The 288358-nt window shown below is 42.6% G+C and overlaps 4 protein-coding genes across 7 annotated transcripts; all 4 read left to right on the top strand.

The window, feature by feature from the left end:
* The first annotated feature begins 19250 nt into the window (after positions 1–19250).
* LOC125621011 (uncharacterized) lies at positions 19251–21280 on the top strand. The gene is made up of 2 exons (XM_048817405.2): positions 19251–20168; positions 20757–21280. The coding sequence occupies exons 1-2, from the start codon at positions 19469–19471 to the stop codon at positions 21275–21277; spliced, it is 1221 nt and encodes a 406-aa protein (XP_048673362.2). The 5' UTR covers positions 19251–19468; the 3' UTR covers positions 21278–21280.
* An 8481-nt stretch (positions 21281–29761) lies between these two features.
* On the top strand, positions 29762–100639 carry LATS2 (large tumor suppressor kinase 2). 2 transcript variants are annotated; one of them, XM_048845521.2, is made up of 8 exons: positions 29762–29970; positions 39931–40465; positions 85216–85348; positions 90298–91826; positions 93456–94038; positions 95018–95200; positions 96491–96597; positions 97985–100639. In XM_048845521.2, exons 2-8 carry the CDS (start codon positions 40127–40129, stop codon positions 98477–98479), a joined length of 3369 nt encoding a protein of 1122 aa, XP_048701478.1. In that variant the 5' UTR covers positions 29762–29970; positions 39931–40126; the 3' UTR covers positions 98480–100639. The 2 variants fall into 2 exon arrangements, with proteins under 2 accessions (XP_048701478.1, XP_048701470.1); XM_048845513.2 differs by lacking the exon at positions 29762–29970 and adding an exon at positions 30245–30323.
* A 31757-nt stretch (positions 100640–132396) lies between these two features.
* Positions 132397–267542, top strand: XPO4 (exportin 4). 3 transcript variants are annotated; one of them, XM_075127330.1, is made up of 23 exons: positions 132397–132608; positions 172515–172620; positions 178880–179021; positions 179306–179444; positions 198057–198173; positions 198970–199123; positions 210131–210243; positions 212731–212888; positions 213163–213337; positions 220408–220584; positions 223138–223280; positions 223428–223573; positions 225087–225264; positions 227546–227705; positions 238450–238619; positions 242125–242299; positions 243180–243473; positions 244765–244945; positions 246580–246698; positions 248003–248133; positions 248927–249044; positions 250542–250634; positions 259046–267542. In XM_075127330.1, the coding sequence occupies exons 2-23, from the start codon at positions 172527–172529 to the stop codon at positions 259241–259243; spliced, it is 3375 nt and encodes a 1124-aa protein (XP_074983431.1). In that variant the 5' UTR covers positions 132397–132608; positions 172515–172526; the 3' UTR covers positions 259244–267542. The 3 variants fall into 3 exon arrangements, with proteins under 3 accessions (XP_074983431.1, XP_048701438.1, XP_074983433.1); XM_048845481.2 differs by having other exon boundaries at positions 132397–133082; XM_075127332.1 differs by lacking the exon at positions 132397–132608 and adding an exon at positions 150357–150428.
* Positions 267543–273423: 5881 nt separating this feature from the next.
* On the top strand, positions 273424–285696 carry EEF1AKMT1 (EEF1A lysine methyltransferase 1). The gene is made up of 5 exons (XM_048845458.2): positions 273424–273581; positions 277600–277755; positions 278942–279024; positions 282709–282989; positions 285450–285696. The coding sequence occupies exons 2-5, from the start codon at positions 277603–277605 to the stop codon at positions 285602–285604; spliced, it is 672 nt and encodes a 223-aa protein (XP_048701415.2). The 5' UTR covers positions 273424–273581; positions 277600–277602; the 3' UTR covers positions 285605–285696.
* The last annotated feature ends 2662 nt before the right edge of the window (positions 285697–288358 follow it).

The raw sequence follows: 288358 nt of genomic DNA, 5'->3' as shown, positions 1-288358 counted from the left end.
GAGGCTCCCCACCTAGCATGCTGTCTTTGTGGATTGTGTTCTAAGGTGCCTATCTCTCCCCATTCATTGTATAGGGAGCCTAGGCACCTAACTCAGGCTCTGTAGATCAGCATTGTTCTTGTGATTTTTTTCTAGGCACCTAAAAGTTTTGATGCTCAGTCCCTTTGTAGGTTTGGCCCTTAGTCACTAAAGTATGCAGATAACACCAAGGAGGTGGATCTTTGGAGTTAGAAGGTACCATTCTTACATAATCATTTGTCAGAGCAGAACTGTGCTTTAAGACAAATATAAAATAAAAACCCCTGTAGGTCTTAGTCATGGATTACACGCCTGATACATTGTATAATTGTCTGAATGTAAATAGAAATAAAATATACATGGTTTAACCAAGAATTGTGCTTAAATGAAGCAAGTAGTATATTTTAAGAGGTTTGTATTTATGTACTTAATAATTGATTTTTAAAAAGCACTGCAACACCACACTGCTGGACCAGGTATGTTGTGAACCTAGGAGTGAATTGCTACACCATCATTCACCATAATTGGTGCTTAAAAATCACTTGTGGCTTGGGCAATTATATATTACAGATTATAGAAGAAAGCTCAGTGATAAAAATTGGAATAACTACTTGTTTGAGAACAAAATGCATACTAGAAAGAGTAGATGGAATTTGTTTGAAAATTAAATTTAACAAAGTAAGTTTTATCTCCAGTGTCACATACAATAACCACCTCCTCCTATGTATATTGAATAAAATGTAATCATTAAGTTCTGATGGACAGACATACTAAATAGTCAGTTGATCTTTTCCCAGTAAGGCAGTAGATGTAAAGCTACAAAAATATAAAATTAAGGAAGACTTTTTTCCAGAATCTGAACCTGGATTTCATTAATATATGCTGTTACTTCACTATAAAAATAAATCTGTTTCAGTGCTCCAGAAATTTTAGGCACATAATAGAGTAATAAAGTGATTTTGTAACTTGGGTAATACTCTACCAATAGAATCTTATTTTCCTCACTGCTTGTACTGAATCAACTAGGTAGTGAAATTGTGATATACTGTCGGTAAGGAATAAACAGGGTTGTCACTGCAGTAAATGGAAAATTGAAAAGCAGCATATGAGATCATATGTTGTAGAGAGGGCATCCAAAATCCTAAGAATAGCTCACCAAAATTTAGTATAGCTAGTAAGCTTGTCACTTTGCTCTTTTTTTTTTTCTTCTTTTTTTTCCCGGTACTATCTTTTGTCTTTGTCTGCATGTTTCTGCCCACCAGTCCAGCTCCACTAGTGACAGCTGTAATGGGAACCCTAGTGTAAAGAAGTTGTCTTTTGTCATTGGCATATTTTACACTGTCATCCAACCCTCCTCCAAAGAGGTCTAATGACATTGTAGTGAGATGGAGTGGCCTCCCACTGAGCCAGAGGGGGAGGCATCACTCTTTGAACCCTGGTGAACGGAGCCAGGACATGCTCACCTCTCCCACTGAAAGTCAGGGGGCGGAACAAGTATAAAGGGCGGGTCCTGGAGCTCAGTTGGGCTGCAGCGGCCAAAGGAGCCAGATGCCTCCAGCCCACTCCTGACCTGGGAGACTGCACCCTGTGGAGCTGAGGACTGGCCAGAGCCACTGGAGCCACCCACTGACTAAGCCACAGATGAGTTGCTGGGACTGCAGCTGGCCTTCTACCTTGGGGAAATGGATGGGTATACTTCAAGGGGAGGAGAGGAGAGGAAGTGTCCCAGGGGCAACCGACCATAGTCTGGCTGCATTGCTGCTGGAGACCCGGTCAGCATGTTGGTGACCCAGTGGTGGAATACTCCACTGTTAGGGCCCTGGGTCGCGGCCGGGTGGGCCAAGCCCCCCCACCTCTGCAGTGGCAGCTTCCCCTCTCCAGCTCAAGAGGCATGCATTTGTCAGCTGTCCACCAGAGCTAGGATGCCCGACCTCTGTGTTGCTCTGGCCTGCCTGTCGGCCAGAGCCTTAAAACTGTTGCTGCCCGCACTGACTGAGTGCCGGGCCTTAGAGACTTGAAACTGTTTGTGGCCCTGCCCTGACCGAGGGCCTGGGCCCCTGGACCGTGGCAGCCCTGCCCTTACTATATGCCTGGGCTTTAAACTATTTGTTGCCCTGCCCCAGTTGAGGGCCTGGGCCCAGACTGTCTAACTATTTGCAAATTTGCCTAATGACAAGCGGAGCCATCATCTGTGCCATGCCCTGCTAATTCCCTGACTGAAGGCAAGGACTGTAGTGAGGCAGGGAGTGGCCTCCCACTGACCCAGAGAGGGAGGGACTGCCGCTAACCCACCACAGACAGAGTGAAATCCTGACCAGTTGAAAACTGAAAACTCCCATTGACGTTAAGAGGGCCAGGATTTCACTCGTATTAAAATTGCTAGTAATTAAGGGATCTTTATCTACACTAACATGTCTAGAGTTGTTGCTGCCTTTGAAGTTAACCAGATCCATAGGTGCTGGAATTGGGGGTGCTGCTGAACTCTGTCTTGAAGAAATTTCCATCATCTACAGAGTTTACAGTTTGGTTCAATGGCTTTCAACACCCCCATTATACAAATTATTTCTGCATCCCTGACCGGATCCTGGGCTTTCTCGAGCCTCTGGTATAATTTAGGGCTTGTCTATATGGGTATATGCAGGAAAATTAATCCAAATTAACTAAAGGTGTGAATTTAAATAGAATTAGTTTTAAACTGCATGAAACCCCTGTATGGATGCTCTTATTCAGAATTAAAGTGCCCTTAATTTGGTTTATCCTAATTTACGTTGAATTAAGATAAATCCTATTAAGGTCACATTAATTTTGAATAAGAACATTATTCCAGGGGTTTAATGCAGTTTAACTAATGCACTTAAATTGGATTAATTTTCCTCAAGGTCTCCATGTAAACAAGCCCCTGGACAACCCTGGGAGGGGGAGGGGAACTGTGTCTAATTTAGGGAAACCTACTCTAGTATCTTATGAGTTGCTACGTGCTGAGGTGCCACCCTTGATATGTCCCTCCTGTACCTACTCACACCACTGTGCCAAGGCTTGGAAGGGGTTCTCAGAAGGCAACCTTAAGGCTGTCTGTCCATGCTTACACTGGCAAATCCTCCCTGGATGGATCCTGGCCTGAATTTTTAGAGCCCATTTACTCTACTCCTGCCCTTTTACCTGGCAAGAAGGGGTCTGAGCAGAGGTAAAGATCTTACCTCCTGGGTAGACACAGCTTTATTCACACAAGTCCTTAATCACACCAGTGGGACTGTTTACATTAATAATCTTACACGATCAGGTGTTTGGTTACTCCAACATCTCCCTGAAAATGTCTGTTCTCCCTTGCTTCCCCCCACCCCTGTCTTCCCCCTCTCCCCCTGTGATATTCTAAGAAGGAGGAAGCCCTTTCTTCCAACATCTTACCAGACAGATTCCAAGGGATTGGACTGAATAGGTTCCTGCTCATAACCACACTCATAGCCACCTTCCTGGACATGCTGTGCATCAACTTCAAATACACCTCTACCCCGATATAACGCGACCCGATATAACACAAATTCGGATATAACGCGGTAAAGCAACGCTCGGGGGAGGGGGGCTGCGTGCTCCGGTGGATCGAAGCAAGTTCAATATAACGGGGTTTCACCTATAACTTGGTAAGATTTTTTTTGCTCCCGAGGACAGCATTATATTGGGGTAGAGGTGTATATTACTGGATATTTTCAGCAATTCCTATTGAAAATAATGGAGGATTCACGGTTAATCCCACACACCACCACAACACACAGTTCTCCTTTGTGTTCCTTGCTTCCTTGGGACAGCAGGATTTTAGACAAAGAATTAATCTACTTATATTTTTGGTATTTCACATTGATATTTTTTTTTATTACAACAAACATTGCTGAGAAAAAGATCCGCTCTTGTCAAGCTGCAGTCATAATAATAGAGGTAAACACAGCTTTATTTAGTATTACACTTTGATACTGTTATTCACAAAATCTGATAGAATGGTTACGCCTAACAAAGGCTGATGTGTAATGGCTCACATGACATCGTAACAAGGAACCTGCAAAACTCTGATCCTAAAATGAAGTCGTTTCATATGGCGAGCACTGCAGGGCACAACAAGGCAAAGCTTCTGGAGTCCTGTGAAGCCCTGCCTATGCTTTGTGGTTCTATAACCATACTTTGCCTGCAGAGGCGTTACAGGACCACAGTGAACTCACTATTGTAAAATATCTGGATTCTGTGAAAAGTACTATGTAAAACCAAATTCTATCCATTATATATGTTGCAATACCAAATTGCTTGTTCTTTTAAAAAAAGAAAATGTCCTTTGGTGAAAAATTTGTAGTATGTAAAGTCTGAACCGACAATGAATTCTGATAGCTGTTATAATAATGTCCACCCACCTCCCTGCAATAGAGTATATATAGTAGAACCTCAGAATTACAAACACCATGGAAATGGAGGTTGTTCATAATTCTGAACAAAACATTATGATTGTTCTTTCAAAAGTTTACAACTGAACATCGACTTAATACAGGTTTGAAATGTGAAGAAAAATGCTGCTTTTAATCATCTTAATTTAAACGAAACAAGCACAGAACCTTGTCAAATCTTTTTTTTTTTAAACTTTCCCTTTTATTTTTTTAGTATTTTATGTTTAACACAATTCTGTATTTGTTTTTTGGCTTTTTTTGTTTGTTTTTTGTGTGTGTGTGTGGGGGGGGGGGGGGATCTGTGCTGCTGCCTGACTGTGTACTTCTGGTTCCAAATGAGATGTGTGGTTAACGGATCAGTTCATAACTCTGGTGTTCGTAACACAGAGGTTCTACTATAGTTGAAATGTTGACATAACCTTAACTATAGTGACGGGAATGATTCTTAGACAGAAGGGGCATGTGCAAGAATTTAATTTGACATCTTTTGGAGGGGCATGTTCTGTGTCCCAGCTGACAGCTCCCACTGTGGCCCTGAGACTGGGAGGAGCTCGCTCCCCTTCCCCCACCGTGGCCTTGAGGCCAGGAGTTGTTCTGTGCGTCCAATGATTACTGGGAGGACTGTGGTCCTGCTTGCCTCCCCTTGTGCACGCCCCTGTAAGACAGTGGTTTTCAAGCTGTGGTCCACACACACCTGGGGGTCTGCAGACTATGTCTAAGATTTCCAAAGACCCCTGTTTGAAATGTTGTAAGGGTCCACAAATGCAAAAAGGTTGAAAACCACTGTTCTAAGATAGGTTTCACAGTAGCAGCCGTGTTAGTCTGTATTCGCAAAAATAACAGGAGTACTTGTGGCACCTGAGAGACTAACAAATTTATTTGAGCATAAGCTTTCGTGTGCTACAGCTCACTTCGTCGGATGCATCCAATGAAGTGAGCTGTAGCTCACGAAAGCTTATGCTCAAATAAATTTGTTAGTCTCTAAGGTGCCACAAGTACTCCTGTTATTTTTGTTCTAAGATAATACAATGTCCTGTAGGTATATAATGCAGGACAGGATAGGTTAGAAACCAGGATGTCAATTTCTTTGAAAGAGAAGTTAGTAGAGTATGTAATGTGCATCTTCTTTTAGGAAATGTTCACCCAACATCCCCTTTTTGTGCAGTATAAATATTATACAGGTCATTCATGAACAAATATAAAACTCTCAAACAAAAAAATCTAAGGCAAGTTCTTTCTCTCTAAAACAATTGACCCGTTGTTCAGAGGAAGCCAGGGGAATAGCACCCAAATATAAACCCCTTATGGAAAGTCTGAACATAGATGCACATTTTCCCTGCACTGCAGTAGCCATGATGGCATTACAGCTAATAAAGACATTTCAGTTTGCTTTAAGAGTGTACTGTTCTCTTTCTTTCACATGATGTCAGTAAGTAATCGACAACACACCTCAGAAGTAAATACACAGGACACAGAAGTATCTGAGAAGAATAGTTGTAAACAAATTAAAAAGGAAACTTTTTATTACAGATGTTTCTAATGGGGATGGTTTGGCCTTATAAAACTTGATTAGGTGAGGTGTAGATTTTGCAGCCCCCCGTTCCAAAATTAGAGGTAATTTAGATCTCATGTTATGCAAATCCTCAAAAGTTTCAGGCTGCAGGAAAGCAAGATACATGGCTCATCTCTAACTTTTATTTTAAATTTGCCAACACAAGCTAAAATCTTGTTTTGAATGTTTTACTCGGGTTTAAAATTCACATCTCCACAACATGAAAATTCACATCTCCACAACATGAAAGGGGATGTGTTCATGAGGAGTTCAACAAGACCATTATCACCCGATGTGATCCTGCAGAGCAAAGGATATTTCAGAATTTTAATTAAAAGGAATACTGGAAATAGATATGGTGTATTAAAGCAGCTAAAACCCCAAGAAAGGCTTTACACACAAAGGCACAAGAGTTAAAGTACCGATAGATTGTTTGGTAATGATGATCAGTTAGTCAATGTTTGGAAAATATTAAAGTGCCATACACCATGCACAGGATTATTACTATTCAGTGCTAAAGGATTAGGCCCACATTCTGACTTGCATGCACACGTTAAAACCCCAGTAAAAAACGCGGTAGTTACCTGCTGACAATTAAATATTTGAGCCCCAGCACTGGCTTCGTACAAAAACATACGGCGCTACTGATCCACAAGCCTTCAGCGAATGACTAGAAATAGGTTCAGAAAGGGGGGTGGTCAAAGCCAGACTGCAAGTGGCACTGTGGTAACTATTACCCAACCTCTGCCTAACAAACCCTGCAGTCTTACGGGCACGGTATCTGGTCTGGGTTCTTCCACTTTGGAAATGGAACAAAATAGACACGGGCTATGTGTGCACGTATAGCAACGCTCCTTACAATTCAGCTTCGATAGCTATCGGTCATTAGGGATACAAGGATATTACGTTCCCTCGTCTTCTGCACAATTTCATGTGGAAAATGATGAATGTGGTCCTCTGTCAATCTGTGGAGAAGTTCCCGCCGCACCTTGAACACTTGGAAATGTCTGCAGTGTTGTAAGCCAGAATCTATGCATATCTTGATGCTGCTTCAGATGCATGTGTTTCTGTCTAATCGCCAGCTACCCAGATTCTTATACTGTGCCTTACAAATTCTTTAGAGTGAACACAAGATCTACAGAAGTCTGTGTCTTTTTCTATCCTTCCCACATTCTATAGGGACTTTTTCTTAACTGTACTTGTGGCACCTTAGAGACTAACCAATTTATTTGAGCATGAGCTTTCGTGAGCTACAGCTCACTTCATCAGATGAAGTGAGCTGTAGCTCACGAAAGCTCATGCTCAAATAAATTGGTTAGTCTCTAAGGTGCCACAAGTACTCTTTTTCTTAACTGTGTGATTTTTAGTGGGGTTAAAGCAGGGCCCAAGGGCCACATCTGGGTATGGAAATTGTGTGGTGGGCCATGAATGCTCATGAAATTGTGCATTGGAGTGTGGGCTCCGGCTGGGGGGGCAGGCTGTGGAGTGGGGCCAGAAATGAGGAGTTCAGGGTACATGAGGGGGCTTCGGGCTGGGGTAGGGGGTTGGGATGTGGGGGGGGGGTGGCGTGCAGGAGGGTACCCTGGACTGGGACCAAGGGTTTCAGAGGGCAGGAGGGGGAACTGGGCTGAGGCAGGGGGTTGGGGTATGGCAGAGGATCAGGGGTACAGGCTCCTGGCAGCGCTTACCTCAAGCAGCTCCTGGAAGCTGTGGCATGTCCCCCCTCCGGCTCCTACTCAGTGACGTGACCAGGCAGCTCGGCGTGCTGCCCCTTCCCCAGGCATTGCCCTTGTGGCTCCTATTGGCCACAGTTCCCGGCCAATGGCAGCTGTTGGGGTGGCACTTGGGGCAGGGGCAGCATGTGAAGCCCCCTGACTGCCCCTGCACGTAGGAACTGGAGGGTGGACATGCTGCTGCTTCCGGGAGCTGCGCGGAGCCACAGCACACACACAGCGGGGCAAGCCCTGAACCCTGCTCCACGGCTGGAGCAACGGAGGTGGGGCAGCCGCAGACCCCACTCCCTCGTGGGAGCTCGAGGGCCAGATTAAAATGTCTGAAGGGCTGGATGCGGCCCCCGGGCTGTAGTTTGCCCATTTGTGGGTTAAAGGATGGAAGGCTAAGTCTAAGAAGTAAGTGAAGATAGTGAAATTTGTAGTCTTTTATGGTCTCTTTTGGATACGAGTGCTACAGGAATGGGCCAGTTACTGAAAATTTTTTTCCTGTACACACAAGTCTCACAATTGAAGTTGACAGTTTTGTGGGGGAGGGGGCTCAAGTTTTCTCCAGACAGGATTCCCAAATGGGTCATTGTTTCTTCTTGGGACCTCAGTCCCATAATTATTTGATCAGATTCTGTACTCCTTTGGGTTCATGGCAACGAACTGTGGCTGGTTTTAGAAAGGGAAGACTAGGGTGAGTGGGAATGAGTGATGGTGAGTTCTTCTGGGAAGGGGCTAGTGCAGGGACATGCTGGTGGAGTGGATATTGCTAGATGGGGCCAGTTCTCGGAGGGGGCTAGCTCTAATGCTGGAGGCAGAGTGCTGGGGTGTGACGTGATAGGAATGGTGGCATTGGGGGGATGCTGACATGGTTGAGGGGTTGGTGCTACTGGGTTGGGTTATGTGCTGCTGAGTGTTGTGGACTTTGGGAGTGCAGGTGGGTCTTGGGGAGGGTAGTGGTGCTGCTGTGTAGGAACTGACATTTTAATTCATGCTGTTTCACAATCCCTGCAATGGCTCCACAGGGATGTGAAATGGATATTTGCATCCATGAGCCAGAATGTCCGCCTGCCTAGTGAATTTGTTTGTCAAACTAATGCGTAGGTAATTTGCAGGGAACAGGAGATCACAAGAATGCATTTTCATTAGAGGCAAGGCTGTAATACATAATGATGGTTTTTTTCTAATACCTTAACTTATCATATATGATAATTACAAATAGGTCCTGTCTGCATAACCACTAGAAATGTGGATTTAATACTGAACTGCTTTGGGTAGTGGGATCCGTCAAACAGTGGACAATTTCTCTGGTTTTGCAGGGACTAGGTATCAGAATGCAAACGTCTTTGACAGATAGATACCTAAAAACTTTTCATTCAAAGGACTGGGATGGTAGAAACACCAGATATATATTACTGGACATTGACTAGACAAGCAGTCCAGTATGCTGCACAGACTGAACATATTAGAATCATAGAATTGTAGGACTGGAAGGGACCTCGAGAGGTCATTTAGTCCAGTCCTCTGCACTCGTGGCAGGACTAAGTATTATCTAGACCATCCCTGATGGGTATTTGTCTAACCTGCTCTTAAAAATCTCCAAGGATGGAGATTCCACAACTTCCCTAGGCAATTTATTCCAGTGCTTAACCAGCCTGACAGGAAGTTTTTCCTAATGTTCAACCTAAACCTCCCTTGCTGCAATTAAAGTCCATTGCTTCTTGCCCTATCCTCAGAGGTTAAGAAGAACACTTTTTCTCCCTTCTCCTTGTAACAACCTTTTATGTACTTGAAAACTGTTATCATGTCCCCTCTGTCTTCTCTTCTCCAGACTAAACAAACCCAATTTTTTCAGTCTTCCCTCATAGGGCATGATTTCTACACCTTTAATCAATTTGTTGCTCTTCTCTGGACTTTCTCCAATTTGTCCACATCTTTCCTGAAATGTGGTGCCCAGAACTGGACACAATACTCCAGTTGAGGCCTACTCAGCACGGAGTAGAGCGGAAGAATTACTTCTTGTGTCTTGCTTACAACACTCCTGCTAATACATCCCAGAATGATGTTTGCTTTTTTTGCAAGAGTGTTACACTGTTCGTTCATAATTTATTACTGAAATAGTGAGGAAGAAAACGCTTTGTGGAGATGTGAGTTCCCTTGGGAGTTAGCTAGATGGCGCTAAAGCATACGTAAGTACTGCCATACTAATATGAATGTTTACAGTGCCAACTTAAGTTGTTGGTTAGAAATTGTTGCACTAAACAAACTCTTTAGCTCCTGTTCTATCCTAATTACAGTATGTTTTCTGCATGAAATTATGCTGTATCTCTCTGACCGGTTCGTCAGTTCTCCATTACATGCAGAATAAAGGGGAAAGTGCTATAATTTGGGCCTGCTGCTGACACAGTAACAATGTCAGAGATTGGAGGAAACCTTACTATTTCAGTGTGCTTTACTAGTGCTCACAATTTACATCAAATCAACTAAAAGGCCTCTGATGATAACATTTCCTTTTTCTAAAAATAGAAGATAGTATTTTAAGAATTCTAGTTGTCATGCAATTAATAGCACACTTTGTTCTGAGTAAAAAGATTTACTTGTTTTGAGCAGTAACGGTATTTTGCATGTTTAAAAGGGGAATGGAGTGCTTTATTGCCAGCCCTTTTCCTTACAGGGGGATGAATCACTTGCATTCTTGGCAGTCCAGCTTAAATTCACAAGAATGTTCAGTTTGATCAACTTCCTTCAGAACACTAAGCTCAAAGTAAAGAGGAAAAAAAGAGAGAGAAATTTGGATGCGCCTCATATAGCAGAAGACATTACAAGATGGATATCCAAGCAGGAAGACAATAAATCTAGTGTACAAATTGTTTTGCCCAAAGCAAGTGACTAACTTACTGTTAAAAGAGTGGCTAGACTAATTTAAGAGAATAATCCTGCAAGGAGAAAAACAAGAGGGGAAAGAGCCAGCAGAGAAGAATCCAGAATTAACAGAAATGTGGGACATTGTGTCCAAAATTAGTTTAATAAAATTATAACAGATTATTCTCCACAAAAACTATGTAGGTTTCAAATAAAATAAAATGAAAACAGCCCCCCTCAAAATGAAAGATTTATGTCAAGAATTCTTACATGGAAAGAATCAAAATGTAAGAATGTGTTAATTAGGCATGAAGAAAATGACTACAGTGATTCTTTTTTTTCCTCTCTCTCTTGTCAACCCCATTTGTACCTTTTGCCCCATCCCACCTCAATACTCTGTCACAATTGATTCTCACTCATGATGCAAGGGAAGTGGGTGGAAATGCGGGTGCCAGTCCGTTATCATTAGCTGTCTGTATATGGAATCAGTGCAGCTGTGGGTCTATTTCTGTTTAAGGGATTGGTGGTTTGAGGGGGATGCTCAGTAAAGGCTTCCCTTGAGGAGAAGGTGGCAATATTGTTGTGTGACAGATCTGGGGGTTGTGCAGGTGCAACAGCAGCATGTTGTCAGTTTCACCAGCTCAGCTGGCTGGTAGCTCCTTCCTTGGGATGGCCCCTCTGCTGGGGCCAGGGCAAAAACCAGGACAATTTTTTGTGAAACTGACAGGGCCGGGGCATTCCCAGTTTTCAGAGAAATGTGGTTACCTGTTGTATTTGTTTATAAAAATGAGGTGGTAGTGTTCCTTCCCATTAAGGCAGAATCATGGTTTTTCATGGGGGTGGAACAAGAATCAGTCATTTTGTAGAGATAGTAAAGGGAATGGTGTTACAATGTTTGAATAAACAAAAAATGCCAGGTCTGGCCCTGCTTGGAGAGGCCGTTGACTTCAGTGGGGTTTAGCACTCCCTACAGATAGTCAGATGAGGTTAAATAACATGCAAACCTATATATGAAGGAGTCACTGATGCCATGTTTCTAAACACCGCTGCCTTATGTTCCATCAAATCAATATTGCTTTGCTTTGACTTGTTACACACATATAGCCTCGTTCAAGACCAGCATTAGAAGTATTTGTTTAGACTCTCACAGCTGAGTTCTTAGTGACTGATCATGATCCACAGGAGAAATTCTCTGAAACAAATTGTCAAGGTTCCGCCACAATAGAGTGCCTGCATGCATCCGATGAAGTGAGCTGTAGCTCACAAAAGCTTATGCTCAAATAAATTTGTTAGTCTCTAAGGTGCCACAAGTCCTCCTTTTCTTTTTGCTGCTCAAGAGAGGCCTGTGACTCTGAAACAGGATGCAGGCTGAATAACCCTCCATTCCTGGAGAGGGTGGTCCCTGTAGGTCAGGGTTGTGTTCAATGGTGTGGCAGTGAGAAAGGAAACTGGCTCAGAGGTTGCTTTCATAATGCTTGAATTACGAATAAATTCAGCTTCTTGTACTCTTGGTTCCCAAGCATTAGTGAGTCAGAAAGGTGAATAGGAAAATTAGGTTAGTAAGAGCAATTCTCTAACTGAACTTTTATTAGAGAATAGTGGTTTGTTTCAGAGACAGGATGTTTCACACTGGGTAGGGGAATGTGTGCAAGTGCTTACATGTGAGAAGAAAGTTGGGCAACAAGAGGGTCAGCTGGTATATTGATTAACAAAAATACTGGGCCTAATTCCTCCCTGCTAGAACTCCAGTGACTTAAACCAGGTGCAAGTTTGGCTCTATCGATCTCAGTGCTGTTCTAGGTTGGGTAAAAGGGGTGATGCACAAAAGTCCTTTGTACCTCCCGCAGTAATAAATCTAGTAAGACCTTGGAGGTTTCTCTGTTCAACCCACAAAGAATTTCACTGAAAGATTTGTCGCATCAAGTTTAAGAGAATCAGTGGGGGCATGGGCATTCTGCTCCAGTATTTGTGAGCCAGCAGTATTCCTGGACATCTTTTGTGTTCTGGCAAGAGATCTTATCTGAGATCTTAACTGAGCTGCCTTTAAGTTATCCAAGGCAGTTTTTAACATTGCTCAGGCTAAAGTCATTGAAATGTTTTAATTAGAGTGCAAACGCAGTCTGTCGCTTTCCTCTCTGTGACGCACAGAAACCTATCTGCTTCCCCCATGAGTGCAGTACAGTTAAATCAGAGCTATTATCATTATGATAGTGTTAAGCATTTGTATGGTGCTGTAAATGTGCTTTACAAATGAAAAGATGTAATCTCATCCCTGAAGACTTTATACTCAAATGCAGACAAGACAAAACATTGGGCAACAGTTCAGGTTAGAGATGATTCAAAGAAATGATTCCCAAGGAGACCTGTGAAAAAAAGGATTAAAGAAAAAAATAAGTGGGGGAGGATTAAGGAGGAATTTGAAGGAGAAAGAAAATTGTGAAACTGTTTAAAGCACTGGGTTGGGACTCGGGAGTTCTGGAATCAGTTTCCAGCTTTGCTACAGACTTGCTGTTTGACCTTGTGCAAATTGTTTAATCACTCTGTGCCTGAGTTGCCCATCTGTAAAATGTACTTAACACTCCAACGGTGTTGTGATGAGGATAAAAGCTACAAATTCTTAGGAGGTGCTCACATATTAGGATGATACAGATTCTCCCATCACTTGAAATCATCAAATCAAGATTGGATGCCTGTCTAAATGAGATGGTCTAGTAGTTCAACCACAAATTAGTGGACATGAGGCAAGAATTACTGGATGAAGATCTATGGCCTGTACGGAGGAGGTCAGACTAGATCACAGTGATCTCTTAAAATCTATGTGCTCGGGTCTGGATAAATACCTCTAGAAACATTGTTAAGCTGCAAAACAGGATGGGAGGAGACAGAAAGAGCAGTTAAGAGAGAATTGGGGACATTGGAAACAAGTGGGGAAGTTGGAGAAAATTAGAGCAAATATGTAGGTGCAAACAAGTGAGTTGCTTATGAGTGAGGACAAGGAATTTGAATTTGATGCAGCCAAAGACAGGAAGCCAGAAAAAGGATGCAAGAATGTGGTTGAAAGAGAGAGGGTAGAGACTAGCCAGCAGTTGGTTCGAAGGGAGTGACAGTGCTCAAAGTGAGAAATGACCAGGGCCTGGACAAGAGTTTTAGTTGGAGAGACAGAGAGGCCTGAGTAGATTTTAGACATATAGAGATGAAGAGATAGGCTTTGGGGCCAAATCCAAATTGCATTGGAGTCAATGGAAAGACTCTGATTGACTTAAATGGGTACAATAGGCCTTTAGTGAGAGACTGAATATATGAGGAAGAAGAAGAGAAAGAGAGGAATCACAGATGACACCAAGATGGTGAGAATAGGAGAACAGTGCAATCATTAGAGGAGATAAATCAAGGCTGTGGAAAGGGATTGGGAGAGGAACGATGCTTTATAATGAGAATTTTAGTTTGGGGCTGAATGAGGTTGCGATGGTAGCAGGGATTCCGGAAGCAGATATCTCAGAAATGGGGATATGTAACTGGACAGGGTAGGGTAGAAAAGTAATTCGAAGACACAGCCAAAGACAGACCTGAATGGAGAGCAGCTATCAACAGAGGTTGTAAACACTTTGAACAAGACAAATGCAAGAAATTGATTGAAAAAAGAGCCACAGGTATCATGCCAAGTCCTCAGTGGGAGCCTACACATTCCTCTATGACAACTGTTTGTGATCTTGCTCCTTGCAGCTCAGACTATACAGCCACAAAACAACACACAAGATGCCATGACATCATCATCAGGTACAATGGACAGCTATATGTCTGAGAGATGGGGATACGAAACTGGACATTGATGGATATTAGGATAGAAAAGTAGTTTTGGAGGTTAGTGCCACAGAGGTGGTGGTAGAATTGATGTGCTCTGTGATGGCACATGCCCCCATCCCACTGACTAATGAGTGTCCCTACACTCGGACAGTGCCAATTAGGAACACCTGTAGAGCATGCTCTAACTGGAGAAGGGGATATTAAAAAAGTGAAGCTGGCCACAGAGCAGGCTGCTCAGGAGCCCAGTAGCCAGGGAGTTCAACCCTTCTCTTTCCCCAGCCACCTTGTCTGACACTGCAGCACTGAGAGGGCTCTGGACGTCTGCTCGCCCTCAGTTTCTTGCAGCTGGACCTGAGGAGCAGTGCCAGGGACTGGAGGTAATAGGACTCAGAAAGGACCCTAGGAATGAGCTCAACTGCTGTGGAGGATATGGTTTTAATCAGGAATGGGTGTTTCAGAGGGGACCCTGGAACAAGAGAAGAGATGTTGGCCAAGTCCAGGCTGAGAGCTGGCCAACTGCAAGCCCCCTGGAATAGGAGAGATTACAGAGCTATTAGCAATAAAGGATTCAGTAACCAGTAAACAGATACATGACTCAGAGAGGCGCAATATAAGCTACTTAGTGTGTCATTCATTCCATACATGCTTCTACTAGGGACCTGTAGAATGAGGCTTTATAATGATGTTTCTAGTGGGCTTGAAGCGCAGCATGATGATAAATATGAGGTTCTAGTGGTGAAGGAGATATACATTACACACACACACACACACACACAATACGCACACTTTGCTTGGGGAAAATAGCATTTCACATGCTTTTTTCAAAATTTGACATTCACATTTCTGAGTGCTACCTTCCCTACTTGCTCATACAGATGTGAATGTTGGAAACACACAAACTTGTGTCACCCAAAAATGTGTGTGTACATGTTGGGGAGGGGGAAATGTAAAGAGACCAGTTAGGCAACATAGTCCTGTGTTTTTATGCTGTCATGTGCTGTTTGCTTTAAAATAATGTTGTGTGTGTTTTTCTGTATTCGTTTTGATTTATAATATATTAATATTGCTCCTTATGTGCTTATGATATTCTAAGATTTATAATAAGCCTTCCTCATTTAGTCACTGAATCAGATAATTGGCAATCCTTATTATAGCCTCATTCTGTGTTTTATTTGCAAACCACTTATTATCCTCCCTGCAGTTTTAGTGACTGACGATGAATAAATGCCACCTGTGACATTCAGAGTCTGTTTTCTTTAATTCTGGATTTTAAATTTCCTGAGATCCTGCACAGTATGTGATGGTAACATACAGTGGAGACTGAAAGGAAAAGGCTAAAAATTGAAAACATTGCTGGGACTGCTGCAGAGCTTTTCAGAGAAGACGAGCAAGTATTCCTAAAGTGAGCTAAAAACAGTGACTGGCATGGGAAGAAAGTTCAGAATAGATGTAGGTTGGAAGATTGTGCGGAAGACTAGGAGACAAGCAGCGATAATAATCAAGTCTTCGGATTGGGAACAAATGGTTGTGAAACATTTTTAAACTGAAAAATCTCACAGTTGGGGTACTGTTTGCATGTTTATGCAATTGTTCTGTGATTATATTTTAGTAGAGTGTGGTAAGCAGTTCAGGACTTTTCACACTCTCCTGGGGCTGGGACAGTCAACATTTGCTCATGGGCTTCACTCGCAACTTTCTGAGAATTCTAAGGCTGAACCTAATTTCCATAAAATGAGGAAAGTGTGGCCCGGTGGGATGACAAATCCCACCACGCAATGCTCAGTTTTGATTGGAGAGATCTAGCTAGTGCTCCATCCAGTCACAGCCCTCCATCTTGAATTTACATGTACAAAATTGATTTTCGGTATCCAAGCCAAGTTTTGTATTCATTCAAGTTACTCACTCGATAGACAATAGTATATATTTTCTGTAGCTAATTAGTCTTTCTAGTATCTTCTTTGCTAATAGAGGTAAGTAAACAAATGTTTAGCTTTGAGGATTTTGGTTAGCTCACTTAATAAACAAGAGATTTTACTGAAGCTTTTTTCCCCACTCAGTACCTTGCCTCCTTTCAAGCGAGGTCTGAGATATGTTTGCTAGAGTTTCATATGCTGTTATGAGACACTGTGAGGCAATGTTCTGTATGACAGATTGTACATTGAGAAAGACAAAGTAGGTGAAGTAATATATTTTATGGGCCCAGCTTCTGTTGGTGAAAGGGACAAGTCTTTTGAGCTTAACAGAGCTCGTCTTCAGGTCTGGAGAAGGTAACCAGGGTTTCCAAGCTAAATGCAAGATGGTACCATACGCTGACTCCGTGGGGGTTCCAGCCCTGGAGCACCCATGGAAAAAGAATAGCGGGTGCTTAGGACCCACCAGCAGCCAAACTCCCTCTCTCCCCTCAGCGCCTCCCGGTGGTCCTGTTGATCAACTCCTCCCCCTCCCTCCCAGCGCCCCCTGCACACTGTGGAAAAGCTTTTCCATGGTTTGGGCGAAGGGGTAGAGTTGGGGTGGGGGCTGGGGCTGAGTGGGAGTTGAGTATCCCCAGAGAAAATTAGAAGCCAGCGCCTGTGGATGGTACACACTCTTGTCCAGAGAGACCATGCTGTATTAGAATGATACTTTGTACATGTGTGTGCGGATTTGCAATTATGCTGCTGTTGATTGTACCTAGGAGAAGCAGACTGACTTACATTTGGTTTCTACTCAGTTCCTTCTTACCTTTTATAAACACTTCAGGTGGGAACTATTTCTCTTACCCCAGTAGGTCATACCAACTGGCGTATTGACACTGCCCCTCCCCCTCCCCCCCGGTTTTAAAATGTTGTACTTAGGAATTACAGTAAAGGAATTAGATTTTACAGTGCAACCGGGCTATTACTGAACAGCAAAGCAAGGTTAGCTGGTGGGAATCTGAAATCAAACAAATTGTCCAGAAGAGGACCACAGTGGTGTAAAGTGGCCTCAGTGTAAATGAAAATCAGGACCAACATTTCTGGAATGGTATAGTAAAAACTGAAATAAATTTAAAAAGCATACCTATATTATATTAGTCTATCACACCTAATACAATAGTATCTATCACCATCTTATCGTATTTTGGGGAAAAATCATGGTGCAGGTAATGGCTCATTAGTGCCCAGATACTTTCTATCAAAAATACCTTAGATTTCAGCACAAAGAGGATGGAACAGATAGATATTATCTTTAAACTGACTCCCCATTATAGAAAAACATCAACATGGGTTTATATCACTGGAAAATAACTCAGACTATTTTTGCAAATAAATAAAGAAAATAACACAAACTCAGACTATTTTTGCAAATTTCAGAAATAGTTTGTGAGGTCCACACAATCTTGAACTTCATAAGGAGCTATGTCATCATCCAGGCTCTCTATCCCCCACCCACATAAATCAGTGACTTCAACAGGAGCAAGATCAGAGCCTATGTGGCTAGGACTGAAAGAATGTCATGACTTTGTGTGGAATTTCACTAATGCTAGGTAGTTGTATTCTGTGCTGGCTAGCCAGTTTTTTAATTAGCTTGAAGGCATTGCTCTGTAATTGTCTATTGATCAAAGATCCAGTTGATAACAAGCCCCACCCACTGTAGCTCTGCCTATCCTCTCAGTAGAGTTTCATGTGTTGATGCCCTGAATGACTTATCTCCCTGACAGAAAGAAAGAAAATAATAATGGAGTGGGGGGGAAGGAATGAGTGTGCGCACACAACCACTATTGTGGAGTGGGGAGGTGGAAATGGAGGAACAGAGCTCCTGACATGTGGTAGAGGGGGGAATGGAGAAGTATTTGGAGAAGGGGGAATGAGGGGATACGCACAGCATGTGATGGAGGGAGACATGGGGCGGGAGGGGCACACACAGACCTTGACATAGGGGATAATGAGGGACAACCAGTATTGGGCGAGGGTAGACAAGGTACCTTGCATAGGGAGGAAAAGGAGAATGGGGAAGTTTGGGGGAAAGAAGGGGCACACAGAGTCCTTGGCATGAGGTGGGGAGGGAATCTTTGAAACCACAAGGGGATAGGAGGGAGGGTGGGACACTGGGAGCTTGTTTGGGGGAATGGAGGAACAAGATCTGCCTACAGAAGCTGTGAATTCTACCACACCCTAGTCTTTAGCCTTCTTAAAGATTTCAAATAATTTTGCAACTACTCAGAGACATGGTGCTGTTAGAATATGTGAATAGAATGTTCCTCAGTACTAGAACTTCAGTTCATCAACAGTCAGCCGATGTTTTCAGTTCTGCTTTTCTGAGGAGGACACAACAGTGAATTACAGAAGTCACTCTCAGAAGTTTCTTTTAGAGAAGAGATGGCTTTGAGTTGGTAGGGTACAGTGACATTTTGCTAAAAGACTCACACTGCTGACTTCTTTTTGTGTGGCCTGCACTGTTGATCTGAATATACTGGAGCTGAGCCTTTCCCCTTCCACTGTCTCGCTATAGGAGCTTATGCAAGTCATTTAATTTCCCTGCCCCTCAGTTCTCTATCTGTGAAGAAGGGATAATGAAACCAATCTTTGTGAAGCTCTATGAAATCATGGGTGAAGAGCAGTATGTAAGTGACAAATATGATTATTATAAAAGGAGGTTAATGCTTTCAAGCTCAAAAGCACAGTCTATTTTGAAAGGTTTCAGAGTAGCAGCGGTGTTAGTCTGTATTCGCAAAAAGAAAAGGAGTACTAGTGGCACCTTAGAGACTAACCAATTTATTTGAGCATAAGCTCACTTCATCGGATGCATTCATGCATTCAGTCTATTTTGAAGAAAGTTGTGTAGACATCCACAGCAATCTATTTTAGGTATGTCTGAGGCACCTCTCACTTAGCCCTGGTCTACACTAGGACTTTAGGTCGAATTTAGCAGCGTTAAATCGATGTAAACCTGCACCTGTCCACACAATGAAGCCCTTTATTTCGACTTAAAGGGCTCTTAAAATCGATTTCCTTACTCCACCCCTGACAAGTGGATTAGCGCTTAAATCGACGTTGCTGGCTCGAATTTGGGGTACTGTGGACACAATTCGATGGTATTGGCCTCCGGGAGCTATCCCAGAGTGCTCCATTATGACCGCTCTGGACAGCACTCTCAACTCAGATGCACTGGCCAGGTCGTCAGGAAAAGAACCGCGAACTTTTGAATCTCATTTCCTGTTTGGCCAGCGTGGCAAGCTGCAGGTGACCATGCAGAGCTCATCAGCACAGGTGACCATGATGGAGTCCCAGAATTGCAAAAGAGCTCCAGCATGGACCGAACGGGAGGTACGGGATCTGATCGCTGTTTGGGGAGAGGAATCCGTGCTATCAGAACTCCGTTCCAGTTTTCGAAATGCCAAAACCTTTGTGAAAATCTCCCAGGGCATGAAGGACAGAGGCCATAACAGGGACCCGAAGCAGTGCCACGTGAAACTGAAGGAGCTGAGGCAAGCCTACCAGAAAACCAGAGAGGCGAACAGCCACTCTGGGTCAGAGCCCCAAACATGCCGCTTCTATGATGAGCTGCATGCCATTTTAGGGGGTTCAGCCACCACTACCCCAGCCGTGTTGTTTGACTCCTTCAATGGAGATGGAGGCAATACGGAAGCAGGTTTTGGGGACGAAGAAGATGATGATGAGGAGGAGGTTGTAGATAGCTCACAGCAAGCAAGCGGAGAAACCGGTTTTCCCAACAGCCAGGAACTGTTTCTCACCCTAGACCTGGAGCCAGTACCCCCCGAACCCACCCAAGGCTGCCTCCTGGACCCAGCAGGCGGAGAAGGGACCTCTGGTGAGTGTACTTTTTAAAATACTATACATGGTTTAAAAGCAAGCATGTGAAAGGATTACTTTGCCCTGGCATTTGCGGTTCTCCTAGATGTAGTCCTAAAGCCTTTGCAAAAGGTTTCTGGGGAGGGCAGCCTTATTGCGTCCTTCATGGTAGGACACTTTACCACTCCAGGCCAGTAACACGTACTCGGGAATCATTGTAGAACAAAGCATTGCAGTGTATATTTGCTGGCATTCAAACAACATCCGTTCTTTATCTCTCTGTGTTATCCTCAGGAGAGTGAGATCTAATTCATGGTCACCTGGTTGAAATAGAGTGGTTTTCTTCAGGGGACACTCAGAGGAGCCCATTCCTGCTGGGCTGTTTACCTGTGGCTGAACAGAAATGTTCCCCGCTGTTAGCCACGGGGAGGGGGGAGGGTTGAGGGGGTAGTCACGCGGTGGGAGGAGGCAAAATGCGACCTTGTAACGAAAGCACATGTGCTATGTATGTAATGTTAACAGCAAGGTTTACCCTGAAAGAGTGTAGCCACTGTTTTATAAAATGTGTCTTTTTAAATACCGCTGTCCCTTTTTTTTTCTCCACCAGCTGCATGTGTTTCAATGATCACAGGATCTTCTCCTTCCCAGAGGCTAGTGAAGCTTAGAAAGAAAAAAAAACGCACTCGCAATGAAATGTTCTCCGAGCTCATGCTGTCCTCCCACACTGACAGAGCACAGACGAATGCGTGGAGGCAAATAATGTCAGAGTGCAGGAAAGCACAAAATGACCGGGACGAGAGGTGGCGGGCTGAAGAGAGTAAGTGGCGGGCTGAAGACAGGGCTGAAGCTCAAATGTGGCGGCAGCGTGATGAGAGGAGGCAGGATTCAATGCTGAGGCTGCTGCAGGACCAAACCAGTATGCTCCAGTGTATGGTTGAGCTGCAGCAAAGGCAGCTGGAGCACAGACTGCCACTGCAGCCCCTCTGTAACCAACCGCCCTCCTCCCCAAGTTCCATAGCCTCCACACCCAGACGCCCAAGAACGCGGTGGGGGGGCCTCCGGCCAACCAGCCACTCCACCACAGAGGATTGCCCAAAAAAAAGAAGGCTGTCATTCAATAAATTTTAAAGTTGTAAACTTTTAAAGTGCTGTGCTTAAAGTGCTGTGTGGCATTTTCCTTCCCTCCTCCACCACCCCTCCTGGGCTACCTTGGTAGTCATCCCCCTATTTGTGTGATGAATGAATAAAGAATGCATGAATGTGAAGCAACAATGACTTTATTGCCTCTGCAAGCGGTGATTGAAGGGAGGAGGGGCGGGTGGTTAGCTTACAGGGAAGTAGAGTGAACCAATGGGCGGGGGGTTTCATCAAGGAGAAACAAACAGAACTTTCACACCGTAGCCTGGCCAGTCATGAAACTGGTTTTCAAAGCTTCTCTGATGCGTACCACGCCCTCCTGTGCTCTTCTAACCGCCCTGGTGTCTGGCTGCGTGTAACCAGCAGCCAGGCGATTTGCCTCAACCTCCCACCCCGCCATAAACGTCTCCCCCTTACTCTCACAGATATTGTGGAGCACACAGCAAGCAGTAATAACAGTGGGAATATTGGTTTCGCTGAGGTCTAAGCGAGTCAGTAAACTGCGCCAGCGCGCCTTTAAACGTCCAAATGCACATTCTACCACCATTCTGCACTTGCTCAGCCTGTAGTTGAACAGCTCCTGACTACTGTCCAGGCTGCCTGTGTACGGCTTCATGAGCCATGGCATTAAGGGGTAGGCTGGGTCCCCAAGGATACATATAGGCATTTCAACATCCCCAACAGTTATTTTCTGGTCTGGGAATAAAGTCCCTTCCTGCAGCTTTTGAAACAGACCAGAGTTCCTGAAGATGCGAGCATCATGCACCTTTCCCGGCCATCCCACGTTGATGTTGGTGAAACGTCCCTTGTGATCCACCAGAGCTTGCAGCACTATCGAAAAGTACCCCTTGCGGTTTATGTACTCGGCGGCTTGGTGCTCCGGTGCCAAGATAGGGATATGGGTTCCGTCTATAGCCCCACCACAGTTAGGGAATCCCATTGCAGCAAAGCCATCCACTATGACCTGCACATTTCCCAGGGTCACTACCCTTGATATCAGCAGATCTTTGATTGCGTGGGCTACTTGCATCACAGCAGCCCCCACAGTAGATTTGCCCACTCCAAATTGATTCCCAACTGACCAGTAGCTGTCTGGCGTTGCAAGCTTCCACAGGGCTATCGCCACTCGCTTCTCAACTGTGAGGGCTGCTCTCATCTTGGTATTCATGCGCCTCAGGGCAGGGGAAAGCAAGTCACAAAGTTCCATGAAAGTGCCCTTATGCATGCGAAAGTTTCGCAGCCACTGGGAATCGTCCCAGACCTGCAACACTATGCGGTCCCACCAGTCTGTGCTTGTTTCCCGAGCCCAGAATCGGCGTTCCACAGCATGAACCTGCCCCATTAGCACCATGATGCATGCATTGGCAGGGTCCATGCTTTCAGAGAAATCTGTGTCCATGTCCTGATCACTCACGTGACCGCGCTGACGTCGCCTCCTCGCCCAGTATTGCTTTGCCAGGTTCTGGTGCTGCATATACTGCTGGATAATGCGTGTGGTGTTTAATGTGCTCCTAATTGCCAAAGTGAGCTAAGCGGCCTCCATGCTTGCCTTGGTATGGCGTCCGCACAGAAAAAAGGCGCGGAACGATTGTCTGCCGTTGCTCTGACGGAGGGAGGGGCGACTGATGACACGGCTTACAGGGTTGGCTTCAGGGAGCTAAAATCAACAAAGGGGGTGCCTGTACATCAAGGAGTATTTCAGGCAGGACTTCACGGAGGGTTCCAATAAGAAATGGTGCACCTAAGTCATCGTTCTTATTGGAACAAGGAGGTTAGCCTGGCCTCTGATTGATACATGGCTAGATTTACCTCGCTGCACCTTCTCTGTGAGTGACTGCAGTGTGACCTAGAGGAATGAGTCCCCTAGACAGGGGAGGAGGCAAATGAGTACAAAACAAATCTGGTCTATTTCTTGTTTTGACCCACTCCATCTATCTTTTACATCTTTGGCTGGCAGCAGACGGTGCAGAAGGACTGCATGCCATCCACATCTCATGGCTGCTCAGCAGAAGATGGTACAGTACGACTGCTAGCCATCCTCATCTCTTGCCTGCCTGGCAGAAGATGGTACAATACGACTGCTAGCAATCCTCATCTCTTGCCTGCTGGCAGAAGATGGTACAGTACGACTGCTAGCAGTCCGTATCGCCTGCCCGCTCACCATAAGACGGTTCTATAGGACTGACTGCAGGACTAAAGAGAATGACCTGGTCAAGTCACTCCAAATTTAGTCCCTGCGCCCATGTCTGCCCAGGCGCTCCCAGCCGACGTGGCCAGGAGCACCTCGGACACGACGAGGACGACTACCAGTCGTATTGCACCGTCTGCTGCCAGAAGGCAATGGGTTGCTGCTACTGTGCAGCAAAGCCGTACCGCGTCTGCCAGCACCCAGGAGACATAGGGTGACGGTTACCTGAGCGGGCTCCATGCTTGCAGTGGTATGGCGTCTGCACAGGTAACTCAGGAAAAAAGGCGCGAAATGATTGTCTGCCCTTGCTTTCACGGAGGGAGGGAGGGAACGGGGGCCTGACGATATGTACCCAGAACCACCCGCGACAATGTTTTAGCCCCATCAGGCATTGGGATCTCAACCCAGAATTCCAATGGGCAGCGGAGACTGCGGGAACTGTGGGATAGCTACCCACAGTGCAACGCTCCGGAAGTCGACTCTAGCCTCGGTACTGTGGAAGCGCTCCGCCGAGTTAATGCACTTAATGCACTTAGAGCATTTTCTGTGGGGACACACACACTCGAATATATAAAACCGATTTCTAAAAAACCGACTTCTATAAATTCGACCTTATTCCGTAGTGTAGACATACCCTTAGGTATCTAAGTGCCATGTAGCCCTGCACACCTAAGAACTAAATTTAGTTTTGGTAAATCTGCAAACATTTCACATTACACTGACCTCTCAATTTAACACTCTGTGCATCTAATGCATTTAAACTATACTAAGGACTCAACAACAAACTACTAACTTGGGCTTTCATTTGAGGAAATTTTTAACATGTTTTTTAATTATTAACCCATTGGCTCCAGCAGTTAGGTTGTGTCTCATTACTGGCAATGGTCTTCAGGATAAGAAGTCTGCCACTTCCAGTGATCTAATAGGTATCTGGGATGTCTCAGATCAGGTAAGTGGGTAGGGGTAGCAGGGAAGGGGTGTCTCAGTTTAAGCAGAGGCAGCAAGAATGAACTGGTTTAGGAACCTAGACTCCTGAATTCTAATATTGGCTCTACCAATAACTCATTGTATGGCCTTGGACACACCACTTACCCTCCTATTTTTCAGTTTTACTTCACTCACAGTGGTGGTGTTTGGCTTACCAATTTATGTGTGTAAACTGCTCTGACAGTGACAGTGTAAAATGCTATGCATTGTTAATGTCTTCTGCAGTTTCCACAGTATGCATCCGATGAAGTGAGCTGTAGCTCACGAAAGCTTATGCTCAAATAAATTGGTTAGTCTCTAAGGTGCCACAAGTACTCCTTTTCTTTATGCATTGTTATTGTACAGTCTGGTCAGTCTACTTTGTATAATGGTGACATGAGTTTAACTTAGTTCTGAGTTACCTCCCAAGAGCTCAGAACATCAATATAATCTGTCACAAGACAACCACTGCATAACTCACATCACTATTGTATGCAGAGCAAATCTTGAGAATCATTTGAGATAAGCAGATCTTGGTGACACAGACTGAATGGCTCAGGTGACTGGTAATATGGTACAGGGACTACCATGCGTTTGAATGAAGCCCAAAGTAGTAGTGACCAAACATTTCTGGAAAATTGTGATTCTGTATTACCTGCCTATGATCTCAGTCCAGTCCTAAAGTGAAGTGTTCACATCAAAAAACCACATCATCATAATTGCAGTTATTACCAGTCTCAACAAAGAGGACCAGGATAGAGTTGCCATAGGCTACATTGAGGATTTTCTGAAAATCCCCTACCATCGTTATAACCCAGGTGCAGCTCCACCAGTCACAACACCAGTGGAAGAACAAACTGTAGTCCAGTCACAGGCATTTTATCACTGGGTTGTCTAATCCTGCTCAAAACAAGAGTGCAAGACTTTCAGAAAAACCTCAGTGTAGATAAAGCCATTGAGACTGAAAAAACCTTGCCCCAGGACAAGGTTGAGGGCCATTGCAGGGGAAAAGAACATAAGAATGGCCATACTGGGTCAGACCAATGATCCATCTTGCCCAGTATCCTGTGTGCTGACAGTGGTCAATGCCAGGTGCTTCAGAGGGAATGAACCTAATCACCAAGTGATCCATCCCCTGTTGCCCATTCCCAGCTTCTGGCAAACAGAGGCTGAGGACACTTCAGAGCATGGTTTTGCAACCCTGCCTATCCTGGTTAATACTTGAAGGAACTTGTACTGTTGCTGCCTGTTATGTTAACAAAGGTTTTCTGTAGCTAAAACTGTTAATCCAGCACCTTTGAAAAATAAAAAAGATAAAATAGAACCATTATTATATGTAAATAAATAAAGGGAGCATTTTCAATAGACTGCCTGACCAGAAAGTAACAGAAAGAAAAGGTAAAATCCAAAAAGTTTTAAAAAAGAACAAGCTACACGCAGGTGGCAGATTGTTAGTTCTCCTTAGTGTGTTCCAATTATGTTCAAACTATATACATTTTTGGACTAGATATAGGACTCATATAAGAGGAAACTAGAATGGAGGTAACTCTTGATTTAGTCTGTCATAACACACAGTTGGAAATTATTCGAGCCATGGATGGGGGAGCATCAGCATAGTAGTGACTATGCAATGGTCTTTTTGTTCTGTGATTGTACAACACCTCGTACAGTGGAGTCTTTGTTCGTGACTAGGGGCCGTAGGCACTACAATGATACTTAATAAATGGGTCTGATCCAAAGCTTTGATTTCAGTGGGATTTGGATCTGTCCCCATGTGTATTTCTGACTAAACTAGTTCATAAGGGAAAATAAAGGCAGAGAATCTCAACAGATTAAATTGTGGAAGAAAACTAGATGCAGTAAGTGAAATGGAAAAGACTGAAACAATGTATGGAAGAGAACCATATGAGGACTGAAAAGTATTTACATGTATATTAATATATGGTCAAAAGCAATAAACAATAGCCAGTGTTCATGGATAAGGAAGTGCTATCAGGAATAACAATAATAAGAAGAAAAGGAGTACTTGTAGCACCTTAGAGACTAACCAATTTATTTGAGCATGAGCTTTCGTGAGCTACAGCTCACTTCATCAGATGTATACCGTGGAAACTGCAGCAGACTTTATATACACACAGTGATCATGAAACAATACCTCCTCCCACCCCACTGTCCTGCTAGTAATAGCTTATCTAAAGTGATCATCATGATCACTTTAAGTGTGGTTTTTTGGTTTTTTTTTAAATTTCATCTACCTCCTTTAGCTTTGGCTGTTAGATGTGTTTTTGGCAGTAAGATTTGAAATTTAAATACAATACAGTTGTTTAAAAAGGCCCAATCTGTGACTCAGCTAGCATGGTGGCACTGGACCATAATGGGGCACAAAACTCCCTTCATCATGAGCAGGCCTAAAGAAGCAGAAGAGTTCCATAGAGCCACTACTCCCCAAAGCTGTTCAGGTGGGTGGGAGGAAACAGAATGTGAAATGAGTGGAGCCTCGGTTATCCCCCTTCATCCATGTGCTTGGCAGCATAGCTGTACAGGTGTATCAAGTGGGAACTGGAGCATGGTGTGCTGATTATAGATCTGACACAATTTATATCCTACCCAGAGCAGCAGAGAACCACATTACCCCTTGCTCAGGGCAGATCACTATCTTATGCTCTAGCCCTTAAATGAATTTTTCTCATATGTGCAATGATACCATTTTTACTCTATAACTCTACTATCCTACGATGGAAAACAGTAGTGGGAGGGGGAACCTAGGTAATACGCAGTAGTCCTCCGTTAAAATATGGTTTGGTCTTTATACATTCAGTAACTGTATAGGTTGGATGAAAACATGTTTTAGCCCTGTTCTGAACTCCAAGACTAGCATTATTAAGGAATGTGGTTAACACATAGTTTGGTCTCATTGTCATTGCAAAAGTGAATTGTGTGTGGAGAGTATGAGTTTGTAACAGGTCATCCTGACATTTTCTACAAGGTAGATGTGACCTTTCTCTTCCCTGCCCCCTATTCCCATCTCTCTCACATGTGCAGCTCTGCTGTTGGAAAACAAAGCACAACAGCTTTGTGCTAGTACATGAGATCCAGAAAGTGAAACTGTTTAAAAATAGAAAGTGAAATAGTCCAGTCTAGTTTCACTGTCCAAATTGATTGAAATGCAAAAAGAAAGCAAACTATGTTAATGGTGAAAAAGAAATTCTTTTTTTTTTCAGATGACAAATGTAGATGACATTAGTGTCTCAGGTAAAGGAAATTTTTATGTATAGTATGTGATTTTTATTGTGACAGTGCCCCTTTAAGCCAGCCTGAGCTTTGTCGGGAAAAGGTCTCCAGCAATTGAGCAATACCCTAGTTTAGGCAATCACACTGCTATGCTTCATTGGTTAAGCACAGCAGTAATTTAGAAAATGAAGCCATGCTGCATTTCTCATATTATTTAAAGTTTACTTCAGTTTTGCAGGTATTTGAAGATTGCAAAATGAACCACTTCAGCCTGCTATGCTCTTTTGATACTGCAATCTGCTATGAACTGTCCTAATGGGTTTCTCTCTCTCCCTTGAGGTTAGGGGTTCCTTCCCCCCCACCCCAATATATTTCAGTCTATATTTCAATACACTATTAAAAGTCTGATATGAATTCATAAAAAGTAACTGGCAACCCTTTAGATGAAACACTGAACGATTTCTGTTCACCTTTTTCCTATGAGACATGGCAGTGTGTTTTTAGTCACTTGAAGTTAATTCCCTTCTCCTCAGAAATAGGGGTTTTCAAGCTGTGGTGGCAATTTGGATGAGAGAAATCGAAAAAGCAGAAGACAAGTGAGATTTAAAAAATGTTCTCAGATAGGGCCTGATCCTGCAAACACATAATGTATTTGTGACTTTATTCACATATTTACTTCCTTGACTACATAGTTCCCAGCCTGCAAACAGTTACGCACAAACTTAACTTTATATATGTAAATAATTCCATTCAAATCAGTGGAACCACTGACATTAGTAACGTTACCCCTGTGCTTAAGTATTTGCAGGAGTGGCCATTAAACAGACACTCGCAGAGCAAAATCCTTCCTCCCCAGAAGAGACTTTAAAACACTGACTTTAAAGTGAATCCAGAATGAAGAAGTCTCCCTTGGACTTTGCAACAAGCCTGCAGGATTTGTTTAATTCTATTTTTATTACTACTTTCTGATTGTTATTAATGTCCATATCTGCCACAATGCCATCTAAAGACAGTTTTGATGTGCCTGAACCAAATCTCCAAATTGAAACACTTCAGTGTTTTAGGAGAATTTGGATCTCCATCTGAACTTGGTGTCAGGTCTTTATAATGGGCTAAACTAAACAGGAATCCCAAGTGCAAAAACTCTAGCACTTACAGGAAACATGTTCAGATACACACCTCATGGCTGACCATTAGCTCTGTAATGGGGTTGAATTCAAACTGTGACCGCTCGATCTATATGTGAACCGCGTGACCACATCTACCTACTGTGAAAACTGAAAACTCCTCCCAGCATGTTTCCAAGACTTCTCTGTGCCATGACAAGAGAATATTTTTAATAATTTAACTAAACCTTAACATAAATGGCTGTTTTTTAAACTGGGAGAATAATTATACATTGGCCACTATGTGACCCCAGACAAGAATAGGTCTCCAGTTCATATTAGACTGTTTTCCAGCTAGTTCCCAGTAGGCAGAGTTCCAGGGGTGGGCCAGGCCCTCACTCTTCTTCACAGGCCTCTTAAACTGGACCTATCCTTTTGTTCTACCTCTCTTCTGTCCAGTGCCATTTTCACCCCCTGACCACTGAAGGACCCCAAAATTCCCAATCGAACCTGAGTCTCAAGCCCAAAGGCCAGGGCCAAGCAGGCAGAGCGTGCCAGCCGCTCTCTCTGTGATGGCCAGACTCAGAAACCATTCTCCTAACAGCTAGGAACTTTGGGGAAGTTCAGCTCCAGACCCAAACTTTGCAGCTGGGCCCCATCTGCCACTGAAAGTCAGCTTGGCTGGGAAGAACTTGCTAAGGTGGCTGCACCCACAGTTTCCGGGAGGGATGGTCCGTGTATGGAAGAGGACAAAGGAAATCGGGGTGTCGCAGGCACCACCCCCTGGCTCCCCCCCTACACCCTCAGTGCCCAGCGGAATTCTCTCCCCGCCGCGACGCAGCAGCCGGCTCCAGCCTCAGTCGGGCGGCGGCAGGGGCGCCAGGGCTCCGCCCCGCGCTTGCTGATCGGGCGGCCGAAGCCCCGCCCCCCGCTGGTATGTGAAGGGAGGGGGGCTGGAATGACGCGGGCCCGGGTCACGTGACGCGAATGGAATGCTAACAATGTAGCGAATGTCCCAACTGTGTCCTGCCGCTGCCGCACTCGGAGCCCGGGAGGGGGACGGAGAAGATGGGGAGCGAGCGGCACCGCCGGCAGAGGCGCGCCGGGGAGGGCCCGGGCGCTGCTCCCTGACCGCGACTGCACAGCGACGCGGGGGCTCGGCACTTTGTCCCCCGGCTCCCCCCGGACTGGAGGTGAGGGCAGGGCAGGGACACCCCGGGGACGGGCCCGGAGCTCGCCCCTGCAGAGGCTACTCAGGTCCGCGCAGGGCAGCGCGCAGGGAGCGGGGCCCGCTTGCTCCAGGGGGTCCCGGCAGCAGCCGCAGAGCGCGCCCCGGAGCGGCGCGGGCTGCGGGGCGAGGCTGGGGGAGTCGGTGCGCCCTGGAGCGAGGCAAAGGCAGGAGCCAGGGAGGGCGCGCGCGCGCTGGGGTGGGGGCAGGAGTCACCTGGGGGACGGGCGAGGAAGAGCCGGACCCAGGGCGTGCCTGCAGCCGGGGCAGCCCGCGCTTGCTGGGCGACAAGCAGGACTGAGTGCAAGTGTCTTCGAGGTGGGCAGGGGCAGCTGGGGGCTCCCCGCCCCGGGAGGGCGGCGAAGAACGGGACCCAGGGGCGGGGAGCAGAAGTTCTCGGCGGCGCTGGCTTGCGGGGGGCGGCAGGGAAGAGCCGCGGCCAGTGCCCGGGTGGAGGCGGCGGCTGTAGGGGCCGGGGGCTTGCAGCTCCCTGGGGTGACCAGGGAAGGGCTCCGGGGCCCGGCGTGTGGCTCCGCCGCCGCTGAGTGCGCGCTGTGCTTGCGGGGAACGCCGGGCGCCCTCCTCGGGTGGCCGGGGCTGAGCCGGACTCGGGCCCGTCCTCGCGCTCCGGTCCGCGCCGGAAGAAAAGGGACGAGAAAACTTTGGAGCAAGTTGGGCACCGCCCGGGGCGAGCGTCCGAGCGGAGCGGGGAGCCGGGCTCCCTTGGCGTGTGAGCGGCAGCGCTGGGCCCGGGGGCTCGCTCTGTCCCGGGCCCGAGGGCAGCCGGGGAACGTGGCCCCCCTTGGCAGCCGTGATCCGCAGTTACTTTCCGACATTTTCCCGAGCGCTGCTCTGGAGCAGACGTGAACGTGAGAGCCCGGCCTGGGAGAGGCCCCTGCCGGCCGCCTCGGACACGCACTTAGGCCTCAGTGCCCCCAACTGACTCTCCCCGACCCCGAATAGCAGCAGCCTGGTGGGTTGTCGCTCTGGGGCGGACGTGCCTGGCTCTTTCCCCGGGGGTGGGGGGGGCTGCGTTTCCAAACTGACTCTTTCCACGTCCCACCTGCTCGGAGTGTGACTCTTACATCCCGGAGCTCTCCCGGCTCTGCCTGCGCCCGTCCCCGTGGCCTCTGGCCGCCCTCCATTTCCTGCTTGACAGCTAAGGAGAGTGGAGTAGAAATGTGTGGTAGGTTTGATGATACTTTGGGGCGGGTTCTCACCACAGCACTTTGCCTAAAGAGGTTGTGGTCTCTGTACGAATTAACTGGATATTGGTCACTTTAGTCACCTCTGCTGTTTAGCCCCACAACAGTTTAGAGCACTTTCTGTTTAGGGTGGGCTGGTGCAATGCATGAGGTGGCTTTTTCTCGGGTTTCTGTCTGCTGAGAGAAAGTGTAGTTTGATGATTTAGATTGAACAAGGGATTTTGGAATCTGGACTCCTGGGTTCTTGTTTGTTTTGTGACTTTTAGCAGGTCACTTGGGCACTAAAAAACTGAGGTAATAAAAAAATAAAAAATAAAAAGTTGGCCTAACTTGAGACCATTTGAATTTGAGCACCCAGAACTTCAACTGAATTAGGAGGGTCCCTCTGAAATTCAGGTTTTGACTATTTCAAGTCAGGCACCCAAAATCAGAGGCCACTTTTAAAAAATCCTGATTGAACCTTCTTTGTATCTCATCTGTACAATGGATGTAGTGAAAAATACTATATTTGAAAAGTACATTGAGATCTTATATGACCAGCACAATGAAAATGTAAGGTCTTGCATAAACTCTTTACAAGATATAATCACTGGCATAGAACATGTCAAATGGATAAGTATGGGAATGAACTTATTTAAACTTCTGGCTATTTTGGAACCTATGTTTATGGTTTTGGCAGGGTACAAATCTCCAGTCCATGGGGATTTCACAGTAATTTTATATGGTACTGTTAGTGGGATAGAGGAGAGTGAGAGAAGTGACATGACCCTGCCTTCATTCCTACTCCTCACTTCAAATATGCTGCTATGGGTAACACAGTATTATTATTTGTATTATGGTAGCATCCAGAGACCCTGAGATTATGCCCCCTTTTTCTAGAAGCTGTACATATATTTAGTAATAGACAGTCCCTTCCTCAAAGAGCTTACAGTCTAAGTAGATGACAGCAGATAGACAAGCAGATGTCTCTGCTCTTGAAACATATAGCTGATCTGCAAGAGCATGTGTCCCAGCCCCATATAGCCACCAGTTGATGCTCCTTTCCCACTTAGTAGCATTTAGCCTGTGTCAGTAGAGGAACAGGGAGGCAAAGTTAGATCCATAGATTCCAAGCCTAGAAGGGACCATTGTGATCATCTAGGCTGACATCCTGTATAACACAGGCCATAGAATTTCCCAAAAATAACTCCTAGAACAGATCTTTTAGAAAAACATCCAATCTTGATTTAAAAATAGTCAGTGATGGAGACACCACCATGTCCCTTGATAAATTGTTCCAATGGTTAATACTCTCACCGTTAAAAAAATTATACTTTATTTTCAGTCAAGCTTCAATTTACGACCATTGGATTGTGATACACCTTTCTTTGCTAGATTGAAGAGCCCATTATTAAATATTTGTACACCAAGACTAATTCAGTCACCCCTTAACTTTCTCTTTGTTAGGCTAAATAAGTGAGCTCTTTGAAGCATGTGTCTGGGGTCTTCTGGGCAAAAAACCCCAGAGCAACAATGAATAAGAATAGCAAGAAAAAGCAAGCAGAGAAGGGGGAAAGGAATGAAGACAAAGGAGCGAAAGAGAGAATGGGCATAAGAAAGTAGGCAGAGCACCTGTACCTAGGGCATGACATGTGGGGATTTTGATATATAGGTGATGACACCCTTCTCCTCTCCCCCATCCCCCCCAAATGGCTCATCTCCAGAAAAAGAAGTCATGAGCTACTGTGCTTGGCAGGAAGGTGTACCAACATACATACGGATCGAGCTCAGATGAACCAGCATGTGGCTTTTTTGATTTGATTTTACTCAGAAGGTGGAGTAGAACTTCCAAGCAAGCTGGTTTAGATACGTGGGCTTGGTCTACACTACAGCATTAGGTGACCTAATTATGTCAGTGTACACACTACAGCCTTGCTCCTGCCGATGTAAGTGCCCTGCTATACCTCTTCCATACACGGACCATCCCTCATGGAAACTGTGTGTGCAGCCACCGTAGCAAGTTCTTCCCAGCCAAGCTGACTTTCAATTACAGATAGGGCCTAGCTGCAAAGTTTGGGTCTAGAGTTGAACTTCCCCAAAGAGTTCCTCTGGGCGGCGTCCACTGGCTCCCTTGGCGCCTTTGAAGAGGAGTGGGCACTCTCCGGGGTTCTCTGCCCAGTGTCCCCGTCAGGCTCCCTTCTTTTATCCCTTTGACCGCACTCCTGTCCCTGTGATTTCATTAGTTGTCCCCCGGAATCACTTGGTTTCCAGGTCCTGTAGATCCTCCCCTTAAGGCTGGGGGGGTCCTAAGCCCGCTCACTTCCTGGAACCCAATAGGTACACCGGCATAATAACTCCATCTCCACAAGAGGCGTAGGGCTCATGTCCATGTAGTTAAGGCGACACAATGTCTTTGTAGACACTGTTACTTATATCAGCTGCTGGCTGTCATTCTTGTCAATTTCAGGGCTCCATGCTGGCTATGAAATTTACAAGAAAACTGGGCTGTCACTGGGACAGGTGGGTACTCCAGCTATAGCTAGGCTGCCCCCCAGGCTCCACTGTCCCAGCCAGGCTGCATCTACCTGGCTTGGAGCCTAGCTGCCCCAGTTCCTAGCCCAGCTGCTGCCCGGGCTCCCCCCCCCCCAAAAGCTCTAGGCTCCCCGCCGCCAGGAGCTCCGATATCCCCACTCCCCTGGCTCTTGGCTCCCTACTGCCCGGGAGCTCCCGCCTCCTGGTTCCCCAGAACCCGGCTTCTCCTCTCTCCTCCTCTCCCCCCTCCCTCCCCCCACTGACTACTGACTTAGTTTATGACAGTAGTAAGACATCGCTACCTTCCTGAGCGGTTCCCTGGATGGCGAATTCGGATGGGACAGACGCAACATCGCTTCACTGTTGTCCCGCGCTCGCAATGCCACGCATCGCCTGGGGAAGCGCATCGACTGCCCCTGGGAGTGGTGCGAGGAGCGCCAGGAGCTGGGAGTCCTGGTGCCGCAGATCAGGTCCAACGACAATACCATCGTCACCCTGAGTGCCAGGGGCATGTTGAAGAGGACCCTGAAGACAGCCATCCACTCACTGTACATGGAAACCCTGAAGCGTAAACCGGACCAGGATAAAGCCTTCGAACTGACCAGCAAGTGGGATGCCAGCAACCACTTCCCCGCTGGGGGCAGCTTCTCCCGTTTCACTGACTGGCGGTTCATCCACCGTGCCCGGCTCAACTGCGTCCCACTCAATGGAGCCGTCCACCACAGGAACCGAGACAAACGTTGCAGGAAGTGCGGCTACTCCACTGAGACCCTGACCCACGTCCTGTGCAGCTGCAAGCCCCACTCCAGAGCCTGGCAGCTGCACCACAATGCCATCCAGAACCGCCTGGTGAAAGCCACGCACCACGCCTGCGGGAGGTTGCTGTGAACTGCACCATCCCCGGTACTGACAGCCAGTTGCAACCTGACGTGGTAGTCACCAACGAGGCTCAGAAAAAGATCATCCTCGTCGACGTCACGGTCTCCTTTGAGAACAGGATCCCGGCCTTCTGCGAAGCCTGAGCTCGTAAGCTGGAAAAATATGCCTCCCTGGCCGACACTCTGAGAGCAAAGGCCTATGAGATGTAGATGGATGCCCTGGTCGTTGGAGCTCTGGGCACTTGGGACCCCTGCAACGAGCGTGTGCTGCGGACCTGTGGGATCGGTCAACGCTACGCACGGCTCATGCGGTGCCTCATGGTCTCAGACGCCATCCGATGGTCCAGGGACATCTACATCGAACACATCACTAGCCACTGACAGTACCAGGAGGTGTGAGCCGGAACGACATCGTGCATCAACTGTGAGAAAGGGACTGGGAGACTTTTTCCATTGGACCATATGAACTGGAACCATAAACTCATTGAAACAGAATCATAGAATATCAGGGTTGGAAGGGACCTCAGGAGATCATCTAGTCCAACCCCCTACTCAAAGCAGGACCAATCCCCAATTTTTGCCCCAGATCCCTAAATGGCCCCCTCAAGGATTGAACTCACAACCCTGGGTTTAGCAGGCCAATGCTCAAACCACTGAGCTACCCCTCCCCCTTGAACATTAAATCTCAGCAAATGAGGGTAAATCCATCCTTATCCACTCATTATACTCCACACCTGAACATAGCCATTATATGAACAACATACCCACATTTCTCAATGTCTGTACTTTGACCTGTTAACTTTTTACCCCCAATCGGGGATACTGCAGATTATGTATTCCTTACCCCATCTGATCCTAAATGGAATTTTGCACCCCTTGATAATCTGTACCTTATTCCCTGATAACCAGAAACTTCTACGCTTAAACTCTGTACCATTTTTTATTTTACTTTACATCATCTTAATAAAATTATTAATTCTGTGCCCTTGGGATGGCAAGGTGTTATTATTGCTGCCTTTTTAGAGGGCTCACAGAAGGGCATTCCTGTCATTTACAGCTTGCTCAGAATGCAGCAGTGTGTTTTGTTGTTTTTTCTCATTGGTGTGAAAAACCACAATCCTATTATACCTGTCCTACACTCTCTACATTTGCCACCTTTGAAGTGTCAGGCTAATTTAAAGCTGGAACAGATGATTTTTAAAGTGGCTTTTATTGCTTCATAATTTATTGTTTTAAAGTATTGTGAGACCTCCTCCTTGAGGCTTAGGTACTTGTGCTCTGACCACACCTGTCTTTTAGGGATTTTGCCTTCTCACCTTAAATTGTTAGAGGATTATATCTTTGTCATTGGGTCTTTGGAGAATGGAACTTTCTATCCCCTGAAAATAATTCTTGTTAATTTCTTCTATAAAACACCTAATTACTTTTCCATTTAAAAGGTTTTTGGTGACCATTCTTATTTTGACACATTTAGAACTTTTTTCCTCTCCTCCTTTTGCTATTAAGACCCCATCATTATTTTTTATTTTGCATATTAATGATGGTAGCTTTTCACTGTATTTTAATTAGTTTTTATTATGCCATTCGTTGTCCAGAACACCTGTGTGGGGAATATAGTTTAAATTCAATGTATCTGTTTGTTTGTCTACTTCCACAACCTCTGACGGTATTTGTCAACTAAGAAAAAAATTCAGCTCTACAAAAATTGTTCTAACTTTCTGTAATGAAGGTAACCCTAACTTTTATTTGGGGTATTGTAACTTAGTAATGGACAGAAATTCTTTGAAAAGAAGCTTAATGGTGTTTAATCAGAATGATTTAAAACGCAAATAATTTTGCAAAATGATTACTCGTGATTGTAGGGGCATGAGGTGGGCACTCATTTCAAAGACAGGTTGAATGTTAGAAGGATACTGAATTTTTAAAACTGGGATAGTACAAACTGTACAGATATGCTTTATAAATATAAATGGATATTTTTGATATTTAATTCTGTGGTTTTTAAAAACACAGCTATTTCCCCCCTAAAAATACAACTAAGTCCACCATTTATGAAGGTCACACACAATTTGTTTTCCTTTGCAGATCTGTAATATTTAAATGCTATTCCAATACTTGGCATATCTTGCATACTAAGTTAACTTTTCTTTCTGCTGGAAAATATAAAACACAGTAACAGTTATCTGGTGGCTGCTGTTGCTGTTCTCATTCGTGCTGTAGATGTAATGCTGATCACTCAGTTAATGCTGCTAAAACAGAAAGAAAGCTCAAGAAGTTTCCAGCTGACTTGACCCAACATTATTAGAATCATGCTTTGGATCATGGGCCACAAAACTTCTTTCTATGAGACATGTTGTATAAGCAAAAGGCCAATTCCTGGGTTGCAAGGAGTTGGAGGAATTGCATTCCTCTCTATCACATCCCATGCCTGAACATTGGCACCGGGTCTGAGAGAAGTCCTTGTTTGTTCTTCCTCCTAAACCCAGCCATACGGTATCGGCTGCTGTCAGGAAAGGGAAAGGAAAGACCGGGTAATAAATTGGACTGCAAGTGTATTTTTCATCTATGAAATACTATTTAGTTATGGGTTTCAGAGGAACAGCCGTGTTAGTCTGTATTCGCAAAAAGAAAAGGAGTTCTTGTGGCACCTTAGAGACTAACCAATTTATTTGAGCATGAGCTTTCGTGAGCTACAGCTCACTTCATCAGATGTATACCGTGGAAACTGCAGCAGACTTTAGTTATGGTGTATTCCTAAAATGACTTCAATAATATTAAGTGTCTTTTATTTATTAAAGTCCATTTTTAGCTGCTATTATCACCGTAGGGGGACCAAATCTTACCCTCAGAAACCTGCATGCACTTCCCCACGCCCCTGACTACATTGGCAGCCGCACTCTGTGTGTCTGAGCAGGATTTGTCAACCGATAATTGAATTGTTGTTTAGGAGGAAATGTCACAGTATGGATGAGTAGCTTTAACCCTTTTTCTCATCACAAACTTCCTCCCACCATTAATTGCAGATTTAGACACAAACAGCTTATTATTAAGGATTTCAGGACACCACCAAGAATTGGGGAACAAAGAGTTTGAGATCTCTGGTTGAATCCAGCTTTTGTCTAGCGTATTCCTGAGTCTGGTACTAGGTCATCTGGCTAACCACTAAGGCACATTTTTTATTTAAACTTTAACCAAAAAATGTTTAGATAGCGACAACCTACCACGGATCAGCATCAGGGTTTGAACTGAGGACCTTTAGCACCAAAGCACAGAGGCCTACTACTTGAACTAATGTGTAATTCTAGACAATAAGTGTAATTGGCTAGCTTCTGTGTTTATTAGCTGCTAGAGGGGCATGTGACACATTATGTGAGGCTGTCACTCCTGTATTATGATCGAACATATTAGTTAGTGCTGCCACTGTTTAAAGAGATGCACAGTCGTACTGGAGACTTGGATTTGATTCCAGTGTCCTGTTTTCCCATTTTAAAAGGGTTCAGCCCATGGTTAAGAGGAAAGGCTTTATGTCATCTTTGCAATCCCTCAATGCAAGGATGATGTCTGCCACAGGGGTTCATTGGTGGGTTTTTAAGTGGCTGAGGAGCCCATTTCATGCCCTGCAGATTTCCACACAGAAGTGACAGGTGGGATCTTGGAGGAGACATAGTTGTTGGCTGGACTGTTGTGCCCTTTCTTTCCTCCTTTGTCGCTTTTCTATCTCATGAGCACATCTGTTCTCCTCCAAGTGAGCTGTGGCTTGGTGTATGGTGTGGCGCCATTGTGTTCTGTTCTGTGCCAAGTCCTCCTAGTTTATGTCACTCAGCAATGAACTCTCTGCCAGTTAGGGAGTGGTGTTGGGTTTCAAACAATCTTGGGTCCAGACAATCTTGGCCTTCAGGATAGTGGCCAGCATGATGGGTGATGAGGATGTATGGTGTAAATCTGGAAATGTTTTCCAAGCTTTGTGGTGGTTCCATTGGCCCCTTTTTGGGGGCCAGTGAGCAAAATTAAAGGACACATTTAATTTAAAGCCCTGGCAGTACTTCTTTGGCAGCCAGCTCAAGATGAGAAACACTATCGTTTTCACAATAGCAGAAGCTAGAGTTAAGGGTCCGTTGGCACTTTGATATAAGCATGTGAAAATGATGGGTTATAATCTTTATGGAAGAACTCTCCTTTTGGGGCTAAAACTTTCAGCCAAACAATAGCAGCTGCAGAGGTGTGGAGCAGTTTCGATAGTGTGGTAGATCTTTTAATCTTCTTTTGCATATTCTATTTAATATTTATTATTATGGTAATGAAAGGAGACCCCCATCAGAGTCAGAGCCTCATTGTGCTAGTTGTATAAAGACATACGATGGTACAGATACTCCACCAAAGAGCTCAGAAACTGAATTGAGTGTCCTTCCATGTGTCAGAGTAAGCATATTTGTGATTGACAAACTAGCAGTCTTTCTTTGTTTCCAGATTAGGATTTTTATTCTTTGTCACTACTCATTTTAATTTAGATTTGGCCACCTTTGCTCAAGATTGTTACGCAAAAACCCTACAGTGCAAGAATCAGATTCGTTACTCACGCTAAGTTGTACCTGACCCAGTGGAGGAAGGTATTACTCAAGGAGAGTAAAGTTCTTCATCTTCAAGATTTATTTAGATGTTAAAGTGGAATGTCAGAATGTCTTGTTGCTGCTGACCTTGGTTTTGAAATAGTAGAAAATGCTATAGTTAGAGTTGTCAGTATTGCCATTATAAATCTTCTTTTCTGGGATTTATAACTCAGCTATTGTAAGACAAACAAGAATTTTTCTTCAGGCAAGATCTTGACATACAGAGCCTCCGCATGAACGTACCCTTCACTAACGATGAAATAAAAGATAGATTTGGCCTGTTTGTAGTTATGCAGCTATACAGGAAACTTGCCACCAAGCTTTTTAAATACAGTGAGATTTTTAAAGTTTTAGGTTTTTGGTTGTCAGTTTTTGAAAACTGAAAATATTTTTGGTTTTTGAAAATCAAAAATTTCTAGAGAAATAACTATTTTCTGTGAAAATTTAATTTCTAAAAAAGGGCGTTTTACATTAAAAAAAATTTGTACCTGAAAAATGTTGACCAGTTCTCGTGTTGCAAAAGCACTTTGAAATCCTTGAATGGAAAACAGATAAGTGAAATTTATTAAATGATGTTCAGCTTTGAGGACTGGTATAGTCAGGTTCTGCAGCTTTCACTGGGTAAACCGCCATTGTCATCATGTTGAAGTCCCTTAAGAGGCAAATCATTTAAAACAGGCAGAAAAATGTGTGAGACTAAATTCATATTTCTTTTCTGTTTCAGGTACAAACAGTTTGCACAATGATGATTCCAGGGTTTTTCATTCTCTGTAGGAGCCAGGAAGACACTGAGCTGAACTAAAACATTGAGTGGAAACTATTTGTTTAAGGATCATCAAGAGAGGAACACTTATTTTAAAACTACTTTATTCTAAAGAGAAAGAAGATTGTATTTATGCTGAAAAAAAACTGGATTAACAATGAGGCCAAAGACTTTTCCTGCTACAACTTATTCTGGAAACAGCAGGCAAAGATTACAAGAGATTCGTGAAGGTTTGAAGCAGCCTTCCAAATCGTCAGGTCAGGGATTACCTGTTGGACCAGGCAGCGAAACTTCTCTGGACCCTAAAATTTTAATAGGGAAAGATGCTGCCAGGCAGCAGCAAATGAGACCAACAGCCAAGTTTGGACCTTATCAGAAAGCACTACGAGAAATCAGATATTCGTTGTTGCCTTTTGCTAATGAGTCGGGCACCTCAGCCTCCACAGAAGTAAATAGGCAGATGCTGCAGGAATTGGTGAATGTAGGCTGTGATCAGGTACGTATGAATTTGAGGGGAAGGAATGTTATACTGGGTTTAAAGCAAGTATATATAAATCTACAGAAATTATATCCGTTGGTGGTTGACCCAAGGAAATGTTGTCAAATGACAAGTGCTGCTGATTCTTCTAGCTGTGTCGGCTGCCTTTGTTGCTGTTGGCCATGAAGAATGGTTGCTGTTGCTGGAGGCTTTAGTAGGGTAGATGACTTATTCTTGAGTGGATCTGTTCCTTCCTTTGCGTAATTCCAGTGGGTAGCATTGGATGGCCATTAATCTGTCCCATGGCCTGTCATGGGGTCCCATAGGTTTCTGTTCCGTCACTTCTGTCATTTATCTTGTTGGTGTGCCTATGGGCACAATAGGAGTAATAATAGGATGTGTGCGGGGGTGCCTGGAAGACATAGATGATACTCAGCTGTTCAGCTATTTCATCAGAACTGGGCCGTGCAGTTCAATGGTTTAGCTAGTGTTTGGCCATACTGTGACTTGAATAGGAGTTAGCTGTCAGTGACTTAGGTGCTTTTGAAAATGTTACCCTTGGTGACTTACACCCCAAGTCTCATTGACTCTCGGAAGCAATCAGAAGAAAGGGACGGTGTCTGGCTCTTTAACTGAAATATGCCCATTGTTGCATAGCCAAGTTTACGGAGGGGCGGTATTGGGGTGAAGAGTACACAGTGTGGCTATTTCTGTGTTAAACAGTATCTTTCATTGGAAGTATTTTACATATGTGCTCTGGAGTTGGCATCATCTTCCTATTTGTGTGCGGATACAATTTGTGGTGTTGGTTTTGACTTATAAAGCTCTGTTTCTGGTTCAGGTCCTGGCTGCATGAGAAACCATCTTTTACCACTTATGCTCAAATGGCATTTGTGTGTCAAGCAGAAACACTTGTGTTTTTATAGTCCCCTGCTTTAAATGGCAAGGTGTTCTCATGATTCCTTGATTCCAAACCTTATTTCCACTTACTTGTCTATCAAACCTTGTATTTACTGACCTTCAAGGCACCTTTCAAAGACTATCAACTTCTTAAAACTTTCCTTGAAGTGGGGGGGTTGCTTGACAAATAATTCATAATAACAACCATTGACATTTACTTGGAGCTGCACGGGATAGAGATATTTAAACAATCTCTGCACCAGTGAGCTTATGTTCTACAAGTTGGGTAGAGAGAAGACAAGATGCAGACCCAGATGATAATGGGAGGATTGGGGAGGCGCAACTAGATGTTACCTGGTCCAGTGGATCAGATGCTGAATTGAGTTCTCTTCCTGGATGTGACACTGACTTGCTGCGTGAGCGTGTGTGTCATGAAGGCTTACATTTTGAAAGGTCTGCACTCAGAAGTTCCTAAGGCACTTCTGAATGCAAACACTTGATGCACATAAATGAGTGATGGTTAAGTGAGCACAGTGGGATCCCTGATTTGTACATACAAATTGGGTGTATTTACAAAGACACATCATGCACACATGCTTTTGAGTGCAGACTTCTAAAACTTACCTATAAACAGGGATCCTTGCTTATCTTTCAGAATGCTTTGGGACTTATGGCTAAAAATGTTTCATGAAGTTCAGTGTAGTATACTGTGTATATATAATTTTTTATAACTATTTTTATATACCAGGTCTCAGATATTAGCACGAGGTATCTGAAATGCTGTACAACAATTAAAGTCAGCTCTGACTGTGCTCTAAATGGTCACATTCTCATAGGCTCCGTAGATCCTAGAGCACATGTTTGTGGTTTTTCCTCCTCTCCCTGATCCTTCCTTGTGTTTCACTTCTTTCCATTCAGTTTCCCCAGTTGTGGCTTGGTCCTGTGAAGATGCCATTACTAGCGGCAGCCATATCAAATGAGTATAGCAGTTAGACTTGAACATCATCAGGGTCAGATTCGACATAATCTCCTGTTTAGAGATTCCACAACTGGTGTCCTGTTTCTGAAAATGCTCTGTCTGTGCATCCCATACTCTTACCCAGTCCAATCTAGATGAAGCATACATGTCTTGGAAGGTTGGGAATGGATGGGAGTTCCTTGAGGTAGCTTGGACTCTGTCAACTGCTTTCAATGAGGCCCCTAAATTCAACCAAATAAATAGCCAGTGAAGCTTGTGTTTTTATTCCTGCCTTTACTGGCTAATAAGTGCATGGCACGTAAATAGCTCCTTGGTGGCAGTCATGTTCAGCCCAGATGAAGTCTAATCTGTAGGTGGTGAATGCACATTTTGCAGTGGTTTTTTCTCACCTGAAAAGAAAGGTTGTGGTTTCTCTTGCCTTTGCCCAGTCAGGAGGATGTTACATGCCACTTTCCCAATCCATGCCAGGAGTGAGTGTTAAAAAATTAAATAAACCACAGATGGAGCTAATATTACAGATACACAGGAAACAAGGATTTAGAAAACAATTTTTGTAAAAATAGAAAAATGCTGGGCCTTAAATGGCCCAATGGGGGGGTGTCCCTCTTAACTTTCCCATACAGCAAGCCTACTCCTGCTCACTGTATAAAATACTAACCAGCTACTTAATGATCAATAGCTGAAATCAGTGATTTGCCATCAGTAAATCTAATCTAAGGTGTCCGGTGGATTTTGAAAACACCTAAATGCTGTGTGATGTTCATCATAATGGTCTGAAGAACTTCATTCTCACAATAGATCTGGGCTAATTTGGTTTGGTGTTGTGTTCCAGAGGAACCCTGCTTCCATTGGACTATATTCGAGGGTGCAAAGATCAACATTTTCATTCTTTCTGGTCACTGAGCCAGGACCAGTGTTAGAAAACAATCTACCAGTACTAAAAGGAATTTAAGGTCCACTATTAGGTACTTCTGTACTATGTTTTCAATTTTAGCAGCAGTTATTAACACACCTATGGAGATGGACCGGGGTGCTGGAACAATGTGTATAGTGGGGTTGCCGAGAGCCATTGAACCAAACTAAACCCTGTATATGGTGGAAACCACTTCAGGCCAGGAGGTGCGACAGCACCCCCCATATGCCTAGTTCCAGCACCTATGGAGATGGAGAGTAATGCTTAATACTATTTGAAAGTTGAGCTTCCAAGCCATCAGATAGCATAAAGCAAGGGTTTTTATCTCTCGGCTCTTGAGAAGCTCACTTCAAAAATCTATTGGAATTCAAGCATGTGTTGGGAAAGGAAACAAGATGGTAATCAGAATGATGCATTTTTAACTGGGTACCATCCAGTTGACATTTGTTCAATTTAAAAAAATTAAAAGTAGATTCAGATCACAATCACATTTTATTTTTTATTTTCTCTCTTGCTGTGTGAAAGAATGACAAAAAGGGAAAATTGACTGCTGGAGAATTAGTAAAATAACTATATAGAATGTGCTATCAAATTAATTAAGTAAATGCAAAATTTTAAAAAATATATGTCTTTATGTTTCTGTAATTTTAGGTGTTGCTTGTAAAAACAGCTGATAAGAGATTTTCAGATGGCGTTAGTATTAAAGTTGATTAATAACTGATGTTGGGTGCATCACTATGACTGTAAATTGAAGTTTAGATTCCTCGATTCTGAATGGCATAATATGCCCATTTCCAGAGTTGGTGGTGCTTAAGATATTGGGAGAGAGACCCTGGTCCCACTGAACTCAGTGGAAGTTTGCTGTTGAATTCAGTGGATCTAGAATTTCACCCTGGATCTTAACTTTATTTTATATTAACCATAACCCTTTTAACAAATTACAATCCTGGCAGCTAAACGGAGTCACTCTTGCTAAATAATGACTGTTGTAGACATTACTTAAACAAATAGCATATGAGTTGGAATCACAAATATTTCAGATCAAATAATTTCAAAACTTGTAAAACTTGATCGCAAAAGACATGACCTTACTCAGTGTGAAAGCATGTAGTCAAAAACACTACTAATATACTAGTCCCCTTTTAAACAAAACTTGCTGGGCTTGAAAGTGTAGCTTTCAATCACTGAGAAAGATTGTGGAGAGACTTCTTGCAGATCAGTAAGCCACTTGAAATCACCCTGGGCAATTATTGTTTTTCAGTTGTAGCAAGTAGATGCAATTGAGCATATGATCAGATGCATTCCATCAGCCTGAAGGGGCTAGGTTTTTTCTTGCCATACTTCAGAATTAAAAAAAACCTTGACATAAGAATATTGTTTTCTGTTCTAAATTATGTAAAAACACGCTGTTAAATAACTGTTCTATTTTACTTTGGTGATGGCTGGTCTTCACTTGGTGAAGTTCCCTGGCTATAGTTTGTGTATGTAGTTTATTCTTAACAACAGTAGTTCAGAATTTTTCTTACGCTGTGCACTTAAAAAATGCCGCATTGCAGTGGTGTGCGGTGAGTAGTATGATTCATGACGTACGGCGTCTCTGACAGCTCACTTTACCTTTACAAATGCCTCTGAAATAAAACACACACCTCCTACGCTGTGCCAATACCTGAACATTCCTTAAGGGCGGCTCTCCCCTTCAAACTCTAATTATGGTGGCTTTCAAGGAATGGGAAAGATAAAAGATGTTTGTGGGAACTCTAATATATCTAAGAGTATCAAGCTGACCATCTTGTCATCTTTATTACATTGAGGTCTTGGAATTCAGTTACAAAGTTTTTTTTGTTTTTGTTTTTTTTATTGCATTCCAGGATCCTTTGATCTTTCTGTCTTGGATTACATTTTTTTGAAGAAAGTAATATTTCTCCACTCATCTCTCCCCCTTGGCAGAGGCTGCTTTTTTCTTTTTTGGGGTGCGGGGGAATCACTAACTCAGCAGTGCAATGGGGGAGGGGAGGTGCGGAGGGGACCGTCTAGGGGGCCCAGGCCACCCCCTCCACACTCCCCTACCTCTAGCCATAGAAGTACTAAAAATTCACATGAACGTCCTTGAGCCGCCATCTCCCCTTCCAGAGCAGGCTTGGAAGTGGAAAAGAGGGAGGAGACAATGAGGAGATGGCAGCCTGGGGTTCTGGGAAGTGGGGAGCCAGGCTTGGTGGGTCTCAGGGGCCAGAGCCCCAGCTCTAGCCAGTTTCTGGCAGTTCTGTCACCGGTCCTTGTCCTCTTTCAAGGACTGGACCCAGGTGAGAGAGAGTGGCCAGTGCATATCCCAACAGAGAGACCGGGACCTCTGCCGGCCGTCTTCTTCCCTCCTCCCCCAGTCACCCATTTGGAGAGACCAAGACGGGATGGAATCTCTTCTCCTCCTCCATCCCCCTCTCCAAACCAGGGAAACTGGGACTGGATGGGACTTCTGCACCTCCTTCCCGAGAAGGGATTCATACCTCCCACGCCTGGACGTGGCTCCCTGCATTCTAGAACCCTGGCTCATTGCCATCTCACACCGCCTCCTCCACTTCTTTCCCTCAACACAATTATCCCTTCTCTGGATCCGGGAGACTGGTTCACCGCCCTCGGCATGGAAGACGTGTTCTTTCACATAGCAATTTATCCTGCATACAAACGCTTTTTAAGGTTCATGATAGACCAAAAACATTATCAGTTCGTGGGTCCTTCCCTTTGGCCTGTCGACAGCCCCACAACTGTTCATCAAGTACATGTCGGTGGTAGCAGCCTTCCTCCGAAGAAGGCAGGTACAGGTATACTCTTACCTCAACAATTGGGTGCTCGGGGGGCACACCAGAGGAACAGGTGGAGTCGCAGGTCCTGGCCACATCCACCTTTGAGAGACTAGGTTTTCTCAACGTGAACAAGTCCACCTTGTCTCCGGCCCAGAGGATAGAGTTAATCGGAGCAGTGCTGGACTCGGTCCAGGAAAGAGCAAGCCTGCCAGAGTCCTGATTCCAAGCCACAGCAAGCATCATTCGATGCATGAGAGCGTACCCGACCACTACAGCAAGGAATTGCCTCAGTCTTCTCGGTCACATGGTGCCCTGCACGTACATGGTCCGACATGCCAGGCTGAGACTTAAGCCTCTACAGATGTGGCTCGCTTCGACCTACCGCTCGGGGCGTGACAGCCTGGGACTAGTGGGCTCAATGCTCGAATAGTCTGCGGAGTCCCCCTCAGCTGTCCTTATCTCTAGTTACAGATGAGTCAGCTCTAGGTTGGAGCGCACATCTGGGAGATCTCCGAATGCAGGGCCTCTGGTCACAGGACAAGCTCTCTCTCCATATCAATATCAAGGAGCTCAGAGTGTTGCGACTTGCGTGCCAGGCCTTTTCAGTCTCGTCCGCAAGGCCAGCACGTGGCAGTATTGATGGACAACACTACTGCAATGTTTTACATCAACTAGCAGGGTGGAACCCGGTCCTTGCCCCTCTGTTAGGAGACTGGGAATTCTGTACAGCCCACTCCATTCACCTGGAAGCATCATGTGTGCCAGGAGCCCAGAATGTACTGGTGGACCCCCCTCAGCAGATTCTTCCACGGCCGCGAGTGGTCCATCCAGCCGGATGTCATTCGCTCCATCTTCCAGTGGTGGGGATTTCCCCAGGTTGGCCTGTTCGCCACTCGGAGCAACAGGAAGTGCCCAGTGTTTTGCTCCTTCCAGAAAAGTAGCCTGCACTCAATCACAGATACACTCCTGCTACCCTGGGGAGGCCGTCTGCTCTACACCTTTCCCCTGATTCCTTTCGTGCACAAAGTCATACTCAAGGTCCGCAGAGACGGGGCAGAGCTAATTCTGGCGGCCCCAGCGTGGCCGTGACGCCACTGGTACACCATGCTTCTGGATCTGTTGGTCAACACTCCGATCATGTTGCCGCTCCTCCCCGACTTGATCACTCAGGACCACGGTTGTCTTCATCACCCAGACCTCTCGTTCCTCCACCTCATGGCCTGGAAGCTTCGTGACTGAATCCTATGGAGCTCCTGTGCTTGGAGCAGGTAAGGGAGGTCTTATTCAGCAGCAGAAAGGCCTCCGCATGGGCCACATACTTGAAGTGGAAGAGGTTCACTTGCTGGTATGACCAGCGTCATATGCCCCCACTTCAGACACCGTTACCTCTTATTGTGGAGTACCTTCCGCACCTGAAATAGCGAGGCCTGGCAGTGTCATCCGTAAAGGTACACCTAGCGGCTATCTCAGCTTTCCACCCCGAACTCTCTAGATGCTCCGTCTTCGCCAGCCCCATGGTTGGATGGTTCCCCATGGTCTGGATCGGCTACATCCCCAGATTAGCCTGTTCCTGTGTGGGACCTTAATTTGGTCCTCTCTGAATTGATGGGGCCCCCATTCAAGCTGCTGGCATCTTGCTCTCTTCTTTAGCTATAGTGGAAGACAGCCTTCCTAATTGCCATCACATCAGCAAGAGGTTGTACTCCTTGGATGTTTGGTGAGCGTTAGCCTTCTATGTTGAATGCACCAAGCTGTTCAGGAAATCGAACCAGTTGTTCATAGCGGTGGCTGACCGCATGAAAGGCCTACTGGTCTCATCTCAAAGAGTGTCTTCCTGGATCACGTCCTGCATCCACGCATGCTACGAGCTGGCCAAGACACCAGCCCCGGCACTTACGGCGCACTCCACAAGGACACAGACCTCATCTGCATCGTTTCTGGGCCAGGTCCTGATACAAGAAATCTGCAGGGCAGCAACTTAGTCCTTGGTACATACATTCACCTCATTACGCCATCGTCCAGCATGCCAGAGATGATACAGCTTTTGACAGAGCAGTGCTTCAATCTGCGATTCCATAACTCCAACCCCACCGCCTGGGTAAGGCTTAGGAGTCACCTGATTGGAATAGATATGAGCAATCACTCGAAGAAAAAACGGTTACTCACCTTCTCGTAACTCTTCTTTGAGATGAGTTGCTCATATCCATTCCAAACCCACCCGCCTTCCCCTTTGTCGGAGTAACCAGCAAGAAGGAACTGAGGAGGCGCTGGGTTGGCGGGGTCATATATTGAGCGCCATTCCAGGGGGCTCCACAGCCAAATGGACAGGTGCTGCTTGGGGAAGAACTTTTCGACAACTGTGCATGTGGCGTGCACACACCTGATTGGAATGAGTATGAGCTACACATCTCGAAGGACAATAATTATGAGAAGGCGAGTAACCGTTTTTTCCTTAACTGACACTGATTCTGTTACACTAAATGTAATTTATGCAGAAATCCTTTTTGTTGGGACGGGCACACAGAATTAAGCAGTCACTGAAAACCTCCCTCTGGCAGTGGGTGCAGAATTTTGGGATCTGAGCACATGGGTAGTACAATGTGGTGAGGATGGAAAGACATTAGTTTTTTCCCTAGAAGTAGAAAAGAAGAGTGAAAATTGAAGTGTAGGTGAAAAGAGACCTGTTAAACCAGCCTGGATTGCTCTGTAGGAAATACCTAAACAATGGCATGTGGACCCTCACTAGCAGTGTTGCAATTTGGCAAGGACTAGATCTCATTTCATTTTTTTTTTGGGGGGGGAGCGGGGGATCACAAATATATTATCAAATGAGTGTGTTGCTGAATGATACACACTCCAACAGGTAAAATAAAACCCATATCTGAGGATTTCAGCTACCAGTGTCGTGTCTGTGCTCCCACCTCCCATCCCAGTTTGGAATTAAGCCTTTCTCTTTCCCTTCCTTTGGATACTGATAGTGTGTGCTTGTTTCTACCCTTTCCTTTTGTTACAATCTCTTCTTCTTCTTCTTCTTCTTCTTTTTTTTTAGGATCTTCCAGGATCACATTTTACCCCTCTCTGTCCTTCCCTTGCCCCCCCTCCACCCCCGCTCCTCCCCCAAGGCCACATATCACACTTTCTGACCCCACATGGTTGAAGAGAACGCCTTCAGTTGTTTCAATTTGGCTGCTAAAGAATGAAGTGAGTCACAGCTTTCCCCTGGGGGCTGAAGGCAAGAGGCCAAGCCTACTCCTGAACTCTTTTGTGTTGACATTTCTCCCTGTGTCTATTCCTACTCCACTTCTTTTTCTTGTCTCCAGTCTCCCATGTTGCTGCTGGCAAGAAGGGCAGCATCATTGCTAGTGAAAATGACCAGACTCTACTAGGTATTGCTATGCTGCTGCTGTGCGACACTGGGGGGTCCATTCATTCTGGGATATGCTTTGCTCAAGAGCTGCCCAGGAGCATTCTTGTGCTGGGAAATCTGGGGCAGGGAGCAAAGATAATTTCTCGTTCCTTTCTTTCCACCCTCTCCCTGTACAAGTGTGTCCAGCAGTGGTGGATGGTGCCTTTGCTGCTTTTGCATAGCACACTTCTCTGTAGAGCACCAGAATGAAACTAACCAGGATTGCATTAGTTTTAAACTTCTGCTGCTGTCCTTATCAGTCCTCCTTCCCACCCTCCCTCTTGGGTGGCACGGGACAGGAGTGGGAATTCCTTGTAATGCCACCTTTGAAATAACAGGATGGGAATTCCATGCCAAATGTAAACCATTAAATATATACAAAATGGTCAGTTCTGTTGAACCAATGGAGACCGCTCTTCTCCATAAGCACATGCATGCATGCAAACAACTTGTCATGGATGTTAATGAGAGTTCTGCATGTAGAGTAAAGGGAGAGTGTCTATGCCCAATTATTCAATGTGGAGCTTATAAAAGCACTATAATCATATATTTCAGTAACAAGATACTATTATGTTTTTCTTCTCGGTGCTTGTCTAGATTAAAGATTCTTGTGTAGTAATAAATACCAATTAATGGTCAGCATAAGGTTTGCTTATGTCTGTCTTCAGTAAAAGAACAAATGGCTTCATCAGGTCATTGGAAAATCTGTAGAAGTGTTAACATCAAGCTTTTAAAAAAATCGCACTTGTAACCAAAAGTTTGAGAATGCCACTAATGTAACAGGAAGTTGTATCACAATGATATTAGGGTGTAGCAGTTCCTTTTGCATGTTTTATGGTTCTCAGCTTAAATCTCTACTCTCCTTGACAGCTTGTATTTGATAGGAGCCAAAATAGTTTTTTGTTAAGTCAGAAAAATTTTGCATATGTGAAGAGGTAAGTGAAGTTTATTAACTTTGAGACAGGTTTTATTAGAAGGACCAGATGCAAAGATTTTGCAGATTAGAAAGAACTCTTTTTAATACAAATATACATGTAATACATTTTAACTCGGGTGGCAATTTTGCAACAGAAAAACCTCAAAAACGGACTCCAAGGAGAAACTGCTGAGCTCGAATTAATATGCAAACTAGATACCATTAACTTGGGTTTGAATAGAGACTGGGAGTGGCTGGGTCATTACACATATTGAATCTATTTCCCCATGTTAAGTATCCTCACACCTTCTTGTCAACTGTCTAAATGGGTCATCTTGATTATCACTACAAAAGTTTTTTTTTCTCCTGCTGATAGTAGCTCATCTAAATTAATTAGCCTCTTACTCCACCTTTTCATGGTCTCTGTATGTGTGCATATGTATATCTTCTTACTGTATGCTCCATTCTATGCATCCGATGAAGTGGGCTGTAGCCCACGAAAGCTTATGCTCTAATAAATTGGTTAGTCTCTAAGGTGCCACAAGGTCTCCTGTTCTTTTTGTGGATACAGACTAACATGGCTGCTACTCTGAAACCTGTAAGCTGAATAAATCCTCATCACACTAGAACAATTAACATGTGGAATGTGAGCTGTGGGCATGCATGCTGTTTATTTGGTACACCTGTTTTAAAAAAAGAAGTATTGGCCATATTTTTTTATTCATATATATATAGATAGATAGATAGATAGATAATGTGTGCGTATATGTATGTTTCTACTGGCTATCCAGATAGATTACAAGGGGATAGCTTGTTTTTCTCTTTTTTTCCCCCTCCCTTTCTCCCTGCTCATATCTCAAGCAAACACATATATTATCTGAAAAATAATGGTGCATCAGTAAAAGTGAGAGGGTAGTCCTGGCCTATCACTGTTGTGGTACTCCCCTCCTCCCAAACTGCAGAGAACTGTGGGGAAGGAAGTGCCTTTTTAGACCAGATTCTATTCCAGTCTCAATGGTCAGAGACAGGGAGAACCTTTCTTGTTCTGACTGTGATCCTCTCCCAGCTCCATAGAGGGGAGACAGAAAAGGTAGACTTATTGCTCCTCTTGCTTCATGCCAGTCAGTGTAAGAGTTGAATCTTCCTAGATGAGAGATCTATGAGCCTCATTTTGAATAGAGTCCAAGTAACTCAAATATTCCTTGTGAAGAAAATACAAGGTAAATATAGGTAGTGGGGATGGAATACAAAAACACTCTAAAATAGCCTTTTTAAGTAGGTTACTTTTGGGAAGGCTGAAGTCAAGGAGTGCCTAGTTACTGGGTACTTTTAGTTCCAGCGGAGAGGATAACGACCATGCTGCCTATGCTACTGCAGAACAGAGCCAATAAAAAAATAACCATTCTCTCAGTTGCTATGTCTTGGGTGCCTTTATGCCACTTTGCCTTTAACTGCTGTGTGTGTGTGTGTGTGTGTGTGTGTGTGTGTGTGTGTGTGTGTGTGAGGGGCAGAGGAAGGGTTGGAGTGGTATTTTTTTATGTGCTACCTAATATGTGTCGCAATATTTATAGAACAAGGAGGGTCTGCAATAACCCCCATTCCTCTATGAATGGGAAAATGTAGACCTTTACAACTCCAATGTTTAAATGACTTCAGTGTTTTTTTGTGTTTGGTTTTTGTATCCTTGCATTCCTGTGATAGATGCTTTGGACCTTAAAAGTTGCATGTTTTCATGCTTAAGTTGGGAGCTAAAGTATTCCACATACATAGAGTTCCAGAAAGCAACAGATTACTTGTTGCAGGTGATGATGGTATCTAGGCTTCTATCTTGCAAATACTTGTGTGTGCACAGTCCCACTAAATGAGACTACTCTGTGTAGTTACTTATGTGTAACTGTTGGTAGGATCAGGGGCTGCGTTTGTATCAGTTAATCCATGTATTAATGATTTCAAATCTATGTAATAAGGGGGGGGGTGTAAACTGTAAGGTTTCAGAGTAGCAGCCGTGTTAGTCTGTATCCACAAAAAGAACAGGAGTACTTGTGGCACCTTAGAGACTAACCAATTTATTAGAGCATAAGCTTTCGTGAGCTACAGCTCACTTCATCGGATGCATAGAATGGAACATATAGTAAGAAGATATATATACATACAGATAAGTTGGAAGTTACCATACAAACTGTGAGAGGCTAATTAGTTAAGATGAGCTATTATCAGCAGGAAAAAAAAACTTTTGTAGTGATAATCAAGATGGCCCATTTAGACAGTTGACAAGAAGGTGTGAGGGTACTTAACTTAAGGAAATAGATTCAATATGTGTAATGACCCAGCCACTCCCAGTCTCTATTCAAACCCAAGTTTATGGTATCTAGTTTGCATATTAATTCAAGCTCAGCAGTTTCTCGTTGGAGACTGTTTTTGAAACTTTTCTGTTGCAAAATTGCCACCCTTAGATCTTTTACTGAGTGGCCAGAGAGGATGAAGTGTTCTCCTACCGGTTTTTGAATGTTAGGATTCCTGATGTCAGATTTGTGTCCATTTATTCTTTTGCGTAGCGACTGTCTGGTTTGGCCAATGTACATGGTAGAGGGGCATTGCTGGCACATGATGGCATATATCACATTGGTAGATGTGCAGATGAACGAGCCCCTGATGGTGTGACTAATGTGATTTGGTCCTATGATGGTGTCACTTGAATAAATATGTGGACAGAGTTGGCATCGGGCTTTGTTTCAAGGATAGGTTCCTGGATTAATGTTTTTGTTGTGTGGTTGCTGGAGAGTATTTGCTTCAGGTTGGGGGGCTGTCTGTAAGCAAGGACTGGTCTGTCTCCCAAGTTCTGTGAGAGTGAGGGATCATTTTTCAGGATGGGTTGTAGATCTTTGATGATGCGCTGGAGAGGTTTTAGTTGGAGACTGAAGGTGTCAGCTGGTGGCGTTCTGTTATTTTCTTTGTTGGGCCTGTCCTGCAGTAGGTGACTTCTGGGTACTCTTCTGGCTCTGTCAATCTGTTTTTTCACTTCCGCAGGTGGGTATTGTAGTTTTAAGAATGCTTGATAGAGATCTTGTAGGTGTTTGTCTCTGTCTGAGGAATTGGAGCAAATGCGGTTGTATCTTAGAGCTTGGCTGTAGACAATGGATCATGTGGTGTGTCCTAGGTGGAAGCTGGAGGCATGTAGGGAAGTAAAGTGGTCAGTAGGTTTCCAGTATAGGGTGGTGGTTATGTGACCATCACTTATTAGCACAGTAGTGTCCAGGAAATGGACCGCTTGTGTGGATTGGTCTAGGCTGAGGTTGATGGTGGGATGGAAATTGTTGAAATCCTGGTGAAATTCCTCAAGGGCTTCTTTTCCATGGGTCCTGATGATGAAGATGTCATCAATGTAGTGCAAGTAGAGTAGGGGTTTTAGGGGATGAGAGCTAAGGAAGCGTTGTTCTAAGTCAGCCATAAAAATGTTGGCATACTGTGGGGCCGTGCGGGTACCCATAGCAGTGCCACTGACTTGAAGGTATATATTGTCCCCAAATGTGAAATAGTTGTGGGTGAGCCATCAGGGGCTCGTTCATCTGCACATCTACCAATGTGATATATGCCATCATGTGCCAGCAATGCCCCTCTGCCATGTACATTGGCCAAACCGGACAGTCTCTACGCAAAAGAATAAATGGACACAAATCTGACATCAGGAATCCTAACATTCAAAAACCGGTAGGAGAACACTTCATCCTCTCTGGCCACTCAGTAAAAGATCTAAGGGTGGCAATTTTGCAACAGAAAACTTTCAAAAACAGACTCCAACGAGAAACTGCTGAGCTTGAATTAATATGCAAACTAGATACCATAAACTTGGGTTTGAATAGAGACTGGGAGTGGCTGGGTCATTACACATATTGAGAAAAGGAGTACTTGTGGCACCTTAGAGACTAACCAATTTATTTGAGCATGAGCTTTCGTGAGCTACAGCGAGCATTACATGTGTAATGACTCACAAAAGCTCATGCTCAAATAAATTGGTTAGTCTCTAAGGTACCACAAATACTCCTTTTCTTTTTGCGAATACAGACTAACACGGCTGTTACTCTGAAACTACACATATTGAATCTATTTCCTTAAGTTAAGTATCCTCACACCTTCTTGTCAACTGTTTAAATGGGCCATCTTGATTATCACTACAAAAGTTTTTTTTTTTTCTCCTGCTGATAATAGCTCATCTTAACTAATTAGCCTCTCACAGTTTGTATGGCAACTTCAAACTTATCTGTATGTATATATATCTTCTTACTATATGTTCCATTCTATGTGTCCGATGAAGTGAGCTGTAGCTCACGAAAGCTTATGCTCTAATAAATTTGTTAGTTTCTAAGGTGCCACAAGTACTCCTGTTCTTTTTGTAAACTGTAAGATCACCCTCCTTGTCTGTTGCTCTGACCATGTCATCCTTATCAACTCCTTTAAATCCCACCACTGGCTCCCTGTTTTCCACTGCATCAGACTTTGTTTCTTGTACTTTCTGTACTTCCCTTCAAGGCTCTTTAGAACTCTGCACCTCCCTCTTTACCTGCCATTTTGCACAGCCAGCTGCTCTGCCAATGACGCCTGCCTTAAATACCCATTTTCCCACTTTCACAAATGTGTCTCTGCTTTCTTCTATGGTCAGCTGAATAGTTCACAATTTAATGAAACCTCAGTTAATTTTAAACTCATGGAAAATATTCTCTCTCCAAACACCTTCTTCCTTTTTTCTCCTTGTTGCATGATGTAACATTGTAAAGATCTATGGGTATGATTTTTGACATAGTGGGACATGTCTTTATCAATTATGACTTCCATTTTTGTACACTGTCTTCCATTTTGTGTGCTGACTAACATTTTGTATTCTTTGTTTTGAAAAACCAGCATGACCTTGACAAGGTCAGTTTATTGTGTTGCATTCCGGACAGGTGCCCAGCCCAGGAAAGATATTGGACACCAAGTTGAATGACTATGACTTAGAAGCAATCGCAGAACTTTTTAAGACCATCATCTTTGATTGTCTCTTGGCTGCTGGCCCAACCACATGGATCAATGAACGCTACACAGGAAACTGACTGGAGCGGGGCTGGGGTTTCTCCATTTGGGCACATACCAAAAGGGAGAATGACCGCATTTAAAGGCAGTGGGGGGTCCTCTCTCAGAAGTGGGGCCATCCACCACCACATGCAAGAAGAGCTGGATGGAGAGAGAAAAGGCGGGAGGGACTTGGCCTAGCCTGAAATGCTGATAATACTTTGGACTTACAGTAGGGGCTGCATCTAGGACTTTTGTTACTTTGAAAAGATCTATAGCTCTCTAGTCTAGTGCTTTTTAAAGAGTACTGTGACTGTGGTTATGCCTATGTTCCTTGTCTTCCTGCCACGTTGTCCCTGAAAGGGTTAAACAAGAAGCCCGGAGTAACCACAGCCTAGGTGGAACTCTGAGGGAGTATGTAAGCAATTGGAGGGCTGAGGCACTGATACCAGCATCAAAGGCAGGGGTTGGCAAACTTTTTGGCCCAAGGGCCACATAGAAATTATGTGGCGGGCCATGAATGCGCACAAAATTGGGGTTGGGGTGTGGGAGGGGGTGAGGGCTCTGGCTGGGGGTGTGGGCTCCAGGGACCAGCCGGAAATGAGAAGTCCGGCGTGTGGAAGGGGGCAGAGGGATTCGGAGAGTGGGAGGGTGCTCTGGGCTGGGACCAAGGGGGTTGGGGCATGGGGTGGGTGGGTGAGGGCTCCGGGTGGTGATGCAGGCTGTGGTGTGGGGCTGGGGATGAGGGGGCTGGGGTACAGGAGGGGGCTCCAGGCTGGGACCAAGGGGTTCAGAGGGCAGGAGGGGGATCAGGGCTGGGGCAGGGGATTGGGGAGCAGGAGTGGGTACAGGCGGCGCTTACCTCAAGCAGCTCCCAGAAGCAGTGGCATGTCCCCCGTCCCCCTCCCCCCGGCTCCTATGCGGAGGTGTGGCCAGGTGGCACTGCATGCTGCCTCATCTGAAGGCACCACCCCCAGAGCTCCCATTGGCCATAGTTCCCAGCCAATGGGAGCTGCGGGGGTAGCATGTGGAGCGGAGCCCCCTGGCTGCCCCATGCATAGGAGTCAGTAGAGGCACATGCCGCTGCTTCCAGGAGCTGCGCAGAGCAGCCCCTGACCCTGCTCCCCGGCTGGAGAGCTGGAGCGGGGCAAGCCCCGACCCCACTCCCCAGCGGGAGCTCAAGGGCCGGATTACAACAACTGGCGGGCCAGATGCAGCCTGCGGGCCGTAGTTTGCCCGGTCTAGGGTGCCTGGATTGTGGAGGCTCATGTCCCAAGAAAAGGCTCAGACCCCTTGTCCGAGCCTGGGAATGTGCCACTGTGCCTTGCAAACTCAGGGCTAAGAAAAATGACCCAGGTCTGGTTGATTTAGAACTGTGGTTCTCAAACTTTTGTACTGGTGACCCCTTTCACATAGCAAGGCTCTGAGTGAGATCCCCCCTTATAAATTAAAAACACTTTTTTATATATTTAACACCATTATACGTGTTGGAGGCAAAGCGGGCTTTGGGGTGGAGGCTGACAGCTCGCAGCCACACATGTAATAACCCCGTGACCTCCTGAGGGGTCCCAATGCCCAGTTTAAGAACCCCTGATTTAGGAGCACATGGGATCCAGCAGTTGGGTTAGCCCATGTCATGAATATAAAGGGAAGGGTAAACCCCTTTAAAATCCCTTCTGGCCAGAGGAAAACTCCTCTCATCTGTAAAGGGTTAAGAAGCTAAAGGTAACCTCACGGGCACCTGACCAAAATGACCAATGAGGAGACAAGATACTTTCAAAAGCTGGGAGGAGGGAGAGAAACAAAGGGTCTGTCTTTATGCTGCCTTTGCTGGGGATAGACCAGGAATGGAGTCTTAGAACTTTTAGTAAGTAATCTAGCTAGGTACATGTTAGATTATGATTTCTTTAAATGGCTGAGAAAAGAATTGTGCTGAATAGAATAACTATTTCTGTCTGTGTATCTTTTTTGTAACTTAAGTTTTTGCCTAGAGGGATTCTCTGTGTTTTGAATCTAATTACCCTGTAAGGTATCTACTATCCTGATTTTACAGAGGGGATTTCTTTACTTCTATTTACTCCTATTTCTATTAAGTCTTCTTGTAAGAAAACTGAATGCTTTTTCATTGTTCTCAGATCCAAGGGTTTGGGTCTGTGGTCACCTGTGCAAATTGGTGAGGCTTTTTATCCAACATTTCCCAGGAAAAGGGGGGGTGCAAGTGTTGGGAGGATTGTTCATTGTTCTTAAGATCCAAGGGTCTGGGTCTGTAGTCACCTATGCAAATTGGTGAGGCTTTTTACCAAACCTTGTCCAGGAAGTGGGGTGCAAGGTTTTGGGAAGTATTTGGGGGGAAAGACGTTTCCAAACAGCTCTTCCCCAGTAACCAGTATTTGTTTGGTGGTGGTAGCGGCCAATCCAAGGACAAAGGGTGGAATATTTTGTACCTTGGGGAACTTTTTGACCTAAGCTGGTAAAGATAAGCTTAGGAGGTTTTCATGCAGGTCCCCACATCTGTACCCTAGCGTTCAGAATGGGGGAGGAACCTTGACAGCCCACATCAGAGTTATGGGACAGGTTGTGATTAATGCTTTGGTGTTTTAGTGCTTAATTGTAGTGGTACAGATTTCTCATGGTTTTATTTTGGTGGGTTTTTTAAATGTAAAAATTGTTTTTTTTGTGAAAAGCTAAACCAGCAAACACTGCTGAGCATAGCACTTACTATCATGAGTAGTTTGACTAATCCTGTTCAAGATTTGCAGAATTAGGTCCTTATTAAAGTAAAGTACCAGTAGAATCACAAAAACAAATGATGCCCATGGACACACGTGTCTGTGTATGTGGGCACATTTTGGACAATCTTGCTCTATACTTATTTGGATGTACTTTTGGGTTTTATTCCCTGTAGTAGCTGTTTGTAACTGTCTTCTGGCTCAGTGCTATATACTGTATAATTTATATGAAGGTATTTTGGGGTTTGTTTGGGCTTTTCTTGTCTTGTATTTTTAGTAGTCTTTACAAAAACCTCCTACATTAATTTTCCTTCTTTCTTCCTTCTGCATTGCCCCCTTTTCAAAGGTAAAATGTGGAATGGGGGTGGCTGTGTGACCACAGATCCTATTAAACAGAAATTCTTACTGCACAGATACGCAGACTTAATATGAATTTAAAAACTCAGCTCTGTTTCAGAGTTCCAAAAGCTTTTATTCACCAGAGAACTGTTAAACTAGTCATTTTTGGCATAGTGTAGGTCAGGGAAGCGTGACCAAGTACAATGGAATGTACTGAGCTCTGTGCCAGTTTGTAGTGATAAATTACTTTTGAGTAGTATATGGGATATTGCAGGAAGTGTGTTTTTGAGGGTGGGGGTGGGGACAGGGGTGGTTCTTTCCAGGCTTTTCCAGTTCATTAAATAACAAAAACCCATACAATACGGGATCAGTCCTGCCTTCACACCCCATCTGCAACAACAGAGGGCCCCATATGTGCTGGACTGGGGGCAGGATTTGAGGAGCCCACACAGCTGTATCTCCTGTGTACTGTGGCGTTCAGCTCCACAGAAGTGAGCTGTGCATCATTGCTCAGCATTTTTGGGGTGTGATATGGGTCAGGTGAGGGAAGCAATGGGGTTTGGCTGATGCATCTACTGCTGTATAGATACACCTGGACAGTGTCTCCACCCCCAGCAAGCTGGGGTGCAAGAGCAATGGGGCTGTATTGGTGACTGAAGCCTCGAGAGATGAAATCCTGGCCTCATTGAGGCCAATAGCAAAATTCCCATTGACTTCAGTAGGACCGGGATTTCACCTCGTATCTCTAGCCCCTACAGATCCATTCAGAACTTGTGGTTTGCATTTCACAATGAGTGGACAAAACTGAACACAGTTATATACAATAATTGATTAAGATCTTCCCATATCTTAAAGTGTAGAAGAGCACTTTGCTTTTCTGATAAAGAGAGGGGGGTAGCTCCCTTTGAGGGACACCTAGCCAGCCAGTTAGCTGTAAAATCCCTCTTGATAGCTGTTCTTTACTTGGTTTACCTGTAAAGGGTTAAAAAGTCCCCCAGGTAAAGAAAAAAAGTGGGCGTCTGACCAAAAGAGCCAATGGGAAGGTTAGAATTTTTTAAAATAGGGAAAGAAATTTTCTCTTTGACTGGTTTCAGAGTAGCAGCCGTGTTGGTCTGTATCAACAAAAAGAAAAGGAGTACTTGCATCCGATGAAGTGAGCTGTAGCTCAGGAAAGCTTATGCTCAAATAAATTTGTTAGTCTCTAAGGTGCCACAAGTACTCCTTTTCTTTTTCCCTTTGACTGTTGGTCTCTCTGGGCTGCAGGGACTCGGAGAAGCAATTTATAAGCAGGAATGCTGTGTAAGGTTTGAATCAGGTATGAAAAATTATTTTCCATACCTAGCAGGAGTCATTGGGATAGGGAATGTTTAGGTAGACACGATCAGGTTATTTCTTTATTTTGGCTTGTGGATCTCCTCTATGCTAACCCCAGATGCTTTTGTTTGCTTGTAACCTTTAAGCTGAACCCCAAGAAGTTATTTTGGGTGCTTAATTTTTGGAAGTGCTCTTTTAAAATCTAGAAAAAGCCTAAGTTCCAAATGTATTTTTTTTCTTTCTGTTTTTAATAAAATGTACCTTTTTTAAAGAACAGGATTGGATTTTTGGTGTCCTAAGAGGTTTGTGCATATCTTGTTTAATTAGCTGGTGGCAACTGCTAATTTCCTTTGTTTTCTTTCTCAGCTCTTTCACGGAGGGGGGTGAAAGGGCTTGAGGGTACCCCACAGGGAGGAATTCCCAAGTGCTCCTTCCTGGGTCCAAGGGTTGTTTGTTTTTGGTTTTTTTGCATTTGTGTGGTGGCAGTGTTTACCAAGCCAAGGTCAGAGAAAAGCTGTAACCTTAGGAGTTTAATACAAGCCTGGAGTGGCCAGTATTAATTTTTAGAATCCTTCCGGGACCCCACCTTCTGTACTCGAAGTGCCAGAGTGGGGATTCAGCCTTGACAACTTTGTTGCACAGGGTCCTTTTAAGATTTGAATGTTGTGTGTAATGTTCTGCAAAAACTATTAAACTTTATTTTAAGATTATCCAGCAAGCATAATCTCTGCAGTGCAAGAAAAACTGTAGCGGTACCTTTCATGTAGGTACAAAAACTCAGGCCAGTAATACGCCTTGTTTGTTAGAAACAGGAAAAACTTGGTTTGATCATAAGTTGTGTTAACAGCACAGGTACAAACAACAAATCACCTCGCTATTTCAACTAGCAGCTGCAGGTTTGCATTGTTGAGTTAGAAAGGTAAAGGTAGAACTCTGCAGAACTTCTCATAAAATGTAACTTCATTATCATCATTTTTATTTGTACAGCACCAAATATGTGCTAGTCAATGAGTGGGCAAAAAGTGAGGATGAGATCCCTGACCTAAAGAGTTCACAATTTTTAACTAGACGATTTAGAGTCTAGCAATGGGGGACGGGATGCGACATAAAGAATACAAAGGGGCAGTGAAGTTTAGTATGTTATCTTTTTGGTTCCACAATGTATGTTTGTTTCTTTAATCATCCTCTATTTAGTTAGTGCTTCCTTGAAGGGAAGGACAAGAGGTCTCATTGAAGAATTGTGGGATCGGTTCCCAGAGAGACTTGGAGGAGGAGAAAGCGAATAGTTACATGGTAGACCAGACCAAGCTGGGAGTTTCCGCATAGGGGATGTAAAGATGAAAGTGGGAGTAAGGATCATTTAAATCTAATAGGTTTTCGAGTATCAGTTGGACGCTCATTTGACAGTTAGGGTACGGAACCAGTTGGAAGACTAAGGATTTCAAGCACATAGGAGTCCAGAACAAGAGACTGCTAAATCTTTGTGTATGTGCGAGTGTGAGTGAACAAAAACAAACTGTGCTGAGCCAGGCAGAGAACTGAAAACTGACCACTCAAGACTGAGTGTTGTAGCTGTCTTAGTCCCAGGATATTAGAGAAACAATATGAGTGAGGTAATATCTTTTATTGGACCAACTTCTGTTGGTGAGAGACAAGCTTACAGCAGAGCTCTTCTTCGGATCTGTGTAAGCTCGAAAGCTTGTCTCTCACCAACAGAAGTTGGTCCAATAAAAGATATTGCCTCACCCACCTTGTCACTCAAGACTGAGTCAATAATAACGTACAGATCCTGTCACAGAGAGTGGCGTGAAAATGAAAGCATTACAGCTATATGATGGCTGTGTACCATGTTATGTGTATGTTGTTTAGGCCATGTCTACACTGGCAAGCTTATAGTAGCACAGGCACAGCTGCGCTGGTGTAAGACTGCTCGTGTAGCCGCTCTGTGCCCACAGGAGAGAGCACGCCCATTGACAGAATAAAACCACCTCCGCGAGTGGCGGTAGCTACGTTGGTGGAAGAAGCTTTCCCGCTGACATAGCGTTGTCCACACTGGTGCTTCTGTTGGTGTAACTTATGTCGCTCAGGGGTGTGTGTGTTTTCTTTTCACACCCCTGAGCAACATATGCCAACAAAAGTGGTAGTATAGACATGGCCTTACTTGTACTAAGATTACAAGTATTGACACACAACATAAATCCATTACTCCATTTAAATGAGTGAATGGCAACTGTCTGTCTTGAAAGCTGACTGTGTAAGCCCCAAAGCAGTTCAGTTACTGTGTGTTGTGCTGCAGGTGGCTAAAAAGGCCAATTCTGGAGCGACAGTCCTTGCCACAGATAATGCAAACCGAAGGCAGAGGGCCAGAAAATGGAGCTGGCATGCTGTTAGTGCTTGAGGCCTGCTGCCCTTTGCTTTCCTGCCTCTTAACCACTTCTCTTCAGCCTTTTAGACTCCCTGGTGCACCACAGCCCTCCAGTGTAGACTGTTGGTAGCCGCATTTTCCCAGCTTGCCGTGTTGATGCAGAAAGTTTTCAAATTCCTCTTGCCGATGTCCTTGAACCTGCGCCTAGGTCAGCCCAGTGGCCTTGGGGCATCTGCTAGTCCTCCATACAGGAGATCCTTTGGAATGATTCTGTCATCCATCGGGTGCAGATGACCAAGCCAACAGGGACATCTGTGTTCGAGAATAGCGATTCGACTTGGTGGTTTTGTTTTCGCAAGTACATAATGAAACTTTTTTCTAGTTTTAGGTTTCAAATTGTGCTTATTGCTATAGACTCTAAACCCCAATGTATGTGGGAAATCTGATGATTGTTGTCAATGGTGGCTGCAATTTCATCATACATTTTTTTTTAGTCCATTTCATAGCTGAGGTATGGGGATAAAACCCATAGTCATAGAAAGGTCTGTGTATGGGGAGGGTGTTGGAGAGAGCCCATTGCAGCAAGGAGAGGAGGCCCATAGGCGTAAGGGTAGGGTGCTGCTGGAGAAAGAGCCCAGGCCGCACTCACCACGCAGCTGCGGCTCCTGTCCCACAGGGGCTGGGCCTGGCTCCCCACTCCTGTGCGCTAGTCACAGCGCCAATTAAATTTGGCCCATCTGCCCCTCTGTTTCCATCTCTGGAGGGTGGATGAGCCAAACATGAGTGGCACTGTGATCACATAGGTCAGTTCTCAGTGCCCGGAACTGGGAACCCGGCCCACAGGAATTGCTGCTGCAGAGTCATTGACTTCATTAAAGTTCATGACTCCTGGGAACACTGTGACCTTCACACCAAAATCACAGCCTTAGTCAGCGCCAAATATTTGCAGACACATAGTGAAAAATTTGTGGGGGTTAGGGGGATGTGAGTAAATTGCAATTCAGATCTTTTTCAGCTGTGTAGAGAGGCAAGCGGATAACTAATTCATCCCCACTTTTGGGCATATTAAGTACTGAGGAGGAAAAGCGCAGGCTATCACGTCACTCGCAATATGAAGAAATGAACTTTGACCTCAGAAGCAGACTGTCTTCAATTCAAAAGAATGTGTTTGTAAGACTCACTGCAGCTTGGGGCACATACAATACAACAGCATGGGCAACGTACACAGAGATGGGAACCCTATCAAGATAAGCAATAAACCTCACACCCACCCACCCACAAAAGTGAAGAAAGAGAGTAGGTCTGGAACTTGGTCCTGGCATACTCCCATGTAAGTGAGGGCTAGTGTTGAGATTTCCCCTTGAATCTACAGGAATCACTTCACACGTTGCTGCAGTGCAGCGTAGTGGAATGGCAGCTGTTTGACAGTGCTTAGCAACACGGCACACTAGTTCAGAAGAGGAAGTAACATGGTCTCCAAACAATAGCAGGAAGAAGAATTTAGGAATTTGGAGTGTAATTGCCCAACCAGGGCTAATATTCTTATCCTTACTCTTGGAACCTCTGCTGACCTCTTATCCTTACTCTTGGAACCATAAGTAGGCAGGACCAAGATTTTTATGTCTCCTCCAAAAGAGACCATCACCAATACATTACTGCCTAATACCCTCCTGGGCATTAGTTTGTTGAGTGCCATATAATGAAATTCCGCAACCACTTCATGCAATGCCCCACTTGTTACCCTTGGTGTTTTCCTGTCAAAGAACTGATCAGGTCTCACTCTGCTTGGCTTGTGATATTTGAGAAGACTTTAGCCCAACACGTGAAAAAGTTTTAAGTAGTAAAATGCTAACATAGGTACCAGTTCTAGGAATCATTTTACTCACTCTAAGAAAGTTGATTACCCATCCTGTTGTTTCTTGGTACCTAATGTTCTGCATTAGGTAAGGGACTAGTAAGAAGCATTTTACCATGTAAAAATATGCTTGTCAAGCAGTAATCGTGCAAAGAACCATACCTTGTAATATAAATATCTGATGATATAGCATAAATAAAATGATGTGGTTGGTGTCCTGTATAGTGACACAGACTGAAAGTCTGAGGAAACAAGAGGGTGCCTCAGAATTTTGAGTAATAGGCATGGAAGAAGGAACTGAGGAAGACAGTCTCCTTATTTCATTGCCAGAATTATTTGAGAAACTAAGATAAAATGTTCACAGTAAGTTTTCTATACAAAGGGGCTTTTTCTTTATCTACTTGAGCTATTTTAAGCTTCCTTCTCAAATGCCAGCTGTGGAGGAAAAAAATTAAAATTGTGTCATCCTGATATATATACTTCTAAATCAAGACAAACCTGATTTAGAATTTTTCATAACCACAAGTATGTTTTCATTGGGAATATACTTGCTGTGGATGGGTGTAATACTTATTAGTGATGCTGTGACTGGTTTTTGATTAGCATAATACTGTGATACATGAGGGTTTTCCCTCTGGTTTAAATTTTAAACTCATCTAGTCTGTTGATTATGGCCTATTATGTAGCACTGTTTCCCCTTGTCTGTATCTTTCAGATTATAAATGTGTTTTTAAAAAAAGTTGCTTTGTAATATTCAGTTGTAAGCTTAGTGAAGGAAAAATAGCCATGACACTAAAACCCAAAAGAGTGCCATTAAAACAACTTCCCAAGGCAACATGAGAAAAAGACTGAAAAGTTTTGAACCAAAACGTCATGGTCTGATGAAGCATAAACGTACACGTTTCATTCTGTTATAAAGGTTATATATTGGAGGAGGGAATGGGAGACTCTCAAAGACAGCTTAGTTACCACTGTTAAGATTGCTGGAAGATGGCTATTTTGCTTATCTAGTTTTTGAGCTGTGTTTCACCGATGGCATAATATAGTGCAGTTTGTGGAGAGGTAAGAAAGTAGTACTAAAAAGTATGCCACTGAGGATAAGCTTAGAAGAGGATTTACTTTTCCACAACAATTCAAAGCACACATCCTAAAATGCACATATTGTTTGGATGGGAGGCAGGAAGGGCACTGATCTAGTGTTTATTGCCTTGGCCTTTATTTACTTTATTTGTATCCAGAAGAAGTAACTTTGGAGTGATCTGAAGAAAGCTATAGCTAAAAGAATATAGGGCAACAAAGAACAAACATGATGTGGGCACCTTGAAAGAAATTGCCTCCTATGTGCCAGAAACGTTGCTAAAGGAATTTAATGTGTAATAAAACCTAATGGTAGATGTACATAATATTGAATAAAATGACTGACAAGAATTCTCTATCATTTACTTCACTTTACTTTTTGGTGTAACTGAAGTCAGGTATCCGATTACAAGGTTTTTCTATATCCCCAATTAAATTGTTAGTTGATGGTAGGCTATCTTTAATTTCTTATACTTATGCTCCTGATTAACATGGAGAGGACACAATATTTTTGTTGTTGTTACAGTGATTCCTGAGATTCAGAGACTGCAGCTGTTCTCTTGAGGAATTGCTTGCCTCTCTGTGGAATCTCCTCCTGGTCAGTTATGCGCTGAGAATTTGAATAATTTTGCTGCGACTGCTTTAAATGTAAAAAGCCTGACCTTAGGATATTTTATCCAGCTGGTTTTTTGCTTCCAGCGCTGTGTGACTTGAAGTCTTATCATGCAGTTGTGGAAAGCTGTACTAACTATATAGGACATTCTGTAGAAAGGGGTATTTTGAGGTTTTTTCTGAACTGTTCTCTGAGAGCCACTCAGTGGGAGTCCATGGTGCTCAGCATTTCACAGATACATGTGTGTTTTATAGAGCTTATGTACATTAAGTGCTGCTTGGCAAGTTTCTAATATGATCCCTAGTGTGCAAAATTTGATCATCCAGGTTTTTTTAGAGACATCAGTTGAATGCTATCTTTCATACTTTTATTTTCAGAGTTTAGAAAGAGAAATACAGGAGTAGAATTCTAATGAATTTAAGTTGAGATATTACCGTCTTAAAAATAGGTACAAAGATAACGATAGTGAATTTCCCAGCTTTTGAACAGTAAAGAGGCCAAGAAGTCTCTCCTGATTCTTTTTTTAAATATTGAGAAAACACGAGGATACGTAAGATAAAACCCAGATGTTTATTCAGTCTCCTTAAGTTTACAGAGAAGTACCCTTTATTTGTCTCGCAATAGAACTCAGGGTTTTTAATTGGAATGTGCATTACTACTTGACATTAGTTAGGATCCCATGGTAGTGTAAATCCCCAAAGAAGAACACTTCAGTTATAATGCATTCCAAACCGATATCCTGGAGATTTTACAGTTCTATTAAAGTATTCCCAAAGGGAAAATTAAGGGGGAGGGAGCTCTCCTAAAGTACTAAAATCCATGTCAGAAACACTTTTTGAACAGATACATTAACCTTGTTTGAAGAATTATGTTCGCATCTGACCTAGAATTTGATTAGGTGACTTGCTCTTAGTGACTGTCATTACTGGGAAGTTGTTAAGAATTTTTCCTCTCTTGCGGGAGAGGTTGTAAGAACGCATTTGAAAATGAAGTGCTTTGAAAACTGAATAAAGATGTATAACATTACACGGTAAAAGAAAGTGGCATTATTGCCCTTTTATGTTAAAGTCTTGGAAAATGAATACAAATTGTAATGCATTATGTAAATAGCATTAAGAAATCTGAGTGGACCATCAGCGCCTGGGTTAGATTCACAATTTATTAAGCATGGAGCTGTGTGAAATAAACAGTGCCCATGAACTTCAAGTTGGACGGTACTTTTTGTCTTTATTTGGAGCAGATTAGCTGAGGTTTGAGGTTGGCAGTTCAAGGAAGGCCTTTCTGTCTCTCTCCATATTTTTTGTACCCTGATGCTTTTATTTCTGGACAGTGAACCCAGTGACTCACCATATTGGATCTGGATGCCCAGTTAATGATTCACCTACACCCAGCTTGGCAGAAACATTATGCTTGAACCCTGTGAACATTTGTAAACAACATGACTATTTTTAATATATACTCTGTTTTGTAGTAGTAGAGGGGGGAGGAATAGAAGCCAGTCACTTCTAATGTCTGTGTCTGCAGTGAAAAATGCTTGGAGTACTGTGTTAGCACTCTCCTGCGTAATGTTAGCCGAAAGCATTTTTGGCTAGCACTTGAGTAATAAAATTAGCAACTACATTACTTATGGCTGATGAAAAGGAATAATCTCCTCATGGAAACTTCAGTGAACTGCCGTTCTATCCAGACTAATTACTTGCTCTCATAGTCAGGTCAAGAAATTGGTACTTCAGTATTAACAGCAAGATGTGGGAGTTGGAAGGGGGGGTATTTTTCCAATGGCCTAATGACTATTCTGCATGTGAAGTGCTGCTCCGGAGGGCAGCTAGTATGGCCTACTATGGCTAAGACTATATGTGCAGAGCACAGTTGTGACTTCAGTGTACAAAACTGTACATGTTCAAATTAGAATTAACGTCTGATATGCATAGTGCATTCACTATGGAAAAAATGCTAAATTGTTAACACTTAATTATCTAATTACCACTTTCCCACACATCTATTACTTAGCTATATTGAAATTGGACTTGTGTCCTTAGATGGCCACATACCAGATGCATCCACATTAGGGCTGTCAAGCAATTAAAAAAATTAATTGCAATTAATTGTGCGATTAAAAAATGTAACTGCAATTAATCACAAGATTAACAATAGAATGCCATTTATTTCAAATATTTTTGGATGTTTACTACATTTTTAAATATAAATATCAATTACAACACAGAATACAAAGTGTACAGTGCTCCCTTTATATTTATTTTTTATTACAAATATTCGCATGGTAAAAAACAAAAAAATTGTATTTTTCAATTCACCTCATACAAGTATTGTAGTGCAATCTCTTTATCATGAAAGTTGAACTTACAAATGTAGAATTATGTACAAAAAAAACTGCATTCAAAAATAAAACAATGTAAAATTTTAGAGCCTACAAGTCCACTCAGTCCTACTTCTTGGTCAGCCAATCGCTCAGACAAACAAGGTTGGTTACAATTTGTAGGAGATAATGCTGCCTGCTTCTTGTTTACAATGTCACCTGAAAATGAGAACAGTCATTCACATGACACTGTTATAGCTGGCATTGTGAGATATTTACATGCCAGATGCGCTAAAGATTTATATGTCCCTTCATGCTTCAGCCACCATTCCAGAGGACATGCTCCCATGCTGTTGATGGGTTCTGCATGATAATGATCCAAAGCAGTGCGGACTGATGCATGTTCATTTTTATCATCTGAGTCAGATGCCACCAGCAGAAGGTTCGTTTTCTTTTTTTGGTGGTTTTGGTTCTATAATTTCCGTATGAGAGGGGCATACAAACGTTTAGCATATCTGGCATGTAAATAACTTGCAACGCCAGCTGCAAAAGTGTCATGGGAACTCTGTTCTCACTTTCAGGTGACGTTGTAAATAAGAAGCAGGCAGCAGTATCTCCAATCAATGTAAACAAATTTGTTTGTCTTAGCGGTTGGCAGAATAAGACGTAGGACTGGGTGGACTTGTAGGCTCTAAAGTTTTACACTGTTTTATTTTTGAGTGCAGTTATTAAGCAAAAAAAAATCTGCATTTGTAAGTTGCGCTTTCACAGTAAAGAGATTGCACTTCAGTACTTGTATGAGGTGAATTGAAAACTACTATTTCTTTTGTTTATCATTTTTACAGTGCACATATTTGTAATCAAAAATAATAATATAAAGTGAGCACTGTGCACTTTGTATTCTGTGGCGTAATTGAAATCAATATTGAAAATGTAGAAAAACATCCAAAAATATTTAATATATTTCAGTTGGTATTCTATTGTTATAAGTGCGATTAATCGTGATTAATTTTTTTAATCACAATTAATTTTTTGAGTTAATTGCATGAGTTAACTGTGATTAATTGACAGCCCTAATCCACATCATTTGGCTCTCTTGGCCATGCAGCAGGATTTTCATGTTTAAGTGACACCTACTGAAGGAATATTTTTATATGCACAACTCTGCATTTTTTGAGCGTGATTCAGGCACATCTTTATGAAAATGTAGCCATCCTAGCGGTCCTTTTGTAAAAGGACAGTGTCAGCCCACAGTGAGTACTGTCCCCTCAGCCAGGAGGCAACAGTGACCGTATCATGGGTGTGTTTTGTCCAGAAACCTAGTCACTGAGTATATCTACACTGCAATTAAAAACCTGCAGCTGGCCTGTTTCAGCTGACTCCCGCTTGCCAGGCTCATGCTGCAGGGCTATTTAACTACAGTGTAGACGTCCAGACTCAAGCGGGAGCCCGGGGTCTAGGACCCTGATTGGTGGGAGGGTCCCAGGACTCAAGCTCTCCCACCTCTCAGGATCTACAACCTGGGCTTCCGCTTGGGGCTGAATGTCTACAATGCAATTAAACAGCCCCATAGCCCGAGCCTCGCAAGCCTGCTATGGGCATCTCATTGCTGTATGGATGTATGCATCATGTATATTTTATGTGTGATGGAGGTTTTATTCTAGTGGGAGGTTTTCACTTAGCGGAATTTATAAACTCATGAGAGCAATTTACTGAACATTCTTCCTTGAATTTTATATTGGTTCCTTGTTGAATGATGCAATGTTTATTTTCATTTCTTAAATTGGACTTCAATACTGATATCAGTAGTGCCTCACTGAAGAACACATTTGCCAATTTCATTAAACCAGAGGGGAAAAATCATGTGTCCTGTAGTTGTTTGGACTGACTGGACTGTGGGGGAGTCTCAAACAAGTCCTGGCTCATAGCATAGCTGGACTTCTTCCCCCCCTCCCCCCACCTCTCTGTTGCATGTCCCCTATCGTCCTCCTCTGCTTCCTCCTTTGCTGCCTCCTTGTCCTCGCTGTTCACGCCAGGGGTCTGTGGCTCAGGCTCCTCAGAGATCTGTGGTGGTGATGGTCTCCACCAAGGACGGCATGCAACTTTTTGTAAAAAGCAGCAGGTCTGCAGCTCCGCACCGGATCGGGTGTTGGCCTTCCTGGCTTTCTGGTATGCCTGATGCAGTTCCTTTCATGTGGCACTGCTGCTGGTCCCGGTTGTAGCCTTTCACCTGCATCCCCCAAGCAATCTGCTCGTAGATGTCCACATTTCTACGGCTGGTCCGTCGCTGTGCTTGGACAGGCTCTTCTCTCCATAGGCTCAGGAGATTCAATATCCCCTGTCTGTTCCAAGATGGACTGGCACAAAAGCTGGCATGGTCAGCTGGGCTTTTGCACACAACAACAGAGGACTGCTAGGTGGGCAATCAGAAAAGGGCATTTCAAAAATGTGTGGGGCTTTAAAAGGGAGGGGGGCCTTCCTGTCCCCGTGATCCCTGGGCAGTGGAGTTCACAATTGTGACCAGAGTGGTAAGTGTTGGGCATTATGGGACAGCGGCTGGAGAACTGTTAGGGTCGACACAAGTAATGCAGTGTCTGCGCTCATGCTGCATCAACCTCAGTACATCAGCTGTGGCTCGCTGCCCCTTGGGGAGGCGCTATCCTGCGTCACTGTAATGGGGCGCTGACGTCAGCAGGAGACAGATTTAAGTGTAGACGCATGGAGCTCGCTCTTTCCCCACTCTGACAGAAGCTTGCTCTTTTCTCTCCTCCCCTGCCCCGGTGTGCCCCCAATGATGATTGTCCCCTGTCCCGCCCCAGTGCATGCCTCTGGCAGATATGTTTCAGAGTGGCAGCCGTGTTAGTCTGTATTCGCAAAAAGAAAAGGAGGACTTGTGGCACCTTAGAGACTAACCAGTTTATTTGAGCATAAGCTTTCGTGAGCTACACCCATCGGATGAAGTGAGCTGTAGCTCATGAAAGCTCATGCTCCAATAAATTGGTTAGTCTCTAAGGTGCCACAAGTACTCCTTTTCTTTCTGGCAGAGATGTTAGCCGCTTAAAATCTGCGGCTAAGCTAGCTTTGAGGGTAACTGCCTTATTGCTGAACTGCATGTAAAGCAGGTTTCCTGCTAGTTGAGAAGAAAATGTATAGTACATGGATTACAACATTATTAGAGAACATTTCATAGAGAGAAAATAACTTGTTTTAAAAAGCCTAAATGTGGTCTGGTTTTTAGAGGTGCTGAGCATGTTTTGTTCCCCTGGGCTAAGATGATCTTCAGCATTTCTGGAAAATCAGGACATAAGTCCATGATATTTATATTGATTTATGAGAATGAAAATAATGTAAGTATACAAGATGTGGGAGGGAGGGGAGATTACAAAATTCTGCACGTGTGTGCCTAAGGTTGAAGGAAAAATTATACGAAAAATAGAATGTATTAGTGTAATTAAAGACTGTATCATAATGCTATGATTTTGGTGCGGAGGTCACAGTGTTCACGGTAATTGTGTCACTGGCAGCTTCTGTGGCTTCATCTCCCTGTGCTGGGCATTGTGACCTGGCCCGTGTGGTCACAGCACCATTCATGTTTGGTGCATCCACCCCCTCTACAGATGGAGATGGAAGGGCAGACTGGCCAAATTTGACTGATGATGTGACCTAGTGCCAGGGGTAACAACTGTTAGAGAGGGGAGCCAGGTCTAGCCCCACAAAACAGGAACCACCACTGTGGGGTGGGCTCGGTTTCCACCCCCACCCCCCCCCAGGCCTCACTGGGGTGGGTTCGCTCTCCACTATCCACCCCCTGTACCCTGTGACATTTCCATGACTATGGGTTTTTCCCCCACACCTCTGCTGTGAGATTGAGTGACTGAAAATTTGCATGACAAAACTGTAGCCTTAATCATAATGTTTACGCTCACGGGGTAGTGTTAAAGTTGCATGGACAACTTTAACATTGACACTTTGTGGCTTTTGGAGTACTTAGGTGTGCAACTTTAATGTTCTCCTAATATAGAATCATTGAAATGTAGGGCTGGAAGGGACCTTGAGAAGTGCTCAAGTCCAGCCCCCTGCACTGATGAAGGACCATGTAAACCTCCCTGACAAGAGTTTGTCCAACCTGGTTGTGCAACCCCCATCATTGGAGGTTTTAAAATCTCCCTTGGAAGCCTATTCCAGAGTTTAACTACCCTTATCACGGTCCTCTTTATAACCGCCCTTAACTTATTTGAAGACTGTTAGTAGGTCCACCCTCAGTCTTCTTTTCTCAAGACTAAATTTACCCAGTTTTTTTAACCTTGCCTCATAGGTTATGTTTTCCAAACCTCTGATCATTTTTGTTGCTCTCCGGTTTGTCACCATCTTTCCTAAAGCATGGCGCACAGAATTGAGATACAGGACTCCAGCTGAGGCCTCACCAGTGCTGAGTAGAGCAGGACAGTTACCTCCTGTGTCTTATATAAACATGCCTGTTAATACACTCCTTAATATTAGCCTTTTTGGCAACTGCAGTACATTGTTGACTCATATTCAGTTTGTGATCCGCTATAACCCGAGATCCTTTTCAGCACTACTACCACCTTAGCCAGTTATTCCCCATTTTGTAATGATGCATTTGATTTTTCCCTTCCTAAGTGAAGTACTTTGCATTTATCTTTACTGAGTTTCATCTTGTAGAATTTCAGACCAACTATCCAATTTGTCAGGATCATTTTGAATTCTAATCCTGTCCTCCAAGGTGTTTGCAAGCCCTCCCAGTTTGTTATCATCTGCAGATTTTATAAGCATGCTCTCCTCTCCACTATCCAGGTTATGAATGAAAATAATGAATAGTACTGGATGCAGGAGTGACCCCACTAGATACATCCTCCCAGTTTTGACAGCAAACCATTGATATTTGTATAGCTTGCATTTATTTTTAAACTGCGTCAACAATAAGTATGCCACTGGCACAGTCAGGACACTGGACAAGATGAGAGCCATTACTGTGTTCTGGTATGGCAATATTTACAGTACTTTGAAAGGCCTACTGATTGCATTGCTTAAACTAACAGAATCCTGTACGTGCTCCTATTAGGTGCTGTGGTTTTTGGGTGATTATTTTGTTTTGTTGTCATTTTGAAAAAGAAGTTTTACATGTTTATGGAGAGAGAAAATCCATTGATGCACAGCTATTCAAAGAAAATGTGTTAATCTCTGGGTTAGCATCTTGCAGGGAAGGGGAAATAGAAAGACAACATACAAGCATTATTGGGGGCAGAAAGTCAAGGATGATTCTTTTCTTCTTGGGACCTGAATCAAGGATCATCTGATCCGAAAGCAGTACTCTCTATCACTGCTGCTGTTCTCTCCTACTACTTTCCGTTTTCCTGGCTTGTAGGAGGAGTGGGAGCTTCCGTCTGTCAATGAGCCCAGCTGGCTGCTTGCTTGAACTGAGATGTTTTCCATTCTTTCTCTTCTTCTTTCTCTTCGTCCAGCAAGTTGGGAAGTCCCATTTTGATTGTCAACACCCTCATCTCTGAATGCCCTGGCCACTGTTTTCCTTGTTGCATTATTTTTATTGTCCTTTCATTGCAGCATATGTTAACTTGGAGTGTAGGCTCTTCAGGACAGGGTCTTTTGTGTTCATTTTACTTAATATGCTTCCAGGAACTGTTGTAGTACAACAGTAAATTAAGCCCTTGTCTACTCTTCGGAGTTAGGTCGACGTAAGGTAGCTTACATCAGCAAACACACTACAACCTTGCTCCCGCCGATGTAAGTGCCCTACTGCATCGACATAATAACTTCATCTCCATGAGAGGCGTAGGGCTTATGTCAGTGTAGTTAGGGTGACACAGTGTCCATTTAGATGCTGCAGGTTACTTACACCGGTTGTTGGCTGTCATTCTTGTCAATTTCATGGCTGGAGCTATGACATTGACAAGAAAGCTGCTCAGAGCTTGGGCTGTCACCCTGAGATGGGTGGAGGGCTCCAACTAGAGCCTGGCTGCCCCCGGGCTCCCTTCTCCCAGCCGGGGTGTGCCTGCCTTGCTTGCACCAAGGCTCCCGGCTCCCCCCGGGGAGTCTGGCAGCCACCTGGGCTCTCAGCGGACAGCGGGGAGCGCTGAGCCAAGAGCCTGGGGAGCAGCGAGGCTCTCAGCGAGGAGCTGCATGTGGAGCTGAAAGCGGTCTCTCAGCCCCCCGCACTGCCGCTGTCAAGTTAGTGGAAGCGCTCCTGGTAAAGACACACACCACCACCAGAAGGAGGGTAGTGTGGACATGAACCACCATATGCATAGACAACTGGTGCCTCCCTATAGTGGGGTGCGGCACTCCACAATCTAAAGGGGAGGACATGATTTGTCCCACGTGTCCTCTGTCCAGTGACCCCCACCCTGAGCCCCCGTGCTCTCCCGCAAGTAACGTGGTGGGGAGCTCTGTCCTTCTCTCCCTGCACCTCCCCCCAGTACATTTGGCCGCTCTCCCTGGCAGCTGAGCAGGAAGCAGGACGGAGCTGTTTCTGCCTGGCTGAGAGGCTGTGGTGTCTTGCTCCCTGCTCGGGCTCAGCTGCCTGGAACAGGGTCCGAGCAAGCGGGATGTTTCTGGCTCGCTCAGCTCCTGTCCCCAGCAAGTGAGCGGCCGCCGCCCAGGCCCTGCTGCCGGGGATAGAGGCTGAACGAGTCGGAACCCCCTCTTCCCCGGAATGCTCGGACCCTGTCCCTGGCAGCCGAGCTTGGGCAGGGAGTGGGCAGCCGCTGCCTCCCAGCCAGGCACTCTCAGGCAAAAGCAGCTCTGTCCTGCTCCCCACCCTGCTACCAGGGAGAGCAGCCAAACGTGCAGGGGGAGAACAGGGAAAGAAGGACAGAGCCGCTCTCCCTCCCCACGCTAGCAGGCCAATCGGGGGTGGGGGGCACTTGAGACCCACCCCTCATGTCCTCCCTACACATCGCCTTTGACCATAGGTCTACTTAGGGCATGCCTACACTACAAACTTATGTATCTTAACAAGAGAGTGCATCTTCATACAGGAACGGTATTTTTATTTATTTTTTTTTTCCATGAGAGAGAGAGAATGCATGGGGCTTTTTTCATGTGTTGCCTTCAAGGGATTTCTAGGCCTACTACAACTAAACTCATTTCAACAGAAGTGTCTGTATACATACACATACACTCAGAGATTGACTTTAACAGGAGTTATGTAATTAACTCTTCCTGGGTTTGAAAGCCTCGTGTAATTTTTTTTTAAAAAACATGTAACATCTCTTGAATGAAATGTTTACACCTACAGTCTCTGTCTAGAAATGCCTTCTTATAAGTCATCACTGTATCTTACAAGCATTTGTTTGGAAATGATGAGCAGTGACACTTGGAATATTTCCAAATGGCTTAACTTCAGGACCTTGGATATGTCTAAATCTTATACCTGGCAGGTTTCCTTCATGAGACAAATGCCGTACATGTTAAAGAATCTACCATTTTGGGATGTACTGTATGAACTCAGTTAAGAGAACAAACCATTATGTGCAATTTATTACTTTAATATAAATACATTGCATCAAAGTGTTTTAAAATGGTTTGTATTAGTTGTGAAGTTTCCTTGGTAATTTTGTCATTTTCTGATTCTTATGTTCCTTAACCCCTTTCTGTGTCAGTTTCATGCAGCTGGCATGATGCTTACTCTGAGTAGGTATAAATATACCTGCCTCCCAACTCCAGAGGCTGGAGCTTCTCCCTGCTAGGGAAATTTAGATGGTGTATGACTTCCTGATCCTGGGTAGAGCTGGTTGAGAGAATCAGTAAATAAACTTCATGCCAATCTTTTAAAAATTTTTATTGGCTTTTGTGAAATTGACCAAATTTTTTTAAAATCAGAAAAGTTTGACCAGCGAGATAGTTTATACAAACCTGATAAATAGTTTGAAAATTATTTTATTATCAAAAGCAATTTTTAAATGAAAATCTTTGCCAAAAAATTGAAATTGAATTTGTTTTGAGTAACTCTAATTCTGGGCATCTGAAATGAAAATCAAGCCTTTGTCTTAGTTTTACTTTTGCATTACTCTATTCTCTCCTGATACGCATGTTACCATGGCTATTCTCTGTCTGGGAGGACTAAAATAAGCTTCCCTTAGGGTATGTTTACACTACAAAATTAGGTCGAATTTATAGAAGTCGATTTTTTTAGAAAGTGATTTTATACAGTCGATTGCGTGTGACCCCACTAAATCCCACTCAGCACATTAAGTCGGCTGAGTGCATCCACGGTACCAAGGCGAGCGTCGACTTTCGGAGCGTTGCACTGTGGGTAGCTATCCCACAGTTTCCGCAGTCTCTGCCGCCCACTGGAATTCTGGGTTAAGCTCCCAATGCCTGAAGGGGCAAAAACATTGTTGTGGGTGGTTTTGGATACATGTCGTCAGTCGCCCCTCCCTCTGTGAAAGCAACGGCAGACCATCGTTTCGCGCCTTTTTTCCATGCGGGCACCATACTGCTTTCAGCAGATGGTGCAGTAGGGCTGCAAACCATCATCATCGAACGACCGCTTCCGCTGCCACTCTGCTCTCCTGCTGCTATGAATCCACCTCGCAGGTCCTCTATATGACCATCGTCATCCACTGCTTCCGCTGCCACGCTGCTCTCCTGGTGGTCTCGCAGGGCTGCTTCTGCTGCCATTCTGCTTGGCTGCTTTTGTCTCGCCATACCATGGCAAGCGTGCAGCCCACTCAGCTGTTGTGTCCTGGCAGCAGATGGTGCAGTTGGTCTGCATCACTGGTCATCCAACCACCGCTTCCCCTGCGACTCTGCTCTCCTGCAGACGCCATACCACGGTAAGCATGGAGCCCACTCAGATCACCGCGGCAGTTATGAGCATTGTAAACACCTCATCATTATCATGCAGTATATGCAGAACCAGAACCTGCAAAAGCAGGCGAGAAGGCGATGGCAGCGCGGTGACGAGAGTGATGAGGACATGGACACAGACTTCTCTCAAAGCACGAGCCCCGGCAGTTTGGCCATCCTGGTGGCAATGGGGCAGGTTCATGCCATGGAACACCAATTCTGGGCCTGGGAAACAAGCATAGACTGGTGGGACCGCATAGTGTTGCAGGTCTGGGATGATTCCCAGTGGCTGAGAAACTTTCACATGTGTAAGGGCACTTTCATGGAACTTCGTGACTTGCTTTCTCCTGCCCTGAAGCACAAGAATACCAAGATGAGAGCAGCCCTCACAGTTCACAAGGGAGTGGTGATAGCCCTCCGGAAGCTTGCAACGCCAGACAGCTACCGGTCAGTCGGGAATCAATTTGGAGTGAGCAAATCTGCTGTGTGAGCTGCTGTGATCCAAGTAGCCAACGCAATCACTGAGCTGCTGATATCAAGGGTAGTGACTCTGGGAAATGTGAAGGTCATAGTGGATGGCTTTGCTGCAATGGGATTGCCTAACTGTGGTGGGGCGATAGAACGCATATCCCTATCTTGGGACAGGAGCACCAAGGCAGCCAGTACATAAACCGAAAGGGGTACTTTTCAATGGTGCTGCAAGCACTGGTGGATCACAAGGGATGTTTCACCAACATCAACGTGGGATGGCCGGGAAAGGTACATAACACTCGCATCTTTAGGAACTCTGGTCTGTAGGAACAGCTGCAGCAAAGGACTTACTTTCCAGACCAGAAAATAACCGTTGAGGATGTTGAAATGTCTATAGTTACCCTTGGGGACCAAGCCTACCCCTTAATGCCATGGTTCATGAAGTCATACACAGGTACCCTGGACAGTAGTCAGGAGCTGTTCAACTTTCGGCTGAGCAAGTGCAGAATGGTGGTAGAATGTGCATTTGGGCAGTTAAAAGCGCGCTGGCGCAGTTTACTGACTCGGTTAGACCTCAATGAAACCAATATTCCCATTGTTATTACTGCTTGCTGTGTGCCCCACAATCTCTGTGACGTTTATGGCGGGGTGGGAAGTTTATGGCGGGGTGGGAAGTTGAGGCAAATCATTTGGCCGCTGATTACGTGCAGCCAGACACCAGGGCGGTTAGAAGAACACAGCAGGGCGCGCTGTGCATCAGAGAAGCTTTGAAAACCAGTTTCATGGCTGACCAGGCTACGGTGTGACAGTTCTGTTCGTTTCTCCTTGATGAAAACCCACCCCCTTGGTTCAGTCTACTTCCATGTAAGCCAACCGCCCTCCCCTCCCGCCTTTGATTCCCTTGGGGATTGGCCTGCTTTGAGCAGGGGTTTGGACTAGATGACCTCCTGAGGTCCCTTCCAACCCTGATATTCTATGATCACCACTTGCAGAGGCAGTAAAGTCATTGTTGTTTCAAATTCATGCATTCTTTATTAATTTGTCACACAAATAGGGGGATAACTGCCAAGGTAGCCCGGGAGGGGTGGGGGAAGGGGGAAGCACCGAGTGGGGTGGGGGAGGAGGGAAGGACAAAGCCACACTGCCCTTCAAAACTTATTGAATGCCAGCCTTCTGTTGCTTGGGCAGTCCTCTGGGGTGGAGTCGTTGGGTGACCAGAGGGGGGGACACCCCCCCCACACACACACATTCTCGGGTGTCTGGGTGAGGAGTCTATGGTACTTGGGGAGGAGGGCAGTTGATTACACAGGGGCTGCAGTGGCGGTCTGTGCCTTTCTTGCACCTCAACCATATGCCGGAGCATATCAGTTTGATCCTCCAGTAGCCTCAGCATCACATCCTGCCTCCTCTCATCACGCTGCTTTCACTTCTCCTGTTGCTCCAGCCATCTGTCCTTGCGTTCATTTTGTGCTTTCCTGGATTCTGACATTGTCTGCATCCATGCATTCTGCTGGGCTCTTTCAGTTTGGGAGGACTGCATTTGTTTTTTGCCTTCTTATCTGCGCTAGCCCCTGGCACGGAGATCCTAATGGCAGCGTTGAAACATTTGCAGCTGCAGGAGGAAAAAAGAGAGTCAAATTGAAAGACACATTGACCATTTAAAAGGAGGGGCTGATGTTTCTGCTTTAACATGCAGCACAAACCCAACTAACACCCCCCCCCCCCAATTCTCTGGGATGATCGCTTCACCCCTCCCCACACCGCGTGACTAACAGCGGGGATGATTTCTTTTCAGCCACAGGCAAACAGCCCAGCAGGAACAGCCACCTCCTGAATGTCCCCTTAACAAAATTCCCCTATTTCAACCAGGTGACAATGAATGATATCACTCTCCTGAGGATAACAGAGAGATAAAGAACGGATGTTGCTTGAATGCCAGCAAACACCGGGACCACAAGCTGCCATGTTTTCTTATGCAATGATTCCAGACTACATGCTACTGGCCTGCCGTGGTAAAGTGTCCTACCATGGAGGACGCAATAAGGGTGCCCTCCCCAGAAACCTTTTGCAAAGGCTTTGGGAGTACCTCTAGGAGCGCTTCATTGAGATGTCCCTGGAGGATTTCCGCTCCATCCCCAGACACGTTAACAGACTTTTCCAGTGACTGTACTGGCCGTGAATGCATCCCAAGTCTTCAGGGCAAATTAATCATTAAACATGCTTGCTTATAAACCTTGTATTATATTTACAAAGGTACACTCACCAGAGCTGCCTTCTCTGCCTTCAAGGTCCGGGAGCCCTGGTTGTTCCTGTCTGTTGGGGAGAACGGTTTCTCAGCGCACACCAGGCAAGCGATCTTCAACCTCCCCCTCCTTATCATCTTCCTCGTCCCCAAAATCCTCATCCCTGTTGCATGAGACTCCCTTGCAGGAGTCCATGTACAGGTGTGGGGTTGTAGGGGCACCCCTTAGAATTGCATGCAGCTCATCATAGAAGCAGCATGTCTGGGGCTCTGACCCCAAGTGGGCATTTGCCTCTTGGGTTTTTTGGTACGCTTGCCTGAGCTCTTTAAGTTTCACATGGCACTGCTGTGGGTCCCTGTTATAGTCTCTGTCCTTCATGCCGTTGGAGATTTTTTTCAAGTATTTGGCATTTCGTCTTTTGGAATGGAGTTCTGGTAGCACGGATTTGTCTCCCCATACAGCGATCAGATCCAGTACCTCCTGTTCGGTCCATGCTGGAGCTCTTTTGCGATTCTGGGACTCCATGGTCACCTGTGCTGATGAGCTCTGCATGGTCACTTGTGCTGATCAGCTCACCACACTGGCCAAACAGGAAATGAAATTCAAAAGTTTGCGGGGCTTTTCCTGTCTGCCTGGCCAGTGCATCTGAGTTGAGAGTGCTGTCCAGAGCGTCACAATGGAGCACTCTGGGATAGCTTCGGAAGGCCAATACTGTCGAATTGTGTCCACGCTACCCCAAATTCGACCCAGCGAGGTCGATTTCAGCGCTAATCCCCTCGTCGGGGAGGAGTACCGAAATTGTTTTTAAGAGCCCATTAAGTCGACAAAAATGGCTTTGTTGTGTGGAGGGTGCAGGGTTAAATAGATGTAACGCTGCTAAATTCGACCTAAACTCCTAGTGTAGACCACAGCTTAGACTTCAGTTAATGGTGCTAGTAGTAGTCCCCTTTCTGTCCTGGGAGCTGAAAGCATTGCAGCTACAAGTCCTCCCTGCTTCCACCTGCTTGGGTCATAAGAAGAAAAAAATAGGGTTATGAACCTTGGTTTGCACTTTAGTACTGCATAACATTGCCTCTATACCAGGTTTTTATTTATTAGTTTAGTACTGTGCTGGTGAATGTATAGGCATTCAGAGATGACCAACCCTTCCTGCAGATAGGTTACTGTCTAAGGGCCAGATTGTTATACACTTCCTCACAGTGAGCACTCCACGGGTAGTACTGTTCATCCTGAATGATGCTATTGCAACCTTGCTGTAAGAAACCAGGGAGGAAATCCTTTTAGTAATTTGTCTGTCTGTCTGTCTGTCTCCTGTCCCATCCTTCCCCACCCCAACTTCTCCTTCCCACCTCAATTTAATCCCTTCAATGTTCCAGACAAAAGAAAATTATTTCTTTTTCAGGTCATTATTTTGAATATTGAGTAAAGCCATTTCTGACATGAGTTTCTGAGCACTGATCATCTTATTATGAAATGTACAATGTCTGTTTTTGCTATCCAAACCAGTGCTTCATCCTCTCAAACAGCTTGACCCCTTGTCACTGTACCCAACATACTGATCGTAATCATGTTTATTACAGTAGTACCTAATGCCCGTCCAAGAATGGGGCCCATTGTGCCAAACACCCTACAAACACGGGGTAGTAGTCGACTCTCCCACCCCAAAGAGCTTACCATCTAAATAGACAACACAAGCACAGGGTGAAGGAGGGGCTATAACACACAAGCAGAGTGAACATTTTGGCAGCAAACAACATGTCGATTCCACGACTTTTATCTTCTTGATTAGGCATTTACTAGAGCCCTGAAGAGTGTTCTAAATTCTAGTTGTTTCTTGGCAATAGCCTGTCTTTGTTCATTCTTTAAAGCTTATTAGTCCCCAGGCTTATATATATAAAATGTGGGCTAGGCCTGAAAGGCTAATTCTCATGTCTCGATCATCTGTTCTGGCACAATCTTGATCTCCTTTTCTTGGGGAATTTGTATCAGTTTCCTGCATCTGTCACCCATCCTTATACGTGAAAGGTGATTCAAGTAATTAATTTTGTTGTTGTTAGCAATTAATTATCCTTTCCAAATCTTGGAGGACCTATTGTCTCCTTCAGACGCAATGTTCTCAGAAAAAGTATTACTTACCTCTTGAGCAATCTTCAATTCAATGATAAATATGTTTTGATGACTCTGAGCTTTTTGAATGAAGAATGTTGCTGGACAACCCTGTAGTACAGCAAGAACGCTAGGCTCTGCCAATGATGTTGGCCTCCAGCCAGGCAGGAGGCTAAAATGGGGAAAGCCTTCACTGCACATACTAAGATGAAGTCTGTACACTTACATATCCAATTATCTGTTTACTGTCAGACACAGATATTCCCTGTTGGGCATCAGCGCTTAGAGGTGGCTTTCCTTGTGGCAAAGTCTTGCTGCTTGGTGGAGAGCAACTATCTACCAGCTCAGGGCTTGTGGCAGTGGTGTAGGGATGGAACTAGGGGTGCTGACACTCTCCCTGGCTTGAAGTGGTTTCCATTATATCCAGGGTTTATAGTTTGGTTCAATGGCTCTCAGCAGTCACACTATACAAATTGTTCCAGCAATCCTGGATAGTGGGGGTGCCAAATAGATCTGGTGATTACCATTGTCTGGTTATGCAATCCACTGTCACTGCTTGTAGCTGTGGGGGCTGGAAAGCACACAAACACCTATTCCTCTCTGTACACCACCAAATATGGAAGACAACTTCCCCACCCCCTCATATTGAGTCCATACTTTACATAAAATGCTGACCTGGTGGCTGCTTAAATACCATAGTTTTTACATTAGAAACATTGAATGTCACAGGTATGTAGCTGACCACTTAAATCTCCTTGCTCAATGTTTTAACAGGTAACAATATTTTTTAAATCAGTTTTTTTCGCCTTGTTTTCTTTTTGCAGCCACAGCCAATGCTAACGAAAAGGTGCATGGAAACGCTGCACTGAGAATGTTTGAATTCTCAAAAGAGAACACATAGAATGTAGAGAATGATGTGCAGCTGGGACTGATCTGTCCCCTTGTGATTTCTGTGCACACTGCCCCTAGCTTGTGTTTCTTATTAAAGTCTGGCCGCTGGCTGTAACGTTAGCTTAAAACACAATAATCAGCTAGAGTTCTCAAACCATAATGCAACTTAAAGTATTTGGCTCAGTGAAAAGAAAATAATCAGCAGCTAAGGGCCTGATCCAACTCCCATTGCACTCAGTGGGAATCTTTTTGTTGGCCTCGGTGGGAGCCGGATTGATTCCTCCATCTAAAAGAATGTTTTGGCCCTGAAATCACCATTGGTTACTGCACCAAGCAGATTTTTTTTGCCTCATTTCTGCCTTTTCTGTTTATAAAAATACTTGTCTGAGGACCATATAACTCAGTGGTTATTTTGATTTTAAAAGGAGGAGTAGATCCTCAGGAATTGTAAATCAGTTTAGCTCCAAGAACTGTTCTATTGTTTTCCGAGAACCTCTCTACTCTATGGTAGCATGTAATCTATCGCTCCCACAAAAAAGAGTTGAGCCTTATTATCTGTGCTGCAAGTCCCTGAGATGTGGCCTCTGTTTGCATAGACATGCTATACTTTCATGAATCAATGTGTTAGATGAGGGGTGGGCAAACTACGGCCCGCGGACCGTGTCTGACCCACCAGACCTTTCAATCCGGTCCTCAAACGCCTGCTGAGGAGCAGGGTCTGGGGCTTGCTCTGCTCCAGAGCTCCAGCCGGGGAGTGGGGTCGAAGGCTTGCCTGCTCTGCATATGCTATGGCTCTGCGCAGTTCCTGGAAGCAGCGGCATGTCCCCTCTCTGGCTCCTGTGCGTAGGGGCAGCCAGGGGGCTCCGCATGCTGCCCCGACCCTAGTGCCGGCTCTGCAGCTCCCATTGGCCGAGAACCAATTAATTATATTGACACCCCCCATCTGCCATGTAGACAGCGCTATGTTGGCGGGAGAGCTTCTCCCACTGACATAGCTACCGCCTCTTGAGGCGGCGGATTAACTACGCCAACAGGAGAGTTCTCTCCTGTCATTTTAGCTCTTCTTTAGTGCTACAGCAGTGCAACTGCATCCGTGCAGCTGCGCTGATGCAGCATTTTAAGTGTAGATTTGCACCAAATTAGGTGCAGAGTTGAGATTAAAACCCAGGAATCCTGAGTTTGTCAAAGTACCTATAGTATTAAACTCCAGCTCCCAGTTGCTTGCTTCAGACACTAGCTCTCTTGGCTACAGCAAATGTATAGCAGTCCTCCAAGGTAGGCAGCTTTTCTTGTGGCCACAGCCTCCTAGGCTGTGATGGGGAGGGCTGGTGGCAAAGCAGCGGCCCCTCCCCTTCCTTGTTGTTCGTGGATGCACTGCCTTGGTGTTGGCTGCTGGGGCTGCAAGCAGGGGTTAGACCCTGTCCCCGCTCTGGAGACAGCTGGGGCACAATGCTGGAGGAGCAGGCAGCCGGTGAGTTCCCCACCTTCCCAGAGGAGGTTGCGCTCAGGCTTTGGGCCTCATCCCTGGGGTGGCAGGTTCCAGCCACAGGGCTTCAGGCTCTGGCTGTGCAGCAGTGGGCCCCGGACTCTGGCTGTGCAGCTTTGGGCTCCATCCCCAACACCCAGTCATGGGGCTTCAGGCTCTGGCCCCTCACTGTCTCCTCCAGCTCCCCGCCCCCCTCCCAGCCCCATCACTCCTGGCCCCTGCTGCCTACCCCGATCCCCCATTCAGTTCTTAATTTGTCCCCAGGCTTGCCAGGACTGAGTAAGTCTGCTGTGAAAAGTGATACTTGTATGTTTGTTTTCTGCTAGCTAGTAAGTCTTCTGTGAAAAGTAATTTTAACAAATATCATTTTTCACAGCAGATTTACTAGCTAGCAATAAATTACTATGATTCGTGCATATGTATTTGTTTTTCCTAAAGCTAATCAAGTATTTTAGGAAAAAGTGTGAGTGACCACCAGCAAGAGTTGGTGGCCGCACTCTGAGGCCACCAAAATATTTGTCCTGAGAACCCCTGTTCTAAAGAGAGCTAACTTGTTGTCTTGGGGGACGGTGGGGAGGGAGAAGAGACACTGGTGGGGGGGGGGGTGAACTTACAGGATATGGTGGATGGACAATGTTTATCCTAAATGAACCTCCAGGCTTTTTAGCAGGGTTTGCCATTGAAACAGTACCTGTGCCAACATGTCTGATGAGTTTTACTTGAATTTTCCTAAGATATGTGTATGATTCTTGTTTCCTGTGTTGTTTATACGAGTTTGTTTTGAATAGCAGCAACATTTGAATTACCTTTTTAAAATTTACACTAATGTAGAACTATAGCAAATGAGAAAATAATATTAAAGACCTGTAGCTACCAGAATTTTTAGCTGTCATTTGGCATACCCCGGAAAAATGCAGTCCATTCTGGAAGTGGAGTATCCAATACCTTGTCAGAGTTTGAGTATTTAAAAAAACAAAACAAAAGTCACTTAACTCTCACAAATATTTTGAAAACATACAAGTCCAGTTAGTTGTAATCAGCCTGATTTGGTATGAATTGTATAATATATTGTTTTTAAATATAAAAAGTCCTGTTGATCCCTAAACTAAGAGATCATTCTTGATTTTTGTCTGACTGTATGCTTTACCTCTTACTCTGCTTTTAATTTTATTTAGGAGATGGCTGTACGAGCTCTGAAGCAGACAGGCAGCAGAAGCATTGAAGCAGCTTTGGAGTACATTAGTAAGATGGGCTATCTGGATCCTAGAAATGAACAGATAGTACGTGTGATTAAACAGACCTCGCCAGGTAAGAAAAGTTTCCTTTAAATTATACCCCTCTTTCTTGCAATGTATTTATTTTTCAATTGAATTTGTAGTGGGTGAAAAGAGCTGAATTGACCGTAGTGGGCAGGAGTTTTCTGTTCATAGGAACAACAATACCAGCTTCTCCACTCAGTTCTGCCAGTGTGCCTCAACCCTGTTCTGAGAGTCTACTTTAAGGCGAAAGAGGGCGAGGCTCTGCATGCGCCACAGCAAACTGGACATACTTTCTGTGGCAAGGTCCCTAGATTCAACAGGAGTCTGGTCTTGCAGACTGGAAATTCCCAGCAACTTCTGGCCTTCAATTCTGTTGAATCCATGAAGGGACCATTAGATCATCTGCTCAGACGATGTATGATGTATGTCACAGGCCATTAACTTTCACCCAGATACCCCTGTATTGAGCACAGTAACTTGTTTGACTCCCTTGGTAGTTTATTCCAGTGATTAATCACTCTCACTGTTAAAAATTTATGCCTAATTTACAGAGGTAAAATCACCTCCTACTCCTAGGCTTACTCTGCTTGACAGAGTTTTACCGACATAGCTATGTTGGCTAGCAGTGTGAAAAAAATCACCTCTGCAGCAGACACGTAGTTATGTTGGCAAACACCTGGTGTAGACACACCTGTGCCACCAGAAGGGAGGCTCCCTGAATGACATTAGCTATGCCTCTTCTGGTGCACTCTTCTGGTGGCACAAGTGTGTCTACACCAGGGGTTTGCCAACATAATTACGTGTCTGCTGCAGGGGTGATTTTTTTTCACATTGCTAACCAACATAGCTATGCCAGTAAAACTCTGCCGAGTGGTTTTCAACCAGGGGTACGTGTAGCCCTGGGGGTACATCAACTGATCTAGATAGTTGCCTAGTTTTACAACAGACTACATTAAAAAGCACTAGCAAAGTTAGTACAAACTAACATTTCATACAGACAAAATGAAAAGTAAGCAATTGTCCAGTAATAGCGTGCTGTGACACTTTTGCATTTTTATGTCTGATTTTGTAAGCAAGTAGTTTTTAAAGTGAGGTGAAACTTGGAGGTACGCAAGACAAATCCAACTCCTGACAGGGGTACAGGAGTCTGGAAAGGCTGAGAACCACTGATCTAAGTAGCTTGATCTATGGGATCAGATAGCATTGTCATTACCAGCATGGGGGAAGAGAAGTGGGTTGTGCTTAGCAATAACCTTGGGTTGGCCTCTCCTCTGGCCAGAATGTCGTGGGTAACGTATAACGTTCTAAGGTCTTGTCTGTATTGGAAAACTTGTACCTAACTAATTAACAAAATCAAGTTAAAATTGGTTTTGTTACAGTGGCACAACCCCCTAGTGTAGCACTTAAACTGATTTAGCTTAATGCAGTAACTTCACTCACCATCCCTCCCCACTCCAGATCCTAGTAAGGGCACTCTGCAGTCCAGGGTCTGTGCTGGGGAGGGTGTTAAGACTGGGCAAGTCTAATGAGGAGTGGCTGGGAAGAGGGAAAGCTGCGGGGAAGGGAAAGGCCCTTGGAGGTTACTTGGAAGAGCTGGGGACAAAGCCATTTCTCCTGTTGCGGGTGATAGAGTGCTGTCCCTGGTAGCCGCTATGAGGAAGTGGGGTAAGGAGGAGCTTCTTGTGTGATGATATATGGCTCTGGGTTCTGCCATGTGTGGGGATGGGCCTTGCTGATTTCTATAAATCCTGCACTTCCAGTGGGACAATGTATGGGAGTGAGGGGGATACAGGGTACTTGCAGAGATTTTGTATTCCAGGCCCCCTTCCAGGTTATTTGTATGGGAGATGATAATCTGGCAAACGGAATGGTAATTGCCAGGGTTCCTCTCTCCTTTTTTGGACTTGGGCATAAGGCATGTGTAGACAGGGCCTCAGATAAGCATTAGGAAGAATTTAAAATAATATTGACAGAATTATTTAATAACTATGTTTTGCCTTATGTGTAGGGTGGTGGGTTTTTTCTTTCAAATATATTAAAATCCTTATCCCCTGAACGCACATATTCCTTTTGGTAGGTCAGTTCATATTTTCGAAACCCTGTTCTTGCAATCTTTCTTGCCTAAAGGTTCTAGTTACCCAGCTGTTTTTCATTTTCTTTTGCTTTTACTTCCTGATCACATCCTGGTCTCATTTAAACAGAATGCCAGACTGTGGAGATTTCAGGATCAAATCACTACTGCAACTATTTAAAGTCCTTTTCTTTTAAGTTCTGTTGAAGCCTTCACTTTGTTATCCTCAAAAAAGCCAAACTCAGGTGGCTTGTGATTGGCGTGTGTCTGTCTGACATGCCAGAAAAACATTTTGATTTGTTTCGTATTAGAGTGCTTATGCTAGGTTGTGTAGGCCTCCTGCAATTGATTAGATGGCATACAAGCTTTGCTGGAAGCGTTTAGATTCCCAGTGTGAGCGTTTAAGCACTTGCTTCAGAGATTCCCAGTTACGGTCTATGGCATGTACGTTTTCAAATCCTTTTCCTTTCTTCATATGGTTTTAACTTTTAATATTAAAATTGATAGCACATTTTTAGCATTCAACTGAGAGCCAAATGGAGCCTATCTGACATCAGTTGTGGATGAGACTGAAAGAATCAGTGTTCTCTATGGCCGTAGTTAGCAGACACTACAAAATACACTAAGACGTAAACCCTTCCAGATGAAAGATATGCAGACCCAAATTTTGCCATGCTAGATAGGAGGATGTGGGCAAAAATAATTTCTGGTGAGTCACGTAGTTAGTACCTCCACAGACCCAAACACTCCTCAAACTGATCAGCTTCACTGTCCCAGGAAATGTAAATTACATCTCTGTACCGGCAAGTTCCCAGGCACATCTCCAAAGGAGGACAGTAATGTTCACCCTGTTGCTTTTCTTCAGGGTTCCTGAGGGGGAAGCAGCTTCAGTTTGCAGCCAGTGCTCCCTGTGTGCTGTGCCAGCAGAGATGCTGAGTGGATATACTGCATCAATGCCGCACAAGCCACATCCCCTTCCAGGCCAGTGCCAGCCACTCTTCTGGCTGTGCTGCACCAGCATGACCCCACTTCTACCTGGGGGATTTCTGCTCCCACATCCATATGTATCCCTGTGCATCTTCTCCAAGGGATACTTGTTTACTCCTGGGGGAATTCTGTGCCACTGCGCATATGCACAAGTTATGTCCCCCACAGATTTCTTTGCTTCCCTTCAGAGAAAGACTTTCTGACAGGGAAGCCACAAGAGCGGTCATGCAGCCCTCCCCAGCAGTACGTTTCGGGTGCCCAGGGCAGCCAGCAGAGAGGTAAATCACTGTGGGGCAGGGGATGGAACTGGGGAAGACCCAGCTGGTGGCTCCTACCCTGCGCTGGGGTCAGCACGGCATCCAGGGCCATGTCAGACCCACCCCCAGATTTCTCCCCTAGCTGTAGGAAGCTCTGTAAACTCTGCCATCCCCTTCCCCACACTTCCTTTACCCATTGCTCCTCAGCTGCAGGGGGAGAGATCACTGTACAGGGGGCTGCTCTCCCATCCACCCAACCCCCGTGTACCCAGACCCCCTCATACCCAGACCCTCCCACCAAGCCTCACCCCCCCCACACCCAGAACCCTCTGTGACAAGCCCCACTCCCCTCGCACCTGGACCACCCCGATGAGCCACCCACACCTGGATCCCCACCCTACCGAGCCCCAACCAGCTGCACCTGGATCCCCACCCCACTGAGTCCCTCTCCCCTGCACACCCAGTCCTCCCCCACCCCCCAGCTGAGCCTCAACCACCTTCACCTGGACCCCCCCCCTGCAGAGTCCCATTACCGTTGCACACAGAACCCCCCAATAAGCCCCTATCCATCCAGATCCCCCTTGCACCTGGATCCCTCACTGAGCTGCCAACACCCAGATTGCCCAACACAGAACCCTCTTAACCCACACCTGGATCCCCCCACAGTAAGCTCCTCCACATTTGGATCCTGCCTTGCTGAGCCTGCCTGCCCACACCTGGTGCACCTGGCACAGAGGGACAGGGTCCCGGGGTGTTTCTGGGACAGGTCCTGTCCTTGCATTGTGTCAGCGTTGGTTGCAGCCTCGTTGCTGAGTCCGTGTACCGGAGTGAAGGGTGGGGAGGCCGCAGGGTGATCTCCTACCTCTGTGCAGCCAGTGGCCTGTGCTCCCCAATGCCATGCTGGAGCCTTCACATTTATTTGACAAATGAAATTTGCAGAATTTTAAAATATTGTTTGCAGAATTTTTAATTTTTTGGAGCAGAACGCTCTCAGGAGTAATAACTGGCGCACACACACACACAAAATACACCCAACCCAGCTGCACATAATAGGAGACTTAATTTTATAAAATAATGAAATGTTGGCCAGTTTTATTAGGTAGTGCACTGTTTTGAATGTAAGCGCTGTGGGGTAGGAGTTGCTTCTTCATATATGTTATATGCATGTAGATGTACATATATACACATGCATTCATGTGTGTTGCACCTAGCATAATTTGGACCATGTTGTAATACAGATAAGTGATGGTAGTAATGTTTGACGTTCTGCTCGCCTGTTAGTATTCTCTTCTCCCATTGGTGCAGCACCCCTAGACAGCAGCATTTCAAGTTCTCCGGACCTCAGATCAGCTGCTCCCAGCTCTTTGTGATTCGTGACTCTGATACTGTTTCAGCTTTTAAATCCAAGCTGATGATTTCATAACTAAAATATCTGAACTTCTATTTTCATGATTTGGTAAAACTACTGGTGATTCATGTAGTGAGAAGTGCTATAGAACTGCAGTTTATTAATAATAATAATACTTAGTACTTCAAATGGTCAGAGAGCTTAATCTAGTTTGGTATGATTTTGGTAACACAGGTGCAATACAAAAATATTCGTTTGTGTATAGATGAATGGATTATGTAATATAATTTGTTCAGATGAATTGTTTCCTAACATTCTTTTGTCTTTTTATAAAGGAAAGGGTATTGTGCCAAATAACATAGCCCGCAGGCCAAGCTTTGAAGGATCAAATGAATCTTTTCCGTCCTATCATCAGATCAGTAATACAGCCTATGAAGGGACAAGCTTTGGAGCAGAAGGTGCAAATATGCTTAGTGATGTTCCCAGGACATACATGGACTATTTACTCTCTGCTTCACAGTCTGCGGCCATGAATGCTCCAGTACAAAGACCTTCAGGAGTAGGCTCTCATAGCACACCTGGGAACCATCAACAAAAAACATATTCTGCAAATATGGACTCTCCTGTGATTAATTACCCAGTGACTAATCACAGTAGCCAAGCTTTACAGCTGCAGGCCACTCATGGCTCAAACAGCCCACATTACAGCAGGCAGCATATGCTGGTGCAGGGGGAACCTATGGGGTATGGTGTTCAGCGGAGTCCATCTTTCCAAAATAAAATGCAGCAGGAGGGAGGATATGCAAATCTTCCAAATAAAGGGACTGTTCAAAATAACTCTGGTCATGCATTTCAGCAGGCACCAGCCAGTCTGTACATACATACGCATCACAAACAAACAAGCCCTTCCTCTCACCAGATGCACGTGATAGCCAGAGGTCCAGCATTTGCTAATGACTTTTCAGACAGCCCACCACAGAATCTAATAGCTCCATCTAGAAATAGCTTGAACATGGACCTCTATGACATGAATAATCCTCAAGTTCAGCAGTGGCAAACGGCAGCACCATCACACCGTGATTCTTTACAAAACCCAGGGATAGAAACATCCCCACGGCAACATGTATCCTTCAGACCAGACGCCTCAGTGCCAAGCAGAACTAACTCCTTTAACAACCACCAGCAGCAGCAAGTGCCAGTATCTATAAGACAGGTTCCTCCAGGAAAACCTGATCCTTCAATTACATCTCCAAATACCATCACAGCAGTCACATCTGCTCATATTCTCCAACCAGTGAAGAGCATGAGAGTGATGAGACCTGAGCCTCAAACAGCTGTGGGGCCTTCCCACCCTGGCTGGCTACCTGCACAAGCCCCACCTGTGGATGGCCTAGAGATCATTGAACAGCACCCGCTTCCTGTTGGAGGAGCGAACGCCTACCAACTAGATGTTGATTACAGTAATCAGGAGCCCAGGTGTCCTCCACCACCATATCCTAAGCATCTGTTACTTCCCGGTAGCTCTGAGCAATTTGATATAAACTGTTTGTGCCTGGGTGTAGAACAGACTCTCCGGGGAGTCCCCAATTCAACGTGCAATAAAGCTGAGGAAAATAGCGAAAGGAATGACAAAAGCAGCAAAAATGCTAAAGTGGAAAAAACAAGCAAGGATAAAAAGCAGATCCAGACATCTCCTGTGCCAGTGCGAAAAAACAGTAAAGATGAGGAAAAAAGAGAATCCCGAATTAAGAGTTACTCACCATTTGCCTTCAAGTTCTACATGGAACAACATGTGGAGAATGTCCTAAAGACCTACCAGCAAAAAATCAACAGAAGGTTACAGCTAGAGCAAGAAATGGCCAAAGTAATGCTTTTTCTTTTGTTTTAATACAAGCAAATCATGGTCAGATTGGTATAGAAGTAACATTAATCAACCAAAAAGAATAAAATGTTCAAACCAAGGTGCCTAAAGTTAGGATCCCATGGGAGCGCCAGGTGATCAGCACCTCTTAAGTCCAGGCCACTTTTATTTAGGAGTCTGTGTATTTAGAAGCCTATTTAAGGCACCCATGGGGGGTGGAGGGGGGGGTATATAATTGTGTTTATATAAAAACTGTGGAAGTATTCCTCCCCTTCCTACACACACATGCAAACACATGCTCTCCTTGCATTAAGGAACAGATGAACTGCTCGCTTAAACTTTTAAAATATAAATCACTTTCAGGAAGAAAGTTTTCCCCCTAGATTGAACCACCAGCAGTGCACACACTCCCAGGAATCTCTAAAACAGCAAGAATCATTTCACGTGAAAATAGTAGATGCTCCCTTTGTATTTCACATCTGTATGTACCTCTGCTCACTTTTTAAAGTGTTATTACTAGGCTTTCTTTTGGCTTGAATCTGGCAATTCATCCTACCTGTCCTTCAGGTTTCCCTTAATCTCCCCTTCTATTCTTTTTATTTATTTGTAGATTGCACTTTTATACAGACTCCAAATCAAAGCTTTGCAAGCCTTTGACATATGTTTTAAAAGCACCAGGGCAAGCAAGATGCAAAATAAATATCAACCAAAGCCGCAGCAACACCCTTTCCTCCCACCCTATGGCACACTTGATCTCCATTGTTCTGAACACTACAGCTTAGCGCCCCCACATTGCACTTTCCCATCAGACAGAAATCCCACTCTCAATTGGCTCAGCCTTCAGTCAATGCCTGCTTAAACAGATGGGTTTTTAAACAGTGCCCAGAAAGCCAATGAATTCAGGACCGTGGGGGCAGAGCATTCCAAAAGAAAGGGACCTTTATAGAGAATGCTGTGCCAGCAGCTCCCTCCCTTATATAATAGAGGAATCAAGCTCCAGGGCCTCTGCTGATCACATCTGTGGCAACACGGCACAGGGAGAAAGGTATCCTCTTCAGCAGGCAGGTCCCAGCCCATTTAGAATTCTAGGTCGGAACCAACACCTTAAATTCCACCCAGAAACCAACCGAAATCTTTTGCAGATAAGAGTGATGGTAACATTTGTTACCACCATGAAGCACCACTTAATAAGTGGACTGCTGTATCTTATACCAGCTTAAGTTTCTGGGTAGATTGAAGGTGTAATTCCATGTGGCATGTATAGTAGTAATACAGTCTCAAGATGACAAAGGCATGGATCACAGTAGCAAGGTCCATGTCTGAAAGAAACAGTCACAATCTCCTGGTCGGACTTGTCTTGTTAAAATAAACTCCTCCTGTGAGTCATTCTGGAAATGCTGGATTCAGTGCAGTGGTCAAAGATTTACAGAAAATAGAGGTGATAGGCCAGGATGCAGTGAAATTGCAAGAGTTTCAAAAATATATCTACAGAGAGCAAACAAATTCATGTGTCTCTCTTCTAGTTCATGGTTAATTTCTCCTAACCACATGCTTTCAGAATGCTAGTTTGATTAGTCTCTGGCTGTAAATGTAATTATACTGGCTGTTCTGATTTGTTTTTTCCTTATAAAGGCTGGCCTTTGTGAAGCAGAGCAAGAGCAAATGAGGAAAATTCTCTACCAAAAGGAGTCCAACTACAACAGACTGAAGAGGGCCAAAATGGACAAATCTATGTTTGTAAAAATCAAGACCCTAGGTATTGGTGCTTTTGGGGAAGTGTGCCTTTCCTGCAAAGTGGATACCCATGCCCTCTATGCCATGAAAACCCTGAGAAAGAAGGATGTACTGAATCGTAACCAGGTGGCTCACGTCAAAGCAGAAAGGGATATACTTGCTGAGGCAGACAATGAATGGGTGGTAAAACTCTATTACTCTTTCCAAGATAAAGAAAATTTGTACTTTGTGATGGACTACATCCCTGGTGGGGACATGATGAGTTTGCTGATACGGATGGAGGTCTTTCCAGAACATCTAGCTCGTTTTTATATTGCAGAGCTCACTTTGGCCATAGAGAGCGTACACAAAATGGGATTTATCCATAGAGATATCAAGCCTGACAACATTTTGATAGACCTTGATGGGCATATCAAACTGACTGATTTTGGGCTGTGTACTGGATTCAGATGGACTCACAATTCAAAATACTATCAGAAAGGTAGTGTTCTTATGTGTACTATTTGTGATGCGTGTTGTATTATTTCACCTTGAAATAAATAGTGGTGGTCTCTCTGCAAATGTGCTAGCTTAGAGTATACTGAACATTTTATACATGATAAAGGTGAAGAGGCCTAAGCCAGTGGCTTGGTGACTCTCATGCTAAATTTGCTGTATTTAAGGATATGTCTACACAGCAAAAAAAAAACAAAAACCCATGGCAGCAAGTTTCAGAACCCTGATGTTCAGGCTCAGGCTCACACCACGGTGCTAAAAACAGCCATTAATCATTCAGACTTGGGCTCTAAAGCCTGGGGACAAGGTGGGCTTCACAGTCTAAGCTCCAGCCCAAGCCTGCATGTCTAAACTACTATTTTTAGTGCCGTAGCACAAGCCCTACAAGCTCAAATCTGTAGACCAGGATTCTGAGACTTGCTGCCACCGTTACGTTGGTTTTTTTGCTGTGAGAAGACATACCCGTGGTGTGTCAGATGCTTTCAACTACTGCTAGTTTAAGTCCCCATCATAAACTGCTGTGATAGCAATAGATTGCCAGTTCTCGCTGGCTTCAGGAGCGGGATCCCTACTGGTGGCAAAAGGAGCTAATCATAAAAGAAACTCATCAGATGTATTCCTGGCCCCCGTGATCATATGCATGCCATTGATCAGGAATGAACAGGGCCTGAACAGTAGTCATAGGGCAATCTGTACAGATATCCCCATCGTATTACACCCATCTGGTCTTTACTTGGAGATGTGATTCTGAAAGGTCTAGTAAGGGACTGAGAAGTGGGGCTCATTATGGAAAATTAGCCAAAAATGGAGAATTTTTCAGATTAAACCTATTCTTGTTTGTTCGAGAGAGAGGGGGAAATACTGGTTGGCACAACTAGCCATTTAGTAATCTATTTTCTCATTCGTTGACAATTGTTTTATAAATAATAAACTTTTTTTTATTTCCTCCTTTTTCTGTTTGAAAGGGAGCCATATCAGACAAGACAGCATGGAGCCCAGTGATCTTTGGGATGATGTGTCCAACTGTAGATGTGGAGATAGGTTGAAAACCTTGGAGCAAAGAGCCAAAAAGCAGCATCAGAGATGTTTAGCCCACTCATTAGTTGGGACCCCTAATTACATAGCTCCTGAAGTACTGCTTCGCAAAGGTAGATGAGCTCTATTTCGTTTTCGTTCGGTTAAATGAATGCTGATTTTTTTTTTTTTTAAGTAAATATAATTTTGGGGAAGGGTGTCAGTTTGACAGCCCTGGACATTAAGTCACCTGTTTGACCAGTACAGATTTCTTCATTTGCCATACCAATGTGCCTCAGTACTATTCACCTTGAGAGTTGAGATGGTACTTCTGCCTCCAAGGCCATTCAGTCCTTGGCTTTTCTGCTGAGGCAGCTAATAAATACTGTGAGACAGATAACCAACCTGGGCACTAGGAAGGGGACTGAAATCACTAGCTAATTCACGTAGGGCAATGAGCAGCCAACAGAGGGTATCTGCTGACTAATTCAGACTGGTGACTGTGGCATGGAAATTATAATGTCCTAGGGATCTCTCTTCCTGGCCAGGATTTTGGGCAGCCAAAGAAGAAAAACCTCTCATGTTTTATACTGAACATCAGATCAGGGCTTGGGGACTTTAACCAGTGCTTTGTGGATGCCCATGCAGTGCTGACATGAGCTCTAAATTGAATAGTTATGAACTGAGATTTTCAAGTTTACTGGAGGCCTGATCGTATGTCCATTGGAGTCCATGGGCGCCTTTCCATTAGCTTCAGTAGACTTTACATCACGCACTAGAGGATTTAGCCACACAGACTTCCATTGAAATCAATGACTAACTCATCTAGTTGACTTTAAAATCTCAAACTTGTACCTTACTGTGTAGTCTCAGGAAATGACTGATGTAAATTGCTCCTGTTTGCATGGAATCCAGTGCAAGATTGTGTCCTTTCACCTATCCCCTGAGCCCTGCTGTGTCCCTGAGCTGTATTTTAAAATTCAGCATCACCTCTCTATAATCTTGGTAGTAGATCAGTCATCAAGTGTTTTGTTTTTCCTCTGAGGAACAGTATGTGCTCCATGGCAGGATAGGGCCAGAACGATGCATGCAAAATCCTTGCTCTGTCCAGTTATGTGCCCCCTGTCAGCCCTCAGTCACCAGTGTCACACCTAAAAATATGGAGAACGATCTCTAGCTGCCAGGATTAGGATTTCTCTGCTTTCAGGAGTAGAATTTGGGTCAGCCAGCAGAAGGCACAGAGGGATATGGATTTTGAGTAACTTAATTTTCAGTCACAAATCACACTACGGAGAATGAAAAGGTGAGAGAGAAGATGAAAACATAGGCTGTGTTTTTCAATATTATTTAAATTGGATGAGGAAACAATGTCTGTACTCAAATTCTTATTGGTCGTGGGACACTGTCTTTTGCCTGCCTTTCAGGATACACTCAGCTCTGTGACTGGTGGAGCGTTGGGGTGATTCTCTTTGAGATGTTAGTGGGGCAGCCTCCCTTTCTGGCCCCCACACCCACAGAAACCCAACTAAAGGTAGGTTAAAGCAGAATTCCAAATAGACCTTATGTTTATTTATCGGCTCCCCTGTATCTGAGCACATCACAGATGTTAATTTATCCTCGTCCCACTGCTGTGGGATAGGGAAGTGTTATCCCCGTTGTACAGAGAGGGCAAAGAGAGATTAAAGGCCTAACTTTCAAAGATGTTGAGCAATCACAAATCTCCTCCAAGTCAATGGCAACTAAAAAACAATCAGGCCGTAACTGACTTGTGGAGCTGGGAATGAAACCCCTGTATACCACTCCAGTGCCTTAACCACAAGATCATCCTTCCAGCCTCCCAGGGGCTGAATATCACATTTTAGCCACTCCTTTCTAAAATGCTTAAATTTTTCCCACTTTAAAATGGAGTGGGGGAGGGAGAAGGATTCCTCTCTCTTGATGGGACAGGTCCTAATTCAAATACTTACTTTCCTTTACATTGTGACTACACAACTCTTGGGTGAATGCTTTCTGGATTTTTATTCAGCAACCTGGTAATCTGCATGGGAACATTGTTTCCAAGTTCTACACGTAAAGAGAAGAAACTTCTCCTAAACTGTTCACCATGGATTTTGCTATTGAAAATCATATGTTCATTATAACCTCACAGTTTGCAATTGTAGTATTCCAAAGTTGAGCAGTGGTTGCAATTCTTTTTATTAGAAGGAGGTATCTCTCCCTCCATCTCCCTAAAGGCAAATTGCAAAACTAAATGAATACTGAATTTAGCTTAGAAATGTCTGTGCTGCGTATCCATTCAAACTCGGCTGTGGGGGCGTTCAGCAAGGAACAAATTCGCACTTACACTGTTTACATTTCTTTTTTCTCCTGTCTGTAATGCAGTGGTCTTTCCTTGTTCACTAAATACTTCCCAGAAGACACAGTTCTGTGACCGCAATGATACCATAGGTTGCATGTGTTGTATTCTGGGAATATTTTAGTGAGCCAGAAACAATTTCACGGAGTGGGAAGAGGGGCAGAGCAGGAATAACTGTTTTTAAAAACAAGTTAAATTTACATTTTCTCTTCTTTTTCTGCTTAGAATGCCCTCTACAGTCTGGCCTGTGAAGGCTATTCAGTATGTACATTTCAGAACTAAAATCCTGTTTTCCTTTTAGCTTTGCAGCTGTTCTCTAATATTTGTATAGGAAACGGGATCAAATCTTTATTGTTGTTTTCATGTCCATTCTTCAACATTTGTCCTATACTGCTCAGAGTGAGCAGCATATTTGCAAACAGTCAGCAGACCACTGGATTCTTGACTTTCAAAAGTAAAAATTGTGGGTGTGAGCTGACCTTGAGCTCAATCAGCATTGACAAATGAAGAGCTTTTGTTCAAAAGATTAAAAGACGATGTTGAATATCTTTCTCCTCTTCAGGTGATAAACTGGGAGAGCACGCTGCACATTCCCTTGCAGATCAAGCTAAGCCCTGAGGCAACTGATCTGATCACAAAACTCTGCTGTGCTGCTGAGGATAGACTTGGAAGAAGTGGAGCAGATGATATTAAGGCCCATCCTTTCTTTAACTCAATAGACTTCTCCACTGATATCCGCAGACAGACAGCTCCCTATGTTCCAAAGATCAGCCATCCAATGGACACCTCAAATTTTGACCCAGTTGAAGAAGAAAGTCCTTGGAATGACACTAGTGGGGACAGTACGAGGACATGGGACCCACTAGCCTCTTCAAACAGTAAACACACAGAGCATGCCTTTTATGAGTTTACTTTCCGAAGGTTTTTTGATGACAATGGATATCCATTTAGATACCCAAAGCCTTCTGGAATTGAATCTAGCCAGTCTGAGAAGTCTGATGCAGAAAACAAAGATGTGGTGGATCAGACTGGAGCCTGTCAACCTGTATATGTGTAAATTATTGTACTGAGTACTCCAGATAATCTTATTCACAAGTAGAAGAGGGCCTTTAGCTGACAATTTAGGACCTGATCTTGCAGTTCTTATTCAGGCATAGCTCCAGTTGAGGCCATTGTGAGTCGGGGAGTGAAAAGATTGCAGGACCAGGTCCTAAATGAGCATTCTAAGTTCAGGTCAGTTTCATTGTAAATAGCTATGTTGATAATTACACTTGAATTTCTGGTCTTTACCAAAATCTGCAAGGCCAGCAGCCTATCCTTGCCAGGCCTATTTTTGTTTGAAGTCAACATCCCCTACTCTGATCAGCATTTACAGACTTAAACAATGTTATTTTTTAAACGAGTAAAGAGCACTTATTTTGTTTATAGCAGTTTTTTTTCCTACTAAATTATAGGGATTAACTTTGACAAATCATGCTGCTGTTCTTCTTTTCTATGTTTTTTATTTTATCCATGGCACTTATTGTTTCACATTTAGGAAAAATGCATAAAGCTGAAGAACATGTGATGAAAGGTCTCTGTGCAATAATGTTAAGAATCTAAAAGAAAAACGGCTCTCTAATTTTCTAAATTTACAGATGCCATTTTATTCACACCATGATTTTTGTTTAATTTGTATTTTCCGCATTTCAAATTTGTGACATGACCTTAAAGCTGCTTTATTTTTTTCTGCTTGTTGGGATGTAATAGAAAGTGTGAGTAAGTGACAATTTGGGTGTGATTTCAGTGTCTGTGTGAAGAATGTTGCATGAGCAGTGTTTTTCTATACGAAATGGCCGTTTCTTGCCATTCACAGGCAGGTCCTGTGAATCCATTTTTAATGAGGGTCTAATATTAGACCATTTTAAACCTGTGTTGATAATGTATTGTGTGGATGATTTTCTCTTTTATGATTGTATCCAATATTAATTTTGGACAAATTGTGAAGTTATAACTGATTAGTGATTTTTGTGGTCTTGAAGTAATAGGTCAATTTTAGTAAACATGTATCATCTGCACACACATCTCCCTAAGAAGAGTAAATTGCAAACCATTATTTACAGTTTCCTTGTGGCAACAGTCTAAATCTAGCTCGTTCATGTAGCACACAAAGCACAGTGATCAATAGTTAAAAATTCACCATTTAATACTCACTGTCCATAACACACAGTATCCAGGCTAAAATACTTAGGTCCACATTTTCAAACCTTAATGCCTAAAGCTAGGTGCCTAAATCCATATTTAGGGTCCTAAATAAAAATGGACTCACTTTATAATAGGCCACTGAGCACCTACAACTCACATTGATGTCAGTGGGGTTTGGCGGTGCTCAGCACTTCTAAAAAATCAGGCCACTTATATTTTGGTGTATAAGGATTTGGGAACCTAACTTAGGCACTAAGGTTTGAAAATGTTAGCGTTGTTAGAAAGTTATTCTGTCCTGTTGTCTCTTCAATGGAAATATTGCTGTGATGGAACACAACAGTCCCTGATTCCTATCAAATGATAGGCATACTTTGAAATATCAAATCTTAACTTTGTTAAAATATGTATTTTTCTTCTATATATAGATGTGAGAATTATTCAAAGTGATATTGGAATACTAAAGATAATTAAGCCATACATATTTACTTTTATTATATATAACTAAATAGATAAACAAAAAAAAATCTTAATTCAGATTAGTGTAATAGTCCTATTTAAGTGATTGACATAACAACATTGAGGAAAACACTCCTTCAGTGTGTCTTTGCTTTATTATTATTATTATTTTATTTTATTTTATTTTAAATCTGGAGCTTCAGAATTTTTCCGTATATTACTCCACATATTATTCCTTAATGTTTTTAGCATATCCTATCCTATCCATTGTTTAGATATCTAAGCAACAACACATATAAATTCATCAGTTTGGACGAAACAAAAATGATTGTGTATTTGTTTACATTTGTATGAAAGGAGTGCTATGAGGTATGCAGTGCTTGTGTTGTGACAGTCCATGTAAGATTCAGTATTACTGCTTTTTTGTTTGTTTGTTATTTACATCTATCTGACATTCTTTCATGTGGTAGGTTCTTTCTCAGGAACTCAATTTAACTGTTATTTATTGATATATCATTGCTTTTGAAAGCTTCTACTGGCACAATTTATTATTAAAAAATTTGAATCAAAATCTAAACTGCATTGTGTGTTCTTGAAATGATCATTTCTGTGAGTTTGTGCTATGAGGGCTGGTTTGTAATGTTAGTGGTGGAGTTGAGGCATAAAATTCAGATCCAAATCTCAGCTTTCTTCAAACCTGGATCCAACATTTGGTTTAGATTCTTTCTATATATATTAGCCAGTTTATTTTCTACACTCACAGCTAGTTTCTTCTGTAGACTCTCAGCCCCTAGCTGAGGAGTCCCCTGGCATGGGAGAGTCACTAGCTGGCATAAAGCCACCATGACCATGTCTTTCATCTTTCTCCATCCTCAGTGTTGGGGGCAAAAGTTTGAGCATGGTGCCACTACACTAGGGCGAACCCCAGCTGGCATGCTAGTCCCTTGTGGTTGTAGCCAGTTGGCATCGTGTAGAGCAGCACCAGCAATGAGACGAATAAGGAGGCCAATGGAAAACTGGCCCCTGGATTGGAAGCCACAAGTGGTTCTTTGCAGCCATCGTTTTAGCTGCACACAGTCGATGCTTCACACAGTTGAGATAATCTGGTCCAAAGTCCTTTATTCGGGAGGGAAAGGAGGAGGGAAGGCAGCTGATGTCACTACCATGGCTCCCAGGATGAACACTTACCTTGTTTGAGAGTGTGCTGTTGATCTGGCCTCTCTAGTGTAGGTAGGATGTCCTGGTTTGGGTCTGCAGAAACTGTAGGAATGAAAGAATAAAAAATAGAAATGAAGGGACATCATTGAGAGAAAATTTTAGTAGTTGCATATTTTGGATCTTTGATTTTCATTATCACCAGAATCCTGAAAGCCCCATCCTATTGTGACCCCTCCAGGCTAGTACACTAGACGCATGCTAAAATATTAAATTTCTCTTCCTCGTTGTGCTGCTACGTTACATTCATTCTTGCACACTGCTTTGGAATGTGAACTCTTCAAAATGCATTGACTAGAAAAGAGAAGATTGTAGGAACTGTGGTCAGACTCTTCTCAAACCTTTGCCATTGCAATGTGTAGCAAACGTGCCTCAGGGTAATCCTTCAAATAAAGGACTATTTTTCATGAGCACCATTGAATACCTCTATTTTGCAACTGTTTACAGTTTTTCTTTCTTACTTCATGGCACTAATGCAGGGTACTTAAAACCTATCCCTATTATTCCTACTGTTGTGTATTGCTACTTTAAGTTAATGCAGCCTTCATAGATTATAAGGCCAAAAGGAACCAATGTGATCGTCTCATCTGATCTCCTGTATAACACAGGCCATAGGAGTTCCCTGAACTAATTCCTGTTTGAACTAGAGCAGGGGTTTTCAAACTTTTTTTCTGGGGACCCAGTTGAAGAAAATTGTTGATACCTGCGACCCTATGAAGCTGGGGATGAGGGGTTTGGGGCATGGGAGGGGCTCATGGCTGGGGCAGAGGTTTGGTGTGCGTGGGTGAGGGCTGCAGGTGGGGCTGGGAATGAGGAGTTTGGGGTGTGGGAAGGGGCTCTGGGCTGGGGCAGGGAGTTGGGGTGCAGGAGGGGGTCAGGGCTCTGGGCCAGGGGTGCAGGCTCTGGGGTGGGGTTGCACTTCTAAACTGTGATCAAGTTACCCCTTAACACCTTTGGTTAAGCTAAATAGATTGAACTCCTTGAGTCTATCACTATAAGGCATGTTTTACAATCCTCTAATCAGTCTTGAGGCTCTTCTCTGAATGCTCTCCAATTTATCAACATCCTTCTTGAATTGTGGACACTAGAACTGAATACAGTATTCCAGAAGCAGTTGCACCAGTGCCAAATACAGGGGTAATATAACCTCCTTATTCCTAGTTGATATCCCCCTGTTTACAATATAAAGACTGCATTAACCCTTGTGGCCACAGCTTTGTGCTGGGAGCTCATGTTCCACTGATTATCCACCATAACTTCCAAGTCTTTTTCAAAGTCACTGGTTTCCAGGATAGAGTTCCTCGAGCCTGACAGTGTAGAGCTTTACATTGGGTCGATTCATGCGTACTGTTTGCTTCTGCCCAGCTCACCAAGTGAACCAGATCGATATGTCAGTGGCCTGTCCTCTTCATTATTTACCATTCCACCAATCCTTGTGTCATCTGTGAATTTTATTGGTGATTTTGTTTTTTTCCAGGTTCTTGATAAAAATGTTAAATAGTATAAGCCCAAGAACCAGACACTGTGGGACCCCACTAGAAATATACTTGCTCAGTAATGATACCCTGGTTTTAGTTATACTGAGGCCTGTCAGTCAGTTTTTAATACATTTAATATGTGCCATGTTAATTTTGTATTTTCTTAATTTTCTAGTTTCTTAATATCTTGTGTGTTAACCAAGCCAAATATCTAGCAGAAACCTAAGTATGTTACATCAACACTATTACCTTTATCAGCCAAATTTTATGTTCTCATCAAACAAGATATCAAATTAATTTGATAGGATCAATTCTCCATAAACCCATGTTGATGGCATTAATTATATCAAAGCCTGTATCAATCCTTCCATTATTTTGCCCAGGATTATAGGCTGACAGGCCTATAATTACCCTCGTTGTTCTGTTTACCATTTTAAAATATTGGTACGTTAGCATTCTTCCAGTCCTGTAAGTAAGTATGTAAGGGAGCAGTATGACTGCTCAGAGCTCCGGTACGAAACTGTAGAAAAACCTGAGTGTCTCTGGATTAAGTTTAGAAGTGTGTGCAACAAGAGTGATGTAGTGGTGGGAGTCTGCTATAGACCACCGGACCAGGGGGATGAGGTAGATGAGGCTTTCTTCCGGCAGCTCACGGAAGCTACTAGATCGCATGCCCTGATTCTCATGGGTGACTTTAATTTTCCTGATATCTGCTGGGAGAGCAATACAGCGGTGCATAGACAATCCAGGAAGTTTTTGGAAAGCGTAGGGGACAATTTCCTGGCGCAAGTGCTAGAGGAGCCAACTGGGGGGGGCGCTTTTCTTGACCTGCTGCTCACAAACCGGGTAGAATTAGTGGGGGAAGCAAAAGTGGATGGGAATCTGGGAGGCAGTGACCATGAGTTGGTTGAGTTCAGGATCCTGACGCAGGGAAGAAAGGTAAGCAGCAGGATACGGACCCTGGACTTCAGGAAAGCAGACTTCGACTCCCTCAGGGAACGGATGGCCAGGATCCCCTGGGGGACTAACTTGAAGGGGAAAGGAGTCCAGGAGAGCTGGCTGTATTTCAAGGAATCCCTGTTGAGGTTACAGGGACAAACCATCCCAATGAGTCGAAAGAATAGTAAATATGGCAGGCGACCAGCTTGGCTTAATGGTGAAATCCTAGCGGATCTTAAACATAAAAAACAAGCTTACAAGAAGTGGAAGGTTGGACATATGACCAGGGAAGAGTATAAAAATATTGCTCGGGCATGTAGGAATGATATCAGGAGGGCCAAATCGCACCTGGAGCTACAGCTAGCGAGGGATGTTAAGAGTAACAAGAAGGGTTTCTTCAGGTATGTTGGCAACAAGAAGAAAGCCAAGGAAAGGGTGCGCCCCTTACTGAATGAGGGAGGCAACCTAGTGACAGAGGATGTGGAAAAAGCTAATGTACTCAATGCTTTTTTTGCCTCTGTCTTCACTAACAAGGTCAGCTCCCAGACTGCTGCGCTGGGCATCACAAAATGGTGAAGAGATGGCCAGCCCTCTGTGGAGATAGAGGTGGTTAGGGACTATTTAGAAAAGCTGGACGTGCACAAGTCCATGGGGCCGGACGAGTTGCATCCGAGAGTGCTGAAGGAATTGGCGGCTGTGATTGCAGAGCCATTGGCCATTATCTTTGAAAACTCGTGGCGAACAGGGGAAGTCCCGGATGACTGGAAAAAGGCTAATGTAGTGCCAATCTTTAAAAAAGGGAAGAAGGAGGATCCAGGGAACTACAGGCCAGTCAGCCTCACCTCAGTCCCTGGAAAAATCATGGAGCAGGTCCTCAAAGAATCAATCCTGAAGCACTTGCATGAGAGGAAAGTGATCAGGAACAGCCAGCATGGATTCACCAAGGGAAGGTCATGCCTGACTAATCTAATTGCCTTTTATGATGAGATTACTGGTTCTGTGGATGAAGGGAAAGCAGTGGATGTATTGTATCTTGACTTTAGCAAAGCTTTTGACACGGTCTCCCACAGTATTCTTGTCAGCAAGTTAAAGAAGTATGGGCTGGATGAATGCACTATAAGGTGGGTAGAAAGCTGGCTAGATTGTCGGGCTCAACGGGTAGTGATCAATGGCTCCATGTCTAGTTGGCAGCCGGTATCAAGTGGAGTGCCCCAAGGGTCGGTCCTGGGGCCGGTTTTGTTCAATATCTTCATAAATGATCTGGAGGATGGTGTGGATTGCACTCTCAGCAAATTTGCGGATGATACTAAACTGGGGAGGAGTGGTAGATACGCTGGAGGGGAGGGATAGGATACAGAAGGACCTAGACAAATTGGAGGATTGGGCCAAAAGAAATCTGATGAGGTTCAATAAGGATAAGTGCAGGATCCTGCACTTAGGATGGAAGAATCCAATGCACCGCTACAGACTAGGGACCGAATGGCTAGGCAGCAGTTCTGCGGAAAAGGACCTAGGGGTGACAGTGGACGAGCTGGATATGAGTCAGCAGTGTGCCCTTGTTGCCAAGAAGGCCAATGGCATTTTGGGATGTATAAGTAGGGGCATAGCGAGCAGATCGAGGGACGTGATCGTTCCCCTCTATTCGACATTGGTGAGGCCTCATCTGGAGTACTGTGTCCAGTTTTGGGCCCCACACTACAAGAAGGATGTGGATAAATTGGAGAGAGTCCAGCGAAGGGCAACAAAAATGATTAGGGGTCTAGAACACATGACTTATGAGGAGAGGCTGAGGGAGCTGGGATTGTTTAGCCTGCAGAAGAGAAGAATGAGGGGGGATTTGATAGCTGCTTTCAACTACCTGAAAGGGGGTTCCAAAGAGGATGGCTCTAGACTGTTCTCAATGGTAGCAGAGGACAGAACGAGGAGTAATGGTCTCAAGTTGCAGTGGGGAGGTTTAGATTGGATATTAGGAAAAACTTTTTCACTAAGAGGGTGGTGAAACACTGGAATGCGTTACCTAGGGAGGTGGTAGAATCTCCTTCCTTAGAGGTTTTTAAGGTCAGGCTTGACAAAGCCCTGGCTGGGATGATTTAACTGGGAATTGGTCCTGCTTCGAGCAGGGGGTTGGACTAGATGACCTTCAGGGGTCCCTTCCAACCCTGATATTCTATGATTCTATGATTCCTCTGGAACTGTCCTAGTATTCCAAGAGTTACTGAAAATTAACATTAGCAGCCAAGAGTCGTAAGAGTGGCTCGTCTCCATTAAATGCCTAGACAGGTTACTCCATGTCAAACATCCTGAGCAGAACCCCTCTGGTTATTTTAGAAGGTGAACGATTTACCTATAAATACAGATTCTTGGGAATTGAGCAATTTGTGATAAACTAGCCCAGAAAGTAAGACTGGAACCACTAATATGCTATTCATCTTAAATCTATCTCAGTGTGCAACTGGAAAACAAACTCCCACTTCACCTAGAGCAGAACTGAACTGTTCAACAGTCTCTTCTGTTTAGCCTCTCTCTATAGCTAGTTTGCCTCCCTTCGTAACAAAATTTCAGAGGAAGCTAGAACCCCGAATTAACTGTATGCAAGCTGGCAAATTAGACACATGCCATACATATGAACTGGCTTCTGTATGTTCTCTGGTTTATATATTTCCTACTAAGATACCTAATACTTTATTTGAAAAGTTAGAACTGTAATTAATTTTTGGGAGCCTTTAAAACTCCTTGCCTCAAATAAAATGTTTGAATTACCTTTGGCTACAAAGAGGCTCCCACACTTAAAACCATATTATTGGGCAACAAATTGAAGAAATAGAGCTACATGGAAAGAGAGAGAGGGATAGGTTAGTCCAAATATCCCTTTGCCTTACCACAGAGAGAGAATAAGGAATCTATTCTGAAACAGCATCCTTCATTTATGGCAACACTTGACATTTGGGGTGAAATCGTGGCTGCATTGAAATACATAGCAAAACCCCCATGGACTTCAATAAGGCCAAGAATTCACCCTTGGATTTCAATTTCAAAAAAGTACACAAGGTTGACATCAGGTAAAATAGTCACTAAGTTTCCAGTCTTTACCCTGGAAGGCCTAAATAGTTGGGAAGGTAGTCTAGCACTGAACAGTGTATGTGATAGTGAGTTACTACAGAGTGGCAAATCTATTAACAAGCAGTGACAGTGTTGCAGGAACAAAAGGGATCTTCATAACCTCTCTTTGTACCAATATTGCCAGATGTGGAGGTTTTCAATAAGAAGTAGCAATAATTTATTAGAAGCAATTTTATTCCCGGTTTCTCAGTGGAAAAGAATTACAGGTAGAATTTATAGAAGTGTATATAATTTGAACAATATTAAAGGTAAATGAGGAAGAAAAGCATTTCACTCTTAAATGGCTGAGGAAGAACAGAATTAACTGCACAAAAAGTGGTGCTATTGCCTGTAATTTGATGGAAACTCTGTAATAACTTTACATAGATTCTGTTTTACTCCTTACAGACTGGGCTATGATACAGCTGCCTCATATAGTGCTGGAGAAACTCTAGTGGAGAAGGGAACTTAGAACATATAATTTGGTTCTGTCCCAACGACAGAAATATTGGCAGAAAATAGTAACAGCTACCCAAAATATTGTTGGAATTAGAAGTATTGAATTCTTCCTGCAGGAAATAATCTCAGGAATAGATAACGCAGGAAGAGTAACAGCTAACACACAAAATCTTGTAAAAATGTTTTTCCTGGAAAAGAAATGTGCTATTGTAAGATCATGGAAGCAGCGCCTTCCTCTCGTGGCTGTTAAGCAGCGTATGGCATGTGGTGAAAATGGAAAGCTGAACTTGTTCATATCAAAATAAACCAAAGAACTTTAAAAATGTCTGGTCTCCTTTCTTAAATTATGCAGCATAACAGAACAAAAGAGAAAGTGGACAAATGGACAATTTAACTTGAAACTGGACTAATACTCTGCCTTGTAAATGCTTAATCTTTTAGGGTGCTTTTAAATCAGTTCAATAAAGGTGAAAAAGTACTTGTGTGTGCAGATGATGAGTTTCAGGTGTATTGGTGTGTCAACTATTTCAATTATTTGCTGTTTGGTTCAATGTTTCATATACATGTTTTTGGTTTAGCTCTATTGTACGGTTAAGGATCAAATGTTAGGCTGTCAACTTTTTTCTTAAGTCAGTGTTGATTATGATAATTCTAAAACTTTACAAAGTAAGGTTTTAATCTGATGTATTGATAAGACTGCAATAAAATGCTACGTTTTTGGTAAAGTTTGAGGTTGGTGGAGTGGCAAGCAGGGAGGCAATGGAGGAGGTTCAAAGAACACGGTTGGCGACATGATAGAGCAATGGACAGGAAGGTGATAGTTGCAGCTGCATTTCCTTTGTTTCAGAAGGGAGTGACGTGTGTGTTGGGTCAGCTGAAGAGTAAGGAGTGACAATCATCAAGACATGACATTATGGAGGGCCTGAAAGACAGGTTTAGCTGTGTGGACAGTGCTGCTATTATTTATTTGTATTGGGATGTCACCCAAATGTCTCAATCAAGATCAGGAATTGTGCTCGGAACTGTACAAATATATAAGAAGACACACAGTCCCTATCCCAAGGGCCGTGAAAAAAGAAATACTGAATGTTTTGTTGCATGATAAATGTGAAGTTGCTGCGGTATCAGCCCACAGATCCGTCTCTGACGCTTCTAATAGTGTGGCAATTTTCGAACATATCGTTTTTGTTGGACAGATTGAGGATTGTGTTGATAATTCATGATGTCCTCCACAGCAAAACCCAGATTCTTAAATTAACTAAAGGCGGAAAAAGGATTATTTTTAGAACAGCAGTTGAATTCACATCATCCCAGATAAATGGTCTATCTGTTTAATTGGGGTGATTGCCAAAGAACAGATTCTTTTCAATGCATGAAATGAATGGAAAATACTGAATTAATGGCATGCTAATAGCTATGAAAAATCTGCTTCAGTGTTTGCATCCTATTGACGTGTTTTACTGCTCAAGTAATGCTTTTAGCTAGATTCAACTTCTTGCTGTGTGGCTTGTCATGGCTGCTAAACAAGTCTCTTACATTCATGTGATTTATTGCTTTGCCTAAAGTGCTTATTATTAAAGGAATTTATTAAATAAAAGCAAATATCTCCCAGCAAAATGCATGCCCTCGGGCCCCTAACTGAAAAACTGAATTTCCATTGGGAAGGATGTGTGTGTGTGTGTGTGTGTGTGTGTGTGTGTCCCAAATGAGAAGAAATCTGATGCATCCAGTTTGTTTTGATCTGAATTGCATCCCACCTTAACTGAATGCTGTTGCCTTGGGAAGAAGGGGATTTGCTTGGCCTGTCCTGCTGGCCTGCACCTTGAATCCGGTGGTCTGAGGGACATGGTTTCATCAGTTGGGAGTAGTGGGACAGAGGAAGAGATGATAGTTGGAGCTGGCCAGAAATTTTCTGATGGAATAGTTTTCCATCATAAAGTGTTGATTTGGCAAAAGTGAAACATTTCATGGGACTGCATCGATTTGTGTCAACATTTTCCTTGAAAAAATATCAAAATATTTTAGTTTTGAAAAGGGCAAAGTGCTTCACTTTGACTATCATCTCAACTTTTATATTATATGATTATATATATATATATTATATTTTATTTCTTAACAGTCAAAATTATAGTTGAAGTGAACCACTTCGATAAGGTCATTTTGATATTTCTAAAAAAAATTTTTTTTCAACTTTTCATTGCAATCCATGACTAAAGGAAATTTTGAATGTCTGAATTTCCCACAAAACAGAAATTCTGAGCTTTAACCAGTTCTAATGATGATGGAAACAGCAGACAGCAAACGGACGTGAATAATATCTGAAATGTAACTGAATCTAATAGATCACATTCATCCTCAGTGTAATTCTATTGATAACAATGACATGATGGTCTCTCTAGTTACCTTATCTGCTCTCCATGTCTTAGCAATTCCAATTTCGTATGATACTTAGTTGTGGAAGTTTTAACACTGCTGTGTGCGCAATCTGCTTTAGTTTACTGAAACTGTGTGGGTTGCTGATTTACATGACTACATTTGACTATGCCTGGTTGATGGTGGCTACACAAATGGTGGTATGTATGAAGTAACAGAATAACATTTTAATTTCTTCCTTGTTTTCCATGGAGACAGTAGCCCAAGATTGAGTGACTGAGTTTGATAATACAAGACAGCAGGCTAGATTACAGGAACTAGTGATGTAAATCTATTGTATGCTTGGCAAGTTTTAAGGCCGGGAGCGGGAAGCAGGGGGGAGACAGTGAGCATAATGCAAGGGAGTGAGGCCTCCATCTTGGAAAAGCAGGAAGAGATTTCAGGGAGGGAACTAGGCCCTGAACTAACTACATACAAAGGTGCAGGGGGGGAAGACAGAGCCTTTCAGACCCTACAAAACCTAGAGGCACTTGGCCAACAATCCGCTCCCCCCTTATTCTGCAGCTTGGGGGAACTTTTGCAAGCTACAACCAGCATCATCACCCAACGCTGAAAGTTGGATTCAAGTCTTTTCTCTTTTGCCGTATTACCATTAGAGGAGCTGGTGGGCCTGAAGTGCCAGCAACACATGGATGAAACCCAGCTCTACATCTCCCGAATACCACAGGCAAACAGTACAATGCCTAGTAGATGCATTAAAGCTAACTGACTGAAGCTGAACCCAAGCAAGGCTAGTGATGCTGGTGGGAAATGAAGTACTTTGAGGAACTCACCCCCTTCATAACACCCCACAGATTGCTGTCTGTTTACAGCATTGAGTCCTGTTGGACTCTCCATTGCAACTGGATGCCAAATATCCACATCAGCCAAAAACACCCACTTCCACAAATAGATAGAAAACTATGTCCTGGCTTTTCAGGTTTGAACCTGACACTTGTGACTCTCACACTCATGACCTCAAGCCTTAATTACTGCAACTCATAACATCTAGGAATGAAACCAGACAGCCTGGAATCACTCCAACTGGTGAAGTCTGCAGCACCCAGTCAGCTAAACAATGCAAGTTGCAGTGAGCACATAGCTCCAGTGTGCCACTTTCTGCACTGGCTCTCCATCAAACAGAGTCTAATTCAAGGCCTCTCTCCTGATGTGTAAAGTTCTTCATGGGCTTCGCCCTAGCTACCTGAGAGACCAGTTTTCTTCTCATGACCAGAACTTCCCACATTACACTGGAATTAGGCAACTATTGTCCTGTAAGAGAAAATCATGGATGTAAGAGACAGGACCTGGACTAAGGCTTGGTCTTCATTTAAAAGTTAAGTTGACATAGCTATGTTGGTCAGCGGTATGAAAAAAACCCACCCCGACAGACATAGCTCTGCTGACATAATCCCCAGTGTAGACACAGCTATGTCGATGGACTAATGCTTCCATTGATGCATCTACCATCAGTCAGGGAGGTGATGTTCCTACACCAATGGAAAAACCCCTTCTGTCAATTTTGGCTATGTCTACACTGTGGGGTTAAGCCAGCATTGCTACAAGGACCTAGCTATGCTGGTACAGTCTCTATAGTGTACTGTAGATATACCCCAAGGCTATGCAGTTGACTACATGAGGTGTAAAGAATGACCACCAACCTCAGTGGATTCAGGAATAAAAGCAAAACTGATTTCTTTCAGATTGACTTTGTCAATAAGAATGTTTCTCTTCCCTTTTCCCCCCACGTACATATTATAGGCACAATCTCTATGATCAATGCAGGCTTTTATTCCTAGAATTGGAAAAGAAAAAGCGAGAGAGTGTGCGTTTGTTATTTTTTAATACTTGGGGGCGGGGTACACACATGCTGCCAGAACCAAGGTCATTTAAGTAGAAACATAAATTAAGATTTTAGCAGATGTGAAGTCAAAGAAATACGAATGAGAGAAATGTTTTAAAAATAGTAATACAAAGATTTACAGAGCTTGGAGAGGAGAAAGAAAGTTAAAGGATTGAAAAGAACCCTAAAATTACCAAGAGGCGAGGCGGCTAGGTGGACTGAGCTGGGGAGAGAGATGGAATTATGTTTGAGGATGAACTTCCTGCCCCAGAAATGCTCTTCTGCCTTCAAGACATTTAGCAAAAGGAAGTTGAGAGAAAGCCACAAGTCTACTTGATCAAGTCAGGCACTGTGAACAGGGAAGAGCCATTAAAGATGTCAAATTATATGGAAAAATTACAGGTTTCAGAGGAACAGCCGTGTTAGTCTGTATTCGCAAAAAGAAAAGGAGTACTTGTGGCACCTTAGAGACTAACCAATTTATTTGAGCATGAGCTTTCGTGAGCCACAGCTCACTTCATCAGATGTGTACCGTGGAAACTGCAGCAGACTTTATATACACACAGAGAATATGAAACAATACCTCCTCCCACCCCACTGTCCTGCTGGTAATAGCTTATCTAAAGTGATCAACAGGTGGGCCATTTCCAGCACAAATCCAGGTTTTTTCACCCTCCACCCCCCCACACAAATTCACTCTCCTGCTGGTGCTAGCCCACCACCAACCTCAGCCTGGTCCAGTCCACACAAGAGATCCACTTCCTGGACACTACAGTGCTAATAAACAATGGCCACATAAACACCACCCTATACCGGAAACCTACTGACCGCTATTCCTACCTGCATGCCTCCAGCTTTCACCCTGACCACACCACACGATCCATCGTCTACAGCCAAGCTCTGCGATACAACCGCATTTGCTCCAACCCCTCAGACAGAGACAAACACCTACAAGATCTCTGTCAAGCTTTCTTACAACTACAATACCCACCTGCAGAAGTAAAGAAACAGATTGATAGAGCCAGAAGAGTTCCCAGAAGTTACCTACTACAGGACAGGCCTAACAAAGAAAATAACAGAACGCCACTAGCGGTCACCTTCAGCCCCCAACTAAAACCCCTCCAACGCATTATTAAGGATCTACAACCTATCCTAAAGGATGACCCAACACTCTCACAAGTCTTGGGAGACAGGCCAGTCCTTGCCTACAGACAGCCCCGCAACCTGAAGCAAATACTCACCAACAACCACATACCACACAACAGAACCACTAACCCAGGAACTTATCCTTGCAACAAAGCCCGTTGCCAATTGTGCCCACATATCTATTCAGGGGACACCATCACAGGGCCTAATAACATCAGCCACACTATCAGAGGCTCGTTCACCTGCACATCCACCAATGTGATATATGCCATCATGTGCCAGCAATGCCCCTCTGCCATGTACATTGGTCAAACTGGACAGTCTCTACGTAAAAGAATAAATGGACACAAATCAGATGTCAAGAATTCTAACATTCATAAACCAGTCGGAGAACACTTCAATCTCTCTGGTCACGCAATCACAGACATGAAGGTCGCTATCTTAAAACAAAAAAACTTCAAATCCAGACTCCAGAGAGAAACCGCTGAATTGGAATTCATTTGCAAATTGGATACTATTAATTTAGGCTTAAATAGAGACTGGGAGTGGCTAAGTCATTATGCAAGGTAGCCTGTTTCCTCTTGTTTTTTCCTACCCCCCCCCCCCCCCCAGATATTCTGGTTTAACTTGGATTTAAACTTGGAGAGTGGTCAGTTTAGATGAGCTATTACCAGCAGGAGAGTGAGTTTGTGTGTGTATGGGGGTGGGGGGGAAGTGAGAAAACCTGGATCTATGCAGGAAATAGCCCGACTTGATTATGTAAAGAGTTGTCACTTTGGATGGGCTAGCACCAGCAGGAGAGTGAATTTGTGTGGGGGGGTGGAGGGTGAGAAAACCTGGATTTGTGCTGGAAATGGCCCACCTGTTGATCACTTTAGATAAGCTATTACCAGCAGGACAGTGGGGTGGGAGGAGGTATTGTTTCATATTCTCTGTGTGTATATAAAGTCTGCTGCAGTTTCCACGGTACACATCTGATGAAGTGAGCTGTGGCTCACGAAAGCTCATGCTCAAATAAATTGGTTAGTCTCTAAGGTGCCACAAGTACTCCTTTTCTTTATGGAAAAATTAGAATCACCAATGTGCATATTAGTCCAATACAGAGGGAGGATCCCTGTCCCAGGATGCCCTTTAAGAGAAGTTGAAATCCCAGTTCTAACCTCTGCTTAGTTTTCCCCAATCAAAGGAATTTTGGGACTTGTAGGCCAGGTGCCACTAAAATTGTGGGCCTGAGAGGATGTGGTATTAAGGATAGCCATTTTTCTCATTGGCAGAGAGAGCACCTTAACTGAGGAGTTGACCAAGACCTGGACCTGTAGTGCAGTTCCCAACTGAGGTGGAACTGGGGAAGAAGCCTCTGGAAAGGCTGTGGAAAGATACCTAAAAGGCAGGCAGACAGGAAAACTGGAGGGGGGGAGGGGAGGGATGTGGCGAGAGTGAAATGGACTACTGGAGGCTGGAGTGGATGGCTGCCTCAGACTGTTTAGGGTCTTGGGATTGCCTTGATCGGAGGAGGCCATGGGCTACCCTACACCTCATTTGCGAGCTACTTGATGCAATGAACTTGTTCCTCCTGTGCCCAAGGGCTAAAAGGAATGTTGTAAGCCCCTCGGATTGTGGGATGAAAGTCTCACAGACCTAAAGAGGGATCTGTGGCCTGCGGAAGATGAAAAATGATTTGTCTGGAGAGCTAAACTAAAGCTGAGCGATGGATAGCTAACAGGGAAAATGAGACATAGCTGCCACCTGACAGCAGGAGGTATGTGACTTTTGCTCAACCACCAAGAAGGTGAAAATAGACAAGATCAGAGGACTAAGAACATAACGTGTAGGTCCTGATTGAGGCAGATTCTTGGCACAGAGAAGGAACCATCGCTAGAGAATGAGTGCTTAGAAAATGCAGCACTGGAGAGTGCAAGAGGCAGGCAGGAGCCTTTCTATGTTCTTTAGAACTTTTTTATTGATTTAAGTTAACTGTATGATTAAATTATTTTAAAAATTCTACTTACAGAAACTCTGAAAGGCTCCTTTACCTTGTGTATGAATTCAGCTGCTGAGCTGCATTTTGTGTGTCTCACACTACATAATGAGAGTTGGCTTCCTATTGAGCGTTACCAATAAAATACAGGTCACATTGTCAGACACTAGCTGTGTTAGTCATAGTTATTGAACTCGTGGACCAATGGTGTCCATTTCTAACAGTTTTTTTTTTAAATACGTATTTTTAAATATGATAATGAAATGGGTTGTGTGTGTTTAATTGTTGCCCTCTGTTGGACAAAATCAGCACTGCTCAACTGTGTGTCACAGACTCCATACTGCTAATAGCCTTCTTTAGGTCAAGTTGCAGGGATCTGTACTTTTGAAGCAGGGGCATCTTGCTCTGTTCACACCGTTGCAGTGAAGTGAATGTCCATGATACGCAGCATAGTGACAACTATAGTGCCCTAAATTGCCAGTGCTGTCTTAAAATCTTTAGCAAAGTTAAAATAACTCATCATTAAGATCTTTAAGCAACTGAAAATTTCCATCAGTCCTGCTTCTTTTACCATGTTCTGTGTGTGTACTGAACTATTGTATGTGGCTTAACATACTTTGGATCACAATCACTTGTGCTGATTTAAATGTTTACAGGGAAGAGGAGAGAAGAGCATGTTCTCATTCTATTTCCGTAGTTTGAGTTTCCCCTGTAATGAGAAGAACCGATTATATTGTACTTTAATCTTTTTTTCCTAACTTTTGTGTTTGCTTTTCAAGCAAACAGTAATAGTTTATAGGTCACAAAAGGGATACCAGCAAGTGACAAACAGCATGTCTTGATAAGTATTTGTCAAAACTCGAACAATTCCAAGTTCTACAGCCTCTAGGACACACAGTACAAATAGATGGTAATAATAGGAATGTTCAAAGTAGGAGGGAGTTAGTCACTTAATTGCCATTTGTGCCACTGAAAATCAGCCCTGGGAGTTTATTTTAAATGCCAGGTTATGAGTAAAACAAGGCAAAATTTTTCAGCCAAAACTTTTTTCACTGAAAAATGTACATTCGGGTTGACTAAAACATTTTAGGGGTTTGTCTAACTTGCCAAATTGTTTTAGGCAAAAAATAAAAATAAAAAAAAAGTTAAAAAGATGAAAATGTTTCATTTCAACAGGGTCAAACCACAACATTTCAATATTTTTATTCAAAATTACTTTTTGAAAGTTACTTCCATTTTATTAGAGTTAAATATGTTAAAGCTCAACCGAAGAAAAACATCTCATTTCAGAGCAAACAAGGTATTTTGTCTGAGCTGGAACAATTTTTTGGAAAGAGCCAGTGAACTGAAAAAGCAGCTATTTGCACAGCTCTCGCGGGATATGAGCCCACACACTCCTGACCCTGTACAAGGGACACCTAGGTAACCTGACCCACTTAGCAGCCACCACAAAGAAGCCCAGAGAAGAGGAATATTGTTCTGTGCAGATATGTTTGGAGCGCTCCAGATACTGGTTTGGAAACTTTGTTTTCTTCTCTCTCTTCATAGGTGGACTCCCCTGGAGACTGGAAAGCAATAACTCCATAATTAGAAGAAGAGAAGGAACCCTGATTTAAATTGAAAGCAAAAGCATACATTATTATTCTGCTAAGGTTACACATAGAGGGAACATTCCACTCCCACCTCCTCAGGTGCATATAGAGCACATAGAGGGTCACAGTCTACCCCTGACTCTTCAGGTGTGGAATGCCCCTGTTAGCAACACCTGCTTGTTTTGCAAAGGAGAGGTTGAACCAGGGCAGTGATGCCATGGTTCTCTAGTCCCACTTGGCTTGGACTTCAAATAAACTGGGCTGCATGCTGTGGGGTAGAAGTAATTTGAGGGGAGTGGTGGAGCCAGATCTGCTGCAGTGTGATCCCTCTATTCTCCTATCACTGAAGGGGTATACTAGGGTGCAGAGGCAGAGCATCATTGAGGAGAGGATTTCTTTTCTCTTTCCCAGCACACTGGTGAGAGTTCAGATTGGAGGTTTCCTCAGAGGGCCCAATAGTGTAATGAGCTGAGTGCCCTCAACAACCATTGATGTTGGCTGGCTGAGGAGGTGGCTGGATTTTTAGTGTTTATTTTCAATAAGTCTTGAAGCACGTGGGAAGTTCCAGAAGACTGGAAGAAAGCTAATGTGCCCATTTTTAAAAAGGGTAAAAGGGATGAACCGAGTAAGTAGCCTGTCAGCCTAATGTGGATCCAGGACACAATAATGGAGTGGCTGATATGGGACATGATTAATAAAGAATGAAAGGACGATAATGCAAATCAACATGGGTTTATGGAAAATAGATCCTGTCAAACTAACTTGATATCTTTTTTTAATGAGATTACAGGTTTGGTTGATAAAGGTAATAGTGTTGATGTAATATACTTAGACTTCTGTAAGGCATTTGACTTGATATCTCAAGACATTTTGTTTAAAAAACTAGGACAATATAAAATTAACATGGCACACATTAAATGGGTTAAAAACTGGCTAACTAATAGGTCTCAACATGTAATTGTACATGGGGTATTATCATCGAGCAGATGTGTTTCCAGTGGGGTCCCAAGGTCTTGGCTCTACATTATTTAACATTTTTATCAATGACGTGGAATAAAACATAAAGTCATCATTGGTAACGTTTGCAGATGACACAAAAATTGGGGGAGTGGTAAATAATTAAAAGGACAAGTCACTCATTCAGAGCGATCAGGATCTCTTGGTTGACTGGGTGCAAGCATTTTAATACAGCTAAATGTAAATGTATACAACTAGGGACAAAGAATGTTGGCCATACTTACAGAATGGGGGACTCTATCCTGGGAAGCAGTGACTCCGAAAATTATTTGGGGGTCATGGTGGATTAACAGCTGAACATGAGCTCTTAATGTGATGCTGTAGTCAAAAAAGCTAATGCAATCTTGAGGAATCATGAATAGGAGTAGAGAGGTTATTTTACCTCTGTATTTGGCACTGGTGCGATCATTGCTAAAATACTGTGACCAGTTCTAGTGTCCACAATTGAAGAAAGATGTTGATAAATTGGAAGGGGTTCAGAGAAGAGCTATGAGACCCATTAAAGGATTAGAAAACATGGTTTATAGTGATAGACTCAAAGAGCTCAGTCTATTTAGCTTAACAAAGAGAAGGTTAAAGTGTGATGTGATTACAGTTTGTTAAAGTATCTACATGAGGAAAAATATTTAATAATGCACTCTTCAATCTAGCAGAAAAGGGTATAATATGATCCAATGGCTGGAAGTTGAAGCTAGACAAATTCAGACAGGAAATAGAGTGAACTTTTTGACAATGAGGGTAATTAACCATGGGAACAATTTACCAAGGATCAGGGTGGATCCCCTCCATCACTGACAATTTTAAACTCAAGTTTAGATTTTTTTCCCCAAAAGATATGCCCTAAGAATTATTTTGGGGAACTTCTATAGGAGGTCAGACTAGATGATCACAATGGTCCCTTACGGCCTTGGAATTTAGGAATGAGAGCTGAGGGTGTTCGAGGATCTCACAGAATTGGACCCTAAAATAACGAATAGCTTCTGGTGCGAGTGCTATCACTCCAGCAGTGTGTAAGGAATGAAGTTCTGGAAGTTTTATTTGTTTTTCTAGAGTATTGTCTGTACACTCCATTGCCTCTTCCGAACTCCTCCTACGAAGTTCTGCTGGATTCTGCCTCCTAACTGAACAGCTTAGCTGTCCTCTTTTTCTTTTATATACATACACATGTTCACAATTTATCTTAGAGCTGATTTTTTAAAGTAATCTATTCCTCACATATTTTAAACACTTTACTTCTTGGTGGTTATGTTCAAAATGTTTATTTCACATCACCTCATACATTTTTAGACAGCTAGCAGAGTTAGGAATAAATCATTCTGAGAACCCAAAGACTTAACACACAGGTTTTCTTTGTTAGAATGTTTCAACAGAGACATGCGGTAAATTATTGTACTTTATATTTGCTATGAAATGGATAGAACCATGATAGAAAAAGCACAGCAATTTAAGTTTCAACATCCACATATATCAGTTATGGTTGGTAGGGGCCATCTTGTGGTAATATTGTTGAATACTTCTTTAAAAAAGGCTCTGCTTTAAATGGATACTGTTACGTTTAAAATCTTAACTGAAAAAAATATAATTATCTTACATTGCTGCTAATACCTTAGATTGTTAAAAGAGAAAATGTACTACTTGATCCACTTTTAATTCAGATTAGATAATGAGTCTGTGGGTTGAAAACGCTGCACGGTAGTGTTTAAATTCCATAAAAACTTCTTTCATTGAATTGAAAAAGAAAACAAGACATTTATATTCATATAAGTTTTATAAAACTTATATTTTTAATCTTTCAAATTTGGGACCTAATTTGCCTCACAATGTCCTTTGAAGAATGGTATGCATGATTAATGTATTTTATAAAATATACGGTTATCTATAAGAATTCCATGGAAAAGAGAAACTAATATCTGACTACTTACCAAACTTTTTGTTTGTTTGTTTGGACCATTGTCCACACATTGGATGATGTCCTAGCTCTACTGGAAGCATGCCACTAACTTCATTTGGGGCCAGAATCCATTAGTTTGTTACTGCAGTGTGGCCATTTCAGGGAATGAAAATGGAGACCTTAAACCTGAATGAATCGTTGATGTTGTGATGATGGTCATTCCGGTGTTGCTCCCTCTGGCAGAGCTAAGACAGCTGCAGCTCAGTTTCCTTTGAATCAGAGTAAGCTAATTAGTATTCAGAGGAACAGCCGTGTTAGTCTGTATTCGCAAAAAGAAAAGGAGTACTTGTGGCACCTTAGAGAAGTGAGCTGTAGCTCACGAAAGCTCATGCTCAAATAAATTGGTTAGTCTCCTAGGTGCCACAAGTACTCCTTTTCTTTTTGCTAATTAGTATTGTAATGTGTGTTTGGAGAAAGGACGGGAACCCAGGCAAGTGTGCTCATTCTCTCTCTCTGGACTAATGAATATTTAGTTTTACGATGTGGAACAGTTTCAACAGCGGAGATTGAGAGAGTTCCATAGCCCAGTGGTTAAAGCGCTCACTTGGGCTTGGGACAGACTGTCTCAGGCCCCAACTCTGCCTGATTCACTGCAGGGAACTTGGGTCTCATCCGAGGCTATAGGGTATAAAGAGAGTGCTGGTGGTTGGCAGCACTGCTACCAGTGGTGTCTTGTGAATGACATTTCTAAATATATTTGCTTTTAATGAAAAGGCAATTAAATGCCTGAAATAAAAATGAAATGGAAAAAAAATGGGTTTGCCAAGAAAACTAAAAAATGTTTGCTTTGGGTTGATCCGAAACAATATTTTAAGAAAAAATATTGGTTTGGACAGAGAAATTAAAAGTCGATTATTTGCACAGCTCTACCTGTAAGTCATATCTATCATTCAAGTATACTGTCCTCAGCCTTTTAAAGGCTGGCTCACTATTTAAAATCTGCCCAGCATTAGCAATTTAAAGACACTTTAAAAATATCAGATTTAATATCCAAGTTTTTGGAAAGTATCCATTTTCAGAGCAGATCTTCTAAGAAAAATTAATCCTTTACCTAAAATAACTTCCAGCAATAAAATGTTTCAAGAGTGGCTCAAAAACAAGAAAGAAATAAGGAAAAGCTACCTACGAAGAACACCTTACCCTGACGCTATGAAAAGCGATTAGGGAAGTCAATGGATGACTTTGGAAACTGGTAATGGGAGACAGATGTCCACACAATTGAACATTTGAGAAGCCCCAGCCTAAGAGTGATTGTTTTGTAGCCACTCCCCTTCTATTAATGATTGTACGGTGGTTAAAGTAGATTGAAACAGGAGGAGCAACTCTCATTGCACTGGAGAGGAGGAGTTTATAGGGGAGCACTTCTCAACCAAGACTGGGAGAGGAAGAGAAGCTCTCCCTCTGCTTTTAGCAGAGGAAGAGCTGTGCTCCCCTCCTGCACCCTATTCCCTCCTTGGTGTAACAGCTGCAATCAGATAACATCCCTGTGGGAACTATAGCAATTACTTACATGGGAAAAATAATATTAGGAAAGTAAACGTATTTTTATCTGTCTCTTGATGCAATTTAGCAGCAGGAAACAAGAAGGGCTGGCACAATGTGACTGGCCTGCTCCCCATGGGTGATGTCATGGTGGGAGTCTACTATAGACCACCGGACCAGGGGGATGAGATGGACGAGGCTTTCTTCCGGCAACTCGCAGAAGTTACTAGATCGCACGCCCTGGTTCTCATGGGAGACTTAAATCACCCTGATATCTGCTGGGAGAGCAATACAGCGGTGCACAGACAATCCAGCAAGTTTTTGGGAAATGTAGGGGACAATTTCCTGGTGCAAATGCTGGAGGAACCAACTAGGGGCAGAGCTCTTCTTGACCTGCTGCTCACAAACCGGGAAGAATTAGTAGGGGAAGCAAAAGTGGATGGGAACCTGGGAGGCAGTGACCATGAAATGGTCAAGTTCAGGATCCTGACACAAGGAAGAAAGAAAAGCAGCAGAATACGGACCCTGGACTTCAGAAAAGCAGACTTTGACTCCCTCAGGGAACTGATGGGCAAGATCCCCTGGGAGAATAACATGAGGGGGAAAGGAGTCCAGGAGAGCTGTCTGTATTTTAAAGAATCCTTATTGAGGTTACAGGGACAAACCATCCCGATGTGTAGAAAGAATAGTAAATATGGCAGGCGACCAGCTTGGCTTAACAGTGAAATCCTTGCTGATCTTAAATACAAAAAAGAAGCTCACAAGAAGTGGAAGATTGGACAAATGACCAGGGATGAGTATAAAAATATTGCTCGGGCATGCAGGAGTGAAATCAGGAAGGCCAAATCACACTTGGAGTTGCAGCTAGCAAGAGATATTAAGGGTAATAAGAAGGGTTTCTTCAGGTATGTTAGCAACAAGAAGAAAGTCAAGGAAAGGGTGCGCCCCTTACTGAATGAGGAGGCAACCTAGTGACAGAGGATGTGGAAAAAGCTAATGTACTCAATGCTTTTTTTGCCTCTGTCTTCACAAACAAGGTCAGCTCCCAGACTACTGCACTGGGCAGCACAGCATGGGGAGAAGGTGACCAGCCCTCTGTGGAGAAAAGTGGTTCAGGACTATTTAGAAAAGCTGGACGTGCACAAGTCCATGCAGCTGGATGCGTTGCATCTGAGAGTGCTAAAGGAGTTGGCGGATGTGATTGCAGAGCCATTGGCCATTATCTTTGAAAACTCATGGCAATTGGGGGAAGTCCCGGATGACTGGAAAAAGGCTAATGTAGTGCCCATCTTTTAAAAAAGGGAAGAAGGAGGATCCTGGGAACTACAGGCCAGTCAGCCTCACCTCAGTCCAGTCCCTGGAAAAATCATGGAGCAGGTCCTCAAGGAATCAATTCTGAAGCACTTAGAGGAGAGGAAAGTGATCAGGAACAGTCAGCATGGATTCACCAAGGCCAAGTCATGCCTGACTAATCTAATTGCCTTCCATGACGAGATAACTGGTTCTGTGGATGAAGGGAAAGCAGTGGACGTTTTGTTCCTTGACTTTAGCAAAGCTTTTGATACGGTCTCCCACAGTATTCTTGCCAGCAAGTTAAAGAAGTATGGGGTGGATGAATGGACTATAAGGTGGATAGAAAGCTGGCTAGATTGTCGGGCTCAACGGGTAGTGATCAATGGCTCCATGTCTAGTTGGCAGCCGGTATCAAGTGGAGTGCCCCAAGGGTCGGTCCTGGGGCCGGTTTTGTTCAATATCTTCATAAATGATCTGGAGGATGGTGTGGATTGCACCCTCAGCAAGTTTGCAGATGACACTAAACTGGGAGGAGAGGTAGATACGCTGGAGGGTAGGGATAGGATACAGAGGGACCTAGACAAATTGGAGGATTGGGCCAAAAGAAATTTGATGAGGTTCAACAAGGACAAGTGCAGAGTCCTTGCAACCCTGATATTCTATGATTCTATGATTCATGGGTCATCAGACGGTGCTCCGAGAAACCCCAATGGTCCATGGACCAGAACTGCTAATACAAAACTTTTCTGTTCTAGACTGATAACTTGTATCCAGCACAGGTAAGAAGTAATCAAAACATGTGTTAAGGGATTAACTGATTACAGTTTTAAAGTACCTACATGGGGAACAAATATTTGATAATGGGCTGTTCAATCTAGCAGAGAAAAGAATATCATGATCATGGCTGGAAGTTGAAGCTAGACAAATTTTTAACTGTAAGACTAATTAACCATTGGAACAATTTACCATACACTGTGGTGGATTCTCCATCACTGGCAATTTTAAAATCAAGACTGGATGTTTTTCTAAAAGATATGGGCTAGAAATTATTTTGGGGCAGTTCTATGGCCTGTGTTATATAGAAGGTCAGCCTAGATGATCCAGTGGTCCTTTCCAGCCTTGGAATCTGTGAATGTGATGTCTAGTGGTCTATGTGAAATGAGATGGTGATCTCAGGGTAGGTCCCAGTGGATAGGTGTTTTAAATAAAGAACAACACTACAGCTAGCAATAAATGACAAGTTTATTGGCAGTGTCTGCAGAGGGTCAAGGATTAAATGGACCATGGAGACTGAACTGTCCTGTCACTCCTAGAAGGGTCCTGTCAAGTCAGGGTTAGAGCTGATTAACTTGGAAGCTTGTTTTGTTGCTATCAGTGAGAAGCTCTTGGGATCTCCTTGTCAAAAACTCTGCCACAGAACGGAATGGAAGGTGAAGATGATTACTCTGCTTCTGGGATTTCACCCCTCCCAACATTGCTAATTCATTCTTACCAGATATGACCTATCCCTGAGGCTCATTATATTTTTAGTCTTTAAACTGGACAATGTTGCACCAAATAGCAAATATTTAAAAATAAATTCTCAGGAAGAACACCCAGGATCACGCAGTCACTCATCTTTCCTTCCTGTGAGCACAGGTAACCCTTATCCATGGGCCTTGTCACAGACTGAAGGGAAGTATTTATTAAGCTATTGCTAGCTTGTTAGTGGCTGTTCTGCAAAGAGATAGGCAACTTCAGACTCTAGCTGTGTAATTCCGACAACTTTCACCAGTGCTATATTGACAAACAATAATTAGAAAGGAAGAAAAGCAACGGAGTATGTCCCCACCAAATAATGGGGAAAAAATACTGCAGGATAAGCTGAGGGGGGAAAAACTGACTGTTCACACATACACACAAAATCTAAACACTTGGCACCAGTTCTCAAAGATGTCAATGCCAATGTGAAAATCACTGAATGATCTATATAACTGTGAAGAGTGAGTCAATACACCAGCCTTCAGTGTCCTTCCTGCCAGTTTGGTAATAACCACTGTGAGTGATAGATGGGAGGTCTGGGAAGTAAGGAAACTTCAAAGACTGTTATGTTGAGCTGTGATACATATTACAAACAAATATCTCTGAGACTCTTGTATCTATTTAAAAATGTTATATGTATCTTTGTGAGCCAGGGATTGTATTCTGGCTCCATGGGGGAGAATTACAGAGCTTCTTGTAGGAACTAAAATCGCTGCAAGGTAATTATTGCAAAACCCTGTACAGGTAAACAGGTTTGGGAAGGACCACCCCACTGGGGCAGGGATTTGCATATACTCAGTTTGACCATATACTCAAGAGGCCCAGCAGACAAAGAATGGAGAATTGGAAAGGGGCAGTCCAAACTCATTCAGGACAGACTCACGCTGGAACAAAGAAGTGACAAACTTGTGTACAGATCTACTGAGTCTAATGCAGTATAATAGCTTTGTGTGTGTGTGTGTGTGTGTGTGATATTACTCCTTCCCTTGTCCACCCCAGATGCATGGGAATTCTTGAAAACATGGCAAGCTTAATGTGCATGTAGATGGTTTATTGTTTTATTATATGTTTTATCTGTAATGATTTTGTCCTAAATAAATGTACTGTGATTTGTGAAGACCGGCTGGTCACTAGTAAACTCGGTCATTGTCTCTGGGAGATAAAAGGGCTGCAAGTGCTTAGGTAACCTCAAATTTGCTAAGGTTATCACAGTGAAGCACAGGAATAATTGCAGCCTAAATCCCCAGCCTGGGGGGGAAATATGTGAATTCTCAACCCAAGGTGATGACTAGAGGCCTGAGATGTAGGTGGGGCTGCCTTCAAAGGGGCTATGAAGGGGTCAGTGGTGCAATTACCCCAGAACTGTGACACAGATTCTGACTCCTCAGCCTCAGAGCTCCTTTGCCTTAATCATTTCTGCCTTCTGCTCCAGAGATCAGTTAGCCTCAGAGATTTATTTTGTAAACAGAAAACACCCTCAAGTTAGAACTGCAGAAAGTAGAAGTTGAATCAAGAATATAAATGTATCACATTACTGGATCTCACCAGATGGTGCTATTGCTAATAGTTGTGTTGAGTCTCAGTGAAGCAATCCAGAGATACCCTACAGTGTATCAAGCTGTCAGTGAGATAACCACCAGTGAGCAGCTGTTCAGAGTGCTCTTAGCTCACATCAGACCTACTCCTGGGGTGCTAAGGAGACATGATCTTCCAACGCTTCACATCTCCTCCCTGTACCAACAGGGCTAATTAAAACATTAAGTTTCATTAATACTTTTTCTGGGTTGGTGAAAGAGCCTTCCAGGTTACAACCCTATCATTTTAGCTTTTGTGTTCTTCTGAAGGAAGTTTTGGGAAATTCTGGTTGGCATTGTGCAAGTTTGAGAGGAAAGCAAACTACTGTACAAAAGGATTTTTAAAAATATGTCATTCAAACTTGTCAGTCATAACTCACCAGCCTATTGTGTAGCATATTAGCAAAACTTTTTGGAATACCCCAGAATTCACTTTGTAGTCAATAGAAATGTTATGTGAAGCGAAACCAAGAGCATGTTGTCCAAATACTTACTGAAAGCTATTGCTGATAAATTTCTTTATAAGCAGTCCGTACTAGTTAACCAGTTGCAAATCCTAAAGATAAGATTGAAGGTCAAAATGTCTAAACCTAGTGATGATGAAGATGTGCTTCCTTCAAGCTCCCTCTGCCAACACATACAAGCCCACGCTAGATCAGAGCCCATTGGTAATGGAGAGTGACAAAAAATGAACATATTTAGAATACAAGAATGAAGGTGGCAAGCTTACCATAAAGTAACAAGGTAAATAATCAAAACAGCTGAATAAAAACATAAAATAAGAATTTATTATTTATGGCCCAGTGAGAGAGCTGGGATTAGAAGTCTGTCATGAGATTCCAGAAGTCTGGTTCTAGCTACATTACTGCTATCCACCTCTGTCTTTGTGGTCTGTCCACCAGTGTTTTACACTGACTTTATTTCTTGTGGAGAAATCTACATCTACCCCTGCATCTACATCAGGATGCTCTGTGATGCCTTTCTCATACATGAGAAAAGAGCCACAGGATTGCGTAAGAGAAATCAGCTATGGCTCAAGCTCCTCTTGTCTAACCCCCTGCTCAAAGCAGGGCCAATTCCCAATTTTTGCCCCAGATCCCAAATGGCCCCCCGAAACAGCCCCCTCAAGGATTGAACTCACGACCCTGGGTTTAGCAGGCCAATGCTCAAACCGCCAAGCTATCCCTCCCCCTGACATTGACAGAGGCTCTTCTTCCTAGAGAAATAGAAGAACTGGGCAGCCATCTCCTGTCAGGATGCCTCAAGAAATTGTGCTGTTCAATAAAGGGATCTGCTGCCACCTCAGCGCCTCCTCCACTGACCTAGGAACTGCTGCTGCTGCTGTCAGTGGGAGCTGCTTCATGGGGTGACTGGTGCCAGGCTGCTGGGATAGGATCAGCTACCACTGGAGCTGCCATCCTGAAGCCATTGCTACTAAAGGACTGCAGGTGCAGACACAGCAGAGGGAGCTGCATGATGAGGCATTCAGGAAGAGAGGTACTGAGGAAGCCACCGCCAGTGAACTAGAAGGTATTTCAGGGAAAGTTAGGCTGGAGGAAGAAGGAGCTGGGAAGTGGGAGGGGGAAACAATAAGGCCAGAGCAGGAACCCTGCCTAGGAGAGGAGGCCAAAATGCTTGCCTGGGGACTGCAGCTAGGGTGACCAGATGTCCTGATTTTATAGGGACAGTTCCAGTATTTGGGGCTTTTTCTTATATAAGCTCCTATTACCCCCCCCGTCCCGATTTTTCACACTTGCTGTCTGGTCACCCTAACTGCAGCCCCCTATTTATATGGGGGGAAGCTCCTAAAAGAGCCCCAGAGTTAGGTAAATAGGAGAAGCTAAGCCAAGGAGGGGAATTAGTGGGTACTCACCAGGAGCAGGGAAGGGAAATGACTACGCTTGGGATGCTAATAGCAAGGCACCAGGGACTGGCTGGGTAGCTATCGGGAGGTAGGCATGGAAACAGTCTGCAATAGAAAGTTTACTAGAAGTGACCTGTCTCCACTCTCATTCTCCACTGCCCTCCCATCCCTGCAGCTGCCTTTATTACTCCCCCATCCCAGTGTGTAATTTTCCTGTTGAGTTTCTGTTCCCTGGCTCATCTTCTCCTGTGCTCAACCACTCCTTTTATCACCTTCCTCAAGAGCACTTTTAGGAGCCACTCTTTCTCCCTGCTGTTTCCTACTGCCTGTACAAATAGGAGGCCTCCAATTTCTAGAAGCTCATTCATAATTTTGTGTCTTATCCTGAATTGTTGGTCACAGTGTGGCAGCTTGAGCCAAAGTGCCAAGAAGAAAGAACCAACCAAGACAGAGCCTAGTATTAGCTATGACAATGTTGTGACAGACTGACAATATCTCATAATATCCCAAACAAACCTTAGGGAATTAAGATAGACCTTATTGAATTAAATTAATCCACATTAATTTAGGGTTAATGGCTTTGGGGTACATTGTATTGAAAATCCAATTGTGTGTGCGTTATTGTGGCACTGTATGCACCATCTTTAATAGGAGGGGAATGTTACTGTACTTCCTCTATCAGCTCTTTGAAGCCTTGCCCCTGGAGAGGTTCACGTATACTAGTTCAAACTGGATTCTCTGGGGACCAACAGACAAAGAAAGGATTTTTGGATAAATGGCCTGATTTTAAACTGGCTCAGGGCCTTATTCCTCATCCAGCAAACGGACAGAACTGCTAGTCCATGGAAGGTAGGGTTGGAAAGCCTGCACCTATTGAGGCCCCATAAGGCTAGGTGTACATTTGGAGCTGAAGCTGTGATGAACTTGCAACCATGAGGAATGCCCTTGGGTTGGAATTTGGAGGACTGCTCCTGCCAAAGCCCATGTTAGGGAATTCCAGTAAGCTTATGAGAATGTTCCTTTGTTGATTTTAATGTGTTTTTTCTGTAATGCTTTTCCCTTAAGAATAAAATAGGCTAATATAGAAAGAACTGTTTGGTAACATATACTGTAGCAATTATACCTAAAAATAACAAGGAGTCTGGTGGTACCTTAAAGACTAACAGGTTTATTTGGGCATAAGCTTTCGTGCAATGCAATGCCCCTCTGCCATGTACATTGGCCAAACCAGTCAGTCCCTACATAAAAGAATAAATGGACACAAATCGGACATCAGAAATGGTAACATACAAAAGCCGGTAGGAGAACACTTCGATCTTTCTGGAAATTCTATAACAGACTGAAAAGTAGCTACACTTGAACAAAAAAACTTCAGAAACAGACTTCAAAGAGAAACTGCAGAACTAAAATTCATTTGCAAACTTAACACCATTAATTTGGGCCTGAATAGGGACTGGGAGTGGCTGGCTCATTACAAAAGCAGCTTTGCCTCTCCTGGAATTGACACCTCCTCATCTATTATTGGGAGTGGACTACATCCACCCTGATCACATTGGCCCTGTCAGCACTGGTTCTCCACTTGTGAGGTAACTCCCTTCTCTTCATGTGTCAGTATAATAATGCCTGCATCTGTATTTTCACTCCATGCATCTGAAGAAGTGTTTTTTTACCCACAAAAGCTTATGCCCAAATAAATCGGTTAGTCTTTAAGGTGCCACCGGACTCCTTGTTATTTTGTGGATACAGACTAACACAGCTAACCCCTGATACTTGGCAATTATACCTGTTAACCATCTCTGAAGAGAAAGCAAGTAGGTGTGCTTGGGTAGCCTGTCTGCGATGGAAATAATAGTGAAAGCAGAGAACTGTGCAGCCTGGAAATACCCTGGTCAGAAGGGAGTGAGACGTGGTGACAGCCGAAAGTCTGAGAGTGCCCTTGCTAGACCAATGAAGGGAAATACAGATGCAGTTGCCCTGAACTGTGACAGAAGTGTCTTCAGCTGTGGAAGAAAAATGGAACTAAGAGAAGGACTGTCAGAAAATAGGAAGGCAAATATGTGCAGATGGGCTATATGTGGACTATATCTAGAGGAGCATCACACCAAAGTTATTTGCTGTGAAGTGTTGGACACTGAAAACCTCACCCCAATCCCTCCAGTTAATTTGAGACCAAACATTCTTACTTGAAAAACAAGCATGTGATTTTTTTCCCGCACAAGTTTACAGAGCAACATAGCCAGAAACAAAAGTGCAGCCAGTGTTCAAAAGCTTTGAAGACATCTCATCTTGAGAGTCTTTACATCACAAAAGGAGAGAAATATCACTATAGGGAAGAGTTTCTTTTTTAATCTAACAGCAGAAGCGGCATCAGTGGCATCTGATGTCAAGACTAGCAAACAGTGGGACGTATTAACATTGTTAGACAATAGAGATTTAACAAGACTCTCCAACATTGCTGAAAATATGAAATAACATGCTCCCTCAAGTTTGGAGTAGTCATTTAATTGTAATACAGCTTGACTAAACATTGATTTGCTTTCCACTGTAAACCTTTCCATCTATGTGAGATATGCATCTGATGACAAAGTGCATGATTTTCTTTTTGTCAATCTCCCAATCTACACAAGTAAAAAGTAAATATTCTCAAATATTGAATGGATATGTGAAGGGGAGTGAGCTTAAATAACAAAATAGTATCAGGTTCTTCATGGATGATGCATGAGCGTCATTGGCAGGCATAGTGGTCTGGTTACATGTACTATTCTGCTGCCCCCATGACTGCTAAATACACCAAGAAGCCGTCGCTATTAAAATGCCAACACAATAAAGAACTCTTATGGAAGTTCTCAGTGAAGATAGTTGACTTTATCAAAGCTGATGTTGCACTCTAAATGGGCAGAATAATAAAAGTACAGAAACATTTACTTGGGAAACTGAACAGATCTTTATTGTAGTACAACTGAAATCAGCACTTAAAGTAACTTCTTTTGATGGCTCCTTAGCCTTAGTGTTCCTGTGCTAACCTCTTTCAGTGTAGATCCAAATTGTCATTTATCCTGAATGCTCTTTGGATTGGGCTTCTCTGCACACCCATTATAGCGAAGTCTCTTTGTCCTGTTTAAGGGTCCAGGCATTCTCTCACACCTTTGCTAATACCTGTGTCTCACTCAGTTTCTCCCCTCAAAATCAGTTGTTCCTGCACCCATCCACTCATTCTTTTCAGCTTGGTACTGCTAGTCTTCCAGATGGGAGCCAAAATTAACAGTTCCCCATCATGATCAAGTTTGTAATGATACCTCCCATATTAAACTTTCTTGAATCCACGTAATGTAACATTGTTTTAAATATGCTTCTTATATGAATATCACTATGCATAAACATCAGTACAAAAATATAGCCTGATTCTTCCATGACCCTATATCAGCTCTCCTTCACGTTGAAGGTCACTGGCTTTCATGAGGGAAAATGCTAACACTCTCTCTGGACATCATTCTGAAATGTATTTTTGTCAAATCACTCATTTGTGTGCTCACATGCTTTGATTACCTCTTTTACCTTGGACTACTGATCTACTCATCCAATACTTTCACTCTAATGAATGAACTTAGTTTGAGTTTGCAAGGGCATTCTGTGAGTGTTCAAGAAAACCCTGTAGACCTGTTGAATAAATGAAGAGAATATTGATGTGTCTCATTTCGGATGATTTCCTCTCTGAGGCCAATGAATGCTTTCCACTCCAAGTAGGGGGGAAATGTAGTCAAGAACACTCCTTTCTTTGGAAAGAGTAGCTGAGAGAATTAGCAATTCTTTCGCTCCTTTCACTCAATTCTTTCCATTTTTTTTTTAAACAGATGATGACCTCTTGCAACAAAATATTGAAGACCACATTCAACAACTGGCCCTGAAAGAGTTCTGGCTGCAGCTAAGGGAAAACATCAAACATTTGTAGATCAAGCTTTGAAAGCTGTATTGGCTTTCACCTCAATGTACCTGTGCAAGAGTGGATTTTCAGTGTTTAAGCAAAATACAGGTCTAGATTGTGAACAGGTTTTGGTTTGAGACGGAAACTGAGCATGATCTCCCCCAGTATCTCAGAATTGTGTTCAAGAAACCAACCAGACGTATCCCATTAAATATACATTTTAATGTTTAAGTAGTGTTTTTTTTTTTTCTGTGCACCCACTCACTGTAGCTGCCATATGGATGATTCCAAATCTGAATGTAACTGAGGTGAGAGGGGAAGTGGTCCATACCACAAAAATGTTTGGGGACACTTTGCTTCACTGAAAATGTGAAATGAAGTTTACATGCGCTAATATTTTATTATTAGTGTATTATTCAACTTAAGTACCAAGAGGATGGATCTAGGCTGTTTTCAGTGGTGGCAGATGACAGAACAAGGAGCAATGGTCTCAAGTTGCAGTGGGGGAGGTCTAGATTGGATATTAGGAAACACTATTCACTAGGAGGGTGGTGAAGCACTGGAATGGGTTACCAAGGGAGGTGGTGGAATCTCCATCCTTGGAGGTCTTTAAAGGCCCGGCTTGACAAAGCCTTGGCTGGGATGATTTAGTGGGGATTGGACTAAATGACCTCTTGAGGTCTCTTCCAACCCTAATCTGCTATGATTCTAAGGCCCTGCTGATGTAACTAGGGAGCTGATGTCTCACTGTTGGAGGCATGGAACAGAGCTGAACCCCAAGTTTCCTATTGCAGAGGTTCTCACCCTTTTCCATTTCAGGACCACCCTGGGACCCCTTCTCTATGTAGCTGGGACTTCCCCCATTTAGCAATGCAGGAGGATGGTCAAACTCCCGCACTTGTTTGTGGGACGCCTGTTGAGCACTCCTGCCCCGCTGGCCAGCAGAAGGAGGAAGCCAGGCTGCCGGCTGGAGCGTGTGGGGGGAAGCCGAGTTTACTGTTGAGGGGGAGGAGGAGGAGAGCGGTAGCTGAAAAGTGTGGAAAATTGAGCTCCCCCCCCAATTGGGTGTGTCAGGGGAGCCAAATTAACAGCCCCTCGGGTCGGACCAAGCTAGGGTTTGCACATGCAGGAAGCCGAGTCCCCCCGCCCGTTCCAGCAGGCTGAGGGCCGCGCGTGCAGGGAGCCGAGTCCCCCCCGCCCGTTCCAGCAGGCTGAGGGCCGCGCGTGCAGGGAGCCGAGTCCCCCCCGCCCGTTCCAGCAGGCTAAGAGCCGCGCGTGCAGGGAGCCGAGTCCCCCCCGCCCGTTCCAGCAGGCTGAGGGCTGCGCGTGCGGGGAGCCGAGTCTCCCCCGCCCGTTCCAGCAGGCTGAGGGCCGCGCGTGCAGGGAGCCGAGTCCCCCCCGCCCGTTCCAGCAGGCTAAGGGCCGCGCGTGCAGGGAGCCGAGTCCCCCCCGCCCGTTCCAGCAGGCTAAGAGCCGCGCGTGCAGGGAGCCGAGTCCCCCCCGCCCGTTCCAGCAGGCTGAGGGCTGCGCGTGCGGGGAGCCGAGTCTCCCCCGCCCGTTCCAGCAGGCTGAGGGCCGCGCGTGCGGGGAGCCGAGTCCCCCCCGCCCGTTCCAGCAGGCTGAGGGCCGCGCGTGCACGGAGCCGAGTTTCCCCCGCCCGTTCCAACAGGCTGAGGGCCGCGCGTGCAGGGAGCCGAGTCCCCCCCGCCCGTTCCAGCAGGCTGAGGGCTGCGCGTGCAGGGAGCCGCATCTGTCCACCACGTAAGCGCCCCCCCGGTGTAGCAGGTGTCAGAGGGGAGCTGCAGCGGGCCTCCAGCGAAGTTAATCAGAAACCGCAGCCGAGCTCCCGAGGCGATGCGACCCCTCTTGCTCTGGGCGTTGCTGCCTCAGGCGAACTCTGTATTGGGCCTGGATTAGTCCCGCCCCGTCTGTGGCCGCGTGCCCTGGGCCCGCCCCGGGGGAGAGCGCGGAGGGGTGGCTCTTGCTGCAGTCACGCCCGGTGCTTCCGCCTGTCCCCCCTGCTGCTCCGGCCGGTCACGCTGCTGCAGGTCGGCGCCGGTACTCTCGGTCCGGGCGCTTCCCCGCCGGACCGGGGGATTGGCTGTGCGACCGCTTCGTCCCAGAATGCCCCGCATGGCGCGTCATTGAAGAGAGACCATGATGGCGGCGGCCGTGGCTGCGGGGGGGGCTCCTGAGGTGATCGCCCAGCTGGAGAACGCGGCCAAAGTGCTCATGGTGAGGGCCCCCCCCCCCCCCCGGGCCGGGGAGGGGGGGGCAGGCAGCGCCGTGCCCGCGGACCCATCTTGCCGCCTGCATAGCCCCCGCAGTGCCCTGCACGGGTCCCCTCCCGTCTCCCTTCTTCAGAGCTATCCCCCGATGCTTCTGTGCCCCCCATAGCAGTTTCCATGCATAGTTTTCCGGAATACCTTCCCCTGCCTCGCTTATATTACCGTGGCTAGTCTGCCGCCGTCCCTTCAGGACCTTTGTCCTTTTAGGTAGTTGCCCCTCTAATCCTTTTAGCTTCCCTTGGCTCCTGTTTTCCCTTCTGGCCCCTTCAGAGCACAACCCTCCCCACCCAGGAGCCTGCCACTCTGTAAAGTCTCACTAGAGGCGGGGAGGCTTACATGTCTTTATTCCCATGTGCTCTAACCCATCTCTATCAACCGACGTTCAGCACTCTCCTGGTCCCTTGTTGCCATTTCCCGCTCCTTTGTTGGTTCCCCAGTACTTGCCCCCCGAACCCCACAAACTGCCCTCCTGTCACCATCAGTGTCACCGCCACTCCACTGGAAACCATCAGAGAAATCTCTTCTCCCACACCTATCTCCTCCTCTCTCACTCTTGCAGAAACTATTGTGTGGGTTACATAAAACATAGCTATAACTGCCTGTTCCAGCTTTCCCTCCTTGCAGTAATGGGAACCGCAAAACACCAGGGGTGAATTGCAAACATGTCATACGAGAGGTGGCTGATTTCAGTAGTGGGTGAAGTGGTCCCTGAACAGTTTGTAATGTGTTCTGTGGTTATAAAGGCTGCATAAAGGTATTGTGTGTGGAACGTAAGACCTTATGATGTACGGAACGTAAGACCTTATGAGTGTGACTCTATTGCCCTGTGTTGTGAAATACACTCAAGGAGTCAAGAGCTTTGTCGTGAACAAACAAAAGTACTCCACTTAAAGTACCCGCAGCACTACAACAAAGCTAGTAATTAGTATTTTGATATTTATATAGCAAAGGATTGTATAAAAAACTCAGCATGAAACTTTTTGTGAGCTGTTGTCTGAGTTGCAGGTTTGGTTTTTTGTATTTTCAGAGTTGTTTTTGTTACTTCAATTAATGTGGAGTTCGTGAAGGGTAAAAATCCTCATAGGATTATTAAATATTTATAAAACAAAGTTGGATTAGAACTATGAAGTTATTTAACTGACTTTATTTGTGGTGGTCTGATTTTCACCATCACTTAATTGAAAATTGCTTTGGATTTTGGAAATGAATGTTGTATAATACAGTAACTCCTCACTTAACATCCTCCTGCTTAACGTTTCAAAGTTATGTCGCTGCTCAATTAGGGAATATGCTCGTTTAAAGTTGTGCAATCTCCCTTATAACGTCGTTTGGCTGCCTGCTCTGTACACTGCATGTAAAATTTTGTGGAAGAGCAGTGACTTTATAAGGGAGCATTGCACAAGTTCCTCTTCTCCGCCTCCCTCCCAGCACTGAGGACTTTTTGGGAGGGAGGGTGAAGAGCGGGGAAGCGCTGCGTCTCTACTCCTCCCCCTCCCTCCGAAAGTCTTAAGCCTGCCAAACAGCTGTTTGGCGGTAATTAGGACTTTCTGGGGGCAGGGAAGGAGAGGGGATGCGGTGTGATCTGGAGAGGAGGTGGAGTGGGGGGTGGGAAGAGGAGCGCCTGGAGTGGAGTGGGAACGGGAAGAGGTGAGCCTGGAGCATCCCCCAGCAAAGTCAGCATCTGTTCTTCTCCGGATAAGCTGCCACTGCTGCTGCGAAGGTGCTTCCTAGTGTCCTTGCCTGCAGCGGGCTGTGCCTGTGTGGGGTAAGCCAGGGGCACTTCCCAACCACAGTACAGTATATAATGCCTTTTGTCTGCCCTACGAAATTTCCTTGGAACTTAACCCCCCGCATTTACATTAAATCTTATGGGAAAACTGGATTTGTTTAACATTGTTTCACTTAAAGTTGCATTTTTCAGGGACATAACTACAACGTTAAGTGAGGAGTAACTGTATTGAGTATACGGAGGAGATAATTTCTGTATATGGAGAAACTTAACTATTTTTTTCTAAAACACAAATAAATGCATATAAGAGTCATTAAGTGTTAAACATTTAAACATCATATAAAACTAAGTGCCTTTTAATTTTTTCTTCTGTATGAAAAGTTGTACATACAATAGTTTGAAACATAAACCTATTTTAATAATGCTTATCTGTGAAGATTTTCCTTCACAGTGTTATTTTCTGATTGCTGTTAAAATTCTGACCTGATTGATAATTCGAAAGACTTTGACAATTTGGTGGGCATTCAGTGGAGCTGAACACAATTTAATTAGGAATCTGGCTGAAATATTTAATATTTATACTAAAGTAGTGCCCAGAGGCTGCATAGTATGAGGTATTGTGCACATACTGAGACTGTCTCTAACCCAAATACAGTAAGTAGTTAACAATCTAATCTCTTCAAAATTAAAGTGGTCTTAATTCAGGTTAGCTTAATTTACAATAAGAGAGTCCACACAGGGATTGAATGTGGTTAAACAAATCTGTTTTAAATTCACACCTTTAGTTAATTTTGGATTAATTTTCCTGAGTGTTCCTTTGAAGTTAAACCCTTAGAAGCTAATGCCATAAACTCACATCTTTAAGCAAGTGAGTAATTCCTTTGAATTACTCATCTGTAAAACTGCAGCATCATGAACTAAAAAAATTAAACGTGTATTCCCCCACCAAAAAAAGCTGCAAATTTAATTAAAATTGCCAAACAAAGCTCTTGTCTTTGGAAATGTATCAAAATAGCTATTCTGGAATAATAATTCCAGAACAACTCCCCATGTGGGCACTCCTAGCGTGGAGTAAGTGTGTCCACGTGGACTTATTTTAGGACACTCTTATTCCAGACTGACTTTCCACATGGGGAAGTTGTTCCAGAATAACTCTTCTGGAGTAGTTATTTTGGTAAATTTCCAATTGTAAACAAATCCTTAATAGGAAACATTACAAAAAATAAATACTAAGAATTATAGATAAAATATAACAATTAGAAGTATGCAAATAGCCGTAAATTGAGGTAATGTATATGAAGATGTGAATTACGTTACATCTCATACACGTGCTTGTGAAACTCATGAGTAATGTTAGACATTCAACTACCAATCTTAGACTCCCTTTTTTGAGCATATCTGATTATGGTGGTAGAAGGACTCATTTTTATAAGGGCAATTTAATAATAGAAGTGTATTGTTGTTATATTAGATGTTACAGGCAGGACTGGGGCAGGGGAGAGAGATGATTAGGAGGCTTTTTTTAGGTGAGAACCATTAACTTTTGCAGCTTAAAAACAAGTGTCTAGTTGCATGTGGGTAGAATATAACCTTCCAAATGTTTAACTGAATTTACACTAGCAAATGTAGTATCTGATTGTCAGTATTGTGTAGTTTCCCTTTGCTTGTAGTAGCGTAAATGTTAGTGTAGACTGGCTGAGGCACTTTCATATGAAGCTTTCATTAAAGTGGTGGTAAAAATATGTGAGCCCTGTTTATGGTAGTGCTTACACAGGTACAGAAAAATGGGCAATACATTCGCTCTTGAACATACAGCTTTAGTACCTCTGCTGCTACTCAGCATTTTCAAGATGTAGTAGAATGAAAACTGATCAGACTTTTATCTGTTTTCACTACTGTTATTGGAAACATTGTGGAAAAGATTTAAACTGACAAGAATCAGGGCCATTTTACTCTGGTGCAGAAGGCTAGGGTAGCAGACGCAGAGGCAGGCGCTAAAGCTATTCATGGGGGATTTGGAGGTTGGAGGGAGGGGTAAATTAGCAGAGACCACCATCACAGCAGCCAGGAGGCTCTCTCTAATGCTCCTTTCCCTCTCCGATAACCAGAGGGTATTTTAGTTGTTGGAGGGGAGAATTCAGATTGTTCAGACAACTCTGAGTTGAAAGCTATGAAAGATAGGATCCCAAAGCTGGGCCCAGGGACAGCATGATGAAAGGAATCCCAGAAACTGTGGAAACGTAGTTTGTGTCTCACCAGGACAGTCATGGTCAGTGAGGTAAATTTTTCAAGTCATTTGTGTATAAAGGGAATCATGAATGAGGGCGGGAGCCTGTGTGAACTGATTATCCACATCCACACCTTCACACACGTGGAAGAAACAAGTGGAGAGCCATGATGGAGGGGGAAGAAAAAGTAGGAAGAAAAAGTACTGAAATGTTTGTGAGAAGCTAATGAATAGGAGGTGAAACTGGCATTATTAGAGGAGGTAAGCGGGTGGGACCCTGCTATAAGAGATGAATGGGCAAGCAGTTATGAACAACCTTGTAGGTGGGGGCAAGAAGGTTGAACTTTTCTGCCTCGTAATTGGGGGTGGTGGTTGGGCAGGTGGCAATGGAGAGATTTAGAAGAGTGTTGTGATGTGTTCACTGTGTCAGACAAGGAAGATGGTCTGTATTTTATATGGATTAGAAGGGGGGTGATATGAATGTCAAAGAGATTCAAGTATTCATAATGGGAGATTTATGTGCTGAAATTAGTATTTTAAATATCTTTTGACTTTATCCTTTAAAAAGTGGAAGTTAAATCCTATTGAGGAAAATAGAAAGGAGCATAAACTTTGGTAAGTGAAGTGTAAAAATATATTTAGGAAGGCCAAAAAAGAATTTGAAGAACAGTTAGCCAAAGACTCAAAAACTAATAGCAAAATTTTTTTAAAGTAAATCAGAAGCAGGAAGCCTGCGAAACAACCAGTGGGGCTATTGGACAATCAAAATGCTAAAGGAGCACTCAAGGACGATAAGGCCATTGCAAAGAATTCATTTAGTTTCTCCGCATCGGTCTTCATGCCTGAGGACGTGAGGGAGATTCCCAAACGTGAGCCATTCTTTTTAGGTGACAAATCTGAGGAACTGCCCCAGATTGAGATGTCATTAGAGGAGGCTTTGGAACAAATTGATAAACTAAACAGTAATAAGTCACCAGGACCAGATGGCATTCACCCAAGAGTTCTGAAGGAACTCAAATGTGAAATTGCAGAACTACTAACTGTGGTATGTAACATCATTTAAACCAGCTTCTGTACCAGATGACTGGAGGATAGCTAACGTGACACTAATTTTTAAAAAAGGCTCCAGAGGCGATCCTGGCAATTACAGGCTGGTAAGCCTAATTTCAGTACCAGGCAAACTGGTTGAAACTATAGTAAAGAACAGAATTATCAGACACATAGATGACCATGACTTACTAGAATTCTTTTGTGGGGGTCAACAAGCATATGGACAAGGGTGATCCAGTGGATAGAGTGTAGTTAGATTTTCAAAAAGCCTTTGACACGGTCCCTCACCAAAGGCTCTTAAGCAAAGTAAGCTGTCATACGATAAGAGGGAGGGTCCTCTAATGGATGGGTAACTGGTTAAAAGTTGGGAAACAAAGGATAGGAATAAATGGTCAGTTTTGAGAATGGAGAGAGGTAAATAGTGGTGTCCCCCAAGGGCCTGTACTGGGATCAGTCCTATTCAACACATTCATAAATGATCTGGAAAAAGGAGTAAACAGTGAGGGGACAAAACCTGCAGATGATACAAAACTACTCAAGATATTGAAGTCCAAAGCAGACTGCGAAGAGTTACAAAGGGATCACACAAAACTGGGTGACTGGGCAACAAAATGGCAGATGAAATTCAGTGTTGATAAATGCAAAGTAATGCATATTAGAAAACATCATCCCAACTATACATATAAAATGATGGGGGCTAATTTAGCTGTTACCACTCAAGAAAGAGATCTTGGAGTCATTGTGAATAGTTATATGAAAACATCCACGCCATGTGCAGCAGCAGTCAAAAAAGCTAACAGAAAGTTGGGAATCATTAGGAAAAGGGATAGATAGTAAGACAGAAAATATCATATTGCCTCTATATAAATCCATGGTATATCCACATCTTGAATACTGCATGAAGATGTGGTTGCCCCATCTCAAAAAAGATATATTGGAATTGGAAAAGGTTCAGAAAAGGGCAATAAAAATGATCAAGGGTATAGAACAGCTTCCATGTGAGGAGAGATTAGTAAAACTGGAACTTTTCAGCTTGGAAAAGAGATGACTAAGGGGGGATGTGAAAGAGGTCTATAAAATCATGACTGGTGTGGAGAAAATAAATAAGGAAGTATTATTTACTCCTCATAACACAAGAACTAGGGGTCACCAAATGAAATTAATAGGCAGCACGTTTAAAACAAATAAAAGGAAGTATTCACACAACACGTAATCAACCTGTGGAACTCCTTGCCAGAGCATGTTGTGAAGGCCAAGACTATAGCAGGATTCAAGAGAGAACTAGATAAATTCATGGAGGATAGGTCCATCAGTGGCTATTATCCAGGATGGGGAAGGATGGTGTCCCTAGCCTCTGTTTGTCAGCGGCTGAGAGTGGGCGACAGGGGATGGATCATTTGATGATTACCTGTTCCGTTCATTCCCTCTGGGACACCTGGCATTGGCCACAGTTGGAAGATAGGGCTAAATGGACCTTTGATCTGACCCAGTATGGCCATTCTTATGTTCATATTTAAATGCTGTGTTTCTTGCAGGGTGGGGTTTAGACATTCTGATAAGTTTGTTAATTTTTATACTTTTAGATCTTTCTTGAGAGAATGTATAAACTGTAAAGAAATTCAAATAGTTTAGTAGATTACCTTAATCTCTACTTTTTAAATGTTTGGTTTTTTTAAAATTAGCATTCTTGATATTTATTTCAGTGGGGTAGCGTGTTAGTCTGTATCTGCAAAAACAACAAGGAATCCTTGTGGCATCTTAGAAACTAACAAATTTATTTGGGCATAAGCTTTTGTCAGCTATATGCCCAAATAAATTTGTTAGTCTCTAAGGTGCCACAAGGACTCCTTGATATTTATTGTTACTTTAAGTTAACAAAGTTTTTTTTCGGTGGGAATTTCCTTTATTTTCTTTGGTTTGTTTTAAAGTAACATAAGGTGTACTAAGGGTATTAATTAGGCATCTGCATTACTTAAAAGCTCCTCCTGAAATCCTGCAAACACTGACCTGCAGCCCATAAAAAATTGATGAGATCCCAGTCTTTTCTCTTGCTAAGTTCCTCTTTCTCTCCCTACATATTAAAATAAATCTGGCTGCTCTTATTTGTAGTACCTTTCAATAAACTCTGTTCTGGTGGTCCTTTTAAACAGTGTCCTTGTTCAAGGGGTATAGCATGGAAGCTCATCAGTCTTTGGTATAAGGTGTAGTATCAGTACTTAAACATGACTACAGCTTGAAAATTCAGAAGGCTGAAGAGAATTTAGGATCAGTGTTCACTGAAACTTTTATTTTGTGTCCACTGTATGCAAAAGATATGTTCTGAAATATTTTCATCATATAAAGTATGCACAGTTTTTATTATTTATATTGTGGTAATACCCAAAGACCCCATTGTGCTAGGTGCTGTACGAGTATGTAGGAAGACATTTCCTGCTCTAAAGTGTTCAAAAGCTAAAATTCTATGATGCTTTTTAGGATATAGTTTAAATTTATGTAACAACTTATACGATTAAAAGACTACATAACTAGCATACACCAAAAGCTTGATGAACTGAATTGATCCTTCTCCTTCCCTTCCAGATGGTACAGGCCTCCCCATGTAAATGCTTATGTTGTTTTCTGGATCTCCCCCTCCCAGCCCATGTGGTGCTTGAGTGCTGATCATTAATTAACATTGATCAAGCTCTAACTTCGTTAATTGTCCATGAGGATCTGAGAAGCAATACATATTCTGGGCCACCTGGGATGGAACATAAATCTGATTCTTGTGTGGGAGAATGGGGACTGCTTGTACATGGCAGTTCATACCAGTGGAAGAACAGCTTTGCTATAGTTGAGGTTCAGATTCACTGTTCAGTGAAAACAACGAGGAGTCCTTGTGGCACCTTAGAGACTAACAAATTTATTTGAGCTGATGAAGTGGGTTTTAGCCCACGAAATTGCCCAAATAAATTTGTTAGTCTCTAAGGTGCCACAAGGACTCCTCGTTGTTTCTGCTGATACAGACTAACACGACTACCACTCTGAAAACTGTTCAGTGAGTAGATGACTTTTCTAAATGGCCTAAAATCCAGATGCTGACTCAGGTTGTCTTGAAAATTGTTCTGCCGTATGGTGGGGGAGGGGGTCCTGGGTAGGATAAGTGAACCAAATTTGGGATTATTTGAGCAAGATGTTCTCCAAATAAAGCCCTTCTAAAAATCCTATTAGATTCCTTTGGTTCTTATGATGCTTTTTTGCGCACACTTGGGGCTCAAACTATTCTTCTAATCCTCCTGGAATTTATATCGCCTGCTAGGATTTATCTCAGCTAGGGCACGGCACGCACCGTCCCTCTGGAGAAGCAATATTTCAGAAATTATTGAGGGTAAAGTGAGTCAATCCATGCTGGAGTTCCCAAAACCGATGCACCAAAGAGAATGAAATAATGATGTGCAGTAAAAGTAGGACTCTGTTGCATGCCAGGAGGTTTGCAGGCAGCCAGACATTAAAGTAAATGGGGGGCTCAAAGTGACATGCTATGGTCATTGAACTTGAGCAGCATACGTGCACTGTGAGTTCAAGTTCTACCTTTGGCAGCTTCTTGAGAATGTGTTGTGCACATTACTTGCTTTTTACTTGGATTCTACAGCAGCTCCTTTTGAAAGTTTTGCCCTGAGACAAAGCTGTTTAAAAGTGTTCTAAAATCCACATACGTTATGCAGTTTTATTTAGAGGTATTGTCAAGAAAAAATAGCATTAATTAAATGGAGGGAAGATGGAAAAACTCTTGTGAGCAGTTAGGATAATTAAATCATGACTCCTGCGCCTCAACCTTTCCCTGAACAACGGTACTATGTGATTGAGGAAAAGCAAGAAACTGAGTCATTTTGTCTAGTGGTTCCTGATACATTCCCTACTTAGCAGGAGCTGTTCAAAACGTTTTAAGGTTCTTACTACTAACAGTATTTCTAGGGGAAGTCTACGACTCTGTCCTTCGTGAAATTTATAGTATGGACTGCCATTGCGATCAGTTATTGGGTAGTACAGTTTAGAAATATTTCAAAAGCTATCGCGTTACAAAAGCTTTAGTACCTCTTCTTAGAGACAATAAGCGTGTGTGTGCTGTTTGGAGTGACACACACTGAGAAATTTACTCAGTGGTTTAAGGGAACAATCGCTGTCCCTAGAGTCCAAGCACAACGAGTTCAAATCTTCTGTTCAGGTCAGAGGCACTGAGTTCCTGGGGCATGCTCGACCCCCGCTCTGCCCCAGGCCCCGCCCGCACTCCACCCCTTCCCCCAAGCCTCCACCCTACCTCTTCCTGCCCTGCCCTTTTCCACTTCCTCCCCAGCCCTCACTCTGCCTCCGCTCTGCCTCTTCCTGCTCTGTTCTGGCCCCGCTCCTCTCCCTCTCCTCCAGCGCCTCCTGCACACAGCTGAATAGTTGATCACTGGCGGCTGGAAAGCGCTGGAGAGGAGGGGGAGGAGCTGATCAGTGGGGCTGCTGGTAGGTGTTGAGCACCCACTATTTTTTTTCTGTGGGTGCTCCAGCGCCTATGGCTTAGATGATTTGTTTGCTGTGCATATGAGTGTTCTCAGCCTGCCTTTCTGCTTGGTGTCTAGGACCACAGTCAAGCTCCTTTTGGAAGCTGTGGAAGTTCAGCACTCTACAAATACACCCTCAGTGCAATCTACCTGAGTCCCTCTTTGGGACAGCTTGTTGGCCTGTACTATGTCAGGGAGACAAAACCAACTGATGCCTCCCTTCTGTGGGTTGGAGGCTTGGGGAGGGAGCATTGAGCTGATCTGGACAGATACAGACTAGAGATGAGGAGCTAATGCAGGGGCAGGAAAGGGACCAACCTGCAATCACTATCTTTTGTGCCTGGGGTAGTGGTTGCCAAGGAGCCAGAAGCAGTGGATGGGGAGAACTGAGCTGTAGTACGTATGGATGCTGAGAGAATTTCTTTCTAGTATATATTTTAAAATAATTTAACACCCTGTAAACTTAACACAGAGTTAAGATTGCTCAGTGCTGCCTATGTCCTTCCAGAATGTGAAGAATGACTAAACCTATGCCTCTGAAACCCAGAAATTACAAAGTTAAGGTACACGCTAACCATGTAATGCAACCTTAACTCTGCCCCGCAGAGATGGCAATAGCCGCTTGAAATGGTTCAGTAAGGGTGGTGCAAAGGTTGAACTACCTAAGGAAGTGGTGGACTTCCTATTCCTTGAAGTCTTCAGATCAAGACTGGATGCCTTTCTGAAAGGTATGCTTTTGTCAAACACATGTTATTAGGCTCAGAACAGAAGTAACTGGATTAAATTCTTTGGCCTGTGTTATGCAAGAGGTCAGATGAGATCATCTAATTATACCTTCTGGGGTCTTAAAAATCTATTAATCTATAATAAGTGGAGTTAAGTAAGGACTAAAAATGTGTCACTCTTTTGAGTTCTACAGGATTGAATTCCAGTATTTGTCAGCATGCACTCCAGCATGCTCACAGTGTTAGGTGCAGCTGTATTGATTAGCTGAGGAGTTAGCTGGAGCGGGTTGGCAGAATTATCCCTGTAATATGAGGTACCTTGAGAAATCAAGTAAGAGCTCTCCTGTCGGAATAAAAACCCACAACTCTGCAAGCAGCATAAGCTACATTGTAAGGAGAAGCTCTCCTGCCAACATAGCACTGTGCACGTGAGCGCTTATGTCAGTATAACTTATGTAGCTCAGAGGGGTGTGTGGAATATTCACCCCTCCCCCCCCCCAGTGACATAAGTTTTGCTGACATAGGCTGTAATGTAGACATAGCCTTAGCCAAATCCATTCTCATTCTCGGTGGCTTTTCATGCGAGTGATGGTTCTTTGTCTTTAAATCTGTCATCTATTGGCTTTTATGGCACTGTTTACTCATTACTTTTTCCTTACCTCTTAAGTTATTTCTTCACTGTCTTATTTGGTGGGTCTTCCATTTTCCCTCACTTTTAGTAGACATCCCCCAATGACTCCCACCTTCTGCTCTGCCAATGTCAGCCTTGACTGCCTCTTCTTTGCTTCTCCTTCAAGCTCTGTCATGTTCCCTTTTGGTAGCTTCCTGTATTACAAAATAGCTTTGCATCATTGTCAAGGAAATGTATCAGCCAGCTACAAAATCTGCTGGTCCAGCTCTTACTGTGATGACTGAATAAACAGCTAAAGATACATGGCTCACTATGTCTACAAACAAACAAATTCTTCCCAAGGGAGATAGAGAGGCTTAATTATAAAGCCTTTATTTTGCTAGGCTGTTTTAAGTGGGATTAATAACAGGTGTTTGGTAACTTGACTACAATGAATTGTACATCGGGGAGAATGTGTTGAAGTGAGAGGAGACAATAGTTGCTATTTTGGAGCTATCCTAATGCTCAAATTACAACAATTTTCTCTGGGTACCAAAAAAAAAAAAAAAAAGTCTGGTGAAGAAGTTTAATATTAAACTGGCCAAGATTTTTTTTTTTAAGTGGGTGTCTAAATCCTAATTTCAGTACCTAAATAAGTGTTCTGATTTCCTAGAATGATGAACAGCTGGAAACTTGTGTCAAGGGGAGCTGTTGAATGTTCAAAACTTTTAAAAATCAGGCAGTTTATTTAGATACATGTGAAGGGGGATACTCACCACTGATGCTGCCTACTGGCTAGGTGGGGTGTGGCAGGCTGTCTTCCTTCTGGGCATCCCCCTTTCCTATAGCTGCTCTGCCCTGCAGTAGTCTGTCCGCCCAGTATGAGAAAAACAACCTCTGAGCGACATAAGTTTCGCTGGCATAAGTGGTAGAGTGCATAGTGCCACTGCTCATTGGGGATGTTTTTATTATGTCAACAGGAGAGCTCTCTCCCGTCAGCACAGAGTGGCTACTCAAGTTAGCTTACAGTAGCACAGCTGCATCGGTACAGCTGTGCTGCTGTAATCTTGCTAGTGTAGACATGGCCTTAGTTAGGTCACTGTCGCCAGGCCTCAGGCAGCAAGAGCTCCTATGGTACTCCTCAGGATCTTGGAGTGATCCATCTCCATCTCTTGGAGAGATCCACTGCCTGCCTGCTACTAAACTATTCTGTTCTCCTTTTTAAGCTTCTCATCCAGCCTGTGCAGCCTGGGCCCAAAGCAGCTCTCTAACTCCTTCCTTTCCAGAGTGGGGTTTGTAAACTCTGTCATTGCAGTTTAGAATGGCGTCAGGAGTGCTCATTTTATGAAAATGTGTTGTTTTTTTTTTAAAGCAAAGAACTAATTATCCAGAGACAGAGAGAATGAGCAGTAAAAGAGCTATATTTCTACATCTGATCTTAAAGCTGTAAGTGTTAAAATGTAGTATTTTCTTTTTAAACTGAATAAAAATGTAATAAAATTGAAGATTGTTTCTGCAGTTGCACAATATTGGTCACTTTCATTTCAAACTTTTTCCTTTCATTCTGCCACCATTTTGGCCTAAAACTGGATAAAGTTAGAAATTTAGTAGTCTATAAATGGAGTGTTTTTTAGTTTCCTTTGTAGGGCGTGTTTCTGTACCTCATCCAAAATGCTGCTCTTTTTCTGTTGATATTGTATTTTCTCTGGCTGGAAGTAAGATAGACATCTTCCTTTCAAGCAGATGTCAATACTTCATTGTCTGGCCAAGAAGGATGTTAAATGAATGAAGGAAATTAAATGAATGGAAGAAGTCCTCAAGGAATCAATTCTGAAGCACTTCTAGAGGAGAGGAAAGTGATCAGGAACAGTCAGCATGGATTCACCAAGGACAAGTCATCCCTGCCTAATCTAATTGCCTTCTATGACGAGATAACTGGCTCTGTGGATGAGGGGAAAGCAGTGGATGTGTTGTTCCTTGACTTTAGCAAAGCTTTTGATACGGTCTCCCACAGTATTCTTGCCAGCAAGTTAAAGAAGTATGGGGTGGATGAATGGACTATAAGGTGGATAGAAAGCTGGCTAGATAGTTGGGCTCAATGGATAGTGATCAATGGTGTTCCATGTCTAGTTGGCAGCCGGTATCAAGCGGAGTGCCCCAAGGGTCGGTCCTGGGGCCGGTTTTGTTCAGTATCTTCATTAATGATCTGGAGGATGGTGTGGATTGCACCCTCAGCAAGTTTGCAGATGACACTAAACTGGGAGGAGAGGTAGATACGCTGGAGGGTAGGGATAGGATACAGAGGGACCTAGACAAATTGGAGGATTGGGCCAAAAGAAATTTGATGAGGTTCAACAAGGACAAGTGCAGAGTCCTGCACTTAGGGCGGAAGAATCCCATGCACTGCTACAGACTGTGGACCGAACGGCTAGGCAGCAGTTCTGCAGAAAAGGACCTAGGGGTTACAGTAGACGAGAAGCTGGATATGAGTCAACAGTTGCCAAGAAGGCTAATGGCATTTTGGACTGTATAAATAGGGGCTTTGCCAGCAGATCAAGGGACGTGATCATTCCTCTCTATTCGACATTGGTGAGGCCTCATGTGGAGTACCGTGTCCCATTTTGGGCCCCATACTACAAGAAGGATGTGGAAAAATTTGGAAGGAGTCCAGCGGAAGGCAACAAAAATGATTAGGGGACTGGAGCACATGAGTTATGAGGAGAGGCTGAGGGAACTGGGATTGTTTAGTCTGCAGAAGAAAAGAGTGAGGGGAGATTTTAGGGGGCAGCCCTCAACTATCTGAAGGGGGGTTCCAAAGAGGGTGGATCTAGACTTTTCTCAGTGGTACCAGGTGACAGAACAAGGAGTAGTGGTCTCAAGTTGCAGTAGGGAAGGTTTAGGTTGGATGTTGGGAAAAACTTTTTCACTAGGAGGGTGGTGAAGCACTGGAATGGGTTACCTAGGGAGGTGGTGGAATCTCCTTCCTTAGAGGTTTTTAAGGTCAGGCTTGACAAAGCCCTGGCTGGGATGATTTAGTTGGGGATTAGTCCTGCTTTGCGCGGGGGTTGGTCTAGGTCCCTGAGATCCCTTTCAACCCTGATATTCTATGAATGAGGAAGTCTGTGTTCTTATTGCAGATACCAGACATACTTTATAATTGTGCTTCGAGTGTCTGCTTGCAAATGATGAGGGGGAGCTTTACAAGGACAGGAGGATGAGAAGCCATCAATTTCTGCAGAATTTAAGATGTCATAATTGAAAATGGATTCCTTGGGTAGGAAATGGATGTCATCTGTTTTGACTTGGTGTATATTTTGGTAAAATTTTGGGTGGGCATTGTGAATTGGGTAGGGATTTAATATGACCAAAGGTTCTTATGGCAGTGGGTTTTTTAAAGGGATGTAGAGTTTTTGAAGAGTGTAATATTGTTTTTGGTGTTGAAACACTTTGTCTTCACACACAAACTTGATTTAAAGATTAATTTTCTGAATTTTTGAATGAGCATCAAAAGTATATGCCAAGGCAATTTAAGAAGTTCACAGGAAAGAAACTGTGCTCTGACAGATCGTTTGATCTGGGTTCTCCTCCAGGTTTTGGGAAGTGTGTAGAAGTGGAGTTTTGGGGTGGGAGGAGTTGTATGTGAATGTGATCTGAGGAACATAGATTATGAAACAGAATGAATCAGAAGAGATGCGTTTTAAGTGTTTAAAGTTTTTTCTTAATTTTTAAGCAGTAAAGTTCAACCTGAATAAGACTCTCTGCCTTTCCAGCCTCCCTTCCCCAAGTAACACAGCTCCGTACTGTGTCAGCTGCACCCTTTTCATCTACTTATTTTCTTTTCCCTCTTCAGTGCCTTAAGTCCTTAGGAGATCAACTTAATTTATAAATATTTAAAAATAAATGTAGCTCTTTATAGACATGAAAGCAACTCTGTAGGCATGTGACCCAGGCTGTCACCATCGGTAACAGACAAGGAGAGAAACAGGAAAAACAAAAATGAGCTGCATCCTGCCACTTTACCATACACACAATTCTGCACAGAATATTTTTTCATCTTAGACTAATATTGAGAAAATCAGAAAAAGCCTCATCCAGAAAAAGTCCTGCAAGTAGCAGACAGTTTAAATTTGTTTCAGGTTGGAGAGAGAAGAATTTTTAATATGCAGAATGTCTCAATATAAAATTCTTCAGTTTCCCACTACTTCCTTGCCTCCTGATGCTATAGAGTTCCTTGGCAGGACATGTACTTTTCTTAATTTTTTTTCCTCCTCCAAGCGCTCCCTGGACTATGCTTTCACAAGTCCTTGTTTACATGCTGCTTTGCCTACCTCAGGCCTGGTCTACCCTTAACATTTAGGTCAGTATAGCTATGTCATTGAGTCCTGTAGCTATGCCAAACTTAACCCTGGTGTAGAGACAGCTGGGTAAACAGAATAAATTCTTCCATTATTAAGCTGTCATTGCTTGGGGAGGTAGAAGCCCCTCTTCTGTCATTATAGGCTGTGTCTACACTACAGGGTTGTGCTGGCATAGCTACAGCACCATGGTTATGCTGTTGCAGTCCTCCTAGGGTAGACATGGGCTTAGTGTAGTGCATCACAGGTTGTTCTTACATTTTTCTTTTGTGTCTTTGGGCTTGGCTACACTTGCGAGGAACAGCACAATAAAGGAGCCCCGGGCACACTGGCTCACTACCCGTCCACACTGGCAAGGCACATAGAGCACTCTGACTCCGCGGCTACAGCGCTGCTGGTACTCCACCTTGGCGAGTGAAATAACGTTTGTTGCGCCCCTGCTGGAGCGCCGCAGCACCAGTGTGAATGAGGTGTTGAATTACTGCACTCTGATCAGCCTCTGGAAACGTCCCATAATCCCCTTAAGTCAAGTGTCAGAGTAGCAGCCGTGTTAGTCTGTATTCACAAAAAGAAAAGGAGTACTTGTGGCACCTTAGAGACTAACAAATTTATTTGAGCATAAGCTTTCGTGAGCTACAGCTCACTTCATCGGATGTAGCTCACGAAAGCTTATGCTCAAATAAATTTGTTAGTCTCTAAGGTGCCACAAGTACTCCTTTTCTTTTTAAGTCAAGTGGCCACTCTTGTCATTGTTTTTGAATTGCTGCAGGATATGCCCTTTGAAAGCTCCGTTTCTGACAGCGGGTTGCTTATCTGCTACGAGACAAAGCAAGCCATTAGTGTGGAATGCTGTGTGAGAGAGAGAGAGGCGGAGGGAGGGAGGGGAGTCTGCTGCTGTCTGAATTTACAAGACAGCATGCTGACATGCTTTCAGCCCCCCAAAAACCCACTCTCTCTCCCCCCACATACACACACACTCCACCCCATCCCCCACATTTGAAAAGCACGTTGCAGTCATTTGCGTGCTGGGATAGCTGCCCACAATACACTGCTCCCAATGCTGGTGCAAGTGCCGCAAATGTGGCCACCCCAGTGTGCTTGAAGCTGTCAGTGTGGACAGACTGCAGCGCTTTCCCTACTGCGCTCTCCAAAGGCTGGTTTAACTCAAAGCGCTTTACATCTGCAAGTGTAGCCATGCCCTTTGTAACTTTTCCACTAATACACTAAAATTCTGAAGGGCACTTTTCAGCAAGGCTAACAAAACAATCTTGGCCATTCTAGGCCAAGTCATCTTGGATATACCGTATTCTGAGTAAAAAAAAGCTCTTTAAAAAGTGAACTTCAGGTGATTTTTCAAACTTTAAAACTCCTTTTCTGGCTTTTATCAAACTTCCTTAAATTCTATTGTGAGATGAAATGATGTCTGTGAAATTTCAGAAAGATTGGTGGAGGAAGGGTTGAAAAGTGGGATTATAACGGGAAGTTAGCTTCAGCCTTAATTGTGGAGCACCTATTATTGCTCCATAATTTGGTAAACAAAAATACTTCCAGCTTGAGACACTGTATATCAGGCTTCTCTCTGGAGAGCATATTTAAAAATTTAGATTAAATATGCTGGCAGTCGTGGTCTTGATTGAAATTCACCCTGAAGTGAAAGGCTCAGGTCTCTACACCATGTGCACACTATGCGTGTGTCTGCACTGGCCCTACAAAGGTTGGTTTAGAGGAAGTCAGGGGAGAGGTGCATTGAATCCACAATGACATGAATCTAGTGGCCCTCACTATTTAAATTTATGTTGCAGCAATACCCAGAGCTAGATACTGCACAAACAGACATGTTCCTACCCTGTAGAGCTTAAAATTTAAGAAGATAAGTGACATACAGAGTGGTTTGGAGATGGATATGATTGTATACATACAACTTTTGCATTTAAAACGTTTTTCTTTTTATAGATCAGCTGTCTCCAGCCCCTCAACCCTGACCATCATACATTGGTTTTGCAAATGGCTCTGCAGAACTGTGGCTGCTATTCCAACCCTTAGACTCCTATACCATTGCCTTCAGGCTAAGGTGATGAATTTTACCCCTGCAACCTCCCACTCACATCACCTGCAAAAAGCTTGCTTTCCAAGGCCTGGTCTACAATGGGGGGAGATCAGTCTAAGTTAAGCAACTTCAGCTCCGTGAATAACGTAGTTGAATTCAACGTACTTAGACCTACTCACCGCTGTGACTGCTGCCGCTCCCCCGTCGACTCTGCCTGTGCCTCTCGTGGTGGTGGAATACAGGAGTCGACGGGAGAGCACTTGGGGGTTGATTTATCGTGTCTAGACTAGACGCGATAAATCAACCCCCGCTGGATCGATCGCTGCCCTCCGGTCTGGCAGGTAGTATAAACATACCCTAAAACAGACTTCATGGGATAATGAGGTCACCTCTGTAGAATTTAGTGCAGCAATTATAGCAGTGCTATAATTTTGGGCATCCTTGAAGTCATAGACTAGAAAGAAAAGAACGCACATTACAAGCTCGTTACTTACCTTTTTTGTTCATGTAAGTGCAGCAAAAGTAGAGAATGTGTCCTGCAGTAGGAGAGAGAGAGCTGGCGGTGTTGTACATGCTGTAAATCTAGTAAACAGATTAGGCAGAACAGACTCTCAGTCTCTGCCTTAACTTAATTTTTGCATTAAGCCGTGTTTGTACATTATGGTAATTGCAGAACTGCTACCTTAAATATATATCTGTCCTAACTTTGTGTGGTGATAACTTTATTTTAGACAGAAAAGCACCATTAAAAATAACTTCCATAATCTCTCAAAGACTTACAGCAAGGGTGCCCAAACTAGCCTATGGGGCTGCTTGTGGTCCTTGCAGGTGAATGAAGTACCTAGACAGAAATTGGAAGTCTCCCGTTGATTCACATGGGATGGATTACATTACCAGTACACAGGAGTTCTAAGACAACTAATACAGAGGTCAGGAAAATTAATCTTTCCACAGATAACCTCAAGTCTAACCTATCAACATCTATCTTCTACCTATCCACAAACTGACCACTACAGAGTGCATGTACACTAAGTTTCCCTCCCCCCCCCATTAGTTTAGTACTAATGCAACTCTAGTGATGGTAGCTACAGGTGAATCAGTAATACAGACAGGATGAGAGGAGGGACAGGTGTTATTTAACTTTGTGTCTTCTAACCCCTGTGCCCTAACTATACTAGTGCTTTCACTGGTGGAGTTGCATGGGTGCTGGTAAAGCATATACAGAAAGAGAGTGAAGGCTTTACCCCACCTCACCCTTATTCCAAGATTAAATTGCTTACTTAGAAGGAATTGAATCTTGGTGCTGTTTATCTCAGAACCTGGAACCATTTTGGCATCCGTTTTATTAGAGGAAGGTTTAGAAGGATAAGAATGTTGCATCACACTCTAAAAGTTGCAAGACCGAAGCTCTGCCTGTTCTGGGTCTTGCAATTATTATTATTGCTTATTTGTATTGCTGTAGGGTATAGAGGCTCTAGTTGGGGATCTTGGCTGGATTGTGCTAGACACTGAACGTGCACATAATGAAGAGGCTGTGCCTTACCAAAAGAGTGTACAGTTGGTGGTTCTCAAACTGTGATCCATGAGCCACTGGTGATGTGCAGAGAACTTGCCCTGGAGAGCTAGCTGGTCACAAGGTGTCATCTTGTTTCCGGTTGTTGAATCATAGTAAGACAGCTAAAAGATGTTAAATATGTTTTCTAATATTGGTTTAACAGGTAAGTAGTTGCAGGTCATGAATAGGAAGGAAGATGGTACCTGAGATTGCTTTTATTTGAGATATACAGTATAAAAAATTGAAAACCCCTTCAGTAATGAATTTCATAGCTAAGGGCCCCTTACTGAAAATGCCTTACCTTGGGTGTGTTTGAATCTGGGTTCAGTCAGCTTTACCTTTCCTGTCTAATGCAGCTCCTGTGCTGGGTCTGGAGAAAGAGGTGGCCCCTCAAATACCTATGCTCTAGGGTTCAAAGATGTGGAGCAGAATCTTGAAACATATCTGATGCGGAATAATATTGGGGACAAAAGTTTGGTGTGAATTTAAAGAGTCTAAGGGCTTGTCTACACGTGGAGTTAAGTAAATTCCTGAATTACTGTGTGGATAAACCCTTATCATATAATTTACTTTTCACTATTTATGTTTTTTACTATTTCATTGTCCAAGTTGAGGGGAAATACAAAACTAACTAGTCAGCTTTACTTTCAGATTCTCATACTAGCAGTATAGAGCAGTGTTTCAGTTGCAGGGGTTGTCAATTCGACTTTTTAAAGTTTCCATTGGAATCTCTAGAAATTATTGAAAAGTTTGCTGGCTGTAACTTTATAAAAACATTTTTAATAAAAATTCTAAACCTACACTGAATGCGTCACTTGAATCTTAGGCCCGCAACATGTTGTATTTTGACACAAAAGCTGTAGCTATGTATGTACATCTGCAGTGGTGTACGCTGTGTGTGGGCTGTCTGAATCTGGTTCAACACTGACAGGTTAAAGTAGTGAATATGGGGAAGTATTTAATTCTTGTGGGAATACTGCTTTTTTTCCAAATTCTCTTGCAGTAGTCTTCCATGGAGTGGATGGAATCTGGACTGCTTGTGTTCTAATAGTACTTGCTGAGAGGCTGGCAAAAGAAGTATCTAAAGAAACTGATGCAGTTTTAGCTTGTTCTGCTCTGTGGACACTTGCCAAGCAATATTATACACTGGACAGTAAATCAGAGATTCATAAAATTAGGGAATGTGAGGAGACTGACAGTAAAGGTCAGAGTAGCTACACTGGTGATCCTGTGGCAGTATGTATTATTTTAGTGCTAAACTTGGTACCCTTCTTCTGTGCTAATAAATATACTGTGGAACCTCAGAGATACGAACACCAGAGTTACGAACTGTCTGGTGAACCGCCCACCACATTTGGAACTGGAAGTAAGCAATCGGGCAGCAGCAGAGAGACACAAAAGCAAATCACAGTACAGTACTGTGTTAAATGTAAACTACTAAAAAAAGGGAAAATTTTTTACAAAAAGATTTGACAAGGTAAGGAAACTGTTTCTGTGCTTGTTTCATTTAAATTAAGATGGTTTAAAAGCTGGATTTTTCTTCTGCATCTAATGTAGAGTTGAATCAGGCAGAGCAGGGACATGAACCTGGGTGTCTCGTATCCCAGACCAGTGTCCTAACTGGATAGATAGACATGCAAACTCACCTGCCTATGTGCCTGAATCAGAAAGCTCAGGTTTCAGTCAAAAACCAGATATTTTGGCACAATTCTGTTTTTGCAAAAACATTAGGAAGATTTTGATTTTGTTCCAGTGCAGAATGAAAATAAATTTTGAAATCTCAAAAGTCACTGCCTACCATGAAATGGAACTGACTTCTTCTGGTCAGCTCCAATGCTTAACCAAAGCAACAGTTTCTGTGATTTAGGACTTTGAGGATGCAGCGTCCTGAAAACCCTCCTATCACTTTCTTTAAAAGCACAACCAAGAAAGGAGGTAGAGGTTGCAATGGATTTGGGAAGAGAGAAAACGTATTGGAATAAGAAGTGAGTGAATGTGGCAAAGGTGGTGAGAAACACCTCAGTGCTAAAAAGTGGCATAGGAAGGAGGTGCAGGTGTATGTTGCTTTTATATGTATTGAAAATATTATATAAAAAGAATGAAAGCAAACTGCTGTTCATTATAAAATTTAGCACATACTTCAACTTGCAAAGGACATAATTAAAAGACTACTCTAGTAAAATCAGAAGGTGAAGAAGGCAGATTTTGTTTAAAGTTTAGAATCATCATGATGGCAAGAGATGAGATAGTAAATATGTAGGAGGTAGTTCCTCTGACAGTCATGCGTGGGTTCCAAATATAAATTGAAAAATGCTTGGCAATGGGAAGCTTAAATAGATTGTATCATAATTCATTTTGGAAGACTTTCAGAAAATGAAAGTCCTTTATACTTTTAGAAAATCTTAGGTCCCCTTATTGTCTTTTGCAGATCTAATGTACAGCCTTTGCTCAAATCTTAGACTTCAGCTCAAATTGAAATTGTCTTATGGACATGCTGATTCAGCTTGGCTAGCTTTGCCTTGTTTTTTACCTGTTACAGGCTCCAGGCTCCTCTTCATAGCAGTGTCTAGATACCATTTTGAAGGCTATGGTATTGAGGCAGAAGAACCCCTACCATGTGATCAACTGTCTCTGCAAACCACTAGTGGTCCACAAAACTCTGGGAATAACTGCGTTGTTTGACTTGACAGCGAGGAGAGGCAAAGCTTTTCCCAATATTTAAGCAGGATCAGTTTGGAGAGTAAATTTAATTAAATCACACTTTCGTTAGAGATCTCAAGGATTTTTTTTATTTCTATTCTTGACAAGTTTGCAATTCACTTCACTTGCAGGCATAAACATTGCCTTTGGCAAGATGGTTCTATCTGACTTGAATAATAGCAGGTGGGAGCAATTTGATCACTTTCTTTAAAGAAAGTCCTCTGGTAGGCATATTTGCCCGCCCTCAGTACTGTGTTTAGGCTACACTGTTCATATGAGACATTTTCTGTAGGTGGAAAGACTGTGAGTACCAGTCTAAAGCACTGCAATGCACCATCCGTGTCATTCTTTTTAAAAATAGTAAGGTCTGGAAGAATGCTTAATTATTCTGCTGTGTAGCCAACTAATTTTTAGAGTTCCCTTCTAGTAATTATAGAAAGAGACATTTCTTAAATAATTAAATTCAGCCATGATTAGCTGTATTCTTGCATTACATAAGGGGCGTGAAAATATACAACCCTTAGAGCTAGTATAGTAAATCTTTCTACAAAGAATGAAAACAATACATCTGGTGCCTGCTTACTGTTATGCCAGATGTTTTTTACAAAAACATGCAGCTCTGAGATAATGCTATAAACTGGTTAACTAAAACATGCTTTAATAGAAAATCAAGAGATTATTAAAATATGTAGTGGAAAAAATATTAGATGCTATAAATTTTGAGATACTGCTTATGTAACTGGTCAACTGTACACCCAGTGACAGATGGAGGTAATAAGGGAGCTGAAATTCATGTAAAAACAGAAGAGGCTTGTATTGTTTTTGTTTAATATAAATAGTCCAAAAGTGTGTTGGGCACTTCAGATATCTAAGAAAACAAATTTCTGTCCCAGAGTTACTTGTCTGTTCAGACAGCATATGGATGGGGTAGAAGATGTGCTTAGGTTATTTATTTGTGAGCATGTGGGACTACATATGCAGATTTGGGTGTTCAAAAAAATCTTGCCCTCCTTTTAAAAACATTCTTTTTCTGCTCTTGAGTGCTCTATGTTTGACCTATTGGCCTTTTTAGATTTTTAACTTGTGCCCACTTGACTGCTGATTATCAGGTTATCCAGCCCTTGTCCATTTTTATTTAACCCTTTCCCTGTTTTAAGTTTCATTCTTGTAAACAGATAGATAGGGCCCTACCAAATTCTTGGCCATGAAAAATGCATCACAGACTGTGAAACCTGCTGCCCCCCCCCCCCCCCCCCCGCGAAAGCTAATCTTTTGTGTGCTTTTACCCTATACTGTACAGATTTCATGGGGGAGACCAGTGTTTCTCAAACTGGGGGTCCTGACCCAAAAGGGAGTTGCGGGGTTATTGTAGGGAGGGTCACGGTATTGCTATCCTTAATTCTGTGCTGACTTCAAAGCTGGGTGGCGGGAGAGCAGCGTCTGTTGGCTGGGAGAGCAGCTCTGAAGGCAGTGCCCAGCCAGCAGCAGCACAGAAGTAAGGGTGACAGTACCATACTTCTGCACTGCTGCCTTCAGAGCTGGGTGGCCAAACAGTGGCAGCTGCTGACTCATGGCCCAGCTCTGCAGACAGCAGCGCAGAAGTAAGGGTAGCAGTACCACAACACCCCCCGACCCAATACAATAACCTTGCGACCCTCCCACAACTCCTTTTTGGGTCAGGACCCCTACACTTACAACACCATGAAATTTCAGATTTAAATAGCTGAAATCATGAAATTTACAATTTTTAAAATCCTATGACCATGAAATTGACCAAAATGGACCATGAATTTGGTAAGGCCCTACTCATAGACTTAAGGCCAGAAGGGACCATTGTTGTCATCTAGTCTGACCTCCTACACATTGCAGGCCATAGAACTTCACCCATCCACTCTTGTACTAGATCCATAATCTTTGTCTGAATTATTGAAGTCCTCAAACCATGATGTAAAGACTTCAAGTTAGAGAATCCACCATTTATTCTGGTTCAGACCAGCAAATGTCCTGTGCCCCATGCTGCTGTGGAAGAGGAAAAAACCCCATGGTCTCTGCCAATCTGACCTTGGGGGAAATTCCTTCCTGACCCCAAATATGGCTGTCCGTTAGACTCTGAGCATGTGGGCAATAGATACCAGCCAGACACTTAAGAAAGAATTCGCTATAGTAACTCAGAGCCCTCCCCATCTAGCATCCCATCTTTAGCTGCTGGAGATATTTGCTAATAGCAGTTGCATTTAGTAGGCCATATGTCCTTGTAGGCAAGTTCGTCCCACCATCCCCTCTGTCAACTTATGAAGCTCGGACTTGAAACAAGTTAGGTTTTTTGCCTTCACTGCTTCTGTGGGGAGGCTATTCCAGAACTTCACTCCTCTGTTGGCTAGAAATCTTTATCTAATTTCAAACCTAACTTGTTGATGGCCAGTTTATACCCGTTTGTTCTTGTGCCAACGTTGGCTCTTAACTTAAATAACTCCTCTACCTCCCTAGTGTTTAACCCTCTAATGTATTTATAGAGAGCAATCATATCTCCCCTCAGCCTTCATTTGGTTACGCTAAACAAGTCAAGCTCCTTAAGTCTCCTCTCTTAAGGTAGGTTCTTCATTCTTCTGATCATCCTAGTAGCCCTTCTCTAGACCTGTTGCAGTTGGAATTGATCTTTCTTAAACACAGGAGACGAAAATTGCACGCAGTATTCCAGGTGAGGTCTCACTAATGCCTTTTCATAATGGTGGTAACACTTCCCCATCTCTGCTGGAAATACATCCTCAGATTGCATTCGCCTTTTGCATGGCTTCATCACATTGGTGGTTCATAGTCCTCCTGTGACCGACCAATACACCCAGGTCTTTCTCCTCCTCTGTCACTTCCAACTGATACATCCCTATTTTATAGCAACAATTCTTGTTGTTAATCTCTAAATGCATGACTTTGCACTATTAAATTTGATCATATTTCTATTACTCCAGTTTCAAGGTCATCCAGATTTCTTGTGTGATATTCCATTCCTTCTCTTTATTGGCAATACCTCCCAATTTTGTGTAATCTGCTAATTTTATTAGCACGCTCCCACTTTTTGTGCCAAGTTCATTAATGAAAATATTAAATAAGATTGGTCCCAAGACTGATCCTTGAAGAAATCCGCTAGTAATCTCCCTCCAGCCTGACAGTTCACCTTTCAGTATGACCTGTTGTCTCCCTTTAAACAGTTCCTTACTCACCTTTTTGATTCTTATTATAATCCCCAGGTTCTCCAATTTAACTAGTTTTCCATCTGGAACTGTATCAAATGCATTACTGAAATCCAGGTAGATGAGATCTACTGCATTTGCTTTGTCTAGATAATTGGTTACCTTCTCAAGGAAAGAGATCGGGTTGGTCTGGTATGATCTAACTTTTGTAAAACCATGTTGTATTTTATCCCAGTTACCATTTACCTCTATATCCTTAACTAGTTATTTGTTCCAAGATGTCCTTGCATACAACTGAGGTCAAACTAAAGGACCTGTAGTTTCCTGAATCACTTTTTTTCCTTTCTTAAAAATAGGTACTATATTAGCAACTCTCCAGTCATAGCGTCCAACCCCTGAGTTTACGGATTCTTTAAAAATAGCTAGGGGAAATGTTTATAAGAAAAATATATATCCTCACATTTCAGGGCATAAGCTGTTACCTGTGGTTAGGAAGACACTTTCCTTATGAGCATGTTATTTTGTAACTGTCTTCTATAGGCCTTATTGATCTCCCCCTGGAGTATTTGGTACTCTCCATTAGGGGTGTGAGGACACCAGAGTAGAATGACCATGGGTCTGATCTAGTGTGGGATTTCCTATGTTCTTATTAGGCCCCAGTGTGACTTTGGCAACTGAAATGTCATTCCAGCTTCTTCTTTTTATTTCCTAAAAGAGAACTTCCCCTTCTCTTTGCACTACCTAGTCCCATAGCCAAGTGAAGATGTATAGCCCAAGTCTGAAGTTCAGTAAAGACTTGTCCTGATGATGTCATCTTGCTGCTGGTGCTATAAAGATGCACTTCATAGGCTACTTCCAGTGCTGGACTTGTGTCTTCCGAGAGCTGGGATCCTTTTTATGCCATTCTTGGGAGCTTGTCAATGGATCAGGTGCCCCATGTGGTGGTGCTGATGTAGTCATTGGGGGCACAATGCTCTGAAGCAGCTCTTCGTGCTGATCAGTACGCTAGTTGTGGGGAGAATAGGGCTGTTGGGTTTACTCTCTTCTCTGCTCCATGTGCTTCTGGACTGATGCCTCTAAAGGGGTGATAAGGCCATTTATTGGGGATTGCTGATAGGACTACTACCCCATATGTTGGTGCTTGGGGATGGGGGAGCTTCTGGGGCTTGGACTGTGGCACAGTTCCTCTTACTAGTCCTGGTAAGAATGGGAGGAGTGGGAGAGATGCTGTAGTCATTACTGAATAGGGGTGGTGTTAGTGGGATTCTGCAGGGGTTGGTTCTAGGCCTGTTCAATATTTTTTCAATGATCTTGAAGAAAATATTAAATTATTGCTGATGAACTTTGTGGTGAAACACAAAGGTTGATGGTGACAGTAATATTGGGTGACAGGGCAGATATATGATCTGGATCACTTGGTATGCTGGGCCCATTCAAACAAATGAGTTTTAATAGACCCAGATGCAAGATCATACATCTAGAAACAAAGAATGCAGACCATACCTACAGAATGGAAGACTGGAGCCCGGAAAGCAGTGACTGGTAAGAATTTGAGGTCCTAGTGAACAAAGAATTGAACAAGAACAGTTTGGCATTAAGCAAGGCCAAAGAACCACAGGTGCCATGTTTGTACTTCAGCAAGGGATAGGGAAATGCCTAGAGTACCAGTAGAATAGCTTCTGGGCTTCTATCGTCGTGGGAAAGGTATATGATAAAGTGGACAGAAGTATGCTCACACCACTGCTGAGGAAATGTGGACTGTCTGATATATTTACTATGATGAATGCTCTATATAGATCACCTAATACAGTGATCCAAATATGTTTTGAAATCTCAAGTCCCTTTGAAGTGAATGTTGAACTGCGCCAGGGGTTGGCCCTAAATCCACTGCTGTTTATCATATTGATGGACTATGTCAGCAGGAAGATCCCAAGAAGAAAAGATAAGCTGCTATGTGCAGATGACACAGCAATAAGAACATCCTCAGAAGAAGACCAAGAGGAAATAGTAAACCAGTGGTATGACCAGCTAAGCTGCCATGGGATGAAAATGTGCATGAGTAAGACTGAAGTCTTCTGGGTCAGTAGAGGTGCCAGAGGGAAATTGGATGTAGAGATTAATGGAGTGAGACTAAACCAGTCTGACCAGTTCAAGTACCTTGACGGCTGAGTCATGGAAGATGGTGAGCTGGAACATGATACAGTACAGATAGGGGAGTGCTGCAAGAGTGTAGAATAATCATTTCATGGGTTGTGTATGACCAGTGTAAGCCACTGAGACTTAAAGCCCAACTTTATAGACTAGTGGGGAGCTCTGCAGTGCTGTAAGGTGCAGAAATATGGATGATAAAGAAATGGTAGGTTCAGTACCTACTGATGTTTGAGATGAGATGTCTTCATGCTACAAGAGGAGTTACTTTCATTTCAGAATCTATTAGGATGAAAGTCAGTGTCTGTGATGTGGCTGACAATCTATCAAGTGTGACTTTGCTGGTTTGGACACATGCAGAGGATGGATGAAGGGGACCTGGTGAAGATGGCCTGGCAGGAGAGGGTGGTAGAAAAGTGACCTCCAAGGAAAGCCAAGAAAGCAATGGATGGATTGCATCAAAGAAGATGGTAAGCAGGTGGACCTTAGTGCCACCTCAGAGAGATGAAGACGGTGGATGATGCATGACAGCTCTACCCCATTTGATGGGATAAGGGGAAGAGTAAGAATAAGATTAATGTTAATACGTTTGCTGCCATTTTTTAAAGAAAATGAAATCAATGGCTATGCATCTGGAACTAGAGTTTGATGAAGTGCTAAACCAGCTTTTGACAGGAGAAGCCTCTTCTGTGGGGACAGAGAAAAGAGATTTTCTTTTCAATTCAGCTAGTTAGTTCAGTTCAATGACTAGTTTATTCAAAGTTAAGAAACCAATTGGGAGCCTGAAAAAGCAGGAAAGCTTGTTTTCTTCTTGCAACCTATGAATAAAAACCAGGTTGAGAGGCTGAGATCTACTAGGTTTAAAATCTTGAAGGACATGGTGACCAGAAACAACTAGTTCAATTTATTAATTACATATAATACTTCCTTTGTTTAATAAATCAATTTTAAACACAAAGTATGTTTTTATAACTTTTTTATGTACCTAGCATATCTAAGGTTATTTTATTTAATTACAATAATTAAAATGCTGTTTGTGCATTTGTAATTCTGAATTTTCATCCAAATAGAACTTGACACAAATCACAAGAAACAAATTAATCATCTAGTAAATAAGAAGTGCACCATCTGCCATTTTCTAACATCATAAAAATGTAAAAATTAAGAATCTGAATAAATGTAAATTAAACTATATCATTGCTTAAATAAATATATATAGATATAGTCTGTCTTCTGGGTTAGCAAAAAGAAGCACCACATTTATTGTAAATGCTATACTTAGTTGCAACTCAACATGTGTTAATGGTTACCAACCAATGAAAATCAGAATGGCTGGAAGTTAAAGCCAGACAAATTCAAGTGAGAAATAAGGCACAGATTTTTAATAGTGAGGAACAAATGCCAAATGAAATGGATTCTCTAGCTCTTAAACTCTTCAAATAAAAACTAGATGTCGTTCTGGTAGATGTGCTTTAGTCAGAGTGAAATATTTGGTCGTCATATATGATCCGATAGTCCCGTCTGACCTTAAAATCTATAAATCTACTAATCATTGTATAGGTAAACTACTAAAAAGAGAGACTTTGCTAGCCAAGAGAAACTAGCGACCTACTAATACAATAAAATAGGTATGAGCTGAGGCATGTGTCATTTATGTGATTTGTGTGGTAACTGCAGAATAAGACTCATCGGTTAATAGTTGTAAAGCAATATGTTTGATATAACTTTCATTTCAGAGTTTCCAAAGTGATCTGCAGATTTATTTTCTATCTGCACAAATCATTTCTCTAACTAATGGAACACAGCAGCTGTTGGCCAATACAAAACAAGTCTTCTCAAGTTGAGGACAGGAGTTGAAGAATATTCTCTTTGATTAAAACTTTAGGAGAAATGTAGATAGGCACAATCCAATTATTCAGATTGAAGTTTGCATATGACACCCAGGCTAGCACTTTTACTACTGCAAATAAATAAATAAATTTCCTGACTGGAAACACTTCGAACAGCAGAGTGCCCTTAGTTCCATGTTGGGGCACAGATTAGGGAAAAATGCTATTTGTTGAACTGCTAACATAGCTTCCTGCAGAACTGTTTTTTGCTTGATCTTTTATGCAAGAACTGGCCTTGTTCAGTTTGAGGGGAGTAAACAATAGCAGTCTGAGGTGACACATATCCTATCTGTTCATATATACTATAGATAAGTCTCACCATATATTTGTAAGGTTTCAGAGTAACAGCCGTGTTAGTCTGTATTCGCAAAAAGAAAAGGAGTACATATATACTATAGATAAGTCTCACCATATATTTGTAAGGTTTCAGAGTAACAGCCGTGTTAGTCTGTATTCGCAAAAAGAAAAGGAGTACTTGTGGCACCTTAGAGACTAACCAATTTATTTGAGCATGAGCTTTCGTGAGCTACAGCCGATGAAGTGAGCTGTAGCTCACGAAAGCTCATGCTCAAATAAATTGGTTAGTCTCTAAGGTGCCACAAGTACTCCTTTTCTTTTTGCATATATTTGTAAAGAGGCAGCAACATGGCCGGGTGTGTTAATGAGCATACACACAACCTGGATGTGATGAAGCACTAAGAATAGTAATCATCTTAAATCATAATACTTCCGTTAAAAATATGGAACTTAACATTGCCTTAAAGTAGCTTTTTGGTTAGTAGGAGTTATTTCTGGTGTTAGGCCATGTACTAATTATGATTGAGTCGTTAACTTTAGCTGTAGTGCCATCAGCAATTTGGAAGCCTTGCCAAATCTATTTCAATATAAAAGTTACTATCTCTGTGCCTTGTGTGTGGTGGGTTTTTTAAAATCACATTTAAGTGCAAATGTGATAAAACACAGACTTTTCTATGGAGCTGCAACCAGTGACTCCATAATGTAATTTTTAAACTTGGGCTTTTTGTTGTAACATTGTTATAGTCTTACATTGCCTACTTTTTGGGGAGATGCTTTGTTATTGATTTGATTTTGTTTTTGTGCCAAAGGTAGGATAACATGAAAGTCTGTTAAGTGGATCTAGTGGTAGGCTAATCAAGCAGATCTTCCATCTGAGTAGGTCCCTCACTTTTCCTTCTCACCTGGTCTACTTTCAGTAACCTCATGGTCTTTCTTTTGAAATGTCTTTGGTGTTGTAGAGGACAGTGAGGGTCATGTGCAGGTTATTTGCTTGAATATAAAAATTGACTTTGCGTCAAATGAAGTCAGGTAGAGTAGCCACAATATTCCATTGGTTAGCATCTGTAGTAATTTTCCATACATATTCAGGTTTACTATGAAAATCTAAGCCAACTTGTACTGCCTAAAAAATACATGCTATATCTTGAGGTGCCTTGAGGGCAGGGGACTGGACTATGACCTCTCGAGGTCCCTTCCAGTTCTATGACTCTGATTATCAGAATTTCCTCTGTCTTATGAGGCTGATCAACTGTTAAAAAACTCCAGTACTATCCCTGTCCTAATGTGAAGAAGTTTTCTTGTTTTGAAGTTTCTTTGTTTTTTTGATGGAGTAGGGGGACTGTCATAAATATAAAGGGGAGGGTAAACACCTTTAAATCCCTCGTGGCCAGAGGAAAAACCCTTTCACTTGTAAAGGGTTAAGAAGCTAAGATAACCTCGCTGGCACCTGACCAAAATGACCAATGAGGAGACAAGGTACTTTCAAAGCTGGGGGGGAGGGAAACAAAGGATCCTCTCTGTCTGTGTGATGCTTTTGCTGGGACCAGAGCAGGAATGCAGGTCAGAACTCCTGTAAAGAATTTGTAAGCAATCTAATTAGATACACATTAGATTCTGTTTTGTTTAAATGGCTGATAAAATAAGTTGTGCTGAATGGAATGTATATCCCTGTTTTTGTGCCTTTTTTAACTTAAGGTTTTGCCAAGAGGGATTCTCTGTTTTGAATCTGATTACCCTGTAAGGTATTTACCATCCTGATTTTACAGAGGTGATTCTTTTACTTTTTCTTTAATTAAAATTCTTCTTTTAAGAACCTGATTGCTTTTTTCATTGTTCTTAAGATCCAAGGGTTTGGGTCTGTGTTCACCTATGCAAATTGGTGAGGATTTTTATCAAACCTTCCCCAGGAAAGGGGGTGTAGTGCTTGGGGAGATATTTTGGGAGGGAGATGTTTCCAAGTGGGCACTTCCCCTGTTCTTTGTGTAACACTTTGGTGGTGGCAGCTTTTAACCTAAGCTGGTAAGAATAAGCTTAGGGGATCTTTCATGCAGGTCCCCACATCTGTACCCTAGAGTTCAGAGTGGGGAAGGAATCTTGACAGGGACACAGACGTTTCTGTCTGCATATTCTGTGTCTTGTCACAAGATTCTTATGGTGTTTTTGCTGCTCTTCATAATTGGCATTTTTCATTATTCTGCTACTTATGCTCCTCCATAGGACATCTCCAGCAGGAGTACTTGTGATCTGTTAATGGAAGTTGGCAAATTGGGGAGGAAAGAAAAGATAGTTTCTTCTCTTTTCCTTCTTTTCTCATCTATTCAAATCCCTGAACAGTCCCAGCAGTCGCCGCCAAGAATTGTCTCAGAAGAAGTGTGAAGATATTAGGTTTCTACAAGCCTGTATAAAATTTAAATCTTCCAACATATGCTACTCTGCTCTGCTGGTGTTTTCCCTCAAAAATTTGTACCCCATCTGTTCCTGCCCTCCATTCAGATTTTTCCCACCAGTGGTAGTTGGATATAACTGAGAAGGAAGAAATCATTTTTCTAGAAACTCTGGGATATAAAGGTGGGATGACAGTGTTTTCTTTCTGATTACATGTCCAGGCTCATAGTTTAAAAAGTTAGTCTGTTAGTTACAAGTCTGTCAAAGTGTTTGCAGCCTTGGCAGTTTCACATGTCACCTCATTGATTTATTCATTGTTTTTGTTGTTGAATTTCAACTGTGTAAAACTTTTTTGAAAAGTTGAACAAATTGTGAAGAAAAAATTAGTGGCCACTATCCTGCAACCCTCATGTAAATAATATTTATTCACGGGTGTAGATCTATGTCATCTGTCAGATTGTGATTCCTGTGCTGCTGTTAATATCTTAAGCAGTTCCAGTTTCTCCATCCAAAAAAAGTTAACAGCAGTCAAATAAAGTGGCAAAACCTCAGACATAAGACAGCCTATATTCTTTTTAATAGCGATGGAATTTGCATATACTGACTGACTTCTTAGACTTGACATAACTATAACTGAAACGTAATATTTTTTATTTGTGCACTAGAAACACTGTTATCTTCATATAGTAGCTTTCAGACTAGGGTTACTTATCTTTAAGCTCCCTCTCATGGTGATGCGGTGCAGAACATACAAAAATAATGTTTTATGGGTGATCTAAAATTTCTCAGCCATACAGTGAGGATTTAAAAAAATAAAAATAAATGCAGCAGCACCTTTAAAGTAGGCCAGATTTGAGAGCCTAATGAGGTTAATGCATGTAATTACACTTTGCATTATAATTAACTGAATAAAAACTTTGTTAATGCAGAGGTAAGGTTGCCCACTAGTGCTGTATTGAATGGTGGAGGGATTATTTGGAGTAGATTGGTAGAGTTGTCACTGTGCTATTAGAAGAGGCCCATGTCTACCATGGGGGATCAAGTATGCCTCATTTCAGCACTGAGGTCTGTAGGTTGCATCAGTATTAGCAGGCAGGCAAGTCTTGTCATGGTGATTGTCAGCAATGTAGTGAAATACATGACTGGTCTCTGGGGCTTAGTGAGGGGCTAGTGAAGGCAATGTCTTAGAAGAAGCCCTCAAGGAAAGGGTGACGGGATGGTAACATTTTGCAGATCTGGGGTGGTGAGTGTGGAGGAGGGCTTAGTGTTAGGGTGTAGGTTGGATGCAGGTAGCTCCTGTTTATTTCAGGCATAGCAAACCAGAGTTTTGCCTTGGCACAGAGAAGGTGCTCGTGCTCAGTTCTCAGAGTGCTCTTTAGTATCTATAAGGGTAGAATATTAGTATGTGTGTTATAGGTAGGGCTACAATTTTGTCACGGAAGTCACGGAATCTGTGACTTCCAGAGACCTCCATGACTTGAGCCCTCAGCGCCTGGGAGCTGCAAGATCCCCCCATCGCCCATGGTGGCTGGGAACTGCGGAGCCCTGAGCTCCTGGCCGCCCACCATGCGCGGGTGGCTGGGGCGCTCCGAGAGCTTGGAGCCACCGCCGGTGGCTGGGGTGCCCAGGGCAGTGTGGGAACCCCACAGATCTCCATTTTGTCGTGCATATCTTTTAGCAAAAGTTACAATTATGTCATGGGTTTCCGTGAATTTTTCTTTATTGCCTGTGACCTGTCCGTGATTTTTACAAAATACACGTGACAAAATCTTAGCCTTAGTTATAGGCATATTAGGCCATCTCTCAGAGGGAAGAGTTAAGGTTGCATTGCAAGGATGGTGCATACCTTAATTCTGTATTGCTGGTTTTCAGAAGTTTGTCTTACTGTAATTTTTCATTTCCTGTTTTTCAGAGGTTTGGGTATAAATGAACTCAACATTCTGGAAGGGCACAGGACGTTACTGAACAACCTTACCTCTGCATTAACAAAATTTTGGAGCAGTTAATTTTCTCAGTTGTTTTTGGGTTCTTTTTAAACTTCTCTCAGTACCTCCATGTTCCCCCTCTGCTACCTCTGGGTGCTTGGCATGATTAAGGTGGCCAGAGAAGACCATGGGTCCATGTTTGTCCCTTCATTGCCTGTCCAGCACAGACTGATCCTCCTCCCACAGAGAAACAGACAGTGATGAGGACCCCACAGATCAAGGATATGGGAATAGAAAACAGTTACAGTACAGTGACTGATATAGTCAATGGGTGCATGTTTTGAAGGGGGGACAGAAATGGGGAGTCTGGGGTGATTTTATGGGGCAGAGCTGAAGCCCCCACACCTCCCAGTGCACATCTGTCTCCTGCATTTTCAGCCATTGTTCCCTGCACTGTTCCAGCACACCCACCTCTTCTCTCTTACTGGTTTGAAGTTCCCCCCTCCCAACTTTGCAGATTCCCCACCATTTCTGTAACTCCTCCAACATTCCCTCCATCCATGCTCATTCCTTTGACCACTCCCCCACATCCCTCCCTGCTCCTCTATGACTATCCCTCACCCACACACCAGCTCCACCCTCCTCCTTGCCCTCATAAGCTTGGAGAGGCTATGGGGAGGTGGGGAAGGGGTTATACATATCCACATGCCACGTAAACAGTTCAGAGAGGTGATCTCCATGAGATGTGCTGAGCTGAGTGAGAACACCCTATGAAGAGGAATACAACCTGAAACAATAGCTCTGAGAAATGTGAACTGCTCCATTAATCTCAATGCGGTGTTCTCATCTCCCCTCCCCCCAAGGTTTCAGCACCTGTGCCATTCTCTGAGCATGTCTGTCCTTAACTCTCCACCCTCTCTCAGCACTGGGTACCTATTTCATGCACGAAATGAGCTCATTCCCAGCCCCTTATCCTGTTTTTTGTTTTGTTTTTTGTTTTTCAAAAAGCATGTTGGGACATGTTTTGAAGGGGAGACAGAAACTGGGTGTGTGTGAATATGGGGAGGTTAGTTTGTGGGTATAGCTGAAATTTCCTAGATCCCTCCACTGCACAGCTGTGACCACCTCATTTTTTCCTCCCCATGCTCCCTTGCACAGCTCTGATCTCCTTTTTTTCCCTAGAAGCCATAGCATCTGAAGGGAAGGTGATTGTGGAGTCCCTTCCTCACTGATGGAGGCAGGAGGGGAATTCTGTTTTCCCTCCTCTGGCTGGGGGCCAGTGGTAGAAAGAAGAACCCTGGAGTCACTCTCTCAGCCTAGTGAAATAGCCATGGAGGAATTGTTGGGTGATGTGCAGTGTGCATAGGGACAAACTCTCAATATTTGTAGAAGAACAGGAAGAGAGGGGGAAGGCATAGAATGCTCCACTTCCCCTTCTCCAAGTATGTTACTGGAGGGGAAGGAGCTCATCTTTCCCTGCTTATAGTTCTGTCTTGTCAGCCCTTCTGAGTTCCCAGAGCACAAAGGTCCATTTTTAGGGCGATTCCTTATTTGTCGAGGTGTCATAGAAGAAAAACTGCGTTTCTGGAAACCCAGGTCTTCATCAAAGCTCTAGCCATCCCATTGGGTTTTTAAAGATGTAACATTTTGAGTGATTCCTGGTACTAATAAGGGTCAGTATCTAAGAATGTGCTGGCCCCTCAGTAGCTGTGCCAGAGCAGCCCTAAGGCGAAGAAGCCCTCACGCTGTACCTTCCCCAATTCCTGGTCTCTGAGGAAAACTTCCAAAAAGATTCCCTGTAGAATGCAGGCAGAGAGTGAAGAACATGTCTAGCACATTATTTGAAAGCTGCCAAGGGTAGGGTTTAAACTCACAGTGCATGGGTGTAGCTCAGGTTTTTTGAGAGCTTGTCCCTATGTGTAGTTCACTTCAGGTGAGCACCTGAGACCAAAGACTTCTTACTAGCAGCATCCACTTGGTCTGCGCATGCGCCCTTGCTCTTATTGTGTGCCATACTAAGGATACAAGGGATTATGCTGGACTGCCACCATCTCAGTTCCTTCTTACTGCTTGTGGTCCGAGATGGAGCCATAGTATTTGTTGTGCTCTCCTGAAGTTTACCTGTAGATAGTTAGAGATAGCTATTTCTGTTCAGTTCAGTTAGGCTTGCTTTTCATTACTCTTAAGGGTGTTTCCTCCACTGAGTCCCCCCCACTTTTGGTGGTGCATTTCTTCATCTACTCACCCCATTTGTTTCATCCAGTGGGGAAGGGACAGCATGACAAAGAGCCCCAATATTAAGAACTGTGTAGTCTGTCTGCGCTGCTTCTTGGTAAATTGTGACCATGACTCCTGTTTGTACTGCCTGGGAGAAACCCATATTCCATCCAGATGCAGTATTTGCAGTTTATTTACGTGAAGGAAAAAGAAATTGCAGGAGATCCGCCTTAAGATGTTCCTCATGAACAAGTCTGTGAGAACATAGTTGGATTCTGAATAGGAAGAACCCCCTGTACATCCACCTGAGAATGGTAAGAGCACCTCTTTGCCATCTGCGCGCTACTGAGGGTCCTGCGGAAGATCAAGCAGGACAAGGTACAGATCATTCTCATAGCTCCATGATGGCCGTGGCATTTTTGGTACTCCGTGGTGCTTTAGCTGTTGGCCTGACCTCCAGTCAACCACCTCTTTGTATGGGATCCCCTGACCCAGGACAAGAGAAAAGAATACCTATCTTGACGCATCCTTATGACAGCATGGTATTTGGATGGATGTCAGATCTAGAAAGCTGTTACTTGGCAGGCATGCAGGTCATATGGAGTAATAGCAGGAAAAACTCCACCAGGAAGTGCTACATGTCTAAGTGTGGCATGACCAGTGGGGCGTTTCCCCGTTGCTGACCGAGACCCTTGATGTGGTGGATTTCCTGCTATCCCTGAAGTCCGCAGGATTATCCTTTAACTCCGTCAGGGTGCTCTTGGCTGTTGTCAGCACATTTCATTCCTCAGTGAACAGCCATACTATCTTTTTGCACTAGGTTAAGTTCTGGTTTCTGAAGGGGATAGTGAGGGTTTTCCACCAGTGATGACACCTGCGCTGGCTTGGGACTTCATCTTGGTCTTACTGGCTCTTATGGGGCACCGTTTGGACTATTGTCATCATGCTTCCTTCTGCACCTTTCCGTGAAGGTGGAGTTTCTGGTCATGATTTCATTAGAGGCGCTTATGGTGGACACCCCTCCCCGCTTCAATCTTCCACAAGGACAAGGTGTCTGAGGTTGCACTCAAGGTTCCTCCCTAAGGTGGTATTGGATTTTTAGAGCATTAACTTACCTGTGTTCTATCCTAAGCCATGTGTCAACAGGGAAGAGGTGAGATTGTGCACCTTGGATGAGTGTAGGACCCAGGCCATTTACCTTCAGAGGACTAGGCTGCTTTGGAAATCATCAAAGCTGTCTCATTTGTGGAAAGAAGGGGAAGGCGATTTCTGCTCAGAGAAAGTCAAAATGGATCTCTGGCTGCATAATACTCTGCTATGAGGTGAACAAGTTCTCTTGAGGACAGCATGAAAACACGCTCAATGAGAACAAGAACCCAGGCAACCTCGATAGCATCTTGCAAGGATGTTCCAATCATTGACGTCTGCAGGGGGTGACATGCGGCTCGGTCCATGTCTTCACAAAGCCCACTATGCTTTGGTGCAGGCAGCTGCCTTAAATGTCTCCCTACGCAGAGAGCAATCCTTCAATCAGCACTTGAGCAATGCTCTGGGCACCCACCTCTATAAGAGGGGTCACTGCCTGTGAATCACCTGAAGTGTGCTATGAATAGGGACAACCACTTGAAGAAGGAGAGATTACTTTGTATTAACTGGAGTTCTTCAAGATGTGTTGTCCCTATTTGTAGTGTGCTGACTATCCTCTTTCCCCTCTGCCTCAGACCCCAGTCTCAAGACTTTTGGTGATGGTGTGGAGCTGAGATGGCAGTGGTCCAGTGCAGCCCCCCTGCACACTGTGTGTGGTGGACAAGGAGAGCAAGATTACTTGTACAGAGCAAGTGGACACTGCTAAGAAGAATTCTTTGGTCTCAAGTGCATGCACAACTTGAAGGGGGGAGGGATAGCTCGGTGGTTTGAGGATTGGCCTGCTAAACCCAGGGTTGTGAGTTCAATCCTTGAGGGGGCCATTTAGGGATCTGGGGCAAAAATTGGGGATTGGTCCTGCTTCAAACAGGGGGTTGGACTAGATGACCTCCTGAAGTCCCTTCAATCCCTAACCTTCTATGATTCTAAGTGAACTAGTGCATAGGGACAATGCATCTAGAATAATTCCAGTTACTACAAGGTGAATGACCTCAAGCCACCCAGCTTCTCGGACTTCATGCAAACCCTCTACCTTTAACAGAGCCCTAGTCTTGCTGCACATGTGCATTTCATTTTTAGATGCATCAGTTTAGTTCATGCCAACCTGGAGTTAAGAACTTTACCCTTAACTTTTTCAATATTGTTATCCCCAAAAGGGTAGTGGGTGCCATGCACTAGCTGAGATAAATCCCAAGCGGCTGAGATCAGTTTGAGGAGTAATAGAGGCATAGTGTGTGCAAATGAATTTGAACCAGCTGATTTTGTAAACATCAAATTTTTTGGAGGGGCTGTATCCCTTGTATCCTTGAAATCCCTTGCTCAGATAGCCCCAAATTTGGTCACTAACCCTATCCAGCAGCAAATTTCATGAAACAGCAAATTTCAAGGCAGATTAAGCATGTAGATTTTAGAGTGCTTAAAATAGTCAACTTTTGAGCAAAGTGATGCTCAACTCTAGAAGATCTTTTGCTCCACTATAATGGATATAGGAGGAATAAATACACTTTTTACAGAGGATAGTTATTGAGGTGGGTTTGAGTTTTCAGTTTGAAAAACTTATACCTACTCCAATAGATACTTTAGTAAGCAGATTCTGATTTAATTTTAAGGTGCTACTCCTGCTTGTAACAAAAAATAAGTATTGAACTACTAATTTTTTTCTACTGAGATTTTAAAAGGGAAAAATACTCTAGAAATTTCTGAAGTCTGTCATTTGTACAAATACAGATGTAATAAAATGACAAGTATTATAATGTAGGTATGAAAATATGCCATGGCATGTCATCTTAAAGGAATAGATCCTTGAACTGAAATATCTAATAGAAAATTCCTCTTGCTAGATTAATTGGTTAGGATAGCTTTAATATTTGTTAGACACAAGTAAGGCTATTGGTACTAGTAAATCTCCATATGAGATCACTTGTAAACGGCAAAACATTTTGATCATGCTGTTTTGTGTAACTCTGTAAGGGATTATTATAAGTGCCTAGCACCAATTTAGTCTCTTTGTAATATGCTGACTCTAAACACTAGAGGGCAGCATATCACTAATGATGACTTTGTTTCCTAAAAGATCCAGGATACACGTTCTTCAACCTTTTGGGATTACTATACCATTTAAAATCTCTAATCTAAATTTAAACATTTGGAAAAATTTAGTACCACAATTAAAGCTTTTTTTGGTGAATTTAGGTATAATTTATCCCATTTCTCTTGGTTTACATTTCAGTAGTCCATTATGTTTTAGGTGATGATGGTGGGTTTTTATCTGTACTAGAGTGTGTGCTATTATTTGATTTGGGCTTTGTCAGTCCAGTGCAAAAAGGATTGAGTAGAACCTTAATCTTCCTTTCACCTTATCTTAAATGTGTTTTGGTATTAGTATTGTTAGCAGTGTAGAAGCATTTAGAATGATTTATTGTCTGCATGCCATTTGAATATGCACATAGAGATATTTACATCCTGCTGTAGGGGTATTTGTGTACAAGGAAGGCTATGTCAGACAAATAAGAGGTACCTTGCCTTAGCAGATGTATATTTCTGTTGTTTGGATTATTCACCAAGGCAAATACCAGCTTATAAAATTTCTCATAAAATGCATATGTAGTAGGAACGATACTTTGCAGATTACCTAAATGCAAGTAAACTTTATTTTCTTGTAGGCACCACCTTCCATGGTCAATAATGAACAACGCCAGCATGCCGAGCACATATTCTTATCATTTAGAAAATCAAAATCACCATTTGCTGTTTGCAAGCATATTTTGGGTAAGTCTTCAGTGTATTTTTTTTAAAGTGTGTCATCAATTTTACAACTAATAGAAAATACTAGTTTTTTGCATCTGGGAATGTGAACATTTGGTTAGATATTCTTTCATTTTTATTGTACAGTATTAAATTTGTTGGTGAACTGCAAAGCATTTAAAAAGTAAGTTAAATAGAACTCTTTAAGATCCAATACAGTATGTGTAATCTTAAATCCTTGCTTTTTAGCTATAATTTTTGTGGTGTTTGCAGAGCTACTAGTGTTTTTAATGGTCTGCTGAGGGAAAAAAGAAGTTTAGTGCCCTCTCAAAATTTCACAGGTTTGGTGAAGGCCTTGGTACAGCTTCCTTCTGTTGGAGAATTTCTAAATTTGATTTAGAAACTGATTTAGTAAAGTAGGTGCTACTCCTCGGCGAGGACACTCTTATTTTAGTTTGAGAATAGTTTGTATGTGTAGCTGGTAGTGCCACGTATTGTTAAGGCTGCTTGTCACTTTCCATTGTAAGACCCTATTTTCTGTTGCTTATGATTTTGTCAAACTTTAACTATACAGGTGGAAATTTTCTATGCCAGTTCTCTGCCTCAGGCTGAATTTTTTTAGTAAGTTTCAGCTAAAATGATCATGCCATTTCAGAGAATGAGATTATGGGGAAATATGCTGTTTTACCTGTGATTAAAACTCCCCACTTCCATCCATTTTGTTAAAAAAAACAACTCTAGGACCTCTAAGCTTTGGAGCAGGGTCTTGGAATTTGGCAGGAAGGTTCATGTTGCCCTGGTGTCAGGGCTATATCTTCTGTAATGCCCGTAGAAAACTGCTCACATTTGGACAGATTACAAGCCTCTGAAAAAATTTCAAGCAGTAGAGACTAGGTAGCTTGGCAGCAAAATTACCTCTACTGAGCACAAAACATCTCCACTCAGCTCCTATATGCTGATCAGAGTGTGTGTGTGTGCGTGCGCGTGTGTGCCATCATCACAGGGTGAGTGGACACGCTTCAGCTCAGGATTGCAGGGGCTGAGCAGGACATTCCTTGCAGTTGCTTCCTCTGGGGCTGCTGTGATGTTAGGCACAGGAACTGATGATAGACTCTTTTCTGTGCTCTGTGATCCCTCTGTCACCCAGGCAGTGTGGAGGGAAGGAGGAAGCAGCTGATTTGAATGCAGAGGGGTGAGAAATGAGGGACAGCGAGATGGGGTTGGAGGAGCCAGAGTGGGGGCAGTACCTGGGACATAGTGGGGGGACATGCACGCAGAGGGATGGAGACAGGAACAAGTGGGTAGAAGGATAGCTCAAAGGGGGAGGAAAGCAGCAGCCAGGAGATGGAGTTGGAGAGGATTGTGTAGGAGCGGAAGGGTAAGAGGTAGAAGACAGGGTGGATGGGGATGGAGAGGGGGACAAACTGGGACAACAGGATAAGAACAGTCTATAAGCACTAGAGAGCACTCCTCCCCAAAATTTGGAATTAAACTTAGGAGTCCTGAATCTTTCCATTCTACTGCTGATAAATTCATGGAGGGCAGGTCCATTAATGGCCATTAGACAAGATGGTCAGGGATGCAGCCCCATGCTCTGGGTGACCCTAAGCCTCTGACTGCCAGATGCTGCGACTGGACGATGGGATGGATCACTTGATGATTGCCCTGTTCTGTTCATTCCCTTAGAAGCATCTGGCATTGGCTACTGTCAGAAGACAGGATACTGGGCTAAATGGGACATTGGTCTGACCAAGTATGGCTGTTCTTATGTCAGGAAAAAACTCTGAAACCCGCTGGCAAAGTGCATCTCTCTCTCTCTCTCCCTCTCTCCCCGCCCCCTCCCCTCCTCCCCCCTCCCCCCCCGGTCCACATAGAGAATAACAGCCTACTATTCCCACTAGTTATTCAGTTAGCTCAAGTGGCCCCAACCCTGCTGATGAGGGTTAGCTTGGTTAGCTCAAGTAAGGATTCAATATGATTTGACATGATAGAATTTAATTTTTCAGGTTTCTTTTAAATTAGCAAATTACATTTTAAAAATGTTAAGGTTGCAAAGTCAAGCATTCAAATTAGGAAATACCAGAATTAAGGTAGCCCATGTCACCTTAATTCAGCCTCCCAGTATGTATGCATTATGATATCTTTAATTACATGATCACATACTATTTTTCCAAACTAAGCTACATTGATACAAGCCAGGTTTAAATCTATTTAAGTATCCACTGAACGTTTTCTGCCAGTTTTGAATCAATTTAATAACAGATTCTAGCTAAATCGGTGCAACTTTGAATATAGAGAAGGCCTTTGTCATATATATATATATAGGAAACATGAATATTGTAGGTTTCAGAGTAACAGCTGTGTTAGTCTGTCTTCGCAAAAAGAAAAGGAGTACTTGTGGCACCTTAGAGACTAACCAATTTATTTGAGCAAAAGCTCATGCTCAAATAAATTGGTTAGTCTCTAAGGTGCCACAAGTACTCCTTTTCTTTTTATGAATATTGTAGGCTCTTTTAAAAATATTTTTAAGTCTCCTTTCATAGCCACCTGCATTCCCTTTCAACAAGTAAGTGGTGCTTCTTAAGACAAGCCAGCATGTCACATTCTGGTGGGGGTGCAATCCAGACAAGTCAGAGATTGTCATTGTCTGCCCTGTATGTTTTACTGTTGTAGCTCCAACCTAGGTCACTCACAGCCAGCCTGCAGGTAACACCCTCAGTGTCTGTGTGCTGGACAGCCCTGGTTTAGCATCCCTGACCCCAGCAGCCTGTCTGCAGCCCCACTCTGGCTTCCACCAGTCTGGGTTACTACTTGCAGGGTGTCCACAACACACCTCCAATCCCAGATTTTCCCAAAACTGTGTGTTCTACAATGTCCAGCCCTCTCCTAGGCAGTTCAGAGAAATTATATGGTTCATTTGTTCCTCTACAAACTCAGGAACACATTACAGCTTATTAACTTAACTGGGGGTAATATACTCTTCCGTTTAAATACAGAACTGAGTTCATTTATGATAAAAAAAAATAAATTTATTGACAAATTATACAGAGAGGTAAATGAATTCAAGTATAAGGAATGAAGATACAAAGTTACAACTAAAACAAACCATGCTTCTAAAAGTCAAACTTAAATCTAGCAAGATACAGACTTTGTTTGAGATGATTTCTCTCACCAGTCATTTTTCTTCCCAGTCATGGCTGACTTTTTTCCTCAGTTAGGACCTGCCACAAAACTACAAGGTGCTGGCTTCCCTTTGCTTCTTTGCCTAAGCACGTTTCTCGCCTATATTCAGTTTCAGAGACTTCAGCAGCGCCCCCCCCTTGGTGGAAGGACCCATCTTTCTTAGTTTGCAGGAACTCTGGCCTCTTGTGTCTGTCTAGTGATGGATGGCAAAGCTGGCGTCTGTCCTTATTTGTATCTTCCAAAGTTCAATTACCTTGTTTCAAGAGGCAGGATGACTTCCTGTGTGCTTCCCTCCCCCGGATGGGGCTTCCATTGTTTGATTCCACCATGCTTAATTTACATAGGAGACGGGTAGATAGCTGTGCAATTTCCTCCTGTCTGGGCAGACTGTACAACAAAGGGGGGCAAACATTTTGGCCTGAGGGCCATATCTGGGTATAGAAATTGTATAGTGGGCCATGAATGCTCATGAAATTGGGGGTTGGTGTGCAGGAGGGGGTGAGGGCTCCGGCTGGGGGTGCAGGCTCTTGGGTGGGGCTGGGGATGAAGGGTTTGGGATGCAGGAGGGTGCTCTGGGCTGAGACTGAGGGGTTCGGAGGGCGGGAGGGGGATCAGGGCTGGAGCAGAGGGTTGGGGTGCTGGGGGGGCGATTGGGTGCAGGCTCCAGGAGGCACTTACTGGAAGCGGTGGCATGTCCCCCTCCAGTCCAATGCAGAGGTGTGGCCAGGTGGCTTTGTGTGCTGCCCTGTCCGCTGCCACCGCGCCTGCAGCTCCCATTGGCCATGGTTCCTGGCCAATGGGAGCTGCGGGAGAAGGCGCTTGGGGTGGGGACTACGTGCGGAGCCCCCTGGTCCTGGCTGCCCCTATGCATAGGAGCCAGAGGGGGGACATGCTGCTACTTCCGGGAGCTGCATGGAAAACCCCCAATCTGGCTGGAGCACAGAGCAGGGCAAGCCCCCAACCCCGCTCCCTGGAGGGAGCTTGAGAGCCAAATTAAAAAGCCCTATGGGCCGGAGTTTGCCCATCTCTGCTGTACAGCCTAATATCAATGCGTGTCCATAATTGCTTACATAATGTTAATATCATTGTGAAATATATGTGTTAATCACTAGTGTGTCATTTGTTTTCAGAGGAGACCTTACTCTCTAAACTTTTATAATACAGTAATATTGTGTGGAATCAGTGGATTCAGTTGCTTATCACTTGAGGCTCAGCCCCCCAGTCTTTTACAGACAAGTAAACCTTTGAAATGGATTCTTCTGAAAAGTGAAATCCAGACCAAGCTGCTGGATGTAGGCACCTCCTGTCTTCTCCCACGCTTGTTAGTATGAGGTTTGCCTCCACTCCTTGTTAGCTTGATGGGTCTGTTTACGTCGTATATGTAAATTGAGGTAAACACACAATCCTTTGTTTAAGATAGACCTGTTCAAGTCCCCCAACATACCTGGTTTACACACACACACACATTGTAATTCCAGCATATATTCATAATTATTAATAAACATTGCATACATATATCTCAAAGAATATTAATGATCAGTGAGTGACTAGTTTTCAAATGATACCTCACAAGGCATATTTTGTACAAAGATTATTACAGTAGTTTGTAGTGTGTGAGTACAAGTGTGCTTCGTGTCACGCAATTTTCTTGCCCTGCCAGTTAGCCCACCACAGCCAAATGCCAGGTACAGCTCTTTATCCTCTTATCGTGCCCGCTTCTGCCTTTTCCGCTCTGTAGCCATTTCCCTGCATACTGCACCTTCTATGCTTTTTTTGCAGTGCCCCCCAAATTAAAAAAAAAGTAGAAATTCAGAAGTCAGGAGTTGATGGTTTCAAGTTTGTTTGTTTTTTTAAGTTATCTACAAACATTTGACTAGGTTTAAGCAAAGGGATACTTATAAAACATAGGTTATAAAATCCTAAAAAATCAATGTCCTTTTTATATATACACCCCCCTTACTCCCTCCCCCCAATATAACGCGGTTCTCAGGAGCCAAAAAGCTTACTGCCTTATAGGTGAGACCGCATTATATCAGTAGGGAGAGGAACCGCTCCCAGCCCCAGCTCATCTCCGCTCTGCCTCCTCCTCTGAGTGCGCCGCCGCTCCACTCCTCCCTTCTCCCTTCCAGGCTTGCCGCGCCAATCAGCTGTTTGGTGCGGGAAGCCTGGAAGGGGGGGGTGGGGGAAGTGGAGCCGCGGCGTGCCCGTGGGAGGAGGCGGAGCAGAGGTGAGCTGGGGCGGGTGGGAGGGGCACAGAGGAACCACTCCTCTCCCCAGCTCACTGCCACTCTGCCTCCGCCTCCTCCCCTGAGCGCGCCACCGCTGCTCCGCTTCTTCCCCCCCTTCCAGGTTTCCCGCGCCAATTGGGGAGATGTGGAGCTGCGGCGCGCTCGTGGGAGGAGGCGGAGCGGCGGTGAGCTGGGGTGGAGGGGCCTCAGCAAGTAAGTGGGGGGGCTCAGAGGAACCGCTTGCAGTAACACAGATTCAGATATAATGAGGTAAAGCAGCCCCTCTCCCTGAGCGCAGCTTTACCATGTTATATCCGAATTCGCATTATATCAGGCTGCATTATATTGGGATAGAGGTGTATTATGCATCCACAAACTACATTAAAATAACATTAAGGTTGCAAAATCAAGCATTCAAAAGTTAGAAGATGAAAGAATTAAGGCTGACTGTGTCACAGTAATTCCTGTTCCTGTGCATAGGCATTATGATACAATCTTTAATTACATGGACATATGCTATGTGTTAGTCAGTGACCAGTCGAGTTTCCCCCTCCCTCCCCCGCCCCGGTTCCTCATCCCAATCCCGTTTTCTTTGTCTAGCCAGTCAGTCCCCACTTCTTAGGCTTCTCATCCTAGTCTCCATCTCCTCCCAACTCCTCATGCCATTCATAATAATATATGATGATATGATAATTCTGGTAATTTATCTCCTTGTCACCTGTGAGCGGAACTAACCCCTGAAATAGCAAAATCAGTTAACAAAACTACAGCTGACTATATATTTTTTTGAATGAAAAATATTTTTTCATTTTAACCAGCACGGGCAGTGAAAACGTCAGGTGGTAATTGAATAATGTCTTTGGTCTTAACAGAAACTAGTAAAGTGGACTATGTCCTTTTTCAAGCTGCCACAGCAATAATGGAAGCAGTTGTGCGAGAATGGATTCTCTTGGAAAAAAGTAGCATCGAGTCACTGCGAACATTCCTTTTAACTTATGTCTTACAAAGGCCTAAGTAAGTATGGATGGAAGTACTTCCAAAAATATTTGCATAAATTCCTACATAAACCATGATTTACCTTTGTTTAATCTTCCTAGGCTAACAAGTAGAAACATTTAAATAATAGTGACACTTCTAATTCCTGAATGGATGGCTGTTTGACATCTGTAGAATTCAGTTTTCATTTAAGCTTTCATTGTGTTCTGGAAAAAATAACCCAGATTTAAAATTCTGTTTTACAGAAGCCTTGTGTTGTTCAACTTAATGGCAAGAACTTAATATTTGTATTATGTTTACAGCCTTCAAAAGTATGTTCGGGAGCAGATTCTATTAGCAGTAGCAGTAATAGTGAAACGAGGATCATTAGACAAATCAATTGACTGCAAGAGCATTTTCCATGAAGTCAGCCAGTTGATAAGCAGTGGTAACCCCACTGTGGTAAGTTCTTGTTTAAAATATAATATAATCATTATACATTGTATATTAAGTATACTAGTTCGCTGGATTATTTTCATATCCAGAATATGAAATTAGGAAGCATAATCAAACAAAATAGTAAATGGCTGCTTGAATATCTAAATCTGGGGGTTTTTTTTGTGAGAAATGGGTTTTGAAGCAATTTGTAATGAATGTTGTTTTTACAATGCTTTACCCTATTACACTATGATAAATATCTGTGTCCTATGGAAAAGTGTAGATTTTCATTTAGCGTTCTAGAGACAAATGTTAATGAGCACTTTGAACTTGTATTTTAATACTAGCGTGTTTGATCCCATTAGTCTCTCACTCAAAGTATGGGGTAAAATCTTTACTAAAAGCTAGAATTAAACCACTGTACTTGTTTCCTTTCTGAGTTGTTTCAAGAGCCACGACACTTGATATGAAAAAAGGATTTTCCATTAGCTGGCAGTGGTTCTGTAGGACTCTGTTCCGCTTACATCTGTCCATTGCTGCACCCTGTTTTGGTTCAGCTGTTGGAATTGTCTACTGAGCAAAAGCCATAGACCTTCTTCATTCTCTGGGAGTTGGGCCAGGTGGGGAGAAAGGGTTGCGAGGAAGTAAAAACTGGAATGGAAATACAAAACTTGTTCACTCTAGATTTAGAATCAGACCGTGGTAAGTGTTCCCTTCCTTATTGTGTTCAAAGTGGAAACAAGGTGTCAATGTCTAATCTTTGCATTTAGTTAAATTCCATTTACTATGCCAGGAGATAAGATTAGAGTCTTTCGTAATGGAGGCGTTAGTGATAAACTTGATATCTAAATATATCTAAAAACTGAACTAACTTAACTACAAATTAAAGAAACTTGATTATTTGCCTCCCAAATATAGAGGTATGATTATGTAAATATATATTTTTTTCAACTAAAACTACCCACATCCCATAAAAAGGGGCTTGACTTTTAGAATTGCTGAGCACTTAGGACTCCATTCGAGGTAGATGGGAGCTGGAAATGCTCAGCACCACTGAAAATCACATTAAAGAAGTGCAGTCAGAGTAATACAGCTCCTGTCATGATCCTAAAAAGTGTGCCATGTTTGTAGCACATTTAATAGATTTCCCTAACTCATAGTAATGAAAGTTCTAAGATTGTTTTTAAACTCAGATTTCCTGTTTGGCAGCACAGTATTCTAATGTCTGAACAAAAAACAACATCCTCACCCCATTAATTAGCTGCTTAAAACACATATTCGCCTATAATAGGCAGTTGTGTGGAGATTGATAATTGTGTGGAAGAAGAACTATACATATTAATCTTTTTAAAAAAAGAAACATTCAAAATGTAGTTTCCCCCCTGAAAAAGATACTCGAGGTTTCAAAACATTTTCTATACACATGAGTGTATATGTATAGGAAGTTAGTTGATTTTAACTAATGATACAGGAGTGGGACAAGTGGAAAGCTGCATATCAGAGGAATAGTCACTGGACCATCTCTTGCACTCAAATATAATACACAGACACTAGATTGTATGTCATTTAAGTTTGCTCTCTATATAATATACCTAGTACAAAACCTAAAAAGTAAGGAAATAAGTTAAGGCTACCAACAGTAAATACCTCTGCTTCCCCATCCATGGGCTCACCTTACCACCAACATAGTCACCATACACTATTGACAATGTATCACAACCTTATCTCTACCTTGTAGTAACGCCCCGGTTTTCCAGCACCTCTTTCCTCAATTTCCACCTACTTCCACTATAAACTGACCAGATTTCACCATCTGTTTCTCTTCCTCCTCTCCCATACCCACAAACACATTACTCCCTCTGCACAAATTCTTTGGAGCTACACACACACAGGCTTATGGAAGGGGGTGATTATAAACTTAGGTTATAAAATCCTCTGTGATATAAAATGTCACTTTCTACTCAAGGGATTTCCATTTCCAATCCACTATAACATATGCTACACTATTTGCTACCAAAACTAACATTTGTTGGTATTTAAATATATTTATTTTATGATACAAACTTGCAAGGCCTAAATACAAGTGTATAAACTTACTGCACCATGCAATGAATAAGCTTCATAACATGAAATAGATCATTGATTCCGGTTCTAGTAATAAAAATATCTACTACTCTGCCAACACACTACACTGAGAGGACTTCTTGAACTACATAGCTTAATGAGCCCTGAAACTTGATTTCTTTTGAAATCTTTACTGCACGTTAATAAACAATACATAAATTCAACAGTACACACCCAACAGTGTATTTCCATTACAGAACAAGTCAAGAAGACGAAGTTAATGTTTGACGTGTGATATTGAGTTGGTCAGGAATCTCATTGGCTTGTGGTTGTACAACACCCAGCACAACAGAGCCTGTTCCTGACTGGGCCCTCAGGGAGCTACTGTATTATAAAATTTAATAAGACTGAAGGATTGTATGGCAGTGAGGAACTGGCTGGAACCATTAACTAACTTTTTTTAAAGTATGGAATCTTTGTTGTTCTATTTAAAACGAGTTAACAAAGACTACAAGGGAAGCCATGCTCCAACAGAACTTATGAGACCCATTAAAGTGGGCTTCCTTTGGGTGGGGAGGAAGATATATCTGGCTGGGATATAGGGTATGGGGGAGAGAAGGTCTCTGCCTCACTAGTCCCTTTCACTTCATTTCACACCTTTCATGCCTCCCCAGGCTCCTCTACATACTCTCATCCAAAGCCTCCCAAATTTGAGACTGGGGAGCATGGCTCTCACCCCTTGATGGCCCCTAACTGTCTCCTCTGTCTAGTCCTCCTCCCTCACCCCCACCTCTGTGTCCCTCCCAGACTCCTGCTCCAGAACATTTCTCTCTGGTCAAGTACCTACCCTTCTGTGTCCTCCAGTCTCTGGCTCAGCTCAGCAACTACAGGAGCACAGTCAGGGGTCAGCAACAACTCAGCTTATGTTTATAAGTGTTTAAACATTACTCTGTATGCATCTGAAAACAGCTTTGTACAAGTGTAGGCTGGGGCCATATCTCTTGGGTAGCAGGAATGGAATAGGAAAAATAAAGATAAAAAGAAATCAAATATTGCCACTAAAAGGTAAAGGCATCTCTGTGCATATTATTCTTCAGTCTGGCCCAGAACAAGGAATATAATGGAAAATAAATAAAAGAAGCTTGCTCCAGCTAGTGGAACAGTATTTTACTTATAAAGTCACTTGTAAGCAATCTGGTCCTTCTGGGGAAGCAAACTGGTATCTTCCCAGTTCTTTCTTTCTGTCTTCCTTCCTGTAGCTGGACTCAAAGCTACCTGACCATTTTTTCCCTCCTTGGGCTGTGAGGACAGTGAGTGTGCTCTATCTTTCCCACCAGACCCCTCCTTCCATGGTTACCTTTTTTATATCCGTACTCTTTAAAATCAGTGGGGACTACTTATGTGAATGTTGTTCTTGAGCTTGCTTGCAGAATCCGGTGTGCAGCCAGGATGATGACAAAAGATGAACATTAAGAGTATGTGGTTGACCATGAAGAATACATTAGGTCTGCACACTTCTCAAAGGTTCCATATATTTAACTTTTGTACATATTAATTAAAATTATTGATAGAAATGGGGTTATTCTGAGGATGGAGCTTGAAGAGGAGCATTGAAGTAAAGGTTGTGGCAGGGCGGGGCATGTGCAAGACTGTGAGAAATGAGACAGTGATGAGGAGATGGAACAGAGCAAGAGAATAGAGAGAGGTTCGATGGGAGTGTACGGGAATGTCAAGTGTATGGATAGGAAAGAGGGACGAGAGGATGAAGGACAGAAGGATATGAGATTGGTAAACTGAATTGTGGGCAGGTGTGAGCGAGTCTGGGCAGTGGAAAAGAGCATTCAAGTTAGGGAAACAGTAAGATGTTTGAGACGACTGTTGTCACTTGTTATAGAAATTCCATCAGTGGGACTAGATGTTATGAACTGTTGGTGGTAGGGAAGGTGGTATAGTGTGGGCCAAGATTAGGACCTGGAATGCTGAGTTGTTGCTTCTGTGACATCTGGACCTTGGGAGTAGATGGGTCATTACACAAAGTAAAAGTATTTCCCCATGTTTATTCCCCCCCCTCCACCCCATTCCTCAGACACTCTTGTCAACTGCTGGAAATGGCCCACCTTGATTATCACTACAAAAGGTTTTCTCCCTCACCTCCCCCCCCCCCCCCCGCTCTCCTGCTGGTATTAGCTCATCTTAAGTGATCGCTCTCCTTTGTTTCATGTTCTCTGTGTATATAAATCTCCCCACTGTATTTTCCACTGAATGCATCCGATGAAGTGAGCTGTAGCTCACGAAAGCTTATGCTCAAATAAATTTGTTAGTCTCTAAGGTGCCACAAGTACTCCTTTCCTCCTAGAAGAGTCCTGGGCTTGATGGGGAGAGCCTTGTGGGTAGTAGGGTGGCTATTTGTTCCCAAAGTAGCTTTGTAGCAGTCCAGTGTGAGGCAAGAAGGGGTTTTGGTGTGCCTGCATTTTTTCTTTCAGGTCTTCTCTCTTGCAGTCAGGAAAAAGCACCCCTACCAGTAACTTCAACATTTCTTGCTCTGTAGCTTGCATTTCTGAGGGACAGAGTTTCTGGTAGAGGCCTCAGAGCACTTGGCTAATTTTAGCATGTGTAATGTGTTTTCACCACTGATTTCTAGATGTTAAGGCAGGTATAGTCAATTATTTTTTGTTCAGGTCCAGATTTCTTGGTCAAGATCCAGACTCCAGAGAAAATTAAAAAAAAAAAAAAAAGTAAATACAAAGATTTCGGGGTCCATGCAAAAGCATCTGGTGGTCTGGATTTGGCCCATGATCCGCCTGACTACCCCATCCTACAGAAGCAGGGCTCCACTTCTACGCACCTTAACAGCTGCCAGAGTGAAAGGAATTGAGAAGAGCGAAGGGCTTGGAGGGGCCAAAAAGAGGGCATTCCCCCATGATGTGTGCAAGAAACCCACAGAGTGAACAGCCTCTCATCCTGCCTGTCTCCTCCTGCTTTCCAACCCTGTCTTTGGGGCTGCAAGCAAGGCAGAATTAGCTCAGTATCTTCCAGGATTACCTTTTAAAATGTAATAAACTTCTAAAATTAGGTTTTAATCAACTGAACTTGATCTTGTGCACTAGGTGTCCACTAAGTCTGTACTATATGAATTTAGTAAACTGGAATTAATCTTTTGTTTTTGTTATAGTTTAGTTGTGTCATTTTAAACAGTTTGTCACCATTTATTGGTTAGAATTAATTCAGTTTTGGTATGTGTGACGGGATCCCCAGGGTGTAGCCTGGGACTGCTGTGCCCCCTGAACTCTCTCCTTTCTGGGCTGTCTCTCACAATGCCTTGCTAGTGACCAGCAGCAAACCCCTCCAGGTGCTGTTATCACTCAGTACAACCACATGTGGAGCCCTCCATCCAGCTAGATTGCATGTATGCTCCCAGAGCCACTCATGAATCATACAGAGAAGGGCAAAGCTAAATCCCCCCAGTTGCCAACACTGTACCTCAGGAATATACCATCTTAGACTGCTCAAGATGAGCAATGCAGATTTATTGATTGGTTCACCACTTCATCAATGGAAAGTGGATATACACAGTGGTGAACTGGAGCCAGTTCACACCGGTTCACTAGAACCGGTTGTTAAATTTAGAAGCCCTTTTAGAACCGGTTGTTCCACGAGGGACAACCGGTTCTAAAAGGCTTCTAAATTTAACCGGCCAAAAGTGGCGCCTTAGGCGCCAACTCTATGGGAGCTCCAGCCCTGGAGCACCCAAGGGGAAAATTTGGTGGGTGCAGAGCACCCACCGGCAGCTCCCTGCCCCACCCCCAGCTCACCTCCTCCCCTGAATGAGCCCCGCCCCCCCGCTTCTCTGCCCCCCCCCCCCGCAACAGCTCACCTCCACTCTGCCTCCTCCCCTGAAATCGCTGCCCTGCTCTGCTTCTCCACCCCGCCAGGCTTCCCGCGAATCAGCTGTTTGATGGGAAGCTGGGGCAGGCTGAGAAGCAAGCGGCGGCTTCCTGCTCAGGCCCAGGGAGGCGGAGGTGAGCTCGGGCGCGAGGAGGACCGCCCGCGCCGCAGCAGGTAACCCGGGGCGGGGGCACAGGGGAACCATTCCCCACCCCAGCTCACCACCGCCACCCTTGGCCTGAGTGGGAAGCTGCGGCCTGTTTTCAGCCCTCCCCTGCTTCCCGCCGAACAGCTGATTCGCGGGAAGCCGGCGGGGGGGCGGAGAAGCAGAGCGGGGCGGCGTGTTCAGGGGAGGAGGCGGAGGCGGAGCAGAGGTGAGCTGGGGCCGGGCACGGGGCGGGGAGCTGCCGGTGGGTAGCTTTGCACCCACCAAATTTTCCCCATGGGTGCTCCAGCAACGGAGCAGCCAGGGAGTCGGCGCCTAAGGCGCCACTTTTGATGCGATCAGTGGGGGAGCGGCCGCTCCTCCGCTAGCTACTCTCCCCCGCCCCTAGGAGCCAGAGGGACCTGCTGGATGCTTCCTGGGAGCTGCCCTGGGTAAGCACCGCCGGGAGTCCCCACCTCGCCCCCCAGCAGGCCCTCCGGCTCTTAGGGTTGGGCACCCACTACGCTGGCCCACGAGACCCTCCTGCCCGGTTCTGGGGGCAGACAGGGGAGGGGGTGGATGGGGCAGGGGTTCTGGGCGGGGGGGCGTCAAGGAACGCGGGGTGGTTGGATGGGGCAGGAGTCCCGGGGGGGGTGGGGGTGGGCAGCAACCCCCTCATGGGGTGAGGAGGGAACCTGTTGTTAAGATTTTGGCAGCTCATCACTGGATATACACCAGCCTTTGCAAAACCTGAGCAGATTTGCCACACGCTTCATATAAACTTATTGGTAAAGATAAACAGTAAAAAAGTTTATTGACTACAAAAGATAGATTTTAAGTGATATTAACTGATAGGCAGAAAGTCATAAGCAAAAGAAAAGAAAATATAACTCAGTCTAAACTCTCAACCCTATTAGACTGGGCAACATCTAAATTAAGCATTTTTTTTCACTCCACTGGATATTGCAGTCCATAGTATGCAGTTTCACCCTTGAAATCTGGGCCAGTCCCCTCGGTTAGTCTTCTCGCTGTCCTTGTTGCTTGCAGCATAGGTGGGGATAGGAGAAAGGCCAAGCATGGGGCCCCCTGTCATCTCTTTTCCAAGCTGAGCAGTCTGTCTTTTGAATCTTCATATGGAAGCTGGGTGATGGTCCTAATAATTTTTGTTACCTTTTTCTGTACTTTTTCCAGTTCTAATATATTTTTGAGATGGGGCGACCACACCTGCACTCAGTATTTAAGGTGTGGGCATTGGTTTATATAGTGGCATGATATTTTCTGCCTTATTATCTTTCCCTTTATTAGTGGTTCTGAACATTATCTTTTTTTGGCTGCCACTGCACATTGAGCAAATGTTTTCAGAGAATGATTCCAAGATCTATCTAAAGTGGTATAGTTGGGATTATGTTTTCCAGTGTTCATGACTTTGCATTTATCAGTACTGAATTTCATCTGCCATTTTGTTGCCCAGTCACCCAGTTTTGTGAGATCCCTTTGTAATGTTAGGATATAGATATTCAGGCCTGTCTGTAAAGGCCTATATTCTAAGAATTTGGGTGTACTCTTATCACTTGGCTAGTTATAGAGGTACAAAAGAGAATCAAAATCACTGTCTGCCAGTGTAAGGGCCTTCGCTTACTGTGACAGTCTGAGGCCCTGTTCTTAGGCTAAGGCCTTTGGCTAAGCAACAGAGGCAGCCATAAGCTGGGAAGCAAACGGTTACATCCTCACATTCCAAACTAGTCACATTGAAAGAAGGTGCTATTGGGCTGTTAGGAATACAATCCTGTCCTGATAGTGCCTATCACCTCCAGAGAAAGGGAAGTGCCTAGAAAATGTAAAAGGAAACTTAGTTTGATAGCATCCTGTCTGGCAAGAACTCACTTATCAATAGCTGGGATGTGAAATCCTCACTTCTGTATTGTTTTGTCATTATAGTTCCCACTTTGCTATTGTTTGTATAATCTCTGTCTGGTTCTGTGATTGTTTCTGTCTGCTGTATAATTAATTTTTCTGGGTGTAAACTAATTAAGGTGGTGGGATATAATTGGGTACATAATCATGTTACAATATGTTAGGATTGGTTAGTTAAATTTCAGGAACATGATTGGTTAAGGTATAGCAAAGCAGAACTCAAGTTTTACTATATAGTCTGCAGTCAATCAGGAAGTGAGGGGGTGAGCGTGTGGGTGGGAGAGATGGGAACAGGGAATGGGGGTAACAAATTGGAACCATGTTTTGCTAAAGGGGGAAATGGGAACAGGGAATGGGAGTAAGGAAATTGGAATCATGTTTTGCTAAGGGCAGGAATGGGAACAGGGACACGGGTGTAAGGCTCTGTGGTGTCAGAGCTAGGAAGGAGGACACTAAGGAAGGAAACTGGAATCATGCTTGCTGGAAGTTCACCCCAATAAACATCGAATTGTTTGCACCTTTGGACTTCGGGTATTGTTGCTCTCTGTTCATGCGAGAAGGACCAGGGAAGTAAGTGGATGAAGGAAAAAGCCCCCTAACATGTAACTCTTCAGTCAGCTATGGACTTAACTATCTTGAATTATTTTGTATCACCTGCAGGTTTCGTCCCCTCACTGTTTACCCCTTTTTCCAGATCATTTATGAATCTGTTGAATAGGACTGGTCCCAGTACAGGTCCCTGGGAGACACCACCATCTACATCTCTCCACTGTGAAAACTGACCATTTATTCTTAGACTTTGTTTCCTATCTTTTAACCAGTTACTGATCCATGAGAGGACCTTTCCTCTTATCCCATGACTGCTTACTTTGCTTAAGAGCCTTTGGTGAGGGATTTTATCAAAGGCTTTCTGAAAGTCCAAGTACTGTATCAATTATATCACCTTTGTCCACGTGTTTGTTAATTGCCTCAAAGAATTGTAATAGAGTGGTGAAGCATGATTTCCCTTTACAAAAGTTGTGTTGACTCTTCCCGAACACAAATTGTGTTCACCTATGCGTCTAATAATTCTGTTCTTTACTATAGTTTCAACAAATTTGCCTGGTACTGAAGTTAGGCTAACTATCCTGTAATTGCCAGGATTGCCTCTGGAGCCTTTTAAAAATCAGCATAACATTAGTTATCCCTCAGACACTTGGTACAGAGACTGATTTAAGTGATAGGTTACATACCCTGTTTAGTAGTTCCGCAATCTCATATTTGAGTTCCTTCAGAACACTTGGGTGAATGCCGTTTAGTCCTGGTGACTCATTACTGTTTAATTTATCAGTTTCTTCCAAAACTATCTCTATTGACACCTCAGTCTGGGACAGTTCCTCAAATTTGTCACCTAAAAAGAATGGCTCAGATGTGGGACTCTCCCTCACATCCTCTACAGTGAAGATGGATGCGAAGAATTAATTTAGCTTCTCTGAAGCGGCCTTCTCTTCTTTGAGTGCTCCTTTAGCACCTCAGTCATACAGTGACCCCACTGATTGTTTCCTGCTTCTGACTTCCTTTCAAAAAATTGCTGTTCGTTTGTCATTTGCTACTTGCTCTTTTAAAAAAACAACAACTGTTTTTGGCCTGCTTAATTATACTTTTACTCTTGACGTGCCAAAGTTTTAGGCTCCTTTCTATTTTCCTCTGTAGAATCTGACTTCTAATTTTTAAAAGATGTCTTTTTGTTTCTAACCACCTGTTTTACTCTGTTGATTAGCCATGGTGGCATTTATTTTTTTTTTTTGTTTTCTTACTGTTATTTTTTATTTGAGGTTTACGTAATTTGAGCATCAATTATGGTGTTTTTTAAGAAGTTTCCATATGTTTGCAGGCATTTCGCTCTTGTGACTGTTCCTTTTAATTTCCACATAACTAGCCTCCTCATTTTTGTGTAGTTTTCCTTTTTGAAGTTAAATATTACTGTGGTGGGTTTCTTTGGTATTTTCTGCCTTAGAAGGATGTTAAGTTTAATTATGTTATCGTTGCTTTTACCAAGCAATTCACTATATTCACCTCTTGGACCATATCCTGTGCACCACTTAGGACTAAATCGAGAAGGGTCTCTCCCCTTATGGGTTCCATGACTAGCTTCTCTGAGAAGCAGTCATTGATAGTGTCTAAAAATTTTATCTCTGCATCCCATCCTGACGTCACATGTTCCCAATCCATATTGGGATAATTGAAGTCCCTCATTATTACTGGGTTTTCTGTTTTTGTAGCCTAATCACCCTGAGCTTTTCACAATCACTGTGACCACCTTAGTCAGGTGGTTGGTAGTATATTTCTGCTGCCGTACTCTTATTAGTCAAGCATGGAATTTCTATCCGTACAGATTATGTGGTATTCTTTGATTCATTTAAGATTTTTACTTAATTTGACTCCATGCTTTCTTTCACGTATAGTGCAACTCCCCATCAGTGTGACCTGCTCTGTCATTCCTATATATTTTGTACCGTGGTATTGCTGTGTTCTTTGATTTATCATCATTCCACTGAGTTTCTGTGATGCCTATTATATCTGTATCCTCACTTAATACCAGGCACTCAAGTTCACCCACCTTCACATTTAGACTTCTTGCATTTGTATATAAGCACTTACAAAATTTGTCAATATTTAGTTGTCTGCCTTTATGTGATGTAATTGTTTCACTGTTTCTCTTCATTTCCTACCTGTACTTTGTCAAATTATAGCCTCTCCCCTTTACTAGGATATAGAATATCCCCTTCAATAAATCTTTCGCAAAGGGATGTGTCTGTCTAAACCATGTGCTCCTCTGCACCTGTCAACTTTCCCCCAGCCTTTAGTGTGAGAACTCTTCTGTGGCCTTTTTAAGTTTACATAGCAGCAATCTGGTTCTGTTTTTGGTTCCATGAGACCATCGGAGTGCCACATTTCTTACTATTCCATCCTGGGCTTCCTGGTCTAGTTGAATTAGATGACTGCAGAATGTAATTCATGTAGTAACATTTTCATTGCCCTCGGAGCATGAAATTGTTTGAGCTGTGCCAAGCTCCTCAAGAGAAACTCCAGCTGGCTTTTTTATTTCTTGTAAGTGTTGGTGAGGATAAAATAATCACAAAAATTTACAAGGCTTGTATGATCATTGATTAAACTGAAGGTCCATTCAGTGTGGTAAGATATCATATAACATAGTGCACAGTTAATTTAATTTCATATTTTTCATTATGAGTATACAGATACTTGACCTGAGTTTTCCACAAGGATGATGAGTGAAAATCAGCTAAAGTGAAGACATTGTCTAAATAAATGAATGTGCTTTGCCTTTAATTCATTTAGTTTTAGCAGACTTATAATTAAACCATCTGAGCAGGAGCTATGAAAGGTATCTAGGTAAGCAATCATTCATCTTCATTCAGACCCACTTAGTGATATGTGTGACTCACTGTTCATCAGACAACACAATAATGAATCGCTCTCTGAAGACAGATAAATAATAGTGACTGAAGAGTTTCTTGGTTCTCACTATTCAGAATTTGCAGTTAGATGTTAGGTGCTTAGATAACTACAGTGATAGGTGTGGTATTAAAAACTAGGCATGGTTGTATAACAGTTAAGTAGTATATTAGATAGAATGGATATATCGGCTGCAGCATGTGTTGGGGATAGTATAAGTCCTCTGGGAAGATGAGGAAGCAGGTTTGAGAAGTTAACAAATTAAGCACTCGTGCCATGAGTGTGACCTGCCAAAACTAGAATTTGAGTGTATACAACAGTTGGCCTCAAATGAATATCTGATACCAGTGACAAGCTGTGTGGTTTTGTTTTATTGTTTTTTTCCGTGATATAACTGTAGGGCTTTATTTTGTTTGCATAACTAGTGGAACATCAGAAGGTCCAGCTGTAAACAGAGTGTTTTGGACAAAAACTGTTGAAGAAAGTCAGTTCTGTTATGCATGGATGATCTGAAAGTGCTGTTAGTAAATGTAGTAGTTTGTCCGAGGACTGCTGGGGAGGAAGCGGGAACATTGTCCCTTCTCATTGTAGAACTATCTTGCAAGAGAAGTCTCACTTTTGAAAGACTTGGTCTAGAAAAACCTTTTTACTTATACCCGTGAAAGTTTATTAGCTAGGAACAACACAACTATTTCTGCCCCAATGCCCCTTTTCTACTCTATCAACTACCTGCTTCTATACTAGTTAACATCTCTGAAGAATTACTTTTATCTCATGTTTCCTGTGGCCCTGAAACATTGGCTACATTGACAATAGAGATTCCATTGTGGGAGGGGGGAAGAAAGCAGCAGCCCTATAAATCACCAATAAGAGTAACTGAAAATTATTTAAGATAACAGGATTAGTTTCATGTTCTAACTGTGAGGGGAGTAAGCCCCTTGTGCTGTTAAATTCATTGAAGTTCAATTATCTAGAATACAAAAGGAAATATAATAAGATATTGAGATTTCCCAAATGGGATTTCTTCTTTAGTTTGATGATTTAGAATTTGCGGCGAGATTAATATGACTAACGTGAACCAAGCATCTCTCAACATGAATCTGTCCACACACTGAAGTTCAAGACTGGGATACAACAGTTTTACTATGCAATTAATTCTGCTTTGTCTGGGTCAGCTTCTATGATTTAAACAGTTGTGTGCTAACTCCTGTATTTCCCTAGCCCATAATTGAACAGTTCTTCCTTTCATACATTTTTTAACCTAATTATCCTTAAATAAATCAGTTCACTTACTCAGTGAGCTCCCTAGACAAAAGTGTGAAATCCCACAAACATTCATTATGGGTTTAACATTCGGTGTAAGTGATATTGCTTTGGAAGGAATGAGTCACATTTTATAGAGTATGCATATATTATGACGATTACTCCACGAAAGCTGTTTTGCAAAATAAGGTTCAAATTGTGCATATTTTTCACGTAGTGGCTGTTTTAGTATTGTGTATAGATTTTAAAAAAATCTAATTGTCTAAAGCCATGCTTTAGGGTTGTCTGATTGCTAAATTAATCTCTTATCACAAGTCTCATTGATCTTCTGTTCGAGCAGCTGAGAGTGATTTATGTATGTCAACCTTTCAAAAATTTATTACTGGTAATAAAGCTAACTGGGGTAAGTGCCAGGCTATTCTAAGAGACAATCCATGCTCTGAAGTATTTTATTTTGTCAGATGTGGTTATTGTTTGAGTATGTTCTTGTGACAGAACTAATGAAATTGCTGGTGAGTGAGACAAGCTAGGTTCATGAGGTATACTCTTACTGGTATGAAGTTAATGACACTACTGGGAAATTAGAACATTGAGGTTTGACTTTTAATATGATTATCAGAATTACTCACGTTTTCTAGCCATTAGTACGTGGCGTTCTTGAATCTGATTATCTGTATGTGATGATACTAAAAGTGAAAAACCAAAAAACCTAAAATGTGGTTACTTTAAAAACATCTTGTAACTCTGATGTACAATTTATTTTTTTACCAAGCACAGTGTGCTCTACTGGTAGATCTTTGTTTTTCAAGTTTTTCTGAGGTTTTTCTTAGCCTTAAAGTAATGCAGCTAGTGTGCATGACTAGATATGCTTTGTAGATCCCTCTGTACAAAAGACACTTGTAAGCTTAGAATACTTAACTTTCAAAAGATTGTGTGATTAAGTCTCTGTATGTCAAGTGAATTCCTTTGAAGCGTCTTATAAATGTGATTGTTCCTCTTTCAGTGATCTAAAGAGGAGGCTATATGTCGCTCCCTTTAAAATTGTTGGACTGATTTCCCCCCCCCCCCATGTGAAAATAGTAATATATCATGCATGAATATATTTAGTCTTATAGCATTACTTTGTTTTGGAAAATAACAGCATTTTTAGGGTATGTCTACACTGGAAAAAAAAATGTGTTCTTAACTTAGGTTGGCTAACCAAGGTTAAGAAGAAACCTGGGTTAGGAACACACCTTTTAAAATAGCATTGTAGCTGGAGTAACATGGGCTGCTTAGCCACCTAAGTATCAACCCAGGGGTCTCGGCATGTACATATTTGCAGAGGCTAGCCTGAGCTGCTTCTGTGCTACCATGGCTATGCTGCTGTTTGTAGCACGTTGGCGTGGGTACGTCCAGGGCTGGTGCAAGGATGTTTTGCGGCCTAGGCGAAACTTCCACCTTGCGCCCCTCCCTCCCTTGGCCTAGGGAGCTGTGCGGCAGCTCCCCACCCTCCCCCCGCTCAGCACGGGGGGGCTGTGCGGCACCTCCCGCCCCTCCCTCCATCCCTCTGCCCCGGGAGCTGTGCAGCAGCTCCCCGCCCCAGCTCACCTCTGCTCTGCCTCCTCCCCTGAGCACACTGCCCTGCTCTGCTTCTCTTTTTCCCTGGCTTGCGGCGCCAAACAGCCGATTGGCGCCGCAAGCCTGGGAGGTGGGAGAAGTGGAGTGGTGGCGATATGCTCAGGGGAGGAGGCGGAGCAGAGGTGAGCTGGGGTGGGGAGCGGTTCCCCTGCATGCCAGCCCTGCCCAGTTACTTGCTACAGGTGGCCCTCCCCACGCCCCCCTGCCCCAGCTCACTTCTGCTCCACCGCCTCCCCAGAGTGCACTTTTGGCCACCTCCAAACACTTGGCGCCCTAGGCAGCTGCCTAGTTTGCCTAGTGGTTGCACCGGCCCTGGGTACGTCTATGCAAACTATGAATCATTTCCCTAGCTCCCAAGTATAGATGTTGCCTAAGGGTACGTCTACAGTGGTGCAGCTGCACCTCTGCAGCACTTCAGTGCAGACACCACACCAACAGGAGGGCTTCTTCACCAGATGTGCTATTTCCTTTTTATTTCTAAAGGCTTATCTACAATGCACATGGAGTTATTTGGGAATAGCTATTCCCACATAGCTCCAGGACACTTTTATTTTGGAATAAGGCTACCTTGTTCCTGTTTAGTATGGGTTAAGCTAAACAGAAACAAGGCTGCTTTACTCTGGAAAAAGTGAGTCCATGCGTGGAGTTATTCAGGAACAGTTTTCCCTGAATAACTACATGTATAGGCAAAAAGAAAAGGAGTACTTGTGGCACCTTAGAGACTAACAAATTTCTAAGGTGCCACTAGTACTCCTTTTCTTTTTGCGAATACAGACTAACACCACTGCTACTCTGATACATGTATAGGCAAGCGCTAATGCTAGGAATGGCAGTCCATAGTGATAGGATCTATTCAAGTTACATTTTTAAAAACTAGCTCGTTTAAAGGGACAAACTTGAATATCCTAAAACTGCCTTAAAATATTTTTCTGATAAAGCCCCCTTAATTGGTAAATCCTGACATTTATTTTTTAAATTAATTTTGTTTTGAAATAATTATCTTCTCTTTGTTGTTGCTGCTGCTGCTTTTAGAAAGGGACTTTTGAGGTGGGTCTGAGTGTAATGCCAAACCTGCTCAAGACAACCAGTCAGCTGCTGCTCTTTTCCCCCACCCCCTCATGTTTGACTGCTGCCATATCAGCTTCAGACTTACTGTTGCTGTTACTGGTACACAGGCCCTTGCATGAGCTCTGTCCCAGAGCAGTACAGGAGAGTAGTGAATCATCATGCTAATGCAGTGTTTCCCAAACTTTAGAAAGCTGCCTTCCCCCCTTCAGGAAAAGGAAACCAATCTCTCACCCCTTGGAGACTCCGCCTGTCCTTTGGGGAAACAGCATGCTACTGCATGAGATCAGGCATGCAACTGACAAACAAAACAATGAAACTGCTTTCACACTGCACAAACTGCTGTCAAATGCACAAAGTAAAACTGAAAAAAATGGAAGAAGAAAACTACTATTCTATCAGTTAGAGTAATCCTGGAAGTTTATTACTGCAGTATGTACCAAATCTCCCCCCCTCCCCCTTTCCTGTTTCTTTAATCCCATTATACACTGTTGCATTTTGGCTCTGTAAATGGTGCCAACTTGTATCATTGCTCCAGCTGTCCTAGGTTGTTTTATGTAGTAAATCTGTTGGGAGGGTTATCAGATCTTTGTATGATAAAGCAGAGATGACTTAATTTGTATGCTGTTGTATCACAAAAACAATATAGCATGCTTATCATATATGGAATTAAAGTAATTACCATTAAAGCTGTCTTTGCATCAGTGCTTCCTAGAGCCTACAGATATTGATGGCTTGGTAATTCAAGTAATAAATGAAAACGTTATAAGTCTTTATGGAAGTCTGGAATAGGCATTATCAGTATAGCATACAAAAATGTATAGCATCCTCTGGCAACTCTGAATTATTCTTTAAAAATATATATCTTGCAAAGGCATGAAAAATCCTTGACAGTAGAACAGTGGCTCAGTCAAACTTCAAAATTTATTTTTAACTTTTTCAGAGAACTAGTTTTTATATGGTGTTTTCATATTTTTGATGTTTGATTAAAAATGGAAATGCTTGCTTTGATTAATTGTCATATTGATTTCAATTCTGAATTAAAAAACAAAAAAAACAAAGCACAGCCCAACAGTCCCAGCAGTAACTACACAGAGCCTTGAGATTGTTAAAACTGCTGAATCATTTAGGAGACAGCTGAATTACTGTATAGTATAGGGTTGACAAGTAGAGAGACTACACTGATGTTCTAGCAATTTAAGGTTTTGATTTTTTGTTTTACACTGGCAAAGATACAACCGTCACAATTTAACAATAGTAAAAAAGGAATAGTTAAGTAGAATTGAAATTGAAAGAATTACTTTGAACTGAAATAGAAATATTTGAATTTAGCAATTAATTACAGTAAGCTGACGTAAAGTGCATTTTTAATGTACTATAGGCAATTGTCCACAAAGATGCCTGAAACAACCATGTTTGCTTGATCTGGGTGGGATTTATTCCGCAAGTAAGAATTTTAATTTAATGTGTAGTGGCTAAGAAAACTAGTTGTCTGTAGGGTCAAGGTACTGACATCAGAGGCATTTCTGAACAAAGATGTTGCAGTTGGTGGGTGGATGGCACTGCTTTCAGCTGTTGTATGAGCTTGCATAAATAGTATCTCAACTTTAATCTTTCGGGTGTTCAGAGGTAGTGTGCATATTTCCATTTAACCCCTGGACACTTGCCGGCATGTATGACCCTTTAACAATTCCTGCCCCTCTGTCCATCCTTGGCACCTTGGCTCCAAACAGTCTAGGAGTAAAGCCAGTAACTTTGAAGTTGTAACTGTGTTGGCTACATCTATTAAGCAAAAATATTTTCATTTAATCAATACAAGGTGTCTGTTATGTTTCCTGTGTAATATGTTGATCATTAGTGAAATGTAATTCACCTCCCCAGTACGAGATGTTTTCTTTCCTTTTGTGTGTGTTGATCAATCATGGTAAAATATAGGGCAAAATGAGAACTGAAAAAGATGATTAATGGACTTTGGCATCAAGAGTAAAACTTGTTTTGTTTTTTTGGTTTTTTGGTTTTTTTTGCAAAAAGCAATTTTTTTGCAGCATATTTCAGCAAAGAAGAGTGTGGTCTTGACTTGTATTTTAGGATAACACATCTTTTAAGTAGTTCATCTATTAAAAACTGTTGAAATATTGGCTCTTATCTTAAATTTTGTGAGTGAGAAAAGGGCAACCAGGGCCCAATCTGATTAGAGGCTTTGGGAGCTACCTCAGTATAATGACTGATATGACTTCTGCAGTCCTGCAAGCTTCCTGTGTTTCATGAACTGTAGTTGGCAAGGTACTTTATTGTGGCTTGAATATCTACTTCTGTCAGTAGGGAATCATCTGTCAACCTTCGTGCAGTGATATTTTCTGCTAATTCTATCCCAGTTCTGGACTTTTTTTAGAGGTGAGGGAGGCACTTGGACTTTGGAGGTGCTTTTTTGACTAGCTATATCTAATTCTCTGTCTCTTTGGTATAAATTTAATCATGATCAGACACCACCATGGGAAAGTAACAAACACAAAGGAGGGCCAAAGCAAACTGGAAAGTGACCTGGATACATTTAGACAAATAGAGGCAACAGGAAGATGAACCTTCGCTAGTAGTAGGCTTGGTACACACTTAAAAGCTGTGTTGGCATAGCTTGGAAATAAAAAGCAAAACACCCCATACCAACATAGCTATGCCAACAGAAACCCCAGCATAGATGGGCCTATGTTGATGAAAGAGGGCTTGTGTGACATAACTAACGTCATTCAGGGAGGTGGTGTTCCTAAACCAACAAACTCCTGTATGTGTAGGCTTAGGCTACGCTGACATAGCTAAACCAGCATAGGCTCCATAGGGTAGACATACCCCTAATGAACGTAAAGCCTTATGCACAGGGAAGGAACTAAAGGAATGTATAGAAAATGGGTTGAGCTAACTAAGCAGAAACATGATTGTCTTAAAGCAAATTTTTTTCATCGTGTGTTAATACTCTAATATTCCTTTTTCATGTTACCCAAGTATTAAAGTTCCCTCAGAAAAGGTGTGAAACCTGCCCAGGGCGAGATGGCTCATCCAAGGAGCTTTACTTTAAGTGTTCCAGAATCAAGGAAAGCTTGAGCTACTGCTCTAGTTTGTGGCTGAAGTAACTGAAGTCCATAGAAATATTCTAATAAGATAACTTAAACTGCATCTTAAGCAGTATTGCCTTATTGAACAACTTTTAATTTATATTATTTCTTATATAGCAAACTTTGGCCTGTTCCATTTTAACGGCTTTGTTGAGCGAGTTCTCAAGTTCAAGTAAAACCAGCAACATTGGACTAAGCATGGAGTTCCATGGTAACTGCAAACGAATATTTCAGGTAAAAAAATAAAATAAAAATAACGTATGCTAATTATATTTCTGATAAATAGAAATGTTAATAAAGGAAAACTTTCATGCACCAACAAATGCATTAACGATTATGGTATGTGCAAAAGTCTCCTGTATATTAGAAATTAAAATCAATTCCTTGTTTAGTAAACATCTTAGTAATGTTAGGAATATTTGTTTCAAAAAGTGTAATGCATTTTTGTCCATTTTATGAATGTAGATCTATGAATCTATACACAGTACGAATCTTAATTCCCTGTCAACCAATAGCAAATAAAACTAATACTCTTTGGAACAATGATAGTCTTAAATATAGCTTTGGTTAAAAGCCAAGGAAAGCCATGCATTTAAAAATATTATTGCAGATGGTGCAGTCTGGTTGTCTCAGATGCATTGTTTGGCTATGGATAAACGTTTTTGTGAAGGCATAGCTTTAAGTTCTGTGACTGTTGTGGAACAGCTTATCAACTTCTTCCATGCCAAAGACCAAATCCCTCCTCCTCTACCAGTTGTCAGAGAAATGTATGACCAGTTTTTTTCTCTTAATGACAAATATTTATAATTAGTAAGATTTAAGCTTTTTTTTTTTTTTTTAAGTATTACATTGCATAGGTAAAGGCCTTGTTTCTGTTCAGATATAAGAAATGTTCAAAGTTAATGAAAGAATCTCAGATTTTGTAAAGAAAATTTAATTTTATTATTTCTCACTATTTGCCTGATCAAGAACTTCTTACTTCATGAATGGGAGACTCCATTAATAGTACGTGTATTCTTCCTAACACTAGGAAGATGACCTTCGGCAGATCTTCATGCTAACAGTGGAGGTACTACAGGAATTCAGCAGACGTGAAAACCTCAATGCTCAGATGTCTTCAGTGTTTCAGCGTTATCTTGCACTAGCCAATCAGGTCTTAAGCTGGAACTTTCTTCCTCCAAATTATATCCTTTTAATGTTTGAACCTTTGCTTCAGCTAATTAACTTCACCTGTACTTGGTAACTGGAGTGTTTGAAAAATGTAACGTTTAGAGAATTTTTTTTCAAGTGGGGGTAATTTAGACCTTTTTGCTATGCACTCTACTGGTCACTCCCATATTTGCTCATATTTACTATATACACACAGTGTTATTGCTGTTTTCTCTTTAAAGTTGTAAGTATTTGTCAGAAGGGTAAAATTAGCTCATAGAAACAGCAGCTAGTTATGGGCTGCTGGATTGTCTGGCAGATTTTGGGATGGTGCAGAGTGGAAACTTTCATCTACTGCTTTAATGTGAGACTAGGCAGAACCAGCAGGGATAGATCAGAGCCCTTGTTTTGCTTGTAAAGCTTCTCACTGTGTATCTGTCACCTCCTTCTCGCCACCAAGAAAAGGAGAGGGTGATGTAGAACTAACACCATCTAAGAATTAATCCCTCTGGCTTCTTTGGGAGCTAGAAGAGAAGTTCTATACTACTTTTTCCATGGGCAGGAGAAAAGCATCTTAGGATCCCACCAAGATAACCATTTGTCAGCAGACAGGCAGAACAGACTGCACCTGGTACACTTCCCCTTCCTCCTGACAACCTACAGGTTGCTTTAAGACAGTCCCTTAGCCCCTCATTCCTCTGTGTGATAGGTTGCTGATCTTGGGATCCCAAAGAAGTGGGAAGAGATTAAAAGGGTAAAGAAGAAGGGAGGGACTATAATGTGGGGACTGAAAGGGGAAGAGGCATGGAGGGAGGGGGAAGGAATGAGAGAAGAGAGATGCCTACACACACTAGAAGAGAGGAATAAAGATGCCCACATGCACATATATAGACTAGAAGAAAATCAGTGTAGATATGGTAAACTGCATTTTGCATTTATCCAACAAAGAGTTAAATGGCAAAGCTTCACTGCCAGGGGTGACTTTTATCTCTGACTCATAAAGCTGTTTTAAATCCTTTCAAATCCATTTGCATCGAATGACATACACTGCAAAAAACCTCAGATGTTATACCTGGATCCTCTGTAAGGACTTTTATTTCACTCGCAGAAATATTGTTGGTTGTGGGTGATAAAAACATGTTGTAGGGGTTGTTTTGGCCCTGATTTCTGGGATGTGTGTACCTGCTGTACAATAGATAGTAAAAGTGAGATTTCCATGCTTGAAAGTGGACATTCTTAAGGTCTTGTCTGGAAGGCTGAGTTCGTATTATGACCCCTAAAGTTATAGGGAAAGTACCATGATTTAAAAGAAAACACCTACGTGCAGTTCTGTTGAAAACCACTGAATTCAGACTGGATTAATGGGCCATATTCAGCCCTGGTGTAACTCAGCTAAAGTCAGTGAAGTTAATCCAGAGATGAGGTTGGTCCAAGGGCTTTGAAGACTGATTCTGGAGGCCAACTGCTGAATGGGCTGAGGTTGTGTAAGGAAAATTTGGGATTTGAAGAATATTGGATATCTTTTGGGATCACCTGTTGCAATTCGACAGTGTCCACAGAAGAGGGACATCTCTATGCTGTCTTGTGTTGTGAGTTTTCCCACTGGTGTAGCTTTACCTCAGTACAAGACCCTAGTGGAGATGAATACCACAGCTGGAAACTGGGGTATGCTGCACCACCAGTGCAAGTCATAATTTACATGAGTGCTGTCCATCTGCACTGTGGGTTTGAAATGATGCAGTTAAATTGGTGCAACTACACTGATGCAAAGAAAATTGGAGAATTAAATTAGTGACCTAGCTTACATTTTTAGCTGTATGTAATCAGAAAATGGCTTGTTCTGTGCCAGTAAATAGGTGTTAATTGAAACAGATAATCAGGCCTTATCACTGGATTAGTACTAGCAATATTTTCAGTCACTTGGATACTTTCAAGAAACAGTAGCTGGTAAACTGTATTTTTATAATCAAAGGGAAGAGAGAATTAAGTGGGTTTTTTCCCCTCTGCTGGGCATTACATTTTTATATGAAAAGCATATTTAGAATAATAATTAATTAAATTTTATTAAGAAAACATTAAATAATTCCACCAGCGTAAAGTCTTAATCTTTAATTTAAAAGAAATGTGACAGTTGGCCATAGGTCTTGAACATTTGGTCCCCAGTTGTTCGGCCTGAATGTGACTGCACTTTTAATACATCAAAATACATTAAATGAAACTTTAAAATTTTTGTAGCAGATGTTCTCTTCATTCTCAGACAGTTAGCAGACCTCAGAAATGGACTTGTACAATCATCGGGGGTGTGTGTGTGTGTATGTTGCCATAGCATTTTTTACTTCCCTCGGCAAAATACACTGGTTATTCCTGTGTTCATCAAGGACAGACTGAAGTTAATTTTGCAGTAGATATCTGTTATCTCTAGTTAAATGATTATTGCATCTTTAAAAGAAGTGGCAAAAATGTGATGAACTCAATACTAATCAAAGAGAGTTTTAATCTTCAAGGGTCATATAATTTAGTGTAATCTCTTAAGAATTGTATTAAGACAAATTACTTTTAGTCACTGCCTAAAAGTGTTCATACTGTAATAGGATGCTCACTAGTTTGCTTAGCTAAATGCTGTTTCTCACATGAAGCATCTGTATGTCACAGATGGCACATGGCAGCATCATGGTTAAATTGTAGTACTAGTGATGGCAAGAGCTGGTTTGTGAGATGCTGCTTCTTCCATCTCACTTTATAACATGCAGACAATCTATCAATTGTTATTTTTATCCATTACCTCCATGAATACTATCTACACAGTAGTTCACCTGGTGTTTATGAATGCTTGAGACATTTCTTGGCAGTGCTAATTGTAAATTATGATAACATAGAATTCCTATTTTTTGCTAAGAATGTATGGCAGACTGCAGTGGTATGTTGGCTTCTGTAGCATTGCTTTTTTTGGTACTGATACAGCATTGTTTATTAGCATTGTTTTGTTTACTTGGATCAAGCTGGTTCTGATCACTTTTTTTTTTTCCTTAATTTTTAAATTGACCTCAGGGGATACTGGATAACTCAGGACTAGTATTGTGCTGTATATCCATCTCTTTCATAAATTTGCCTCTGCTGATTCCCACTCTGGGAGCCACATATTATATCTAAAACATCCCATTTCAGAGCTATATACCATTGGCCCATGTGTATCTTGACATATGCAACTAAGCTGTCCTTCGTGGTCCCCTTGTAACCCATCTCTCTCATGAAATTGCCTCTGCAGATCCTCCTGATTTCTCTACAGTAAGTCACGTGCCTTTAGTTGCAAGTTATGAAACCACTGATAACAGTAAAATCATGAGGGGCCTGACTTTGTGATTTGTCCACAGATCCAAAAGTTCTTGAACGGAGAGCATAAGATTTTTGTCGTCCTGTCTCCCCCCAAAATTGTGTTCATTTCTTTGTTAGCAAATTCAGCCATGGAACTTCAGACTCATTAAGACACAGATTTTTATAAGTTTTAGTTAATAGGTTTAGTTTAAAGTTTAACAATAGTTTAGCTAGTAGTTCTACAATAATGATTGCTTTAGTGCTACTTTTTTTGTTTGTTTTAGATTTAAGGTCTGCATCTTTGGAGGGCTTGGGTCTCTTCCATAGTGAATGTTGAGATGGGATCTGGGTTAAGACATCTGCTTCTTTTTAGTAGCATAATGGTGCAGCTATTTAGCTGATTGTCATAGTTGCCTTCAATAGAGCTATGGCAGTTTACACCAGCTGAGAATCTGCCTTTGTCTTTAATGGTTCAGCATGCCTATTGCCTTAAATGCACAAGTGAGGGACATTCTCCTTGAAACTATTCGGTGGTTTTTATTCCTTGAGCCACGGTAAGATCTTTAAAGGAGGCTTTAGCACTCCGATCATTGTCTCTGAAGACAGCTGGAAACATCTATCACTAAATCTAACAGAGCAGTCGGAGAACCAAATGGAATGCTCTAGAGAACATTGTCCAGAAGAAACCACCATAAGAGGCCCTAACTACCAGGAGAAGAGAAGAGGCATGTAAATGTAGCAATTGTATGTGGGCAAGACAAGTAAGGCCTGGTTTAACCCCCCCCCAAATCATCGTGAGCCAGTCTGTGATCTCTGAATTGGTTGTTTTCAGCTTAAGAAGATCTCCAGGGAGCCCAGCATGAAAAGAACAACCATTCAACATGTGTGCAGAATTCTCCACAGCACCACAAATTCACAGTGCATTCCCCTGTATGCCCCAGCCATGACTGGTCTTGATATAGTGAACTACCCCACACCTGAACCTGTTAAGCTGACTCCAGAGACAGCTGAGAGTCCAAAGCCAGGTAGCCAGTCATATGGCTTGATGATGATGTAGGAGTTCCTGGTAGTGGGAGAGGCTCTCTCCCATTTGGTCTGGCACAGTGAACTGATGATGTCAACTGGATGGAAAGTGTGTAAAACTGTCCAGGTAGGATTTCTGCTTTGCAGTCAGTGGTGGAGTCCATCCCATATATCCCTGAACAGTGCTCGGTGTGGCATTTGCTGTACATTGTTGGTTGGTTTTTTGACTGCATTCAAACACCGAGTGTTAGGTGGAGGAACATTGGCTAGGACTAGGAATCATACAAGTTTTGTTGGTTTCAACGTGCCTGTAATAATGAAATGATTCAGCTGTGTGTCCACTAGTATAGTGTGGGCAGAGTTTAACCAAACTGGGGCACAATATTCTCCAATTGAGTAGCAGAGAGTTAAGCCCTGAACTATGTAGAGTTTGTGTATTGACTCCAAGTGGGCCCTACCACTTTGTTCAGTAGACAATCTCTTTTTTTCATCTTCTGAGCTACTTTAGTGAGATGGTATTTGTATGTAAGTGTGCAACGTAGGGTGACCCCTAGATTACACTGACTTGGAATCCTGTGCCAACCACGAACCATTCAAAAAGATGTTAAGCTCAAGTTGGCGCTGAGCATGGTGTAAGTGGAAGCATATTGACATGGTCTTTGATATACAGTAGGACCTCAGAGTTACAAACTGACTGGTCAACCACACCTCATTTGGAATGGGAAATATGCAATCAGGCAGCATAAGAGACCAAAAAAAAGGGGGGGGGAGGGCAGAGGAAACGGTACAGTCCTGTGTTAAACGTAAATTCCTAAAAAAAAAAAAAAAAAGTTAGCCAAGCAGATTGTCAGTGTACATGAACTGCCTGGAGATTCCATATTTAGATTGAGTTGCTGGACCATAAAGAGAGTTCAACCAATGCTACAGAGGGTGGATGCAAAGAAGTGCCAAAGTGGTCATAAAAATAAGAGGCTGTCAATCTCGGCACCCTTGGGTAAAAGCTGACCAGACTTCAGCTCTGAAACCAGGCAGTTAGAATTGCTTTTTGAAGGTCTATGTACTTTTGAGTAAGGCATGTGGTCTGTGGCCCTGTGTTCAACTTAAGCGTTAATCCTGTTAATAATGTCTCAAGAGATACTGAGCAGAGTGTGAGAAGGGAGGTTCAGATTTCATGAATTTTAAACATAACTAAACAAAACTTAAACACCATATTTAAACTGAACTCGGCCATAATTAGTGCTTCATCACTTGGGTTTTCCTAGACATTTTGTTGTAAACTATATAAGACGTAGGACATAAGAATGGCCATACTGGGTCAGATCAATGATCCATCTAACCTAGTATCCTGTCATTTGACTGTGGCCAATGACATGTGCTTCAGAGGGAATGAACAGAACAGGTAATCATCAAGTGATCCATCCCCTGTTGCCCATTCCCAGCTTCTGGCAAACAGAGGCTAGGGACACCATTCCTGCCCATCCTGGCTAATAGCCATTGATGGACCTATCCTCCATGGATTTATCTAATTCTTTTTTGAAATCTGTTATTTTCTTGGCCTTCACAACATCGTCTGGCAAAGAATTCCACAGGTTGACTGCATTGTGTGAAGAAATATTTCCTTTTGTTTATTTTAAACTTGCTGCCTATTAATTTCATATTAGCTTAGTTCTTGTGTAATGAAAAGGAGTAAATAACACTTCCTTATTTACTTTGTCCACACCAGTCATGATTTTGTAGATCTCGATCATATCCCTCCCCTTAGTCATCTCTTTTCCAAGATGAAAAGTCCCAGTCTTATTAATCGCTTCTCATATGAAGCTGTTCCATACCCCTAATTATTTTTGTTCCCTTTTTCTGTACCTTTTCCAATTCCAATATATCTTTTTTGAGATGGGGCTACCACACCTGCACACAGTATTCAAGATGTGGACATACCATGGATTTAGATAGAGGCAATATGATATTTTCTCTTGTCTTATCTATCCCTTTCCTAATGATTCCCAACGTTCTGTTAGCTTTTTTTGACTGCCACTGCAGATTGAGTGGATGTTTTCAGAGAACTCTCCACAGTGACTGCAAGATCTCTTTCTTGAGTAGTAACAGCTAATTTAGACCCTATCATTTTATATGTAAAGTTGGGATTATGTTTTCCAATGAGCATCTGCCATTTTGTTGCTCGACCACCCAGTTTAGTGAGATCCCTTTGTAACTCTTCACAGTCTGCTTTGGACTTAACTATTCTGAGTAGTTTTGTATCATCTGCAAATTTTTCCACCTCACTGTTAACCCCTTTTTCCAGATCATATATTGAACAGTACTGGTCCTAGTACAGACTCCCGGAGGACGCCACTATTTACCTGTCTCCATTCTGAAAACTGACCATTTATTCCTACCCATGTTCTCTCTTTGCCAACAAATCATGTTCATCTATGTGTCGATAATTCTATTCTTTACTACAGTTTCAACCAATTTGCCTGGTACTGAAGTTAGGCTTACTGGCCTGTAATTGCTGGGATCACCTCTGGAGCCTTTTTTTAAAAAATGGCATCACGTTAGCTACCTTCCAGTCATCTGGTACAGAAGCTGATTGAAATGACAGGTTACATATCACAGTTAGTAGTTCTGATTTTGCAGTGTAGTATCTGAGCACCTTGAAAACGTTAATAGATCTTGCAGTGCCTCTGGGAGGTAAGGAAGCAGTTTTATCCCCATTTAAAAAAAGAGGAAATGAGACAGAGATTAAAGGCCTGACTTTTCAAGGTGTTGAGTGCACACGACTCCAGTTTTGGCACCTCTGAAAACTGGGCTGTAAGTGACTGGCATACAAGAAGTCTGTGGCAAAGCTGGGAACAGAACCTAGGTGTTCTGAGTCCAGTACCTCACCTGCAAGGTAATTGAGCCTTACTGTTAATTATGCTGTCCTGGAAAAAGTTTAGTATTTAAAATTGTAGGCTGATTTTTTTTTTAAAGCAGAATATGCTAAGCATTCAAACATGGGCTTTCCTCATTTTATTACCTAAACCCCACCTCCCCAAAAAAGTCAAACATGAAAGGCTTATCCTGTACGGACTTACGAGGGTTTGTAAGATCCCTCATAGACTGAGAGTCCCTTTCCCATAGGGACCAATCCCAGTCCGTCTGTGTATCAGTGTTAGTGAGTTGTTCTCAGATCCTGGCCATGTGCTTGGCATAGTTTCAAACCAGAAACAGTCTTTAAACTGTAAATATAATCAGTATACTGGCATTACAAGGTTGTACAGCAGACTTCCAGCTGTTAGATTCTATTTAAATTAGTTAATTATCTGTAAAACATATGTATAGGAGTACTTCTATTGTACTTGAAACACTTTTTCTCCAAACAAGTTCTAAAGCTTGATTAAAATGACCTTTGAAACAAATATCTCATAATACACCAGATCATCCTCTCCTGCAGAAACACCAGTGGGAGAAATCTGTCAGAGGAAATCAAAGCATTGATTGTGAACTACTCCCCTATTGTGTTGGGAAGAGGCAGGGTTTGCTTTCACCTGGAATAGGCTGTGGGGACCCACCACCAAACCTGGTGGATCTGCGGAAGGCCCTGAGCTACACTTGCTCTAATCCCCAATTGCTGCCCTCAGACCATGGAGAGGTTTTGTGGAAAAGATAATATAGCCCCACCTCTTGAGGGTCAGAGGGGCAGCAGTGCATATCCTGTCCATTCCCTACTCATGGGCTCTGGACCCACAGAGTGCCTTCCACAGGGGAGTCATGGAAGTTGGCTGCGCTGCAGAGAAGGCTGACCTATGTATAGAGCTGGAGGTTAACGCCACCTATTGTATGTTGTGTAGATATTCATTAATAGTAAGAGTATCAATAAAAATGTGTGTAATTGTAAGTAATACTTAGAGCATATATAGTTTGAAAATCATTTTAATTTCCCAGTGATTGCCCTTGTTTGAAAACATGGTTTTATTTCTCTAAGCTGTAAAGACTATGCTCATCATGACATTGGTGGGTGCATACATAAATTGGGATGAGAGGAACCAATGTAAGCTAAATGAACCCTTCCAAAACAATACTTCAGTATGAACTGCAATTGTTCTCTTCCAGCAAAAGCACCTGTGAATACATTTGCCTTACTGTATGTCATGGCATGAATGAAATTTCTACATTATTATACTTCTCAGCACAATTTGAGACTGTTCACTGAATAATCTTGTTTCTGATTTTAAAAGACTTCCAGCTTCTGTAAGAATCTCTGTATTTTACATTATCTCAGTACAAAGTTGAATTTCCTATTGGTTGTTTTTAATGTGCATTTGTGTGGTATCACCAGTGATCTGTTTTAAGGATATGCTCTTTAAAAAAAAAATTAATTTAAAAAAATTGAGTTAGTTTTTCTGTGATATTATAGGGTGGTGCAGTGGCATTTTTATTTTTAAACTATATTGCTGTCTGAACTCCTGGAAAAAGTATTGCACAACTTAGTCATATTTCTGTTGCTTTAAGAGCATTGACAGTCTTCAAATTCATTTTTGATAACAATGTTACAAAGCCAGCATTTATCACGGGTAGCATCAGAAGCTGCATGTGCAATATCAAATTTCATACCCATTTTTCAGCTCTGCTGCAGATGGACCAATGCTAATAACAGTGTAAACCATAGCATAGACCAGGAATTTCACTGTAGTGTTCCTGAAGCAAGTGTTTATGACACTGTGATAAGCATGCCTGAGCCCTATCTACACTAGCAATTATACATTTACTAGCACTAGTACAATGACATGTTCTGGAAAATGAGCTCCAGGTTCTCTGCTGTAGCTGCAGTCTCATTTTGGATTGTTTCGTGAACATATACGTTATTTCACTTACAAATCTTCTATTGTCAGATGTGTCATCAGGCCATTAGTATGAGATTCAGTTCTAAAAATAACAGGATATGACTACTAAATACTGAGGCTTGTTAAAATAGTGACAGTAAACCAGCCCTTCTTTCATTCCAAATTAGGTGTGTATATGTAACTGGTCCCATTTGTAAATTAGACCTACTAATGAGTAAATTGAATCTCTAATCCTCTTATGGTACTTCTATATTTCATATTCATTTGGTACAGAATTAAGGAGAAGAGTACTTTTACAAGTAAAGAATAACTTATCTTGCTGTATTTTCTTCATCAGTTTACCGTGGGTGGAGAAAATCATTCATAACTTACTGTACAATTTAGACTACTGCTAAGTGCTTTGAAATGCACCTGAGAGTAATTATAAAGTTTTGGTGAAGGATTGTTATTTCTTATAATAACTTACACCAATATTTTATTTTCATCCAAAAAACTGAAATACTTTCATCATCACTTTATAAAAATTCTTAAGCTTTTATTTATATTCTCAAACATAAATGAGACCAAAAACTCCGTTATCTTATATTTCTGTATGAAATAATCTATTGTGTATCTCTGAGTCCATACTGTTCTCATATACATTTGGTAAATTTGTATGTAATGAATTTCATTTTGTATTGAAGTAGTATAAAAGTCCTGAATTTTTTCAATTCATTATATGTTGATTGCAGTTCTGGTTATAGTGAACCTCCCACTTACAATGAAATTGCTCTGTGGAAAAAATTACTTCACTATACGAGGGTTCAACTGTGTATGATGGTGGTGGGGTTCTATTTTGGTTGCTGTCGTATGATTGGAGTCACTGTGGTACTCATGATGTCTCCTCAAACAAGTGGCAGTAAAAATGTTGCGCCCTGCTTTATGCTCACACTTTTGTTTATGCCACTTATTTTATATTTTAAATTTCCCACTTGCTTACTCTTTTGAATAATGTGATCAATATGAGTACAGCTTATTGACATCTACTAGTGTAGTATAAACTCTGTCTAGAACTTTGCATATTTTGAGAAATCTGGAGTATATATGATGCCTTTAACCACATGTAGTATTATGTGTTGCATATTCTCAATGTCTCTCTAAATATTTATATACTTTAGTATAATCATAGAGTTACACAGAGTGCAGTGGATTTACATGTTTAAGTGTTTTCTTGCCTCTCTGGTTATCCAGCACTCTAACATTTGCAGATTTCCATGCTTGTAATTTAATGTTGAGCAATTAGATGGTTCTCTGCAATGAATTCATAGATGCAGCGTGTGTCTTGGTTTCTCTTTTAAGAACATATGCTTAATAGAACAATGACTTGTGGTGCCTTATGCTTTTATTCTTCCTAGCATGATAAAAAATTTTAGAGTAATACAGGGGGGAACATATTTTCATTCTGTGAAGCATATTTGGCTATTTAGAAAAATAGGATATATGTTTCAAAGAGCTATCTTTAGCAATCATAAGGCCTTTATAAAAGCTGCCAGGAAAATTTTTTAGAAAATGATTTCCTATTTTGCATAAATTTTAACACCTGTTAATTGCGGTTGCTTTTTTCCCTTCTCCCCCGTCACATTAGATATCCCGGTTATCAAAGTGATCATATCACTATGGTATGTCTCATAATTATGATCAAACTGTTATCTAACATTCCTGGAGCATTCTTTTTTTCAATACTTAATACCTTTTATTCCTTGGCCTCATGCATGAATTATGCTGTGTATGTGGAGAGGCTTAAAGATTGTTTCCATTACATTCTTTCTGAATGGATCCTGTTGTATCTAGGATTTTTTTTAAAGGCAAGTAGGAATGTTATTGTTGACCTTGACACCAGATAACTGGGCAGACATTATATAGCTATGTTTGAATCCTCACAAAATGTGATGCTAAAGCCAACAGAGTTGTGGCGTGAAACCCTCCTGGACATCAGAGTTATGGAGCTTTTCTTTACAGTAAGTCTCATTCTTCTTCAACTTTCATAATACAGGTCACAGAGAAGCAACTCCTTCCTCCTTTTAAAACATTATTGTTGGATTCTTCCTTTTGTACCAGGTAAGACTAATTCTGTTAACATCAATTTTTACCCTAGCAAGTTTCTAAGGTGATGGTGGACTATTGATTTTCTTTTCCTATCAAGTGATCAACATGCTTTGCATGTAAAGTATCTTAAATTATTTTTCTTTTAAAAATTAATCATGTATTCATTTCATATCTTGGGCATATCTATTTGCCAGATGAAATTCTGAGCATAATGAGTGAGCAGTGTTATCAGATACCTTTTTAGCTAAGGTGTTGCCGCTCTACAAATATCAGCTAAACAATAGGTTTTCACTGCTCCTGTAACACTTTGCTCAACAGAACAGTTGAAAACTAGCAATATCTTTGCATTTCTCCATCCAAGTTTAGCATAAAACTCCATTCATTATAAGCTGGATATAAACCAAAAAGGTCAACAGTAGATCTGACTAGAAAATAGCTGAGCAACACATGGTTATTTTGTTTTTTTTTTTTAAACTGATCTTAAAGCTGGGTAAAAGTAATTTTCTACCACTATTTTTTGTTAATATTTGCTTAAATTGCAGTCAGCCCAGCAACAGCATTCAAATTATTTATGTAAACTGCCATGCTAATCTTATTTTATATCACATCTCTTGGGATCTTACAGCTCAACATTCTTCAAGCTAGGGTTCCTTTTGCAAAGCAGAGAAATAATATACTCAAAACTCTTAGGGGTGGGTACTATGTAGCATATATAAATCTCTAGAACCAAAAGTGATTTGTCTGACACGTGAGTTTGAATGCACATCTATCTTCAGTGTTTTATAAAGGAGATTCATTTGTTTGACTGAAAATTTATCTTGCTCCAGCAGTTCTTGAAAAGGTGAAAAACTTCCTGGCAGAACTCTTAACAGCCACACACAATCTGAACAGCTGTCTAGACGATCTAGACAGTTGCTACTGTCAGCTGTGAACCTCCTAATGCAAATAACTTTTGGGTTTACAGGTTAACCCTTTCTAGTTTAACTGTATTAGGAAGTCCCTGAGTTAAATGTTTGACTTCTGATTTGTTCTTCAGTGTTAAATTTTGAGTAACTGCCTTATCCATCGCATACAGAAGATGAATTCTTCTGAATACTAAACATTTATTTTATTTAATGGAAACTAAAGAATACATCAGTTTGTTACATCATTTGTGAATGAACAAAAATCAAAACAGCACACTTTCGTTACTTTTGTTTTAAGTAGCACTGCTTAAGTCTTTTAAAGACTTATTTTGCATTTGAAGTAATTTGAAGCCTTTGCTTCTGTAGATATCAAATTCTTGTTCAAATACAAAAATTAAATGAACTGTGATAATTTACACACTTATTTGAACTAACAAATTGGAATACTTCTAAGTTTTGTAAGACTGCCATTTTAAAGGAGAAAAATCCTAATTTCTACATGGTGTAAGGTTTATTTTAATAGGGTGGAGTGGGGAAGAATTGTTTTAAATTCCAAAATTGTGTTTTCATGTGATTTGATCTTTCACAAGTTAAAATAGTTGTAACTTGTCTTTCTGTATCATTTAGAGGTTCATGTTAGTTGCACAATTATCACTTGGATAACATTTGAGGTGGGCTAAATAGAGAAATGGTAATAAAGATTTAACTTTGCTTTTATATATATATCAATTTAACAAGACTGGTTTTTTTTTGAGAGACTGGCTGTACTAGTATTTATTATACCATTATATTATACTATTTGTTTTGTCCTGTAGAAATAAAATGCTTGTCCTAATAAAAGCCTTAAAGTCCATATTTCATAATTGCAATAAATATGTAAGAATGTGTTTTAAATCTATTGATGTTAGATTTATTTTAATCCAGAATTGATAATCATATAAGTAGTAGTGTAACACTCCATTTGCAGAAATGAGAAAAAATTACTGGTGGTCTCGGAGATGTTACCAAGGTGAGGTGCACTTGTTTTGTGTGCCTTCAGTGTTTACCTCTGCTAAAGAAGCATCTATATAATCTTGATTGAATTTATCAACTAACTTTAGCAAGACGCTGTAGCTTAGGCATAGTTAGCATAATACAGATGACTGTCATTATTGCTGTTTTTAGAAGGAGCAGTATGTCTGACTGGCTGGCATCTGTTTCTCTCTTTAAGACATAACATGCACTAAACAGTTCAATTTCTAAAATGTAGGTAGGACCCAGTTAAGTGTTAGTTTTGGTGAGTTAAGTCATGGCTCATGACGTTGATAAACTGAGGAGCAATCTTGATGTTTACTCTTGTTTAGGGAGATGCTGTAGAAGCAGTGTCATTTCAGATTGACTAGAAATTAGGGTAAAATGTTTTTGGTGTCTGCTCTTTTGGATTGAGAGCCATGTGACTGTTGTAAGAACACGCTGTTTTTCCATGTATAATTAATTTATTTCACTTCGTAAAAGGTACATCGAAAAATCAGAGAGGATACAGATATGGCACAAGACTCTCTACAGTGCCTAGCACAGCTAGCTTCTCTGCATGGGCCAGTCTTTCCTGATGAAGGTTCACAAGTTGATTATCTGGCACATTTCATTGAGGGATTACTGAATACTGTCAATGGGTATGTACACTTGCCCTTTACATTTAGATGGCATCTTTTAATCTTTACTTTGGAGTGGAAGGAGAGAGCCAGTGTGGCTTATTTCTTTGCATAGTTTTTGTTTGGAGTTGGACTGTTAAAATGGAATAACATTTTTTAAAAAAAGGGTATTTCCTGAAAAGAGTATAAAGTATATATTGGTTTGTTAAATGCAAGAAGTCATCCATAAAATGACCAATTTTAAGCTTTTTTCCTAATTTCTAAAAAAACCCAACCCTGCTGTTTCTATCTATAGAATTGAAATAGAGGACTCTGAAGCAATGGGAATCTCCAGTGTTTTCAGCAACCTGATAACTGTGTTTCCTCGCAATGTTTTAACTGCCATTCCAAATGAACTTTTCTCTTCGTTTGTTAACTGCCTCACACACCTCACCTGTTCTTTTGGGAGAAGTGCTGCACTGGAAGAAGTGGTGAGTACTGTTCTTGAACTGCAATTGATTCTTGAAAGAGTTGAGTTCTTTTTATTGCATTTATGATCATCAAATTAACAAGAGACATAAGAATGTAATAGATTTGTAATGACTTAGTAATGTTTGGATGTCTTAGCCCCATTCTGTAATATGTTTTCTGAGATTCATTAGTTTTGTTTGAGAGAAAGTTGCTGTTAACTTTTAGTTTATTTTTACATTACTGAAATCAGATGTAGAAGAGATATGTGTAGACCAATATAATTAATAATGAACAATAGAAATAATTATGCACCTTTAAAAAAGTCTAACAATTTTAAACTTGAATTAAAATTTTGATTAAAATACCCATTAAACTTCCTCATTTTAAATTGACAGCTTCATTAGCAAGTATAGTAGGCATTAAATATTGCTTAAGCGTTCAGGTAGGACTTCTGAGAAGTGCTTATAAATGGTTAACAATTTACAGATTTGAAAGCCTGGAATGGCTATGTGCACATATGGGCAAATTGAAACTTACCTGAAGCTTGAACTTCTATTTAAGTGAATGCATCTGCTATGATGTTCCCTATTACTGCCCCCATCCTGTGTCATAGCGGCTGTTTTAAGTATCCCTTGACTGTTGACTCAGATGTCATTTTTACAAATTTAGATGGTCAGGTAATTCAGTGTTTTGTTGTTATATCAAAGCTGTTGGCTGAACATACATGAGCAATTACTATCCCTCTACCTCTTTGCCCAGGAGAGTAATATTAAAAATGAAACAATCCCAAGAGGAGCTATTTGAAGATGAGACATAGTTAGTAAGGTAGATAAACTGTGCATCTCCTGTTTATGATAATGAGAACTAATATCTGGAAATTTGCTACACAGTGATGTAAAAATAGAACTTAAGAATATAAAACTGTCCTTATTTATTAGCAATGTTTAAAAATTTTTTCTCTTAGATTATATGTTTATAAAAAGGTGGTTTTCTCTATATTTGGGCTTTACCAACAAAAAACTCCAGAAAGATCCTATATTGAAAAGCTTTTAAAATGTATTATGTGGAGGTTTTCTCGTTGTCAGAAGGTCCTGAGTTCTCCTACCTATGCTGTTGACTGACCTTTACAATTAGCGCTTACATTATCAAATACTTTTCCATGTTAGTTATGAAGTAGGCAAATGTCTCTTTCATTTTACAGTTTGGGCAACTGAGGCTCAGATGTTAACTTGCCCAAGGTCAGAGAGGAACTCAGTACATTAGAACCCTTGTCTTGACTATTGTTAGACAAATGCTTATTCCACTAGACCACAGTGCTCTTGAGGCAAGTCACTTAACCTTTCTGAGGTTCCATTTCCTAATCTGTAAAATGGGGATAACACTTTGTGAGATTCTTAAATGCTGTATATTTTCAAACTTCATCTAAATTGCCCCATTTTACAGATTTGTAACAGACAAAGATGTTAAATGCAGTTATTTCTGGGACTGATGCTCTTTGACTAGTTACATTTATAAGGCTTTCATACAGAGGTTCAGCAGAAGCATGAAGATATTCCATATGATGAATCTTTTGGAGAAAAGATGAAGACCTTGTCTTTAAAGCTAAAGGGGGGAAAGCCACCCATTGACCCTCAGTTGCCCTCCTGTTCCTGAGGGGCTAAGAAAAAGGAGCGAGCCTACGCATCTTAAATATGGTATCTGAAGTGACTAGTATACTTAGAGTTGGGGCACTCCATCTCTCAGTCAAATCACAAGCAGCAAAAACCTACAGCAAATTGCCAAACTGTAGCAGTATCTGCCTGGGAGGATCTGTCTTTTTGGAGGGCAACTAGTGATTTCTTTTCTCTAATGGCTTGTGGTTACCTAGAGCACATCAATCCTCAGCATTGTCTAATGGGATACAGAATTGCTTTAGAGAAATTATATCAAAGTATTGTTCTTAAATATTCTCAGATTCAACTGCACGAGGAAGAGAGATTGCAAGAAATTAAATTACTCTTAGAATAGTATGCTGCCAGGTGAAAGAACAAAGTGGGTTTATTCCAAGGGTTTGCTGATGTTCATAATAGCCAGGTTCAAACCCATTCTAGATCTTGGAAACATAGGTGATTTTTTTTTATCTGTCAAAAGTAACATTAATAATTGTCACTAGGAAAAATTATACCTCTTTTGTATGCCCTGGATTTTACCATGCATGTATGGATGCATTTCAACCACCTGGTGTATCTCAGATTTTCAGTAAGGAAACAGCTCTACCAGTTCTGAGTTGATGCCTTTTGGGTTTGTTATGACACTGCATGTTTACAAACATGTAACATTTGTGGCCATGTATCTGACCAGTCCATAGGTATGTGTGTGTTCTACAGAAACAATCTGGAAAAGGCAAGATTGTGATTAGAGAACTCTACAGGTGTGGAAATGGATGGTATCACCCAGGAAATTCCTAATGACCAATTAGCTAGCAGGAAAGGAAGAAAAAACTAGTATGGCCTGGCAAAAACCTACTGCCAGTGGGCCCTCACAAAAAACAACCCTATACTCTCACTTTCTTGTCAACTGTCTGAAATGGGCCACTCTCCTTACCACTTCAAAAGTTATTTTTACTCCCTTGGTATCCTGCTGTTAAGTGAATTGTCTCATTAGACTGACCTCACACTTGGCAAGGCAACTCCCATCCTTTCATGTATTTATACCTGCTCCTGTATTTTCCATTCCATGTATCTGATGAAGTGGGTTCTAGCCCACAAAAGCTTATGCCCAAATAAATTTGTTAGTCTCTAAGGTGCCACAAGGTCTCCTCGTTGTTTTTGCTGATACAGACTAACACCGCTACCACTGTGAAATCTGAACTCTATACCTGTGAGCTTAAGTTTCTTGGAGACCGCTTCCCTGTTGGCAGTGACATATTCAGTGTGCTGAAGTGAACTTCAGGTCCTAGTGATCAATACACCTTTATTATAAAGTATTTGAAGACTAGAAAAGTGGCTTTACCAGAACATTGATACAATATTCCAGGAACTTTTCAGAACACCTGAAACAGCTTTTCATTTAATCAGTCAGATGTTTTTGTTTTAATTCAAGACTTATTCCTGTATAGTGTTAAATTTACACTGTGTTCACGATGACGTCCAGCAGAATGAGTGTTCATTGTGATCAGTGTTTGGAGTGAAAATTCAAATTAGCATAGATGTTTTTTTTGTTCAAAATGAATACTGTATTAATAACACCTGTTTGTGTTTTATGACTCATTCAGAACACTAAAAGTTACTGGAAAAAAATCCTCCAGTCCAAGAGAGATGCATGTCACTGAATCAGATGTTGGCAGTAGTCACACCAACACATTCAAAAAAGGGTATTTTTTCCTTTTTGTATAGCTATTTTTGGTGACATTAAAAATGTCCACTCCACAAGTGTCCACAGGAGAAGAGCACTAGGGGGAGAGTGGGGAGAGATTGGAAACTTGGAGGAATATCTAACATATTTTTGGGGAGAAAAGATAGAGGGTGAGAGAGAGAACAGTTATTATGCAATGTAGAAAAATGATATTGAATGGAAAATAAAGACTGGGAAAAGATAGTTGTATGTTAGAGGGAAGGAGAAGAGTGAAGAGTAAAGGTATGTCTTCACTAGCAATGCAGCATTTTAACGTGGCTGTGTAGCCAGTGCTATAAAAAAAACCAAACACCCCCACGAGAGGAGTAGCTACCATCGCTGGTACGCTGTCTACACTGCCAGTTTACAGTGCTGAAACTTGCAGCACTCGGGGGGGTGTTTTTTCACACCCCAAGCGAGAACGTTGCAGCGTTGTAAAGTGGCAGTATAGGCAAGGCCTATGTAAAAAGAACTAATGCAAGGGAAACAGTAAATTTTAACAAGTTTTTACATAATAGAAAAGGTAAATGCACAATGATGTAATAAGTAACCACACTTTAAAAATTACTTTAGAAGGAAAGGATAAAATGTGCGATGAGGATAGAAATTTGCCTTGGGCCAGCCCTGGTTTACTATGCTGTCTGTCTCCCAATTTTGTCTTTTTTATGTTGAATAAAATTCTTCTTTCTTCCTTTCTTCCTCCTGACCCTTCCCCCCCCCCCTTCTATGGTTGCATCTATGAATGTCTTGGTTTTTGATTTCGAAAGTACGATCACCTTGAAGATAGTATGGTGCTGCAAAAGGGTCTTAAAATGTTTCCATCTTGATTGGTCATCCCAACTTTTTTTTCCTTGCCCCACATGTCCATCACAGTGAGGACTTTCACTACAAGCCTGCTGTTAAAAGTCACTAAGCTTTTATCTGGAGCAGACTTAAGGCCATAGTCACTAACTTTTTATTTTATGAGGACATCAAGTCATTATGTTCTACTATACCAAATTATTATACCATGGTAGGCCTCCTGCTCAAAGGTCATGATAAGGACCATTTATTAAAAGGCTGGTCTTGCAGCAGTACACTTATACTGTTTTTCCAACTGGACTTTAGCAAGGCAGCTATGTGACATTTGGATATATTTACTAAACATTATTGTTTAAATTCAGCCTCAGGATAATAATGATTTGATCCAATAGTGTTATAGAAACTTTTTGGACAAAGGCTCCTCATCTGTCCTGCTGCATAGTAACTTCATTTTGAGACCCTTTTTTCCCCCTTCCATCTTGTGGCATTTTATTCTTTTGTGTGTATAATGGTAACCTCCACTCCAGTATTTTGATCGTTACTCTCAAATGTATGGTTTCAGAGTAACAGCCGTGTTAGTCTGTATTCGCAAAAAGAAAAGGAGTACTTGTGGCACCTTAGAGACTAACCAATTTATTTGAGCATGAGCTTTCGTGAGCTACAGCTCACTTCACCGGATGCATACCGTGGAAACTGCAGCAGACTTTATATATACACAGAGAATATGAAACAATACCTCCTCCCACCCCACTGTCCTGCTGGTAATAGCTTATCTAAAGTGATCATCAGGTTGGGCCATTTCCAGCACAAATCCAGGTTTTCTCACCCTCCACCCCCCCACACAAATTCACTCTCCTGCTGGTGATAGCCCATCCAAAGTGACAACTCTTTACACAATGTGCATGATAATGAAGTTGGGCTATTTCCTGCACAAATCCAGGTTTTCTCACATCCCCCCCACCCCCATACACACACAAACTCACTCTCCTGCTGGTAATAGCTCATCCAAACTGACCACTCTCCAAGTTTAAATCCAAGTTAAACCAGAACATCTGGGGGGGGGGTAGGAAAAAACAAGAGGAAATAGGCTACCTTGCATAATGACTTAGCCACTCCCAGTCTCTATTTAAACCTAAATTAATAGTATCCAATTTGCAAATGAATTCCAATTCAGCAGTTTCTCGCTGGAGTCTAGATTTGAAGTTTTTTTGTTTTAAGATAGCGACCTTCATGTCTGTGATTGCGTGACCAGAGAGATTGAAGTGTTCTCCGACTGGTTTATGAATGTTATAATTCTTGACATCTGATCTGGAAATGGCCCAACCTGATGATCACTTTAGATAAGCTATTACCAGCAGGACAGTGGGGTGGGAGGAGGTATTGTTTCATATTCTCTGTGTATATATAAAGTCTGCTGCAGTTTCCACGGTATGCATCCGGTGAAGTGAGCTGTAGCTCACGAAAGCTCATGCTCAAATAAATTGGTTAGTCTCTAAGGTGCCACAAGTACTCCTTTTCTTTTCTCAAATGTATGTTCATCTTACCTGCACTTTCAGTTATCTATTGTGTGTGTGGTTTTGTGGAATGATCCCTGCCATTTTTAGTCTCCAAGATTGATGACTTGTTTTGAATTATCATAAAAAAACATCAGAGGAGTAGCCGTGTTAGTCTGGATCTGTAAAAACAGCAAAGAGTCCTGTGGCACCTTATAGACTAACAGACGTATCGGAGCATAAGCTTTCATGGGTGAATACCCATTTTGTCAGATGCATGAAAGCTTATGCTCCAATACGTCTGTTAGTCTGTAAGGTGCCACAGGACTCTTTGCCACTTTTATAAAAAAAAAAAAAAAATAGTTTACCTGTAATTGTGTACTGTGAAGATTCAAATCCTAATGGTGCTTCTCCCCAGAGTAGAGGATTCTTTCACCTTCTTGTCTGTCTTTTTTTTTTTTTTTAAAGTGTGATTTTATATATTATATATATGGCTAAGATTTAGTCACGGGTATTTTTAGTAAAAGTCATGGACTGGTCACGGGCAATAAACAAAAATTCACAGCCCGTGACCTGTCCATGACTTTTTTACTATAAATATCCATTGTGACTAAATCTCTGTTCATGGGGCCCTGCTGCTCTAGGGGACCCCTGCTCCAGCATTGGGGGCTGACTTCCCCTGGCGGCCCGCTGCTCCAGGGCTCCCGGAAACTACTACTCTGGCGGCATCCGGGGCCGCCACTCCGGCTGCCACAGCGACAGCTGCTGCTTGGGCGGTTCTCAGGGCCAGTTGCCCAAGGCTGTCCGAGCAGCAGCCAGTGTGGCCAGCCCTGGGGCCGCTCCAGCAGCGGCTGGTGCGGCTGGCCATGGAGTGCTCAAGCAGCTGTCCGCGGGGTTAGATGCAACAGCCACTGTAGCTGAGGAAGTCATGGAATCCGCTACCTCTGTGACAGAAACACAGCCTTAATTATGTGTGTGTGATTATATTATATTTTATATATTATAATATAATATTGGTATCAAGAGGAGCTGTGAGTGCACATCACCTTTGAAAATCAGGTTACTTATTTATGTGCCTATCTTTAGGTTTTAAAGTTGTAATTTGGGAAGAAGATTTTGATGTTAAACTTTTAGGTGCAGGGAAGGATCTTCTTAACTTTATTTTTGTTTTTTAGATTACCAGTTTTTTAAAAAGTATAACCAGCATGAAAACTTGCTGGCCCTTGTCATGTGATGTGATATGTCAGGGAATCCATTTGAACTCTTGTGTGTATCTTTTATAGCAGTTGTAACTGAATTCAGCTCAGATCTTTATATTAATTGTTTATAAAAATGTGTAGAATATCTGTTAAAGATTTATGATTACTAATGCAATTTTGATTTGTTTCGCTTTGTTTAGTTTGGTAATAATCTTTTTCTTACAGCTTGACAAAGATGACATGGTATACATGGAGGCATATGATAAATTGCTGGAATCCTGGCTTACCTTGGTACAAGATGACAAACATTTCCACAAAGGCTTCTTTACGCAACATGCTGTTCAGGTTTTTAATTCTTATATTCAGTGCCACCTAGCTGCTCCTGATGGTACAAGGAACTTGGTAAGTTCTTAATGTGCGGTTCTTGGGGTAATAATAAGCACTCTGATAGTGTATACAGTAATTAAACATTTCTTAGATATATACTACTTAAGTAACTATTAAAGGAGGTAACAGAAATTTTTTTACATGGTCTGCAGTAGTGATGAAAAAAACATGATTAGCAATTACTCTGTGCTGAGTTTGACACAGGAGAGGGTTCTTTGACAGCCTTTTTCCTCTCATCTTAAAGAGAAGATAAGGGGAGAGCAGTGGTGGAGAATGCTTTTAAAACCTTGGCTTTATTAAATATATAAAATAGCCCTATAATTGAAAAATTTGCTTACCTCTTATCCTTCCATCTTTGGGTCTAGTGACAAAATAAATTACTACCTTTTTTGCGGAATTTTGATGAAACCAAAAATCCTTCAATGGAATTATAAACCTGATAGTGCGCTTGTTAATTCTCTCTGTACTTAACCACCAAATTCTTATTTTGTTGTCCCCTTTTAAGTGTATTTTATATGTGTAAACTTATCAGATACACAGTAGGACTGTGGGCTTAGACTAGGAGAAACTGCTTTAGTAGAGATACTGTCCTTTTGGATAAAATGGTAAACCAGGGTCCATACAGCCTTTCTGTGTTAGCTGTCCAGGAGGAAATTTTAAACATTCCATGGCATTTTCATGGGAAAATCCCAACATTTTATCCTTTCCTTCTAAAGTAATCAATCCCAACATTCTGTCCCTTAAAACAGGTTCTGATGTAGACTGTTGAATGTAAATCTTGAGCATATTAATGATTGCCCAATTTTTATACAGTAATATCGAACTTGATGGTATTTAAAGGACTTTGAGATACCTCACTTCCGAAAAATACCATATAAACCTACTTCGTTTCTCTTGATGCCTAACAGATGGTGGTAAGAGTTTCAGTATAGTGAAGAATATTTTACAAGAGACCTTGAATTCATAACAGACAGTCTTAACATAACTTGTATACACAGGTTAATTCATGTCCTTCTGTGAGATAAGTCGTTTATCCCATGAATAACCTTTTAAAAGCCACAGCTGGCATTTCAGAATGCTGCTTGTTCAATATCAAAGCAGTGGCTGGAACTTTCAAATAGGAAAGCACTCTTCAGTGAGCAGCTGCAACTTTGAAGTGACCAAAAGAGAATTATTTGCCAGTTTAGATAAAGAAAAGAGGCATTTAAAAGCACTTCGGGAGGATTTAAGGTTTGGATTCAGTTTCCCAGCTCCTTTCTAGAATGACAGCAAAAAGATACTTTTCTCTGACACACAATCTTCTCTCTCTCTTATCAACTACTGCAATTTCATACTTAACTTTCCAGTTAACACTGAAATCCATTTTCCCATAAATGTAGTGTATTTGTTCTTGGAAATAAGTCGTGATGTTACTTAAAGGGTCTTTGCAATATTACCAACCTGAGTTTTCAAAAATAGAGATTTACTAAAAATCGTGAGATTTATAAAAAAAAAATTAAGGTGGTTCTTATTTCACTTCTGATTTTTTGAGCTTTCAGTATTCACTTTTTCAACCTTTACTCTGTAAACAATGAGGGCTGGAAACTTTTCTTTTCCTTAATGAAAGCTCTGATTTTTACGTAATAACAAGACTCCAGGAGCTAGATTTTAAAACATCAAACATGGTAGGACTCCCAATAAAATCTCTAGAACTGCCAATGTTGTCTTTGTCATGACTTGTGTATGAAGTTGGCAAACAAAATATCCAGCCTCAGTGTTTTCATAGCTTAAAATATTAGTTCCTGGCCTCTTGTATATGTGACTCAGATAGCAAATGTAGTAATTCAGTCTTGGTTAGTGTCTAAACTAGTGTCTGTGAGCCAGTAGTGATGTGTTTGAATTTTAGAATCTTTTTGCTCAGTTTGTCGATGGCAATTTTATTGGTATGTTGGTGACGTATTTCAAGCCCAAAGCTAGTTCTTGAGAACAAACTGTATATTTTGCCTCTTCCTTGATTGGTTGAGCCTGTTCTGTGTGATCAGTGGGGTTAGCCAAATGCACCTAAAGCCATTTTCACTTGGCCTATCGTAGGTTGCATTTTGTTTGAGCTCCTGATTCAGATAGAAAAGTTTGGGAGATAGGGTGAGATTTTTTTCCTCCTGTTTTTTTCTCCTTCTGTTTCTCCTATCATGTTTTGTCTGTCACTGGCATCCAGTGGCCAGTCTGTAATTCCTCCATTTATTAGAAATAGTCTCATTCAATATCTGGACTTACATTATTGCATTCCAGTTTTATAAGAGAATTGAGTTCAGAGTTCAGTGATTGTTTCAGAGGTAAGACCTAGTCATACCCCTGATTCCAGAAAACCATGGGCATTAAGTCACCAACTCTCTTCTTAATTCTTCTACGTATATTTTATTAAACTTAAACTTACATTTCTGATTTTCCATCTGGAACACCAAAAAATTGAAAAGCGTGTAGAAAAGTGATTTTTTTTCTTCTTTGCATAGTCTGATATTCTTAACACAGTAGATATCTTGTATAATATACATTGATTGATGACTTTTAACTTATTTAAAATCATATCAGACTGCCAATGGTGTAGCCTCTCGGGAGGAAGAAGAAATAAGCGAACTGCAGGAAGATGATAGAGACCAGTTCTCTGACCAGCTGGCCAGTGTAGGCATGCTAGGAAGAATTGCTGCAGAACACTGTATACCTCTTCTTACAAGGTACAAGAGATAATTATAAAAGTGTACTGTACTTCAGTCAGATGATTTAAACAAAAAAATCTCATGTTAAGCAGAGTTTAATTCTTTAATATAACCTTAATTTATGTAATGACTACATAAAGTTATTTGCTCATTGTTTTTCTTCAGTTTATTAGAAGACAGAGTGACAAGGCTCCATGGTCAGTTGCAAAGACATCAGCAGCAGTTACTTGCCTCACCAGGATCAGGGTCAATTGACAATAAAGTGCTTGATGACCTGTATGAGGATATTCATTGGCTTATTTTAGTCACAGGTTAGTGGAAGTGTTAAACACATAAAATATTGGTATACTGTATCTGAAACTGGAGCTCCTCAGCCAAAACTGCAGTGCATCTATCAATCCATATGTCTCATCCTTGTAATTGATTTGTATGCGGTCATTATCTTTCGTCTCATATAGATACTTCACAAACTATAGAGGCAAACGTATCATTTGCCTTTCAACAATACTGGGTTACTTTATCATTCTTTTTCTTATTTCCTTATGTTAATTGTGATAGAAATAATTTGTTTCTTATGAAGATGCTTAGAAAAATGTTAACAGAAGACATCTTACTTTCTGTGCTTGTACTGATTTTGTCATACACTTTTGACCTGTTTGTTCTTAAGTATAGTCAGTCGCCATATTCAGGTAGCTTGCTGTCAGTGAAAGATCATAAATAGAGAATATCTGAGGTATGTAATGGCAAAAAGAACTTACTGGCATGAGTTTCTGATGGCCATGTTACTGAGTGACAAAGACCTGAGTGAGTTATGCAGATCATCCCAAATAGAGTGTCAATAAAACACTGATGCAACCACACAGCACCATACATATTTTGCTGCATTTTAGGGCAATTTATTTTTGAAACATTTTTAAGTTTCAAACTTTTTATTGGTACTATCTTTTATATTGATTCATAAAACCAAATTACCTTAGTTACTATGCCCATGCCACAGTGGCAGAAATATTGAAATAAAAATGTACATCTTTTAAGATGTTTAATAAAACAGGGTTTTGTGATTTTTGAATGTCTGATGTCTTAGTGATTACCAGATCTTGATGTAAATATGGTATACAGTTTACTAGCCATACCATTATCCCTCCTGGGATAAAGTTTTTATTTCTAGTTCTGGTGAGTTATGGTACATCGGACATTACAGTTGTCACTAGACCAGGAACGAATATTGCCTATCCTGGACATCAGACATACTGTATTTTTAAATACCTTCTTCTACCTGAGGTACGCTTACTATGAAAAGAAGGAAACCTTTTTTTGTGGTAAGTTTGTTTGGCATTCTTTTGAAAGCTGCTAAAAGGCTTGGATTGTTAGCAGTCTCAATTTAGATTGATTAGTGGGCAGAGTGCAGATGAGTTGAAACTGTAAAATTAAGACATTTTATCACATGGCTGCAGAAAAAAAACTATTAGAAATGTAGTGTAAAAAATTATTATTCTACAGAGGCATCAGTTCTGGTATCTGCAGGTGATGCAAACGTGTTCTGTATTTTGTTTGTTCAGGGATTACTTTTCATCTTTAACTTCCAGTTATAATTTTAGGATCTCTTCTCTCATCTGTACACACAGTACTGAAATACATAATTGATTAAGATATATATTTAGCACTGTTAGTCAGGATTGATTCCAATGCCATTTAACCTCTGCTGTAAAGCCAATAGACTTAAAAAGCAAAGTCCTAAAATGGAAAAACTTAATCTAGGGCAAAAAACTTGTGGTCACTTTTTCTTTCTTTCTTTCTTTCTCTCTCTCTCTCTCTCTACTTTAGGCTACCTCTTAGCTAATGATACTCAGGGAGAGACTCCACTAATACCTCCAGAAGTAATGGAATATTCCATTAAGCATTCAACTGAGGTTGACATCAATACAACACTTCAGATCCTGGGATCTCCAGGAGAAAAGGCCTCTTCCATCCCAGGATACAACAGAACTGATTCTGTAATTAGGTAAGAATACAACACCGTCTATAGCAGCTTCCATTCAGAATATCTCAAACAAATTTATATAGGTAGATAGGAGATAAAACTATTGATGGTCTCATGCATCTTGGAAAAAGGGAAACAATGCATGAACATTGAATATGGGAAAGGAAAAGAGATCTCTCTTTATATCTTTTAAAATTGAAGTAGATGTTCTGTCAGATTAGTTATAGTACAGGGATAATAAGGTAATGCTATAAAGGTAGAAAAGAAAAGGTAGGAAGAATTAAATCAATTGTAGGTTAAAGTAACAGTCTTAAGGTGAAATTTTAAGCTAAAGGTGACTCAGTGGCATGGGAAAAGGTAGGATTGGAAAGTATTGAAGATGGGGCAAGACAAATAAAACTGATTATTCCTCTAACTCCAAATTGTGAGAGACTTAGGAGAGTCCCAAGAGTAGAGAGCTAGAGCAAGCGGACAGGTAAGTAGGTAGTCATCAGGGGAAGGTGGAGCAAGTTCCTGGAGAGAAATGCAGAATTCAGTTTGCAGTAGAGATGGAGAAACATCTTTGTAGAAACAAATATCTTTTGCCAGTATATATCAAGAACCAAAATAAATAGTGTTTCTTTTTTGAACATATGAGACTAAATGTTTGAAATATCATTGAATTAAAATCTCTAGATAAGACTATATAGATTAATTGCATACTGCCTTCTACAGCATGCATAAACAAAATGACCGTTTGCCAAGCTTTCCAAAGTATTAAATGGGACTGTTTGCTTCTGTCATGAACTGTTGGTCCCTGGGATTGCTCCAGAAGCACTCTGTTGGCCTTCAGTGGGGAAAGAATGCTGTCGCTCAGACACTCAGTTACTGGCCTATTTTAAGGACCAGCGTAAGGGGTTCAGAAGGGATTTCCATCCTTTTTGGGAAGAAGAATGATGTGTATGGTGCTCAGTGTTGGGCAACAAAGAAGAAACATGAGCAAATGATCTGTTGAACAGAAATGCAGATGTTAAGATGGGTGAGTGGAGTCAGAAAAAAGACCGCACGAGGAATGTGTATGTTAAAGACATGCTTAAAGTATGACCCATAAATCAAAAAAAATGAGGGAGTGCAGGCTCAGATGGTTTGGTCATGTAAAGTACAGTCCTGACAGGTATGAGGATAAGAGAATCCCAACAGATCAAGACTGAAGGAAAAAGACAGAGGCCAGCCCAAGAAGTAGTGGTGGAATGTCATAAAGGAAGACATGTTAACGTGTTATGATAGAGGATATGGCATTGAACAGAGCACTTTGGAGGGAGAGAATTCAGCACTGACCCCGCTTGATGGGATTAATGCAGAAAGAAGGAAGAAGAAAGGAAAACAATGGCTCAAAGCAGAGTCTCAGAGTTTGAGGGTTCAAATTAAGGGGATCATGTAGCACACTAATGGATGTGGAAATTACTTCACCCAGGGTTAAAATTAGTTTTCTGTGTCTGTCTCATGCCAGCCTTAATCTACTATAGGAGGCTAGAGATGGCTTTTCATTCCCATTCATTTGGTCCCTGGATTGACAGGTCTAGAAGTGATGTGGAAGTGTTATACTTCGTCCTTGAAAGGTAAAGGAGTACCTTTATGTTGCTCCTTGATGATCCCTCCCTCTAGCTGGCAAAAAAAAGAAGCAGCAATACTGTCCAATTGTGTGTGTCCAGTGGAATAGGGAATAAAATCTGTTCTAAAGGAAGAGAGTCGCTAGGGTCTATCAGGGATATGGCTGAGGGGGAGGAAGTATATACACTGTACAGTAACAAAAATAGTCAGATAATTTACTTTCAGTATTTGATTTGATTTAGTTTGCACATGCTCCTGAGACTGTCCAAAGTTTATAGGTAATAATGCGAGGGAGAGGGGAAATACTGATGTCTCAGTAAAAGCTTTTAAAGTCCTTTAGGCAGTGTTCCAATTGTAATATTTCCCATTTCCCCTGATGTCAGAGTACTGGAGAGAATTCTTCCTGCTGCAGAGATTTCAGAGTCCAATTTCAAATGCATTCTCTTGGACTTGACTAGGATATTCTAGCATCTCTATCCCATCCCACCATCCATGTATAAAGAGAGAATATCCTGAGGGTGCTTACACTCCATCCATAGAAAGAGGAAATACTTGGTGATGTCTTGCTTCTTCCACCCCATTCCATGAAGAATGGAAATCTTTATTGTGGCCATGCCACCCTGCTTGGGTAATTGACCCTGCTTAAACCCCAAAAGGTAAAAATCCACCAAAACCCAAAGTCAAGTATCTTAATTATACTTCATATCTGCAGGTTATTATCTGCTATTCTAAGAGTTTCAGAAGTAGAATCTCGAGCAATAAGGGCGGATCTAACACACCTTCTGAGTCCACAAATGGGAAAAGATATTGTATGGTTTCTTAAGCGTTGGGCAAAAACCTATCTCCTAGTGGATGAAAAACTGTATGACCAGGTAAGACTTCAACTGCAATTTTGATTGCCTTAATGGACTGTAGAGTATATAACACTAACACTACTGTATGAAAGTGGATGTTAGAGTTTGTTTTAAACCTCCAGCTGTGTTTTGTTTTAGAATTTAGTGTATATAGTTATAGCCTGAAAAATTAGTGTTTTCTATTTAATTTTTTTTCTAAGAGGAAGTAGCTATGCTCATAACTTAAAAATAATTTTTGTGATTTTTAAATGCCATTTTGTAGGCTTTGAGATAGCAGGCAGACATCCTCCATGCTGTCACTTGATGGAATATCTTCTCCAGATAAGCTATCTGAGCCACTACTGTCTTCAAATCTCTTGAGATTAATCTCCACTGTAATAGTCACAGTAAATGACCTAATGATAACGGCTAGGCAGGTGGCCTGATAGAGATTCATTAATATTTCTAATTCACTTAGTTGGATTTTTTTTAAAAAAAGCAGGGATGGGGAGGGACCCCCAGAACCTAAGAAGAGTCCAAATTGTGTGATCTTACGTTCCTGTTAGTCATTTTTTCGCCCTCCCCGCTCCATTATGTTCCATACCCATGTCCACATTGTTACTATTTCAGTATGCAGCGTAGTTGTAGCTGTGTTGGTCCCAGGATATTACAGAGAAGGTGGGTGACGTAATATCTTTTATTGGACCAACTTCCGTTGGTGAGAAAGACAAGCCTACACGGAGCTCTTTTTCAGGTCTCTCTCACCAGCAGAAGTTGGTTAAATAAAAGATATTACCTCACCCTTTATTTCATTGGCAATGCTTGTGGCATGGACAGTCTTATATGTTGTTTGAACAGGACAAACACAATGGAGCTCTGATGCTGATTGGAGCCTGTCGACACAATTGAACTACAGATCAATAGTACAGGACTCGCTGGCCTGCACTGACTAAGGAGGGCAGAGTGACTGCATTTTTATAGCTTCTGTTGCTGAAATAATCAGGGATATTAAAATTCTCAGAGGATCATCCTGAGTGAAATTTGGGATACTGAAGGCTCCTTCTTAGTCTTCAGTAGTTTGTATTTTTAGTTATTTTTGTAAAGAAAGACTGATTCTTCTCTGATTGATGAAGTGCATGCGTGTCAGGACTAGAGCCAGAAGGTTTTTGGAGCGATGTCCGTTGATCCACACGTGCGCAGTGCGCTTCCTCATGCTCCCAGCACAGGTTATGATAGGCCGTGTTGGTCAGCATCTCTTCAGTTCCCTCTTACTGCCACGTGGCTGGAGTCGGAATCCCTGGTCCTCTGCGATCTTCGTCTTTACACTAAGATAGCCTTTACTCTTCCTGTATATAGTACTACTTTGTTGTTTTTGTAGTGTAGATAGTTTTCCATAGTTTTATGTAGTTGTGATAGTTCATTAGTAATAGTTTCCCCAGTTGGGGTCATACAGGGTCCCTCCTGGGACTATGCTCCACAATCTGCAGTTTAAGAACTGTGTTTCCTGGCCTCGCTTGTTCTCCGTGAATGATGAGCACCAATGCTGTCTGTACTGCCTCGGGGAAGCCTGTATCGCTGTGCCATCAGTAAGGCTTTTTCGCCATGGACTCGAGAGGCATGACGGCTTTGCCTGAGAAAGCACCTCATGGAGGAGGCCATGAGGCTGCATGCCCACTCGGATCTGGGACCATTGGAATCGGCGGGTTCCATGCCACCTCTTCTCTTGCCTTGGACCCGACAGTCCTAGGCATGAAAGTAGGAAGCACTCTCCTAGGCACAGAAGCAAGTCCCTATCGAGGGCTGCTTCCAAGCACAGCCTTTCTGCCCCAAGCTTCTTGGGTGAGAAGTCGCGTGCCGACCCCACTGCACCGGCGCCAAAGCTTCCCTGCCTTGAGGATAAGGCAAAGAAGAAAACTGATCCAGCGGCACCATCAGTGCCCCGCTCTGTGCCGTCTCCTCCATGCTCGCTGCCCATCCCCCCATCGCTTCCATGACCTTTGTGCATGACCTTTGTGCTCCAGCTGTGAAGACTCCACCGCAATCTTCTGCTGCCACCAGGGATACTGCGTGAACCCCTGGCTGTCTGGAGCCCCTTCTCTCCATGGAAGAGCTGGAGCTGCCCAACCCACCTTCATCACTGCTCTCTGACCCATCACTCACCCGTGCGATTCCCACTCTGGTGAATGAGCCAGTCCTGCTCCTGCTGGAGAGGGCCATGCCTGTGCTGCACCGTGATCTGGCCACACCGTCTGCTCCCCCATTTCAAGAGGCATCTTCAGACTCCGAGGGCTTTTCTGACCCAGAGCCAGTCTTTTCTCTAAGCGTAGGTCTGACTCTCGCTACTGCCTGCCCACCTTAACCTCCTGCTTATGACCTGGCCTTGGTGATGTGGCACCAATATCCCTGAGGCCCGCTGCACACCCAGCTCTCTACTCTTTGGCCCCATTGGCTACCCTGGGACACCTACCACCCTCCGTACCCTCTCTCCCAGGCGTCATACCAATCTGCCCCAGCTCCTTTGCTGTTACCATCAGGCTCCGAGGCGGAGGTTGAGCCAATATTGCTGGTCCCTACAGCCTCTTCTTCCTCTCCGGAGGAAGCTGTATGCACCCTACCTGTCATACTACCAGTGGCACCAGGAACCCCCACGCCAGTGCCACCCGTCACACCACCTCTGTTGTAACCGCTTCCTCAGTTCTCACCAAAAAACAACCCAGGGCATAGTTTTGATGTGTCGGTCAAGAGCTGCAAACTCTCCCCATTGCCACCTGTGGCCCCACACATCATCTTTGGGGGCTGCATTGCCCTGTTCACCCACAGTTGGGGCAAGATCACCATGGACCATTGGGTACTGGAGATTATCCACCAAGGAAACACCATAGAATTTTTCATTCCCCCTCCAGAGCCCCCCCACCCAAAAGCCTCCAGGGGATCCCTCCCATCAATACCTTCTACAACAAGAGGTTGATGCCCTTCTCCTGAAGGGTGCCATAGAGCCTGTGGCACCTCCCTACTAAGCAGAGGCTTCTACTCCCCATAGATCCTCATTCCCAAAAGGGCGGAGAGCGCCGCCCCATTCTTGACCTTCATCTCCTAAATACCTTTTATCCAAGAATCCAAGTTCCATATGGTGATGCTGGCTTCTATTATCCCCTCTCTTCCCCCCTGAGGCCTGGTTTACAGCCCTTGATATGAATGATGCATACTTCCACATCGACGTCCACCTGGGCCACTGGATATTCCTTTGTTTCTAGATGGGGCAACACCACTATCAATACTGAGTCCTCCCCTTTGGCATTGTGACAGCTCTGTGAGTCTTCACGAAGGTCTTTGAGGTCATGATGGCTCACATGCGCTGCCTTGGCTACTCGGCATGCCCCTACTTTGATGACTGGCTCCTCATTGCGCTCTCCCGACAGGAGCTTAGCTCTGCCATCTCCATTCTTCGCGCTCTCCTGGCCCCTCTAAGTGTCTGCATCAATGAGGAGGAGTCAGCGCTCTTCCCTACTCAGACGATCAACTTTATTGGCATGCAGCTTGACCCAGTTGTGGCTCATGCCTTCCTTCCATCAGACCTCTTCAACGCTGACAGCCCTAGTGACAATGCTCCGCTGTGCCCCTTGCATCATAGTATGCTGTTGCCTCTCCATCCTCAGCCAATGGCGGCCTGCACTTTTGTGACACCACATACAGATCTACACATGCGTTGCCTACAAATCTTGCTCCTCTTCATGTACAGACCCCAAGGAGATCATGTGACCGCCAGGGTTGTGGTTCCTCGGACAGTTCTGGCCTCCCTCACTTGGTGGACCGACCCTTCCAATGTCATAATCAGTAGCCCTTTCACCACCCCCACCCCATCACAACAGATGCCTCCCTTGCGGGCTGGGGGGACCATCTCCACCAACACACAGCCCAGGGTATTTGGACACTGCAAGAGGCCAGGCTCTACATCAACGTTCAGGAGCTCTCAGCAGCTTGCCTAGCCTGCCAGGCATTTCTTTCTCTGATCCAATCACCGCATATGCAGCTCCTCTCCTACATCAACAAAGTAGGAGGTGCCTGGTCTCCATCCCTCTGTGCAGAGTCAATACACCTGTGGAACTAGTGCATCCACCATCATATCATGCTCCAGGCTATGTACTTGCCGAGCACCCAAAATTCCATGGCCAAATGCACTCAGCAGAGCTCTCCACCACAACCATGAGTGGGAGCTGCATGACCCTGCTCTCTGCTACCTATTCTGAATCTGGGGCACCTCTTGCTGGGATTTTTTTCGCCGCTCACAAGAATTGCAAGTTGCCTGTCTATTTCTTCAGGGGAGACCTGAGCTAGGACTCCCAAAGTGACGCACTTCTGCTGTCCTGGACTGGAGACCTCTGCTATGCCTTTCCCCCCATTGCCCTCCTACTACAAGTCCTCTGCACGATTCAACAAGACCATGCCACTGTCATATTCATAGCCCCATATTGGCTACACCAGTTTTGGTTCTCAGACCGCCTCAGATTTTCCACCTGGGCACCTCTCTGCCTCCGAACTCTCCTAGACCTCTTCAGCCAACATCAGGGGCGAGTCTGGCATCCCAACCCGAACCCGCTTCACCTTATGGCAAGGGTGGGCAATCTACGGCCTAGGGGCCGTATCCAACCCTTCAGACATTTTAATCAGGTCCTCGAGCTCCCGTTGGTGAGCGAGGTTGTGGGCTTGCCCTGCTCCACGTGTGCTGTGGCTCCGCACAGCTCCCGGAAGCAGTGGCATGCCCCCCTCCAGCTGCTACGCGTAGGGGCAGCCAGGGGGCTCCGTGCACTGCTCCCGCCCGAAGCACTGCCCCAGCAGCTCCTATTGGCTGGGAACCACGGCCAGTGGGAGCTTCAGGGGTGGTGCCTGCATATGAGGCAGCGTGCAGAGCTGCCTGGCTGTGCCTCCACGTAAGAGCCGGAGATGGGACGTGCTGCCGCTTCCGGGAGCGGCTTGAGGTAAGCGCCACCTGGAGCCTGCACCCCGACCCTCTGCCCCAGTCCTGATCCCACTCCCACCCTCCTAACCCTTTGGTCCCAGCCCAGAGCACCCTCCTGCACCCCTAGTCCCACCCGAGAGGCCGCACTTGCAGCCGGAGCCCTCACCTCCCCCCTGCACCCCAACCCCCTGTCCCAGCTCAGAGCTCCCTCCTGCACTCTGAACTCTTCATTTCTGGCCCCACCCCAGAGCCCACACAGCCCCCCACAGCCCAACCCCAATTTAATGAGCATTCATGGCCTGCCATACAATTTCCATACCCAGATGTGGCCCTTGGGCCAAAGAGTTTGTCCACCCCTGCCTTATGGCCTAGTTTTTGGATAGAGCTTGAGGCTAGACAAAGCATGCTCTACCCCAGTATGCCACATTCTTACTCAAAGCAGGAGGGCATCCACCATGGCACGCTACCGGGCTAAATGGAAATGTTTCACCGCTTGGTCTTACTGTCATCACCACCATCTTGGTGAGATTTCCATTCCCATCATCCTCAATTACCTACTGAAGCTCAAGACGGTGAGCCTCACCATCCGCTCCCTCTGGGCCATCTGGCAGCACTGAGTGCTTCCTCCCTTCAGTGGATGGCGCCTCCAGTATTTATCCACCCTACCACCATCTGTTTGGTCCATGGGATCTTAATCTAGTCCTATCTGCTCTCATAAAGCCTTCTTTCAAACTGCTGGCAACGTGTTCCCTCTCTCATCTCTCTATGAAGGTAATCTTCTTGGTTATCATTACCTTTGCTTGATGAGTCAGTGAACTGGCAGCCATGATGGCTGACACCCCGCCCCATACTGTGTTTCAGGGTACATCTACACTACAGTGCTGCATCGGCGCAGCTGCAGTGTGTCTGGTAAAGATGCGCTATGCCAACAGGGGAGTTCTCTCCCATTGGCATAAATACTCCACCTCAGTGAGAAGCGTAAGCTGTGTCAGTGGGAGTGTGTCTCCCGCTGACATAGCGCTGGTGTGGACAGCGCGAAACTTGTGTTGCTCAGGGAGGGGAGCTTTTTCCCACCCCTGAGCAATATAAGTTAGATGACTTAACCAGTAATATAGAACTGCCCTCAGAAGGACACAGTCCCCATGCGACTGCACCCTAACTTCCTCCCAGAGGTGGTGGTGGAGTTCCACTTCAATCAGTCCATTCACCTCCCTGTCCTCTGTCCGAAGCCATATGCCTCCCATGCAGATGCTACCCTTCACTCCCTCAATATCCGACGTGCCTTAGCCTTTTATCTCCAGAGGACCCATGCCTTTCGTGCATCACCGAAGCTGTTTGTACCAATTGCAGACCAGTCCAAGGGCCAAGCTGTCTCTTCCCAGTGAATTGTGAAATGGGTCTTCGGGTGCATCCAGACGTGCTACACACACTCCAACGTATGGCCACTGGATACAAGTACAGCACACTCAATGCAAGCACAAGTTACCACTTTGGCGTACCTAGCAGCCATTTCCTGGCAGGACATCTGTCAAGCAGCGACATGGCAATTCGTTCACATATTCACCCTCTGCTATGCCAGTTGTCCCCAAACTCTGGGGTTCATCCCCCTAAGGGGCACAAAGGAACATTCATGGGGGCTGCAGCAGGGCCCAGGCCAGCCCCCATGGTAGGTGGGGAGGGAGCGCCACCCCATCCTGCTCTGGCCCCAGCTCTGCCCTGGCCCCAGCCACAGCCCTGCGCCACATCCCACCCCTGGCCTGAGCCCGGGTCTCTGCTCCTGGCCCCAGCCTCGGCCCCCTTACCCCTTTCTGCATCCCATGGCCCCGCTCCCGGCCCCGCCTCCCAGGATGGAGGGCATGTACAGAGGTAAGGAAGGGCATATCCCTGAAAAGTTTGGGGACCACTGTGCTATGCCATCGCTGAAGGAGCGGCTGCGAACATGCTGTTCTACAGCCTGCATTTCCATCTCCATGTTGATTACTACTTGCTACTCACCCACATTGGAATACATAAAAATAATACTCTGAATAAATGTAAGCTATATAATTGCTATCACTGGAGGGTCTTTGAGATATGTGGTCCCTATTCCAATACCCGCTCTCCATCCCCTTTGCTGCGAGCTGGCATACTTGGTGTTAAGAGGGTCACTGAAGAGGCATTGCTGGGAGAACGAGGACTCTTGATGCACGTGCAGATCAATGGACACTGCTATGAAAACCTTCTAGCTCCAGAACATGGCACGCATGTGCACCCATGATTGGAATAAAGATAGGGACCACACATCTGGGAGAACCTGTAGTTATAGGTAAGTAACCTCCTCCTCTTATTGGTTGGGAACCATTAGAACATGTTGATTTGCAACTAAATGTAACCTTTATTAAAAAAAAAAAAAAATTGTGAACCAGGAGGATACAATATATCTCTACTGGGGTGGGCAAACGTTTTGGCCTGAGGGCCGCATTGGGTTTCGGAAATTTGTATGGAGGGCCAGTTAGGGGAGACTGTGCCTCCGCAAACAGCCAGGCGTAGCCCGGCCCTTACCCCCCCCGCCCCATACCCTCTCCTGCTTCTCACCCCCTGCTCCCTGTCCCCTGACCGCTCCTGGAACCCCCATCCCTGACTGCCCCCTGCCACCCCATCCAACTCCTCTTCTCATTCCTAACTGCCCCCCCAGGACCTCTGCCTCATCCAACCACCCCTTCTCCCTGACCGCCCTCGGAACCCCTGCCCCTGACTGTCCCCCGCTGTCCCATCCAACCCGCCCTTCCTGATTGCCCCCCTGCCCCCTGCGGGACCCCTGCCCCATCCAACCACTGCTTCTCCCTACCCCCGGAATCCCTGCCCCTGACCGCCCCCCGCCACCCCCTCCTTCCTGGCTGCCCCCACTGGACCCCTGCCCCCATTCAACCCCCCCGTTCCCCGCCCCCTGACCGCCCCGCCCCCTATCCACACCCCTGCCTCCTGACCACCACCCTAACCCCCGAATTCCCCTGCCCTTGATCCACCTCCTTGCCCCCTTACCGCCCTGCCTGGAGCACCGGTGACTGGCAGCGCTACAGCTGCGCTGTCCAGCTGGAGCCAGCCATGGCACCGTGCAGCACCGAGCACCGGGTCAGGCCGGGCTCTGCAGCTGCGCTGCCCCAGGAGCTCACAGCCCCGCTGCCCAGAGCACTGTGCTGGCGGCGCAGTGAGCTGAGGCTGCGGGGGAGGGGAAATGGCAGGGGAGCGGCCAGGAGCTAGCCTCCCAGGCCAAGAGCTTAGGGACTGGCCAGGAGGGTCCCAGGGGCCGGATATGGCCCACAGGCCATAGTTTTTGCCCACCTCTGATCTATACACATTATTTAAGCAATTATATAGCTTACATTTATTCAGAATCTTAATTTTTACATTGTTTTTGATTATAAGAGTGGTGAATGATGTATTTCTTTTTGGCTAGATGATTGAATCATAGGACTGGAAGGGACCTCAAGAGGTCATATTGTCCAGTCCCCTGCACTCATGGCAGAATTAAGTATTATCTATTCTAGACTATCCCTGACAGGTGTTTGTCTAACCTGCTCTTAAAAATCGACAACCATGGCGATTCCACAACCTCCATGGGCAATTTATTCCAGACTCAGTGCTTAACCACGCTGACAGGAAGTTTTTCCTAATGTCCAACCTAAACTGCCCTTGCTCAATTTAAGCTCATTGCTTGTCCTATCCTCAGAGGTGAAGGAGAACAATTTTTCTCTCTCCTCCTTGTAACGATCTTTTATGTACTTGGTGTGACGGGTTGGATCACAGAAACCCCCTTTGGGACTGCCACCTGATGTGCTGAGACTACCTCTGAGCCTGTTTTCCTGACAGCGTGGGACTTCAGTGTCCTGCCTGGCTGTGCCAGACACGTTAGCCTGCTACAAACACAGACCCAGGTCTGAACCATGTCCCCCAGAAGCTGCAGGCTTAACTGAGAACAGCTTAAGAAGTGTTCCTGTCTCCAGCACTCAGATACCCAGCTGCCAGTGGGGTCCAAACCCCAAATAAATCAGTTTTACCCTGTATAAAGCGTATAAATTGTTTGCCCCCTATAACACTGATAGAGAGGTATGCACAGCTCTTCCCCCTACCCCCCCAGGTATTAATACATACTGTGGGTTAATTAATAAGTAAAAAAGTGATTTTATTAAATTTAAAAAATAGGATTTAAGTGGTTTCAAGTAATAACAGACAGAACAAAGCAAATTACCAAGAAAAATAAAGTAAAACAAACAAGTCTAAGCCTAATACAGTAAGAAAGTGATTACAGATGAAATCTCACCTTCAGAGATGTTCCAATAAGCTTCTTTTACAGACTAGCCTCCTTCTAGTCTGGCTCTAGCAATCACTCACACCCATGTAGTTCCTGTCCTTTGTTTCAGTTTCTTTCAGGTGTCCTTTGGGGGTGGAGAAGCTACCTCTTCAGCCAGCTGAAGACAAAATGAAGGGGTTTCCCCAGGGGCTTAAATAGACTTTCTCTTGTGGGTGGAAACCCCTTCTCCTCTCCTATGCAGAATCCACCTGCAAGATGGAGTTCTGGAGTCACATGGACAAGTCACATGTCCATGCATGACTCAGATTTTTTACAGGCCGACACCACATTCCCAGGAAAGTTCAATTGTGGATTGATGTCTCTTAAACTTCATTGTTCGCTTAAGTGTTTCTTGATTGGGCACTTACTGAAAATAGTCTTTTCTCAAGAAGCTGACCAACTGCTTCCCTGAGCTACTTAAAATCAAACAAGTACATAGCCAATATTCATAACTTTGAATACAAAAATAATACATGCATACAAATAGGATGAATACATCCAGTAGATTATAACCTTTGCAGAGATATGTTACATAGCATATCTAGCGTAAAACACATTCCAGTTATGTCATATTTATACTCATAAACATATTTCTATAAAGCATTATGGGGTACAACGTCACACTTGAATCCTCTTCTCTGCTCTCCTTCCCCCCCCTCAATAAAAAGAAGCAAATGGAACAAATTCAGGGAGCAATTGGAGCTGCACTCCTGTAGCATGTCTGGTGAAGATGTGCTATGCTGACAGAAGAGTGCTCTCCCGTCTGTATAATTACTCCACCTCTGCAAGAGAGAGGTAGAAGCTATGTCAGCAGGAGAGCGTCTCCTGCCGACATAGCGCCGATATGGATAGCGCTTGGGTTGACGTAATTTATGTCATACAGGGGTGTGTCTTTTTCACACCCCTGAGCAACATAAGTTACATCGACCTAAGAGGTAGAGTAGGCCAGTCCTCAGTATTAGAGTCTTCAGTTCTGAAGAACTGCAGGAATTCCTTTATGGCCACCTTGAACTGTGCATGGGAAATGTAAAAGACACAAGGTGGGTGAGGCAATATCTTTTATTGGACCAACTTCTATTGGTGAGAGAGACAAGCTTTTGAGCTTACACAGAGCTCTTCTTCAGGTAAGAAGAGTGAGCTCAAAAGCTTGTTTCTCGCTAACAGAAGGTGGTCGGTCCCAACCTTGTCTCTAATTCATGGGACCAACACAGCTATGACAACACTGCATACATGGGAAATCTTTCTTTTAAAAGGTGGTGTTGAAGGATAGATGTAAGGATACTTAAAATAGGGTTTTATAACAAAATTGATATTGTTTCCTGTTTTTTGTCAAAGAGTGAGAGGTAAGTTTGGTTTCCTACCTATTTTTTCCTGATACTTTTTCCGTTTTGTCAACATAACTCTTGTACGTTAAGTAAGCAAGGACTGTGAAAGTCTGAAAATGAGTTACTATTTTTGTGAAATGCACTCATTTAATTGTTTTCTTTTTCTTATAGATAAGTCTACCATTTAATACAGCATTTGGTGCAGACACAGAGGGTTCCCAGTGGATTGTGGGTTACCTCTTAGAAAAAGTAATCAGTAACCTGGCAGTATGGAGTTCTGAGCAGGACCTTGCAAATGACACTGTTCAGTTGCTAGTAACATTAGTGGAAAGGAGAGAGAGGTAAACTGCAGGCATATGCAAGTCAAATTTTTCTTTTGCATCTTTTAAAATTATATTGGGCCAAAAATAAAGTGAATATAAAGTATATTACCTGTTAAGAGTATTTGTACTGTTCTAAATGTTTTCCACAGCTACGAGCACTTAAAGTGAGAATTAAAGCATTCAAAATTGTTCAAGCCCTAGAATAAAATGCAAGGTATTTTATTAAAAATATGTACATACTTGCACATAAACTATATAATTTGCAGTTTTTCTCCTTTTATGACATAACCACCATGTTCTAGACTACATAGACTCAAGACCTGATTCTCCACTCTTACACCAGTTTTATGCTTCTGTAACTCCAGTGAAGTGTCACCAAACAAAACTGGTATAATGTAGAGGAGAATCAGCCTGTCGGTGCTTGTCAGCCCAGTTATGTGAGCCCCCCAAGTTTATATTGTACTGAAATGTGCTCTCCTTCCCCGTGCCTCTCAACTACCAGGTGTTTAGGAAGAATTAATTCTGCCTTTCCCCCCACCCTCCCAATCCCATAATGAGGATTTCTACACTGCTATTTACTTTTGCAGAATTAGCTGTTTAGGGTTGAAAAAATCAAATGCCAACATAGTTATGTTGTAAAAGAATATTAAAATGGTGTAATTTTAAACATCTAAAAGCATGTAGAATTTGGAGAAAGTGATACATTTCAAAGCTAGAAGCTGTAAAGCAGCAAATTCTTGAAAGTTTTATCCTTTTGTAGACTGACACGAAGTCGTTTTTTGTGTGTAATACATATGTATTGTGTTAAAAGAACATTATTACTGTTGCTAAGTCACGCACGCACGTTTTAAAATGCCAGAATTAAAGTTGCACATGCAACCTTAATCCACCCCCTTTGTGCATATGCATTATGTTAATATTACATTATTTAATTACATGATTTTTTTCACACAGAATCCTTGCCTCATTCAGTGCACAAAATGGACAGTGCTCTCTTAACAAGCAACTATTCAGTATTTTGTTTTCTGCTTGATGTTCGATGTGTGGCCCTATGCCTTATTACTACACACTGTTCAAACTCTGCTCTGAAGACAGAATTATTAACTTCCTCACTGGCTTTTCTGTGGTGCTCATCATTACAGTATCTGAAGTGCTTCACAAATATTAATGAATTTATTTTTACAATACCTCTCTAAAATTAAGGGGTATTATTCCCATTTTATAGATGGGGACCTGAGGCACAGAGAGAGTAAGGTAAAAAGTATATACTAAATTTGAGGTGCCTAGGCCTTGATTTTTTAGAATACTCAGCATTACACAGCACTTCATAATTATTACATAATCATTACATAGCACTTCAAAGCAGAGCTCCCCTTGCCTTCAGTTTCAGTTGCGAGTGCTCAGCGCTTCTGCAAATCAGACACCAGGGTTTCAAAGTCAGGCATGAGGAACACACAATGAGTGAATGATTGTAAAAGGCTTGGTTGAAGTGACTTGCCCAATATTACATAGGAACTCTGGCAAGGAAGGAGTAGAATCCAGTTCTTCACAGCAGCATTCATCTGCCTTAACCATGAGACCATCCTTTTTCGCAGTAGGAAAAGCATTCAAGAGCCAAAGTCAGTTGTGAACTCCTTAGTGTTAGGTAGGAGCTGACACTGTTCAGTGCTCTCTACAGGGTTCCCATAACCTTGCCTCTCTCATTTCTGCTCCCAGCCCTCAGTGGCGGTACCTCAGAGGAAGCTTGATAATGGTGTGAGCTTTTTAGTTAAGGCTGGCAGGGGATTGAGTCCTGTCTGGGAGTCAGGTCTGGAATCCAGGATTAAAGCATGTGTTCTCAGCCTAGAGGAGAATTTTAAGGGGATCACAACCACCCACCATTTCTTTGACTACATGGGGCGGTGTTCCTGGGTTCCAGAATTTGTTTTCTTCTGTGTAAAAGGGGATCACGGTATTGAAAGTTGAGAACCGTTGGATTAAGGAATAGGTACTACAGAGCCATGTTGGAGTCCTAGCTCCTGGAATCACATAATGAGGTCAGAATCTCCACTTTGATCCCCCCTCCCCCCCCCCCCCAAAAAAAGTTGGGGAGGACCAGCCACTGGGTTTGGTGTACTCTGGGTAGACTGGGAAGGAAGAGAGCCCATGTTTTGATGCTTATAGCCTGTTGGGGGTTTGGGAGATCCTACAGCTCCCCCCTTCCTTCTCACTCCTCCCTCTCCCTCACTTTTTTGTGTGTTGAACAAAAAGACCATGAAAGCTCAAGTTTAACAGATGTGTGAGGTGAGAGAGAAGATAAAAGCAAAGGGAGGATGAATGATGGAGTGGAAAGGAGAATATAGTGAATATGGGATCTGTAATGCATCAAGGGGGAAGGGAATGAATAAATGAAGGGATAGATGAAATGACAGAGGCAAAGGAATGGGAGTGGGAGAAGCTGCATTGATAGGTTTGAAACTTGAGCTTAGGCAGGCATTTGTTCCCTACACAGGGGGCAAAAATAGATGGAACATAGTTACCTATACAGAGGGGTCTCTCTGCTTCTACCCCATCATAAGTTGGCTGAGGTGGTAACAGTGAGTCCTGTTCTGAGGTGGATGCAGACAGAGCCCTCCCTTGCTCTGGAGAGGGCCCAGTTCACATGAAGGCAGGGAAGGGTGACCCAGAAATGAGGAAGGCCTCAGTTTATGCAAAGAGGAGCAGGGCAACCAGCCTAGCAAAATTTATTCTTTGCTTTTATGTTGGTGGCCCGTGCCACTGCTGGCCAAATCAGAGAGCGCACCACAGTACAGGAGGGGCCCCATGTGAGGGAGTGGCAAGGTCCCTGGTTTGTCTTAATCTGGTCCTGCTAGAAATGCCTCCTTGAGCAAGGACAATCTCTGTGTGGTAGAGTATAGTTGGGTTCAGACTCTTAAAGGGACTGGACTACTCTTGTGACCAGAAGAGACAGAAATTTGTTTCCCAGACACCAGCTGAGGAGCTCTGGAGATACACAAGAGATGCCCTGTTTGTTATTGTTTAGATCTGTACAGATTTCCAAACTGCAAGAAGGTACAGTGGCTAAAGACGATGCTGGTTTGTGTTCTTCTGGTTAAACAGAACTCTGTGATATAACAGATTTTCTTTTCTTTAATCTGAATCTCCTGTAAATTCTCTAAAACTTCAGAGTCTCTAGGCTCAGAGTTATAACAACAAAACTCAAAATAAACTGCTTGAGCTCAATACATGCAAGGTGTCAAATAAAGGGTAGTATGGGACTTTACAAAGTACTTTCCCATTTTTTTCTCTCATAAATTAAATGATTTATAAATTAAATGTTACAGACATCTAGAAATGAGGCATAAATAAGATGAATGTCAAAAGGAATAGAGACTAGGTATAAATCCTAAGTTAAATGAATACAAAAATGTTAACAAAATTTCTAGTAAGAGTACTTGGTAGAAGCAGTCAGATTGTATGTGTTTCCACAGGATTTTCTATGAGTAAGCAGTTTTTTTACTTTTATTTTTATTTTATTTTTTAGGGCAAATTTAGTAATTCAGTGTGAGAATTGGTGGAATTTAGCTAAGCAGTTTGCAAGGCGAAGCCCACCTCTTCACTTTTTGTCCAGTTCTGTGCAGAGAACACTAATGAAAGCTCTAGTTTTAGGAGGTTTTGCTCATATGGACACAGATACAAAACAGCAATACTGGACAGAGGTAAGACATTTTAAATTTCCGTCACCTTCATTTCAGCAAGCAATGAAACTGAATTCAAAGTTAGCTTTTGAATTCAACACTACTGTTGCACACTCAACATCTTTAGAGACTTTTTTAATATTAGAGTTTCATTGTGATTCTATGACTGTCTTGAAAAACTAAACTCTCAAAAATTAGATCAGCTTAGCTATCAACAGTATCATGCAGATTGAACATAGGTTGGAAGACTAAACAATGTTTCTCTAAACAAAAGCTCACTGTTGTAAATACCAGAGCCAATACAATAATAATTACCTGGCAAGGATTTGTAAACTTGTTAATGTCCTAAATAAATAGTTTAAAAAAAAATTAATGATAGATAGCAGTATGTTGTGTGGTACCACAAAGATCATTATTAAGACTGATCTTATTTAACAGCTTTATTAATTAGCTAGAGTAGAAAAGAAGCGTTCAGATGATACAAAATTTGGAGGAGATTCAAATACCAGAGAGGACAGAAAAAGGCACAGTAGAGAGGAATTTAAACAGCATAAGTGGGCAGAAAATAAGTTGGCAAGAGATAATGCTAAAACAGACCCCTAACGGAGATAGTACGTGGCAAGATTAAGTTAAAATTCACTTAATGGGTCTGATTAATCACTGTGTTACCCCAGTTTTTTGCCAGTTTTAATTCCATTGAAATCAATGGAATTGCACCAGTGTAAAACTAGAGTAACAGTGGTGAATTATCCCAGTGCTTTGGAGGTGGGGAGAGAGGGAAGAGTTGTGTGCCATAAATACTTGAATTTTTAATGAATTGATAGAAAACTGTAAGTACTGCATGTATTAAACTGGAAGAATACATTTATCAGAAATGGCTGTTTAATTTTTGATTCTGTAGGTTCTTCAGCCACTTCAACAGCGATTTTTGAATGTGATAAACCAAGAAAACTTTCAACAGATCTGTCAAGAGGAGGAGGTGAAACAAGAAATCACTGCCACACTAGAAGCACTTTGTGGCATTGCTGAGGCTACCCAAATAGATAATGTAGCAATCCTCTTTAACTTTCTGATGGACTTCCTTACCAATTGCATTGGATTAATGGAGGTGTACAAAAACACACCAGAGACTGTTAACCTCATAATAGAAGTTTTTGTTGAAGTTGCACATAAACAAATATGCTATCTCGGAGAGGTAAACGCGACCAAAAAGAGTGTGTGTGTGTGTGTGTGTCCCCGCATGCATGCACATGCAAAATAAGATCTTATTCTCTAAATCAAGTAAACCATAATGATTTTAGATGCTGAATAGGAAGAAACATTGTAGAGCTGAGCCCTCTTAAATGAATGCCTGTTAAAGGAGTGAACGTATTTAAAACGTAGACATCAAAAAGTTAATTGATCTTTTAAAATAATACATCTGCTAACTTATTTTGTATATAATCCATTAAAGAGCATAATTCACTGAAACTGATATGTTGTTAAAAGGAAATAGACCACTTTAAAGGAAAACAGATTTGATAAAACAAGCAAATCCATTTACAGGTTTCTGCTATAGTAAAACCCAAGCATACTGACTGGAGACTGGAAAGAGAGAGAGCATCCCACAGTTCTGCCTCTTATATCATTCAGAAAAATTTTGGATGTACTAAATAATCTTTCCTTGTCTATAAGTGAGAGTTCATATATTGTCTCTGAAAAGGTAACCCAAAAGTACAGCTAGACTATGCATACACTAACAAATATACCTATCATTCATCATTAGTCCAGCTCTACCAGCTCAGGGTGTTTTTACCATGTTTAACTTTCTGTGAAGGTTTGTCTAAGGAAACTTGTCACTGGTTTAACTTCTGGTGCAAACTCGTAATGTGGAGACACTGCATTGGTACTAAACAGGGCTTCCCTGGTGTGATTTACCCCAGTAAGTTACCAGGTAAGTTGCATCAGTGCAGTGTACCTACATTAGGACTTTGCACTGGTACAGTTCTACCTATGCAAATTTCCCTAATCCAGACAAAATCCTAGCTACCACCTTTGGATTCCATAATGGTGGATTAAAGCTACAAAATGTGCTAGTGTGAACAAGACCCTAGAGATTCTGAATCTGCAATTCTGTACTCTTTTGTGAGTTTGGCAAGAAATGTCAGCCTGTCCAAAATCATTTTATATACAGACTCCTGATTTACAATTTTCTTTTTAAATCTGGAGGAACCTGCCAAAAGTATGGTTGTATTACTAAAGTATTGTAGTAACTGGTGCATGAGTAAATGGGCAAGATAGTTACGTTATCTAAGGAATATCTATTTCCTTAACACTTTTATGTGTAGCTATTACACTAAATAGTAACATAATAAAAATGAAATCAAAATCACTGGTGTATTGTCAGCCAAGCAGCACCAAAAGCAGCTCTAAAAAGTCAATATTAAATATGCTAGTATATATAGTATATAACACATTTAACTTCCTGTTTTGTGTCTTTGTTGCAGTCCAAAGCCATGAATTTGTATGAAGCCTGCCTGACTCTACTTCAAGTATATTCCAAGAATAATTTAGGTCGGCAGCGAATAGATGTTACAGCAGAAGAGGACCAATACCAGGATCTTCTTCTTATTATGGAGCTTCTTACTAATCTTCTGTCAAAAGAATTTATAGATTTCAGTGATACAGGTATGAAGGAATTGGAGATGAAAAGCTTCAAGTATTGGTGAACTACTCTGGGTGGTTTTGAGCAAAAATTATGGGCTGCAAAATAAGAATTTTCTTTTGAGGAATTATCTTACATTGATTTTTTTTTAATTAGCAAAAATATTGTGGAGAAAGAATTAATTATCCAAGTAATGTGAGAATAGAGAGTCTAGTTTCCACATTCTGAGATAATATTTAATATTCCGACTCTGGAAGCTGAGGGAAGCATGCATATAATTCATAGGCCATTGTTCTTGTTGCATTGCTATTGTATACTGAACAACTTGAAATCTGAACTAGAACAAGCCACTAATCTGGAAATAAAGCAATGGTAGTTATCAAAAACAAGGTCAATGAAGTCAAAATTAGGATATAGTTTAAAACAGATACATTTCAGTGTGTGATAGAAGGGCTTGATTCTGTAAGCTTTATCACTCCAGTGGCACTTCATGAGGACGTGTAGATGCTCAACAGTTTGCAGAACAGGCACTGTGTTCATGCTTTGTGTGTATAAAAAGATCTTCTACACTTTCCACAGTATGCATCCGATGAAGTGAGCTGTAGCTCACGAAAGCTTATGCTCAAAGAAATTGGTTAGTCTCTAAGGTGCCACAAATACTCCTTTTCTTTTTACTGTGTTATTGTTTAGTTAAGTTTTCTCTTGTATATCCCAGTCTTTTTTTTTGATTTGTGATCTCTGCTATTTAAAATTGAATCAGTTGGAAACCTGATATGTCAGGTGTAATATAACTATATTGAACAGTTTTTTAGATAAGCTAAAAAATGTAAACCCAATGTTCAAGCTTTACCAAGTCCTAGAAAGTTCTGTGCAGAAGGACAGAACGAAAGGAAATCATATCTATCTATCCAGGTATTTATATTAATGCCCATCACTAGCTCTTAGTGCCTCCCAAGATATAACCAACTGAAGTGCACACACACATAATTATTTACAGTCTCAAATGCATGGAATTCTGGCCCCCTATTTTTAATCTGTAAATAATAGACAAAGATTTTACTGTTAGACCTAGATCTGTAGTCAGTATATCTTAATCTAAGATCAGAATACAGGCTGGGTTTTTGAGTCAGGGTTATGAGGAATTGAATGTCTGCATTAAGGTTGGTTATGTGGAAGAATCTGAAAGGGAATTTGTCATGAAACTAAGGAGTCGGAATACATTTTGGTATTATGATCAGGTGGTAAGACATGAGTTAAGGTTTGTATGGATGTTAATATCACCAGTTAAATGAATATTCTTGCTTTTTAGTGTTCCAGTTGATAGGAAATGCAATTGTGAAGCTTTACTTTGAAATAAACAAAGTTTTCTGTGTTTTAACATACTCCTAAATGCTAAGGCATACTCATAGTATTTGATATTTCCTGTTCTTATAGGATCTTTTGGAGTACTGTATTGTGATGCCTAGAAACAATGGGCCTAAGCATAAGATGAAGCTGCAGCCTTAACTCTCACAACTCCTATTTTAAGATAGTGTGTGTGCTGTCCTTTTTAAAAAAGAAATCTGGCCTCTTGCATAAAAATGTGACACTTCAGTATGTCTGATCTCTCCTTTTACATTTAATATGTTAACAGTAAAGGTTTACATGTTTTCTATAGATGAAGTATTTAGAGGACATGAGCCAGGACAAGCTGCAAATAGATCTGTGTCAGCAGCAGATGTAGTCTTATATGGGGTTAATCTAGTTCTGCCATTAATGTCACAGGATCTACTGAAAGTAAGTATATTTTAAGATCTATGTATATATGCACGCACACATAATAAATGTGGAAACTTCTTATAAAGGTATATAACTTTTTAAATGGTTTCTAAACTTTGAAGTTGTTAGAGCGGTTTATGTAGCCTGGCGGTTAAATACAATGAATTTTCTAGGGTTTATTTTACTGTATATGCAAAGAATTTTTCTCTGGCCCCTGAGAGCCTAAGAGAGAGATACATGAAGACCTAGACAAAGTTTGTCGTTTTTTAAAAAGTCAGTCTTGCCACAAGTCATCTTATTTTGCATTGAGTTGAGATTTTATCATAGAATTCAAAAAAGGATGAGTTGTCACTTTGGATGGGCTATCACCAGCAGGAGAGTGAATTTGTGTGGGGGGGTGGAGGGTGAGAAAACCTGGATTTGTGCTGGAAATGGCCCAACCTGATGATCACTTTAGATAAGCTATTACCAGCAGGACAGTGGGGTGGGAGGAGGTATTGTTTCATATTCTCTGTGTGTATATAAAGTCTGCTGCGGTTTCCACGGTATGCATCCGATGAAGTGAGCTGTAGCTCACGAAAGCTCATGCTCAAATAAATTGGTTAGTCTCTAAGGTGCCACAAGTACTCCTTTTCTTTTTGCGAACATTTATATGGAGAATGAGAATATCTACTTTAACATTAGATAGGATAAAAAAGGATATAAATCTTCATGCTGCATGGCATAAATCAACAACTAACTGATGGGGGTTAGAAGGAAACTTGCTCTATAGGCAACTTGCTCTATATTCCATTCCAAGTTTCATGCACTTTCTTGGGGAATGCATTATGATCTAAAAAGTGTCTGCATTGCTGTTCATTCACTTGTCAGCTTTCTTTCCCGTTGTGGGTCCCTTCTCCTGTGGCTTTTCTTTTGTAATTTGCCTTGTGAAAGTTTGATTTATTACTTTGCTCTTGTCCATATTTGACAGTTTTTAAAACTCTTCAAATTTTGAAAAACATATTATATATTTTGCATTTGTGATTGATCATTACTTTTGTATTTCTTTACTAGGATAACACTGATTTTTGGGGGGAGGCGAGGCACTTTTTAAGGCTTTCATGTCATATGCATAGCTCTTGTATACGATCATAAAAATCAAATGAAGGCAATATGCTGAGGACCATAACATTGAAGTTTGTATCTGCTAATAATTACCTTTCTTTTCAGCAGAGTGCATCAGTCTGTGCCCTGTCTCTTTGTTCCACAGAAATTTAGGAGCAGTAATAAAACAGTATTAAAACAGTTTGAGTCTAAAATTCCCAATATATTTCTTTTGACAGTTTCCATCTCTGTGTAATCAGTACTACAAATTAATCACCTTCATCTGTGAGATATTTCCTGAGAAAATTCCTCAGCTTCCAGAAGACCTTTTCAAGAGCCTAATGTACTCATTGGAGTTAGGGATGTCATCGTATCCTTTACAATGAATGGGTGTCCAAGTAAAAAATGTCTTTCCTTTTTTTGTGAAGAAATTTGAACTTTCTTTACTTTTTTCCATTTTTTCCTTCTGTTTATCTCTGCTGATATAATAGTAGTGTTATAGCTAGTTTTCTCTCTCCGTTTTGCCCTTGCATTCTTTTTTATTATTATTATTGGAAAGTCATCTGAGTTTCTAGCCTTATTTGAATTTAATTAGACCCATAACATTTCTTTAATGTAGCTTTTAAGTGGTTTAATATGTGTATGTTCTTGCTGGCAACCTCTGTTGCCTCCTCCCTACTATTTCATCTCACAGAGAATCTGACTTTATAAGCCTTCAGGTGGTATCTCAAAACTATTCCTGAATTAGTTTCTCAGCTAGTAATGCAAAATACTACTGTTGTTCTACTGGGCTGGCTTCAGAGTATTTCCTGTCAAATTGCCAGTGGGCTCTCCGTTTAGAACAGAGAGTACCATTTTCACTCACCTACAACACGTGTCAAAAACAGATGAAAACGTTGGCATTAAGGGACTGTTTCTGAAAATGTTAGGTCACAGATGACTGAGTTATTTTACAGCGCATAGCCAATAAAAGAGGGCAACAAAGATACAATAGATTCCTATCTTTTTGTTAAAGCACTTCAGTAAAAATAAAGTAAGTCAGCCCTGGGACATATACTCATTAAAACATTTTCTAATGATGCTGTTTAGAAATTTACCACAACTTAAAAAGAAAATCTGACTTTTATTCTTTGATGCTTTTTCTTTGACACTTGGATTATCAGGATGAGTTCTGAGGTTTGCCAATTGTGTCTGGAAGCTTTAACACCATTAGCAGAACAATGTGCAAAAGCACAAGAAACAGACTCATCGCTATTTCTAGCAACAAGGCACTTTCTTAAGGTAAAATGTCTATTTGCAAATTTCGCTGCCATATTTTATTTATTTGTATTCGCAAAAAGAAAAGGAGTACTTGTGGCACCTTAGAGACTAACCAATTTATTTGAGCATGAGCTTTCGTGAGCTACAGCTCACTTCATCGGATGCATCGGATGTTGCATCCGATGAAGTGAGCTGTAGCTCACGAAAGCTCATGCTCAAATAAATTGGTTAGTCTCTAAGGTGCCACAAGTACTCCTTTTCTTTTTGCGAATACAGACTAACACGGCTGTTACTCTGAAACCTGTATTATAATAGTGTTTAGAGGCCCCAGCTGAGATCAAGGCCCCATGAGGTTAAGCACTGTACGAACACAATATAAGAGACGGTCCTTGCCCTAAAGAGCTTAGTCTATTAAGACAAGACCGACAAAGGGCATAAGGGGAAATAGAGGCACAGAGAGGAGAAACAACTTGCCCAAAGTCATGCCAAATCAGTGGCAGACCTGGAACTTTTCAGTCAGTAGCTCATGTTTTGTGTTATGTGCATGGGCTTCAAAATGAAACTTAAAAGATTTTAGTAAGAATCACTATGAAGTCTGAGTAGATGATGCAAAGAACTAAAACAGAATGGGCAAGATTGCTTGTAAGCTGAAGGATGGAGTGGACAAGAGGCAACAGGAATAGGTAGGAGAAATGGAATAGATGATTACTAAAACAAGAAAAGAAGAGGATGCTGCTCTGGTTGGTCTTCTATTTAAAGAAAATTACATAGGTTCTCAATCCGGTGTCATGTTCAGTGTCTACTGTTCTGGACTACGGGCTCCATCTTGTTCAGGTGGGTCTTAGTGTAAATTGGGAGCAGCCAGTTGCCTCTGGCCATGAGCTGGCTGGTAGGAAAATCTTAGTGGTTAACCCCGGGTTAAATGTTCAATGAAAAATCTCTTACATTACTCTTCCAGCACAGACTGAGTCTTGCTTGGGATCTTAATTTTGTCATAGCAGGCTCATTGACATCAGTCCGGCTGAGTGTTTAATTTTGTGTGAAGACAAGGACATGGTTATCCTACAGTTTGCACCTTTTACAGTGTTTGTTGGTATTTGAGTGTACCTCTTAATAGACAGTTAATTCACAATAGAATCTATACTCTTTGTTCATTAATCAAATCTTCTCCTCAGAAAATCCCCATTGTAAGTTAATGTAAAAAAAACATTTCCAAAGACAAACTTAGTAAATATGCCCTTTTCACTGCAAAGAAGTCACATTTACATAACACAGTAATAGTCCTCTGTTGTCTTCTAGCTCTAGAAGCATAAACTATAAATATTTCCAGAAATCCTTATTCAATAACTCATATTCTCCCCAGATCCATAAAGGACTTAGACTTATCTCAGGAGGAGGTCTTCAATAGGTCTGATCCTTTTAGCTTCCTAAACAAGATTTCCCCTTCTACTTTGTTACGTATTGGCAGTTTAACAGTCTGCATTTTAGATAATTAAATAATTTGTTTGATCACTTCAGATGGTCTTTGATATGCTGGTACTACAAAAGCACAATACAGAGATGACAACTGCAGCAGGTGAAGCATTCTACACATTAGTGTGTTTGCATCAGGTATGGTATTATTTTCCCATTTTTAAGCAATGTTCAAAAACGATTTTGCATGCAGAATAATACTAAGGTTACTGGTATACCTAGTGGAAATGCAATAGTTACAGAACAGTATTTGGCAGCAATTAATTATTTTTCCTGTGCAAGTAAGACATAAGAAAAAAATTAAATAATATCAGAAGAGGTGGGATTTTCAGTTAATATCCTTTTCCCTCAGTACATGGCTTCATTGTAGTCAATCTTTACTTGTTCCCTATTGTTTTTTCTTTAGCATTTTGACAGATCTATATTATTCCATGAAATATTCACCAAGACATCCAGCATCTTTGTAGAACCAAAATGAAATCAAATTTACTGATCAGATTTTTGCCAATACACATTGTTGAGCTGTGAAGCACATTTAACTCCAGAGGGACTTCCATCCTGGCTTCCATAGTTGGAATGGTTGTTAAAATTAAATAAGGGTCTGATTAATTTTATTTCTAGATATGCATTAACTTAATGGTTCTAGGAATACAATAGAACATGTGCCTAGAGTGGTTCTGTGGAAAATTTCTTATCTTCCACACTACAAATTTGTCCCATATTAACTTTTTAAAATCACTATACAAAGACTTGTATTACTTAGGTTTTATGGCTCCCTCTGTGGTCACTTTGACATAAATTCAGTTTTCTTGAAACACCTTTCTGTGGAAAAAAGTTTTGCAGTTCTCACGTTGTCTGTTTAGCCTGTTACTCCTTTCTTCTGCTCCCACCTTCCGTAAGGTCAGAAGTCCAGGTTTTTCTCTCATGAGTGTCCAGCAGTGCTTGTCTCCTCAAACAGTTGCTAAATCAGTTTAGGAATTTTACAGCTAGGGATCAAATTGAGAGAGTGGGGAAAAAAAGTAATGGTTCTTCGAGTGTTGCAGACGTAGTCCACGCAAATGTGTTTACACATAGCATGCTGAAAGCGGGAGACTTTTTCCCCCTGCAGCAGTACCCATATCCTGCACATCCTTGTGGCCCCTCCTGAGGCTACATAAGGGTGGCTGTGCACCAGTCCCTACCCCATTCTTTCTTACCATCAGCGGCTTAAGTCTGAGCTCCCTCTGCAGTTCTCTCCTCACAATTTATTTCCTGCATCACAGCTACTTGCTGAGAGTTTGTAGTGTAAATAGTTAGTAGCAGTTAGTACCAGTCATGTAGTGTAGTGTAACATTAGTTTAGTTAGTTGCAGTAGGTTATGCAACATTCTCCGAGTTTTAAGCACCAGGCATCATGTGGGGCCTCTGTTCCTTATAGTGACCTGCATACATGCTGCTTACTGTGTCTCAGTGAGGAACACATTAAGGTAAGGAACACATTATCTAATGTTCATTGAAAAAGTTAATACTGATTTCCAGAGACCTTCACTTGAAACAGCACCTGATGGAACAGGCTACAAAGCCTGTACTGGCACCAGGGTATTCGTTGGATCATTTGGCCAGTCATCCTCTGGTACCATCTACTTGTATGGTAATTCCAATGGACCCCTGGACTCTGATTCTACCCCAAGAAGAGAAAGGGCTTGTTCACCTTCCCCAGATGACCCATAAATCTAATCAGCACCATTAGAAATCGGAGAGATTTATCGTCCTCTTCGTCCAGAAAAGCTGTCAGTGACATCAAGACCCATCAGCCTATGTCTCCGCGGTAATGAGGTGAGAGGAGCCTGGTACTGTACCGTTGACTCGGGAGACAGCTGTCAAGTCTGCTACCTACGGATGTCACAGTACGCTGTCTGGCACTGTTTCTTTTGGTACCTATCACCTCACAAGCCTTTATGGCAGCATCAGATTTATCTCTCTGTGCTGGTATACTTGATAACACAGGAGGTCAGCTGTACATCAGTACCCGCAGCAATTCCAGGTCCATCCACTCCTTCAGCTTTAGGACACAGTTTGCAAATGCTGACTGCCACATAACTGATGAAGAAACAGGCATTGTCCATGGTCTTCGTGCCTGTGGAGCTGGTACTGATGCACCCTTTGTCCTCAGTGTGCTCAGTACCTACGACCTTGGATACCTGTGACCTCGGTACCCAGTTGCTTTTCAGAGTGTGGACGGGTTCCATCAGGCAGTATGCTCCTCAGTACCAGACCCATTTGTATGGCCTCTACCTCCCTGGGATGCCCTTACATTAATGTCTGAGTTTTTCCACCTCCAGTACTCACTGTAGTGCCGCTTCGCTGGTCAATAGACAAATATAGGTATCTAGCTGGGGTGGGCTCCACCGATGCTCATAGACTACTTAAAAGACTCATCAGGTTTTGAGTTGGCGTCCTCCAGCTCTTCTCTCCCTCTCTCTCTCCCCCTCTCTCTTTGTCTCTCAATTAAAGAGGTCGCACAAGTCATCCAAGTGTTGAGGAGTAGACAATGATACCAAGAGTGCAGCCGCTCTTGTAACAAGGACAGACCACCCTGGTCCAACATATATTGGCCTCCCATGCTGTATCCCTTCCCACAGGGGCCTCCCTGGAACCTGTGGGATGGTTTCGCTCCAACAGGTCAGGCTCTCCACCTTGGTCTAAGGATATATCCCCTGGACATGAGGCAGACCAAGCTCCAAAGCACCTATGCACATATAGGAAGATGCCTGTACTCCTGAACCTCTTCTTGTGGGGGAGTCCTTGCCAGACAATCAATCTCTGCCTCAAGAGATGCCATCGGCTCCACTGATTCTTGGCACCATTGATCATGAGGAGTGGGCAAACTTACTCTTCTCCAGTCCTAGAGGATTTAAAATCCTATCTCCCTTTTTTTCCTAAGCCACATTCTAATAAGGGTGAGGAACGTGTATGTACTATGGATGTTAGGAGGGCATTCGCTTTTCATCTGGACAGGACCAAAGCTTTTAAATGATCTCCTCGTCTTTGTGTCCTCTGTGGATTGTATGAAAGATCAAGCAGTATAATCCAGTCTCCAGATGGATCACTTCCTGTGTGATGACAGTGTATGGGATAGCCAATACTCCCCCTTCTCAAAGACTCTCAGCTCATTCAACAAGGGCTCAAGCTACATCAATCACCTTCCTGAGGGATGTTCCTATATCTGACATTTGTAGGGCCCTCACATGGTCCTCAGTGCACACATCACGCGTTGCTATGATCACTAGTGCATCCAGATCTGATGCAAATTTTGCTAAAATCTCATTACAGTAATTAAGTAGACTCTAAGCCCACCTCCAGAGGGAACAGCTGATGAGTCACCTGAATGGAATACACATCTGCAGGTGGACTAAAAAGATACAATGGTTACTTACCTGTTCTGTAACTGTTCTTCAAGATGTGGGTGCTGACATGTATTTTGCAACCCGCCCCTCGTCACTGGAGACTTAGTTTAGCTCCCTGGGATGCGAAGGAACTGATGGTAATCAGGGTGCCACCACCCTTATATAGCTCGGGGGGGGGGCCATAAGGAGGTGCATGGCATGCATGCCGTCCTGATGGGTGTTCTTTCCAGCTCTTGGTTAGAGTTGCACACATTTGTCAATATTTGATATTTTCCTTAAAGCTCAGCTCCTGGAGACAAGTTGTTACATGAGAAATTTCAGCCTTCGTTAAAAACAGAGCGGTACATTTCTAACTTCCATGATTGTGAAGAAAAACATTTAACAGTGTGACCCAAGTGCACCCTAAAAGCTCAGAGACCCAAGGCAAACAAAATGAACCCCAAAATTTATAATCTCATGATTTTGGGTGCTTCAGGTTTTTTAATATCTAGGGTTAATATGTTATCACCAACTTATTTCTCTCCCAATCAAGAAGGAGCTAAACCCAAGGAGTCCAGCAGATCTCAGGGATATGTTCAAGCCCCACCTAAGGAGCCCAATGGTGCTCAGAGAGCACACACAATCATGTTTTAAACATCAGCAGAATCTACCGTGAGCAGTGGCTCGTTTTGATGACTTGCATACGTGATAGAGAGAAAACAGTTACTTACCTGTTCTGTATCTGTTGTTCTTTGATATATGGGTGCAGGCATATAATCCACTCAGGTGTGTTAGCGCCTAGAACACCAACACTGGTATGCCATATTAGCTCAATCTGAGCCCTGCTTAAAGCCAAGTATTGGGAAATAAAGAGAGAATAAAAACAGGCAGCTAACATGCCTCAGACTAACTGTTAAAAATATCGCTGAGGGGAGCAATAACTTTATAATACAAAAATAAACACTAAAAACCTTACAGGGTAGAAAGTTTGGTATTTACCCATATGTGGATGTGTCCCAGGAAAAAAATTTGTCACAGTACCAGGTTGTTCATTTAGTCCTTGTTTACATACACATATTATACCACTTTAACTATACTAATAATGGGAACCCCCCCAAAATGTTGACACAGTAAAGTCAGTAGAAAAGTGCTTATTCTAATATAGTTTATTCCCATTTGGGAAGGGGAATAGGCTATACCAGTATAGGGATTGTACTGGTACAACTATCAGACAGATACAGATTATAGATATATATCTCAGTACAGGCTATATCTATACTCCATACTTCTGCTGGCATCGCTGTCAGTCAGGGGTGTGAGGAGGTGTTATCCTGGACCCTGACCAGCAGAAGTCCCCATGGGTGGTTATTCTGGTAAAAAGCACAGTTTTGCAGGTATAGCTGTGTGCATAGGAGCGTTTGCTGGTAAAGTTTACCATGTTCCTGTATTGGTAAACTGCTCCTAGTCTGCATGTGGCCTGAGTGTCCAGTCTCCTCAAGGTGTTTTGTGTCTGTTACAGCAATTCACTGCTTTTATAAGAGAAACTATTATTTTCTTTGTGAGCCACCACTCCTCTGTTCAAGTCCAGTTTCGTATTAACATTAGGATATGACATCATCCCTTCCAAAAAAAAAGCTGTTTTCTGAATGATTCAGGTGTCTTTACAATCTCCACTCTAAGTGAATAAGCCTTTTTTCTGTGACTGACTAGTCTTGTCCTGCACATGTAGTTATTAGTCTTAATTCTCTTTCCATAATACTTTCAGGCAGGATTTTTATTCTCCCTAGTGATACCCATTATTTATTTGTAGATAGCCACGACTGGACATGACCCAACAGGCCATCCTTTGAGTTGATTGCCCTGAACAGAAATGCAGTTTACTCATATGGAAATAATGTAGAAGTTCAGAAATGCAAGGCAAAATTTTAAATGAGATGTCCAGAGTCGTATGTTACACACAGACTTTCCATACTCAGAGAAAAAATGAAGAAAATTTGGCAACGACAACATGCAATTCTGATCCTCCTCTCTTCCCACAATCCAGTCCTGAAGGAAAATGGGGCTGAAGAAAATTGGTGGATTTGATGAGCCTCTGGGCACCAAACAAAAGAAAATTAAAAAGACCAAAATCTTCTCCCAGATAAATTTCGTTCCTTCCCCCCACCCCATTTAACCTTCCCTATGAGCCTAGAAATAGTTGGAAGTGTAATTTTCACTTCCTAGCAGTCATTTGGGCTGTCTTCAGTATTTCATAGTTTTTCTTTATGCCCCTCCACTGAAAGGATGGCATTTTTTCCCCACAAGTGTCTTTTGGGGCCCAGACCATCATTAGTTTTTTGTTTGTTTTGTTTTGGTTGGTTGGTTTGGTGATTTGCTTTTTGAGGCAAAAACAGCGTTTAACAATCTTTTTTTGAAGATCTGAAGTGCTAGTCTCTCGTGATAACTCTTCAAGGATTTTCAACTGTTTCTTACTTGGGAAGTATGGATTAACTGGATAATTGAGGAAATGGCCTGTGAAGGAAAAAGAATGATGTGAGTTGTAGTAGGGGTCTCATGCTCCCAGGGCTCTGATGATCAGTGCGTGTGTTTGAACCTTGTAGCCCCCAGCTCTCAGAGAATACACCCCTCTGGCCAACACCTTGAGAGCTAGGGGCTACGAGATTCAAACTCACGCGCTGATCGTCGGAGCCCTGCGTGCATGGGACCCCAGTAACTAGCGAGTGTTGAGAGAATGTGGAATCAGTCAGCGCTACATTTGGCTGATGTGGCAACTCATAGTGTCAGATGCCATCAGGTGGTTGAGAGACATCTACCTAGAACACATCACTGGATATCGGCAACGCCAGGGGAGATGAGCTGCAGTGCTGATGAGAAGCTCAGACAGGAAGGTAACTCAGATACTTCCCTGATGGCTTGTATTTTCTAGCAAACAACCTACCCTAAATTCTCAATTACTGAGGGACAATCTTCACTTGTTGATATATTTGCTTTTCACAACCAACTCTCTCTGTATAACTTTTCATGAGTAATGTACCTGAATTTTTGGATGCTAATATCAAAACTGTATTGTTAACTTTTATTCACCTAAATTTGGTTATTACTGATTATGTATTATATGTATCTTATGACTTTTAAAACAAACTTTGTATTTATGGATAATCTAAACACTATACCCAGATGTACAGACACTCTTTTCTTAACCTGTATATTATACAATCTTTTAATATTAGCTTTAATAAAATGTTTAAATCTGTTCTCTGCAAAACACTGTATGGAGTTTTAGCCAAGCAGTTTGCACCTCTCATACAAAATTGTATACATATAGTGGGGAGTTGTTTGGACAAAGCTAGCTGACATTTTTGTAGCACAGCAAGACTGCTTTCTATCAAACTCTGTTTCGTTGCTGTTACTTTACCATTGGTGAGAAATGTTATTTATATCTTCGCTCGCCTTCATGTTTTGATCTGTGCTGGTGAAAATGACAGTTATTTCATGCAGCTTACAAAGGTGTGGTAGGCACTTTGCAGAGAGCGTGCAGGATGCTCTTTGTCTACTTAGGCATGATGTGACAAATGAAGATTTAAAAAAAAAGAAGGAATAGGAAGAGAGAGAGGGCTCCAAATATAAGGTCACTCATTTCCTTAAAGGTTACTGCACATTTCATGTTGCCATTTTTTGTTACTTTATTCAAAAATTAAGGTTTCTCTTTACAGATGTGGGTAGAGAAATATGTATGTAGAGGAGATGAGTGAGCAGGAGACTAGGAGGGAAGAGAAAAGGTTGGAGGATGCCAAAGATACTGTATGGAGGTTGAGATTGGGTGAAAGAAAAGTGGTGGGGAGGCAGTGAAAGACTTTGAGACAGAAGCAATGTGTGGGAATGAGTCTGACAGAAATGGGAATCAGGAAGCAGTCTGGTGTGAGGGGACTAATTACAAGCAGGAAGAGCAATGGCCCTGCACTCACCTCAGCTGCAATGTTAATGGTGGTGGTGTCCAGTGTTCCCTTTAATTTTTCCCATACATGTGTGGAATGAATTTTGTTTTGTGCACCAATATGGAGGTGATGTGTGACGCATCACCTCCATATTGGTGCACCTAACAAATTTCATGTAGCAGGGTTGGGGCTCAGGGCTGGGGCAGAGGGTTGGAGTGCAGGGGGGTGAGGACTCTGGCTGAGGGTGCAGGCTCTGAGGTGGGACCGAGGATGAGGGGTTCAGGGTGCGGGAGAGGTCTCAGGGCTGAGGGTGAGGGCTCCGGCTGGGGGTGTGGGCTCTGGGGTGGGGCCAGGGTTGAGGGGTTTGAGGTGCAGGCTGCATGGGAGCTACAGCGCGAAGAGAGGACACCCCCAGCTCTCTCTCCCCGCAGCAACACCTGGGCTGGCGGGGGGAGAGGCGCCTCTCTTCACTGCGGCAGGTCCAGAGCTGGGGGAGAGGCAGCTGTGAGCACCTGTGCGGCCTTCTGTTCAAAGGGAGCCCCCAACCCTTTGAGTAGAAGGGTTGGAGAGACTTTGCCCTATTAGGGCCCCATAAGACTGGTGGGTGACTTCTGGTAAGCTTTTAGCATGCATGTAGGAACCTTTGTTGTTGTTTTTTTAATGTTTTCTCTGTAACACGGTTACTTTAAGAATAATGTGCTTGCTTAGAAAGAGCTGTGTGATAACTTGTAGTTGCTGGCCATACATTATTCATATCCCTTTGAGAGAAAGCAAAGCACAGATGCTAGTCTTTAGGTAGACTGGCTTGATGGGGATAGCACACTGTAAAAGCAGGGAGCTGTGCAGCCATAAAACCCCATCAGAAGGGAGTGGGATAACGGTCCTTGCCCAGAGACAGGTGATGGCTGGAGACCTGACTGGGCACTCCTGGAGTGAGGGGAAAGAGGGAAATACAGGTGCAGTTACCCTGAAATTGTGACTGGAGCTGAAGGCTTTTAGAGCTTTATCAAGGCAGCCACTTGGTCTGGCTGAAGGTCTTACCCTCCACCTGTCCCCAACTAGGTATCACCTACACATTCACCTCTGGTGAAATACTGTAACTTGGTATTCTTATCTAAATCTCTGGAAACAACTTATAACTTTCCACCACAAACTAAGTTTGTGGGAGTTTTTCCTTCTGACAAAGGAAGGTGTGTGGATATATTTGTATTCTATTTCCTGTGTAGTAATCACTGCTGTTTCTTCAACAGGCTGAATATTCAGAACTAGTTGAAACATTACTATCAAGTCAGCAAGATCCAGTCATTTACCAGCGGTTAGCAGATGCATTTAACAAGCTTACTGCAAGCAGCACTCCTCCTTCACTGGACCGTAAGCAGAAGATGGCCTTCCTAAAGAGTTTAGAAGAATTTATGGCAAATGTTGGTGGACTCCTCTGTGTAAAATAAACAACAACAAAACTCTATGCCTAATTTAGACCCTTTCTGCAAAATGCACTGAGAAATGCTGAAAGCTGACTAAACCTTGTACCTGTTTCTGGGTTCTTTGCAGCCATCTCAGATTTTAGAGAGCCTGGAAGTTTGATATAACACAGTTGAATAGGAGAGGTCAACTTTGAATCAGCTTCTGCTATTGTGTTAGTCACAATCTGTCATACTTGTATGTTGTAGAGAATGAACAACAAATTGAAATTTAAAAGAAAATTCCATATATGTGCAAACAGATATGGGCACAGTGAAAAATAGTGCCTTTTCCCCCATTAGCTTAAAACATAAGTGGCTGGACAAACTTTTACAGATTTTTTTTTTCTGAAAACCATATTAGAGTATGATGTAGACACATACAAAACTGTAAACAGTGTAGCTGATTGAAGCTTTATTTTTTCTCTCTGAAGACTGAGTTTATGATCCAAGGGAAAAACACCAAATGGTATTTTTTAACGTGTGTTTAGTTTTGCTTTTCTACATCACCTGATGTTGCATGTTTTATGTAATACAGGTTTCTACATTATATTCTGCTGCCTAAAGTTCAGAAGGAAGAAGGTGTATATTTTTGTTCCCCTAAAATGAACTTTAGGAACTGTAGCCATTTCATTGCCTTAATTTAAAACAAACAAAAAAAAGTGATATACTTTAGACAAGAAATATTAGGCAACATTTGAGTCTTCAGAGTTGGTTCAGGATGTTGGCATTAAGCTGCTGTGTACCTGTTGCAGCCCTTTGTGTTGACATGTGTTATGTTGGGGTGTGAGTCTAATGCAATGTTCATGTGTAGTTTTACTTTCAGTATCTTTTTAATCCACATCCAAGTCGTGCACAGCTGCAACATATTTCTACACTGAACTGTTTGCTTAAGCAATAACAATTCAAAGGGTGTAAATTATTGATTTATACAAACTGTTTTTAAGTTGGGGCATTAGATAAAATAATTATGCTAGACTAGGGGTTTCAAACTCTATTTTACCCAAGGGCCATATACATTTGATTCAAGGGTTGGAAAGATAATTAGGATTTGTGGTGGTTTTTTTTTTCCCACCACCACCTCCATATTTGTTGTGCTCTCCTCTGCTCTTGCTCAGTTTTGTATGTCAGCACTTGAGCAGTTAAGGATGTACATACGTTTCATCCTGCCAACTGATAGACAGATATAGTGGAACAACAAGGGAGAGTAACACAAGAATACGGAAGTAAGGCATACTTTGCCAGTAGTCATAAACCTGACAAAACTGAGGCAAATGCACATTCTGCATGCCAGATAAAATTGCTTTTTGTGAGGGGTGTGGGTGGGTGGGGAAGAATTTGGCCCTTGGGCTTGCGCTTGATACCTCTGCTAAATTGTGCTGTTGAATGTTTTCCATGTGGTTTTTACATTTATATAAAATGTACAGTATATACACCTTTACAGTGCTGTGTATAGCATCATGTTTGCAACTCTGTGCCATCCTTCAGCTGTTCATCTCAAAACCAATCATATTACCCACTGTGCTAGTCATAGTGATTCAGGACATACTTTTTGAGTTAAATTCATGCATGTAACCATATGAATGGAATACAAGGGCAGAAAGTGCCATCTTTTCAACAGAATTTTTTCACTTTTATTTTAATCCACTGTTAATATGAAAACTGGGCTGGAGCAAACATACATTTTAAAAGGTAACCATAATTTGTTAGACATCCTTTCACAGTTAATATCGTATATTGTCTATTTGAATATATTTTTAGTAATATTTGCAAGACAGGGAATTGTCTTCAAATTTCTTCCTAGAAACCCTATCACTTTCCTTAAGAGATTTCTTGTGTGTGCAACAAAACTACTCTTGCACTAGTGATGGGGAAATACCATTGTATCCTTCTGCATTTATTCCATCTGTTTTCCAATTGTTCCAGAAAATGGATGACAAATTTATTGGCGCTGCTTTTAGAGTTCATGTCTGAGTTTTTACTTTTTATAAAAGTAAGTGTCTTCGAAACATAGTCCTTTGGCTGAAGGGCATTAAGTCCTAGAAACATGAGCAACAGTAATAATTGCTAATCTACCTGGCAATACCAAGAGTTGAACCTTTGGGGCAGATTCTTCAAAGGGATAATGACATATTTTTACTTTTTCTGGTTCTTACTGATTAAGAATAATAACCATTGTCATAACAAATGGCTCCAGTATTTTCAGAACTACTTTATTTACTTAAAATTTGCTCAATATAAACTTCTAAATTTTTATAAACTATGGAAATTTGGGAATTCCCTAGAATAATTAAGTCAGCAATAAATCAGCCTACTAATTTAACATTCAAACAATATAGTACATCTACCAATTACCTTTTAGATGAATCTGGCCCATTTTGTGTTCAAGACAACTGACATCATGTAGCTGCTTTCGTAGCTACATTGATGTTCAAAAGTTGTCAAGGATTACTTAAAATGTTACATTTGTTTGCTCTTTCATTTTAAACATATGTTTTATGTTAAAGGGACGCTGTCCAGTGTTTTTAATTTGCAATTTTTTAACTTTGTCACATATATCTCATAAGCTTGACAACATATTTTTCCTGCTTTTGTTCTTTTTTTTTTCTTTCATGTCAGAATGTTAAACATTGATCTTCCCACCCCACCTAGTGTTTCTTGTAGAGCAAATGCAAAGATATCTCTACATGTTTGTGTAACAAACAACCTCATAGATGTCACTAAAGTTCTGGGAATACGTTTTTGTTAATTTATGCCCTTTCTGGTGGCCGTTTCAATACCTAAACTACTTGATCACATTCTGTTCTTAAAACAACTTTCAGTGAGATTCTTTGAAACTCAGCCACTAAGAGCAAGATCTGAAGTCCATACGACAGACTCCCAATGACTTCAGTGGACTTTGAATCAGGTCCCAACCCTCTGTTTAGAGACACTGATATGATTAACATCACTGCATTGAGTTTCCACTCACTGTACAAAGTGAATAATGCTTTTTAAAAATTGCCAATTTTTTAAAAAAATTGGCATAGAGAAATCAAATTGATTTAATTATAAACCATGTATCATAATTGTACTATATTTTTGTCAAAACTTAAGATGACTTTTTACCAAAATAGATTGCTGTCAGAGAGTCTTAATTCTGAAGTTAGAGATCCAAATACTTTTTCTCTTTCCTGCACCTCCCCTTCTTTTTGGTTTAAACAATAATTTCTAGCTTCAGGGTTTCCCAACCCCACACAGCCACTGTTTAGCACTAACCTAACTACTTCCCTATGCTTCAACCCACTAAAGGCTAGTGTCCTGCAAACAAGGGGTATCTAGTTGAGTAATGAAATACAAGTACTCGGGGAACAGAGGTCCATGAGGATTAGGGAGGAGTGATCTTCACTGAACCTCCACTTCCAGGCCTCATTACATCTTAATTATCTTCTGTAAATCGCATAGGAAGTCTGTATAATGCTGTACCAGTTGGCAAGAAGTTGTTTCTCCTTGAGTGATGAAGGACTTTCTGTTTTCCTCAGAATTTGGAAAAAACTGTTTCCTCTGTGCATCTAAATCCTGCTAGTCAAGTGTGTCTGGGATTTGAATTTGGGTCTTCTGTCTGATAGTGTATAGCACTTACCTAAGCCACAACTTTTAAAACATACCTTGTTTTAAACATTTAGCTGGATATCATCCTATATGTTGTTTAAACCATATAGTTTTAGAGAACAAGCTTGGTCCAAAATCTCCAAAAAGTCCATTGCATTTCTTAAATCTAATTATACAGAAATCATCTTAATTTCTAATTAGAGATTTTTAAAAGTCTGTTCAAAAATAAAAATAAATGTAGTACTTCTATTATAAAACATTCTTATATAATTGAAACTGAAATGACTTAGTCACCTTTTAAAATAAAGGGTTTTTTTTATGAGAATGCGCAAATGGACTGAACACAAGAGAGGGAGACAAACTCCTAAATTCTAACACTACCTTTGTCACTAACTCTCTCTGTGACCTTGGACACGTCACTTAAATTCTCCCTGTTTCCGCATCTGTACAACTAAGAATACTTACATACCTCATGGGGTGTTGTGAGGATTAGCTGAAATCTATCAAGCATTTTGAAGATCTAAAATGCTATATGTAAGTGCTAAATATTTTTCATTTTACTGCTTATGTAAGGTGGAAGATTGACCACACTGAAAATTGAAGTGCTTTGTAACCATAAGACAGATACAGCACAGGCAGCAGTAGTACTGCAGTATTTCATAGTAATAACAACATCTGCTGTAAAATTTAGTTGCTTGGATTGCTACTGTAAAATATGGTCTCTCTTTTTTTTTTTTAATTAAGGGAAGCTTCCCTACTGGTGTGCCTCTCAGCTCTGTTCTAAAGAGTGAGATGATGGTAGTTTCTGTGCTGTCTCAGTCTTTGGTGCCTCTACTGAGATTGCCAGCAAGGGTGCCAATTACAGTAGTATTTGCTTTTTGGGGGGAGGATGGGCGGTATGACATGAACAACTAACTCGATTAGGAACTAAAATCACTAGCTCAATTTTACAAGGTCCCTGTCTGTGCTGGTGAGAGAAACAGTGGTCAGTGTACCATGTGGTTTAATGAATCAGCTTCTAGCATGTTTAGATCCTGTCTGTCCGTGGTTTGGGGAAAAATATAGCGTTTTCTAACAAGCACAGTGTGGTTTATTAGTAGGTGTTAACATGATTTCTCTGGCCCGGATAAACAGGGTCATAACTTATCAGTTAATTGTCAGAATCGTTCTCACTAGAGTTTTTTGTGGTAGTGCCCTAGGAATCAAGGCATGAGCCATCCATTCTGCTCAACGGACCAAGATTCTACTTTTCCACCCCCTTTTTTCAGTTTTTATAACTTGTCACACTGCACTCTTTTGAAAAGTTTAGAATATATTGGTATATGACCCTCACCTCTTCAAATGAAAGATGTTACCTGCACTGTATTCCCATCCACTGTGCCTGATGGTGGATAAAATCCTTCCTGAGCCCAGTTCTCATGACACTGTAATCTGCCATTGGATTATTCTGGATTTTACAACTGGGAAAATATAAAATACCTTTTTTAGTTGTTCCTTTTGTACAAAATAAGGAACCTCCATGCAGTGAACTTGCAGTTTTAAGGTGACAAATGTGTGTCAGTCAGTCTCGGTGTGTAATTATTGTAATTTTTAAGAAGACTTTCAAGTTTAAAAACAGGGATTGAAGTGCCAGTTAATTTCAAGTATAATTTAACCTGAACATAGTTGAACATTACAGTTGAAGGTGTGAAGTTGCATAATAATACTTCACATATTGCAGCAATAATAACTTAAGAAACAAATGGCTATGTAATCAAGCCTTGTCACAAACTAATTTCCAATTTTAAAATGAACACTTTACGTATTTTTTAACATCCATAAATGGGGGAGGGTAACATTTTCCACTATTTCTTCCATTTTCCATTTTGTTACATTTTGTTTTGGCCATGTATGGTTTGTATGTATTCTTGTTTGATATTTTTTCTAGTATTTAACTTGCATTCAGGCCCTCAAATAGGTGTTTGTTGTACAGTCATATAATAGAAACAGAATATTATGAAATCACAAACCAAATTTTGCTCTTGATTACATCAGTGCAAATTTGGGGTAACTCAACTAAAGTTAATGAAATAACTCTAGATTTACATCAACATAACTAGGAGCAGGAATTTGGCCCTAAATATTCAAAAATGCAACTTCTATAGATGGTACACAGTAAAACAAGTATTCAGTATCTTCATCAAGAGGGGGAAGGGACAAATGTAAAATACAATTGCCCCCCCAAAAGCATGTAATGAATTTTCAATTACATACTGCATATGAACAGAAATTCATGATCTAGAAATCTGTATTCATCCTGAACATCTAAACAGTTTATTTCACTTCTTGGCACTGAAATGTTTTCCAAACTTTATCCTTCTGCTGTGGCACATAAAGTTACACCTACATATATGGTACAGATGTCTTTCAGAAATGTTCAGTTAGCAGCACCAGTTTCTCATGTGCTGTGAGCTAATTGTATTTGGGTTAATCAATAGCTACTCTGAATCTTTCCCCTTTCTCCTCTGCTCATTTAAATGTTCCAAAGAACCGCATCACAAACCCTGAAAGTAAGATTACACTACAGCTTGCTATATATCTTGACTATGTATCACTTTAAACTTACTGGCTTCAGAAGCCCTGGCTGGGATGATTTAGTTGGGGATTGGTCCTGCTTTGAGAAGGGGGTTGGACTAGATGACCTCCTGAGGTCCCTTCCAACCCTGATATTCTATGATTCTATGAAGTACAATTATGACAATAGATTTATATTGGCTTGTTTTAGACCAGGGAAAGCATGGGTAAAGGAGAGAGATGTTTTGCGCAAATCTCAGAGAGCAACTGACAATTTTAAAGCAGCAGAGTATCAAAGAGCCTTTCATGTAGATATTGAGTTAATCTGCTTTACATTAACAAATGGGGTCTGGAATAAACTTGAATGATTTAGGTACAAAGCCTTTATTCACACTTATTTGTGTAAGTGTATGCACAAAAAATTTCATTTTGCCTTTATGTACTACTTGTCTTGACTGTGCATTGTAGATTTCTTAAATTCAATAGCTTCCCTTCCCCCCCCCCCCCCCCAGTTGCCATTTGTTGTAAACAAAAATGTGGGAAACAGTCTTCCCAGTGAAATAATTTAATCAGCTATGTTTTGCAGATCAGCAAGACAAAGCTGAAATTAGCTAGTGGGAACAAGCAAAAATCTGCAATCGTGATGTGAAAAAATATGAAGTTAATCTTCAAAAATAAATAAGTCACTGAATTTGTTATCCAATTTCATCTTGGTGGGATAAGGAAACATAGGAATTTAAATTAATCAAGCACATTTTTAAAAAACAAAAGACGTTTTGGAATTGCATTGGAGATCTGCATTCAAAAAACAGCATCATAGTAAGGCTGATACTGCTAAAACAAGTGTCATTAAATAAATATTTTCAGTTAATAGTAATAAAACCTATTTCTGGGAATAGAGTAGTCAAATTGCTCCCAGATAATACTGCAACTATAAATTGTGATTTGTTACTAATCACAATGCTTACTTCCACTCACATATTTAAGTCTCATGAAACAACTGTTTTCAATTTAAAATCTGTTAATGCAGTCAAATTATTTTTAATTGCCTTTACAAATTAGCAGGGTAATATAGTAGCTTTGCATATCATGTGTCTTTCCCCCCCCCCCCCAAGCAACTGGCTCTCGGGATAACCAGTTATTGTTGCAAATGAGTAGACATTACAACGTTATTAGCTTTATCTCAGTCGTTGGTATTATTAGTAATAGAAACCAGTTGGGACTATGGTGTGTCAGAACCACCAGAGATCTGTTGCTGAATATGGTATTTACTGCATGGAAAGAAGTCATAAACCCAGCAAAAGTGTATTGATTTGAAAGCTACCTTCAGATCTATTCTAATAAGTTGCCAGGACACTCAATATTTTTAGTACTGTATCCATGTTACTTAATTCTTGGTGTATGCCAATACTCTTTAGTGGCATTTTGTTACTTCAAACCATCGTTGTAATTGCTAAAAACACCATTTGAAGTCTTAGGAAGATCACTGATGTCCTCTCACAAGATCAACACTATACTGGGAAGGCTTACATTCTTCTGCCACTCGAAAAAAAGACTTTTCTTCTAAAGTACTCTTTGCCTGCCTTCAGGCTTTTATGCACTTTCATGATTTCTTAAAAACTGCTGTTGAAAATGTACTGTATCTTGCATATGGATTTTGATAAGCGCACATGTATTTAAATATTAACTCACTCAGACTCAGGAAAACAAGAAAAATTAGATACCTGTTTTGTATCTTGGTTAAAATGTTTGTTACCTACATCCTTTAAGGTGGCCAGATCATGTCTAGATCCCATGAGTGTAATTGTATTTAATTGCTAGTGTAATCTGTAAAAGAAGGGCAGTGTAGTTGGAATTTATGGTAACTTCTGTCTGTCTCTTACTTTTGTTGGATCTATAGTCTGAATTGGAGTTTAAAAAAAAATCCCATTTACTTTTTAGAAAAATGCCTTGTTTTTTTTCATAACTTTAGTTTATTTCTATTTGCTTCCTCCTCCTTAAAAAGAAAATATGAAATAAGTGCAGAGGTATCTGTAGGAAAACTTGTGTAAAATCTGCTGCTGTACAAAATGTTTGCCACTTGACTGCATTTTTGTTCCACTTTAATTTTACTGGTTTTGCTAAATATATTTTATATATTTTTCTTCCTGCTTCTTGTGATGGCAGAATGTGATTACATTGTTGTTTGAAAAACGCCACTTGAAGACACTTTTGTCAGCCTCTCAAAGGCCAACAAAATCTGCATGTTACAATAGTATATATGGTGTGGTAACTCTGGGAAGACCTTGAATAGCTTATGCTGGGCTTTCAGAGGAAAAAGGGTGATCCCACATTTATGCAACATAGCACAGTCCATTGATATGGAAGATGTTCTGTTAGCTCATTTAGATATTGGAAATTCTATATTGTTTCCATTTATAACAAGAATTTATAAATTAGTCCTCTGGTTGCCATTAAAAAAAATCAAGTTTCCACACAATTTTTCCCCACACTTGAAATGGGAGATCTGTGGTAATGGCTGGCAAAAGTGGACTTATTAATGGCTTCTGTGGTAGTCTGACCACAATCACCAACACAGCCATTGTGGTAGGCACTAATTTACACCTTAATCTGCATTCTCAGCAGAAGGGCTAAGAATTAAAGAACAGGTGCAGTGAACTGTTCTCTTAGCTGTAGCAGTTGTTCAGCTCTCCTCTGACCTGAGGGGAACAAAGGGATATGCATCTGGGGTGGTTGTGTAGCTTGGGGATTGCCAGTGTTGTCATTCTGCTACTTTTCACAGACTTTACAGTGAGATTCTAGTCTAAGTGACTCTCAAAATAGTTGTGCAGAGGTGCATATTTGTGTTTCAGTGGCTTCCAGGTGAAAGTCTCTCTTTACAAATTAAAAGTTTTTTTGTTCATCTCCCTCTCCCCAACTACAAGCCTTGAAAATTCATGTAGAATATGAAAATCAAGCTCTGTTCTTTCTGGCTTACACATCACTAACCATAAAGATTCTCCAATTGTAGTTTAGTTAATTTTATTGATGTGCCAGTCAGAATAGAATACCACTTATTCTTTCAGCAGGCTGTGGTCACTTTTCAGAGTAAAACTGCATTGTTTAAAATTTGATTATTTTTCCTAGCAAAGCAAAGAGCTTTCCCTTATGAGCTCTAGCTAAGATCATCACAAATAAGTAGAATTGGCATTTGCATACAAGCAGAAATTCTCTACTACCTCAAATCAGTTTTTAGCATATCCCATTTTAAAGATAGCAATGTCAGAGGAAATACATTGAATTTTTTGTGAGAGTGCAAAACTAGAAGTGAGTTTAACTAGAAGTGAGTTGACTCACAAAGAGGGAGTAGGAAACTGACTAAATGACTCTTAGTAAGATGCTGCTTTTGGCAGCACACAGTAGCACAGACACTCCTTTTATTTGTTTCTTATGATGGCTTTTGAGTTTGACCCTACAGACATTTAGAAAGGACCCTGCAACTCATGGGTCCTAGTCATCAAGTTTGATCTCTGGTTTTGTCTGCCACCAGATAATGTCCAAACCCATAATCAATGATTGTCTGCCAAGTCCACACACCTTTTAATTCCCTCCAGCTTCCAGTAACTTTTTTGGGAGGGAAGAGGAAACTTTTAGTCATAGGGAGACCATGCTTCAAAGAAATCTGGATCAGAAGTGGAACTCCCTCCTTCCTCTGTCTTGTGCCTTTTATGCTTGAGCCTTATAGCCCTTTCCGTAGAGCTCTACATCTTAAATACTTTTCATTAAATCTTCATGGCATCCCAGAGAGGTAGGTAAATAACTTAAATTGGGAGCTGATCCCTAATATGCAATATTCTGTACTACTAATAGAGGTAGAAAGTTACCTCATTTAAAAAGTCAGCTATTTTTGATTATTCCGCAACCCAAAGGAGGTTATGGAACTGAAATAACCAAAGCCGTAGTAGCAGTAGACTTCCCCCAGGCTAATTGGTGCTATGTGGCAGAATCTTCCACAGTGGGGTGAATTTCCTCTTTTGCTGGATTTTCAATAAAGGCAAGAAGTTATTTTGAATCAGACAACACATTATATTGAAGTATGGGACTGGTGAAGGGTGTAAGAGCCTTCAGTACAAGAGCTTTTAGTCCTCTCAGGGATATATGCAATCTTCAGGTAATAGCCATAGAGAATAAAGTGTGGTTCTGTAGCTACTAGATGCCAGATTCTATTTTTACGTTCAGCAGGGGCAAGAAGGAAGATTAATGAACTGTTGCTTGATAGCTTATATTTATCTTCTACTCAAAATATTTTGAGTAGTTTAATGTTTCTTTAAATCATTAAAAACATATTCCAGGTTACTAGTTCTCTTGTGCTACTTGCCTCCTGAGCAGGAAAATGGCACTGAATGTAAACAAGGTAGGGGAACTTAAAATCATCATCATCGACACACAGTCTACTGAAGACTATTGCACCAGCCACTGACCAGGGTTGATGGTGTTGCACCATGCATTGTGAAGTAAAGTTCCCAGATCATGAAGTGCTGTCCACACCAACACTTTTCGTAGTTAAAACTTTTGTTGTTTGGAGGTGGGGTGAGGTGTTTTTTCACACCTCTGAGAAACAAAAGTTTTAAGCTTTTTCTAATACCTAACCTGAATCTCCCTTGCTACAGCTTAAGCTGATTACATTTTATCCTCCCTCATCCTCTCAATGGATGTGGGGAACAATTGCTCATAGTCCTCTTTATAACAACCTTTGACATATTTGAAGGCTGTTAGTAGATCTTCCCCCCCCCCCCACCTTTTCCTAAGACTAAACATGCCCCGTTGTTTAACCTTTCCTCAGACGTCAGGTTTTCTAAACCTTTTATTACTGTTGTTGCTCTGGTCTGGATTCTCTCTAATCTGTCCATTTTGTTGATGAAAAAAAGTGTGGTGCCTAACCACCACCGAGTAGAGTGGGACAAATTACCTTCCCTATTTTACACATACCACTCCTGTTAACACAACCCAGAATATTTTCCTTTCACAATGCATTACATTAACTCTGTCGTGATCCACTGGAACTCCCCAGTCCTTGTCTACAATAATGCTGCCTATCCCTTATTCTCTATTTTGTATTTGGTTTTTCCTTTTTAAGTGTAGTACTCTGCACTTGTCGATTGAATTTCACCTTATTGAATTCAAACCAATCCTCCAGTGTATCAACATAATTTTTAATTCTAATTCTGTTCTCTAAAGTGCTTATAACCCCTCCCAGCTTGGTGTCATTTACAAATTTTATAAGCATACTCTTCTCTGTGTCATCCAAGTTGATGAAAATATTGATTACTACTAGACATAGGATACACCAGACTCTGTCCTATTTGATAAGTCCTCACAGTTTGACAGTGAACCATTGATAACTACTTTTCAAGTATAGTCTTTCAACCAGTTTTGCAACCACTTTATAATATTTCATCTCAAGTGAATTTCTCTGGTTTGCTTATAAGACTGTCATGTGGGGCTGTGTCAAAAGCCTTGCTAAAATCAAGATATATCATAGCTACAGCCATGGGCAGCACGTGAACCCCCCATTTTGGGAGACTAGCCTTTGGTCCCACCCTGCCCTCCTCCTCTGCTGGAGCCCTGAGCCCCCCACCATGGGCGCCAGGTTTGTATAATTTTTGCTGGTGCCCAAAATGGGTCCAAGCAGAGCCAGGACTGACCAGGGCAACCGCCCCAGGCCTTGCATTTTCGGGGACCCTGAGCTTCAGGGGGACATGGGGTCTAGGGTGGCCTGAGGGGTCAGTGGGGGGCCTGGCACCAGCAGCAGCAAGTGATGTGGCCCCCCCGCCTACCCCACTCCGCCAGCTCCTGGCGTCGCTCGCGGGAGGGGGTGGAAGCCGGAAAGAGAGGAATGGGGGCAGAGCAGGGGTGGGAAGAGGCAGGGTGGGGCCTTGGGGGAAGGGGTGGAGTGGGGGTGGGGCAGAGCAGGGCGGGTCAGCACCAGGCCACCCCACTGCTGCCTGTGTCAGGCCCCCTGCTAACCCCCCAGGCTGCCCTGGACCCCACGTACCCTGAAGCATGGGGCGGAACGGCTCTGATTAAATATAAGCTCAAACATTGGTGGAGCCGGATCCACATTCCTGAAGATTGGTGGAGCACAAGCACCATGGGCCCATATAACTTGCTGCCAATGCCCCTTGACACGGTCAGAGGAGTGCTACCCTGAGTCCCAGCCCACCGGCTGGCCTGCCCCAGCTGCCCTGTCCTGGACTGGCCGGCCCAAGCAGCCTGAGTCCCAGGCTGCCAGCCCAAGCACTGACCTGCCCCAGCCACCCTGAGCTGCTCTACCAGCTTTGGGGGAGAGGCCGAGTGAGGGTGGGAAGAGTGGGACATGAGAGAAAGGCCTCGGGGCAGAGCCTGGGCAGGGCCACAGCCTGGCTGTTTGGGGCAGGTTAGCCTCCCCTGGGCTATCGAACCTGCTGCCCCTGGCTACAGCTTCCCCCCAGCCGCTGAACAGGTTGCACTACCATAGAGTTACCAACTGTCCAATCACACACACCTGAACACCCTTGCCCTGCCCCGCTGCCACACCCCTGCCCTGCCCCTTTCCAAGGCTCCATCTCCTGCTCACTCCATTCCCCCCTCCCTCCGTCACTTGCTCTCTCTGCCCCTCCGCACTTTCACCAGGCTGGGGCAGGGGTTTGGGGGGTGGGCCTGAGGTGCTCAGAGTGTGGGGGGGGGCTCTGTGCTGAGCCTGGGGCTCGGGGTTGGGGTGCAGGCTCTGAGAGGGAGTTTGGGTGTGGGAGTGGGCTCTGGGAGGGAGTTTGCAATTGGGAGGGGACTCAGGGTTGAGGCACGAGAGGGGGTTTGGGGTGTGTGCTCTAGGAGGGAGTTTGGGTACAGGAGGGCACTCAGGGCTGGGGCAGGTGGTTGGGGTATGGTCTCCACCCAGGCAGCACTTACCTCGGATGGCTCCCGAGAAGTGGCCAGCATGTGTAGCTCTTAGGCAGCCAGGCAGCTCTGCACACTGCCCCTGCCTGCCGGCAGGCACTGCCCCCGCAGGTCCCATTTGCTGCGGTTCCCAGCCAATGGGAGCTGTGGAGTTGGCGCTTGGGGCAGGTGCAGAGACCCCCTGAGCCTAGGAGCCAGATGTGCCAGTTGTTTCTGGGATCATGAGGAGCCAAGGGCAGGTAGGGAGAAGCCTACCTTAGCCCTACTTCACGGCCAGACTTTTAGTAGCCTAAAATCTCCCGGTTTGGCTTCAGTAGACTCCGGGAGCTCGAACCCGATTCTGGGAGACTATCGGACAATCTGGGAGGGTTGCCAACCCTACCTGTTAGAGAAAGACATTAGATGGGTTTGGCATAATTTGTTCCTGAGAAATCCAAGTTGGGTATTAGTTTTATGACCTTATCATCCAAGGTTCAATAAACTGTTTAATAATTTGTATTTTACCATGTATCTTGGGGGGTACTGAAGTTAGGCTGGCCTATAATTCACCCCAGAGCTTCTTTTTGCCCCTTTATGAAGACAAGTACCCTGGTAGCCGCATGAGACCAATCTTTAGCAGGTAGGATTTAAGTAAAAGCCAGAGAGCAAGAGAAAGCGACTCAAAGAGACCCAAAGTCAGAACTAAAACAACCCAACCCCTGGGGTTGCAGGTGGGGCCAGGCAGGGCTGCCCCAGGAGCGCCACGGGAGCGGATCCCCCTGGCCCAGCCCGGGGAGCAGGATCCGCGGGGCTGGAGGGCAGGACTGGAGCAGTGGCTGCAGCTGGGCCGCCCCCTTCCACTGCAAGCCCCGCATTGGGGTTGGGGAGCACTGGTCGGGTTGGGGGGAGGGATGGTTTCGGGGGGAGCATTGGGGTCACGGCTGGCCACGCGCCCCGGGGCTAAAGGCAGCGCGCGGGGCTAAGGGTGCCCTGGGCTGAGCACGTGACCGAACCAGCGCGCGGGACACCCCAGAGCTCGGGCGAGGGGAGCGCCGTTCTCTTAGCCACAGGTGGGACCCGCTGGGACCCGCCCACTGTGACGTGCCCAGGGAGCGCGGCGATGGGACGCCAGAATCACCAGGACCAGGCGCAGCCGGCAACGCGTGCGCGCCCCCGCGGACAGGGTCGTGCACGCAGAGCGGGAGTGCGCCTGTCCGCTCGCGTAGTTCTCAGTCTCTAGAGCGGGGTCGGGGTGTCGGGCCCGCGCCCGGAGCGGGCCGTGTCCGCGGTGAGTGAAGTGATGAGGCCGCTTCGCCTTGGGGCTGGGGGTTGATTGAATGAAGGCTCCAGGGATAGGAGTGTGGGGGTGGAGTTGGGAGCGCTGGGGCCAGGTTGGGGGAGGGGTGGTTTGGGGGGGCCAGGTTGGGGGAGGGGTGGTTTTGGGGGGGGGAGCGCTGGGGCCAGGTTGGGGGGGGGGAGCGCTGGGGCCAGGTTGGGGGGGGGTGGCTTTGGGGGGGGGGAGCGCTGGGGCCAGGTTGGGGGAGGGGTGGTTTTGGGGGGGGGAGCGCTGGGGCCAGGTTGGGGGGGGGAAGCGCCGGGGCCAGGTTGGGGGGGGTGGTTTTGGGGGGGGAAGCGCTGGGGCCAGGTTGGGGGAGGGGTGGTTTTGGGGGGGGAAGCGCTGGGGCCAGGTTGGGGGAGGGGTGGTTTTGGGGGGGGAAGCGCTGGGGCCAGGTTTGGGGAGGGGTGGTTTTGGGGGGGGAAGCGCTGGGGCCAGGTTGGGGGAGGGGTGGTTTTGGGGGGGGAAGCGCTGGGGCCAGGTTGGGGGAGGGGTGGTTTTGGGGGGGGGAAGCGCTGGGGCCAGGTTGGGGGAGGGGTGGTTTGGGGGGGGGAGCGCTGGGGCCAGGTTGGGGGAGGGGTGGTTTTGGGGGGGGGAAGCGCTGGGGCCAGGTTGGGGGAGGGGTGGTTTTGGGGGGGGGAAGCGCTGGGGCCAGGTTGGGGGAGGGGTGGTTTTGGGGGGGGGAAGCGCTGGGGCCAGGTTGGGGGAGGGGTGGTTTTGGGGGGGGAAGCGCTGGGGCCAGGTTGGGGGAGGGGTGGTTTTGGGGGGGGGAAGCGCTGGGGCCAGGTTGGGGGAGGGGTGGTTTTGGGGGGGGAAGCGCTGGGGCCAGGTTGGGGGAGGGGTGGTTTTGGGGGGGGAAGCGCTGGGGCCAGGTTGGGGGAGGGGTGGTTGGGGGGGGGGGAAGCGCTGGGGCCAGGTTGGGGGAGGGGTGGTTTTGGGGGATGTGTTGAGCTGGGGGCGGAGCGTTGAGTTCTCTTGTGTTAATTTTGATGGATTATATGGGACTAAAAAGTGTTAACGTGACCCAGTCATCGTCCAGCATCAGACTCAGTGTTAAAGAAGATTCAGGGTTTGGTATGCAGACTCAGACTGTTTAATATCATGGCAATTGGCAAACACATTATAAATCCTCTTTAAGCTTTCCATAAAGGTACAGGAAATGGAGGGGAGAAACAATTCAGCATTTGAAATGTAAAGTATTTAAATAAGGCTTTCTTTTTAACAACACCCTTTGTTCACTTTTCTGTTAGCTATAGAGCATCTGTAGAAGGAAAAGCCCCCTTGTTAGTTGAGATGAGCTGCTGGTGGTGGTGGTAAAATCCAATCTCTAGAAGAAAAAACAAGACAAATACAAGAGAGCAGAGGAAAAAACAAAGATGGAAAATGCAGTTTTTGTCTCCAGTGTTGACAAGCTTACTGGAGAAACACAGGCCTAGTACGTGGTCTTGTTGGCCGCTCCAAGAACTGGCAACTTATACCAGCATCAGGCTATTTACGGCCGCAGTTCTCAACCTTTCCAGACTACTGTAGCCCTTTCAGGAGTCTGATTTGTCTTGCGTACCCCACATTTCACACTAATTTAAAAACTACTTGTTTACAAAATCAGTCATAAAAATACAAAAGTGTCACAGCACGCTATTACTGAGAAATTGCTTAGTTTCTGATTTTTACCATATAATTATAAAATAAATTGATTGGAATATAAATATTTTACTTACGTTTCCGTGTGATACTTTAGCCTGTTTTTCACTTGTGAGCCTTATATGAAGCCCGAGCAAGCCCCAGCAGCAGCTGAACCATGTAACATAGTTTTGCAGGGCCCCCTGTGGCACGGGGCCCTGGGCAGTTGTCCTGCTTGCCCCTCCCTAATGCTGGCCCTGCACTTGTGATCTCCTGAACCCATCCTGTGATCCACCCTGGGGGTTGCAACCCCCCATGTTGAGAAACACTGATCTAAATGAGTTGAGTACCCCCTGGAAGATCTTTGTATACCCCCCGGGGTACAGGTAACCCTGGCCGAAAACCATTCATCTACAATGATGTCATTTTTATCCTGACTCTGATCTGGGCTTCAGAGTGATTTGCTCTAGATAGAATTGGTCAAATTCAGAACCAATAGCAATAGTAGCTTTTTGGACTTGCAGTTTATATTAGTAATAATTTTATAGGTGTTTATGCTAGGCAATTTAACAGAATACTAAGAACAAAATTAGTCTTAAAAAGACGTATTTGTGTTGAGTAGCTTGACTGCAGAATTTTCTGCTTGTGCAAAAGCAGTGAGCCAGGATTCTTTACACTCTAAAGCACAGGGTTTAGCCTTTAGGCCCTGTAAAACTGAACCAGTTTTCTTTTTTTTTAATGGGGTGGAGAAGAGAGGACATAAAAAAGCCAGTTTTTGGAACCCATTTTTTGAACTTATTTCTACATTCAAATTGAGAATAAAAATGTCCCCTTTCTGCCAAACCAGTCTGAAAACCAAATGAACTACTACATGAGCCTGTGTGTTCAGTCAGGGCTCTGATTTATAGAGACAAACACTTCCATTGAGTCTGTGGAGTGACAGACTAAACATTCCCAGTGAGCACTGTTCAATTGACCATCTCACAGTGGTGGGTTAATGTTAAACATAACCTCCTCTTAGCAAGTGGTCAGATGGCACGTGCAATTTTAGCAAATCAAGTTTAGAATGCATGTTTTGATCAGAGTGTTGCAAAGAGAGAAGCCTGGGCAAAGAATTACGGGAGGTGAACACAGAGTTGTAACTAGGATATTGAAAATTAAGGATGGGAAAAGAAAAGGGCAGGTCTTTATGTTTAAGAACATCTATATTTATGGCTAATTATGGCTAATTATCATAAAGCAATTATATATTTTGTAGGGCTGTCAAGTGTAGTTATCTGGGGCACAGGTTAATTAAGCATTAAGCATCAATATGCTTAACTAATGTCTATCAAACCAAAACAACCTGAGAGAAACATATTGCTGTACTTTGGTGCTCTGTAAGCAGCATGTGTATTCAAACATTATACACATAACTACAACTTGGCCAGTTATGCTTCCCAATATTAAAAAGAGAAAGACAGGTTCTGCAGCACACAGCAGGATCTCTTGCTTTCTCACATCATTACTCTCAGCATCTCCATCAAGGTACCAAGTTTGCTGCATTTTGTCCAAAGGAAGCATGTAAGTGTTATGAGTATTATCTCTGTACGGGGTGGCTGCTTTCTGTAGTTAGCATGTTAACACTGAAAAAAATCCCATGTAATGGGGTATGTTAAGTGACTGAATTTTTCATTATGAAAATGATAAACACAGATGGGAGTCTGCTTTCCCCGCCCCCTTTCACTCCTGATAATACAGATCTTTCATGTCAGTTATTATTCCTGTAGACAACTGATCATTTTCCTCCTGATTAATAACCACGAACCTGTTCCAACAAGGAGAACATACTTTTATATTGGTGAGCTGACCATATGAAATATGTTCTAGTTTTTGCTAATTATTTAGCACTAATTGCATCACATTTTTTAGGTGGAAAGGGAGGAGCAGAGTTCTACAGGACTTGAAAAGTACACAAAAGGCCTAATTAGTTAGAGGCTGATAGGAAAAAAACGGTGAGTGGTCCTGGAAGAATTACACACCAGTAAGATCAGTTAGCCCTCCGCTGCATAGAAAGGGAATGGTTCTGGGACTCCTCTCTGGACTCTGCTTGGAGACAGACTATTTCATATCTGCCTCTGGCTGGTAGGTGTTTGATACATTTTAATATTACCCACTCAATCCAACCTCCATCTTACACTGCAAGAGCGAATGTGCTTTATTTTGTTGGCTCCTGGCTTCAGGACGTTTAGTTTTCTGGTTAGTAAGTGTGTCACTGTTTGGTGTTTTATCTCAAATGAGCTGGTCTTTATTAAATGCTGTTATCATTGAGAAAAGCTGAGTTTAAACACTTCTTCTTCTTAACATCTAGATAATGGGTGATGATGATGACGACGACATCCCTCAGCTTTCATCCCATACACTGGCTGCCCTGCAGGAGTTCTATATAGATCAGCGACAGAGAGAGGGCATAAAGATCTCCCAAGGATTTAAACAGTATTCCTTTGGCTCAATAGAAGAGGATTGGGTAAGAAACTAAACTTCAGAGACTGCAATTCGATTACTTGTAGTGCCCAGTTAAGAGGAGCAGAAATGTAAGGCTTCTTTTGGGAAGTGAAGAGGAAGGGGGAATGAAAGAGGGCATTTTCAAGAGTGGGGGAATCTAATGGTACTGCTTCCACACTATAAAAGTCAAAGTCTCCTTGACTTGTTATTGAAGCTGGATGTGGTGTTTTTTGTTTGTTTTGTTCTATCTGGCACTAATTGAAATTAACATGGGAGGAAGGGAGAAAAGATGCAAGACAAGTAGCTGCCCTCTCTGGAAATTTTAGTTCCAGACTGGGAGGGTGGAGGAGGTACAGATTTTTCCTTTGGTGTGTGTGAAAGAGATGCAATTGAGACATTGTAATAATGTGGAAATAGCACACTCTTCCCTCTCTTCTCCCATCATGCCTCTCTGTTTTTTACCTACCTTATTTGGACAGGTGACTTGTCCCTTCTGACCTGTGACTGACTGATTCTGGCCATGAGGTTTTCTGGCTCTCATTTTCCTGTTCTCCCCCCACACACCTTTTTTTTTTTTTCTGATTGCTATCATCTCAGACTTTCTCCTTCCTACCCTCTGCTATCTCATCTTTCCTTTTCTTCACTGCTACCACTTCCTTGACTTTTCCCATCTCTCCAAGCTGGCTGTCTCCTTGCCCCTCACAATCCTGAGCTGGTATAAACTGTTCCCAACCTCAAAATAAATCAATGACTTCTTAATAACACAATTTTAAACTATTTAAAGACTGGGAGTTAAAATATCTGTACACTGCAGGTAAACAATATCTTTGGATTTGGATTCACCATTGGTAACAGGGCAAAGGTACTAAATAAAGGAATGATCTAAATAGTCTGGTATAGCTTGGTTTTGTTGAAATAGTAATAGATTTTTATAAAACTCTGGCAACATGTAAGTGTGAAGTAGCACTATTTATCGGCTTGAAATACTAGTTTATAGAGGAAATAAAACTGTCAGTAGAGAAATCCCTTTTCCAGCTCAGTTAGTAAGAGTTTGTTCAGAGGTGCACGATTGCAATTTATGATACAAAAAAGTTGTGGATTTTGGTTTTCCTAGAATGGGGCTGATATTGGTTAACAAAAAGTGTCATACACTGCACAGTCAGAAGGACCGATGCTGTCAGTAATTGTTTGTGCATGATTTTCCCAAGCAATTGAGCCAGTTTTGGTATGACGATGAAACTGCATTATGCCTGGCTAATGAAGCTGTTCTGGCAGCTGGAAGAGGTGGCAGGTAGGTTTTATTAATTATTTTATAAATCAAACATTTTGAGCTTCTTCTTATTTAAAATGTTCTAGGTAGTTTACTTTAAATCATCTTGTTTCTCTAGGCAGTACAGAAAAATCAGAATTTTGGTAGTAAGAAATAGAAATCCAGTTTAGAGAGACACCTGTCGGGGATGGTCTAGATAATATGTAGTCCTGCCATGAGTGCAGGGGGCTGGACTAGATGACCTCTCGAGGTCCCTTCCAGTTCTATGATTAGCAGTCAGTTAGTGGGCAGAGCACAGGACTGGGAGTTGGGAGGCCTGGATTTTAATCCTGGCTATGACTGTTTCTCTGTGTGACACTGAGCAACTCATTAACCAGCCTAGTTGATCACACTTACCATATCTACCTCATGAAGTGTTTTGCAGCTTAATATTTGTGAAGTGCTTTGTGGTCCGTGAGTGGAGGTGCTGTACAAATACTTATCTTTCATTTTATTAATAACTAACAACATCACACCAGTCAGCATATCCATTATTTTAAACTTCTGATCTTAGGACAGGTCTACACTACCACTTGAGTCGATTTAACTTGCGTCGGGTAGGGGTGTGAAAAACATACCTCCATGAGCAACGCAAGTTACAGCAACCTAAGCACTGTCCACACCGGCACTATGTCAGCAGAAGATGCTCTCCTGTCTATGTAGCTTCCGCATCTCGCGGAGGTGAAGTAATTATGCCAGCAGGAGAGATCTCTCTCCTCAGCATAGAGCGTCTTCACCAGACGTGCTACAGAGGTGCAGCTGCACTGATGTAGCACTCCTAGTGTAAACCTGCCCTTCGGTATGTTTTTAGGGAGAGGGACTGGAAGATTCACTCTGGATTCCTTTCTTCACACAATAAAAACCACCGACTAGAGTCCTTTTTTATGTTTTGTTTTGGGGTTCTGTTTGTTTTTATTTTTTTAAATTGTGACTTAGTTTCCCCTTTTCTTGTCCCCCTCTGTCCATTCTGGAAAAATAACATAACAGGAAATCTTGTTTTTTCACAAAAATTCTTCTTTGAAAAAAATTATTTTAAACTTTATTATTAAATTTTCAATTCTGTTTGTATATTGCTATAAAACAAGCTTTGCTCTATAGGTAGAGCTTAAGTCCCCAGTGCAGCAAGGTACTAAAGCATACATTTAAGCATATTGCTGAATCAGGGCCTAAATACCTACTATATTTATAATATATTAAACCTCTATTAATTATTGTAATTAATTTGTTTTGAGACTGTGTATGTGCTTGCTAGCTGTCTGGTGCTGAGAGCTCTTTTTTTTTAAAACTAAGCTAAATACTAGTTCTGAGCTTTGTTGTTACAAATCTGCTTCTAAATCCTAAATTTTTAAAAATTGTTAAACATTGGTAACTAGCTGTAAGATGTTCGTACTGACTCTCTGTGTGTTCCTAATGGTGGTTTCTTGTGAACTGAACACAGATCTTACGACTTATTTTTTCTTTCCAATTCCATTTAATTATCATTGCAATTCTTTTGGTTTTAAGATAGCTTTGCTGATTAACTTGGCAATCTGATTCAGAAAGAAACACAGAAAAGTTATTTTTAGAACTGCCTTTGCCAGACTATGCAGTTCCCACTATTTGAGTGTCAGAACTATTTATTCTATTGTTCTACTCATTAGAATACTTGGTATACAAAACCGAATACAGGTAGTATGAAGACAGTATCCCATACAATGTTCTTTTCACTGTAACTGATTATCCAGTATCTTGATTGATTGGGTTGGGTATTTCAAAACCAAAAATTATGGCAAGTGTATTTTTTATAGTCACAGTTAAATATATTATTCTTACAGATTATCTGCTTTGTTGCTGCTACCAGTTAATGTTCTGTTGTAAACAAATTCAACCAAAGGGCTGTAATTACACTAGCACCTGTATTTTATGAACTAATTAGGGATTTAAGTGTTCATTAAATCAAAAATTTCATAACATTGAACATTTCAAAATTACAGTAGATATGGTCCATAGGGTGCAGTATGGTGCACTGCATCACATTCTTCTTGTTCTTCAAACCACTGCAAAATGATTTCTAGTGCACTGAAGGCACTGGAGTATGAAGGGATGTTAACTTGTTCTTCATAAACATAATTTTCATTATATGATTTCCCCCACACACACATACACCCCACCCCGCCTCAGTCGGGAAATATGGTTTGTTGCACGTAAGATTGGTCTTTATAAAATCGAGGTTCTACTGTCATTTTAAAGGACATGTCAAGGGAGGTAGGCCTTGAAGAAACCAGAGCTATCAGGTTTGTTTTGTTCACGGATATACACATGCATATTTCTCTGCCTTTCTTTGTTCTTGTGTGTTGGCAGAGTATTGCAGTTAGAGCTAGGCAGGAAATGGTTTTCCCGTCCTATGAAAATTTTTGAGATTTTAAATTTTTTCTCATTCTGTATCAAGATGAAACCAAGACCTTTCAAATTCTTTTGACAAAAACATACAGACACTCCCCACTCCCTTCCCCCCTGGAATAGCCTGGTGGTCAGGGCACTCACCTGGGATGTGAGAGATCCTGGTTCAAGTCCCTGTTTAGCCTGATTCAGACCAGGGACTTGAGCTGGGTCTCGCACATCTCAGGTGAGTGCTCTAACTACCACACTGTTCTAGAGTGGAGTTAGCTTGCTGAATCACCATTTTCTGACCCCCAAAAAATTTCATTGCAATTAGAGCTGGTCTGGAATTTTTCAATCTCAGGAGCCTTGTTAATTGCAATACCCTGTTTGCTCAAAAGAGCAAAGGGAATAAACAAAGCAGAGGGATGAGGCAACATACATTCTTATATTTGGATTGCATGTAATGAAGTTGGCACTCTGTGTAGGAGGATCACTCAGATGAGAAACTGGGCATAAATCTATAATGCAATCTAGATTTAATTTTAGAAGGTTCTTTCTATGAAAATAGATTGGGAGGAAAATAGAATGTTAAATCTTAGGTGTTTTCATTTTTTGGTTATTTAACCATGACATAGTCTCTCTAATATTTATTTCAAATAACAGAGATAAACGTCAGAATTGATGCCATTCATGACCAGTGTTTTTAACTTATTCCTGATGTTTCATCTTGTTGACTATGTCAAAAGAGCTGTAGCATTTTATTTGTCCTTGGGGATTTTAAACACAACCGTGGTGAAATCCACATAGTTTAATAGACTTTTCTGAGGTTGGTCAGCTTGGTGCTACAAGCAGCCGTACTGTTGATTATCTCTGCTGCTAGTACTCTATTATCATTAGCATGATGTAGTTCATTATTAACCTTCATAACTGTCTGCATGTAAATCCTGTCATTTTTAATATAAAGAGTCAGGCCTTGATCCCTGCTCAAATTAATGGAACATCATGGCTTTTATACTGAGGCTTGGTTTGTTCAATGTGAAATTATAGTGAATGTATTAAAAGCAGAAATCCAAGTAAAAGCAGAAAGGTTATAACTTAAAAGTGAGGTCCAAATCAAAACCTGGGATCCAAGTACCCCAGAACTTTTGGGGCTTGGAAAAGAAGTCAAAATCCAGATCTAATTTTGCAAAAAGCCCTGACTTTCGGGTGTTAAAAATCTAAATCTTGTGGTCTGAGCCCAGTTCTAATATCTTTGTCTGTTACCCTTTAAAAAGAATGTTCTGAATTACTTCTTTCTCTTTTCAGGATAGCGTGTGTTAGTGCTCCAAGTGTTTACCAGAAACTGAAAGAACAGGATGGCAAAGATTTTTCCGTGTGTATACTGGAATATGACAAAAGATTTTCTGTATATGGAGAGGAATTTATCTTCTATGATTACAACAATCCATTGAATTTACCTGGAAATCTCATACCACACAGTTTTGACATAGTATTAGCGGATCCACCCTATCTGTCTGAGGAGTGTCTCAGAAAAACAGCAGAGACAGTCAAATACTTAACAAAAGGAAAGATTCTGCTCTGTACAGGTATAGCATCTGTGTCTTTTGAGAGAGGAGAAAATATACTGAATGTGTTTTACTCTAAATATTTTTATTATCTATTTTGGTGACATTCCAATGAAACCCAGCCGGGGTCCAACAGAACCCTATTTGCCAGGCAGGTTTTCTTCCAGCTTGACTGCCCAGCTCCTGCCCGCCAGATTGTCCTGGAGTCAGGGACTCCAGAGCCTTCAGGGTCCATGGCCCTGGGGCAGCCCACCAGGCAGACTGGCCTGGAGCAGGGCTCCATTCCCTTTCATGGAGAACTTCAAAAATTCTGGGTTTAGTTCTGATTCAGAACTAACAGGTATTGTTACTATGCGGTCGGTTCTTTAACTGTTCACGTATGTTCCCTAACATTTTAACTGCCCCAAGGACTGAGATTTTTAACAGTGGCAGAATCCTTCTAATTACCTTTAGCAATAAATGGGTCTACCGATACACTTGTGCTCCTCCATGAAACGGAATTACCTTTCTTAGTACAGCTCTAGTTGTATCCTAATTAAGACAAAATGTGTTGTTTTTTAGGAAATCCTGACCACTGAGCTGTACGGTCTTATAGCCTGTGTATGCCTAATGCCCCTAATACACATGGGGAATATGTATTCAATGCCTGGGAATCCCTATATATTTCTGGAGCTGAACACCACTGAGAGTCTGTTCTGTTTATAGAGAGCGATTTGGCTAGTGCTTAGAGCAGCAGTTCTCAAACTGTGGGTCAGGACCCCATTTTAATGGGGTCGCCAGAGAGGCTTAGACTTGTTGCTGTCTGGGGACGAAGCCTGAGCCCCGCTGTCTGGGGACGAAGCCTGAGCCCCGCTGCTCGGGGACGAAGCCTGAGGACTTCAGCCCTGGGTGGTGGGGCTCAGGTTACAGGCCTCCTGCGTGGGGCTGAAGCCCTTAGGCTTTGGCTTTCCCGTTCCCCCACCCCCACCCACCCAGGGCAGTGGGGCTTGGGCTTTGACTTTGGCCCCTTCACCCAGGACGGCAGGCTCAGACTTCGGTCTCACCTCATAGGGTCATTTAATAATTTTTGTTGTCAGAAGAGGGTCACAGTGCAATGAAGTTTTAGAACCCCTGGCTCAGAGCAAGAAACTGAAACTCGGGACTCTTGAGTTTTCTTCCCACTTGTGCCACTGACTTGCTGTGTGAAGTTGAGCACACACTTGACCTGTGTGCCTCAGGTTAGCTAACTGTTAAAAAAGAATACCTACTTCACAGGGGTATTATGAGCTTATTTGTTTGTAAAGTTCTTTGAGATCATCTAAGAGAAGAATAGTGTTTTTCCAATCAAACAATTCTCTGACCGGAACACACTCTGTAATTAAGGGGATTGTTTAAATTTAGTTACAGTAACATGAATGCCACTTACAAAGGTGATTTTTTTTTAAACAAATAGTTTTAAATTTATCTGAACTCACTGAAAATAAATGAAAAATGCTGCTGCCTTTAGGAATTTGCAAGTTCTTAAATTCTGCAGCTGCTGGCCGAGGTTTAAGTTGCCACATAGCTCTTCCGCGTGGAGCCCAAGCTAAGCTAAAATGACAGAGTGAGTGGTGACTAGATTGTAATGGCCTCGAGATCTGATCAGGGAAAAGGGAAGTTTTTAGCATTCTAAAGGAATGAAAGCTTTAGAGTTTCGCTTTGAACACAAATGTATCGATAGACACGTTTATTGTTAAAGGTCACATCTAAGGATTCTGCCACTGTTAAAAACTTCAGCCTTTGGGCAGTGAAAGTGCATGGGACAGTTAAAATGTTAGAGGACATATGTGAACAGTTAAAGAACCTACAGCATAGTAATGGTACCTGTTAAGGCCTCTTCTCGCTGTGGAGCCCCGTGTTTCAAATGCTGTTAAGGCTTGCTTTGCTCATGCTGCAATAATGCTCTAATGCAGAGGTTCCCAAACCGTGGTACGTGTGTCGTGTGTGAGCTTGATGTTCAATCCATTCATTTCACCGTTTTTTTTTAAGAAGTTGGTACTTGAATCAGTAAAGTTTGGGAGCCTCTGCTCTAGTGCACCAGCTGTGTTACTTCCCTAGAGCATCTCTGGTTTTGAACTGGGTAGCTTTAAATATGACACTCTGGAGCGTACTCACTCATCAAATGGCAGCAGTGTGTGGAATTCGAATCTGTGTCTCATTTGGCTCTTGATCTAGAGTCGAGCATGTTCAAGGGAGAACAGTCAGCACCAGGCAAAGGGGATAGTGGAGAAAGCACCTAAGACCATTCTCAGACGTTTTCCCTCCTTTCTCTCCTTCCTTCTCCCTCCCGTGGGGCTCCAACCCTCTCTGTGGCCCAAGACTGCTTGATGCCACAGAGCTTTAGAGAGGATTGTGGAAGGGAAGTAAAAATAGGGGGATGCCGGAGGAACAATTTAAAGAAAAAAGCATAGAATGCAGTGTTACCTTTCTTTGTCAACAAATCCAAATTTTTTTCTGCTTCAGGTGCAGTCATGGAGGAGCAGGCAGCGAAGCATCTTGGTGTGAAGATGTGCAATTTTACTCCAAAACATACACGAAACTTAGCCAACGAATTTCGATGTTATGTGAATTATGATTCTGGACTAGACCGTGATTCTAGCTGTTCAGAGTGTACATAAACTAAGCGAAACAGTATATCAAGTCCATTTATTCCTTCTTTCAGTGATGTCTGCGATCCTCATTGCTTTATTAAAGGTGCTGCTTCAGGTGATGGTTTCTGGGCTAGCTTTCGACGTTGAAATGTGACCAACTCTGTAATCTGTTAAGTCTGCAAACATTTGAAACTTATTTCTTTTGGTACCCTACTTAGGGCTTGTCTTCACATACAGCGAGTGCTACACGGGCACAGCTGCACCAATGAATGTGCCCCGATGCCGACAGGAGAGCTTCTCCCATCAGCGTAGCCTTCAGGGTTGGTATAACTACGTCACTCAGGGATTTGGAATTTTTCACACCCCTGAGCAACGTACTTATACCAATATAAATCTGTAGTGGAGACCTGGCCTTAGTAGATGAACAGGGATTGGTTGGTTCAGATGACTTGTTAATGGGAGCTTTTCTATTCTAAGTCACCAGTTAGACCTGATTGGTAGCCTTTCCGATATGAGGGCTGTTCCATGGGTGCAACAAAGGTGGGAGGGGTGTTCAGGTGTCCTGGTCCAGCTGCCCTACCCCGCCCCCAGCCACAGATCAATGCTACTACAAATTCACAGTCCCAGTTTCTCTGGTGGGAGGGTGGGGCGAGGTCCAAGCCAATCCTGGTCTCTTTGTGTGGGAAGGGAAAGATCCTGGTCTGTCCAGGATGGGGGTTTCCTGGACCTGGCTCCCTGCTTCCCAGAACCCCAGGCCACCATCTCTTCATGCTTCCTCCTCCTCCACTGTTGCTTCCAGGCTCACTTCAGAAGGAGAGATGGCAGCTCAGTGAGGGCGTGCACAACATTGTGACGGGGAACTTCATGCATGCCCATGCACACAGGGCTGGATGAACACATTGGCAAACCAGGCACACTCCAGATTTATTGGAGGGGAGTGTGTGTCCCAAAATGTTTTGGTTTTGTGTTTTGTTTAACCACACAGATTTGCACGCAAACTGAAGGAACTTCACTCACTTGAGTAAGTGGTCATGCACCCTGGCACACACAGTCACCTTCACAATGTCACTCAAATTTGACTCAACTGCCCCTCTGTCATAATGAGGGCTGGCCAGGCTACATTTCAGTGGGGTTACGACCCCATGTGCCAGGCCATGGCACCACTCAAGTGAGTGAAATTCTTTCAGTTTAGACGCAAATCTGCACCAGTGGAGGTGTGGGCAGAGACAGGCCTTGCACACAGCTGAGATTCACTTTCTCCTTGGCTCTGTTGGGAATGGCAGAGGAAGGCACTGGGTAAAGAAACCACTTCCTTCTTAAACAGCAGTAAGTGAACAGGCTGGGATAGGAACTTACTACAGTAATATGTAGGGGAGAAAGCAGCACAGAAGTGTATTTTTTCCCCTTCTCTCCATTTATCAGCTGTTTGTAATTCACATTAGAAGGTCGGGACCCAGAAGTGTGTGTTTGCCTAGGGCCAGTGATGGTTAATTTAGCCCTGCCTCTCAGAATACAATGCATGCATAAAGTGATGAAGAAATTGGGAACCTAGTGCCTGTAAAGTGAGCTCTGCTTCTTGGCAGGTAGCCTGGGCCCCCTTCTTAGAAAATTCTGTTTGTGCCTCATGGCTGTTCAATGGCCTTGATAGAATGAGTTTGTGGATGCAGTCCAGTTTCTGGTGCACAGGGGTCTCTCTCACAGGACATCACCATTACAATTTGCCCTAATTAGTCTCAGCAGCCATCCCAACTATTAAGCACAAAGACTGATTAATTTTTTTTTACCCCTAGATATGGTCCCTCCGTCTGCCCTGTACTTGTCGTGTTTGGTCCCCCTGGTTTTCAACCTGGCACCTTTCACAAGCAATAACTATTTGAGTGGAGGGGAAATAGTGATGTATGTCATTGCTATATTGTTAAAAGAATACTTGAGAGGCCTCTTCAGAAGCAGAACTAGATAAGATTTATCAATTACTTTACACCTACACTTTAATTAACCAGTAACAGGCACAAGTGAAAAGGGATTAATTTGGAATTTGCAGCTGTTACTTTTTAAGGAAACCATTTCATTTCAACACAACACATGCCTGTTATCGATTGATTCACAGTTTTAAAATGTGTAGTTATTTTTCAATTTTTCTGAATAGTTAAAACAAATTCACACTTTCTTTTATTACAAGATGTATATATTTTCGTTATTGCTTCCCACTTTATAAGCTACTCTATGATGAACGTCTGCTATTCTGAAAAAAAAAAGTTTTATTAACTAGTAAAACAGCTCTCTGCAGAAATGAAGTGCATACATTTGGGATGTTCTGTATTCGATTTGTTTAAAGAGCCCATTTTAGGTTCTGAAGCCGGGCATATTACTGTTAGAGGGATACTGTAAACCTGACATTTTAGTGGAAAAAAAACAAAATACTTATTTCCCCATTAGGGGGAGCTTGACCTTCATTAAACATTCGACACAAATGAGGGAATAGCATTTTTGTTTACTATGGAACCAGCCACTATTCACTTTACTGCTTCATACTGTGTTCATATGTTTTCAGTTTGAGCTCGTGTAATAACTGGACATAAGTTATCTATGCACTGCACCAATGCTCACAGTGCGCTCTGGGGTATTAAATCATGCACAGCAGCTAATCTGGGTAAAGGGATCTGCCAAAATGCTGGCACTATGATTTTTAAAATCAAGGTGAAGACCATTTATAGGGTGGCTTCAAGAACTTTGCTGCTTTATTTCAAAAGTCCCATGTTTAAAATTATTGCTGCTTATTCC

The sequence above is a fragment of the Caretta caretta genome, chromosome 1, assembly GCF_965140235.1.
Source record: "Caretta caretta isolate rCarCar2 chromosome 1, rCarCar1.hap1, whole genome shotgun sequence".
Lineage (NCBI taxonomy): Eukaryota > Metazoa > Chordata > Testudines > Cheloniidae > Caretta > Caretta caretta.
Note: the sequence above shows the minus strand (reverse complement) of the source record. Positions and strands in the feature narration are given on the sequence as shown.

Bases quoted from the DNA above. Each gene is read 5' to 3' on its own strand.
- LOC125621011 (XM_048817405.2), top strand. From the start codon at position 19,469: ATGACCGCTCTGGACAGCACTCTCAACTCAGATGCACTGGCCAGGTCG. The intron at 20,169-20,756 runs GTGAGTGTACTT...TTTCTCCACCAG, and splicing joins AGGCGGAGAAGGGACCTCTG to CTGCATGTGTTTCAATGATC.
- EEF1AKMT1 (XM_048845458.2), top strand. From the start codon at position 277,603: ATGGGTGATGATGATGACGACGACATCCCTCAGCTTTCATCCCATACA. The intron at 279,025-282,708 runs GTAGGTTTTATT...TTCTCTTTTCAG, and splicing joins GCAGCTGGAAGAGGTGGCAG to GATAGCGTGTGTTAGTGCTC. The intron at 282,990-285,449 runs GTATAGCATCTG...TTTCTGCTTCAG, and splicing joins AAAGATTCTGCTCTGTACAG to GTGCAGTCATGGAGGAGCAG.
- LATS2 (XM_048845521.2), top strand. From the start codon at position 40,127: ATGAGGCCAAAGACTTTTCCTGCTACAACTTATTCTGGAAACAGCAGG. The intron at 94,039-95,017 runs GTAGTGTTCTTA...TCTGTTTGAAAG, and splicing joins TTCAAAATACTATCAGAAAG to GGAGCCATATCAGACAAGAC. The intron at 95,201-96,490 runs GTAGATGAGCTC...CCTGCCTTTCAG, and splicing joins TGAAGTACTGCTTCGCAAAG to GATACACTCAGCTCTGTGAC.
- XPO4 (XM_048845481.2), top strand. From the start codon at position 133,005: ATGATGGCGGCGGCCGTGGCTGCGGGGGGGGCTCCTGAGGTGATCGCC. The intron at 172,621-178,879 runs GTAAGTCTTCAG...TGGTCTTAACAG, and splicing joins TGTTTGCAAGCATATTTTGG to AAACTAGTAAAGTGGACTAT. The intron at 210,244-212,730 runs GTAAGTCTCATT...ACTTCGTAAAAG, and splicing joins TTATGGAGCTTTTCTTTACA to GTACATCGAAAAATCAGAGA.